General features: G+C 37.0%; 2 protein-coding genes and 1 long non-coding RNA gene across 3 annotated transcripts; 2 read left to right on the top strand and 1 right to left on the bottom strand.

Moving 5' to 3' along the window:
• Nucleotides 1-54421: 54421 nt before the first annotated feature.
• Nucleotides 54422-80866, bottom strand: LOC146424660 (uncharacterized). The gene is made up of 3 exons (XR_014846907.1): nt 80500-80866; nt 74273-74387; nt 54422-54885 (listed from the first exon to the last, which is right to left on the bottom strand). It is a non-coding gene; the product is annotated as an uncharacterized LOC146424660 (long non-coding RNA).
• A 153-nt stretch (nt 80867-81019) lies between these two features.
• Nucleotides 81020-206863, top strand: ADAMTS19 (ADAM metallopeptidase with thrombospondin type 1 motif 19). Its single transcript, XM_085042307.1, has 23 exons — nt 81020-81479; nt 82460-83070; nt 107015-107180; nt 113846-114018; nt 114976-115059; nt 115873-116030; nt 126238-126281; nt 148052-148157; nt 156383-156523; nt 156944-157094; nt 164231-164332; nt 167057-167187; nt 168717-168886; nt 171875-172002; nt 172782-172902; nt 174893-174973; nt 181068-181225; nt 181943-182096; nt 184852-184987; nt 186894-187098; nt 189018-189170; nt 203483-203660; nt 205623-206863. Exons 1-23 carry the CDS (start codon nt 81395-81397, stop codon nt 205772-205774), a joined length of 3588 nt encoding a protein of 1195 aa, XP_084898433.1. The 5' UTR covers nt 81020-81394; the 3' UTR covers nt 205775-206863.
• A 5988-nt stretch (nt 206864-212851) lies between these two features.
• On the top strand, nt 212852-221139 carry MINAR2 (membrane integral NOTCH2 associated receptor 2). The gene is made up of 3 exons (XM_085042308.1): nt 212852-213016; nt 219907-220152; nt 220960-221139. The coding sequence occupies exons 1-3, from the start codon at nt 212852-212854 to the stop codon at nt 221137-221139; spliced, it is 591 nt and encodes a 196-aa protein (XP_084898434.1).
• Nucleotides 221140-229696: the final 8557 nt, after the last annotated feature.

A 229696-nucleotide genomic window follows, 5' to 3' on the forward strand; every position in this document is an offset into this window, starting at 1 on the left:
AAGCAGAGCATGATTTAGGATTCTGTCATCTGTGCCTGAATGTCTAGACCAGGTATCCTGTTCAGTTCAGCAGCAGGCCAGCTATTACAGTGTACCAAGTACTGTATAACCACTTGGAGCTTGGATAGATTTCAAAAATGTTAACGGTATTTGCTTTTCTAGTCTGGAAAGCAACCCATTAGCTCTTCACCCACCATATGTAGACAACAAACAAGACCATTTCAGGTATAAACTTTAAATCCTTTAGTTACTTCTGTAAGTTGATTTATTTCAGCATAAAAGTATAACTGTAGGAGTTGCTATAAATAGTAATGGCTTTTTGTTTCTATTTTGCCTTGGTAGAGTATATGATTAACAATCGGGATTGTTAATATTTATCCCTGGTTCTTTGAATTATTTGTTGTATTATCCCAGGTAAATAATTTTCTCATCTTTCAAAATACATTCCACAACTTTTAACTACTTTTCAGAATATAAGACTGATATCTGTAAAAGTATTTGATACCATTGAATAAGCAGTATTAAAAGTAACACAACTGCTTTCTAAATATCAGAATGTTCAGATGCAAATCCGAACATAACTGTATTGAAAACACCTCTCCTTTATCAATAATATTGTATATTTACAATTTCTTAAATCTGGGAAAATAATAAAAGAAGTAATTAATTACTTCACTTGGAGCAGATAGCCTTGGTGACTTCTTCCCTTTGTCTTCCACTCAGAATTTTATTTTTGTCAGTGGAAATTCCACATGTCATTCCAAGATTCAGGAGTAAAACTTGCCTATTAAAAAATATTACCTGGAAAATGTTCATATTATTTAGAGTATTGGGTAGCCCTCCCTGCTTTTTCACTAGCTCTGGACTTGTTGATATTTGTCTTTTATTGAATTTATAAGAGTTCAATATCATGCCAGTTGCAAAAATTAGGAAACTGAGCATTGTTTATATATCAGTTCTGTCAGGAAGTGTCAGGTGAATGTCACTCCTCTAATTAAATGATTTGAAATAAAGAAATACAGCATAGTATCTTGTTTTTCTATCATATTAGCTCTTACATATATAGTGATGCAGACAGACACATTCTCTTAAGCCTGCATTAAAGAAAATGTACATAAATATTAAGAAAAATACATAATAAATAAAATGGAAATAGTATCACTAAGTAACTTCATAGTGTAAAAGACAGACATAATGTCAATGCCCAATTTTTAAAATTTATAGATAAATATAGTCAAATATTATTAAACTCTGAGAATAGTTGGCCCAATAAAGTTCCTTTCTTTCTTGCAGAGCTAAGGTTTTCCAGAGGTAATAAGATTACCAGCCCTTGTCTTTGAATTTCTTAAAAGGGAATTCAGTGGTATCACCCTTAAAAGTGCTAAGATAAAAACATTTCATTTCCAATGCAGCCCTGGAGGCCACACACTGCCTTGAAGTCTGAAGAGTTCATTTTACTGAAATATAACAGCTTAAATGAGGGAAAAACGATTGCAACATGATCTTTCAGCCCCATAAGAGTGACCACTGTGTTGAAGTAAAAGGCCCATTTGATTACAAGTGTTGCAAAGCTGAAGGCTTAAACATACAGTCTTTTGAGATATGAGCCTGGGCCAACATTTCTGATTAAAATAACGCAAAATGTACAAGGAGTAATTTGGTTTGTTCTGACCTGACCCAGAACAGAAATGGGATCTTTGCATCAATACAGTGGTGATGTGCTTTCGATCTTAAACTTGCTGTAGAGTCCCAGCGCCTGTCAGTCTTTTTCTTGTCAGATGAGATCAACACATCAGAAGTTCCTGTGGCTCTGTGTCTTCCCATCAGAGGTGTGCTGAAAGCACAGGTGGTCAAATTTGACATGTTGACAAAAACCAGAAACTAACATTCAGAGTTATTTTAATTTTTTTCTATAATTATAAATTTTGCTTTTAGCTACGAAGAACGTCTGGCAGAAATGGAGAAAAAAGTAGATAATTAATCCGAGTGGTCCCACCAGGAAATTTTGGCAAAACACAATTAGGTTACAAGGAATGATCAACTTCTTATATGATTAATTTTAAAACTGCAACATTGGCCTAAGCAGGAGATGTTATCAAAATTTTGGATGTGGTAAGATATGAAGTTTTTTATGCAGGGAAAGTGGACTAAATGTTAAGAAAACTGCAAGAAATGACCCAAAGAAATAATTTCTGATATTTTCTTTACAGGAGAGAGTAAGGATAACACTAGAGCTGTCATAAGGATTTCTATGAAAAAAAAAAGTGTTAAGCAAAAGATTTATCCTCCAATCTGTATGGCATGGCTCTTTTTCTGCCTTACATGTAAATTTCAGCAGAGATTTAAAAGATTCAGCTTTCAGTAACAAAATCATTACCATATAATTAGCTTACAGAATTGCAGAACAAATTAATTTGCTTTACAATAAGGGATTAGGTGTATTTGAGAGGTGAAAATATTGTAATGTCAGTTTTTTTATTAAACAATTATTTGTTAATTAAGATGCCATAAATGCTTAATTTTTATTGCACTAACCTATTACTTCCATGTGACAGCTAAAGATACTTCAATTATAAATACAACACAATATTAATTTGCTAATTAACCATAAATCAGTTATTTAATCTGTTTTGCTGCAACTAAATATCGATATGTAAGAGCTATTCTGTTCTAATAATGGTATCCCATACCAAAGCAAAAATCATTTAAGCTATTATGTAATTTCAGAGTGACCATACTAATGTTCTACTTGTCATAGTGTCAAAGCAGCTATGAATTCAGGATTAAATTAAATCTCAGTGCGAAAGGGACGAACTTCAATGATTTCAAATGAATTATTCCTGTATCTTTTTGGCCAGCTTCTAGTACCCTTTGCTCATTGTGAAATATCTGTTAAATCCTTGTAACACCTTTGTTGCTTCTTTCCTTTTTTTTGCTGAAAGCACTTTGGCCTGGTACATTGAATTACAACATAAAAGTATTTAGGTATTTATAAAGCATTATAGAATTGCTTTGACAGGTTTGAAAGCTCATGTCACCAATCCATTGGATATACATGGAAAATATTATAGCCTTGTATTCCTCATCAGTATATAGTGTCTTTGGTGTTCCTACATCCCATCAGAATGTCTGAATTTGAATCCTGAAAATAAGTCCTGCAATGCCTTTAAAATAGATACACAATAAGTATAAAATATTTATTTATTTTAAATATTAAATATAGGAGAATTTAGATAAATGGATAGTGATATATCTGAAACTGTAGTCTCTGTCACTGTGTGTTATTTCCATTTTACTCTGTGCATTTGATCCTTTATTCTTTATATGTAGGTATTTTAGAACACTTAGGACACTAGGTAGTATTCTAGGCTAGAAGAATTCTAGGGTTAGATTAGTTCTAGGGTCTCTAGCTTCTAAAGTTCCCTGAAAGTAAAAATATATAGGAACGACCTTCATTGATTGCTTTGTGCCATAAAAATGTTGAAGCTAACTAAAATGCTACCTAAAAGCCCATGCTTTGGAAGATTATCAAAGAAGTCTTTTGCAATATTTGTTTCAGCCTAAGGAACATAGGTATTAATTTTAAAAAAGTCTTTGGCCCAAGACTTAAAGTTGCAAGACAGCTTTCTGAGCATGTGGACTGCTCCTGGTATCACAGAGACACTTATATTAGAGAGAGGCTGCATCAGGCTCAGCCCTGTTCATGAACTTGCTCTGTTGGACCCATGCAGAATCCCACAGATATCATCAGAGCTCAGGGAGGCATAAAACCAACTAGCTCAGCAAAGATTTATTTGCAAGGGTCAGAGTCTTAGAGGGAGAACGTGCGAATTCTGCTGAATGGTTCATTAATTTTTCACAGCTTTGGGGGAGACACAAAGAATAACAAAACCATTAGTTTCACAGCTCGTAGATCACAACCCCCAGAAAAGGAGAGAGTCAGTGGGCTGGGGTACTGTAATAACCCACCAAGGGCTCCCATCATCAGGAGCACAAACTTCCTGTTACATGGTGGGGAGGCATCCGGCTGCACTTGGTAGCAGACATCAATTATTTCAGAAGTTTATTTTGCTACAGTACAAGGGTGTAGGATTTTACAGAATAATTCATAGGAATGTTAATGGTTGAATTTGCCAGTATTTATCAATGCCGGGATGTACCTTTAGACTGCTGAAAATATACCCACAGATTTCAGTGGATTTGAGACTTTAACAACATATGACCTTGAGAACAGATGATCTTTTCCTCTTTTCAATTTTTGAATTGGCAAGTGCGGCAGTGATCCCCATAATTTTCAATTATTGGACTAATTTAAAATGCTTCATGGTTCACTTTTGTCTCATGATAGTGTCAAAATAAGGGCAAAGGTAACCAAGACTATGAAAATAAAGTACTCTTTTCTTCTAGGCCCAGGAAAATTATTATTTCCTACTGATAGCCTCCCTCAGGAAAGAACAGAGGAAAAGAGGAAACGGCTAATCCCATTTTTCCTAGCAGTAGCACACCTAGAAAGCTCTGACCTACACGGCAACCCCTGCTGGGCATGGCAAGACTTCCAGGACCATGGCAGAGAGAGCCATGGATAAAATAGATATTCAGAAAGGAGATTAAATAAATGGGATTATCTTTAATATGATCACTCAGTAGGGCAGAAAACTGTGAATGAATACTCCTATGAAAAGCAAACAAACTGCAAATTAACAATAGGTTGATGTGACAGGGCTAAGGGGAGTGGAATAAGTTCATAATTGGACTATTTGCCTTGCTGGAGCTTAGTTGAATGGAGGGAATTTAATAAATTTTGTCTTTGCCTCTTTAAATATTAGACATAATATGAAGAAGTGGATTTGTTTAAGCGTAGAGAATATTTGCTAAATATGCTTACTATGCAAGACTTATTAAAATGTGCATTCTTACTGACTTGCCCAAATGTAGGACTGGTATAGAACATGATTTTTTTTTCATAGGATCACAGTTTTGTTCTTATGGTAAGCAAAGTTGAAAAATTGCACTTTCAGAATGCTAATCCTAGAAATAGTGTCAGGAGCTTCCAGTTCATTAAAGGACCATACATTTCCTAAACAACTTCCTCTTTAAATAGAAGAGTGTAATATCTCCCTATGTTTTTGTTTGGCTTGTTGAACTGCCTTTCTTTCTTTATAGAGATTTAATGGAGTACTATTTCTCAATTCTGCAGGTACCTGGCAGATGATGCCTCCCAGATATAGCCCATGATAAGGCTTCATAGAAAAGAAGGGGGCAAGGAAGGACAGAAGGGAAGAGGAAATCTTCAATGGATCTAAGGCTCAGAAATAAGTATGGTACCTTGTATTACTTTTAGGGCAAGGTGTTGCAAGAAAATGTTGAACTGATTAGTTACACAAACAAAAAAATCCTGATGGACAACATATTTTATATCCGTTTCATTGATAAAAAAGAATTTTAAGCCTAAACTATATTCTAATTTTAAGCCTAAACTTGTCAAAAATTACTAAGTAGGTGTAAAATGTTGACCAACTACATATTGAATTATCTCTTGCTGGATAGTAATTTTAATTTTGATGTCATTACATTTGGCAAGCAGTAGAAACTCTTGAGTGTGAATTAGGTTCATTGACAGAATGAGTTCAGAAACTGCTGTCCCTAAACCAGTAATTTTAACACATCCAACATCTGTATTACATTAGATTTAATTCATACAGAATAATTCCAGTCATTTACAGTAAGTATTGAAAGCAATTTAAAACATATGTTTCATAAGTTGTCTGCCATAATCTATGTAGGTTCTTTGCTACAGTACAGATGGTGGTGTTCAGGATGCTAAAGAAAGGGTTTAAGCATGTTTTTGCATTTAATGAAACTCTTAGAAAGTTTCTGTCAGTTCTTGACTTCTATGCATCACATAGAACCAACTTGTCATGGGATAAGCTATCACAATGACATATAACTAGTTGAGCTGGACAAATAAACTCAGCCCACCCTATGAGAACTGGAAAAAACTCAGTTTTTTGGTGAATACATCCTTTCGTGACTGTGTCATGCATTCCAATAGCCATAAAAAATTATCTGTAATTCTGTGTATATACCTGTGTATTCCTATGACACCTGTCCATGGTAATTCTATAGAATGTGTTATAATGAATTTCTCTGATTGCATCTTTGAATATTCACCTTGTGTCCGTGCTAGTATATACGACAGGCTATTTGTCTTTATCCCTTTTAATTTTTAATCTAAAAAGTTCATTAAAAATTCTGATTTAATTGTGAGAAGCAGGACTTTCCCATGTTTGTAGTAAAAGCTACTATCACAAAATATTCACTTGACTGGGATTCTTTCTTTATCTAGGAAACAGAAATGTGAGGAATGACATTGGATACAAACTAGTTGAAAAAGTAGAAGGAAGAGACATGAAGCATGATATTTATACACCTTCTGGATACTAAGTAAGTTGTTTTAATTGTCTTCTTAAGTGGGTAATGGAAAGCCTGGTCTCAGTACTCCAGTCTCTAGGAGAAAATGACACAATTGTGTTCTTTGTCCTGGAACTGTGGGACAAAAAGCTAAATTATTAAAAAGAGTAATTAGGTGTGGCTAGCACAGGTCTTTCCCATGAGAATTTTTCTCCTGTGTTTTATAAACAAAGACAAAGTTTGGATGTTGTTAGAAGAGTGTCTCGAGATTTGGGCAGTTCAGGCCTGGCCAATCAGGCCCAGGGGGAGGTTTCTGACTGACCAATCTGGGTGACCTCTGAAAAGTCTATATAAGTTGGAATCAAAACAATAAAGCTCTCTTTTTTTCTTGCCACGCTGAGAATCCGGGTCTTTTTCTCTGCTAGCGGCTCAACAGCAACAATTAGGTTCTGAGGACTTTAGGGAGAATGTGTGTGTGCATATATGTACATATATACAGACACATGTGTGTATATTATTGCTAAACTCACTGTTAGAAAAGACAGATTTTTTCCTGTCACTTATAGTAGCAGATAAGATACTTAGGTGCTACTAACAATTAATAAGTTAATTGGTAACTAAATTGCTAATTAGTCATGTTCCTGACAAAAACACAAAACCTTTCATCACAGTAGAAAGAGGACAGGGGTCACAGACATTTCATATGAAAAATTCACATACAAATCAATGATCATCCTCCTGACCTTCCAGAAACATCTTCCCAAAATCTATGAGAAACTTACCAAGAAACAGGAATCTAAATCAGTAGTCCCCAAGGTAGTTAAGCATTGGTTGCTAAAGTAAAGAACTCTTTGTTGCCTGAACATTTCCTTTAACTTGGAAAGGTTGCTGGAAAATTGTTTGAGTTGCCCTTTTCCTGTCCAATGGTTTCTGTGTAGTCCACATCTAAGTAAATACGTAATCACAACAGCATAGAATTATATTAAAATCTGACTCTAGGATGGGAAAGTATTTGGAGACTTTGATAGCCTTGCTTTTTTAGAGTTGAGAGATGTTTGAGGGGGCAAGGAAGAGAAGACAAGCCATTCTGGTTCATTCTGGTTCTCAGAAATCCTACAAAATATTGTCTAGCTGAAATCTGACTCTCATAAAACAAGTACAAATCAAAGAATACTCCATTGATTATATATCTGTACCAGTGAATACAGAAAATTTGATTCTAGATGAAATTCTGACATTTCACACTTATTTTGCCAAGAATAAAATCAGCATATTATGATTTTGTGTGTGAACCTACACAATCATGTTCCATTAAGTCAAAATGAATTTCAGCCTTGGTGATAATTCATGACCTTCCACATAGACTAAAACTTTGCATCAGCCTCAATGGTTTTCTTTCACTGCTAGTGAAATAATATATAAAGTTCTATAGAAATATTTCTTATAAGCTCGCTTTTGGCCACATTTACAGAGCGAGTGATATGCAGTATGAGACCAGATTGAATTCCTGTTACACATTATAAAAGACACCTAGAAGGCAGTTCCTGTCCTGTCCTGTCCTGTCCTGTCCTGTCCTGTCCTGTCCTGTCCTGTCCTCTCCTCTCCTCTCCTCTCCTCTCCTCTCCTCTCCTCTCCTCTCCTCTCCTCTCCTCTCCTCTCCTCTCCTCTCCTCTCCTCTCCTCTCCTCTCCTCTCCTCTCCTCTCCTCTCCTCTCCTCTCCTCTCCTCTCCTCTCCTCTCCTCTCCTTTTATTTTTCTGCCTCTTTCTTTTCTGTCTCTTGCTTTATATCAAATCTTGCAATGAATTTCTGAGGTACTAGAAAGCTGATAATGAATGTACAGGGATTTGAATGATCAGCCAGTTCCAAGAAAAATATTGGAACAAGTAACCATTGTCCTGCACTGTTATCTGAATTCTCCTTTCCAATTTCTGAGAACAGATTTTACTCTAATGGACTATGGAGACTATGTAAGTCCATATAAATTTGTCCTTTAACATATATTTTCACAAATATACAGTGTTATATCACAGATACATATGCACAGTTATTGAGCAGATCAGGGAGTACAAAAATGTCAGGCAATTTCTTATTTCTGTTCAATATTTTTTTTACTGAAAATGACTTTTTTAACTGAAAAAAGACTTTTAGTCTTCAGTTTGCATCTGTATTTTCCAGTGACGAAGTTGATATATCTTGAATATACCATCTACATGACCAATTTATGAAAGAATAATACACAAGCATAAACAGTCAGAATAATGGGGAATGTGAGCAGAATTGGATACAGAATGTTTGAATTCTGAGACTTCAAATAACAATATTTCTATCTTTACTTGGGAATACTAATGAAATTTCTTATCTATATATTTTACTTCACAAAGGTAAAAGTATTTCTGAATCTACTCCATTTACTGCTATTAGAGGTTTCTTTTGCAATTGGTTCCCATGAGTTTGAGTTGAGATCAAGATGAATAGTACTTTGAAGCATTTGTTGATTGAAAAAAAGGTGTCTGATTATTGCTTGTTTACTCATCTCCTTAAAAGGCTAATAGGGGCCTTTCTCTAGACAATATATAGAAGAGGTTCAAGTGTCTCTGATTTTTGCAATCTTCATCCTGCAATATTTAGATAAGGTTTTCTGCACTCTTTTTGTCAAGAAATGTGTGACTGACACTGATACAGCAGCCCACACATATCTGTAGCTAACTGAGAAGGTGGCAGCCTGTTGAGACAGAAGATTTCTTATATAGAAACTATGTAAAAGTCTTAATCCTTCTTCCTGTAGAGGTCGGTTGGAGTTTTGCATTTGATTTTGTGGAAACCAAATTGGTCCCCAGTTGAACAGAAAACAATCACTCACTGTATAGTGAGAATTTATATCCTGCAAAAAAGTATACATTATTAAAAGGGACTGACATAGGGGTCGCTGAGCAATTTTAGTAGCCTACAGATCATTACATTTATTACTCAATTTTTTTTCCTTTTATGCAAGAAAAACTCACAGTGACTTCAGTAAGAGTTTTTCTTACTTAAGGAGTACAGAACTGAGTACTTAGTTGAGAACGAAAGCAACATTAATGACTTCCATATGTTATTGCATAAACCTCATTCATATGTTTTTGATTTAAAAGATTATAAAACAGAAAACAAAAATATTCTGTGTAACTTTTTGTGAGAAGCAGAAATGCTCTGAAGATCACGGATGAGAACAATTGGATTTTAGTTATATATGCAGTAATTGTTTGTACCCTGGAAATAATTTCTACAAAATAGTCTCTTGTTCTTTTTGTTCAGTCTATCTGTCTTACATACTGTTTCCATTCTCTTGTCTTCGCCTTTATTATTTCCAAAAACCCTGTGGGGATTTTATGTCAGCACTTCTTGACCTCATGTGGTGAAGTTGTCAATGTTGAATTAAGCATTTTTTTAATGTAACCATACCAATCCCCTGCACAGATCTTCCCTGAAATATCCTTGATCATGTAGTGAGGTGAAAATACATAGGGAAATGCTGTAACTGAACTACAGTGAGAATGTAGGAGCTTACAAACAAATTTAACCTTGCTAAATAAATTTTAACTGAATGTATGAATACTGTTCAGCTCCTATTTTTATGCAGAAATCCTTAAGCAGAGACAAAATTCTCTGTCCAAAGATGAGGAATTGCAAACACAACAAGATTACTATTCAAAATAGAAATAAAATCTTTTACCATTGAATCCGTAAATAATATCAGCAGCATCCTTGGGTACTGAAAATAGTAATGGTAGACTTTTTTTTCTATTTTTTAAAATAAAATCCCCAGCAGAATAAAACATAACCAGCTCCTGTAAGGACAGTTGTCTGAAGTGGACTTCTACTTTGCTCTTGCTATATGGAATTTGAAATTATTTGTACCCTCTAGCTCAAGATTCTCTCCTTGGCCATTATTTGGGTTCCTCTGCCAGATAGCTGTAGCCAGACAGTATGGAAACAGCTGCAATTTTTGCATTAAATATATTCAAAATTTAGCTTGAAATTTACCTGGATGTGAACCATGTAAAATTTTGCAAGCCTTAGATCATAATACAAGCAGTTCATCTTTCTCTTCATATTTATTTAATGAACTGTGCTGTGTTATTCTGTTACTGATGAAGTGAGGGAGAAAACATGAATATGGTAGTCTTCTAATGAGCTGTGTTCATACCAGACTAGCAGTTTTCAAGCAAACATGCTGTGGCTGGAGATTTAGGTCAGTAGGTCAAGAATTACTCTTTTAGAGAAAAAAAAAGCTGACACTGACTGACAAGGCTGCAAAATTTAGTGGCATGTGTTGAGGCAGACATGTATAAAACCTGTGAATAATGTGAGCTGAAATGAAATAAAAGGATCATGGAACTGGAAACATCTCTTGTCCTCTTCCATTGTATTGCTACATTTTTAAGAGCATCGAGCAAGAAAAGTCAGTAGGATGAGAGGAATAAGCAATCATCATTTCACAATTGTATATATATTAGAGATAAATATAAAACATATAAATATATAGAATAGAATAGAATAGAATAGAACAGAATATATAAATAAATATATGATTGGAAATAGAAAAAAACTTCAGAAGATGTAAATAAGTAAGAAGAATCTCTCATTGAAATGTTATTGTCCTAATGTTGACAGTAAGTGAGCACGGCATTAAAAATTAGAGGTGGGGGTACATCTTGAACATCTCTTTTGATTGTCCTGCACCCTTGGTTCATCTAAAGCTCTCAGAAACACAGACTAGTAGCATCTGCCCCATCCAGAAACAAGAGGTGCTTATAGTCTCTAGGGATACAATCTACTTGCTGACTTTCTACAAGTTTTTTTTTCTAGGTGGGCACCCAAATTCAATGTAAACCTCTGAGTCTTTTTACACCACCTAAAAGTAATAGTAGTTGATCACTATATAAATTGTTGAAAAAATGTGTATGCTCATCCTTGTCCTGCCTACAATGATGTAATTAGTAAATTAAAGGGAAACATTGTGTACAATGTATTTCCAGGGGTACACTGCAGGGCTGTTTTGAACACGTAGTGTGTTGTTGTACTACTAGTGCAAATTACTCTGAGGTATTTCTAGCACGTAGATAAAATGACAACAAAGACCAACTAAAAAGTAGATAACTTGGATCATTATTTAAAAATAAAATTATTCTCCAACCACTATCCCCCAAGCCCTGAGCATTTGTTTTTCTTTTGGTGGCAGAACATTGATCACATCATGTCAAAGACTAAAGAAATACCACTTTGACAAGAAGGATTTAGTTAAAGAGTGCATGTTGTTAACAGAGGTGGTAGTAATAATGTACAGAGTGTAATATATACACTTGGTCTGGCTTCCAGCTGTTTGGCTTCACAGTTATTATGTGCACTGTGACATAAATAAATCTTTCAATAACACAGCAAAACATTTTGGTGTCCCTCAGTTACTCTTTTTGAAGATGAAAGGAAAGTTTCCTATCACTATTGATTTTGAGGTACTACATAACCTCTATTGGGGAAATCCTAAAAAATTAGAATAACCAGTGAATTTTGAGGGTGATCTTAGTAGTTCAAGAAAATCCACTATTTTCCCCTAGATACAAACATACTCACTGTTTAAAAATTCTTAGCTTTCTAAAATTAAATACAATTTCAAGTCAGTAGTACAATTAATACTATCTGAGAGTCCTCTATTCTGATACTGATTTAAATCTAGGCAAGTATAAGAGAAAATACTGGAAATTCAGCTTTTGGGAAAATTGCCTCAGATCTCATCAGAAAGATGTCTGCATTTTTCCAACTTTTGTCCTGATTTGTTTCCCTTTTTTTTTTTTTTTTTTTAAATTAATGTCAGATGTTCTCCAAAATGCATTTGAAGGAAGTTCTTAAAGGTGGATTTGTGGATTTATAATTTTTGCAATACTTTTGAGGAGTCATATATTTAATAGGAAAGTATGTCTACTTCTTGAGCTGTTTCTTGTACATGTGTATAAAGACTTTACAATCTAACCGAAATCCATGTTTTCATCTACGAAGGACTGCACAGGTCCAGAAAAAGAACAAGAAACTGACGATGGAGGTAAATGCAACGTAACATTTGATTTCTAATATTTTAATGGAAGAAAACCCTGTTCTGGCATTATCAAATCCCACTGGCTACAATACTCTTGTTACTAAGACTTTGGATAGTCAAATACTAAATCAAGTATAAGGACATTCTGAACTTGGTAATTCCTGTAAGACACAGCATTTAATGAACAACACTGACTGAGATTTGAATGTGAAATGGACAAATCAGGCAATGTGTTGAAAGAGCTTGGAATTGACTGTACAAGACCTGATATGCTTAGGCAGATGAGAATCCTGTTTGTGAACATGCATTTAAAGGCTGCTGTTTTCATCATAAACACAAGTACAATACATGAACAAGAACTTATCTTGCTAACATCCCGATAATTTTGCCAAGAAATTTAAGAATTATAAGATAACAGAAAATAAGAGACATTATTTAAGGGTCTAACTATCTCTTCAGTCTGATCTATTCTTCTGTGGGCTTCAGCTTGAGATATGAATGCAGAATAATATAACAAAAGTTAAGCAATGAAAATAATTACAGCCTTTCCCATGTGCTTCATTTCAGCAAATGGCCTGTATGTTGGAACAAGATATAAACACAGTAATTACGCCTGGATAAAATGCAGGGCTCTGTGTGTGTGTGTGTGTGTGTGTGTGTGTATGCCCTTTCATCCAGTAAGGCGAATTTCTTGTTAAGTCATTTCTTTTTCCATCTTTCCATCCAGATTTCACTTCGACGAAAGTAATTTCAGAAGAAGTTCTTTTTGGGGGGAATAGCCACTAGAGAGTTTGGGTTTAACCAGTCAACCAGAGCACAGACAATAACTGTCTGGGTTTCTCTGTGATATTCTATCCAATTCACTGTTATTTCTGCATTCATCTGTCAGCACTACACTTGACTTCATCCTCCTATCTGAGGTGAAGTTGTTCGCCACTAATGTCTTCTTTTCATCCCTAACAATTATTGTTTGTTTGTTCTGTGTTGCTGTTTATAGTTTTCTTGGTGGGTCTTCTGCAATAGTCTTGTTACACTACCAAAAGTTATTTTCTCAGTTAATGTAATTTAGTCCATGTCTTAGCTGTTTAGTCACATTGTACTGTAAGAAAAAAAGGGTATATGGATGGTCCTGATTTTCAGTCTGGAAAAGCATAAAGGGAGTCCCAAGGTTGTAGGTAGCTACTTTGAAGACAAATAACAAAATAAGAAGACAATAGAACTCTATAAAAGCTCAGAGTTTTGTTCAAGTGGGTCTAATTATGGGATTGAGGTCCAAAAATTATGTGGCTTTTGTCTTTACCGATGGTCTGAAAAACAGCTTCTCTTGGTCCAGGTACACCTCTTATATTTTGGTTACTTGTGTAAGTCACATCACTATCACAATGCGTGTGAGAGCTCCAAGGGCTAAATTATATTTCACAAGTGGACTCACTATATAAAGTGCTAAAATGACTTGCCAAAGACCACAGAGGAAGTGTGGGGCAGAAAAAGAGCAGAATGTGCATTTCCTACAACCTTGCCCAGTCCTTGAGCCACCAGCTCAGCCTTCTGTTTCACAGTTACTGTCATCACCATGACTCACAAGTCTTCCAATCTGCAGTCAAGCTTAAATGTTTTAGTAATTAAAGCTTGACTGCTGCCTAATTTGTAGAAGAAAATCTTGAAGTACTGAAATAAACTTGCAAAAAAGGGGCTTTGGTCAATGCCAAACACCACTTGTATTCACTAATTATTGCTAATTATGCAACAGAACCTCCTTAAAAGGACTTTTCTGACAAAGAAAGCCAAGTGGTAGATATTTGTAATATTTAACTTTTCTATAACATTCTACATACTGCAGTATGCGCTCTGCTATAGAAAACTGGGCTCAGAAAAAAAGAAAAATTTCCCCATCCAAGACAAAACATAAAGAAAAAAAAATTCTGATATTGGGGAAGGGCGCCTTCTCACTTTAAAATTTTTAACACTGAGTGGATAATTTCACCCATTTTTCATGGGTAAAAACTGATAAAATCTTTAGATATTAAGAAATATATTAAAAAAATTCCAGTCTTCTGTGAGGAATTCTGGGAAAAAACCAAAATGACAATGTTTAATACATAATTACATAAGTCCAATTTGCACCTCTCAAGGATTTAACTTCTTTCTTGTCTTCTAGCTAAATCAAAACAAATTAAACCAATAAATTCAGTTTATGCTGAAGAAATCTCGTCTAACAGTTATGAGTTAGGAGCTTCTGTTTTGAACAGAAGCATTTTTGTCACACATTTTAAATATATAACATTGTTTTCTTAAAAGAATAATACTTTAAAATAATATTTTTATGTATCTTAGAATTGCTGTATTTTAAGGGCTTTTTTGCTTATCACTGAGGCTTACCTCACTTGTTGGAACTTTTCTTCCCACTGGAAAACTTTGACACACATATTTATTGCAGTTCACAGTTTTTTATGTTTCATCTGTCACTATGATCTCCTTACACAAGTGCAGAAGTATGCAACAATGAAAAATAATGGCAAGAAAACATTTAGACAAACATTTCTAACACTGCAAGAGAGTTTGATCTGGCATGAGTGATCTGGCATGAAGGTTCAAGTCATGGGGTTAAAATGGGTTCCTTATTTTTTTTCTAAGCTCTTTTCCCTTTTTCTCAGTGATATGAAACAAAATCTACTAGCAACATAAAATTTATGCCACTGTGTCAGTGAATTTATGTATACCTGTATTCCAGGAACTGCTGCAACTGAGGAAGAAGATGCTCTTACTTTGTGAGACCAAACTTCATCAATATTTTAAAGAATGATGCAACAAAGGTAACTAGTTATAAAAATAATTTTGCATTTTTCAGTTTACTAAAATGCATCTTGGACTTCTGGCCAAGACAGATCTGTTAGATTTTGCTTTTGAAGTGTCTACAATTTACAGTAAGTTTTCACTGAAAACTCAGGTCTATGGGTCTACTGAATGGGAAGACAGATAAGGCTGCCTTTGCAGTTTCTCTCTAGTGGAAAAGTCGAGGTCACACACTTTAATCAGCTGTGACAAGTAGAGTTTGAGCATGGATCTTAGCTGCACATTGCCTGCTTGCAGCTAGGGCAGAGGTCGCTTGGCACCAAGTGAAATGACTTTCTATCTGCTCTTATCTCCTCTTCCACTTCTTTCTAGTACAAATCCAAAGTATCTTAAAAGTGCCTAATTTCATCTGCCTGACTAGAAAAAACAGAAGTATTAGAAGTTAGAAAGATTTGAAAAAATGGATTGGGAGCAACCATCCTATGCTTTTCATTTACTGTCCTTTATTTCAGCCAAGACACTTTTGTGAATGGGCTTAGGTAGATGTCAGCAAGTCAGAATAGCTTGAACAGGAAATTTATGAACAGATATGAACTGAAAATTTACAGGCATACCTCTGTTGTAATACTTCCTGGGAAAGAACTTCAGCAGTGCATGAATGTCCTTACCTCTGAGACACAGTTCTGCATAGGGCACTGCTGCTTTCCATGCTCCCCTCATTCACCATGAAGATCACAGTTATTGCCCTACATTCCTTCCTCTTCAAGAAGAAGAAAATTAACTTCCCCATGGTAAAATACACAAATGTGAAGGATCAGACATAATGGTAGATGGATGAGTGAAGAGCTGGAGAGCAAGATGAAACAGCCTTTTAATATTAAAAAACAAAACAAAACAAAACACATATATATATATATATATATATATATATATATATATATATATATATATTCATGTGGCATTAATTGAAAAGCAAACTATACTGATTTTTTTGTGATTTCTGCGCCGTTTCATACTCAACTTCTCTTTCATACAAAAGCCTATTTTAAAAAGAAATTCTTGCCCAGAAATTAACACAAGCATCTAGACAGCTAGACACTCAGAGATGTACAGTACTGACTCCAGCAGGACTTGTGTGCATAAACACTGCTGCAGAGCTGAGATGTAGTATTTAGCACTGGAATGGTTAAGGATAGACTAGGAATGTCTTGCTGTTGAAGCTGCCTAAATGTGTTTGAATTATTAGTGAGTTTGCACAGAAAGCAGGAGGGGTTACTGAAGCATTTCTTACCCTGTTTGAGTTGTTTATCAAGTTCAGCCAAAGTTAAATGTTATGCTCAATGCACTTCAAGTTTTATAGGTGGTATGGGGATAGATACATGTAGAGCTCTGCTACTTTCTGCTTGTATTCAGCAGTTGCTAACCTTCTTTTGCTCATTATCTAAAGCTGGTCTCCATGGGTCTCAACTATTTGGGACACATACATTTAGCAACACCCCTATGTTAATATGGTTCCCCTGAGATCACAGCTGGGACACAGCGTTTCTGTAGCTGCTTATGATTAGATTAAGACTGTTCTCTTTCCAACCTTTACTTCTTATGTCACTGTAGAATCATGAAGCCTGCTTTTGCAACTTGTGCCCACTTAAACGCTGGAAACATCTCAGGGAGATGATGGTTTCTTGAGGTTTTCTTTTTTTTGTGTGTGTATGTTGTTTTAATTTGGGTTTTTAATATTTCTTTTTGATTACTCCTGCTGTCATTTAACAAAAAAATTACTATAAAGATTTTTTTTAAATCACTCTTATTCCTGAAGGAATTACAAAACAGTATGTTCACATGTCCTTTCTCTTGTTCTCACTGTGAAACAGGAAAGTATGTTTATCACTGCATCCATACTAGAGGGTACCATTTGCTTAAAGCTGCCATCCAAGTTCCTTGCACAACAGCTATTTAACCCACTTCAGATGAAATCTGCTCTGCTGCTGTAAACTTACTAAGTACTGCATTGCCCTGAATCCACTTATTTTAACTGATAAAAAGAACAAGGTATACCAGATGAACATCTTTATCACTGGATACAAAACGGTGTGCTGACTAAGGAGTCTGCAGTGAAAGACTCTAATTTCCTGTACTGACATTGCTAGATTTCAAAAAGGATGTCCAGTGCCTGAAAGTGAGGTTTCAAGCCAGTACATATACAGCCTGAGAGTGCAGAAAACCTCAGATTCCTTTCACAGGAGAGAGTCTCCTATGAGTTTTGGTTCTTGAGTTGCTGTGTCTAGATTTGACCCTCCTGTCCAACGTGCACAGTTGTACATGTATGCACAGTCTTTCAAACTGATCATATTCCTCTGCTCCTGCAAGTGGTACATTACTTCCTCTCTGTTAAACCTTTCCTGGTTTCTTTTTGCAGTATTCCTCATGGTTGCCTCCAAAATGAAAAACTCTTGCCTAGTGGTTGGCGTAGTGCAACCAGTTTTCTGTCTCCTGGTTAGACAGGGTACACCTGAACATCTGCAAAGGTGTACACATGTTGTGTACCGAGTGATAAAATATACTGAGTGCTTTCCTGTGGGGGTCATCTGTACATCCTGGTAGAGGACAAATCAGGTGTAAGGGTATCAGAAAGTTTTCTGGTACTAAGTGAATTGATGATATTTCCTGCTCAGTAAAGAAAAAAATCTTGAATTAATATTGCTTAAATGCATTTAGTGCATGAGAGGATTTTTCTTAGGTGAAGCTCTTAGGTTCATTCTACTTAGTGCTGACCTTGCTAAAATTCTTCAAAAATTAGTTGATTAGTTGTTTTAGTTTTCTGGAATAATCTGGAGAAAGACAGTGAAGTTTTGAGGCCTGTCCTATTGTGAAAGACTATCAGAATATCACACGTGAAAATACATCCTTGGTTTAACAAACACACATCCATTTATTAAGTACCTCGTACAAGTGTTGTGATCATATCTTCTGTCCCTGAGATTCAGCTCAGTGGGAGGGAGACCCTGAAACAGTCAATAAAGCACATGAGTGAGATAGCAAAGTCAGCTGTTGGGAATGCAGCACTCCTCACACGGAGAGCAGCCTGACATCCTGCACCCATACGGGACATACCAGATCAACAGCTGCTGCATTAGATCCATAAACAACTGAAGAAAGGCTGAGCTGCTTTCCAGCTCTCCTCGTCTTCCCTTTTTATCACCCAGCTGTGAGTTTTCATGCAGACAGTTTTATTGATGTAGAGTTTGTACTGTTTTTGCAGGACAAAGATCTTAGCATGTCACAGCCTCCTAATGGGTGATACTCTGCATTTAGGGATTTTGGTCAAATTCCTTTCTGTGTTCCTCCCTTCTTTCCTTCCCCTTTGTCCATCTTTATGTTTATAACATCCACATTTGAAGAAAAAATAAGTTATGACATAGTTGCTGAAAACTTGCTTACTCTTAAGGTTTGGTACAGTCATTGCAAGAAAGTGCATGTAATCTATATAAGGATTTAATATTTAATAGCATGTGTTTATTTTATAACTTTTGCATGATTTTGGTATTTCCTGAGTAATGGATGGACACATATGGTGCATATACAGCATACAGCACTATGTTGAGGGCTTTTTGACACACTAGGTGGCAGCTGATTATTTAAGTAATAAAAAAAAGATGCTCTTCATCCTATTAATTCTTCTGGGATTCACTGGCACTACAATGTGCAAATAGTCATAAGTATTAAATCACTGAAATAGAGCAGTATGTATTTCTGTGAAGAAGAAATTCACTCCAAAAATTATTAAAAGTAATTAAAATTTAATCCAATATAAGACAGGGCTAGTCTCACAAAGGAGTTTTGTAGGTGTTGAATTTGTTAATGATTTTTATTGGTTTGCTGCTGCTCTTCTTTTTTTGATATATTTTTTACTTTTATTTCATTCTTCAGTACTGCTGAGCACTTTCTCACCTGGCTTATTTCTGGGTAGGGCTCTAAGGGGGGAGCTTGACACAGCAGAAAGAGCTCATAGCTGCTCTTGATACTTCTCATAGTGGCCACAGACATCAGGTAGGACTCTGAATCTGTAACAGATTAAAAAAACAATCTTGACCACCTGACAGAGCTACCAATTCACATGATCTTCATGTTGCATCACTTCTTTGTTTGTTTCCTAAAACCCTAACTACTGACTATCTGTGATAGAATGAAAAATTTTAACTCAGAATATAAATTTCTGTCCTCTTTTTTACCACTAACCATCTATATCTTCTCCCCCACCTCATAAAATTCACTCCAAGATTTGAAACTCTATAGGGTGTAAAAAGAAAACAATAATTTAAGAACTATTTTTCAAACCCCTGCACTAGCTTATAGCAAGATATTAACTTTATATCACTTATATTTTTAGACCCTTCTCATGAATGTTTTTATAATCTTAGATTTTAAATTTATTATAGCACGGAAAAAACATGGTCACATTGCCCATGTGTGTTTAATCTAGTTGATGGTTAGCCCATGAAAGAATGAAGGACTCAGAGAAGAGTGTAAATGTTTGTGTCAGTACTATCAGTTTAGCATTTTAAAACTGGTAGAAGATTAGGTGAAAATCAAGTCATCATAATGACACTTTATATCATTAACTGAGTAAGGTGATAATTTTAACAAGTGGAAGTTTATTTCACTTAAAATTTTTAATAAATGTTTTAATATTGTCATAAGTGTTGATTTGCTATAGACTGGGAAAACAATTGGAGTTCCTTCAGATTCAGTTTGCATAATAGCTGTACTCCATACAGTGCTTCACTCCATAACTACTTTCACTAAAATCACAGGCTTTAGAGGAAGTTTTTCCTATCATTCTCCTAATTTCTTCACTATTGCAGCTGCAGGTGCAGAACTCCTTATAGAGTGACAGTAAATCTGCACAAAAATGTAGAGGCTTCAGTACAATCTAGAACATCAAGGCCATCTTTGACTATTTAGAAATGCCTTGGTATGAGTCTGGTCTTAGACTTCAAATTTCAAAGGAATTATTTCTGTGATACACAGTCTCTTTTTTTTTCTTTCTACTTATTCTCTCTTTTAATTTTTACACAGTTTTTTTTATGATTCCCTATCAGATTAGAGGAGCTCTTTGATCTCTAGGATTTACGGACTGTGCATCTGGTGTTTGCTGAGCAAATTTTGGAAGTAGTAATAAACTGGAAAATGTAAAGTTTAATGTCTTTTCTCTATCCTTTCTTTGAGGAGAGGGGAGGAAGGGATGAAGGTGTTTTGCCAAATTTAAAGCAATTGGTTGAATTTTTGATTGTTGCATGCTAAATTACTGCTCGACTTGTCTTACTTGCCACATCCTGGAATGATTCTTGAATGTTCAGCAGAACAAAACTTTCAGTCTTATGGGTTGTTAGTTGAAAATTTTTTGGGTTTGTTGGCTCTTTTCCTTTTTTTTCTTTCCAGCAGAATTCATCTTGATAAATTTTTTTCCCTCCTTATATCTAATAGAAAAAATATTTTGGAAGAGAACTCATCCACCTATCCAAAGTCTTGTAACGTTGCTAACAAGTTTGCTATTTCCTTACAGCTCTTATCTGACTGTAATTTAGTAATAACCTGAAAATCACTGTGAAGTCAGTGGTCAAAGAAAAGGATGGAAATCAGCTACCACTTCTTACAGGACCCTGTAGGCTTCAGAAGAGGGCTCTGCTATTCCCCAAAACACCTAAACTGTGAGGTCAGCTGTGAGGCTAGGGAAGATTAAAACAGTAAAAAGCTGTGAGAGAGAAAGAAAGCACCTAATTCCTATTATTTTATTATTTTTTTTTTCTTTGCATGTCATCCTTTCCCTCTCTCTGTTCCTTTTTCAAATGTGAGAAATGTAGTACTGTGATCAGAAAACTTAGGTAAATACTACTTCAAAAATGTTTCATTTCTAAGGCTGAGTAAAGTTTTAGTAAAGAGGCTATGATACTTGGTGTTATGAATTCCCCTCATTAGTATCATGGAAAGCTGTGGAATCTGCTAGAAACCAGCATTCTAATCCATAAAATAAATATTTTTGAGTTCTGTAAGCAATATTGTGAATGAGAACATATGCCTCAAACAAATGGCAATAATACTCGTTTTTTCACCAGGTCGTATCAGCATGAAATACATGTTCTGTCATTTGTAACAATAAAGGGATTTGTTTTATTAAAGAGTTGTTTATTCATACACGCTATGCAGCTGCTAATGTCAGTTTATCATTGTGATCTTGTTTTGTTCATTATGTGGCAGCTGGAGGTTTGCTCTCCATGAGCGTTGCAGAGGTCAAAAGAAGTCTTTCTTGTAACTTGAAAGACTCTATTCCTTAAGAAGAGCTTGACATTTTTCAGGACATAGTCTGCTTTGCTAATACCAGACTATTCTATACAGATGTACATTTCAGATACGTTTTCTGATGAGGTATTATTTATATATATATATATATGTATGAATCTCTATACATACTGCTAAATATGGAGATTCTTACTCATTTTGTGTTCTGATTTTCTTGTGGACTCTTAAAAATCTGTCTCATTATCAAACAAAATTTTAGCGTTTGAGTTTTATTTTAATGCTTTATTAGAATGGTAAAGTGAAGCAGTAGGATCCATTAAATACATGACTAAGCAACTCCATTTGTAGTTTTTATACTAGTTTTTTCCTTATAGATTTGAACTGTAACTGACTGAAACTCACAAACAATTAAAATGTTTCTAATTTCTTTCAGAAAATATCTACTCTGGAGCAATGACTATGTGTATCAGTTCCTTTCAAAGCTGGAGACGTAATAAAGTGGTGAAGGATTTACCTAGCCAAATAGGGAAGTGAAAATGAATCAATGTTATTATCCAAATTTCGTTGATAAGAGTCTGTGAATGCTTGTGCATATATACAAAGTAAGCACTATTATTTTTAGAGGTTATGTGCAAATGAGAGAGACTTTGGGGTTTTGTTTAGGAAGCAGATAGAACTCCTACAATTTTTTTTCACTCCTCACATTTAGGAAGATCAGGGTTTGACATTTTTCCTTTTTATTTTGCCTCAAGGGCAGGAAGAAATGGAGTGAGACATGTCACAGTTTTGTTTTGTCAAGACAGAAGAAAGCATGTAGTCTGAAGATGCTCATTTGAATACAACCTATAATTTCAGTGGAGAAAACGGTGAATTTTCCTTCAGTTATTAAGTAAGGGTTGTTTTACTCCAGAGGGATTCAGAAGCTGACAGGATCAGTTGTTTGAAAGTAAAATTTACACTTCTTTGAAAATCTCACACTAAGTGAGTTTAAGTCAGTATGAACTGTTTTGAGATTAATTTTGGTATAGACTTGTTAGAATTTCAACAGAATTAAAGCAACACAGGGGAAAGAAGAGGATTTTCTCCTATGTAAACCTCAATCATCTTCTCTGTCTTCTTGAACTTTGTTCATTCAGCCCATTGGGACCAAACTCTTACATACTATAACAATTTCCAGCATTTTCCATCTCTTCTGTTCTGGGTTGTTTGATTCTGTTGAGTTCAGTTGTAAGTCCTGGCAAGAGTTTTAAAGATGACCTTTATATTTAAACTGTTATGAGGAATACGTCCTCATGGAATTAAGCACATACATTTCAGTGTAACAGTGTTGACTGAGACACTCCTCATCATTTCCTAAAATCTCTGTCTTTGCCCCCAATTTAACTTCTAGAGAGTGAATTAACTTGGTGACCTAATGACTTAGTTTTTTAATAAACATTTGGATACAATGACATAAACCAGCAAGACAGGCTTATAGCCAATAAAATGGTTTCTTGAGATAAAGTTTATATATCAAAAGCAGCTGGTTTTCCAAGACAAGCTTCTTTCTCATTATCCCTGTTACTGGAAATCTAGACAATAAAACAATACGATATTTTATACAGTAGAATGAAAAGAGACCTAAAATATTAATGTCCTTTATGTTCCAGGACTAGAAAGTAAAAAATTGGTTTCTTAAACTTAATTCATATTTTAAAAACATCATTAAACAATTCAAGTTAATGGTCTTCCAGCTTTAACAGTGTGAGCAAATGATCCTACATTTTCCTGATTGTTATTCTTACTTTTAAAAAAATAATCTATTTTTCTACTTGAGACACAAAGTTTGCATGAGGACAAGCATAATTTTTGTTCCAGGTTGACATTTATCCCAAGTATGTGACTATAATGATGTAAAACACATAGCAATACATAACTTGGATTAACATTTACAGATCCTTTTTAACAATAAACATATCTTATATTTCCATTATCCCCATTTTTTTATTTTTATATGCATCATTCATTATTCCTTCAATAAGGAAATGGAGGGAACAAACAGTTTCTTTGCTGAACAACATTTCATCTGGAATTCTGAGCATACTTTTTTTTTTTAACATTGTGTTAAGTTGTTTTGTAACAGATGGCTCTAAAATCAGTTGAAGAACATGTATTTCGAGTAAAACTGTTCTTCAAAGAATACAGAAATGTTATATTTTTTTGACAAATTAACTTACTGTTTTAAAAATATGTACATACTAACATTCATGACAATGATTAATCAAGTTTACATAAGAGTTTTAATGTAACTGTAGAAGATCAGTCATGTTTATCAATCTTGTGCTAATAGCATTCCTTTGTATTCCAGCTCTTTTATGTCCCTGTCTTATGTCTTTATTCTTGTAAACTTCTCACTCATATGGTTTTTTACTCATGAGTGAAAGATTAGCAACAAACCAGACTAAAATACACTCAAATTCTGTTCCCCTTTTTCTGATTTTTTTTTTTCTTAGCAGCTATTCAGTTTTAGTTCTTCTTGAGACTGACAAACTGCAAAAGTCCTGAGATTACTTTTCTGGTTTCTTTACAAAGGAGAAGGGACATAGCAACTTATCCTTCTGTTTATGCAACACTATTTTGAAATGAGGTATCTCACACTGTGTATGTGTTTCTATATTATATTTTGGCTTTACAGTCAAGAAGTCCACCATTACATTGTCAGATGTCTATGTGCTCTTGAAAGTCTAAGTTCTGTACATTCTTGACTCTGTGTCCATAATGATGTTCTTAGTGACATAATAGTGTATGTGCATGTTTTAAAATTTTGTGATACTGAAATGTAATGCTGAAAAAAACTGATTTTTTCAGTTTTATTATTCTATTTGCTTGTTGATAGTCTCACATTAACTGGCAAAAAAGCCAATAAGCTATTTTTACTGTTTATTTCATGAGGCATCTCAAAATATTTATCCATGTAAACTGCTAGTTTTAAATCAGTCTTTTACCAGGTCTGAAATAACTTCATCTGTTGTATACTGCCCTCATTGAATTAGGTTGATGAAAAAAAAGACGTCACTATCAAAGACACTGTACCCATAACAGCATGAGACTTCAAAGGAAATCTGTGTCTTCCATCTCTGACTCAGTGAAGTACTTTATATAGTACTGCAGATTTATAACAGTTCTTAGATCTTTTAACTAGATTCATTTTGACTTGGATAATTTCCATTATCATTGAAATACAGCAAAGGGTAGTCAGTAAGTACTTAGCACTGCTCTTAGAAAATGGCCTCAGAAAATTACTATTAATAATATTTTTATACTACCAGTCTGAACTATTAGCATGTGTTATCAAATAATTTTTATTAATTAAAAATCTTAAATGTAAATGCAGCTGCTTGTCACCTGGCTCCTACTGCTGGTATCTCACACTTGAGAAAAATTCCCCTTTTGTTGTGAAAGGAAGTGTAAATTGTAGTATCATTAATACATATAAAAATTATGTGAAATTTGCTGTCTTCAGAAATAGTTTTTTTCAAGGAAAAATGATTTTGTAAATAACTAGGTAAACCCTAAACTGGTAGTCATAACAAACAAATGGAAATAAGAATATGTTTCTAATAGCCATGTCTTCTCAGCACAATTAAAGTAAGAGAAAAAACATTGTAAACAATGTTTGTATCTGCCAAAACATGAGTTTAGAGCAATTATCTTCTTTTATTACAGATGACACCATAAACAACCAAAGCAGTAATATAACTTTGCTCTTCATATTTGCTTTGTATGTTAGAAAAGCCATCAACTACAACGGGGGAAAAAAACTCCACCAAACCACAAAAAAACCCAAGCAATAACCAACAGAATAGAATACAGCAAACACCCTTCATTAAATGAAGAAGGAAATAATTTTAAACAGCTTGGCTTAAAAATGTATTTTTAAAACATTCATTACTGATTCTATATTTCACTAAAACTTGAAGATCTTTTACATTTTAGAACAAAAATACTTAATTGGCTTTGGAATTATATTTAATGGAAGATTTAATGCCTGAAGATAAAAATGGAAAAAGTACTTTAAAAACATAGAAATAGAAAGCTTTATGCACCTTTCCAGATAGGTAAGGCAGCAGCTCACTCTGGCAATACTGAGGCAGGGTGGGGAGCTCAAGCAAGTATGACATGCCTTCAACTAACTTCAGTGTCCCTGTTGTGCATTCCTTACAGCAGCAGCTCAGTATGGAAATAACCCCAGACACTTGGGCCAGAGGCACATGGGCCCAGTTCAATTTATTAATGCACTCTCTGCTGCAGCTGTGCTGCATCACTGAGTTAACAGATGAGGATGAGAAAGAGATGCTGGCCACAGCAAGAAGAAAACAAACAAGAAGTGGCAGATGCCCATGAGCAGCTATAAAACACTGCTTATTTTCTCAAGTTATGAAACCATTGGAAAACAGTGCTACAGGGCTGCTTGTACTTATCCTTGTTTTATATATAAGAGAAGTCTGAATGGGAAGTACCTGGGAAGTACTCAGTGTGGTAATTATTTTATTCAATAAATAGGCAGAGTGCTATTTCAGAAGACCGGTTGTTACAAGCATGTTCTCTGAAGATGGAATTACTGAGTATCTAAGAAATTTACGTATTTCTTTTTAGTTTAACTGATTCAAAGTGTAATAACAAATAAACAGGGTGTAAGGACGTTGGGCATTAGTGGCTGGACAGTGGCCAGTCTGAAAGGTATCTGGGGGTACTGACTGACAGCAGCTGAACATGAGCCAGGAATGTGCCCAGGTGGCCAAAAAGGCCAATGGCATCCTGGCCTATATCAGCAATGGTGTGGCCAGCAGGACCAGGGCAGGGATTTTCCCCCTGTACTCAGTACTGTTAAGGTTGCACCTTGAGTCCTGTGTCCAGTTCTGGGTCCCTCAATTCAGGAAAGATGTTGAGATGCTCCAGACGTTGAGTGTCCAGAGAAGGGCAACGGAGCTGGTGAAGGGTCTGGAGCACAAGTCCTGAGACAAGTGGCTGAGGGAGCCTGGAGAAAAGAAGGGCTAAAGGGAGACCTTACCACTCCCTACAACTCCCTGAAAGGAGGGTGCAGCCAGGTGGGTGTTGGTCTCTTCTCCCAAATTACCAGTAACAGGACAAGAGGACACAGTCTTAAGCTCTGCAAGGGAGGTTTAGGCTGGACACCAGGAAGAAGTTCTTCACAGAAAGAGTGATTAGACATTGGAATGGGCTGCCCAGGGAGGTGGTGGAGTCACCGTCCCTCAAGGTGTTTAACAGAAGACTGGATGTGGCACTTGTTGCCACACTCTGGTTGACAGGGTGGCTTCAGGTCACAGGTTTGACTTGATGATTCCAAAGGTCTTTTTCAACCCAGTTGATTCAGTGGATATCATCATATAGTTCAAACATGTTTAAACTTATGAATTTACACACTAATCACGGTCTGTTTATGCTGCCAAATGCAAACAAAAACTCTCAGCAGTGCTTTATACAAGACAAAAATCACAGTAAAAAATTTATAGGTAACTTCTCTCTTAAAATTAGTTATTACTTTTTATTCTTTGCTTTTACTCCCAGTTTCCAAAACCCACATTTACAAATGGAGATTAGTTGGTTACAGCAGGGAAGTGTGGCTTGCCAGTGTTTTCCAAATTCCTTTGAATAGCATATGTGTGCACCTGTGTATTTTCAAATAATTGGGATTTCAGCTGTATGAAAATAGGCACACTTTATTTTCTGGTTGAAAAAAAAAGAAAAAAACACCAAACCTGTTTTATTTTGGTGTACAGAATCAATGTAAAAGGACTGTTGAAATGGTGCATTATGTATCTAGTGTCCTAGTAATCTAGAGGTAATGTGCATGCTAAAATCACATGGGACTTGGACTACGGATATCTAATATAAAGCAACAGATAAAACATACACAGGAGAGAGCTTGAATACACCTCAGGTGTACCCAAAATGGCACAGTGCTGCCTCAGAGAAATCTGTGATTCTATATCCTAACAGACCAGCAAACTAATTTAAGATATTTTGACCCCTTTACCTATACATTCTCATGAATGTGCATGAGAAATCATATTAAAGAATGTATATCAAAGTAAATGCATTTTGAAGTAAAAGGAAATGATTCATAAAAGTGAATCTGCAAAGTGAATCTGACGAATAACATTTCATCAAATGTGAACACTATAACATATTAAAGGAAAGAAAAATTTCCATGAATTTCCTTACAGGCATCATGGAACAGGACAAAATTTTCAGAGTTCTACCATCTCTCCTTGTCAGAAAAGGTAATACAGTTTTCCCTGTAAATTTGAGTGAACACCTGTCTCTTTTGCCCAAACAGAGCTGTGAAACTGCCAAAGGCACAGCTACAAGCTCCAAAATAAGGTGTCCAGATTTTACCCTGTATGGTGCATTTATGGTTCAGTGCCTGCAGCACACTGTTGTGATCTGTCCATGAGGTCTGTGGACAAGGGTGGAACACTTATGGGGCCCAGGGGAATTACTGGAAATTACTGCAAGCTCTTATCTACTCCTGCAAATCCTGCAATAGTTGAAATTGTCTCTCTCTGAAGAAATACTGCTTTTTGCTAGCCCAGCTTGTCCACAGCAGGCTTCAGCACTATCATGCACTATTAAGAGCCCAAGTATAGACACTGAGGCTCAGTCTGGATTGCTAAATAAGACAGAGCAGGGCCCACATTCTGGTTCCAAAGCCAAGTAGCAAAGCCTGGGCTGAGTACACACATCTAAACTCTTCCTGTCTGCAGCTAGATCCCCTAAAACAGGACAGTCACTCTGGACTCTTCCCAATTGGAGTAGTTTCTGGAGTTTGCTAGCCCTCAAATTATGTTTGAGAAAGCACAAGTTGGTCTCATACAAGACAGTGGCAGGGAGCATCCTAATTACAAAGCAGTGCAGGCAGGCAATAGAGAGAATTCACACTATCTCTGTAATAACACACATACCTTCTTGCCTTTGGGATCCCTGAAGTCTTGTGAGGTCCTGGTACATGACTCACTCAAGGCTGGCCCCTACTGAAATCAAGACCCTGTGGAAAGGGCAGGATCTGTTAATTTACCCCTCTGTTTGTTTGTTTAGATCCATTTGGACCTTAATCTGAACGATTATCTTGTTAGAAAGAAATTTGTGCCTACTGAAATGCAGATATATAATGAAAGAGAATATATTATTTTCCAGTGGTAAAGCAGATTTGAATACATTTCTAAACCTTTTATGTCAGTTCTAGGAGTGATCTAGTCACCAGCTTATGTTAGGAATATTTTCCCATGTAAGCATGATAAAGTAGGCCTCAATTCTATTTCTTTAGTAGGTTTGTAACTTCAAATGTCTATAAAATTTCATTGATATTAATGGAACCACTCACATTTTCAAATACTAGATACTAGTCAGTATCTTCAGTATATGCCTCTCTCTACTCTCTCACCATCTTTTGGCAGTTTTTAGTCATACTCCAGTAACCAGGCGCTGTGCTATTTAAAATACAACTGGAAAATTAAACTCACTCAGGCTTCTCCCTTTTTCCGCCACCCCTTCTGATAATAGAGGAACACTAGGAGAGATTATAACTTGGAATCACAATTTACTGAAAATCACAATAATCACATCAATAACAAAGAGTGTACAAAAGAGATATAAAAGAGAGGAGGTGTTTTACCCACAAAAGGGTATTCACCACTGAACAAATGAGAGTTTTCATGGCTTAATGCCTCCATCCCCCTCTACACCCCTTCAGTACAAGAGAACAATCAGGAGCTGCATCAAACTACCCTCCCACGGAAGCTAGATTATCCCTGTTGTGGCACAGCATCTCCTCGAAGGGCTCACTTCTTTGGTTTGACTGTGCAGCTGCCTCCAGCACCAGCACCGCTCCACTTGGCTCTGCTGGGGCTTGGGCTCCACACGGCTTGGCCCTGTGACACCACCGCTCTGTCCCGCTTCTTCTTCTCAGAGTGGCATCTCGGGCTCACCGTTGCTATCTTTCAGCACTGAACCACAAAAGTTGTGGTTCAGAGGAACAGGAAAAGGAACTGCCAGTGACAGAGAGGGGCTAGGTCTGCTGTGGTGACCCAATGCCTTCTTCCTGCAGAGAACCAGGCAAAAATGGCCAACATTCCATTTTCAGGTCCACTTTTTTTCCCCATGGAAAACTTGTTCCCCCAGCAGTGACCTGTGTGGTATTGAATAGACAGTGCTAAAAGCTCCACTCCCTTGTCTCTGTACCCAGGACAGGTCCATATTTGCATTACAGGTTCTTCACAATTTATGTCTAGATAGTCAGTCTCATTCTAAGAAAAAAAATATTCTTTTATCCAGGTGTGTCAATTTGTATTCCATGTTCAAGATACACGAGACTTCTCTTCAATGAGGAACACAGGATGTGATCTGAAAGTTATGAGCAAAACTCACAAAATATCAGATCAGATAAACAGTGAATTCTGTACAGACATTTTTGCAAAAATTTGAGACATCCATAAATATTTCTGTTAGAGAACAAAACCACAACATGCAACAGAGAATTTATATGGGACAACATTCTGAGCAGGTCTAATAAAATTAACCTTGCTTCAACAAGAGACATGCTATTGCCATGAACTGGTTTGTAAGCATTTATAAATAACAGCCACTTTCAATTGTTGTAGTTATTGGTGCTGATTTCATATAAGTGTGCATTGTGCAAAGCAAAGGCACTCCCTTTCAGCCCAAAATCATTGGTTTATACAGCACTGATGGATTTTTACTCTTCTCATTTTGCTTATTGAAATCTTCCTCCAAATAATATATAGTGTAGGTATTTCTTTTCCTCATCTTGAGGACTGCTTAACATTTTGCGACATTAAAAATATCTCTAGGCACATTTTTAGCCTGGTTTCCTGAGGAAACAAGGCTTAGGCAGTCATGCTGTCTGTGTGTCTGTGTTTCTCTCACTTGTACCCTGGAGTGCCTTGGACAGTTTCAACAAAATTTGACAGACATCGAGTTTTCAGAGATATTAAGCTCTTTCAACCAGCCTGCACAAAATTTTGCCCTGGGGCCTCATTCAGGCTCCAGAGCTGTTTGTTTGATCCGCCAGAGTTGAGTTGTTCTGTTTAGGCTCACCCAGCAGCCAAGAAATAGCAACTAGCCAGGATGTAAGCTCACAGAGAGCTGCTGGACAGTTGGCACAGCTGCATTTTCACAAAGCCACAGTGCGTGATACTTCTTGCTGAGCTGTCAGGACAAGAAAAAATTGATAGGGACCTGACAGGTTGTGGGCAGATTCATGCAGGAGTATGGACATGGCTGCGTAGAACCGCAACACACTGGGATTCAAGCATTCCATAAAATAAATACTCAGAAAGAACCCCAAAACTAAACCAACCCATAAAAGAAACCTCTATAATTTTATTTGTCACGGAACTACTTAAATGATAAAATAAAACACAGGGTTCAACACTCACCACCATCCAAATGTGTGCATAACACATTGTTAGGAAGCACCTAGTATCTGAAAGCTGCAGAAACAGATATGCACATGCAGAACACATGTGAGCATGTGTGTGCACGTAGATATATATGCATACTTGTATGTGAAAGCACTCATCCTTGCATCTTCATCAGCTGATGGACATAGTCCACATAAAAAACCCTCAGATTCTGTGGCCTTGGTATTTCCAGCACATTTTGGTATCAGGAGACCTAGTTGCTACTCTACTAGATGGTGGAGTACAGCTTTTGGCCAGTAAGATTAAGGTCAGCTCTACCACTTTGAATCAAACTTACTGATTTGGCTTTCATAAATAAAATTTCTGGATAAATTATGTTGTTTGTCACTAGCAAGGCTCATATTACATAATTAAACTGTGAGCGGCAAATAAGCTTCACAAGGGCAGTGGTATAACAGAAACTTTCTAGTAGTTCTAGAAAGCAGCTTTGTGTCAGAAAAGAAAAAAGTCAGAAACTATTTCACAAATTTCTTTTATTGCCAAAAATCTATTTCAAAATGTGCTAACCATTTGCCTTTGCTCTTTACCATGAACTGCTATCTGTCTTCGGTTAAGAACAAAGTGATTGGAGCCAAATTATTAAGGCAGCAATTCAATATTTTTGTATCATTTAATGAAAAATGTGTATTAAAAATTAACAACAAAATTGAAGCAAAAACCTCAGCATTTGAAGGGCATAACAGAGTGGACAGCAAATGTCCTGTAAGTAACGCCAGCAGGCAGGAAATAACACAGATTAAATTCAAAGCAGCCATTCGTGTCTTTAGTCTCTCCAAGAATGCTAGTATAAATCCAGCTGGCACCTCAGGTAGCTTCTCCAGCCACATCTGCCTGACGCATTTGGCTGTGTCTGATACTTCTTTTCTTTTCTTTCTTCTCTTTTTTTAAAATATATTTTCTTAAGGAAAGGTCTAACTGCTAGGAAAAGTATAATTCATTTATTTCAGAATATCATGGAACAGATAATTCACCACGTGGCAACTTCTCATCACGTTTTTCCTACTGTTGCATTGCTGAGCAGGAACAACTGAACAGCTATGGCTGCCATACTTCTTATTTAGAGAGGCATGGATATATTTCCATCACATGCTTGTGGTTTTCCTTTTGCTGCACAATGCCCAGTCATGAGCTTGAAGAAATACTAAATTCTTGCTGTTGCACCTAGAAAGCCCTGAAGCAAAGACAGAAGTATTTCAGCAAGAAAATAGGTGTTCAGTCTGATTACCCAAAGCACTAGTTGGTTATCATCATGTTAGTCCAAAATGTTTTTACAATATTCTGGAAATCATTTTACACCAAAAATTATTTGGCCAGATCTCACCTTCATTTAATTCTGTTGAATTCTGGCTTAAAATCAGGAAGGATTTGGATAACTGGCTAGGAAAGGATCATAGTCTCAAAATGTGAATCAAAACTTTCAAAAGCCTTTAAATTGGAAGCTGAGTCTTGTTACAAGATGTCTTTCTTTGTAACAATGGGACAACATGGTATTATGGAATGTAAATCCTTGGTATTTCAGTTACATGTTTTTTAGCTCATGAAAGTACAAAATATTTCTTACTTGAAACAAATGTCTTTTGTATATCTCCATGTAAATGATGCAGTCATCCTGGAAAATTGTATATAAATTCACAGTTCAGATTTGCATTAGAAGTGTTATGTGAAACCTCAAAATGACAATAATCTGTTGCACAAAAAAAAGAAAGAAAAAAAGTAAAAAGTGCATTGTTCAATCTCTTTCTTTATGCCTGCACAGCATCAAGCAACCCACTAGCTCTCAATAAACTGTAAGAAATAACAAATAAGCACAAGACAGTACATCTGAAATAATCCCAAAGAATTAAGGCCAAGTAATTACAGCTACTTAGATATGTTGACTATAAAGAAGTGTTTTTCTTGAGGGAGCTTGAGGTTAACCATATGGCATACTGACCTAATCTTCAAAGGTACAAGAATGGGAGGCTTTAGATGAAGCATGGCATTGCTATCTAATTCTGTGACACAGAAGAACTATTTATGTTGCTCTGTAGATAATTTGGTGGCCTTTATTAATAAAGTAGTTGTGTAAATTAATATTATGGCCAACAGTCAAGCATAATGTTTCAGGATACAAAGTGAAGAGTGATAGAGCCAGCAAATCAAGTTGCCGGTGTGAAACACTGATTCACTGCAGTATGAATCATCTGTGTCTAAAGGCAGAAATTGTTTTCTTTGTGTTTTGCATTGTGTCAATATTTCCATGGCAAATCATTGTTTTCAGGGCTTCTATCCATGGAAAATAGATTTTTAATTAAAACTGGTACACAAAATACCAGGCCAACAGTACCAACGTTAATTACTGGAAGTTGTAAGTGCTTTCCCATGAAAAAGACATTTGGGTAATTTGTTTATATTTTTCAAGACAAAATTGATTTTGAAATGAATATTTGAACCATATTTATATTTTGTGAGCTTCAGAGGAAAAACTGTGAATTTTACTGTCTCTCATTTTTCAAAATTTTACATTATTGTTCATTTTTTCCACTACCTATTCTTCAAATCCTTACCAATTTGTACCACAGGCATTTTTTTTTCCAGGATTTGTTTAGTCACAGGTGTAAACCCAGTTGACCTCTGAGGGTCTGATTCTCTAGTAAATCAAGAGCAGAATTTTAACTCCCAGTGTGTTCCCTCTAGTGGGACTTACATTTATGGTTTATTTCGTAAATATTTCGTAACAGGTAAGATGAAAATTTGGGCTATAAGTATAAATGTTTTTAGTTCACAGGTTTTAATATAAACATCATGATCAGAGCAAACTATTTCCAAGTAATGACAGTACATGAATAACTAGATTTCCCAAACAGGCAGTATGAACCCAAGTGTCATTGATTGTTGGCTGGCATTTGACAGGGATACTTAAAACTTCAAGTGTGACAAACTCTGACCTCATCAGCAAAGTTATAGAAATGGAAGTGGAGGAGATTTTTTTCTATCCAGTTTGAGAGATGGATAAATTGGACACTTGTATGTAAGCTATGTATTAAACGTCAGTAAGATATCTGCATAATTTGGAAATTTCCCACCATGAAAATTATTCTTATTAACTCCTTTTCTCCACATTTCAGTGCTTTGGGCCTTGTATGCATGTATTTCACTACCAGACACCTACCTTGAAATAAGTAAGGCTGTCTGACAGAGTTTGGTGAAGGGGGAGTAATATAATATGTGGCCACAAAGATTAATAATAGTAGGGCATTATTATGCATTCTGTGAAGCTTATTTATCCTAGAATAGTCTATCTTGGGAACCACTGAAATGTTTCTCTCTAATTAAATGTGGGGTTGTTTTCTGGGTTGTTTTTGGCACAATGCAAAACAGCTAGGTCAAGTTATAAAAATTTTGCTAAGGAGAACTTTTACCTCTGAAGATGTTATGGAGAATAGACACTTCTTGCTTTCTCAGATTTAAGAAATTACCTTTTCATTCACAATTATATCTACTGTTAAGGTAAATAAAATTACCGCCTCATGATTATCACAATGTCCAATGAAATTAATAACACAAGTTACCATTAAAGTGTGTTTAGGACAGCAAATGTAAACTCTAATAAGTATTCAATAAAACAACAAAGCAGAAACATAATGCTGTTTAATAAGTACTACGGACAGAAGATGATGATGATGATTATGACAATGACAGCAATGATTATTAATTATTATTATTATCTAAAACCTTCTTAGAAAATTCTTCCACTGAGGTCAATACTACAACACTCACTGTCTTAATATTAAGAGCCTTAACCCCCCACCTCCATGCCCCTCCATTTTTAGGTTTTGTTAAAGGACAACTCAGAATGACTACTTAACTGTGATGACTTGCCTTTGACACCACATGTTACTCATGTAGTAATATTCCGTAACTTGTCTCATGACAGTTTGAATAATTGGTTTTTATGTCAAGAAAAAAAATTATTTACTACTACCACAATGTATTCAGGTCTCAAATTTACAAAGAAGATAAAGAGTTTCTTCTAAAAAGCCATTTTCTGCATAAAGTAAATGTGGAAATTTTGTGGAAGAAATCTTGTCTTCCTGACTTTTTATTTTTCTTTTCTCTATTCTGGCCTAAATTTAATAGTATGAGTTTAGTTTTTAACTTGAAAGTCCTCAGGGGAGAAGATGGAAGAAATCATCACCTTTCCACATCTTGGAGTGGAAGGTTGCTGACAACAGTGCACCAGCCTACACAAAATAGGAGTGAGAAACAGATGGGAATAAAGATCACAATCTTGTTTTCTTCTCCACATGACTCAGAAGAGCAATTCCTTGTGTGGGTAATATGTACTTCATATGAATGGATGTGACATTTCCATTTTGCCCTTGTAGCTCAGCAGTCAAGAGCTAGGCATATGTCACAATTCTTCTGACTCCAAGCAAGAAAGAGGTGGTTGGGATAAAGGCGAACAGTTAAAAGTCTTGGGTTTCCTGTGGTATACCCACATCCCCAGTGTGGATACTATAAGAAAATATTTCACACCTGCTGTTGTCTTTGCTTTTTCAAAAGGGTAAAATTTTCTCTGAAGTGTCTGTGGATTCATTATCTCTGGCAAAGATTATTGGAGTGCATCTGCAGGGGGGGGTGGTTTCTGTAAGACTTTAGCAAAAGTCTTGCAAGAGGACACTCACTCTCAGTGGGAGCTCCCTCCAACGCTTTATCGTCTCATTAGATTATTTCACTCTTGAAGATTCCAAGTAGAACTTTAGCTAATGCCTACAGAGAGTTTAGCTATAATATTTTACCCACTGCACTCTGTGGCAAGGCAGGACTGCATGAGCTCTCAGTGTGCTGCAATGTAGTAGGATTTTTTTGGAGTAACTGCTTAGTTTAGAAGCTTACCACCAATAAAAAACACCCTCAAAGGTATGCATATTTCCTGTCATCCACAGATGTTGCATTCAGAAATTTGTCTATAGCTTGCATGTGGCTCTTTGGTCAAAATTAAAAGAGTTTTATACTATATTCATAAAAACCTAACTTTTATTAATATTACAAAGCTATTACAGATGTCAAGGAGCCGAAGGTGTCTGCTCAGCTGGAAGCCAGGTATTCAATAACATCACACTCTGTGATGTGGCTTACAGTGTATGAAAGGATATATGTGGAAGATGATTCATAATGTCAGCCTGACAAGGCTCTTGAATCAGCTGAGATACATGAATGACTAAATACCTCCTGCCTGTATTTTGCAAGGAGAGGTCTGTTACATAAACGTGTACCTATCAAAGCATTTAGTAACATCTCTAACCTTAGAGATAGCCAAAGCCTGTCTGGGCACAGCCTTGAACAACCTGTTCCAGCTCCCAGTTTTGAGCAGGGCTGTTGGACTAGCTGATCTCCACAGTCCAGTCCTTTCCAGTCTCAACCACTCTGTGATCCTCAATAATAACATCTATATGATAATGTGCAAAGTCCAGTTAAGTTGGATGCCTTTCCTTCCTCAGCCATATTCCAATGGCTGATTAATCTCATTTAGGATCCTTACAAGAGTAAAAAAATAAAAAATAATTCCACTCCCGCTTTTTTCCCCTTTTTATAGTTCTGACTCCAGAAGAAAACAAACTAGAAATTTCTTTTCTCCCAAAGAAGTTAAAATGCTTTTCTTTTTCTTTTTACCATTTAATGTAATTTATTTCATGTCAGTAGACTGATAATTTTATTAGTCATAATTCAAATAACTTCTCTGTATTGCCATGCTTCTACAGAGTTCAGTAGCAGAATTAGCTGATTTGTGTTTCATAGTAAGCAATACTTTCCCTTGAGCCACTGGGAGTTGTATTTAGATCCTTGTCAATCTTGAAATAGGAGACAAAAAATTATAACTCTTTTTCATCCTTGAAGTGTCAGTACTAAAATCTCAACACAAAAAGCTCCTGAGACATGAAATTTCATAGTTGTGTTTTTTCTGGGTGAAAAACATAGTGGAGGTCATTCTGGCTTTCTAATAATTATCTCATTTTGAGCTCAGTGCAGCCGGTTTCATAGTAATTAAAGTACTGGGGGCTACAAATTCAATACAGAGATAATAGAATAAATAAAATTGAACACTCAATTGCATGAGGTAGTTTGTGTATTGTTGTTCCTAACATTTGGTTTTTTCTTGGTTTTTCTGATCCAAATGGCATGTAGGTTTGTCTTCTAAAGATTATTTTTTCAAGCTGTGAGTTTGGAGGTTTGCATGTTTGTATTTTACTTATGAAGAGCACTACATTGTGGAAAGATACTGCTATAAATATTGTAGGCAATCAAGTTGGATAAACTATCATAAAAAAGAATCCAAATGGCCAGTTTCATATGTGTACCTGTTTTCGTTCTTTGATTTTTGGGATTTTTTAAAAAAACTTTAGTTATTGGTCTTTTAGGTTTTTAAACCGACTTCATTTTATTTATGCAGATTTTTTTTTTTCCATTCAAGGGTTAAATCAGAAACCACACAGACATTGACTATGGAGTCTCCCCCACCCTGCATCCATTAGAAGACTTTGAACTCAATTCATGTCTGCAATCCTCCTTCCATTACAAAGTCATGTCAAAATCTCTGCAAAGACTGTGCCCTGTTTAATGTCTTATTTGTCATCTAGTTAAATCCTACTGTTTGACATTTAGAATTATCTCTAATAGCTTTGCCACTTTCCTATGATCTTCGTCCCCATTCGGCATAGCTGTTGTATAATCTTAACTAAAATAGTATGCCTAAAAACAAATAACATATATGTTACATAGATTTTGAAATTGTAAAAGGCTATATAAACATCAAGTCCATGGAGATCCAGTCATGTTATTTCAAGTGTAAAGAAAAGAAAACAGATGTCATACACAAAACTTAAACTACCTTAATCAAAACCAGAAAAGATTAAAAGAAGAGAGAAACTAGTGCTGTTACTCTTATTACAATCAGCTTCAAGATTACTTCTCACAGCTCTTCTCTTTTCAAAATGGAATTTCAAAACCTGAAGTCTTTCCTTTTCCAGACTGAACAAACCAGTTCTCTTAGCCTTTCCTCATAGGAGAGGTTCTCCAACGCTCTGCCCATCTCTGTGTCCCTCCTCTGGACTCACTCCACCAGTCCATGTCCTTCCTGTGCTGAGGACCCCAGAGCTGGATGCAGCACTCCAGGTGAAGTCTCATCAGAGCAGAGTAGAGGAACAGAATCTGTAGCCTTTCCTTTGTCCACTGATGGAGACACTCCATCATAGAAGGCCACTGGGTTGGTCAGGCAGGACTTGTCCTTGGTGAAGCCATGCTGACTGTCTTGAATCACCTCTCAGTCCTTCATATGCCTTAGGACGGCTTCTACATCTTGTAAGTAGAAATAATTTTCACTAATATTTATTAATATGAATAAAGGGAATAATTCCCACTACACTTCAGGCTTGACTGTACAGTAGTAACATTAATCTGATATTCAGACTAAACTTCCAGCTTTGAGATCAGTCATTTAAATTATATGCTGCTTTACTCTGCAAATCAGATTATTACATTTCTTAGGCTCAAACTTCACTATTTAAATGGACAGTTAACTTTTTTTTGGTCAGAATTTGTTTTGTTTGCAATTTTCCAGAAGCAATTGGCACACAAATCCATTGCTAATTTCTTCAGGGAGCAAAGTTGAAAGAGGTGTACCCTTCTGCGTCCCTAGCCTCGAAATGGTGCTTCTGATTCTCTGCCCCAGTATACCAAGTCCTTCTTTGCACCTCTGCAATTCTCTGTGGGATAGCATTGCAAATAAAGACAATGAAACTATCTCTGTTTGAAGTGCAGCAGGTAAAACTTGAAAGACTCATCAATTAGCAAGCTTCACTACAATGGTGGTGAGGGATTCAGCATCAGGGGCATTCTGGCTTCTTGCTGTTGTTTACACCAGGAAAAGCTCTCTACATTGGATGTTGTAACTACTGACATTGCCATATACAGACATGGGGGTAAAGCATTCACTGCAGCCCAATTACTCAGTCAAAACAGTGGAGAAGTACATTTTCCTATTTTTAGACAGGAAAGAGGAAACAGGAGAGGCCAGAAATGTGGACATAAATATACATCATAATACCTCAAACTGGTTATTCTGACATAGATAATGAAAGTCATGTCCATAAAACCTGTTGCACCCTTCCATGGGTGCAACCATCTACAGCTAGCAGGATGACGAGGCCTTCCGAATGGCAGATATTGCCCCCTGAATCACAGTGAGATGCTTACACCAAAATGGCACAACACATCTGTGACTGCATTCTTTCAAATAATCCTTGCATTTCTTTTCCCAGCTGAAATCTCCTGTTGACTAGCTTATCAACGAAGGTAGAACATAAACACTGATGTCAGTGGAAACAAGTTTCCTTGATTTGACATTTTCCTCAGGTCCTGGTGACTTGAGCAGTGTAGAAGTCTGTGCATGACTGCAAGCACTCTGAAGAATCTATTTTTAGTGGTACTGTGTTATGGAAGGTAGACAGGTTTCTTTGTTTTGAATCAAATACTGTATATGGAGATAAAGAACAGTAAAAGAATAGCTGTAAATAGATGTAAATAGATGTAAATCTTCAAGCTGCCTGAGAACTGATAAAAAACCTAAAGGACAAAAGAGAATTATAAACTGAGAAAGAAAATATGAATGAACACATTCTCTCCATTAGAGCTAAGAATGCTGCAATTACGTTGGGGTTCAGTCCAGGACACGCGATGTTAGTTAGAGAAATGTCTGTATGTAAGAGAGGAGCAAATGTAGCTGCTGCTCACCATTTCTCAAAATTTGTTTTGTATCCCTGGTCACTGATATTTGTATTCCTGGACCAATACAGTAGGAAAAGTACCATGAAATATTTAGAGACGTTTTTCCTATGGAAATACCTTTGGGCAAGGCGGCACAAGGTAGCACAAGTTTACTATAAAATTATTGAAAGAGTATATTTACTACTCAGAACATCATCTTGACTCTGAAAAACACCGAGTGCAAACAAATCACCATTATATTCTGTACAGACTACCAGAAACTGTATGGAAATGCATTGTTTCTTATAGAGACAGTTTGTAAAATAACAAACCTGTGTGGCACAATTTACCAAATGCCTTCCCTTTCTGTGCCTTAAATATGAGTTTGAGATACTTAAAGTCTTTGTTGCATTGTGTTTGGCTCAGGATTGGAAAATGCATTGTACAGTTGAGATTTGGGTTTCTTTCCCTTTTTTTTTAAAAAAAAAAAAAAAAGCTAAACTCCCTCCTCAAGTTCCCTTCTGAAACAGAAGAAATTCCAACCTGAGATCCCTAGATGATTGCAGTTGGCTGGCAAGGCAGCCTGAGGTAGACTTGGTCTCTGTGTGCCCCATAGCTTCAGCTCCATTCAAATGCACAGCAAAGCCAGGGAAAGTTCCAGAAATTACAGTGCCTAAAGTATCCAATGGGAAATGCAATCTACCACCAAGACCTGAAAGCCTTCGCATTAATTTCTGTGTTGGAGAAAAAAACCATTAATCTCCTAGTGACTCATATATGACTGACTGTCACAGAGCTAGAAATCTACCTAAAATTTACCAGCACTGGGAACTTTTGACAAATCATTCACCCGCCCTCTGACAAAACCAGAGTAATCAAACCAAGGTATGCTTTATGTAGCCCTTTTCTTAACTGATGGAAAATTGCCATCTCTGAAGGGATGCTGATGGCTTCAGGCTAGCAGGACACCAGTTTGCCATTACAGTTAGCATGAGGGAAAAGCAGAACAGAATAAAAAAGGTCTGGCAGCAGCTCTAAATCTGGCCGGGACATGTAATTTCTTCAGATTCCCTCACTCTAGTGTTAATCCAAGAATTGCTCTAATATCACAGGTGTTCAGCCATCCCCTGCATCTCTGGTTGCCTTATTCCCATTAGCTCAGTTGACAGAGTAATGAAATACCTTTGGTTTAGAGTGTAAGTGTAGGCATTAGGACTCCACTCGTGTCCTTTCCTTCAATATCTTTGTTTTGCTGGAAGTAATTCTGTTCACCACAGTCTGCTGTGATCTGGCCTCCCAGGAGACAGCAGCAGACTTAGGCTCCTAGTTACCCTTCCAGCCTCCAGGAGAGCTGGAATTTGGGTTGTAAGAGGGATCTTTTGAGGTGCAAAAGATCTCCACCCCCTGTAATACTAGTTAAGCACAACATTGCAAGCCTTCTGCTTTGTTGAGTAGTGGGAATGTGTGGTGAGCACAGACCTATCCTGTGAGAAATCTTTCTCTCTTCTTCCTGTGTTTTATAAACAAAGATAAAGTTTGGATGTTGTTGGAAGAGTGTCTTAAGATATGGTTGATTCAAGCCAGCCAATCAGCCTGGGGGGAGGTTTTGAATTGGCCCAATCCGAGTGATCTTTGAAAGTCTATATAAGTTGGAATAAACTAATAAATTTAGTACATTTTACCACACATTTGAGCCTCAGTTTCTCTCTCTCTGCTAGTGGTTCAACAGTGACAGGAATGTGAGGTATAAAGTGACAGCAAAGATTTATGCTAGCTACAAATGGAGACCTTATAGCAGAGCCCTGTCCCTGCATGTCAGATTTGCTCATTTAGAAGGGCATGCCAAATCATCACAAATATTTTCCTTTCTCTTCTCAGACCATCTGCATATAATGTATGTACATAGCACGTTGCTTTTATGAAAAATTATGGATAAATTATACGTATAAAATGCCCATAAAATGATGATAGTTTGAAAAAAAAAAAAAAAGAACATGCATTTGCCCATTTCTGGCATATATTTTACCTATCTCTAACTTTTAATCTCTTCAGTATCCCAGTTTTTTCTAGTAAAAATGCCCTAGAAGACTCACACAATTCAGTTTAGCCACTTTTAAGTCCTTCTACTTTTCTCGTTTCTACACCGCCCTCTTTTAATGGGACATTATTTCTAAATAGTAAATCCCACCCTGCTTTCAAAATCCATTTCTTGCTTTCTTGTTAAAGACAGTTTTGCCGACTGTAGAGACAAGACAGGACATTAACAAGCTCCCAGTGAAACACTGTACTTATATCTAATACTTTTAATGGCTATTACTCATGTCCAACACAAGGCCAGCCTGCTATCTATGACTTTAGAACAAGAGTGACTCAGAGCGTAGGTCCCGGGTTTACTTCTGCTTGAAAAGAAGCTCTAAAACATTTGTGTGTTTTCAAACTCATAAACTGCTCAGCAGAATGATTTGCAAAACCGCCGATTGTGGCACTGCAGAGCAAAAGCACGAGAGCAACTCGCGACGATAAAACAAACCCACGGATCGGCTTTATCCGTGAGGGAGCAAGTCTTTTATAACTTCCGTTTCGCGGGCTAGCCGCGGATTGGCTGTAGGGCTGTCAATCAGGCGCCTCCATCCAATCACCATGCAGTGTCCGCTCACTCACTGGCCAATCTCAGCCTCTGGCAGGCGGCATTTAGGCGGGCATAGCAGCCCTCTCCCACAGCCGGTATGAAGGCGGCGCAGCTCTCTGGCTTTATCTACCCTTAGTGTGATCAACCGGTTTCTGTGGAAAACCCAGCCGGGATGTCAACGCGGCACAGTTTTCTGCCCCACCAGTTTTATATATCTTTAGTCTGATTAACTGGTTTCTGTTGAAAACCCGCTTTTCTTCAGCTGTCCCTGGGAAGTGCCTAGAAACAATTTCAGTGTGGCTTGTCTGGTGTTCCACGTGTCTCTTGCTCTCTTCGTACAAAGTATTTCAGTCAAACAAATATTAAACAAAATTATAACAACTGCAAAGTTTTGCAGATGGAGAAGGGGATGGTTGGTTGTTTTTCTTTCCTTTTAAAGGGTGCTGATTAATTTCCAGGGAAGCATAAAAAGTCATGTTTTCATTCATGATCTTAATAAGCAGTACTTCTGTAACACTTTTTTTTTTTAACATCTACTGTCTGGAAATATTAATGATAATTGATGAAATCATTAAATTATAGGACTTCTTTTTACAAACAGATTTTAAAAGCTCTGTCATGAATTTGCTCTGAACAGGTCGGTCTGTTTCTTTTTCCCCAGTCTGTGTGAGACTGTGAGATGCACAGGTCATTGTGATGAATCTTGAAGCACTTCCCATTCAAATAGAGAGGATTTTTGAACTGATATGGCATGGCCATAACCTATATTACTGACAGAATGGATGAGTTCATTTTTTTTGGAGAGAGAAAAAAAAAGGCTTTCATATGAAAAGAAAAAAAAAATTCTCTACCTGTGAGTTCGCAACATTTACAAAATAGGAAGGAAAATCCATTCTGAGATGTTATGTAGAATTGAGATTTTTCCTGTGAGGCTTGTTGGAAGGCATTTCTTTCGGCAATCACTGAGTGAAACAAAAACAATTAATATTTTTAAGATGATATAGGATAAAACTCCCATTTTGCAAAATGAGAAAAGTACAATTTTAATGTATTCACAATCTCAGAGTAAAAGTTCTTGATGATATAAAAACAATGAAAGAGTTGTGTGAGAAATTCTGGCTGTGTGTACAGAAAACAGCAGAATCCAGAACAGACACATTTGTAGGCAACATGTTAAAGAAGTAACTCACTTGAAGACAAACTTGCTCCAAATCACAAAGTCAACCAATAACTGTTAAAATAATCAGAAGACTACTCATTGAAAATCGCTGGAAAAACCTGCCCTTTTGAATTTATTTGATTAAAGGGATTAGTGAAAGATCTACTCAATGATTGAGCAAAGTCTCACCTTTTTTTGCCTGCACTTGCACACTAATGTTGATTCTAATTAGGTAAGGTTCATACAGCTGAAACGAAACTAGTTTTCAGAGCTTCAGTACCTGCAATAGACGATGTTTAAAAATCTTGCTGAAGGTTGACATAATTCTGAAGGTGTTTCTAAAATGTTTTCCACACATCTAATATGACTTTAAAAATCCCAGCTTTTGACGTCTGTGAATATATCAGGAAGACTGATGAGGACAAATTATAAAGGCAGGAAAAACAAATGAGTGCAAACTTGTTACAAGTAAACACAGACTGGAAATTATACTTAGAATTCAAAGAATAGGATTTTGGAGGGATTTTCCTACAGTGATAAAATGGAACAAGATATTTTTAAGTGTAAGTTTACGCACTTATGGAGGATTGGACAGGAGAAGAGTATTTGCAGTAAAAAGGGTCTAGACTTAATATTCTGAGAGGGTCTTTCCAGTTTTATGTTCTTACACCACTTTAGAGAAAATTGCAAGCTAATGGAGTGCATGATTTTTACTAGGAGGTTGCTGAAGCTGCACACATGAGTAAATGTTAAGTCTTTAACCCAAGGGAGTCTGAGTTTGGTTTTGAAAGGAATAGGACTCAGCACATTACGTAGGGTCTAAAATACACAAAAGTATCAAAGGTAAATGCCCATTTTCAAGAAATTGCTACTTAGTATCTTACATCCCACTCTCTTAGATAAGTAAAATGCTTCTAGAAATAGAACTTATTTCCTTAAATCATCTGGCTGCTTTAGAAATCTGCACTCAGTAGCTTCTCTAAGGTCATGATCAGAGAAACATTAATTAAAAAAAAAAAATTAAAGGCCAGCAGGAAATGATGGAGACATTCTGGAGTTTATGATTCAGCATATGACTTGATACCATATTTCAGCTTATTTTAATAGTTCTAATTAAATTGGATAATTCTGAAATCTCAGTTATCCATTTTCCCACAGTATAAAATTGCTGCATTTGAATAAGCACAACAAACCTGTAAAATACAGGGCAATTTTGCTATTTCTGAAATTTTCAATTAATCATAGCAATGTATCACAATTTCTTACTGTTTTAGCATTGCTGGTTACTATCTGTTATTTTTTAGGCTAGTTTTGAAGCAAAATTTTAAGCTTTTTTTTTTAACAATATTCCAGAAGTTGCAGTTCGGCAGATATTTGCCACATTTATATGTTTCAATAGCACAGCTTATGATTTTTAATCAAATGTATGACTAGGCAAGGCATGCTTTCCACAAAAAAACTGTGGGTAAACACAGGTGATTAAGCCAGGTTGCAACCTTGCATAAACTCCTAATTGGGAATAGTCTTGACAAGGCAGCAAATAAATAGTGTGTCAATAGTGGGCTCTTTTTTCCTCTGAAAAAATCTATCTCTTCTTGTGAGTTTCACTATGCTCCTTCCCACCCCATATATCTGAAGGAAAGCAGTAGAAGCCCCAAGGAACACTTTCTCTTGGTTTCACAGCATAGTTCTATCTTCTGTCTGTGGACAACAGCTGGCAATTAATCACAAAAACCCTGGTCCTATCCAGACACATTTATATTCCAGGTGTCCTTCTGCAAATTTAGGCTGTGAATGAGATTATGTCTGCCTTTTTATGTTGCTTGCTCTCTTGACTTTACAGCACAGTACCCCCAAGTGGCCTATTTAAGTCAGAATTCAAACATAATAGTTCACTGATGGGTTTTTAATGAACAAAGCTGAAACTAGACTAAGATTAAAAAAATAAAGAGGATACCAGGGAGCATTTCAAAGAATCCTACGTAAACAAAACACAGCTCAGTGACCATGTTAGAGGAAATGGGTGTTTTACTTAAAATCACTCAGAAGACAATCTTTCAAATATTCAGTTCACAATGCCTTTCAGTGGCCTGTTCGTTCTGGCTCATGGTTTTGCTCAGTGTCTGTAAAAAGGTAACACTAACCTTTGGAAGTAATTTTCCCCGCTTCATGGAGGTTTTGTGTGATCATGAGCCAAGAAGGACTGGGTAGAGCTCAAGCTTGTTATCATGTTTATCACATGGCATTAAAAACAGCTGGGATAATGGTAGACAGATGATAGTGATAGTGACACTGAAAGGATGGCAGAAAGGAGAGGAAATGCTAGAGGGAGCATCACCCATAGTTTTTATTTAATTGGCAGTTCCTCTGGTTTTATTCATGAATGTACGTAAATGTAGTACATTTTGTACTGGAAACTTCTGCTTCAAGTAGCCAGTCAGCCTGTTGAAGTAAAAACTCCCTGGACAGTTGTCATCAAGTGTTTTGATTGAAACCGTGTTCCTTTGTACAGATGTGGAGTCATATTCTGCAAGGACCCAAGTGCTGAACAGCCTCACTGAATTCACTCGCAGGTGAAATCGCACTGGTTGGTATCAGTCACGGAGTGTGCAGTACTTTCTTCAACATGCAGCCAGTGTCAGAGAAACTGGCTCCATAAATGGCTTAGAACTGCTGGGGATGCTTAAAACACTTCTGTCTGTAGTTTTTGCTCACAGCCCAGTGAGAGTTATTCTGGAGCTCAATGCTGAACCAGATGATGAATGAACATTTGTTTTAAGGTTTGACTGGTTTATATACAATGATAAGGATGCTTCCATATGATTTGTTTCTACTGTTGACATAATCCTAACATAAAGGCTACTAAATACTGCAGTCATTCTATCTTTCACTGCAGGATGGTAGGATCGTATGCCTTGACACTGAAGAAGGGTTTTGGGATATATTTTTCCCCGAACAGTGTCAGTTAATTCATCTGAGTGAAGGACAATAATGTGAGAGCAAACACAGGGTTTCATGTAATATGATAACTTTAGTATTTTTTGTCTTGTTTTCAAATATGAAATATATAGTACTGCATGTGTTTAGGATTTAGAGTCAAAGACAAATTTTGCCTTATTGAACATGATAGCTGAAATGATACTACCAATTGAAATACTAAGTTAAGATAAACCACATATTGTCAGAGTCCATATGGTGGTTTATACAAGAACAGATATGTGGGGTTAATATTGCTGTTTCAAAAGCCAAGCCAAAAATGGCTGGATGGCATCACAGCAGCAGTAGTCACAAGTTACCACCAACTAACACTTTGGATTTTGTTTCCTTTTCACCACGTAATTATTTCATTGAATAAAAAGAAGAGAGAAATTTAAAAAGTTGATTAGTTAGGATTTGAAACATTACTATACAACTCTGAGTGCTCAAGGGTCTTCTGTTAAGGGCCACACTCAAAAAACTCCTTCCAGCTTCCCCACAGTGGCAGCTCACCCAAAGCCAACACAGTATGGCTTGCATGGGGTCCCACCAGCAGAACTTGCGAACCTGCATCTTAATTTTTAGAAAGATGCACCAGTCCAGAAATCTTATAACTCTCTCACAATGATCCTGATAATTGTAATGAAATGCCTTATGGTAGGTTAAAAGCAAAATAATGGAACTACATGGGGAAGCTACAATGTACCCTATCCATTTATTTTATTGTTAATGGTGTTATTGGTTATATGCTGCCAACATGTATGGGAAAAGAAGTTATATGCCCAAAAGGACTTACAGCCCAAGGACCTATTCTTGCTTACTGCTGTATAGGACTGTGCACACGTATATATGTGCTACCATTGACCATATCTTCTGTTTGCCCATTGACTAATGTGCCGAAAATTGCAGTTTATTCAAGAAAAACTCCCACTCACATCAAATGCAATTTTGACAGAATAATTAAGGTATGCTCTCTTTGAGAACTAACTAGTACTAATATCTGTCTAAAAATCTGTACAGACTGGCAAGAATATTGACTTACATTAAACTGTAGGTTTATTCATCTGTCTAATAAAATAAATATTTTGAAGTAGTTACATTTTTCAACTATTCAGAAAATGATTTTTTTTTCTTTTCTAAACCACTTGGTTCTCCTGATTTGTTTACTTCCTGAATTTAGATTTTATTACATGTTTTCTACCTTTTTCTAATGTTACCTCCCTGCCACTGGATAATTTTCCCTCTTGAGTCCTATTAAAACAAAGGATCAATTCTATAGCTTAGTCAGCTGTTACCTATTCAATTTTACCTTATTATTCAAAACTGTAAAGATTACACAGTTTTGATTGTTATTTATTTCGGGGTAGTTATTTGGATTGTTATTTATTTGGGTTTTTTTGTTTTGTTTTGTTATTGCTCTGCGGGCTAAATAGGCCTGCATAAAATACATTTATTCATCAGAAAATCTATAGCCTTTCAGCATTTTTATATCCCTCCTCTCATTTTTGTACAATTTCAAAGTCTAGGTAATTCTGTAAATGGACTAACACTAACTAATGCTATTTGTTCTTTAGTGCTCTGTTACACAGGTATGTATAACAGAATAGAACAGAACAGAGGCTGACAGAATATTTGCTTGCATTTTGTAAAGAAAAATCTAAAAGTGATAGCGCAGCCAAACCCTAAATTTCTGAATATTGATTTTCAAGTTGAAGGTTAGGGTTTTTGCAAATCATATAATCTTGTCTATCACAATTTGAGAGAGAATGCTGCATATTATGTCCTTTAAATATAAACTCTTGAAGAACATAGTAGTGTAGAAGCAACCATTTTCTGGTGTTGTGGCTTTTATGCATGAACAATCTGACATGGTGCTGTTCATCAAGGAAAACTTAATAAGCATTTGCTTATTATTATGAGGTATGAATGTAAAAGCAGAGAAAAGTTGCACTGTCACAGAAAAAACTTGAGTATTCCATAAAGACCTTATTTTAAGCTGTTCTGCTTAAACAACATAGTCCAAAGACATGTGTTTTCATTTTTCTTAGTTTTTCTTAATTTTCTTAGAAAGCCCTGTGAATAATTTCGGTCTATCAAGAATTTTTTTTCCTTTTTATTTAATCCTATTTTTTATCTCTAAGTTTTTCTCCTCTGAAACATTGACTGCACTGTCTTATGACAGCCTTTCTTTTGCTGAAATCCTCAATCAGTCATTAATCGCTTCTTATCTGAACTATTGCAATTCCCTCTTCATAGTTCTTATAAATCCTTATTATCTCAATTTCAGGAAGACTTAAGTATCATAGCCAGAGAGCTCTGTCTATCCTGTAAATATCACTACATCAGGTTTATCTTCCAGAACATTCTACTTAAGCTTTCTACTTAAATTGACATTCTAAACAACTGTTAAACAGTGTTTTCAAAATGTTGATGAATTATTCTACTTCTCTACATCAACTTGTTGTCCAACTACACCTAACATTACTCTTCCCTCTTGATATTTTCTCTGTCTCTGCTCCATCATGTGAGCAGATTAATAATACCTCATTTGAGCCAAACAAAATTCCCTATCTTTGAGGTACCTCTGTGATCAGGTAAATTTAAATCTCACATTACTCTTTAAGTTGCTTGATTTTGTATAAATCCATGTATGATATTGCTTTATACAGAACTGTATTTCAAAATTTGCCAATACAGGACTGCAGAATAAAACCAGAAGATAATACCATGCAATTCAACAGTTTTTTCATTTTATGCTGGATGACTTAAGCTGAGGTATGATTTCAGTGCAGCTTTTGTTTACATGAGTCACTCCAAAACAGTCCACAATATTTGTTCTTTTTAATCCTCTAAATTAAAAAGGGAGTATACCATAACTACCCATATGTAAGAAGATAAAATCTATAGCTACATGATGAATTTGAAGGTTTTTAGTTTTATAAACCAATGCATTTAACCAAAGATTTAAGCAAACAATAATATTTGATTTTTTAATGATTTTTAAAAATCTTTAAATCAAGATAAAAAACAAAGTTGATGAAAATGCTCTGGCATGAAGCATTGTAGAAGTTGTGAGAAATGCTTTATAGAAGGCAAAAAAAAAATCAAATAAAGAAATCAAATAAAATCCACGTTAGCTTTGTCTAGTAGAGAGGAATTTGTGACTAAGTCCCTTCCAGGCTGAGCATCAACCCTTTCCCTGTTGTTAAAAGCATCCAGCCTTTGTAAGACTATGGGGATGTTGCATTTTCTGTCTGAAAAAACAGACAGATGACAGTCAAAACCACGTCATACTGCTCCTCAAAAGAGAAGCCTTAAATTTATTCCAGCACTTAAGTAAACATATACTGGGAAGTTTCCTTTGATACTATACAAAAAAATACAAGAATTCAAGCACAGCTTTTCTTTTTGACAAATTCTCATCCCTGTCACAATGAGGCTAATCTATAGCATGCAAGCTCTGTTTTCTTTTATCTTTTAAAATGTTGACTTGCAAACTGAAGTAGGGAGTAATTACACTAGAGGAGAACCCTTCCTCCTACCTGGCTAATTGAAAGAATTATTTTTTTGTTTAAACTTGAAGAACAGACTTGTAAGATCTAATTTAAAATAGTAAGGATGCTACAGTCCAGAAAGCTGTACTTATGAAACACCCTCACTTTTCAATGAGGTACAAAACATCATGTGGTATATGAAAGCTGCCAGTAGACAAGCAGTAGAGAGAAACAGAAACAGAAAACAGGGACAAAGTCAAGTCTGGAATATTTCAGAGACTGAACAAATGACAGATGAGTGCGATAGAGGCATGAAGGAAAAGATTCCTGGAAACTTACTTTATAATTACAATATGAGTCCTGAGTGTCTATCTGGAGGACAATCTTCTAGTTAGGTTGGCAGATTAAATAACTGTGTTTTCTTTCAATATAATGGCTAGGTCACCGCAACTTCTTATATTCAAATAACTATTAGGCATATTGTCTTTAGTTGGCTATTCACCATTTTTATTCTTATTCCAATTAGAAGTCATAAAAATGGGTGCAATATATCTCAACAAAAGAATAAAAAAAGATATTAGGTATTTACCATTTCTCTGGAGGTTGCTATATATGTTGTATATATTTCAATCAAATGCCGGTGCAGAGACTTGGGTGACCATGCTTTATATCATTTAGGCTCCTCTGTTAGTGTTAAAAAGGATTTAAATAAGATACTTTGGATGCAGGTAAATTTAATCTCTAATTACCACTTCATAATTCTAGAATTGCTAATGTGGAAACAGGCCAGTCTTTTTCCATATAAAAACCTGATACAGAAAATTGCTCTTTTCCCCCCTCTTTTTTGGTATAGACTATCAAAATGTCTAGATAAATTGTGTGATGTGAAAAGGCAAAGCCAGACATACCAAAATATTCATTTTTTACAACACTGAACGCAGAAAAAAGAGATAAAATTGAAAATTGATGAACAGAAAGTATAAGATTTTCTTATATACCTAAAAAACAGCTTGAAAGAGACTTATGAATGTGATGACAGTACAACTCAGAGGAAGGCTTAAAAACCACTAGCTTAATGAAGATGTATTGATTACTGCTTAAGCAGTTGCTGAGCTTTGTCTGTAAGCTTTCCACCTACCATAACATAATCAATGTTATATGCACTCCTTCAGAGCAGAATTAAACAGATTGGATAATTTCAGTTTGGATCCGCAGGGAAGACAATCTCTGAGGCAGTAACAGTTAGGATCTCCAGGGACAACGATTGCAATTACAAAGATGCACAGAGTAGTTATAGTGAGGATCATTAATTAAGATGTTTACTTCATGAGGTATTACTAAATAGTATGCTACAACAGGCATGAACATGCTCTTCTGAGAGCCTAAGCCAACAAGAGCCATTTAACTGCATGCAGAATATTATGGAGCCAAAGCCAATTATCCTTGGTCTGAAGCATGGTATATTACTTTAGGAATGACGCCATGCTAATGTGGCATGGATTGTATTGAAAGTGGTTGTATTGGTTGAAAGTGCAAAAGAACAAGGTTATTTGCTAGCTAAAACACATCTAGACACTGTCATAATTTCAGCATAGAATTTAGATTGCTCAGGCAGTTTAGCTGTGTATTTCTAAACTGAATATTTTCTATGAGAAAAGTCAGAGCCTCAGCCAAGAACAAGATGAGTTACTGTCTGTTTCCATACAGAAGTTATGATATCTGCTATGTAATAATTTATAATGAATCTAATGAAATCCCAATTTCATTGCTTTTTAACTATCATTAAACATCATGTTGCAAACTGAGATTGAAAAAAGGTTTAACTGCTCTTTCTCTCTCTTTGGAAACAATTGAGAGCCCCCAAAAATACAAAACAAAGCTACTTTGCTGGAATTATATGTTTTAAATTAAGATTGACTTTAATGAATATTACAGAATCACAGAATCACAGAACAGATCAGGTTTGAAGGGACCACAGTGGGTCACCTTGTCCAACCTCCCTGCTCAAGCAGGATCATCCTAGAGCACATGGCACAGGATTGTATTCAGATAGTTCTTGAATATCTCCAGCGAGGGAGACTCCACAACCTCTCTGGACAACCTGTTCCAGTGCTTGGTCACACACAGTAAAGAATTTCTTCCTCAAGTTCAGGTGAAACTTCCTGTGCGTCTGTTTCTGCCCATTGCCCCTTGTCCCATTGCTGGGCACCACTGAGAAGAGCCTGGCTCCATCCTCTCATAGCCTCCGTTCAGGTGCTGATAGACATTTATGAGGTCTCCTCTCAGGCATCTCTTCTCAAGACTGGAAAGGCTCAGCTCCCTCAGCCTTTCTTCATAAAAGAGATGCTCCAGTCCAGTCCTTTACTCATCTATATTATCCTCTGCTGGGCCTGCTTCTGGGGCTCAATGTGTCTCTTGTACTGAGGAGCCCAGAACTGGACACAACACTCTATATATTCTTACAAAATACTGTCTATTCTCAGAGACATTATTACGACTGTTAAAAGACTTCTTATTCAAAGGATGATATCACTTGCTGTGGAGCCATTTCATATGCAGGTACAAGGTGACTGGAACTGAGATGCTGGAGGATGCAGAACTGCAAAATCAGGTTCCTGAGGAGTCCCTTATTCTGTACTTAACAAATAAATGGGTGCTGGTACAAACAAGATTTTCAGACAGTGGCTTTAATTTGAAAAATGTTGTGGACTAAAACTTACTGTGTTTAGTAAGTTCAACAGAAAGTAATTTGTTGGTATTCACATTATGAGCTAAGACTGCCTTCTATAGGAAAGGAAGAAGATATGTTCAAAAATACAAGGCAAGTAAAATTTTGGAAGAATCTGATGCTTCACCTGCAATTCAGTTATAGACTGTAATTTTGGACTATCCTGGACCTTTGTAAGGCCATTGAAAAGAGGACCAGAGAGAGGGTAATAATAAATACCTAATAAATAAATAAATAAGAAATATATTCGGCAAAATATTTAGAAGGCCCTTCATATTTTCCTGCATATGCCATAAATGACAGGGAAAAAAACCCCTCAAAATAATAATGTTTTGCAGTCTGAACAAAAGTTTTCAATCCCCAAAACTAAGCATGCAAAAACTGCTACATTTACTGAGGATAAGCGCGACCATAGCCAAAGCAATTTGTCAGTCAACACCCACAATACAGCTACAGACCTCAGAACTTCCCCAAAAGCCCATAAACTTGATTTTCCAAATTTAAGTTTGCTAGAAAACAGATGATTTGGAACTCTATTTATCAAGACTTTGTGTATCTGACATAGCACCAACGTATAATGCATGGACCGATGACAGTGACTTCAGGTACTGAAATCTGGGGTGAGATATAAAATCACTCATCCCAGTCCAAAATGAAAACTACCTCAGTAGCAAAGCATCATTAGAGGAATCATGTGGTGTCATTCATAGTTTGCTCAATCAAATTATATTTTGGCATCAGCCAAGTACAGCTGTCATATATAATAGAAACCTGGATGCAGTGAGCCTGTAATATTTTGAACTGATGTCTGAGGAAAAAAGAAATTGCAGGACAAAAAAGGCAAAAAATGACAAAGAGAATAATCAATATGGTACAGTGTCTGAAGTATTTTCCCATTCATACAAAATGTATTATATATCTAGCAGGAGAAAATAACAGTAAAAGCTTGTAATACAGTCCTGAAATATTGGTGGGCACAAACAGAGACAATTTTCATCCTAGCATCCTACAAAAATGAAGAGATGGGATGAGATGAACCTGACAATTTGTGTAAGAACACTTTAAGTGATAACACTAGAACTAGCACCCCTACTAAGCAAAAACATCCCTTAAGCATCTTTTGGAAAAGTAATGTCTGTGCCTAAAGGGGAATCCACAGATCTAAGTCACTGAGACACATCACATACACATCAAAAGTATCTGATACACCTTATGGAGTAATCTGCTTTCAACTTGCCTTAACTACATATAACATGCCATGTTAGTTGTGCCTAGCAGAGCATGAATCTCTACTAAATTACCACAGCATCACAAACAGAGCTATGTCCATTATAATCCCCATAAATCACTGGTACATGTGGTTTCTCACCTAGTAGCTTTCCTGCAAGTAACAGCAGGGTTGTGCCTCATAAAAATCTGACTTTGAAAATCCCACTGTGCTACTACAGGGGTTTGATATGCTCTTTCTTGTGCTATCTAGACTAAAATGGCTTGTGTTCTGGTTCTGTGTTCATCTTCCCTGACAGTTGGGGAAATGTTCCCATGTCTTTTCCTCTTGAGACATGGCTATTCCCACGACATAACTTCTTTATGAAGAAATCTTGTTTTACTTCCCTCTTAACTGTTGTCTTCTCATTTTTTCCCCTCTGTGGGGCACTTTTATGAGATGCAACCAACTTATAAATACTGCAGTATTAATGTTTGGCTTGTTGCATACATGATAAACATCTATGCTACATGTTCCCCTTGATTAAAAGCTTTTCCTAAAAAGCCACCCAAAATCTCCACAAAATCCTTAGGGGACAAATATATCACTCTGACACACAGAGTAGGCCGAACATAGCAAATGAGTGTATTTTTACATGAAGTGTTTATTTTATGTAGAAACACAAATATTTTTGGAATATACAGACCACACTGTCACTATTTCAGATTATGTTTAAGTTTGTGAGGCAGGTTTACTTCATTTCCACAGGAGCAACTGAATAGTTGAGAACATGAGCTTTAACCTTTGAGTGTTGTTGCTTATCATATGTTACTTGACCTTGTTGCTGCTTTGCCACTGGATAAACATAAATCCTGAAATTTTGGAGAAACAAAAATTAAGATCTGTCAAGGGGGTTGAATGACTCTCAAAAAAAAAAAAAAATTGGGAATTTTAACAAGAGGGAACAGGTAATCATTATTACATTATCTTTTTTGGTTCAGGATTGTGCAGGCTTTACCTAAAGCATCATATCTAAAACACAGCTACAGTCACATTCAATTCGAAGGTAATTTCGCTATCCAGACTTGCAAAAAGGGAAACATATGTACATATCGTCAAGCTTAAAAACAAAATGGCCACTTGGTTTATTTAATTGCTTTCCTGCCAGGAATTGTGGGAAGCCTCTCTCTTTCATGACTACTCGAGTGTCCTATACCATTAAAAAACCCATCAAATATTTTGAATTTACTGATCTGTAAGCATCTGTCCGTTCCACAACTATTGACACCAAAGAGTTACATGTGTTGTCTCCTTCGTAGCAGGCACATGCTGCAGTCTGCTTCAACTTTGTTCCAGGAGTGTCCACTGAGAGCTCCTTGTCTCCTGACACAAGTTCATCTGGTAGACACCAGGCCATTCCTCACATCAAGTAAAAAGCCATAAGCACAGCTAGCGCTGATTTGTTTTTAAATATTCATCTCACACAGTCCTAGATCTGGTCTTCCACCTAAAGCATGAGGAGGTTAAGGGTTTCTCTTAATAGTGGAGATGGGGTAATAATACATGTAAGAATTTTCAGATGTCTCTGAAAAGCTAACAAGGAGAAGATAATTGGAGCATGATACAGTATTAGAAGGCAGACTGATGTCCAGAAAGACAACAAGTGGAAAATTTGATGATGCCACATCCTTGGAAGTCTTCAAGGCCAGGATGGGTGGGGCTTTGAGCAATCTGGTCTAGTGGAAGGTGTCCAGGCCAGTGATAGGGGAGTTGAACAAGATGATCTTTCAGATCCCTTCCAAGGCAGCCATACTATGATTCTGTGATGAGAGGCGCACAAATATGGAGGAGGGCACAGGGATGCAGCACATTGATGGAGCTAAGTATCCTCCATTTCCATGCCATAGCTGGCATGTGAGTAAGGCTTGCTGTTTTTTCCTGAGAAAGTCCCTCAAGTCACCTTTTGCAAGGATTTTTAGTGTCTTGAACTTGGCTTGGTTTTATTCTGCTTGCAAGGGACACAGGACTGCAAGGTTGATGGGCTGGGAACTTTGGGTTCTCCAGGGGCACTCTGGGACCTGAAGGTGCAAATGCAATTTAAATATAAACATGTTAAATCTGATGCTTCTGGAAGAGACTTGTCCATGGCAGAATGCACCTCCCACAGATAAGGTGAAGCTCAATCAGCCAATATTTGTACAACTGAAAATGTACAGAGGAATGAAATTATTATAAAGACAGAGCACAAATAAACTAAAATATTCCTTATCCTTTGCATTTTCTAACAGAAGCATATGCAAAAAGTGAAGATTTATTAAGAAGGGAAATTGCTTGTGACTTAGTATGGCATCTAGCATTTTAAGTGACAATTCTATTTTGAGAAAAGCAGAAATAAAACATTTAACATATAGTAAATGCTCAAATGGACACATTAAGCTATGCTGGTGTTTATTTTGCTCATGTCAGAAAAATTAGATTAGCTGGTCTGTTGAATCTGGTTTCTACTTCTTGTAAAAAGTTTATATATGTTTGAAATAAACCTTGCATATATTGTTTTGGTTTTATTGCAGCATGTCTTACATGTTTTTCTGATTTCCAAATAGGCTGCATTATTTATTTATTTATTTATTTAACAGTCTTTTCCTACTTTTATTGTCTGCCTGCCTGCTAAGAATGAAAAAACCCTAGTTTTTGGCAGGTGTGAAGGAGTGCACAACTGTGTTGAAGAACTTAATACAAATCTCTATATATAGGGATCTTTCTAATATACATATAGAGAGGTTTTACTGTTCATGCTATCCACCTCAGCCTCACTTTGTCAGAGTCACACATACAAGAGTTTTCTTTCCGATTCAACTCCTCCCGACAGCCAGGCACGAATAATAAGAACATGGGAGTTGAGGAAGACACAGGGGTGAACAGGACAGAACCGGGGACAGGAACTGAGCTGGGTGAGGAAGATTTAATGGTCAAAATAAGATGTGAAGTTTAAATCACTTCTGCAGACAATGACGTGATGAATGGCAAGGGTTGCTGTGATGACAGTAGTCAGAGGTAAGTTGGAAGATCTCAGGAAATGGAAAGAGACAACTGACATCTGTTTAGGCAGTGCTTAAAAGGTTAAAATTCCATAGCTGGCTGAATCTTAACCATTCTGGGACACTCTTGCACATGGCTGAGACTGGGTTCAGAGCTATCCAAGGATGACTAAAAAAAGATTAAGAGGTTGCAACAGGGACAGTGCTTGTAACAACACCTTCAAAGTTGAGTAAATATTTCTCTGAGTAATTATGCAACAGAGGATCCCACTTAAAAAGAGTGACTTTGCCAGGAGAATGAACTCAGGAGGCGAAGTCTGCAACAGGGAGGTGATCTTACTTTTGTCAGTGCAGTCTGAAAGGCAGACTCTCTTAGTTTTAAGACAGAAAAATGCATTTTTGTCTGTATCTTGGTACAACAAAAACGGAAAGCAAGTCAGTGAAAGAACCATAACCAAATGCTACTACCAGAGCTGAAGGATTTGAACTAATAAGATCATTTAGATTTGACAGACTTAACTGTCCCCAGCATGCTTCTGTGTCAGTAGGAAACAGTATATTACCCACTGTGCCAAAATGTATTTGAGAGGACAATAGTGCACTGGATGAAGCAGGGCTCATGAGGGTGAGTTCTGCAGCACACAGGTACTGAGCCCAGCTTAGCAAAGGTGGAAAGTAAAGGCTGTCCTGCACAGCCATGCTTGACATCTATTCAGCCTTCTTGGCAGCATGCTCCCTGGGGTGACAACTGTGAGAAAAGGGGTGCCATCAGCATAGTTCTGGCTAGTGAGAAGGAAGCAGATGTTGGGCTGTTCATTCTTGTAGAGAGCAGCTGTGTTTTGGGTTATAACTCCTTGCTGAGCAGAGCAGAGAGAGGTTGCAGCCTTGCAATGTGTGAAGGAACAGTTTGTCTAACATAGCTTTTTTTTCATGGATGTGATGTATTGGAAGCATTTTCCTTATTCCCTAGGGAAATGGTGCACTACCAGCTGCAGAGCATAATTAATATTAGATTCAATCTCAAATGAGATCATAATAATATCATAAACATCTTAAAGTGCATTTGATGGTCTCCTTCAACATCTGTAGTTTCCTCAGTATTTGTGGCAGACATCACTTTACGGAACAGGAAAAGATTAATACTCTTTCTAATTAAAAAAAAAATCCAGACTTTTTTCTATCTTCTGTCTATGCCTACCTTAATTCTCCTAGTCTTTTTGAAATAATCGGCCCAGTTTCCTCCTAAGAAAATCTTATAGAGGGAGAGGGGGTAAAAGACCATGATACAAGGCAGACACTGTTTTGCAGTAGGATTTCTTAGATTTTTGGCATTAAAATTTCTCTGCAGTAAATGTATGTTTTTCATCAGACTTTGCTCTACCATGTGGCCTAATCTTCTTGATATTTTGCCCAACATATTATGAGCTCAAACTACTATTTCTTTCCTTTGTACAAGCCAGTAATATAAATGCTAGAGCAAATTGTATAAATCCCAATGGAACATGCATATCTATTTCATTTGGGTTATTGGTTGCCAATGGGAATAAACAGATTTCTGTCTTTGAAGAGTTCATTAGCTTCTAAGGAAAAAAACAAATGGCATTACAAAACTCCCTTTCTAACTTTGCAAATCTATTGGGAACCAAACTCAAAACTTCATTTAGCATTTTTGGGAGCGTCTGCTGACCTTGGCTTTGAGAAACCTTGTAAGCTGTACTTTAGCCCACACAGCTTTAGATGCTCACAGTTAACTCAGAAGATATCCATTCCTACTTGTGTCCAAGCTGAAAAAGGGTGTTGGTTTAGAAAACAACTGCCTGAGCTACCATGATGAACTCTTTTATTAGATCATCCATATCGCCAGCTTTCCCCTTTTTTGAATACTTACCTTTTCCTCAAGATTGGCCAACAGAGTATTATCTTTCCCAGACAGTGTAAAGAACAGTGCAGAGAAGTGTAAATATTCCCTGAAAATCCTATACCAGTACAGAAGTGCAGAGTATGAAGGAGCTGCAAATCCCCAAGTACTATGATTCTTACTTGATTTAGATTGCTATCAACACTGAAAGGATGACTGTTCAGGAAAACACCAATATGTACACTGGTTTTGTTTTTCCAGAAGGCATTGTCATCCTGCTGGTGGTCCGATCTCCAGACTGAATCTTAAATTTTATTTAAGGGAATTTTAATTAAATTTAATTAAGGGAATTTTAAAGAACCACTTTTAATCATAGGTACTTCTCAAAATTTATTTTATAAAGTGGAAAAAGAGTCTGTAAACAGTAAATAGAAAAAGTAGATAGAAAACAGTAGATAGAAAAAGGTGTTAGAATTTTTTATTTGGGATCAATTTTATTGGTTCCATACCAACTTAAAGTAACTGTTTTATGATGAAGAATACCATGTAGAAAGAACCAAGTAGTTAAACTTAAGTGGAATGACTTTCACACAAAATGTATGCATGAGAGCTTGGAAATGTTGGCATATTAATTACAGTTTTCAGACCTGTAAATACAAATTCCTGAATAAACTCGGAAAGTTGAATAAATAAAAGGTTTTAGTCTCCCTAATCCATATATATTTTCAAATGGATTCTAAAATTTATCAGAAGTGATTGACAATATATTTTAATGTAATTTCAACTGTTAAAATGTAGGCTAAACAGTAATTACAATACCCTAGCTGTTCTCAGTTCACAGAAATTATTTATTTGATCTAAGCGAATAGCACCAAGATATTAATAACAAATTGTGTAAGCTCTTAATTTTTTTTTGTATGTTGTAAGTACTGATCAGTGAATATAATTTAAGGTTTTCTTGAGATACGAAATGTCCATATGTAGCATGACTATTACTGCTCCGAGAACAAACCCACAGAAAACTCAACATTCAGATTTCTATCACTATCATCTCTGTGTCATTTGTCTTCTGGCTGTCTTACACTCCCCCACAATTCAGACTCCCTGCTTCAAAATAACTGCTATTAAAATTTAAATACTGAAGAGAACAGGTTTTTTCTTTCACTTCAACTACTATTCATGAGTTTGATTTTCATGTCCAGCCATTCTCCTAGTACAAGCATTGGATATTTCTTATAGTCTCAGCCTCACCGTGAAAATGACCTGTAACTGGCAGTACCAGCTGGTTTGGTTGTTTTTAATGTAATGCCATTTACTGTTAAAGGGATATGAGTAGGGGACACAAAAGGAACAAGATCACTTTCATGAACTTTAGAGAAAAAACAAGAAGGAGAAATTACCCACGATATTTGAACTACATTTTTTTCTAGTGCTAATATTTTCTCCTGTCTCTTTCAGGATAGAGACAGGACGGTATTCAAATTAAGTCAGTCAGTTCACTGTCAGCTCTGGGCCACCACAACGCAGAACTCATGACCTTTTACGCATTTGCACAATGAAAAATTATAATCAAGGGCACTGTATGTAGATCAAGCAACCAAAGTGTTTAATCTCCAGAAAACATCTTCAGCATTTTGCAGCATGCCTCTCTATGTAAACAAAGTAACTCTGCAGGATTCTAAATAATTTTATAAAATATAATAAATATAACCATAAATGAGTATTCACATGCAACACCTTATCAAGGATATTTTCTTCTGAACAAAACAGTGGTTTTACATGTACCACAGTCTCAGAATTTACAAAAACAGAACCAGACGACCTTGCCCAAAAATTTTAATCCAGCTATGAAGTTTCTTTACTTATGCAAACAGAAGGAACATAAATGTGGTGGCAGTATGGAGCAAAGACAGAATTGAAAGGGAGAACAGCAGAGGAATGAACCAGATTTAAACTGGTACTTTATCTTTCCAGAACAATGCTAAAGTTGAATTCAAGTGCCAAGGCTGAATGGCTAGATGGCTGAGAGCATGGAACTAGAAATTATTATATTACAAAAGAAAACAGAATTTCACTAATTTACTGTTCCAGGTCAGGAGAACTTCATAATCTTTCCTGTAGAGTCCTACAAAATCCTCCCTTGCGGGACAGTTGGGCTCACTCCTCCAACAGCTGGATTAGGGAGAGAATTGGAAGGGTAAAAGGTATAAAGCTTACCTCCATGCATGGCATCTACCATGGGTGAAATCCCAGTGAATTTAAATAACAGATGAACTTCCTTCATTCCAGTAGGTTACTGGACATATTTACTTTAGAGCTTTTCCATTTCTTACTTAAGTAAATAGCAACAATTTATTTTAAATTTAATACCTAAATAATTTCATTTAGTTGAGTATAGTACTTCTACTTGAACAGATCAAATGTGAATAAACTTATTGCCTTGGTAAATTGTGGTACCTGTATGAACACCAAATCCTCTGAACAGCTTCAAAAATCCATACTTTCTGTAAGTAGCAATGAAAGGAATAATTACGGTTGTTATGGACCCTGCTCTTCATCATGCCTTTCTCTGGATCTTGCATTTCATACAGGACTAGAGATAACAACAGTGCAATATACAGAATCCATATTATATATAAATTCCAATTAGAAATCACCAAAATACATAATGATTAAGGATTTCCTTGTTATTGTCTGGACCACTTGCTCATCCAGACTGATTATAAATAGCTCAAGAAAAAATTGTCTGCTGCACATTAAGACACTAGTAAACCACTAGTAAAGCACTGTTCTCACAGTTGTAGGTGCAATACTACCTAATAATCCTTTTCAAGGCTTAGCATAGCAATGTCCTGAAGCATCACAGGAGATAACTAGAGTGTCAGTGACAAAGATGCTGGTAAAGACTATCTAATGCCATGACAGCTCAAGAAAAATTATATTAGTTTTCTTTTCCATGACATCTATAACATCTGAGTCAGTGACTAGTTCCAATAATTGTCTGCTCCTGGGGTTGGTTGAGTGTTTCATGATGAGGGGTTTTTGTTATACTTGGATAAACACACTAAAACTCAGAACTGAGTCTTGGCTTGCAAACCAAAAGCTAGATTCAGAAAGAACTAATGTTTTTTTGGCTTGAGTTTTGGTCAACAGTATCTCTTGGTGAGACTCTAGAAACTCTAGGGGAGTTTCAAACCGATAAATAAGCCAAACACATAAGTTGCTTTTGATCGATGAGATTACTGGGAGAAAGCAAGATACCACTTCATTTGTTCTCAATTCTTTCTGCACTGACAAATTTTTTGTTTACCAACTTGCTATCAAACATTCCTCCTATGACAACACATATTCAGAACAAAAAAATACAGAACTTTTTTTCTCATGTTCTATATTTTGTGGCAAAATACTCTGCCTATGCCAATGCTTGCTTGCTAGCTCCCAATAAATGGGAATAGAATGGAAACTCTAGCCACTGATGCTAATTGAACAAAAGGGATTATAACCATAGTCTAACATGCAAAGACAAATCTAACTTGGATTAATTTATTTACATTATTTATGGACTAAGAAAAATCTCCTGGGTTTTCAAGACAATTTGTGATGGCAATAAAATATTATTGTCTGTATCTATTACTCAGCTTTGTATCAAAATTTGCTGGGTACAACAGTAGTCATCTTGTCTCTTTTGTTCAGGGCATGTCTGCAAACAAGTTCATTGGGAACGAAAATAAGTGGAATCAGCCTTGCAAAAACTCATCAGAAGAGCTAATGGCATTGTCCCACCTTCTATTAAAGTGTTGTAACTGGGGACTCTGACCCAGAGCTTCCAACTGAGAAGATTACATGGAATTTCAGGAAAAGTTTCTCAGAAAGGAATGTCTGCAATGTTCAACTTTTATTTAACTTCCACATTTAATATAAAGGTTGTATTTCTATTTTGATTTTGTTATTTTGGTTTTGAACTTTTATCTCCTTAATTTCATTGGTTCCCACATGATTCAAAGACAGCTACTCGCAGAATAAGGCTACCATGGTAGGTGGGAACATCTTCAGCATTCCAGTTAGAACATGAGAAAGAGAAGTCCTTTTTAATGAAAGGTTCCCCACATCTAAAGATCCCAGGTGGAACTATTGAGGTCTTTTGTGAAAATGCTTATCAGTATATGTGAAATCCTTAAGAAATTTATCTTTTTCACAAAAGCAACTCCAATACGATTGTGTTAAATTGTAATCATTATTAGGATAATCCTGGCAGAACTGATGAAGACAACTGATATATTTCCTGCCCTCTGATCCCTGACATGCCTTGTGTTTGGGTTACAAATTATCAGTATCCTGGTTTTGTTGTGCTATAGTGAAACCAAAGGGCCTCATCCTTTTGATAAAATTTTCAAGTACAATACTCAAGGACTTTCCAGTCCTTTCCCTAGGGGATATACAGGACTACCTGCATGCAATCCTACTGCTGCATGAGCAAGTTTGTCACTAAGCATACTTCCCAGTTGTACATACCTGGTTTTAAAGCAAATTCTGTAATTCCAGTGTGTTTTACTCAACTCATTTATTTGATACTTGTTGTATTAAGTCTGCTTGCCTCAGTCATTACCACAATTTCTCTCTTTTTTTACTTTAATGACTGTTTCTTTGTTTTTCTTCCTGTTCCCATATTCACTCCTCATAATGTCCAGGTAGAAAAATTTCCCTACACACTCAAAGGTAAAGAGCCTATTTATTCCTCTGGAGTGAACAGTTAGATCCTGTTTTCCTTTGTGTGTCTGTATGCTCCAGATGCCTTTCACAATCACTTACTGAAACCTACTGGAAGTATTATATTTGGGGGCGTGCCCAGGGGAAAATATTCATGCTCTCACTGGATTTTAAATTGTTCCTGGTATCCTTGTTTTTGTTGAACATGATCTAACACAAGCTTCAAATGTATGTCCAGAACAAAACTGGACATTGAGTTCACTCTAACTTTTATGGCATAAATTCAAAAAGTTGTTATGATTGAGGGGAAAAAATGGCAATTCAGGCAAATATCTTTCTTTGCAATTAAACTATACCCCTCGATTGTTCCTGGCACCTAAGAGATGGAAACTTCAGTTTGTACGGAGAAAAATACCAATTTCTTGGTATGCCTTCTCTCAGACTATGAACTCACTGTGCTCACTATGGATTCTGTAGGATTGATTAAATGAAAACTGAATCTTTCTAAACACACCTGCACATCATCTGAAGTTGAAAAACATGAGCATTTTTTGCCACCAAAATGAAAGCAAAACCACTGCATGAAGAAAAACAAATTTGGTATGGAAAATCAAGATAATACATCTCCAAGATAAAATAAATTCAATCCCAAATTTCTCCTACATTAATCAGTTTTGAAAAGATACCAGCAAGTGCCAGAAGTCAGGTATACATTGATATATGAAAATGGCTGATCTAGGTGCATATTACAACCCGTTCTACTCACTTCTTTTAAAATCAAGAATTTAATCTCAGACAACTATGGAAAAATATGTTGCAATATTAACACTCAGGTGATAGCAGTGAATGAAAAAAATGATACCTGCATGTGAAGGGATACAGAAGGTCTTACTGGACAGAAATGCAATTAATTGGTCACTGAGATAACACATACAGTCTGTTTCATAGAATCAGAGTCTCACAGAATCCCAGACATAACCCAGACAGAACCACAGAATGTTTTGGGTTGGAAGGGAATTAATAATCATCCATTTTCAACCTCCTGCCAAGAAAACAGACTAGACCAGGTCTGACTGCAGTTGACCCACTATATAAAAAAGTAAATGAATAAATAAATAGCTCAGAAGACATTTGTAGTCTTACTAGATGTTCAAGTACATAAAAGTTTGAAACTGCAATGAGAGCACAAAACCAAACTTGTTCAGAGTCTCAGCCTTAGACTTTTTGTTTGTTTGTTTGTTTGTTTGTTTGTTTAATCAAACATTTTTTTCCCCCTCTTTCCTTCAGTCCCACTTTCCTAATTTTTGTCCCATATGTTGCCTGGGCTTTTGGATAGTGAAAATCACTGTTTGATCCCACAGCTATTGAAGCTAATGAAAAAGTCTACCATCTGCATGGCTAAATAGAGTAAATCTTTACTGCTAGAGGGCTAGCAATAGTTTCCACTCTACCTTCTATTTTATTTCCAGCTATTGCTAAGAAACTAATTTTATATTTTAGTTCTATGGCTTCCAGACTCTTATATTAGTTTTGATTTTTGCTGTGGTTTTATTTTGGTCAAATTTTCTTTAAAAAATCTTTAAAAATTCCACTAGGCTTGACAGCTTCTGTATGTTCAGTCTTGTGTTGTCCTGACAGAACAAATATGCTATTGTTTTTTCTGATGGAATTGATTTTCAATAGTTTTTTAGGACACCCTTTGGCTATTTTGTTTTTATGCTTAATATTATGCATTCTCTCCCCAGTGTTTTTAAGAAACTCCCATGTGGAGCTGAGTGACTCTAGTTGGCAGTTTTGATGTCATATTGTGGGGCTTTTAGCTCTCTCTTGTAAGTACCATATCCACAGCAAAAATATTTTTGTTTTGTGTTTTTTCTTTCCTCCAGATTGTTGCAATCATCCATATTTTGTAGAGTAAGAGAGAGTTACTGTCATCTTACTTTGTTGTCATTGGAGAGTAAGAGAGATTTACTGTGATCTTACTGTTATTCAATGCCATGTTCCTATTCAATAAATTCAGACATATATCTACCATAAAAAGTGAATTGTTTCTGACTGTCATGTGCTCCAGCACTTTAGTTTCACATACAGTTGTAAGTTTGTATCTGTTCCTAGATTTCCACACTGAAAATACACAATTTATTTTTGGTATTGAACACATATCCACCATGTATCCATGTGTTTTGGAGGCTGTAGATCTACCCATGACCCAAAGAGATTAAAGGACAGAAACATCAAATTCTGTCTTAAATGCCTGCTTAATCAGTTTGGTGATGGATGCTGCAAGGGAGAGCAGGAAGTTTGGTCTTTGTAGTTTCTAGGGAGAAGTGCAAAGGAGAAATGATGAAACTGCTTAGTAGCCTAAACAGACCATGGCTGAGACCAGTCCCACTTCCTTTAGCATGAGTGGAACAGAGATATAAAGTTGGAAGGACACAGAGGAAAATGTAAATGCATAAGTAAACAAAAGGATGATGATGATGATGATGATGATAACTTTTACAACTATCCCCTACTGAACGTGAGAATCTGACCCCTCCAGCAAACATTTCACTTCTCTCCAAACTGTGGATCATGAAAATATGCCTGCACTGTGTTGGCACATTTATTTTCTGTTCTTGATTGCATACACCTGAGGTTGGGAAAACCAGAGTAATAGATGACAATGAAATACAGTTTGACTTCCTTTCAGATGAGTGTCATGAACTATTCCTAAAAAAGGTAGTGCTAGTAGTAATCATGGTATTTTTGCAGGCAGAAATTTGATGAAATCATTATACTTGCTTACAGTTAGACTAGATAAGGTGAGAACATTAGAGAAACAGGTGAGTATTTTTTTTTTTACTAAATTTTGTGCTCCCTGTGGAGCTACTATACTAAGTTTATTTAAAAATTTTAGTCTACAGTCTCATCATTTTAGAAGCTCATTCTGTTTATTTGTTGGCTACTAAACTGAGAGAGAGATTTACTAAAAAGATAGTACCTACTATTTCTATGAGCAATTGAAATTGAAGGCCATTTGGAAGAATCAGGGTTTAAAGCTGTCACAGGTTAATAAAAGGCCCATGTGGGTAGCCATCACGCTGGAGTATGACTACAGAATCTCTTGAGGAGAATCTCCCTAAGGTTTCCTTGTGCTGAATCTGAAAACTATGGGAAATCATGCAGAGACAGAAAACATCCTTAAATACAAATTATGGAAGTTTAAATATAGTTAATTCCAACTAATACCTAGAATCAATCCAAGATAATAGGAAGCCCCAGTTCTGGTTCTTAATTTGACTGTAGCAGCAAAATAGGGGAAATCAGAGAGTTCTCTGTGTGCTACCTTTCTTCTCCTCACTGCCTTGTTTCCACTGGTCTTTTGAGTATATTAAAATCGGCCATATTTCTATGTATCTCTGCTTTTGTATAGCATGTATCCTAGAAGAAGAAATGGTATATTGTCCTGGAATACGATGTACCAATACTGACTTACATCACTTAGTCATTTTGGAACATATTTCCTATGAAATAATACAAGATAAGTACATTACATAGTTATTTCTTATGCTTACAAAGGATTTAAAGTCATGAGAGTTTTCTTGTCTGGGATCAGGACCAAACTCTACATCAACAAGTTTCCATAAGAATTGCTGGATGACTTCTTGTACATCCTAAATACTTGTGCTTTTTAAAATCCAAGGAAACAAAATACTTTAAAGCACTTTTGCTTCAAATGTGCTGTTGAAGAAAAGCATGAGGAAACAATGAAAAGAAACTGAACTGTGTTGAAAGAGCCTCCTGTTGAACAGAATCGTTCATCAAGGCCAACAGTAGTAGAAAGTAAATGAAAACGTGACCTAAATCAGCAGCACAAAAAAACAGTAGACGTTTAGGCTGTAAGAAATGCTTCTGTCAGATTTTTGGCATAGTTTTGCCCTTATATTATATGTCTAAAATACTGTAGGTATGTTCTCAAAATAATAATAATAATAAAACTGTAGTAGACATTAAAGCAGTTCTTCTTGAAGAAGCAATAGAAATTTAATAGAAACCATCTGTTAAGATGCTTAGACTCAAGAGGCCATTGTTTCAGCTGGTTATTTTGATCTTTCTCTCTGATATTTTTAACAACAAATTCTTTGCTAAAATACTCTAAATAATTTCTAAATAAGAATGGCTGTATTTTCCCGTTTTTAAGGAGGGAAAAATTTGATCATGCTGTCCTTTTTTTTTGCCTTGTAACTGCTTATATGCTCTCTTATCCATGGGAATAAGCTCCTCTTGGAACCATTTGATATGTTGTGTTCAATGAAGTTTTTCAGTAAAGTTTACTTGTAAGTGCAGCATAGGAAGCTAAAGCCTGTCACTAATATATTGTAACAGTCAGGCGTTTTCCCCTGATTTTTAACACTTAGCTCTAACTTCTGCTCAGTAATATGTATATGGGAGGGAGATTCAGACAGCAGTCAGTAATGAGATAAAGTAAAAGCAGGAGCATTAATAAGGAAACTTCTTCTTCCCCTCTGTTTGTGAGAAAAAAGATGCCTTATGACACGTTTTCAGTTTGTATGTTCTTTCATTTAGAGCTACCTCTGTGCATAGCACTGCAGTGTAGCCCACAGTCCTCTAAAATAAGCCTTAACTAGTTCTGCTCCCAACAGTTTAGTGGCTAGAACATTTAGCATGGTAAAATGTCAGAGTATTTTCTTGCCTCACACAGGTTTTGCAGGAAGGCTGCTTCACACAAGAGAATTTTGTGCTGCCTTGACTGCTAGCAAAGCCAGGGTCTGCTAATGCAAAGCAGACGCTGAGAGGCTGTGGCTGTACAGCTGTGTGCAGGCAGCAAAATGAACAGTGGATACGAAGCACACTTTCCAAGGAATGAGCAGAAGAAGTGCACCAAGACAATTTGACTCTAATTTATGGGCCTAAAGGAGAAAATGAGTTGAATTCTCGACCAGTGTAAAGCACATAAGTAAAAATTGCAACTTTATCAGAGCTCATATGCTTTGTCTGGTTCTATCATGAAAGCAATGGATGTTTTGCCTGACCCAATATCAGGCTTTACACTGCATTTCTTGTACAAAAGCATGTTCTCTTTACATTCAGGATTGAAAATAAAAAAGAAAGTTTGTATCTTTTTATATAATATTTTCTGCGTTATTGCATCAGTAACAGAACTACCACTTTAACATACAATGTTAAGAGCAGACTCTAATCTGATATAAAAAATAATGCTGAAAGCAAAAACTAATGTTTTACAGATCATTAGTGACCTAGATGTTGTGCTCAGGACAATACGCAACATATGATGGTATTTCAAGTTCAAGTTACCTTGTCATAATTCTGTGTAGTGTTATGGAAATTACATGTGCCAGCCACCATAAAAAGGTTCAACACCAGGTTTCCACTGAATCAACAAACTGAAAGTTGTTTTTATCAATAGTGCTAAAGCTCAAGCTGGGTGCTTCTGATGAGGGACTTCAAACTAAGAAAGTGCTGGGCAATTATGTTCTTAGCATCTAAGCTCCTCACCCCTCAAGGGATAGGTTGGACCCATTGTAATACCAGGATCCAGGCTCTTCTTAGTTTTCTACTGGTTTGGTTTTGTTTTTTGTTTTTTTTTCACTAAGAGGTTGCTAAGTGATCCTTTTCCTATACATTATCACATCCTCTTAAGTCGGCTTGGGCTGATCCTGTGGTTACCTATTTGGCATGTTGAAATCTGGTTGCTGCAGATCATATGCCACCATTTATAGGCTCTAGAGATCAGATCTCTGTCTTCCCTAGCTATTACTGCTGTTTAGGCTGCTAGCTCCAAGTTTTGAATAACTTTGCCTACAACAGTAGGTAGACTGCAAATTCTTTTAAATTTCACTTGAATAAATATATAGCTGCAGAGCTCCCTCTAGCAGAGCTCTGTTATTCTCAGTCATTTCATCCAGCTTGTCCTCTGAAAGGGTCCTATGACTGCTTTTCTCCCTGTTTTCTTAAAAGACATTGCTTCATATAGATGCTTTTTCAGAATTTAAGGGTACATATCTGGAGATCAAACATCTTTTGAATGAGATTTACACAATGCAGGAACATTATTTTCATCCCAGATGTAAGAGCTGAGAAAAAACACTCTTATTTTGAAAAGACACTCGAAAAGGCCTTTGAAATATGTAGTCACATGTACCCTCCTTTGAACACATCAGGTGTGCTTAAAAGAGATGATGACAACTATGTTACCACCAAAAGAGACAGATCACTCTTTTTCACAGTATATAAAATTGGAAATACTTCTAAAGAATTTTGTAATTGGTAAATTGGGAAAGTATCTCAACTAAAGATAAGTGAGTTAGGTATTTCTATGAAAGTTGATTTTATACAAAATCAATTTAATTGAACTTTCACTTTTTACCAAATTGAAAATGCATTTATTTCAGCAGGAAACTTGACTGCAATACTCTTTAACTGATGGCATTTGCTTTCTTAAGGTATTTTACTTCTCTTCATATAAATATGCACTTCATGATTTATATTAATTGAAATATATTTTATATGATGCACTATATTTTCCTACCATCACCATTTGCTTGCTGATTTACTCATTTTTCTAAATAAAATAAAATAAAAACATTTCTAACAAAATCTTTTCTTGAAGACATAGGAAGAAATCAAGCAAAAATTAACAAGGTAATAAAAGTTACCAAGATTACTTTCAACCAATGTCACCCTGAAGCTGTGAGGAACAGAAACTGAGAAATCTCTTCAATATATGACTGTCTCCGATGAACTATTAAAACACACAATTTATTTCTGAATACTTAGTAAAATGAAAGGAGGTAATTTTTTTCAAGACCAAGCCCCAAGACACCTAGAACATTATTATCTACTGCTGATCTTCTATGATGGTCGTATCTATTTGTCTAGAAACACTGACAGCAATTATTATTCTTAAATTAGACAAACTGCTGATGGATATTTGAAATACAAACAATGCAACCTACTGATTGATGTTAGGAATTTTAAATTAACCATTTGAAAGTTGGAAGTGAGATTAATTTCTTTAAAGGGAAACCTTTCTTTAGAAGAGAACATGCAGAAGTTTGACATAATGCCCTAAATGCCTTAAAATCATATGCTTCTTGCAAAGTTCTGTAGGTTACTAAAGCAGGAAAAAAACTTCAGCAGCCCTCAAGCTGAAAGCTGGTATGCTAGAGAATCACCACAGAAACCTTGCAGCATTCATAGCCATTAAAGGGAAAACGATGTTGTCTCACTTTTTCCTTTTTTTCCTCTTTTTTTTCTTCCCTTCCCCCCTCTCCTCTTTCTTTTTATTTTTAGTTTTGATTTTGTATACTGGAAAGTCTTTCAAAAATGAAGAATAAGTTGGGAAAAATTATGATGTGTTAAGATGGGCAAGATGACACTCCACTGCCAACTACATCAGAACTGCACATTTGTGCTTGTTCAACAAATGCAGCTGACTCCCTGTGTACTAAGGACTGAACAGCTTAGTGCAATGTGTTTTGCAGTCAGTATCTAAACTTGGAGGAAGGTTTTGCTCTCTAAGTACTTCCTTTTTTTGAGTAAAGCAGCAGTTATTATCATTGGCCTTTTCATTGGCCAAAATGGAGGAGGAACAACTTGCTCATATGGGGCATTTCTACTACTATGGGGCATTTCATAGGCCAGGAGGGACAATTAGAGGCAGAGCTTGTTATTTGGCCAATTTCCACATAATTTCTTCCAATCAAACTATATCCTTGTTTGCTTTTGCTGTGCCTTCATATCTTTTTCTCTAGAAGTCATACTAAAAGAGACTATAAACTATATGGTTTTCCTAGCTTGTGAAACTATGTATGTTTCTTAAAGGCACTCTAACCTCTGTGACCTCAAGTCAAGAAGGAACCAAAACTGATCTACCCTTCTATAAATATCAAGTAGAAAACAGACAATAACAATTACACTTTTATATAGATTGAGATATATAAGAAATAACATGGGGTATATGCAGTATAAACAACTATATTTATCCTCCTTGTCAGAACTCAGCTAAATCTGAATGGTCAGCTCTCCTCTGAGCAACCAATGGCTTAAAGCTGACTTTAGGATTTTGATTAAATGGGAAGAGTCCTATCTGTGTAAGTTTTTGCCTTCACAGCCCCCAGCCTCAATTAGTGAGAGGCTTTTTGTGCTAGAACACCTGGTTACAAAGAAGGAAGCTGTTTAACCAGGCAAGGGACCTCCCTCTTTGTATTTGGCACCATACAGACAGTATTTTAAAACCTCCATCTCTTCACCCACATCCAGGTTTCTTCATTGCTTTGCAAAAATTATTTCTTTGGCTCCTTTTTGCATTTGAAATACTTTTCCAGAAGAGATGTCTTTATTTCCAAAGATCAAAGGAAGACTTTCTTCTAATATGTGCAGACTGATGAATGAGGGGATAAGTAAAGTACAAAGAAATCCTGCTACATTTAGAATGAAACTGGAGGTGCTGCTTTGGCACCAATGTGCAAATACCAAACACAGGTTTCCTGAAGCAAAAAACAACCCACCAACATTCTCTGATCTGTACTATGCATGTGTTTACCTTTTCTGGGTAACTGCTATGTGTTAAAGTAGTTTCTTTTTCTTCTTTTAAGCAGCACAGGCCAGATCGGCTTTGTTTAAAACACACCATTTTCCCTTTAAACCCATCCTCCGCATATATTTACAAAAAATTTGTACAAAAGATTTGTGCAAAATGTTAAGCCAGTTTCGTTATCTCTGAAAAACTGTCACACTGATCTTGTTAAATCAGCCATCCCTAATAATATGCTTCTAGAGTCTGCTCCTCTCCTTTCCTTCACGTGACAATTAAGGTAAGCCATGGGATCGGACAAGTACAGATTATCTTACTTGTTTATGAAATGACTGAATTTGTAACATCTTGGGTTGATATTATTTTACCTAGCATAAATATTAAAATAATTGGGTCTGCTAGGACACCAGCTTAGAGGTGAGAGATCATAGAATCACCGATGTAACTTTAAACCCAACTTGCGTAGCTTTCAACAGATCACTCGTTTGCATCTATGTACTTTTTTCACCAAAAATGAAGATGAAAATATGCTTTTGTATCTTTCTGTCATATGAGTAAATTAAAACTGTAAAAAATCTATGACAGTAGGACCTTTAAAATAGGGTTAGGTACCACATAAGTGGATTAGTTATTACTATTACTTTGATGTTCTCTCAGAAATATTTCTACTCATAGGAAAATTATCATTATCAGAATTATATCTGATATCTCATTATCAGAACAACTGCTGGTCTTGTTTTGGCAGGATAACCATTCCTCCTGTTTTTTTTAATGATGTACTAATAATCTCAGGTGTCATACAGTAGTATTTACTTTGAATGCAGGGAAACCTGTTTCCTTCATATTGGACATGAGTCAGGCTTACAGAGATATCTAGCTATGCAGGTAGAGTCCTCGGTCTACAAGCTTTTACACTGGCAGAAAATGCAGGAGCAACCCCAGACACCAGATTTGCATCAGCTGGTTAAGAAAAAGTATTTGTAAGTAATTCTAAAGTTTTCTGACAATATATAGCATTTTACTCGATAACTGTGCTTTTTACATAGTAATGATATACAGTACATTTAATCTTCAGGGAGCTCTGCAAATAGAAACTAATGTCTCCTCCACAATGGAGATCTTTGAGTTCTCTGTTGCCTGACACTTCCTGGTTTTGGCCAGGAACATGATCACAATTGTGTGGCTTGTCGATTTGTTTATTGCTACTGCCTGACCTTGCTTAAATACACCAACTTTTGCACCTTTATTCTTATCTGTCTCAGAATAATGGGAGGGAGTGAAGCAGAGATTAGGAATTATGAAGCAAAACTCAGAACATCTCATATGATGCCAGTATTTTTTTTCCACCTCAGGTCAAGCAAAAGACTTCTAGAGAGTAGCTTGGAAACCCTTTAGCCATGTGTTCTTGGCTTTTTGCCTGTTTAACAGAGGTCTTGCACAACTTGTGTTTTATGTGCTGTCACCTTGATTTCTCTATATTTTAGCTGGTCTCCTGGTGCCACTGTTTGCCATTGGCCTGCCTTCAAAGCGAGTGCCTGTGGACAGTACTCATATGGTATGTAACATACCGTATGCTTTGACAACTCATGTGGTCTTAATGGGTTTCCCAGTTACAGAGGCTAAAAGAGCAAGGCAGCCTGTTCTGCAGGCTACCACACAGCAGTTCCTATGAATAAATCCTTTAGATAGGAGAAAATAAATCATTTCTACAATGTTTGCTTTCTATCTGGTACCTATAATGAAGTCTTTCTCTCCTGTGGCAAGGGAAAGTGCAAATAGGATATTCACACTGTCATCTAAATGAATAATGACTGAGAGACTAGTTAATTTCTAAGGTTTCATGATATCTTCAGCGCATGGAGATAGGTAAGAAGCTGAAGGACAATGTCTAAAAAAAACAGTGATTATCTTTGTTTAGCTCTGTTATAGAATGCTTTCTTTAAATATACACAGCAAGAAAGATGTGTTTCAGAACGCAAGGTTATTTGTATGCCTCTCCTTACAAACAGCAAGGAAATCACCTTGTTGCACTGCATGAACTGTTTCCTTTGATTTACTTACAGCTTTTGAAGTTGAATCTCATTATCTTCTCTTACCTCTCTTGTTTTACTTGACTTCGTTTCCTTGATCAGTTTTCAGTCACCTCTACACTGGCTTCTCCTGATCCTGGATCCATCCTCCTCCCTGTTGTATTCTTTTTCTCAGTGTGAGCTAATAGTATAATAGAGATACTGTTACATAATAAAAATCATAATGCAGCTATACTGATAAACTGAAGAATATACTGCAGTTTAATACACTCAGTTTTTAAACATCTCTTGGAGTCATATTTCATGTCATACTGTATTGTCCTGCATTGCCTTCCATATTATCATTCCCAGTTCTATATTCTCCTCTTTAGGTTTTTTTTTTGTTTGTTTGTTTATAGGTTATGAGTTATACTGATTCCTTTACTGAAGAATAGGGGGGTTGATTTTTTTTTTCAGAAGAGAAAATGCTGTAAATAGATTATGATGGTAATACCACTAAGCATCTAAAATACATATTGTGTATGTAAGCAGTGGAAAGAATTTTTAAGTCACTGTATAATTCCTGACATGATTGGTCCATTTTTCTGCATTAAATCAGAAAAAATTCTGAAGCAGACTGGATGACTAATAGGGCTGGGATAGGTGGCTTATAGAATATTTTAAACTTACTAATTTAAAAATAGAAGACATCTTTCTAACATTTACTAATAAACAAATGTAGTTGCCTATAATTCTAGTTTTATCATAAATGCTCAGTTTTGTACTCAGTCCGAGTTGGCAATTTCTACCAAAAATTTTCTTTTTGTATAAGGTTTCTATTCCTGTCTGCTGTTCCCACCTACTTTAAATGTGGGGATGTGTGGGTAGAGACAGCATGAAGCCACCACATCAAATTCCCTGATTTTGTTTCTGATATAAATGAGGTCTTATGGCTTGTTTTTTGTTTTGTTTTTGTTTTTTTTTTTTTTAATACAAATGTTACAAATGAGATAATTTTACTACAAGGAAGCATTGCCACCATTTTTGGGGATACAAAATTTCTTTGCTCTTCTAACCTGCTGTTACAGTTTGGCAGAGGAGTTAAGTTTCATTATCTTTATTCTGGAGAAAGACAACCCTCTACTCTGAGAATTCACGTCCTTTAAGCCCATTTTAAGGGTATCTTCCATTATTACTTTTTTCAGTGTTAATATTTCCATGTGCTCACATATATTTATAAATTATACTACAGTTCTGAACTATTTTTATTTTGAAGATGCAACGGTTCTAAAAGAGGATTATTGTATTATTTTACAATGTAACTGTCAAGAAGAACCATGCAATGTTAACCAATAATGTGAATTCTCCATAAGTAGCCTCTGCTATACCATCTTTTCTACATTCTCCAAAGGCAATAGTGATCGAAAATTGTGTATGCTGTTCAGCAAAGGCAGAGTTTTTATAAAGATTGGAACAAGATTTCTATAGCACCTGTAAATCAACAACTTTAGGCTTATACACATCTACCTCAAAATGTTTAATCTTTTAAAGCCAGGCATTTATGTAAACCATGAAATTAAGGTTGAACACTTAAATCTCACTGAAAGTCTGAATCAAAAGGAAATCTCACAAGTTCTTAAAAAATAGTGTCTGTATCTGCTTTAACCTTTTGAATAACAAAGTTTGAAATTGCAAGGAGCAAAAGCCTGAAGGATAGGCTAATCACTGTTTCCAAATTTTTTTTCATATGCCATTTTTCTATCATTCTTCTATCTAATCCTTCAAAGCAAGTAATTTCTTTCGGAAACAAAACAAATCCATTTTGCTGACAATGGAAATAATTGTTATCAGAGATTCACAAACCCAAGGTCCTGAATTGTTATGTTTGCCTTTTCTTTGCTTAGAGCTAGAAGCTTTTAGATAGAACTCTGCAAGTTTATTAACATTTATGTGTTCACAGTTCTCAACTAACTCCTGAAATGCAAAGAACTGCAGGAGGATGCTTTTCTCATGCTCTTGAAAGATCAGCAGATGTGCTCTCTTCTCCAGTTGTTTGAATTTGATGAAAAGGTTAGAATTTTGATGGATTGGCCTTTGTATTGGCAGAAATCAAACAGAACTTTGAAATCTTTAATGTACAAAAGAAATCTTACTGACTGCGTTGCTCATCATGGACAAAGATTTAAAAGTAGGGTAGGATTTAAGACCTATTATGTTTCTTCTTGTGTTGGTTTAACTCTCTTTTTATGTTCAAAACTTAGAGATCCAATTTCTTCCTCAGAGCAGCTTTTCTTTTATTTTTAGCGTTCAAGAAACAATGTACGCAGCACTTAGTGCCATGGTCTACTTGAGAAGGTGATGCTCAATCAAAGGATGGACTTGATGATCTCAGAGGTCTTCTTCAACCTAAATGATTCTGTGGTTCTTGGAAATTGGCAATTTTATTTTCTCCAACAGATGACTTGCAGGTTTCAAATTTGAAGCCTTGCTCTTCTGAGGTGTTCCAAAAATGGGAACTATTTGTTGATCATTCTGGAGTAGCCTGATACTCCATAGTTGATCAGGTGATACATTTGCTTGTTCAATGATTCTGTTTAGAAATATGAAGAAGCTCCAATGTGAAGGAAAACTTTAGCTTGGGAAATGGTGAGGAACTCAGGTTCACACAGAGTGCCTTTCTGTCTTTTAAGTGCTTTCAGCTTGAGCAGAGTACTTTACTACATTCCATTGTATAGGCTGAGCTTTCTGTCAAAACGTAAACAATTGTCAAGCATAATTTTTTTTCTGAAAAAGGAATCACTAAATGAAAAGGATATAATAAAACAGTTGTGAAAGCCTATTCTATATAAGCAGTGTCTTGGCCAAGCATTCTAAATAAATGTGTAAATAGTGTGTTGAAAGTATATTTTCAGCTGTCTAATACTATCCACAAAGACCTTGATGAATATCACAATACGACTTTGAGAAGTAACTCACAAGGCAACAACTTTGACTTGGGAGTAAATTTCACTGAATTACTAAACTCAATATAATCATAAGGAGTAATGGTGTGGCATAACAACATTGAGCTGCTATGGGCTTAACTTTGCACCTTTAGAGCTGATGCACTTTAAACCAGTAGGGGTATTAAGCTCACAACAGTTTGACACATATCTTACTCAGCAGGTCATCTGATTGTACTACTGAGTTCAGATGTAACTGTAAGATTTGCTCTGAAGTAAGATCTGCTAAAGACAAGTTGTTTGAGGTAGTCTTAAATACATACCTTTTAAATAAACCCCTCATTTTGAGCATGTAAATAACAGTATAGAATTACAGACCAAGTGTTCAGAGTTAGTGAGCTAACTGACAGTGGAAACTCACCGTTCAGTTGAAGAGATATCAAATACAATACTTTCTAAAAGGGAAAAAACTTCCTTTCATTCATAAAAAAAAAAATTGCAGCACTGGTTAACATGCATATCGTGCATCTGAAGATATTTAGTTAAACTTTCTTGATTATAAATAAACAAGTTTATTTATACTGAGATAACACTGACAAAGCACCCTAGAAACACACAGATGTGAGCTTCTGTTTCTAATCTCAACAGACATATGATATGTAGCAAGCACCATTCAAAACAGAATAGATTTTTTCCATTTATCTAGATTATTTTGTTAAGTTGTAAAAATCTGAAACAAATATACTTATAGATTTTTTAAAATCAATGATATCATTAACAGTGATATACAAAGCTAATGCAAAAAATAATAACTATATCCTTGTGAAGAGGATTAAAGGTTTGCCGTTTTTTGGTAACAATTACTGGAGCTAATATTGTATATAATGTAAAACTGAGGTACTCTTAAAACACTTTTGTATGTATAAACTTGTATAAGCTTTTAGAGTTAAATGATTAAGTAAAGAGAAAAAACCAACTAAGGAAAGTCTCTGACTGATAGTGGTTTTTGCATTGCTAGAAGCGGGTATTTTAAATTTAACAGAATGACCTGTTCATACTTACCTTAATCCCCAGAAATAAATCACTCCTAACAGATAGTGAATGAATTGAGGGTCTGGGGGAAGCAGGGATTCTGCCCTTGCTTATGTAAGGTAAGAGAGCAACAGCAGCACAGATTTAAATAAAACCATGGGTGAGGGGTGTGGAAGTTGAAGAATCATACTGATGTCTTCAAAAGATGGCTTGAGATATCTATGGTTTGTTATCAGTGATGATGAATGATCTTGGCATATGGAGGATACAAAAAGTCAGCCTGTGGTGGGGCCTGAGAGAACCCTTGCCTGCCAGTCCTTAAGAACCTGATGGCACAGGTTCTTCTTCACAGTTCTAGAATTTTAAAATCAGGGAGGACTAAACAAAAGGAAATTCCCTAACCTCTATTGATTTCAACAAAATTAGGCTGATTTACCTCAGTCAGGTAGGACTGATGAGGACATTTTCTTTACCTCATTTTCTGTAATTTTTTTTCTCATGTCAGTGAGATCATCTGAATCATTGTTATATTTTACAAATTAACACATACTTTACATTTCTGGTTCTGCACAAGTCCCTTGAAATGCCAAAAGACTTCGACCTTTCAGATGGGTAGTGCAGTTTTAAGAATCTACTGGAGCAAACTTAATATTTCTTTTCGTTTTACTTTTTATCAAGTTTGAAGATACTATTTCTTCCAATTTTACAAATGCATAGTTACTAACACCTCCTGCACCACATGTTCTGTAAAATAAAAACTATTTTTCAGAGTTTTGATGGCTTTGTGATCACGAAAATAGTCTTTTGTACAGTACATGTGGATACAATATTATTCTCTCTGCAAACTAACTGCAGTATGAAAGCATTGTTTTGTTCCTTTAATTCTTATTCTCTTAGACACAGGCTTCCCTGCACTAGTTTCACAGTGACGACAGTTAGCATGTGGTGAGCTACAATATCATCTACCAGCATTAACCTATGACCAGACTCTTTGTTAAAACTAATGAACACCAGTAGGGGCTCTATTTTATAGTGCACTTTCCCCAAACTTAAACATAGAGAATTTCCCCCTATATTTTTACTTTAACTATTGAAACGATAAAAACAAAACATAAAATGAACTAAAGAAATCTGTTGGAGCTCTGTGCTGACTTTAGCTTGCCTCGTATTCATATGTGGAGAATTATTAGAATGCTCTTTTTTCTCTGGCTGGTGACAAAGTCAAACATATTAAAGTCTTTCTCAATTGGCATTTCTAAAAATGTCTTTATCCTTTGCAGTATGTGCTGAAAAGGCCAAATTCTCCTTACCTTACTGTCAAAACCAGTCTTGGTTTTGTCTTTTCAGTAAGATTATACATGAGAACAAGAAAAGTAGAATTTTGTCCAAAGGGACTAACAACCACAGCAGATTGAAAACAGTTACAGCAATTCACAGTTTTAAAGCAAGCACATTCACATGTCCTGTTTTTCCTTTTTTCCACTTGTCCATTTATGTATTTTGTGATGTAACTGTATGCACAGCAAAGATCCTCTCTGTGTATTTTTGCATCTTGCTTGTACATTCTGATTTGCAATAACAAAAATACAATCAGAATTTGTATCTAGCATTTACACAGGACCTTACAAACCACAATTTGCAGCACTTCCTGATCAGTTGTAAGGAGAGTTTTGGCTGTGAAAAGGTTGCAGGATTTGGCCTATTAACTAGCTCCACTATAAATTAGTACATATGTTGTTATTTATTTGGAAAACAAAGCTTCCCTTGAAATGCATTTTAAGGTCACCTAATTATCAGGCAAATACCATTTTGCAGCCCCTGAAAAACTCCCCTCTTCTTAATCAATTCATCTTGTTTTCATTGAGTCCCTCTGATTCTGCTTAGTGTTAGTTGGCTCAGATGCCAAGAAAAAAAACAAAAAAAGACCAGTGTATGATAAATTTTCCCCCTATAAAATGAAACATCTAATGAAAAGTACTGTTTGGAGGCAGCTGAGAATACCTACCCATGCAGCATACGTTTCAAGCAGCTATTGAGCACAGCAAAGACCAAAAGCCAGCTGCATTTGCCTTCTGCGGAGTCCAAACGTGTTTTTTATTTGGAACTGTAACACGTGATTTTTGTTTGTTTGTATGTTTTGCTTTTCATTTTACACAACTAACTTCTAGAAAGGATTCTTGCAACTTCTTAACTTCCTCTTAATGGCACAGATGGCTTTCCTCAACCCCCCTGGATTGCTCTGCTTTCCCTTAAGGCACAGCAGTCACCTTTGACACCACCAACAGTAGGTAAAGCAGAAGAAGCTATGACAAAATCCGACTTTTAGAGGGAGGTGTTTACCTGTTGCTTCTGCAGTTCATACTGACGCTAGATGTGCAGCTAAAGCTTTTTGCTCGACTCCTCATTTACTCATTCCTCTGCTGACAACGGCCGGGGTGGAAAGTGATGGGTTTCCATGGAGAGCTGCGTGGTGGGGGCAAAACGAGTTTAGAATCAAATTACACAAAACTAGGCAAAAGTGGTCAACGTCTGCTGCTCCCTGAATTTAGGCAAAGGCTCAGCGGAGCGCCTGGCTGGCGGCGGGGAAGAGGGGAGCGCTTCCTGCCGCGGGGCGCACGCGGTGCGCGCCCCTCACGGACGGCAGGGCGGGCGGGGTGCGAAGCGCCGTCTCCCGGGACCGGGGCCGGGCTCGGCCGCTCGCAGAGCCGCCCGGGCGCCTGCCCGCGGCCCAGCGGCGGGGTTGTGGCGGGGCGAACGAAGGGGGGCCGCGGCGGGTGCCCGCCCGGGCGGGGCGGGGCGGGGCCGGACGGGACGGGGCCCGGCGCGTCCCGCCCCGTGGGGGCGAGCGGCGGGCGGGGGCAGCGCGGTCCCTGCCGCCGGGGCGCAGCTGCCCGCCCGCCGCCGGGCGCTGTGTGCGCGCACGGGCCGCGCTCCTGCCTGCCTGCGCCCACACACACACGCAGACGCGCACACGGAGACACGCACACGGACACGCAGACACACGGACACGCAGACACACGGACACGCACACAGACACGCCCGCCCGCCGTGCGCTGCGCATCCCGCGCCGCCCGTGCTGCCCGCCCGCCCCGCCGGGACGCGCCAGTCGCGCTCTCCCGCAGCTTCTCCGCGGGCGCCCAGGTGGCTGTGCCCCGCGGCGCTCCCCGCCCGGCCCGGCACGACTCGGCACGGCCCTGCGTGTCTTGCCAGCCGGCGTCCCGCGGGCGCGGAGCCCATGGCGCTGGGCGGGAGGATGCGCCTGAGCCGCGTCTGCTGCGTGTTGTACCAGCTGTGCGTGCTGTCAAGCGGGCTCGGCGCAGGTAAGTGCGCGCCTTTCGCGGGACGGGCCGAGCCCGGGCGGCCTCCGCGCCCCGCCGGCTGCCGGTGGCGGTACCTGGCCATTGTTAACCGCGCCCGCCCCCCGTAGCCGATGGTGATCAGATAATGCGCGCCTCGGCTATGAGGGTGCACTGCGCAGCGCTCGTCTGTGCGAGACCTGATTTCCGCAGGCAGCCCTGTCATCTCTCCTGGCTGTGCTGTTCCTAGAGTGCGAGATGAATGTGTAAATAAAACTGTTTCCTGTCTCAGGCTAGTAGAGGTTGTGTGTAGTCCGATGTTTATAAACATAATGCTGGGATGCTGGAATTCTGGTTATATTGTGATGTAGTGTGTCTGTGTGTGTGTGATATACAGGCATCACTAATTAGTAGTTCTAACTCAGTTTCATTGTAAGAATGATCATGGTACAGCATGTGCATGCAATTGCCACTTCTATGTGCAGCTGTGGTGTGTGTGTGTATATTTGGCCAAACTTTGGAAGTTATAATGGGTCTTGCAAAACATGCTGAGAAGAAGATTGAAATTTTCAGATTCTCTCAGGTTTAACCCAGCGATATTTTTTTTGGCTGTGTGAAAAAGTTGTTACTTTGCTTACGTGATGAAAGGTTTATGCAAGTTTCCTTGCCTAGAGGTGGTGATCAAAAGGAAGAACATCCCCAGCTGCTGGTGCAAACGCAGCTTCTGCCCAGCTTGGGTTTCAGCTTTCTCTCAGTGTTCACCAGGACCCTGGTGTGTTCCAGACACATCAACGGGCACAGACCCATCTAGCAGCTGGCCCCCCTGCTGTGCTTAAGGACAAGATGAAAGGGACAGATGAAGCCCACTCCATTTTTTGTGGAGTGCTTCTAGGTCTAGGAGTCAGAATGACCATCTTCTGGGGGGCATAGGCATAGGTTTTAGGCAGGCAGCGGATGCTGATCGGTGCTCCACTCATTTAAAGCATCTGCTGGCTTTCCCGCAGGTCTTCATGCTTCGGAAGAGACTGAGGAGTGGGAGATTGTCTTCCCTGCACTGTGGAGCCCGGGCCAGCAGGAGCCGGCGGGTGGCAGTGGTGGTGGTGGGGGCTGTAACGCTGACCCCAGCGGTGGGAACCGAAGCAGCACTTTAAGTGCCCCAGTCACGCCTAGCCCGGTGGCTGGCAGTTCCCGAGAGGTGCGTTCAGTCTCCTCTTCGGTGGATGCACAGGTGCAGGCAGTAGAGGAAGCAGCAGAGGAAGAGGACACTGAGGATGAGTATGAGTCTCAGGAGTTTTATCCCTGGTCCCCCCTGCCCCAGGGGTCTGGTGCTGCCTCTCAGTTGCCACCACCACCATCTCCCCCACCACCACCTCCAGCAGAGGATGGAGATGAAGTGCTGCTGAGGATCCCAGCTTTTGCTCGGGAACTCTACCTGCTGCTCAAGAGGGACAGCCGCTTCCTGGCTCCTGGCTTTGCCGTGGAGGAGAGGCTCGGGGGTGAGGGCAAAAATCCACCCAGTGCCGCGCAGTCGCAACCTGAGAGAGCTTGTTACTACAGTGGTGCTGTCCTCCGCTACCCAGGCTCCTTCGCCTCCTTCAGTACCTGTGGTGGATTGGTAAGATGACCTTGTATGCAGGGGTAGCACCCAGGTCTCCATCCAAGTCTCTGCTTCATCTGTTGCTTTTTACTCCCATTCCTTTCTTAAGGTCTTACTTCTTTCAATCATCTTGGGTCCCACCTCTGTGCCTATCCTTGTTTTAACAATTTTCCTATTTGTACTCTTCTCATAACATTTCTCAAATACTAATTCTGTCTTTAGCCTGTGCAATTTTGGTATTATTTATCCCATTTCCAGATACACAGTTTTCTGGTTTTGAATTTGCATCCTCTTATATCATCCTTTCTTAAACTTTTCTCATCTCCATCTCTAATTCTATCTTGCCTTCAATGGATGTCTGTAATTAGTTACCTCCATGCTCCCTCTCCTTTCTTTTCCCTGTCTCATCATCTTTCCTCTTGTCCATTTGTTCTTTATTCTCATCCTGTCTTCTAAAGTTATCTTTCTTATTTTTATTATCTTCCTTATCTTCTGCATCTCAGTTTTCAGACTGTTCTGTCTTTCCTGTTTCTACCAGTATTTTGCCAGTGTCTCCTTTCTCATTTTCATTACTTCATTCCTTTCATCTCTTTGGCCTTTTTTCTCTACCTCATCGCTTCCCAAATGTGGTACCTGTAGCTACTTGAATTTGGGACTTCTTTCGTTTTAGCTCCTCCAAGGAGTATGTTTTCAGCAGAAATGTTAATACAGTCAGACCTTTTCAATGGTTATTACTTCTGTGGAATACCTCTCTTACATAAAAGAAGCTTCGCCTGCTATTATTTCTGTTGCATCAGTCATGATTTTTGCATAACTTAAATTCATTCTCAGATGAAGAGCAGAATTGGGTACACTGACAGCAGCACTGATGATCCAAAAAGCTGCAATCCTAAGATACTTGCGGGTGGATGGAAAATGCAGAAAGAAATTTTCACTGTGATGGTATGAAACACTCGCAGGATTTAAAACAAAATCAATTATTGCTACTATTATTCTCATTTGGGGCCTTTATATAGCATCACAAATGCACATGCCTGCATCACTTTACAGAATTTAGAATACAAAAAGTAATGGTGCTAGGGAGGGTGAACATCCTCCATGATGCTGGGGTTTGGGTGTAAATCACCTTAACCACATGATAGATATTTTGTTGTATTTCTTTTGAGCTTGGACATCTAACTTGTTCTATTGTTGATTCATGAAGATATGCCTTTTCGTTTGTATGGCCATGAAGTGAAACCAGGTAAAACGTGGAAATTTTGACTGCTTATTCATTTGCCTGTTTGAACTTAGTCAAAAATCAACACAAACTGAAAATCGTGGATTGACACCAAATAAAATATTTGCCTACACTCCTGCAAAGTGAAACCGCCAAGTTTCACACAACTCTAAGTGGCTGGCATCTAATTATTGACATTTTTGTCAGATTTTCCGAAGCATGGTAGTAGAATTAATTGTGGAGAAAAATATTGAGAGTCAACGGATGATGGTTTGAAAGCAATCAGGTAGAAGATTTTTGTGTTCTGGAACAGCATTTGGCTTCTGTGCTCCTTCTTAGTTCTAGAGTTTTACTTCCTTTTACGTTGTGTTTGGGTAAAATTAGGTTAGAGAAAATCTTTGTAAAGAAATAGGTGGAGATAATTATCTTTTTATTATGTCTGCTCAAAAGCAATGTGCAACATTGCATATCTGTAACACCTCTGATTTGTTATATAAATTGAAATTCACTTTTTAGATAGATCCCAGTTTCTTAAGAGCCCCATTAAAAAGCTTACTCCAAATCCTTTGGCCATCTAAGCATGCATGTGCCCAGATTGTGTTCCCAATCCAGAAAACTGCAGCTGAAACATGAAGCATTCTGTGTATCTCAGATAAAATTGGAAACTATTGTTGATGTTGACTGGTGTTGTCATGATCCTCAACTGCATAGTCTTGTTTGTGGTGAAATATTGAAGCACCTGTTCTGAGAGTGTTGCTGCGTCAGGCATAGTTAAAAAAAAATTGCACAGTGCTATTATGTCAAAGATGTCATAACAAATCCTATGCTATTTGTCATTCTTTATTCAGTCATTGCTTGGGCTCTATTACATATGTAAGTTGCTGATTTTCCAAGAGCATTGAAAAAGCATCCCAACATACGTTGCATATTCCACTTTGTTTCATCTAGGCCTGGCCCTGCAAATAGAGCCAAGCAGTATTTCAAACTACATTTTTTTTAAGATGTAAAATAGCATTGAGACGTGAATCTACAAATATTTTTTTAGTTACCATGAATCAGAATTTATTTTTTCATTTTAAATATAAAGGTGTTTCAGAGAAAATAGGAATGTCTTACATCTACTCTCATTTCAGGGCCTTGCAGACTTTGGGTTAGGTTTACTAAGCTGCATACACTTTGGAAAGCCAAACACGTGGGCTGATATGCAGCTTAGATTCCACCATTCTGCTCTTCAGAAATAGTCTTTTAGTGAATCATTTTACTCACCAAGGAAATTAAGTGTAATTAACTAAGGCAACAGTGTATTTTGCCATGCAGGAGGAAGGGTGAAGGAGGGTTTGGCCATCGTGTGCATGGAAAGGCCATACCTGGCAGTACAGATGTATGGCTGTTGCTGTAAGACTAGTTTTGTGAAAAGGTACTGCATTTTCAGTAAATGAAAGAGGCCTTCGGTGAAATTGTCATCCCATCCACACAGGATGCTGGTGTGAGTTCCAGCTTCTCAAGACACAGAGACCTGACATGCCAGTAAATCAAGAAATTGAAAAAAAGTCAGTGTAGAAATCAGCTTCAGTACACAGAAAGACAGGAGAATATTGCTGCAGATGTTAGGCACCTTATCCCTTTGATGTTAAAATGTAGATGCTTTTTGAATATTTCACTGATTGTATTTGGGTAAAGAATCTAACATACAGCACAACATCAAAGTTTCCCCATATTATTTCACAGTTCTCGGGAGCTTCAGTAGTGTATTTTTTCTTAAAGTGCTCATCAGAACCAGTATGGAGGGGTGAAATAATGGGGTTCATGACATACCATGAAAATAATGTGAAAATGCAAGTGGGAAATGAGACCTGTACTACTGGATAATTACTAACCAAATTCTGACTACAAGCTTTGTCTTCAGTCAGCCACTTGTCAAACAAAAGAAAGATAACTCAGTGGTTATTTTCTAATGAATATAAAGACTGGAAATAAGCATGGACTGTCTAGAAACTTCATCGTGGTGACCTTGGTGCAATCTCAGAGCTCACATGATCAATGGTGACAGTCCTCTCCAACTCCTTGGTAGAACACTTGTGGATGCTTACCTCTCTTTGAAGCTCAGTGGGATTTGCTCTGAGTACATTTTGGGATTCTGCCCTGGTGGTCTGGGAAGATGAATAAGGAGAGGTTTCCAAGGATTCTCCCATCTGTATGCTGACTTCCTAGTTCTTGTTCATGGTTAGCCAAATGACAGGATGGAAACAGTCCTGCTGATGCCAGTGAGACTGTTCCTTTGAAAGTGATTAATTGCAGTGCTGGACCATTAATTATTTAAATGGTTGTTTCTTCTGTTTGCTTGTGTTCTGCCATAATATTTTAAATGAGAAAAAAATAATGTCAGAGGTTATTGAACAGTTTTGTTTGTGGCTGGTAAAATATACATATAACTGGGAATTTTTGTTATAGCATGCTGTAGGAGAAATTTACTATGGACTGAGAATTAAGAACTCAGACTACTGGCTCTTTATCTACTGCTAGAATGAAAGTTTAAGTAGTCTCACTACTTTTCCCATGGAGTGCTGTAAACATGGCAAATGTGTGCTTTATCCCCTACTCAATTTCGAAAAGAGAGGTATTAATACAATTTTTTCTCAGTAATGAATTCCTTAGGTAGTACGCTATGGCTGTGTACTGACAGGCATGGATTTAATTCCCCAGTGTTTCTTTTTCTTTTAACTGAAGCAGTCAGCAATAAATAGAGAACAGGTAGAGAAAGGATTTGAATGGGTTTTTGTTTCTAAAACAATGTGATATATTTAGGCTTTCAGGACGTGCAAACAGGAGCAAATGTAGACAGGGAGGATGGACAGCATAATGCAGCTTCCTACTGCTCTGCTGCTCATATCAACTTCATAGCAGGTTGTCTAACAGAACATCTCTGGAGCTCTACCTGAGAAAACAACATTGACATTTGAGTTAATTTACTGGAGAGAAGTTTTGAAATTCATCTGATTTTAATTGGATCCTGAGAAAGTGAGTCAGGCGTATTCATAGTTCTGAAAAATCGGTGTCAAATACTATTTGCAATTAAAAGTAATATGCATTTTCACAGTGACTTGAGTTGGAACAAGCCTTAGCATATCTCCAATCAGGGAAGAGCTCTCTCTACAGAAGTGTATGGTGCTTTTATTAGGCCTCATTGCCAGTAACAAGCAGGTATTTAGAAATCTGATCAATAGTTTATAGACAAGTACTTCACCTAAATAGCACTATCTAAACCAATGCTGCCAGCTTGAGCAAAACAATAGATGGCAGTTGTTTTGTGCTATGGCCATGCAGAAATGTGCCGAGTATCATTGGACAGCAGCATTTCAACAAATATTTCTGATAGTAATGTCCTACTTTTACAATAAAACAGAAGTAAATAGGGAAGTCAAAAACCTGTGTGCTTTCTTTGGCTAATGGAATGGTTGTATAGCACTTCAGTAAGGTTTGAAAAAATACTGAAGCAGCTCTAGAGGAAATGGCATGATTTTTTCTACTTCTGACACAAACGATGTTTTGAAGATTAGCGTTTTTAACTAATAGTAATGGAGTGACACATGATGGATTAAAAATATTTTAGATTTCTTAGGATGTTCTAATTTCACATGACCCTTATATTGAGGACATTAGAGCTTCTAGAAAACTGGAATTTTATTTTTTACCTCTCCATCAAGGACAGTCTTATATCTTGTAGGACAGTCTCTGTAGCTTGTATCAGAACAAGCAGGATGGAATTGGAATGATCAGTAGTAAGAAAATCAATTAAGAAATTTATGTTTTCCTAAAATTCTGCTCAAAATCACTTTTGAGGAAAGGATTCAGCCTTAGAAAAGGCTGAGTCAATGTTTTGACATCTTTCTTCTTAGGGAGTGATTTAAACCACAGTGTTTCAACATCTTTATATGGGAAAAAGCCCAGCGAATATAGTTTAGTTACACTTCCTTGTGATTCCTGCAATGAGAGTGGTGCCTGATATGGCAAGTATACTTGAATTTTTGGACAGCTCAAACAGTTTCGGAGAGCTGTACTGAACTTCTACCTTTTGGTTTCGTGGCTTTCAGTGCCAGTGCAATACTTAACCTGCTGCAGCTCCTTTACTGGCATAGGACCTAATGGATTGAGGATGAATAGGCTGTTTGCATGTGGTGTAAGTAATGAATCTATTTTTTTTGCACTGGACATGAAAGCTAAAGTCTTGCTTTTGTGAGTATCCCTGCTTTTGTGGGGCTCTGGGAACAGGTGGTCAGAACAGCTCGTGGGCTTTATATACTGCCCTGGGAAGCTGTGCCTTTACAGGGTGTGAGCTCCTGCTGTAAGGCTTTGAGACTTAAATAGACTTCTTGCTTCCATCAGGCTGGAGAGCAGCTACCCCATTACACATCCTGAATCGTACAGCACCAACATGCAAGCTGAAATGCGTTAAATACCCCGCCTTTTGTCAAGCAAATGTTGGTCCTCCCCACCTCAGTGACCCTTGCAGTTACACATCCGTATTGAGTAACTTCCACACCAGATGCTTTTCCAAAAGAAATTTGAGACAATTACAGCTTCTTTTATGCTGGTGGTAAGCATTAGAAAACAGAGATCACCAACAATTTTTCATAAAAGGGTAAAGAAAAGACACTGTTAGCAGTCTTTATGGCTCATTTGATACGTACAAGCTGAAGTTTGACATTGCAGAAGGAGGATTATAAAATAGGATTATCCTTACAGGCTGCCAGGATAAAATTAAGTACACACTCTCTCCTTCTATTCACCCAGCTTCCTGGGATCCTTAAATGAAGGGGAGAACAAATAGAAGCAGTCTGCTTACTGTTGCAGTATGAGTTTGTTAGAGAAATGAAACTTTGCTGAGAGGGACAGAAATAAGTGTGTGAATAAGAGTACCCTATGAGTATCCCATATTGAGAATTCACAGGTTCAACAACATTTGCTTTGTTGACTTTAAACTGCGCCTTATTTGTGTTTTAAACACCTTTAAATAGGCAATAGAAAATTTGTGATCAGTGTAAACAGGTGAGCTAATTAGGGCGTGAGTTCTAGGAAATGTCAGAACAGAAAGCAGCTTTGCTCTATTAAGAAAGTTTTGAGTCTTTTTTCCCCAGAAAAAAACCCAAGCATCCCTGGGAAAACAAAGCAAAAATTCCAAAATTTATGCTTTCTGCCTCTGCATAAGATAGAAGAACCAGTGAAATGTGGTAGTGCTTCTAGAAGAGTGCATTCCTTCAGTGTCTGTTTTGAAACTCCTCTGGGTTGTTCCTCCTTGATTTACATGACAGTGGAAGGTGGGAAAGAGGAGGGCAGCCAGACCTGTAGGAAGTCTGGTTTCCAACAGGACAAAACAAGTTGTTTACATGAGGTTACTTCGGTGTGCTTAGGCAGAGGCACACATGCCACATTTTTGCCTCCAGCTAAAGCTTTGCTGCTGTGTTTGTGATCTCTGTTATATTAAAATATCTTTATTAAAATATCACCTTGAAAACTGAATGAAGCAGAACTCAACACACGGTAGAGAAGCCTAAGAAAATTAAAATGGAGAAAGTGGCTGTAGCCAGCTGAAATACCTAGCATATATATGCAAGCAAAATACTATTAACACTATTAACAAACTTTCTGAACAGCGAGTTAATTACAAACAGAACTCTTAAATCTAGGTTGGGGGGTGGCATGGGGTTTGTTTTGTTTTGTTTTCTTCCTTTTTTCTTTTCAATAAAGGAAAGGAATACTGGAGATGGCATCCCTTTAAAAGTTTGATTGCTGTCATTAAGTGCCATAAACCAGCAAAGATCTGTTTAAAGATAAAGAAATAAACCCTCTTTGTTTCTATTTTCCTTCCTGGGTTCTGATGCTGCAGTCTGTTCCTACTCTTCTTTGTCTTTCTGGATGAAACATCTTTTGGTTAGATTTTTATTTTGTGTATCTGAGAACTCGTCCTAATTCGTAAGAGGGATAAGTCTTTTAAACATAGGAGCAGTAATGTTAATGTAAAGCTAAAAGATTTAGAAAATCAGTTTTGACTTAGGCTAAGACTAGCTTTGAACTGTAATGATCTCTGTTTCCTTTAATTATAAACACTGTGGCATGGTTTGCGAGATTTTGGGCCATGATGCCTCAGACCATGTGGTAATGATTCCTTTCTTCTTCTAAGAGCTATCCTACAATCATGCAGTCACTCCATCCTGAGTCTGGTTTGATCTGTGATTCCAATCTTGCTTCTAATAGCCTGTTTTTTTCCTAAAGTGCTTAGTTTCAGTGCAAATACTTCCTTTGCAATATATTTCCAAATGATAATTAGAAATGAGAAGTACACTATCTCTAGAGAGCGACTTTATTTAGAGTGGCTTTATTTAAAAAAAAAAAATTGAGGTTGCTCAATTGAGTGCATCACCTGAGATCTCTACCCATTGTAATTAACATACAAAATTACCAAGGTTATTTTTCAAGACAGAGAAGTGAGATGGTAAATCCAAAAAACTGGGTAATTCCATTAATTAAATTAGTAAATTAGTCAACTTTTGGCCTCCAAACTTGAAGCTAACTGCTTTAAAAAGAAAAGGCAGAGCTCTGAGTGTCTCCCAGCTACAAGTGCTATCGTTAGTGAAATCAGTATTTTCTTCAGAACGTGATCCCGGGCCTGTATATCTCAGGTTATGTGCTAATTGTTTCTTCTCTAGAAAATGAACCAGGATTTTTAAAAGATACAAATGTTTTCCATGTTGCAACCCTTGTAATACTATGTTAAAAGGACTGTTCTTTGTCTTTCTTTTTAAAATGTTTTCTTGGTTTTCTTGGTTGTTAATGATGGATTGTGACAGGGTGAAAAAGAGTAGCATCCATGATCTACATGACAAATAACATAAAAATAGGGGGAACTGGGAAATGGGGAAAAAACAGTAGAAAGCATTAGGTATGAGAGCTGTGGGATTGATGGTAGGTGAGAATATTCAAGGAGGAGTCTGTGAAAACTAATGGTAGTGTAGAAGTAGTGTTCAAATGGTGAGCATATGTCTTTGCTATGTGATGAAGAGAACTTCCTCAATAGAAAGGGGTGAGACCAAACCATTTGGATTTGGGGCAGAATGAGCTGTTCGCAGAAGTTTTTCTGTAGAGTGTTGTGTCTTTGCTTGGTTTTCTCGGATCCCTCAGGTGACTTCAGGGATATAGCATGAGGGTTGGTTGCTTTCTCCTTGTAGGATCAACAGTGTAGTGGAAATAGTATGAAATATGGTGAGCATGTGCATGAGCATGTGTGTTATATTGCATATCCAGACAGTAGTTGGTCAAATTTTTATAAACCAATAGCCCAAAACATCTATATTAGTTTTAAGATCAGATGTACATCTGCAGTGCATTAAGAGTTCAGTAAACCTTTTGCTGTTAACATGTCATTGCCTGGACAATCTGGTCTTCTTGTTTATTTTTATTGCTTTTCATAATGGCATAAATAAGCTAAAAGTATTATTTGGAAGCAAAAGAATGAAGAATATTTCCAGTGTTAATTTTAGAACAGTTGATTTAGAATGAGAAGTCAATCTCCTAACATTAGCTGCTAATAATACATACATCTGCACATAAGTGAATAGAAGTGAAATTTTTTTGGAAGCCTGTGCTGTTGAATGTTTTTCTTGGGTCTGCCAGTACTTCAGTCAGAATTATTTTCTGAATGAGTTTTGCATCCAAAAATGTAGAAATGTGCCCAAAACTGACTTGTGAAGTGATTTAGTTTCTGTGTGATTATCTTCCAACAATTGCATATGCTTGTTTTATGATCTCAGCTGTGCTACCTTAAGTTCTCATTAGATGTCAGAAGTTTAACTGGGTCAAGTCAGGTCAAGCTTATTTAGATAGCAGTAAGTTAAGGAAAATACAGATATTTCTACACATGATGTTAATTCAGTTGGGGACAACTTCTTATGCTTCAGTACAAAGTAAATGTCCTGTTATGTCCCTCAGGGCTTCAGGGGATGCTGGATGAGAGAAGTGCCCAAGTGATGGCTACAGCCATTATAATAATGCCCTCTTTTATATAAAATGTTAAACTGTGCTTCAGATGTACTTAAACTTTGAAGTGCTCTTTTTTTCTTTTTTCTGGTTTTTTTTATTTTCTTTGCTTGTTTGTTTTGTTTTCTTCTGAAACTGGGAGACAGGAAATAAAAGGAACATCATAAGGGACACATATTCTCTTAATATTTCATTGTGGTCTTACTTAATGTTCTTTTGAAAAATATTCTTAAGCATGAAGCCATCTGTATCTATTCCTGTTGTAAGCTGTGCATGAAACTCTTGTAAAATTTGCATAATTTTTGAAACCTTCTGAGAATTCACAAGCTTGTTGTAAGTTAGGAAGTTGCTTAGGTGCTTTTGTGCCTAAATAAGATCTTGCCAATCTCTTTTGTCTCTTTGTGACATCAATGCACCTCACCTCAAATATTTATTTAGAATTTACTTTAAATTCCTCACTACCTGAGGGTAGTGAGAAGTTTAAAGTAGAAAAGGGTTTATAGACTAAAATGGGTGCAATTAGGCATATAAAAACCTTAGTTTTCCAGTTTCTGGCTAATAGTCCTAGCATGTTTCCCTCTTTCCATCTGCTCACCTGTTTCTTCTATTGTAGCCTATGAAAGGAAGCATAATAATAATAACACTTTTCTTGGATGTCTCTTCAGGTTGTTTTACTTTTTGCTTACAACACTCTATTGTTTGCATTAGAAATAATGGAAGGAAATAATTCCTTTCCTTTGTATTTCATGTTGAGTAATAAGTCCTTTGCTTATTTCATAATGCCAAATTTGCTTAAAAGTGACCAGTCAGGCTGATGGTATGTGGTTCAAGATGCTAATATCAAAACTCCCTTCTGATCAGCATTTGTGCTCTTATGCACATAAAATCAAGCTAACTTAAAAGGAAAACAAAACTTCAGCCAAATTAATTTTTCTTCTTTTAGTTTAAATAGTAGCTCTTCAAAAATAATTAGATACTGTACCTTCTTTCATAAGGGTAGCAGAGCTTTAGTTCCTTGTGCAAGAAAAGGTAAATTAATATTTTTTTTCCCTCAAAAAGGGAAAGGAGGATCTAAGTTTAGAAGTTAAAAGCAAAAAACTATGCCTAGTTTGGAAAAAAAAAATTAGTTAGGAGTTGTAGAAGAATATCACTTCCATATATTTTTAAATTTTTTAAACAATGTAAATCTGAAGTTATAACAAATTGGAAGAGTCCTGTTTATTTCTCTTAAAGCTGTCTGTTTTGGGTTCATGTAATTGTAGACAGAGATATAAAAAGCCTAAGCATAACTTTATTTTATAGAAGGACTATATTTGTCCATACTATTCAACTTTATTTGTTGAATTGTAGTTCTATATCTATAAATGTATTATATTTTCCTTTTTTGAACTACTGTTTTCTGCAGTTAGTAGTTCTGGCAAGTTGCACATTTGAATGAAACTGAGTTTCATGGAGTGTTGCCTTGAATTAAATAATGTTTAATAATAGGAATAATAGGAATAATAGGAGCAGTTCAGCCTCTCTCTCAGAAAAAAAAACAAAAGAATGGAGTCATGGATAGATATTTCAGTAAGGATTAGTAGAGATTAAATTTCTCTATGGACAGTCATGGGTGGGTTTTGGAACTGCGCCACATCCTTCTGTGGCTGCAATGAAAGCATATGGGTTTGAACAGTGGTAACTCATTGGTATGCACTATTTAGGTGTTTTACATGGATGAATCAATTTAAACTTGAATCCTTTGTGTTTGTCTTCTTGGTACTAGTCTAGGTGCTTTATCTAATGCAGATCACATACACAGTTGGTGATATTTTCTTTTCAACCTCCTGCATGGGACTACATGTAGAATACATAGTGCTCATAGTGTACTATTACAGTGTAGAATAGAATGTAGAATACATGGTGTATTATTATATTTTTTCCTCCATAAAATACCATTTCAGATTCCGATGGGATAAAATCCAGGCTTGCACTAAAGAAATGGATTTAATGCTGTTTCATTAGCTAAGGGTACAGCACTTTGATTCATACTCCAAAAGAGTGGTTTTTAGCCTTACCACAAGAATTGCTGAAGTTACTCATATTACACCAAAATGTTCTAAAGAAACATCCATATGAGCACTGAGTCTTTAATTGCAAGGATTTTTTCCTTAGGTGATAGGTTTCTGTAGGTGTTGCTTTTCCTATAACTAGTCATGTTTAGCTGTGCAAGGAGACTTTCTTAGACAGTATTAATAACTACTGAAATGTTGTTGTCAAATAAGTGATCTGAAATATCACTAAACCAGTTAATTGAAAGAATTTTTAACTTAAGTTTTATGGAATAAAGTTTTTTAAATCCTGGCTTACTTTATAGAAGCTCTTGTATTTATTCTGGAAAGGAGTTATGGCTGGGTATATGAATTTTATTTTTTTTAACTGAAAGTCAGTGGTTATGTTCCATTTTACACAGCGTGTACTTGATGAACAAAACCAAATGATTGTTAACATCATGCCTTGCTTAGGACAACACGATAGACACAATTTAAAGGTTAGGCGGCTGTTCTAAAAATCGATTTTTATGTCAGTTCTGCTTTGAATTCTGCAAATAAAGGGCTATGTCAGGCTTGTTCAAATATAATTGTATTTTGTTTTTCATTTTGATGGTAGTTTATTTTATTGGCCTGTATTAGTCATCTGTGGTTTTTTGAAAGTATGCTCCAGCATACTTTTTGAGGCAAAATAAAGTAAGGCTTTCCAGAACATTTCAGGCAACAGAGAGGAAATATTTTTATTCATTCATCAGTTGGTGCATGCACCAACAATGGAAGTCATGCAACTACATAAAATATATATTTAATACAGGATTGTACAGGGGGAAAAAATTAAGATCTTTGCCCATAGTATGCAAGCATTTGATATTTTTGATTTTTTCTCTTAGGTTTAGCAGCCTTGATAGTTGGTTAATGCATCCTTTTGTAATGGTGGTTAGTGTCTTTCATTCATGTGGAAACTGTGCTTGAATCACAGTCAGCTCTGATCATTGTGTTTTTAATGAACCAAACTGAAGACATGGCCCTTTTATTAATTCCAGCTTCTTGGAACATATGCTTCATGAAAATGCTCATGAAAATGAGAACTGAGAAAAATGAAAAACTAATTCCATAGCCCTCATAAGGACAGATCAAGATACAAAACCTGAAAACCAAAATGCTGGGAGAACACTGAAAGTATTTTCTTCTTTAAAAAAATAGATTTCTGTCTGTAGATGATCATTTAGAGCTATGAGTATAGAATTTTTCTATGTTCTTTTAATAGAATTTCAGTTATTTCCAAGAAAGCAATAGTAATTTTTCAATGCTAGTGAAGAGGAATAAATTACGTGGCCAATTTTTTATTTTTGGACAGTTATTGTCTTCTACTTGTCTTCTTTTTAGTAGTTCTAGCTCAATTCATTGCTTATTATTTTTAAATAGATTACTTTTGTAACATAAAGGTATAGGCAATGGATTTGGCTATGTAGCATAAATTCAATTAAGAATCTTAATTATGTAAAATAACTTTATATTTACTATCAAAGCACTAACATTTATCTAAATCAATATGAAATCAGATCTGAATCTTAGGGTTTAGGCAGCTAGGAGGGATATTGTATCTTGCTTTTATTAAGCATATGTTGGCCAGAGCTGATTGAGAGTCATCATTGTGACCATAACAACAATCTTATTTGTCTTCTCTTTTAACATTCTATAATTGAGAAAGTCTCATCTGATCTGATTGTAGGACTGCAAAAGAGCTGGAGAGGGACTTTTTGCAAGGTCTTGGAGTGATAGGTTAAAGGCAATGCCTTTTGACTGAAAAAAGGTAGACTTAAATTAGAAATGAAGAAGAAATTCTTTACTCAGAAGGTGGTGAGGTGCTGGAACATGTTGCGGAGTGAAGCTGTGGCTGCCCCATCCCTAGCAGTGTTCAAGGCCAGGTTGGATGAGGCTCTGAGCAACCTGGTCTAATGGAAGGTGTCCCTTCCCACAGTCGGGGAGCTGGAACGAGATGATCTGTAAGGTCTTCCAACCCCTAATCATTCTGTGATTTTAGTAATTCAGCTATGTAATTGAACTAAATAGCCAGCCTTTAATGGTGCCTAGCCCTTCCTTGGAGCTTCTGTTTCTTCTGAAATGAAAGCCAGTGTATGTGAGAGATAGGGTTAATTCCACGATGTAATCAGTTTTATTGATCAGTTCAGCCTTCTAAGATAAAGGGTAGGAGCTACTGAGTGGAGGGAGAAATTATGAGAAAGAGATTATTAATTTATTACATGGTGGATTGGCACATTACATGTTGTCTTTTGTCACATAGTCATGGTTACCATACAATCTGTATTGTTTTAGGCATCTAAGGATGGAAGTATTGTATATGTTTTCTTAAGGCTTACAGAGGGTGCCTTGTGTGCAGTTGTGGATATTCTGAACATTTAATAGCTGCACCACTGATGAAGTCTGACTTCCCAATAGCTCTTTTCTTGATAATATTAGTCAATCCTTTCATAGTTACCTGTAGCAAATGAATAAAACAGTTTTTTAATTGAAGTTAGTTTAGAAAGCAAGGGTATTTTCAGTGTGTCCATAACCCTATGTGTCTGGAAAACCAAAGTTGACTGTCACATACACTGAGTTTCATTTCAACAATATCTTGTTACACTTCAATCAGAAATGCTAATTTGGTTTTAAAATTTTGTAAATTAAGTCGCCTGTACTGGGAGTAAGAGGCTTTCTGTACCTCACAAACTTCCAGAATGCTGCATAAAGGAAAGAAATAACAGCATGCCTGTGTTAAGTCTGCATTTTTTAGTTTGTAGTTTCTAAGTATAAATTTTTAGGTATTCATAATTTTTAATGTATGATTTTAAAGATATAATTGTGGAATAATTTTCTTGAGTGAACATGAAACTGTATATGTGACGGAAAATGGAAGTTCAGGTACTGCAAACTCAAAATTCCAGACCATCTCTATATTCTGTAGTCTCGCTCTACTTTCCTTTTCCTCCTCTTTGTACAGCCTAAGCACTTGATAGATTAATAGATGTAAAGCTATTCTATAGCTGTATATCTAGAATCTTGATATCTGCAACTTAGTAAAAAAATACATTTTTTTATACAGTGATTTTAGCTATGCAACATAGTAACAGGGAAAAAAGCATGAGTATGCGTCTGTCAAATATTTTTCAAGTATTTTTACATGTTTCCATTCAACTGCAGTTCTTTGTTCTTTGTTGCAATTAAAAAGTAGGGTTTAAATTGTGATTTATGTCAAATTTTTAAAGTGTAGCCACTAGTTTGAATGTCTCAGATTTTTAGTATTCAGTATATGCATATACAATCCCCTAAATGAAAGCTTGTTAGGAATACTTAAGTATCTTGGCAAAATGTAGGTTGCAAGTCAATGACAGAACAAGATGAGAATTCAAAACTTGAAGCAAAGACAGAATAAATAATAGAATTGGACTAGAATTTAGAGATCAGGACAATGGATTAACAACTTAGTAAACCATCACAGACAAATATGATTCTATGTCTACCCTCTTGGGGAGGTGTCGATTTTGATGCAGGCAGTGGCGTAGGTCAGCTGTTATTAGTGGAAAAAAACAAATTCCAGCAGAACAGAATTCGAGGGATTATTTGGCCTAAACTGTGGACTGAATGAGCTATTGCATCTTTTAGAAATCATATATACAACAATGTTCTAGAAGCATAAATTAATTCAGAAATGCATTGCTGTGGATGTGTTTTTAAACTTTGTATAAAGATGATTGTATTAGTTTTCTTTTTTACTGATTGTGTGTTACACTACAGAGGGTTATGTAAATTTTTAATTAGGCTTTTTATCTTTATTTGCATATGACCCTTTGTTGTATACCTACCACCCTCAAGGATCTCAGGACCATTTTAGCAGATCTGCTTGCCATCCATCCATCCATCCATCCATCCATCCATCCATCCATATAATGTGAAGTCCATACTCATGTCAGAGGTGAATCTGTCTCAGGGGCTGGAGCTAGGCTTGGCACTCGTCCTAGATGAATTTCATGAAGTTCCTGCTGATATACATATATTTTATATATTTTTTTGTATGGCACTAAAATGAGGTCACATGAGTTATTGGTATCCCCATGAAACTCACATTTCCGTCTTTCTGTGGCTTTATTAAAGATACTGGGGGCCATTGTTGGCTATTGCTTTCTTTATGCTTTTATCTGGCTCGTAGATTACATTCTTTGTCTGGTCATACCTGTTCAAGCCCCAAAATTTTAAATTCTCAGCAGGTTCCTATTATCTGTAGTGCTTATAATGCATAACAGTATTATCTTCATGTACACCTTGTGAATAAGTTGTCTGCAGTTAGACACAGTTGGTTTGGTTGCCATCCATTTTTTAGAAAAATAGGCTACATAACAAGAATGGTACCTTTAGCTTTAGAGTTTGAGTTTCATATTTGTTACTTTTCTGTTTCAAGCATTTGAAAATAGCACTAAGAATTGCCTTGTGGAAGTAGTTTTCAATGAATTATTATTAAAGATACTTCAGTTACCTCAAACTTGAAAAGATTAGTCTTGTATCTACAGAGAGAAAGAACAGCAGATGCAAATATAGCTCATGGGACTGTCCATGTAGGGTGGTAATTGTTTATAAGGTTTCTGTAGTTATCCCAGAATGAGTCTTCAAAAGAACTCTAGGGTTTAAGTCAATATCAGTGTCCATTTACCTTTTAAGATTTAGTTTTATGAAATTTGAGTTATGGGGCACTAGTGATTTTGAAAATTTTTATGTAAGCTTAAACTATTCTGTGCCTCTTTAATTCAAGATTCTAAAGAATTTGAGATTAATTCTGTGTTTTAAAACATTGAGGCTCTTCCAGTGTTTTTACCCAACTAATTTGACTGTAACAAACTACAGCTAAACTGTACTTCAGGATAACTGTTGCCAAAATAAGAATGTACAGTGGAGTCAATTTACAATGTGCTATTGAAGCTATAAATCTGTGAAAACAGCAACATATGTTTAATTTCAGTAAACTTCTTAAAATTTTCTGGTTTTTTTTTAAGCAAAATCTGAGAAAGCATATATGATGCTGTAATGAACTTGTGGGCACATTACTTAGGTGAAACAGTTTTCACCACTTGATCATGTTACTTGCCTTATACCGTAGGAAAATTAAGTAGAACCAAAGACTAACATATAAAATTAGTTATATCTAGGAAACTGAGATGGAAAAAGGTACTTTTATAAAAATTGAATGTCATATGTAACCATGGCTATAAATAATAAATTGGAAATAGCGGGGAGTAGGAATTGTGTTACATGTAGTCATCCTATTATGTTTTTGTTTGTTGTTCTGTGCTTTCTCACTTCTTAAAGACTTCATTCTCCATGTGAAGCTGTCTGGCTCTTGGTGGAAGATGTACCTTAGCTGTAACTTCCCATGATTGCTCTGAAGTCCAACTCTCACAAACTTAACTGACAGAAGTGAGAGAAAGAGTTCCAGTAAATTTTGCTTGGTTTTCAGTGTGGCTATTGTTCATATTAATGTGGAGAGAAGGTACTGTTTTAGATGATAAAATGTTTTCAGAAGAAGAAAACTCCTCTATTGCTGGAAGGGTCCCTGTGAGTTGTAGTAATGAAAAACCTAGTTTAGATGCTTTATATGAGCCAGAGGAAACAATACTTGGGGACTTGACCCTCCTTTAGCGGTAAATTCAGAACTGGAATACATGGAAAAATTAAACAAACCAAAGGCTGTGGCCAGGCCAAACATAAGTTAATTCCGTTTGTGACTCACTACTTTTATACATTTATAGATTTTCTTTGCAGACTAATGAACTAGTGACAGTGACAGGAGGAAAAATGATTGTGTGTTTGCGGATCACAGGATCATTATGAGTCATCAAGTGCATGTAACTGGTGGAGGACATTAAGTGAAGATACAGAAACTTTACTCTCATTTCAAAAGTTAGCAGTGAAATGATAGCTGAAATGGGGCTTGCCGTTCTGTTTGCTGATGTTCAGAGAGAGGAATTCATTTGTGGTTACAAGGATAATTACAGAATCAGAATATTCCAAGTTGAAAGGTACCCACAAGTACCTTTCAAGTCCAGATCAAGTCCAACTCTTAAATAAGGAGTCCATATAGGATTGAACCCATGACCTTGATGTTATTAACACCTGGCTCTAACCAGCTGAGCTAATCTCAGAGTTATAGTAAAGCCTTTTTCATGAAGCAACAATCAAAGGCCAGTGTATTTGTCATCACACTGTAGAAACTGCGATACAGTATGATTACCTTTTATAAAAACTTTGGAGTGAGTATCAAGGGACCTGGAGAGCTGGCCTGGAAAGCTGGCCCAGAAGGAAAGCAGTGTAGACCCTGGATCAGATGGATCTAAAGTAATGGCCATGGATCAATAAAGTTTAAGACTGGAAAGATTTCTGACTAGTAGAAGGTAAAAATATGAAGCATTTCAAATAAGAATAGTAAAATAATAGAGCAGCAGTTCTATTGAAACTATTTTATTTAACAGTAGCAGCATGTAAGAATGTAAAAAAAAAGTGTAGTCTGACAGAAGATTTGTGTTAAAAGAGTAAGTGTAGGAAAGCCTCTATTTTACAAAATCTCAAATGCATAGGGACTTGATGTGTGGATCTAAGACATCTAAAATACAGTGGCAATTTGCATTGTACATTCTACATTGTGTCTTATTCTTCATTATTTTTTCAATACTACAGGACATAAGCAGTGACATTAAAGGTAGTATAATGAAAATAATGAAATAATGAATGCTGCATATGATAAAGGGAAAATTTGATTTGACTTTGCATGTTGAGTTTAGCTGAGTTTGTTTCAACAGTCAAGTGAAATTTATAAGCAAACCTACAATTCATGAGTGATGTATAAATATATTTTAATATATTTGATTTCCTGGCTAGAATGAGAAGATTAAATGGTTTTTTATGACTTTGAGACAAAGCTGAAATTCCCTTGTGCTAGGTAAGCTGGTAGAGGAATCAGCCAATTGTTTTCTCAGCTGGTGCTTCTCTCAAGACAGTGTCCTTTATTCTGAATAATATGCGTGAACTGTGTCAATACTAGGTGCTACAATCACTATTGGAGAACTCCAGATGATTGGTAGCAAGTCGTCTTTTCTGCTGGGTTTTTATTTATTTCAGAGAATACACAGTTTTTCAGTATTTTTATGTGTTGGGGTGTGTTTTCCTTTGTCACAGGTGTTTCTTAAATTCAGGTATTTTTGGTCTTTTAAGCCACCAATTAGTCAACCAGAAACTGGGCAGGAGCTTCTTGGGCAAGGGAAGGGAGCGGGGGATAATTTCAGCATTTTACAATCAGTTTGTCATTTCTACTAAATTCTTCTGATGGTCAAAGGTCAAAGTATGCAGGAGTTGAAACTGCACTGACATTTCTGAAAGCAGTGGCAGAGGGTGAACCGCAGAACTTTGTGACAGTGTAAGTCTCAAGAGTCTACAGCAGGCTGGATATTTGTAATGAGAAGAACAGAGAGTAGCTGGCATGTAGAAGAGGTGGTCACTTGAACCTGATGACCAGCCTGTTACATTGCACAGAAAGCTGTGGCAGTTGGAGGGAATTCTGTGTAGGTTATGAGTTTCAATGTTGAGAGCAGTGACCAAGTATCTGACTTTAAAGCACCATGATGAAAAAGCACTTTGTGCTTTTACTAAAAAAGACACTTAAAAAATAGAATTTTATAAATTTTATAAATCTTACGTGTTTTGTTTGCAATTACATTTTGTGTGTTTCACAGAATCAACTAGGTTTGAACAGGCTTTTAAGAACATCAAGTCCTAGTCTTATGGCCTAGTGTTGTGAATACTTCATTTAATTGTGAATAGCATAGTGAGTGCTGCTGAGTTACAACATAAATATTTTCCTGCATCTTTGTGCAACATTATGTTGTCTTGAAAAAAGTAGTCATCGTCTTAAACATGAGAGCAGCATCCTATAGAGAATGATTTTCCTAGGAATTCAGGGTAGTCTGTATCTTAAACCAGACTGGAAGTAGAGGAGTTTGGAAGGTTTGAAAAGCCATGGAAAAATTGTTTCCATAGACCTCCAATTTGGGGGTATCTGAATGCATGCTTTAATTCAGTGGTCTCTTTATAACACTCTAAATGTTTTTCCTCTATCAGGGCTATAAGGTATAGCATTGTGTATATATGTGTATTTCTGTGACGCACAGCCCTATGATTAAGAAAGATGCCAGAAAGGATTGGATTGAGCGCTATGACAGCAGCTGAAATCCAGTCAACAGTGATGATATTGACTTTCTCCCCTCCATGATGTCTCCTAACTCCATGCAGCACAGCGGAGTGAGCAGACAGGTAGAGAAAATTGCCAGGAGTAGCCCAGTGTGTATCATGTGCACAGCTATAAAACGCAGTTAATTGAAGACGGAAGTTTCTGGCACTTATGTTTCTTCTGCCCTCAGCAATGGAGGTTCTTATAGATGGAAAGTGGTAGTGTGTTTGAATAACAAGAGCTTATGAAGTTCTCAGACTGTTATTTACACAGTTTGAAAAGTTATTTGCGCTTGCTTTATTATTTGCATTAGTAAGAGCTGTAAACTTTTTTTTTGGTTGTGTTTCACCTGAAGTCAGGTTCTGATAGAATTGTTAGAATCATGATACTAAATTAAATCTGGGTTCTTAAAATCATGGAGGAAAGCCTTCAGAAGGGGATACTGATATGCAAGTTAAAGATTTTGACTGTTTAGTCAGGAATAAATCCTCATTTTTGGGATATTTGACAAATAGTACAAAGCCTATTACCAGATTATGTTTCAAAACAAGTAAATCTTGAGCTTGTAAAGGAGATTTGTTTTTTGGCATGGCACAGTGAAAAGAACCTTTCATTTTTATACTGCAGATGTGACATTAATGTTTTGGTGCTGATGGATGTAATATGTGTACTAAGTAACATGTATGTTTTCTGCATCTGATAGGAATGTGTTTTTCCCATTGATACTTACCTTGGGCTGTATGGTGGGAGCACAAAGTACAGTCTTGTCCTTGCTCACTGTGTACATTTGCTTCACAACACATTGGAGAGTTCACTGCAGCAAATCCTTTTATTTGCCTCTTGTCATGGCAACTCTATATCCATTTCTGACTGAAATCTAGTTGAAGAGGCCTGTTGAAGAGATGAAGCGCCAGAAGAGCAGGAAAGGTGTAACACGGTGAGAGTTTACTTCAGATGAGAATTAGGAAGTTTTGAATTTACTGCTCACTTAGGGAATACGTCAGTACTAGTCATGCCAGCATCCACATGAACATGCAGCTGCTAGTCATAATCTGCAAGATGGGAAAAGGTGTGTGTGTGTAGGTGGCCTTGGTGTGACACCAGGGACTGCCCTGTGCCAGCCACAGCCAGCAGAAACAGGCCCCACTGGACCCACCAGAAGGCACAGCTGAGTCCTGCAGCCAAGACAGCAATGCCATTGAGGAAAGGAAAGCATAAAATGTTGTCTGGCACTGTGAGGAATGAGAAGAAAACATGAGAGAAACACCCCTGCAGACGCAAAGGTAGAGGACGAGGAGGAGGAAGAGGTGGTGCTCCAGGTGCTAGAGCAGATACCCTCACAGCATGTCCTCCAGGGCGTTCTCCTCACGGAAGACCCCAGGTGAGAGCAGGTGGGGATGGCCCAAAGGACACTGCAGGCCAGGGAGAATCTACCATAGCACATTTATCCTGAATGTCAACAGCCTGTGGAGAGGAAGGAAGGGTAAAATGGGAGGATGAGGGAGCAGCGGGGATAAGCTATAACATGCTGACCATGCCCACTGTTCTTCACCTGCTCTGTGCCACTTTGGGTGCTGGGCAAAGGTGGTGTTTTCATTTGTCTTGGTTTCTCACAATCCAAATTTGGCAGCAAATTAATTTTCTGCAAGTCAAGGTTTATTTGCCCATCAGCTGAAGTTTGCCCTGTACTTAAGGTCTGTACTTTACAGAAGTAAAGTAAATAAAATGCAGAGCAAATACTGAGTTCATCAATACTTAAAAAATTTGAGGGTGTTTTTGCCAAATGAGATTGGGCTGAGCTTGAAATCTACTCAGATGTGTGTGCTACATTTAAGTTTGTTTTTTTTTCAGGTAAGAACCTTGGCAAAGCAGGGGAAAAAATGGTGTGTTATGTTATCTTTACATGAGATAAGTCCAGCATCCTGGTAGGCTTTTCAATTGCAGCTGTGAGCAGTGGTAATTTTCAGATGAAACTGCTGGAAGATGAGTCAGTCAGTCAGAACTCACAATTGTATCCCAGATTGTTAATATGGTTTTCCTTTTCCATCTTTTTAATCTTTGTTTTGTTGTGCATCTTCATGACATGGAAGTTTAGCCATTTGAACTGCCAAAAGCCCCTAATTGCCCCTGGCATTCAATATCTGAAAATGTGTTGGAACTTCAGTGCTTCAATGCATGGCTTTGATTTCTCTGCTTTCTGTGTTTACTTTGTTAAAAGATCTTCTTAACTCCATTTGTAATGATTATGAAAAATGAGGGGGTGGTTGACAAGGCTACCGTGTCACCTACTGTTTTCTGCCTGTGAAATTATCCTAAAGCTGGAGAAATAGTGTCCTTTTTTTCATTTTTCAAAAGCAGTCAAAATGGCATCAGAGATTATTTGGTTATCCAGATTTGTCTGAGAATTAACCATTTGCATATATACAACTTTATATTACTGTTCAGTCCTTTCACTTCTGACTTGGGAAACGGGCAGTATTTTTTTGATTTGTCTGCCAATGAATTAAACATCAGTTTATGCAAGGAGCTGAAAGAAAACATTAAGTGAAGCTGGTCCTAGCACAACTTTTTGGTATGTCTAGGTGGCAGTCTGAAGAACTTTGTCTTAAAGCCCTGGTTTCATTTTTCAACAAACATAATGAGGATGAAAGAAATGTGACAAGTGTTCTATGATTGAGTTTTCGTTCAGGAGGGACTAAGGCCTTGTTTTTTTTTGGTGGTGGACAGGGGAAACTTGCAGCACCACCTAATGGGCTGCTATTCTTGTTCTTTATTCAGAGTTTATCAGCATCTTTTGTATGCTAAATAGTTCTTAAAAAAGTAAAATAATCTATGCCTGAGTGAAATTCAGCATTAGACATAAAAAACAATTGAGAAGTAATTTATGCGTTTTACAAGTATTTGAGAACTATGCTTTTAAATAAAAATTTGTTTCACATAATTTTTAGTTTATTTAAGACAAGTTAATTTTTATGTAAAAGTATAATTTTTCAAGTGTTATCTTGTAGGTGTACAGAAAGTACCTAGCAATACATAACTAGCTAGTCTTTTAATGTATGACATTTAAAGCTCCTGGTGAAGTGAACTTAAAAAGCAAGTGCAGAAAGGAAAAGGAACAGCCAAAACCCCAGATACTTCTGTGTTTGTGTGCAATGTTAATGATGACCTTTCAACATCTGTTCAGCATTCTGTAGCTAGTGTAGCTGATTGAAAAATTAAATGCATATATTCACATTTATTTCATGTGATTGTACAGAAAGGGTGCTGGATTTTTTCTTATTAAAGTAATGCCCACCGGTGTTTGAATGAAATTGTGTTTTGTACCACATAAAAAATTTGATTTTGTTTTCCTACTTGGGTCAGAATATTTTTGGATGATTTATTCATGTCAGGGAGGATATCCAATGTGGTAATGGCACCTGCATAACTCCAGAAGAAATAAAATTATTTTCTATTTCTCTTCATTGATGCCACATAGAAACATACAGAAGAGCTCTTTGCTTATCTTGGCCAAATATATCACATTGTTTTGTTTCTGTAGCAAAACAGTTTAATAGGTTTTTTTAAGTGTAGAGAATGAGGAAATTAACTGTCAGTCTTGCTGATGTGAGGAAAAAACCCCACAAAACCTTGCTGTCTCCAGCTTTACTCTTGATAGGAACTTGTGTGTATTGGCAGCTTAACAGTTTGAGCTGAACTTTATTTGTGTGGTATTTATATAAGTATGTTTTATAGTATTTTTTTTAAACTTTGGCTACACTCTTGTAATATTAGATGTGCATCTGGTGTGTTAACTTTTCATGTATGTTTGTGTGTATAAATATGTTGGGACAGGGGAAGAGTTAACCAACTAAATGGCTGTATTCAAATATTTTTCTGGTGTAACTTCTGGCAGCCAAAGAAGGATTTCTGCCTTTTTTAAAGAGTGTTGAGTTTAATTTGAAAAAGAGTAAAAGGAGTGCCACAAGATTTGTTTTCCATTCTCACATTTGTTCAGGATGTATTCATATGCCTTACATTGTTCCTGTTATTTCATTAAATAAAGTTATCTAAAAATGTGACAATAATAAATAATAAAAGCAGTGTATAGACTTTTCTGTACATGCAGTACATATTTAAATGACCCCCTGGGTCTCCCAAAGTAAACTTTTAACATTCCATATCTTTTACTGTGCATATGCTACTGGCATGTAGCCACCCACCCACCCCGATTTAGCTGAAATAAATGAAATTTATTCTAGTTCATTTGAGTAGAAAACTTGTAAAATACAAAAGTAGTCACTTTGCTCATAAGGTTACTAAAACAAAGTGTTTTCTTAAGTGGAGTTTTGTGGGGTTTTTTCCTCCTGCAGGACTGTGCACAACTTAATAAATTCTTACCTTATATGTTCCTTTTGTTTTCCTTTGCAGATGGGGTTTATACAGATTAATGAGGACTTCATATTTATTGAGCCACTCAACCGCACTTTGGCAGTGACAGGACATGCACACAGGGTGTACAGACGGAAAAGGTCCATAGAGGAGAAAATCTCTGAAAAGCCACCTTCTCAGAATCACTACTGTGGTGTTGTTACAGGTAACATACAAATCGTACTGGAAAGTTCTAATGTAGCAAATACATTTTTAAGGGAAGTAGTTAAAAAAGAATCTTGGCAAAAGCATATCTGATTATTCTTGTAGAAGAGCCCTACGGTGAACTCTTAGGTGGCATACTAAGGCTGCAATTTCCCTTGTTGGTAGAGGGAATTGTCTGTTGAGGAATATTTGCTGCTTCTTAATAACCATTTTTATTTGAAGGTAGAAATGTTTACGTCATTTTTTTCTTCAAATTAATAATTACTGTCTATGTCTTGTCCCTCTCCTTCTTCAGGGCTGCTTAGTTACTCACTACATGCAATGCTTATACTTAATTTTCTGTTTTAAAACACAGAAGTGTTTTAAAGAGTCCTTTCTGGTTTTGTTCAGTAATAAGACTTGACCTTCCAAATGTGTCTGAATTGAAATTATTTTTATAAGTGTTCTTATTCTATGACTGACATTTAGAAGATGTGTGTGAAACAGTCCTAATGCATCTTTCTCAATGACAGGTAAAACAAGTTGAACGGTTTCAACAAAAGCTTGGCACATAGGGAGGACTTCATAGTTTTCAATGGAGAAGGGAAAAACAGCTTTTGTGAAAGATGATATTTTGTTTTTTCTGCTTCATCATCAGCTCTCCTTCTTCAAAGAACAGAGGACATCTCAGTCCTTTGACCTTAGCATGAGCGGAGGGTGTTTCTAATGTTCTTGTGAGAAATTATTTTTCTCCTAGGAAATAAACCAGAATGAGTGCACATTTGTAGGCATGTTTTTCATGTATAAGTGAGATACTGGCAAAATGGAAAGAAATGGCAGATGTGTGCTGGCATGGCTAGGGAGCTGGATTATATGACATGTGGGACGAGGCAGAAGGAACTGACTTATTTCGAGTAGGTAAGGAAAGATAAAAGAAGGATGCAGCTGCAGTTTTCTGGTGCCTAAGGCTCTGCAGAGAGAAGATGAAGCCAGACATTCCTCAGAGGTGTGCTGTGACAGACAACAGTTGTAACTTGTGTTCTAGGAAATTTCAATTTCCATAAGAAAAGAAAAAATCTCAGCAAGAATGCTTATCACTGGAAGAGGTTGCCTAGAGAGGCTGTCAAGTCCACATCCTTAGGTATTTATAAAGCATGGCTAGAAATGGCTGTAAGAGAGCTCATCTTTGACACTCTCACTAACTTGAGCAGGAGGTTCGACTAGCTGTCCTGTGGAGATCATTTTTAGCTTAAACTTCTCCATGGCTGTCTGATCCTTCCTGAACATTTTTACTGCTCTGTCCATTTTATATAGTTACAGAATAAATGTGACAGGTTTTGTGGTGGTCTTTTTTTGCATTTTGGAAGTATTGTTTTTATAGTTAGGCATCCATCCAGAGTTTGAAATCAAAGCAAGGCTCTTCTTGCAGAGGGATGAAATAAGTGACACGTAAGTTCCTCCAGTAGGCTCTATATTACTCTTCTAGGCATTGTATTTTGTTGACTGCTTATCTGAAAGTGAAATTTTCTGTATTAGGAAAAGTTGTTCACATTGAGTAAAGCTGTTTATTTCTCCATGTTAGTGAAAAATGAGATAGCGTATGCATGCCGGCAGCTGTATGGGAATGAGAAAATGAAAAATATGTGTGGTATAAGCCCTGCAAAAAGGGGAGACGAGTGTCTGACAGGTAGCAAACCGTGATGGGTATGACAATGAGTAAAGATACAAACTTGTCTGTAAGGACATTATTTTTCTGTGATGTTCATTATGGAATACCCTTTCGCTTTCCCTTATACTCTAAAATGCAAAAGTCAGCTTATTCTCTTGTAATAAACTTACAGTCAAAGTTCTGATTTGTTGTAAATAATTGGTCAGCGGAGAATCAAATATTTGCTTGAAGGAAGTTCATTGTATCTACTACCAGCATTGAAATTTGAAAATAGTTCAAGCTGCTGAACTTGAGTAGCAACTTCTGACACAACGTTATTGCCGGCGGATATAAATATGTATCTAGCAAGTTGGTCTAGCAGGACCAGTCCCTCACTCCACTGGTACTGGTGATTTTACTAAGAGGGACTAAAAGCTCTGTCTATGCTGGGAGCAATTTGTTGGTGTGACATGAAGTTAGTTAATATCACCAAGGTATTTATGCTACAGACACAGCCTTATAAAGGTGAATTGAAGCATCAAAAATAAGCCTTTACATAAATATTTGAGAAATCTAAGTCAAATAATAAACAAAGTAGATAAATTAAACAAAAATAAAACAGATGAGTATGTGGGGCTCTGAGATCGTCTCAGCTGCCTTTGGTAGAGGTGTAGCTGTGTGATGCAGAGCAACCACAGCCCTGGTAATACAGCAATTTCTCAGCAATATGGTCCTATCTTACAACCATATCTCTTTCTTCTACAGTACTTGTGTGTCAGAGTTGGGACAGGTATTTCTGTTGCTGGTTGTGATCCAAATTGATCTCAAAGGCTGGCTGCCTATCAAGCAAATGTGTATTGCCAGTGATGAATTGTAATTATCAGAAGGAATGAATGTCTGTGCTGGAGGTGTTGAGGGATCACTATTGGGAATAATAGCTTTTCATGGAGAGCTAGCAGAGGCAATCAAAGAAGGTATTGTTTGTTGTTCGTTGCCGTTGAGGGCTGGATCGAAAGTTGCTACATGGCCAGACTTGTTTGGGGAGAACAAAGAGCTTGTTTTTGTGAATGGAGTGGTTTTCTTATTAATTAGGCGAGGGAGAGAAACATACTAACAGAAGCAGATGCTTTCTTGATTGATACAGTGTGCATGTATATCCTTTTGTTGGAAGTGTGTATGATTTGTTTACATACGTGAGCCAGTTGCACATGCACAAACCTTACACTACACACCTGTCTTTATCACATGGCCCATGAAACCTTTAAAATAAATCATTTCAGAAGTGTGTCACTGAAAAAATGTGAGAGAAGCAGTTGTCATTAAAGCAAAGGGCCATGTTGGGAAACTAAGATATTTTTTTTCTGCCTAATCTGAAGCAGTTTTTCCAGGCTGAAGTTGTTTGTGCAGTGAACTGAACTCATGGTCAAGGCATGGGGCACATTGGGAAAAAAGAATTCTCTTACTCAGGATATGGTAAATGTCTTGAATTTTGAATCCCCTCTGAATTTGTGAGATTGGAAGACTTCTCTTCTACTTCTTAGTTCTGGCAATGACCAATATACTATCTGGAGCGACAAGTGTGCTTTTCCTCTTAGAATGATGTAATTTTGCAGGAAAAAGCCTGCTAAGTTTCACTGAATCAAATGCGGAAGTTTTACTTTATGGGACGTAGACTAGTCAGTCAGCTGGGAGAGCTGTGTTGATTCTTGCTCTTCAGCCTGTTTCTGTGTGATAGTCATGCAATAAAATGTGTAAACAATCTTGGTCATGGATCTTTGAGATTGCACCAGATGGAGACTGGGGCATATTACTGGAGATACTATTTGTTTCTACTCCTTGGGTCAGAAGAAAGTTGTCACACTGTAGGAAAGTATTTAAATCCTTATTCAAATTATAGTGGAGGTATAGCTCATGGCTTCTTAAGCTCCTGGATATTCCCTGCGTAGGCAGAATACTGCAATTTCCGTATGCCTAGGTTACCCCCTGGGGAGTGATAGTGATTCCTCTGTAGTCTGGGCCTCGTGAATGTACTCAGGAAATATTTTTGTGCCTGAGGACTTGAAGGTGTTCCAGAGTCCTGTTGTCACAGCCTCTTCTTAATGTTGGTTCATACTTTAAGTAACTTGTGATTGTAGTAGCTGGATTTTCATCTGTCTAAGTTTTTTTTAGGGTGGGGTTATTTTTTTGTTAACATTTCTTGTTGTTTTCTCTTAATTGCCTATTTAATGTCAATACTTCCTGCAGTATTTTCAGCCTTCTTGCTGGAGTACTGCAGTATTCCTGGCTCTCCTTTCAGTCAACTGAGTTTAAGTAATAAATGGATATGGAATCTTCTTATTTTCCATAGTTGCACAAAACATAAGTCTTACTGCCCTCCTGTAGAATTTATTTTTTATTTTGGAAATGTAATTAAATGTTTAAGATGAATTTATATGTATTTGATTTGATTTTTATCTTGTTAACACACGCAGTATTAATGTAGCTGGGTTTTTAGTAGCAGTTATATACTTAGTCTTCAATAATGATCAGTTCTTTGGAATTTTTACTTATTTGTGAGTATGTAAGGAAACAAGTGTTTTTGCCTAAAGCCTGTTTTGCTTGTTAACCATTAGCAATTGTGGCAGCTTTTTGAATACCAGTAGTACCAAAATTACAAATTCCATTTATTTATAGTTCTTAGGGAAGAGCTGCAATTTTCAGATAAATGAGATCTCGTGATGGGGATTTCTGCCAGCAATTTGGAAAAGGTTGGCTGGCCAAGAACAGATTGTCCATTGGTTTGTTAATGGGAGAGATATCTAAGGCAAATGATGGGCAGACAGCTTGTCTACAGAGCTGTGTAGTCTTCTCATCCCCTACAATCCCAAAAGACAGAAGTTTCAACAGTTTATGGGACCACAGTGTTCTTAGTGTTTAGCACAATGCTGTATTTTATTGTGGACTGTCAGCTCTGAATAGAAATGCACTGCTAGCTGTAACTTTTAGAGAGATGTGTTAAGGGACTTCTGTGTACATGCTAAGATTAAATTTAAAGTTTTCAATCACTAGTTGCTGTTTTTTTTAAAGAAATGAACAGTGAATAAACTGTTTTTTGAAACTGCTCTATTTAGAAGGAAAGCAGATTGACCAGGTGGCTCGCATGAGATCTTTTTTAACCCAAATGAGTTTACTTTTTAAACTATAGCTTACCCTTGCAGCATTAGATGTTTGTATGGTAAGCCATAGTTGTGTAGCTTATAGGGTGTGGGGTTTTTGGCACAAATACTAACACTGAGGTTTTCTTAGAAATTATCCTCAAAAGAGTGATGAAAACACACATAATGTTTTATAAACTAGGCTGTAGTTCCACAGTTAGCAAACATGAGTAAGGCGAGAGTCTAGCAGAAGTTACAAGGCTAAGCAAGTGTCTGAAGCATCAAAATAAGATACTTTAATTTTAAATAGCCTGAATTTATAAGCTGTTTCAACTTCTAGGTAATTAAAAACCAAAAATTTATTTCTGGAGAAGACAGACTTTTTCCCTTTAGTAAATGTCTTAGTAAGTCTTATATTGTCACCAGTTGCATAGTGATCAGTCAGACCTTCTCAGATGTAGTGGAGTGGACTAACCCATGCACTTATGTAATCTTTTATAAATGATACAGAGAAAGATAGACAGCACTTTTTAAACGTGCATAATTTATACATGTTACATTGAAAAATGTGTCTATATTTTATTTACATAAAATCTATATTACACATATATTTAAATCACAGACCTCTCTTCCACTGGTATTTTATATTTTAAATTTTATTTGTGAGTTAATTGACTTTTTGAGTTCATTTTCAGCACTTTTCTGAAGAGTGACTTATTTTTTGGAGGGTAGTCATGTATTATAAAATACACTACAGGAAATTCTCTATTGAAGATGAGATTGATTAATTGCAAAACATGTCTGCAAAATTTCTGAATATTTGATTGTTTCCAGAACATAATTGTCATCTGAAACATCACTTTTTTTTTCTTTTTTTTCTTTTTTTTTTTTGTAAAGAGTGCCTGATATTCCATTGTGGATGCTGGAGAAAACTTCAGTTGGTTTCAATGAGATCAGTCACAGAAGTTTCACATCCTCACAAGAGGATCTAACAAAATTTTGCTATTACAACAAGGAGTTTAATTTTGTGTTTTGTTTTAAATTAGATAATTTAAAATGTCATTGCTAACTGCTGTATGCTAGTTAATCTGCCCACCTTCTTGATTTGTGTAATTGGGTGGGGGGGGTGTTTCACATGTATCATAGCAGTAACAGGGATTTTGCTGCGTTTTTCCAAGGGAAACTTAAAAATTAACACCATCAGTAACATCAACCTTACCATAAACGTAACATGTTTTCAATTTGTAGGTTTGGAGGCCTGTTTCCAGGGTTTGGTTTTGTGACTTTGCTTCAGCTGCTTATAATGACAGCAGCACTGAAGTTGAGTCAGTAAGAATTCACTTTTTGGTCTCTAACAAACCTGTATCATTCTCTGTCATTCATCTGAAATATTTTTTAATCTTTGCAAATCAATGAATTGTTCCATGTATTTACCTAATACTGATTTTGTGGAAAATGTATCTTTGTTGTCTTGTATGCTGAGATACAATTACATCAAGATATTTTCTCTGTGATTTATGAAGATGGACAGACAATAGTTCTGCAATGTCCGTGGGACTATTTTTCTTTCAGACCCAACATCAGTTAAGTTTTCTCCCACAAACCAAAGTAAGAGACACATATTCTTTTTATAAATATGTTAGGGGAGAGGATGCAAATAATCTTTCTGACTTTATTTGAACAGATGGATATAACTTATTTTTTCTTGCTAATATTTATACATAGTATAGACAGACCTTCTGTATGAGCCTTAGCATTGGCAGTGGCAAAGCTAACCATATATATTAAAGTTCATAACTACTACTTTCCTCATAATGAGAGTTATAACCAAGAGTAACAAATCCTAAAAAGTACTGCAGGGGTAGTTTGCTGGAGGAGTTTCTCAAGCACTGTTTTGGTTTACAGATAAAAGAAAATCCAAGAATCAAAAAATGTCAGAAAGTGGAAGAGGAAAACGATACTCTTACAAGTTACCTCAGGAGTACAACATAGAAACTGTTGTGGTGGCAGACCCAGCTATGGTTTTATATCATGGAACAGATGCTGCCAGAAGATTTATTCTAACCATCTTAAACATGGTAGGAAATTTAAAACTAATTTTGATGTTTTGTCAACAATGTGTGCACTGCAGGCTGATTTCATTGTTCCTTCTAATGATTCTGACTGAACACCTGTAAGGCACAGTCAGTACATGACCATCAGCAGACTGTCAAGACTTAGTCCATAAGTTTGCAGCAGAAAATCATGGTGCTGCAGACTTGCCTGTACTGTGTGGTCATATATCTCAGGGAAGCCTGGAAGTGAGAGAACAAGATGACTTCTTGGTTAGAAGCCCACGGTGTTGTTGGAAAGGCTGGGATATTGGGTAGTTTCTGGTGATCTGTGCTTGTTATGAAAACAGGATGTTGTTATGGAAAACGATTGTGTGATCAGTGGTGCTGGAAAAAAAAAAAAAGAGTAATTATCTTGGACAATTACGTTCCCTCCCAGCTCTATCTGGAGCCGTAATGAACTCATTTTGTGCATAAAGCAGTGAAAAATAGCATCTGTAATATGCAGGAGGAAAGATTGTTCTAAAGAAGGAGCATAAGCTGAACAATTAATATAGGCTTTAACTAGGAAGATAGGAATGTTAGGAAGAATAATAGGAAGAGTTAGAGTTAGAAGTTGGCTCAGACCACTTGGTCCAAAATCATGCATTTAACTGAATAGAAATTTTCATGTGAACAGTATTAAATGTGTGTGTAAATATTTGGAGAAGTAGACCACACTTTATAAAGTAGCCATGGCCATTGAGAGGAATAGGTGCTTTTTTTATGTTTCCAGAATGAATATTGCATAAGCTCCGTTTTCCCTTCAGAAGACCAACACCATACATTAACTTAATGTTCCGTTCAAATTATGGAAAATTAAAATAGTCACAGTAGAATGTAAGAGTTTTTAGAAGTTCTTTGTGGTTCTTTTATTTTTAGTGTACAGTGTGTTGTGTGCAATACATGTTCATATTTTTATTTTTTGGTTTCTTTGTGTATTAGGTTTTTAATCTTTTCCAACACAAGAGTCTTGGACTACAAGTAAATCTTCGGGTAACCAAGCTTGTCCTCCTTCATGAGACTCCAGTAAGTATTTATGATGTTTGTCTTACCCTGTAGAGGGTAATGCTGCTTAATAGCTTGTTGCTGCACAAAAGCTTGTAATATTCATGAACTTTATTAGCTGAAAAAATTTCTCAATTACGTTTTGTATATTATTTAATGATTTGCACTGATGAGCAGCCCTATAAAGATTAAACTTCTCGTAATTTATGTGCTGCATGCATTGAGACTTTTCTGTGCTTGCCAGAAGTCAATCAGAGTATCCTTGTGGAAATCAGGTAGATCTTAACAAAATCTGCTTCTGCTCTGCATTTTGTGCATTCACATATCTCAGTACAAAACGAGTCTTCTTTAAGCCCAATGGACAGTAGAAAGAGGACTGATGTTCTTTGTTGGCTAATCCCTAGACAAACAAAAGCTGATATAGCACTTCATAAGGAAATGGGATTCTCTTATCAATAGTTCCAATTTTAAAATTAAAATTTTCCAGTGAGTAAGTAAGTATTTCTTTCTCCAATTAATCTCAGCAGTTGGAGTAATCTCATTTCATGTTCAAATTCTGAACCTTAACATCATTATACTTTTGATCAGTATAGGCAATGAAAAATCAGCAAATAAATAAAACAAGAGTTTGGGTGAACAGATGCATGCAAACTCTCAATTCACTGTATTCATTTGTGTCTTTAACATGAGAAAGAGGTGGTCTCTGCTTCTGAAGTTTGAGTTATTTTATTATGTCATAAAAAGCAGAATGTTTTTGATAACTCAGTAAAAACGGTTCCAAATTTTATTTACAGAATCCTAATTTTAATAACATGAATTGTTTTTTATCTCCAGGCTGATATGTATATTGGACATCATGGGGAAAAAATGCTGGAAAGCTTTTGTAAATGGCAACATGAAGAATTTGGCAAGAAGAATGATATACACTTAGAAATGTCAACAAGCTGGGGAGAAGACATGTCTTCAGTTGATGCAGCCATACTGATCACAAGGTAAAGTAGTGAAAGATGAGCATTCAAAAATAGGCAGAAGCCCCATGTGATCATAGGTCAAAGGACTTAGTAGATGGCCAGTAAGAACTTAGTATGCAATGCGGAAGGGCGTATTTTGAGGCATCTTGAGCTCAAAGGTGGTGGTAAAGTATTGGTAAAGGTGGTGCAGAAAGCAGAATTTCCCAGATGGTAAATATTTGAAGTGATCAACAGGTTACTCTCTTGTTTATTCTTTGGCTATGTAGCTAAGGCCTTATCTATGTAGCAAAGGTTGGAATCCTTCATCCATGTGCCTTCATTTAAAAGAGGCAGCACACACAGACCTGTAGTTTCATTCAAGACACAAAAATGTATTTAAACCATTCAGAGCTGGATCAGCATTAGGCACGTTCCTGAGTTATGCTTCCCTTTTACTGACCCAGAGCTAGTATGTTTCATTGTGTATTAAAGGTATATCATGTACATCTTCAGTACCTGCTCTGCAGCCACAAGGGTATGATTCTAGATCTGCAGGTTCTTGTAACTCTGAAGTGTCAGGCAATTCACACATTGAGAAGGAAATAGGCCTCCAATTTGCCTCTTTCCTTCCAAGCAGGTACTGTCATTTGTGGCTAGCACAGGTTTTTCTCACGAGAATTCTTCTTGGGTTTTATAAATAAAGATAAAGTTTGGATGTTATTGGAACAGTGTCCCAGAACTTGGACAGTGCAGGCCTGGCCAATCAGGCCTGGGGGAAGGTTTCTGACTGACCAATCTGGGTGACTTTTGAGAACTCTATATATGTGATGAAATCAAAACAATAAAGGTCATTCCTTCTTGCCTCTGAGAACTGGTGTTTTCATTACTCTGCTAGCTGCTCAACAGCGACAGTCATTGTTTTGGCTGTGAGTGGTACACGGGGGCATGCATGTTAGTGTTCAGCCAGTATACAGACATCATCCAGAGGAAAGGACAGAATGATGATTCAGCCAGCCTAAGGTTGGACATAGTGCCATTTTTGAGGTGGATCTTGGGCTGGATAGCCTTCAGTGTTCCTTTCCAAAGAAAATTCGTGTGACTGGCTGTAGTGCAATCCCATGCTGGTCAGTGACATGGTATCCAAAAACCACATGTAATCTTTACACTTACATGTAGTCTTTTGCCATTTATTCAGAGCACTCTCATTAGGAACTTAATGCATTTTTCTTTAAATTAGTTGCATTTTGATTGCTCCAATATCTATAGTGTATTCCAAATTTCTAGAGCAGGAAAAAAAGCTTCACTGAATTTTCCTGTTTTGGAGAGCCAGTGACTTTAAGGGAAGCAGGAAATTTAGAAGGCCAGACTGTCTGTGGTGACAGCTTTGTTGCTGCTTTTGCTGTTCAATCCCTTACATTTTCTTAGGAAAACACACTCTTTTCACTTTGTGCCAGCTTCCTCTACTTGATGTGTGTGTCTGTTTTATGGGTTGTTCAGCCTTTGAAGGGCGGATTAGTTTTTGTTACACTTAAGCATTAGCTAAGTAGCAGTCCTTCTTACAGGCTCCTTTTAACTCTGGTGGAAGACATGAGAAATAACGCTCTCTGCAGCAAATTTTCATTAGTTCACCAGAAAACATACTTTTTTGGTGGAGTGGTAGCCTGGAAATAAATTTTGCAGATTAAGACGGCAGTGCTATGAAATAAGCTATGTGATACCTTTCTCCTCCCATTTCTTCATCTTCAGCTTAATGAGCCTTTATGGGGAGAGGCAGAGCCATTCTGAACTGATGCAAGTGAGATGTTCGTTAGGTTGACAAGAGTCAGTGGTCTGGAAATGTCTTCAACAGTCAGTGCTTTTGTCCACACAGTTCCTTGAACTTAAAGCAGCACTTATGGGAGTCTTGGTGGATGGCAACCTGATCATAAGCTGGCTGCCCTTGTGGCCAGGAGGACCAATGGGGTCCTGGAGTGCACTGGGAAGAATGTGGCTAGCATGTTGAGGAAGGTGATCCTGCTCCTCTGTTTGCCCACATCTCTGGGGTATTGTGTTTCATTCTGGGCTCCTCAGTACAAGAAAGACAAGGAGCTACTGCAGAGGGTCCAGTGGAGTCAACACAGACAATTTGTGATCTGGACTACCTCTTTTATAAAAAAGACTGCAGGAGCTGGGCTTGTTTAGTCCAGAGAAGACTGAGAGGAGATCTCATCAACACATATAATTATCTCCAAAGCGAGTGTCCAGAGGATGGTGCCAGGTTCTTCTCAGTGGTGCCAAATGACAGAATGAGGAGCAATGGCTATAAACCTAAACACAAGAAATTCCACCTCAACATGGGGAATAACTGCTTTACACTGAGGGTGGCAGGGCACTGGAACATGCTGCCCACGGAGGTCTTGGGGTCTCCCTCTCTGGAGACATTTACACCCCACCTGGACATATTCCTGTGTAACCAGCTCCAGGTGACCCTGCCTTGACAGGGGCATTGGACTGGGTGATCTCCAGAGATCCCTTCCAACCCTAAAAATCGTGGGATTCTGTAATTCTAAATGACAAAAAAAGCTTTGTGAAAGTCTAATTGTTTGTTCAAATGCTTTTCTGCTTTGTAATAATGATACTCTGATTTCACAGAATCATAGAATTATTTGGGTTGGAATGGACCTTAAAATCATCTAGTTCCAACCTCCCACGACAGAGGCAGGTACACTTTGTACTAGAGAAGATTGGTCAAAGCCCTATCCAACCTGGCCTTTAAAAATTCCAGGAATGGGGCATTCACAGCTTCTCTGGGCAACCTGTTCTGGTGTCTCTGTCTAGATATCTTCCCTATATCTAATATAAACCTAGCCTCTTTGAGTTTAAAGCCATTTCCCCTTGTCCTGTCACTACATGCCCCTGTAAAAAGTTCCTCTCCAGCCTTCTTGTAGGCCCTCTTTACATACTGAAAAGCTGTAATAAGAGCTCCCCCCCTCCCCAGGCTGAACAAACCCAACTGTCTCAGCCTCTCTTCATAGGAGAGGTGCTCCAGCCCTCAGATCACTTTTGTGGCCCTCCTTTGGACTTGCTCCAGGGTTGTCTACAATTTGTTTCCTGTCAGTTTAGCTATAATTTTTGGATTAAATATCTGGTCAGTTTTTAGCAAACTGAAGTAGAGAGAAGGAAAGTGATAGGTTAAAGTTAAAGATCTGTTCTTTTGGCATTTTTATTTTTCAGTGGTATTATTCTCTAGACTATACTGCCTCCCACCTGAGAGCTGCTTTAGCTCCTAATAAATCATACCAGAGCAATTTGCTGACTGTGAGAATGTTTTGTGAATCCAGACTCCCTCTACATATCATCAGGTTTATGGTATTGCTAACACCACGTGTGGCTCTACATGTGTGTTTTGTTAATTCAGAGTCTCATTCTGTTCTGCAAGCACGGAACAAACTCTTTTGCCACAACTTCCAAAGAGCTTTGGACAGCAGGTCTGCTTTATTGAGAGAAATAACTTTGTTTATATAGATGAACACCAACTGTTTGGTGCTTTCCGAGTAAATACGTAAAGTTTTGGGTATCTGACACATTCTGTGGGAGTCCTCCTGAAACGTGCTACATCTCCTCTTTTGTCTAGGAGTAGTGATAGTAGAAGAGCAAGCGTGCTTTGTAAAAGCATTCCTGTGCTTTCACATGCCAGTTTTATGTAGTAACCAAAAGAGTTAGAAATTAAGTATTAAGTGTTCCGCAGAGCTAGTTTTTAATGCCTGACTACAAACAGCATAATGTGGATGTTATAGAGAAGGTTGTTCAACAGCCAAAGGGCCATCTTAGCCTTTTCAGGGAAAAGGTACTTCTCAAAACTAATTTTTACATTTGTTCTGTAAAGAAGAAAGCAAAACCAACTACTCCCCACAGCTTTCTCTGCTGCCCGTATAGGCTGTAATGATCCATATGAATCTGCTGCCAATTAATTTCAATTTACTTTGGTCCTATTTAATGAAATCGGGTTTTGTTTAGTTTCCCTTTAAATTGGCTTATTTTGATGAAATAATGTCTTGTTTAAAATATGGTGCTATAAAGTAGAAGAAAGCCAGAAAGGGTTTGTAATACATTTAGGAGATATTACTAGGGAGGACAGATGTACAGACAATGTGATAATTAAGATAAAAATTGTTTTGAGGACCATCTTGATAAAATGACCTGTTTTATCAGGTGATTTTTACTGTATTCATGGTTACTTTAGAGATAGACATTATCAGGAATTACTTTCCTCTGAGGAGAAAATGCAGCACGTCGCATCAACGTCCTCCATGCCTTTGAAGTTAGAGTGAGTGTACAGAGACAAGCCCTGACTTTGGTGGCCCCTGAGATGACATTAGTAGTTGCTATCTGCCTAGGTTGCTTGACCCGAATGAGGTATCTGAAAATAAGGCAGGAAAAGGCCCATGGCATTCTCAGTTCTGTGATGGTACTTAAGTTCTTGTATAGCTTCTATTGTAAATTCAGTGATGAAAGCTTTGAACTGTATAAAAGTGTGGATACAAGAATGAGGCAGAATCTATCTTCACTTACAAAGTTATGCGTCTTCCTGCTTTTCCAGTGCATTGGTCGGTCTGTTGTGTCACAGTGGTTTTTAGAAGAACAAGTAAGTATGAAAAGAATAATACAGAAAAATACCAAGTTCTTTAATCTCCTTCTCAGAATTGGTATTTTCACATGCTCTTGCAACAGAAAGTAGATCTCTGATTCTCCTGATATTCATCAGGTAGGGATATTCCACGTTCACAGTGTGCATAAGCTGTTTATTCATATGGATTCAGATGTTCAGTATCTGAGATATTGCCAGATTATGTGTCTGGGTGACACAAAATTGAAACAATGCTGTTAGGCATTTTCACTGTAAGAAAGTGCCTTGTTCTGTAAGAGTAGACAATGGCATAAACAGCACTTAGATTTCGTAAATATTGTTTCCGTTCCAATAGTTCCATCCTTCCAGAACTCTCCCCAAAGCTAGGACAAGATGTTTTTGTGTTGCTATTACCTTCTCATGCACACGAGAAGTACAGTTATTTTTCTGACTTTGCTTTTAATTAGCTTTCTGAACCAAAAATAAATCCTCAAGAAAGTCAGAGGAAGAAGACTGAAAGATCCCTGCATGAATGAAACTGGTATTACAGGGTCACCCCAAAAGCCTGGAGTGTTTGGCAGTCCCACATTGCTGAAATGTATTGGGATAGAGATTGGATTTTTAAGCTGCTGCTGCTGTCCTTAAGCTCCTAGTGAATTTCAGCTTTGAAAAATTGAGTTCTTGCAAATGCATGGTGAGAGATGGGATTATTCTTAGTTTTGTCTTCATTACTGTAATTGCAATACTGATAATTTTGTACTTAATTTATCAACTGTCTTGATAATTTGATTTATTTGAAACTAGCAGCAGACATCAAGGATGTTCATAAGAATCTTGCATGGCCTTACTGTTAATTATTTAATTATACAATTGTAGATGCAGAAGGAAGCAGAGAATCATGAGAACAGCATATTTAAATAAAAAGTTTTAGGTCCTTTTTTTTTTCTTTAAGCCAGATTCTCCTGTGAAATTGAAAAGCTGTATTTTCAGCTTGTGTATTTTTAAAAGTCACACTGAATTTAAGTCATCACCTGAAGTTTTGGTTTTCCCTTTATTAAGTTTAACATATTCAAGTCTGTGAAGTGGTAAAGCTTGTAATAATAGATGTGGAAAAAAAAATTGCATGAATTTACCTGTTGCTCTCAGCTTATTCTTTCAATCTCTAATAATTAGGCTACATATGTTCCATTCACTGGTATAGATGTGTTCCACAGGAATACATGGATTTAAACTGAATTTAAAACCTCTGATTAGCTAGTGCAAGCCCCAGACATAAAATTTAGACAGTAATTTTTACATCTTAGTTTTCCTGGTGAGTAAGAGAAGGTAGACAAGTCTTGAGGCAAAAACTTAAAAGTAAGATTACATGTGTTCTGCAGGAGATTATAGGCGCAGTTATTTGCTTGCTGAATGGACAGTTTGTCTTATTTCTAAGTTTTGTTACTTCAGCTTTCAGCCATGGATCTCTTTGTACCCTTTGCTGCTGAAATCTGTTAGAAAGCTCCTCCCTATGAAAATACTTGTAGGCTGTGCTCAGGTCACAACTCTTCTTTGTCTCAGAGTAATTTACAGAGGTTGCTCTATGTAATTATTCTCTCAGCTCTTTCCAAAACTTCTGTGCTTTACAAAATTACTTCTTTCAAGCATAAGCACCTAAACTGGACATAATATTGTGTGAACAGAGGTAGTGGAGTCATTCTGATATTTTCCTCCATCTTTATCCAGGGATGCTGTTCCCTGCTACTGCCTGTTTTCAAAGGCTCATTTCTTGTTGTTTTGTCTAATCAAGTTGGGGGCACCAGTGTTGGCTGCATTAGAAGAAAATTTGCTCAGATGAGTCATGTTTAAAATTTGATTTGTCTTGATTGCTATGTGTGTCTATCAAAACTAGTTTAATTTTTAATTAAACTAGTTACCAGGAATGCTCTCCTATTTTCTTCTGCATCACTGTTTAATGTTAATGCTGAGTCTAGATTCTGTTTGGCTCCACTCAAAAGCACCTTCCTTGGCTTCGTAACTACTCTATATCTGTTTTGATATGTTAACTATACGTTCAATTAAGCTATTAATTATAGCTAATAACAATTACAATTAATTATAGCTATAATTAAGGTATTAATTTTAAGTTAACTTACCACACTTCCAAACTGTTGTTTTTTAGTTTGACTGAAATGAGCTTTATAAGGACTATTTGTATCCTCCTATTTAATCTCAGTTCAATTTAAAAGTGCCTAAGTGATCTCTTAACTGTTTTAAATATTTAAATATAGTATTTCCTGTTTTCCCTAAAATAGACTGACCAGTGCATATTGGTGCCTTTGAGATTTACCCTCAAAATAATAAACAGTTCCTGAAATACCATTTACTCTAGTAGCATTGTCCATTTATTTAAATTCCTAACTAAATTGTAAATATGTCACTCTTCTTCTGGTTCATTAACATCAAATTTGTTTTAAATTTAATTATTGTGATTAAAAGTGCATTTATTAATTTGTACATATGTGCTTAGTTTATATATGAGAATAATTTCAGAATATTCTATTATGTGAACAGACAAGATCATCTTTAGTGCTGTATTTATTCACTTTGCACAATGCAAATGTAGGCATTGCAATTTGATGATAATGTCACTTGCCACAACTGCCATTAATTGCAACTCTGCCTTCTGAAAATCTTAGGATTTGATAAAACTTACGACTTGAGCAATAAGCCTCAAAAATGTTGTAAGCTCTGGAATCAATTACAGCAGAAGTTAGACTGCAGTTTCAAGCCCATGCTACATGTTTCAAAATAACAAACATTAGAGAAATTATTAAATTAAGAGTAGAGAGAAGCCAAAATGACGATCTGCTAGACTGGTAAAATCTGTCACCTGTCCTTTTCTTCTTTTCTCCAATCTAGCATAAGGAAGGAGATTATATACTAGCTGAACAAAAAGTAGATCTTTTGACTATTTTGACTTGCCAAAAACAAGTATTAAATTTATCTAAAAGGACAAATTGCTGAAAATTATTCACAAAAACTGGATTTTTCTTTAGTCTTCCTTTGCTGTTCTTGGTATCTTCTGTTGTACATCCCATCTACATTAGGATTCATCTTAACTAATACAATGTACTGAGATACTTTGTATTTAGAAATTAGATAGCCTTTTTTGCTGTGAAGGTCTCTCATAATGCGATACGTAATCAATTAAAATCTGCTAACTAAATATAATTTTCTGAAATGATGCATTAGTGGTTACCTATCCTTGCCTAAAATCCGTTTTTGGGGTCAGTCAACTCATTCAAGTGCAAAATTCAGGCATAAATAGCATCAAAGATCCTCTTTTTCTTCACTTGCATAAGGAGCTGTTTTCCCTTCCATGTGTATGTGAAGTAAACATTTAGAGTAATGGACATTATGTGCTGGCCAATGCTTAGACTGGGTGGGCTTTAACCAGTTTCTTGCTTTTGTTGACAGACTCAGTCACTAACATGTTCCACAAAAGCTTCCATGTCCTCTAATGGTAATTTTAATATCTTTGCCTTGTCTTGCTAAGAGAAAGGATGAAAAGGACAATGGCAAATAATCTGTCTGAGGACTTTGTAGTGTGCTTTGTTTTTGTGAGAGTCACTGGGAGGTTTAGCTAGAACTGTAAATCTTTACTGAGGAGCCTAGTCTCAACTGTATGTAATGCATTCATATTCCTGGAAATTAAAGGAGGTATTGCATTCTTTCAATGTAAGTTGGGAACTAAGAATGTTTTACTGTATTTCCCTCTTGCCAAATCATAGCAGTACCATTTCCCCCAAGTCCCGTAACAAAACCCTGAATGCACAACATAATCATAGTCAGATTCAGCCAAGAAGTGAAAACAAAACAAAAACAGCTCAGTAAGTATATGAGAACAAAGCTATTACATGAGCAGAGACCTCTTGGATATTGGCAGTTTTAAAATGTAACATGGTATTCTTTTTCATTTGAAGGTGTGCTCTATTTATTTTTTTTTAATCATTATTACATCAGTTAATATTTATGGTGGTTGGGTGGGTGTGCATGGAAGGCAATCAATGTCCTTAGATTGTCCTTACACATGTTCTCTTGCTTCACCACAAGTCCCATATTTCTAATCGTTCTGTCATGTTGCTTAACAAGACAATAAGTCCCTTGTGTCACATAACGCAAAAGAAAGAATTGTGTTACAACCCAGTGCATTAATACAATTTCTTGCAGGTTTGGAAAAATAAAATAACTTCTGTATCTGATTATAGCTTCTTGTTCACCACCTTTTGCTGAATTTCCAGGGCCCTTTTGAGTGCATTCCCAGAGTTTCTTTATCAGTTTACTCGCAACTTTATCAATTTGTAGCACTGCTGTTTTTCTTCTCTGCTCTGCAATTATCTGGCATGGGTGACTGGTTAATTAAAAGCTATATAACCCAATGTATCTATCTGTGTGGCCCTTAACAAGTGTCAGAAATTTGCCAACCTCTTGAAATTGCTTTTGGGTCTAAATCCCTATGTAGAAATAGTCTGTGGGAAACAAACAGCTCTTGGAGCAGTTACATCTGTAAAAAAGATAAGTGTCATTGTCTTTCATTTCAAGCACTAAACAATTCCTGCATTTTGTTCCTGGAAAATGGGTGTTTCTCTGTGTGTATATCTTTATCATTATCAATCTATGTGTATATCTGTATACTTCCATAGACAGAATATAAAAACTGTATTCTCTGATTCATATGGTCCCTCTGTAAAAACAGAGACCCTTACTCTGTGGCAGAGCAGAGAAGTAGAACTTCTTTATTTGTGGGGTTGTTTTGTTGTTTTTTTCCCCATTGGTTCTCTCCCTATATCCCCAGTTCATGCATACCTCAGCAGCTCTTTTTTAACTTAAAATAACAAATTAACGTTACTTACAAACACTTTAGTAAAAAGCAGTTTTCCATTTGCTCTTTTAGTAACTTGTTGTGTGTCTCTGAGAAGAAGTAAAATACTACTTGTGAAATCAAAATGAATCCCAAGCAGATGCTTAACACACAGTTGAAATATTTATTCTCCTTTTTGTAATAAAACAGTGTTATTTATAGACCCATGACTAGACTAAAATATGTCTTGGAGATAGGATAGTCTTCTCTCATGAGTTAATTTTTATAAGTGTTCCACTACTATAATGGGATGCCCTAGCAGATATGCTTCTTGTAATATTCCCATTAGTGAATTTAACTGTTGACTTGCTAGCATAAAAACTTTCTGACTCTATTACTGATCTAGACTCTGCATTTGAATCTCATGTTGAGCAGTGAAAATATTTTCATTCCATATTACAGAAAGACTAGCTTTAGACTTGTTACTTTCCAAGGTACTTACAGAAATAGGAAAAAACCCTACAACAAATCCCAAAATAACATAGAAATTAGATGCAATGCAATTGGAATATATAGTGCATGTTTTGTCACCTGACTACTCTTAAAACTGTTCTGAGAATAAGCTGCAGTTTAAGTGCTCTGTGTAATCCTGGCCTTTGCTTCCCCTTGTTCTTTGTTGAGATAATGGTGTTCTGTATTTATTCATTGAGCCGTAAAAAATGTTTCCAAATAGGTTACACAGTTGTTAACGTCTAACAGCTTGACTTGCTTAACATTTTTCCTTTCCCCCCCAATTCTAGGAAGGATTTCTGTGTACATAAGGATGAACCATGTGATACTGTTGGTAAGTAAATAAACATAAGAGACTGTGTATAAACTACTTAATAATATAAGTGTTAAGTAAATAGAAATGCGAAGCTAAATGATGGCAGCAAAATCGGTGATGGAAAGCAGTAACTAGCTAAAATGCAAAATACTTCTTAAATGCTAATAATGCTGTTAGATTGGTGTATGCATCTGGCAAAATACTGTGTTTAAGAACAGTGTTTCCATCTTGTTCATTGAGCACACTTTGAAACTTGTTTCCTTTTATTCTCACTGACGAATAGAAAATTGTTTTACTATTTTTAATTATGAATATGAAGCTAAGAAAATGTATTTATGATTTTTTATGCAATAGATTTATCTTTGATGTGATTGTGTTTATGATATTTAAAAGAAGTTTCAGTAAGAATCTAATTTATGATACACTGTTTATGAATTAAGTATTTATGAACCTCTTCAAAAGAATACAGGATATGAGCTATTGTGAAAGGCATCTTCTGACATCTTCAGTTAAAGTGAGTGCTGGCTGCATTGAGTTTTCCTATAAACATTTATTTAGTTCACACAATTTTTGGAAGACAGTTTTTCAGTGTAAGGCTCTGGTGGAAAAGGTAGCAAAAAAGTAGCAGCTGTTCTGTTCAGTGGTAATTCTGGGTGAAAACATGCCATGACCTTAATTGAAGGATGTCATGGCATGTTCTTAACCTAGAATTTCAATTTGCTAATAAAAGTCTTTTACAGTTCTGTATGTGAATAAAAGTATTCAGAAACTATTTTTTTCAGATTAGGATGATAGGAATGGACGATTGTCATACTTGTGCTTCCTCTTAGGTTTTTTCCTGTTTCATTTCAGTTGCAAAAGTTTGGTGAGAATTCTTATGTAACCTGTGTCATCTCACTACTTGCTAGTTTTTTTTCTTTTACGCTCTATTAAATGTATGTGACTGTGTCTGTGGGATGGATATCAATAAAAAAGCCCTCTAAATAAGAATGAGATGTGTTTCACAGCAGTAAATTGTTAAGAATTCATAGTGTTTTTTCACTAATTGGTATAATGGTCTTAGGTGAATTTTGTATGAGTGTTTTGTGTTCCAAGGCATTAATTTTTTACTTATTAGTGCAAAACTATTTACTTCCAGCTGAACGAGGAAGAAATGTGACAAGAAGTCTACAACATTTTATGTTGTTCTAAACTGAAATTTAAATCTGGAGTACTTCCAGTATATCTAAATCAGGATAGGCTGCTGACTGGATTTCAGAATTGAAGTTAATGTTTTCAAGGATTTTCCTTGAACAGTGTTTTTTCTTCGGCTGAACCTTGGAGTTAATAGGACTATTTATCTCTGAATTTATCCATAGAATTTTAAATGGAATAAGATTAAACTGACTCCAGTATCAGTCATTAACATTTCTGTGGTGAAGAAGTGGGGATGAAACTTGAAAATGTGGCAGTCTATTAATTCTTAAGTGTATGCTTAAGTAACATATTTAAGTATGTAATGAATTTGCAGTCTTAATTATGATGAGCAAAATGAAGTAGAGACCTTGATTGAATGACCTGCCATTTTTTGGAATGGCTGCTATGGACTTTCCCATTTTCTGTATTATTGTTTGGTGGTTTCTTCAGGAATTGAAACATAGTTTGTATGTATAGTTCTTTCCATGTAGGTACAATTGTGCAGAAAAAGCAAAGTCGGTTTTTTTCCCCGATGTTTCATCATTTATTTTATGAATTTCAGTCATGACTTTCCAAGATGAATTAATTGTCTTTCCATAAATTTAGTGTATCATTTCTTCTATTAATATTTAGAGTACTGTGGGTCCATGCTCACTGTTTTCAAGATAATTTTCAAAAGCTCTTGTCCACCATCATTCTGGAGCTCATCCAAGGAATAGTGTTGCAAAACTTCGTGCATTTCTCTTGAGGATTTTAAAGTTATGTTACTGTCATGGATATGTTATGTCAATTATTTTTAGGATAACAGGTCTATAATGCCAAATTGTTGAAAGTACATGTAGAAGGTGGTTCCATTTTGGTATCTTTATTTTTACTTTTTTTTTTTTCTCTAGGAAAACAAAAAGGATAATTTTAGATTAGATCATGAGTAAAAGGTTGTTGAAAGGAAATGAAGGGCAGTTCAGTCTTCCTATATTCATGCAATAAGTTTATAGGCAAAAAGAGGCAGTACATTCCAGGGATGTATCACATTCTGTAAACTACAGAATTTGCGAAGACAGTAAATGAGAAATGCTAATATGCTATATGATTCCCTGATACGCAGACCTTGCCTCACCTACACCCCCTCCTCAAAAAATCCAGAAGAATTCACAATACAGACTTTTCTCTACCGTAAAGAGAGGAATAAGGCAATTCTCTCTGAAATAATTATAACTCTAGAGGTATGTGAGGCAGTCAAGGTGATCTTTGTAGCACTTTACACAATCCAGAAATGCAAGGCATGAGAAGGGAGCATGTAGAGGACAGATCTCATTATTGGAAAGAGTTGTCATGTTGGATAATAGTTCTTTCCAGGGATGGATACTGAGCAGCCAAATATTGGATTTATTTTTTTAGTCATTACATGCCAAGACTCACAGTTTTCAGACTGGACATGAGTATTTGCTTAAGCCAGAGAGAGTAAGTGCCAGTATTCTCTTATATAGACAAAGTTTTCATAAATTTAGGTGGCAAATAACACATTCTTCTGTACTTCCAGTCTTGTTCTACACAAAGTACAGAACTTAAGCGGTCTTCAATTATTACTTTTTCACTGTCTCTTAAAATAATAGTGATTTATATGAATATTTAATGGTTTAAAGGTATGATTAAATGAGAACTCTGTTAACCAGAAGAAAATGTTTATCCAAATCAAAACCATATGTCAAACTTCCCTACAAATATACTGAAGTATATTTCATAAATGATTTTGAACAAAATATGTGATGATAATCTTCTAAATATTCCTTCAGAGAAGCATTTAAGGTGGACAAATACAAGATTATATTTTTTATATAATGATAGAAAATATGATTTGGATTGATTGTCAAAATGTTGCATTCTTACTCAGGGAAAAAAAATCTGTTTATCTTGGTGACCAAACATCATGGAGAAGAGATGGGCTGGGAAGACGTCATTGTGGTCTTCCAGTGCCTGAAGGGAGCTTATAAAGAGAAGGAAGGAGGACTTTTTCTGTCAGGACAAGGGGATTTGGTTTTAAATTGAAAGACAGCAGGTTTAGATTAGATGTAGGTAAGAAATCCTTTACTCAGAGGGTGGTGAAGCACTGGAACAGGTTGCCCAGAGAAGTTGTGGATGTTCAAAGCAAGGTTGGATTGGCACCTGAGCAATGTGATCTGGTGAATGGTGTCCCTGCTCATGGCAGCAGGGTTGGGACCAGATAATCTTTAAGGTCCTGTCCAACCATTCTGTGATTCCAAATCTAAATAATACTTCATATTTTATAGATTTACAAAGTAAACAGGAAGAGAAGAATTATTTCAGGAATTTTATTTGATTCCCCAAAGTGTGTTGAAGTTTAGGAAGTAGAATGTATTTCTTTTATGCCTTTCAATATTGCGTATTTTCACTATTGCTAGAAATGTTTGGAAATCTCTGCTATAGCCAGGAAGTTGAGGGGCTACTTTCTTACTTCATAATGTAAATCCAGAGTAACTCAAATTAATGCCTTCCTTGTTTAATCCCATGTTTCTCTAAAACATTAAGCTGGACTCCCATGTGGTGTCAGGCCAGGTCAATTGATTTCAGCATTGTCAATTGTTGCAGCCACTGTCAATTTGTTTCTTGGGGGAGAACCACAAAGCAATTGTTTTAGGCTGAAAATTTACCAGATCTAAGTGTTCTTGAGCTTCCTGTGGTTGATTGGTTGGCTGCAGCATATTCTTTATTCTTTTTGCCCCTCCTGTTCTACTCACGTGTATGCTTTCTGTTCCTTATTCCTGCACAGAAGTGACATGCTGCTCCCTTGTGATTCTCACAGTTCCTCTATATTCTACTGAGAGGTTTCAGACCTTGCTTCTCAGTATGATCATTAGGGATATACTACAATTGCAACAGAGGATTTTTCAGAGGGAAGAAAAGATACGGAGATGTTTCTATACAGATTAAATGTAATTAAGCTAATGAAAAAATTGTTTTAGATATGTAATTGTCCAAGATTTTTTCCCCCAGAAGACAACTGTGTTTTGAGGTCACAGCATATTTCTCCTTCAAACAAGCTTTGTTAGCTTAGTCTGAGGGAACTACCTTTTGAATTTGTGGTGATTTGTAATGTTGTTCTTTTTCTTGTGATGATGATGGGTAAGATTGTGAGTTTAGACATCCCAATGAATTTCTAAAATATTTAAGAAGTAATTCAATTGTCAATTTTCAGAAAATTAAGTCCATAGCAATAGAATCAGCACAAAGTGTAAACTGGGTATTTCACATCGTTCTTGTGTGTGACTCTTCTGGTATTATCATATTTAAGTAACTGAGATGAGCAATGATTTATAGGGCAACTTGCCAATGGGATATTGCACAAACGGTTAAGAGTTGGAATAAACATGTATTTTCTCACTGAAATCAACAGATATTTTCTCAACAAGTAGGCTAGCAAGTAAACACAGAAGGAATATTTCTTGAAGCAAGTGTATGCACATGTGACTTTCCCTTCCTCTTGTCTACATTTTCACTTAAGCAGTCAAGATTTTGACTGTCTGAGATGAACTTCTTTTGGATGAGATTAGTTGTCTGCTGCTAGCTAATGTCTTCTGTGGAAACATTATAACAGAGTGTTCTTAGAATGCAGTGTTAGAGGCATGGAAGATTGTAAAATTATGCTTGTCTTGTGTTGGCATCAGTTTGGAGTCCTGTTATTCTGCAGAAACTCAGGTAGTGACTGTTTCTGGTTTTCGTCTTGTATTTTTAGATAACATTTTCAGTTTAAACAACAGCTATAAGAATAGATGCTTCCATCTAAACTGTTTGCTAAAAAGCATTTTCCAATAAAATACTGACATTGCAATCTCTAAACAGAATTCCTCTAAAAACTTGTCAGATTGTTTATGGGCATAAATACAGTATATTAAAAATTTCTAAATTTAGTAACAGCTGTTGTTACAGATACCAAAAAAAAAAAATAAAAGTGGAAAAAAAGCCCCATCAGGTCTTTGTACTGTTGCAAAGGAACTCAATAGCATGGATACAAATGATGACTAGTAAAGAATCAGACAAACATCTACACAGTAAAAACCACAAACCAAAATGGAGTGAAAGAACATATTTTCCATCCAACTTAGAGAAATACCAAAGATAGATTTATTTACTTTTCTTTCCTAATATGAAAGCTATCGATCTTTAATACAAAGCACTTGGAGTTTTCCTCCAAACTTTGCCCCTAGGGACAAAGATTTAGACCAGCCCTATGCATTGAGAGATATGATAGAAATAGGGAATTGGGCAGATTGTCCATGTCCAGTGAGGGTTAATGCCGCAAATACTGAAGCTGAATGTTTAGAGCCAGTTACCAAGGAACAAGCAGCCAAAGAAGTTGCACAGAACACAGGCAGCAGCACAGCAGAAGTAAACTGAAGAAGTCTATTTCCCTGTGCTTCCTCATCTGAATCCCTCTGGCATCCCTCCTCTTAGCCAGACTATCACTGTGTTGTAGTCTTACACAGCTGCCCTCAGCCTAACTAGCTGGTAACAGTTTGCTGAGAATCACAGGAACCTCCTCATGCTGAACTGTGTGCTGTTGTGTCTGGAGTCCCACGGGCACTTGATGCTGCGAATTCAAACCTAGTTCAGGAGCCTGTGGGCTGCAGGACAGGAGCCATTGTAACATGAGACATGCTGGCAGGGTTGCTCTTTGTCAGTCTTTATCTTCTTGCTTGTTTCTTCTCTTTTGTTGAGTCACAGTTATTGAAGAAATGCACTTACAGCAGTTCCAAATCAACATTGTAGATTGTTCAAGTGTTGTCACTTGTGGGGGAAAGGAAGGTATCTGATCTGTCAAGGCAAACAGGAATCCAAAAATCCCAGAGCCTGGCATTTATGGTATGTCCTAAAGTTGACTTGCATTTTTGGAAACAGATGTCTTCTCAAGATGGGTAAAGGTGAAACTAGGGATGTGCCAGGACTACTTCCACATAGGATGGAATGTAGATTGTATGCATAGGTACTGCTCTGTACATAGAGTACACTCAGTCTTGCAGATGGAAGTGCAGGAAGTATGCTTAGAGGGTGAAAGCAGTTAAGGTTAGAATGATGTATTTTGTAAATTATTTGCATATATCTAGGTTTTTTAACATTTCGGCATTGCACACAGTCTAGTTGGATGTTGGTGAGAAGTGTTATGTTTTAAGAAACTGAATACTATTTGAGTATATACCTTTTTAAAACTCCGTTGAGTGAGGTTACCCATACATGGAGATGTACACCAGCATTTTTTTCAGATGTTCATCACTAGTGATGAACAAAAACCAATTAATCTGCCTGGTTTTGTTGTGAATGTTACTGGTCTTGGTGCCATGGGGGATTCAGAGTGGGAGTTGGGCAGTTGAATGATAGATTGGATGATGAGAAACAATTTCAGCAAGTTTCTCCCAGTGAAAGCATAACTACAGTCTGTTAAATTTCCTAGGTCTTAAAAGTTCTCTGACATATCTCCAAGCTTGATGCTAGACAAAATTTGCAAAAACAGCAAAAGCATTGTAAGCTTTGAATTTTGCTCTATGAATTGATTTGCCCCACTGAACAAAAGACACTCTAAACATATCCTATGTAAAGGAAAGATAATTTTTTTTCAGTAAGATGGCTGACATTCAGAGAACTGAGATCACTTTTTAGTCTGCAGAAGATTTCCAGTGGAGAGTTCCAATGTCTAACCTAATCCAAGTAATTTAATAACCTTTACAATGCATATAATCTTGCATTCATGCAACATCCTCTCTTACGGCAAGATCATGATAATAATAGCTCACTGACTCGCATAGAGAGGAACACCTCAAACAGTAAGAACAGGACCATCTTTTAATTGCTTTTGTGGAAATGTTTCTCAGTTTCTCAGGAAAGCAGAATGTGGGACTACAATACAAGTGCTCAGTCATCAAATCCACACGTTGCTATTACAACCCCCAACTTTATTTTTCCTATATTAAATTCAGTTCTAAAAACTATTAAGCTTCATGTTTCCAGCAAAAATCTTAAGATGCAGTCTTGTCTTACCTTGCCTCTTGTTTTATTGAGTTGGAATAAATGGCAAGGCTCTAGTGAGACTAGAGAGATAAGTTTTCGCATCAAGACATGCAAACCTTTGTTTTCAAGCGATGTTGTAACTCAGACAAAAAATAAAGAGTTACAACACATCAGATTGTTTTATTTTCCAGTGTTTTATTTAAAGTGTTTAAAGCTTCATTAATCTTAACAGTAGTAGGGTAACAGAGAATAAATCTCTCTGAATGGACTCTTGATGGCAATTTCATAATCACTGAGCTTTTAATTACTAACATTTACCATACTTAAAAAACAAGTCTTTTCTTCATGAAACAATTGATCAAGGACTTGACACAGGCAACTCCTTTATCTCCTTTATTTTATGGTATTTTACTTTGAAGGAGTTAGCCAATGCATTTAGAGAGCTTAAAGTAATGGAAAAAAAGATACTTTCTGTTTCGTTTTTCTAATTATACTACAGAGGTCACTTACTAAGTACTTTCTTACTAAGTACATGTTAACAGTCTCTCTTAGGAGGCAGTAGGGCCTTTGAATGTGTTTAGAAAGATGGGAAGATTGATTTTCATGTCTATATACAGTTTCAGAAGTTTACAATGAAATCTGTATGTAAATGTTAGAGATGAAAACATTTATGACATTCTGTACTGAATTTCCATTAGCCTCTGGATGTTCTAGTTCAAGGAATTTTCAAGGCTGAAATTCATTGCTCATTTGATGTGCAGGATAATTGTGTGTATTTGTTGATAGTGTTGGTGTTTATGGTTGTCTTTGATATTATTTATTTGTATAATAGTTGTTTATTTTTGTACTAGTTCTAAATAAAAAATAAACTCAGCATAGTTAAAATAGTATTTAAGGTGCAATGATTCCCCAGTTACAACAGAATTCAACTCTTTCACATAGTGTCTGTCTTGAAATACCCCTGCAGTTAGACACTGGTTTTTTTTATATTGTAATAATAATGATTAGGTTAAACCCATATCTAATTCCTGTTGCACATTCCAGTTCACATTTAGTTGTGCTCTTTCTCATTTAGTTGACATTGTTCTTAATCTGTGTTTAAATCCCAGTGGATTCAGCTACAAGCTCAATCTCTGAATATGGTTCTTGTCTCGAGTAAGTGGTTATGTAATATGCTGCAGTACCATCCACAGAACCTCAAAATTTCATATCCCTTCTGCGAAAATGCAATGAAACTTTGTAATTTTCTACAGATTGTAATGTTTCCTTTTTAGGTGTATCTTAAATATTTTGTTTTCTGTGTTTAGTTTCAACTTACCTGAGGCATTTAAAATACTCTTTTAAAGGAATTTAAAATATACAGAGACTTTCTATATATAAGAATTTTAACATTACGCTGAATACCATTTAGAATACTTATGTTTTGACCTGGAATTTCAGTTTCTCTCATAGACAAAATTCCTGTGTCCATCAGAAAAAAGCATTCCGAGGTAAGGACAAATGAATCTCTAATATTATATGGTGCATATTGACTATATATTAATGAAAACAGAATGAAATTGCAAGTTAATTATGACAGTAATTTGTGTTTGTCTTGTGATTAGTGTGTACTTTCTAACTTCACATGTGGATCTTTCACTTGAGCATGCTGGATTCAGAAGTGAAAAATCAGTAAAGCCTTAGAGCAGTATTGTCATGATACACAAGAGAGGCTCATGCCAAGGACAGGGCAAGGCAGTGAGACACAAAGCACAGGACAGAAGTGGGCATGGCTTACTTAAGCCTAGGCAAATATTCTTTCACCAGGAGAAAATTTACTATTTTTGCTAATCAGATTGCAAGAGATAAAATCATGAGTGATTTAGTGACCCTTGCAGTGCATTAAACAGTGAATTATGTTTTCTGTCACTTTATTCATTGAAATTGTTGAAAAACTGAATCAGATCCAAGCAGCTGGGAGCACTTAAAAATATCTTTCATTGTCTCCTGGATTTTACAACTTCACTACTCATCTTTTATAGGGTTTTTTTAATGAAAAACATAAAATCATGTGGATTGGAGCTGTAAATAATCATACATCAATAATAAGTCGCTCTATGGGCTATAATATCAGTATATACTCTGGATTAGTTTGTATAAAGAATTGTTCTTTGCTTAATGTACCATGCATACAATTAAGTTTCTAAAAGGAAAAATAAAATGTTGTCACACATTGCAGATGAAAGGCATTCAAAATATATGGCTATAAAATACCTATTTTTTAGCTAGCCATCCATTTTGCTCGCATTAGACTTATGTTTAGCTCTTGGTAGATATGTTTGAGTACAGTATTTTTATCCTTTCAGAAGAAACATATGCAAAGTTATGCATGAATAGTCAACTTTGTATAGTGTTGTGCACTAGAATATCCCAGTGTTTTTTAGTGGAAATGTTTTCAGAGCAAGAGAGACTGGTAGCACCTTGTGACTAATGCATCAGATTCTGTGTCCTGTAACTATATAATGGAGGGGGGAAAAAGCAGTGTAATAGAATGAGGTTCTAAAAACACATTTATTTTTGAAAAATAGGATTGGTAGTCAGTGATACAGGAGTCTTTTAACTGAGGAGGAAACAAAAAGAGCTCTATATTTCAACTGAAGATGATCTATTCAACTGCATCTAACTTGTCAAAATACAAGGAAAAGTGCTCCACAAATGTCAGCAGAAAGTAATACAGGTATAGGTCCAAGTCTCACTCTTCATTTAAATGCCTTTGGGAAGATTTTCAGTTTGAATCCATTTCATAGCTCCCTTTTGTGACGTTTAAGTGGCAACAATTTTTTTTGGTAGTTTTGTTATGAGTCTATAGTGAAGCTCTTATGTTCTCAGGATGATAGTACCCTACCCTGAAGAAAACGTCAAGTAATTCTTCCTTTACTCAGCTTGCTCAAGCAGGGGCTAATGCTGTGCTCCAGCTCTCCATTAGCTTGCATCTTGCGGACTTTCCAGAGTTTATTTTGGATAGTGGGTGCCCCAGAAGAAGACAGACCTGATGGTTTGTCTACTCAGCTTCCTGTCATTGAATTCAAGCTTCCTGAGAATCATCCCAACAAACTCAAGGAATTCATGAACTGAAAACAGTTTGCAAGAACCTTGAGACATGGACTTACAGAAACACATCAGGTTGTGCCACTGATCAGTTAACACTGATCAGTGTTAACACTGACTCTTACTGGGGCAGCATAAACACTTTCATCACATGTGACATTAGAGCATGAAACAACATATTCTTAGTTATACCAATGTAGATGAAATATGGGATGAATTTCTGCAGATAACAATAGTGATTTTAAATCAAATTATTTTCGCTGAAAAGAGATAAGATGGAAGACCATTCTCAAGATACCTTTTCCTTTGTTCTCTCAATTTATCAGAAGATACTAGCTAAGCTTTGCATCCATATCTTGTCAGTCTTTTCTGTATAAAGAAACAATTGACTATTCAATTCGCATTTCCTAGAAGATGTGCTAGTAGTGTCTGGCTGTAAGCAGCCCCAAGATCAGTCATTTTCTTAAAGTGCATCTTCCTCGTAGTGAAACAAAGTATAATTTCACACAAAAACCTTAAATGGCACAATCTGCAAAAATTCTGGCCATAGAGAAATACATTATGCTAAAAACATAGAAAAAATAGACTACTATCTCTTTAAATCATACTAGCTGCCCCTTGTCTCACATAGAAGAGAGAGCAGATTACCCCCTTAAATATGGAAAAAAACCTGAGTATTTTCTTCAATTGGGAACTCGGCAACAATAAAGTAGTCTCTTGCATATCAATTTTAAATTGATTGTGTCATAAAAATATGAGAAACATTTTACAGGAGTCACTCAGGTTTCAAAAGATGAGGAAATATTTTATTGTGCTGAAGCCCTGTGTGTCAAGGAGCAGTTTTATGTTTCTATAACACAATGTCATTTCCATATCATTGGTGTAATAAAATAAATTGCAAAAGAAAGCAGGACAGTCTTGTTTTCCTTTTAGTTGTTGTAGGAATAAAAAGAGGTCTAAATAATGTGTTATAGACTGAATATGATGTGAGCGATTTCACACTGGTTTGTTGCATAGGGATGGTACCAACCATCTTCCAGAAGAAGGTACCAGAAACTAAATTACAGGGGAATCAGCTTAATAGGGTATCAAGGCTGGAATTTTTGTAAGACCAGGAAAAGCACTGGTTTTGATATGTTACAAGTAGATCAAACTGGTAAGGGAAATTGGTGTCACACAAGCCTTGGAAATATATTCAGGAAAAAAATGATTTGATGGAATGAGACAGGAGGTGAATTCAAAGGCATTGCAATGTGTGTAGATGTACAGGACATGGCAGCAGCTTTAGCAGCTGCACATTTCATGAGTGTGAGAACTGAAACCCAGATGCCAGGAAGGCAAGAAGAGAGATAAGCACCTGGGTGAATATTTTCACTAGTTGCATGGAGTGACATAATTCTTAATTACCTCTAGTATATATTTTACTCTGTGATGCTAATATATTTTGATCCAAGTGTGTAGATTTGTAGGCTCATAGTATTTTAAAATATCTTAAAGTGAACTCATACTGCATAGCAGTGGAAGCAGTTCAGAGAGCTCATTGTACCATCTTGTGTTCCAGAAATACATTTAGTCATCGTATTTTTTATGGGGACAGTCAAATTTTTCAGAGGCAGAATCAGAGACAAGAGAGAGTTGTAAACATACAGCATTTGCATTAAAATAGGAGTCCAATAAGTATTTTCTGATTTTTTTGTTTTTTCTATTTACAAGTAACAGAGGACATTAAGTCCTGAAATGACATATGCACTCAAGTTTTAAGGCCAGCACAATTTATTTTAAGATTACAGAAGTGGTGTCAAATTTCTGTTTAGAAAATAAGACTACCTCAGAACCAATCTTGAAAACTAGGGTAACTCTTAAAGCCCCTGCACAGTTCCCCTGGAAGTCTAAAACCTACACTTATGTCAGCATTTTCATAAATGAGCTGTTTCTGTGCACGTTGCTTCCTATCTCTTTAAGCCAGGGCCCATGACGTCAAATGATAAGGCTTTTTACAAAAATACTTTAAAAGAAAAAATTGGGGTGTTTTAATGTCTTCCAGACATTTAATATATTTTTAATTGATGAAGCCTTTCCATATGTTATTTTTATAAAAGTATGTTTGAAATAGTGATTACACTAAAAAAAAAGGTAATTGAAACAACTGGCAGCAGTAAGAAGATATCTGAGAGCAAAGCTGTAACAAATTATTACAGTTGTCTTCATCAAATGAGGTCAGTTTGTGTTTCTTAATGGTAGCAGGTATTCATATTGTGATTTCGTATACTATGGTACTCTTGGCAAACTAAAGTTTCACTTGACTTCTTGGCAAAGGTATCTCCATCTGAATTCAGACTAGAAGCTGTTGTTCCTGTTTTCCCTTTTAAAGGCATACTCTAGCAGAAGCTTCAGTCTGCAAGCCTCCAGACCATTTTGCACAATTATACTGGGCTAGAAAATGAACTTGTGCTCTCTTTTTGTTAATGTTAATTTTTTAAAATACTTGTCCTAGTAAATCTATGCTATCTGTTTCTTACAGATTTTTAAATGGACAAATACCAGTTACACGTCATCCAACACTAATCAGCCTGTTAACCATGAAAGGCTTGTTCCCATGTATCAGGTGTTCTATTTCTAAAGAATGTTCTAGAAGGAAAGATGCAAGCCTCATAATACTTTTTTCCTGTTATCTGTTTTTACAATGGGACATTTATTTTTAAATGATCTGAAGATTAATTTGTCTCTTTAAAGAACGTCACAGAGAATTTTCACTTTCAAGAACTCCTCTATCCTCACTCTTTTGTGTGGTACTATTAAACACAAATAGCCACTTACACATTCCAGATGTTCATAGGGGTCCCACTTGCTTCCTGACAGTTTCAACAATTACAATATGCTCTGACCTGAGATTAGTTTCCAGCAACTGGACAGAACTTGACTGAAACTGAAAACAATAAGGCAGAGAAGGTGTTTTAGAAAAGGCTAGTTCTGTATGGATGCTCTATAGAGCACTGTTACCTTTTCTTCTATCCTTTGAAAGAATATCCTGTGTGGGGAGCAATGAAATGTATGAGGGTCAGAATTCTCTGACCAGGTTCTATTAGGTGTTCCATATACAGGAGGGCTTAATGTTTAAAACAAAATATTCTTACCTGAAGACATTTGATGTTACGTGGGATTCTGACTTAGCAGAATGATAAGGCAATATACTGAATCAGTGCAAGCACAGTGTAGCTATTGCAATATACAGTGGGATCACAGTACAAATCTCGTTCTCACTATTGGCCCTAATATGCTCACTGTCATGATGCTGAGCATCCCCTGGTGCTGGGAAGGGGTATGTGAGTTAAGGTCATCTCAAGCCCACTGCGTTCTTCAGAGTTTATTTTGTCAGTTGTTTGGTTTTTACACTCTCTGTTGGGCTGAGCTACATATGCATTTACCCCTTGCTGGGCTGGCTAACTCAAGAAGCCATTCACACTCTTTTGATTAACTCAGGGATAAACATTTACACAAGCAGTTAATCCACTGAACTGATACAGGCATTTATCTAAAACTAACTCCAGTCCCTCTTGAGTTCAGTTTTCTTTGCAGCAGCTGTGGTCAGTCACTCCCTACATTCTTCGCTCAGCTTCATGGGCATATCACCCTTGCCCACCTCATCTCTTTTACAGATTTACTGACCAGAAATCAAAAGGTACTTTTTTTAAATAAAGAGGTTTATTTAAGAAAAGCAAGTGTAGAAAAGAAAAATGAAAGGTGGACTAAATAGGGATCAAAAGAGCAGAAAAAGAAAAGTGTATATAACTATGTATGCAGGAATGGAGAGATAGTCAAATTAATGAGATACAGCTTTCATACCACATGCACCTTGTGGGGCTATACAAGTGTGGGTGTCAGTCTGGAGTAGTGGTGTATGTGGTTGTAAAGGTAAAGTAAAAGGGAAGCGTATGCTTTGATCTGTGTATTTCCAAGTCTTTGTGGTGATCTGTTCATAGCCATCTTTCATTAGCTTCTGTGTTGGAAAGCCTGACAGACTGCAAAGCAACATTGTCACGTTGCCCATCTTTAAAGAAAATGTAATGTAAACCAAGTTGGAAAACAGAAAGCAAGTTTGAATTGTTAAAATTACTTGTGGTGGTGTACTGCAGTGTTCACTGTCATCGTCTCACTATCTTGCAGAGTAACAAGGGGTTTGTTAGTGTACGTGAACAGTTTTATGGTAGGAAGCAGGCCCAGACTCATGGTCTGAGGCATGTGATACTCAAACTGAGCTGCATGTCCATTATGTCTGTCCAATGCATCAGTGAAAAGCTGATGCATGGATTTGGTAAGAGCTGTTCTCATGAACAGCTTGAAACCTCTTTCTGGCTTTTTAAGTAAGTAACTTTCCCTTTGCTAGGAGAGCCTCATTCAGTTTTGTTGCCAAGTAAGTGAGGTATTTTCTTTTCTTGTTTGATTGTATACAGCAGTTCCATGAAGATTTTATAACGCACTCTTATAATTTATCCAGGTAATTTAAGGACTGAAAGTCTTAATTGTATAAGTCCTAAAAATATACTTTTCTACTTCTGTCCAAAAGTTGAATTTATAAATGTAGATCAAGATTCTTATTAATGTTCTATGCCATGTTGAACAAACATGTAGAAAAATTGTTCATGAAAATTGTGCCATGAGGAAGTTAAAGTAATGGATCAAACTATTTCAGTTTCTTGGAAGACTGAGTTACTTCTTAGAAAGTTTACATTTAGTTTTTCTTTAATATTAGTAGTAGGATAAAATATGAAGCAAAATTTTTTTTGCATATAACTTCATATGGGATTTTTCATATTTTATCCTGAGTAGAATGACTTAGGACCTCTTCAAAACTAATTATATACAAGCTATTCAAGTTGGGTTTTTTCCTCTTTCTAGATTACAGGTGCAAAACAAAGTTAAATGAGGAGAATAAGAAGCTGTGACTTTCTCACATTTATGACTTTCTTATTTTCATTTAACACTATTCAGTTTTCTTTTCCATCTGAGTCTTTTCCTGTTCATGCATATTTTTATGCATAAGTTTTCCACTTGGTGATGTTGCCTTTAAAAAATAAAAGGGCAATTAAAAGATTTAAAAGTATACTGACTGTACTCAGTGACCATATTACAGTGTATTATTATTTTAAATATTTTTCTTTAAATTTTTAACAATTTTCATATGTGAATTATAAGGTAAAAAAGAAGACATGAGAATTATTTGTCAGTTTTTACACTAGAAGAAAGTATTCTTGAGTTCAGAGCTGCCTCACTTCATAAATTATTTGTAATAGTGGTGGCTTGCATGTGCTTTTGTATGGTTTGAAGCATTCTGGATAGTACAGTATAAAACTGACAAGAAGAATTATTCACAGATATCAAGACACTAAAAAGGAAGTGAAGATGGAAGTACTGACAAATACAAAGTAATGCATATTGAGAAAAAAAATTAGTCTTTAGCCTATATGTGTGAAATCATGGGCTTTGCTGCCAGTTGGGAAAGAGATCAGAGAATGCTAATGGGCAGTTCTCTGAAAATCCCATAATTGTTAGGGTTGGAAGAGATCTCTGGAGGTCATCCAATCCAATCACCCTGCAAAAGCAGGTTTGCCTGGAGCAGATGACACAGGAACATTGCAGCTGAGGTTGGAATGTCTCCAGAGATGGAGACTCCACAACCTCTCTGGACAGCTGTTCCAGTGCTCTGCCACCCTCAATGAAAAGAAGTTCTTCCTCATGTTGTGGAATTTCTTGTGTTTTGGTTTATGGCCATTGCTCCTTTCTCTGTCACTGGGCACCACTGATAAGAGTCCTCTGGACATTTGCCTTGGAGATATTTATATTCACTAATGAGATCCCCTCTTAGTCATCTCTTCTCTGGACTAAACAGGCCCAGATCCTGAAGTCTCTCCTTGTAATAGAGATGCTCCAGATCCCAAATCACCTCAGTGGCCACCACTGGAGGGCTATGAGATGTCAAATAGATGTGAATGGCTTCTACCTAAGGAGTTGCCAAATTTGCTAGATCTTCTCAGTTGGTCATTGTGATTGCTGACAGAGGTCTGGGAAGGCTTAAATAACTTTGAATAGAGGAATAGAGCTTTGTATTGGAGTTAGCATACTCCTCTGCAATCTTTGTAAAAAGAGAAATATGTACTCTTGTAGGCAACTACACTCTGAAATATTTGCATCGTATGTTATGGATCCAAAGAGATGCAGGTTGAGAGGGAATACCCAAATTCAGAGGATAAGTACTTTGCTGACTATTAAAGATGACAGTACTGAAGCAGCCAGGCTTTAGCTCAGGGCATGCCTATGTCCCTTGTCAGCAAAGGCCAGGAATGTGGGGAAAATTTGCTTGTTGTCTCCTCTGTGTATTCATCTTGGAAGAAACTCTTTCCATGAGGGCTGCATTTTAGAAGAAAATCAGTATCTTCCAGCATATCTGCTAACCCGTCCCTGTAATAGCTTCTTAGATGCCTGTGGATTCTTCGGAAGGTGCAAGAACTAAGAACCTAAAACTATGTAGACACACGTTCAAAATCTATTTTTGCATCTGTGGCATACATATGCCCTTTGCATTTTCAGAGTTTTTCCCTGCTCTAAGGATTAAAGTGCAGCAGTTTGTTCCAAGGTGTAAAAGTAAGCTTAATAGTCTAATCTGAAACATTAAATCACATACTTATTAGTATTTATCAATTAGTATACTTATGGATGTTCGCCTGAAAGCATAAATTTTCTAAGATGCACATAAATCCTAAAATAACAAAAGATGTGAATAAAATTTAAGGATTTCAGAAAAATACAACAGAAGCTGATTTGATTTTATGCCATTATTTTTTCTGATGTCTAGCATTGATGTGTATTTGTACAACACGCACGTATATAGGCAAATTTGTCCTCACTGTTATATCTCTCACTTTAAAAGAGAAAAATAAATACCCCTGGGCTTTGCTTTTGGCATTTGAGATTTCTGGTTCTTAACTGTCTTGTTTTGATTACTGCCATGTTTAAGAGCTGCCGATTCTTAGACTACTGACAAGACTTGCTTTTCCTGGAAGTCATCTGTGACTCTCTTCAGAACAGCTTGTGCTAATTAGACTTTGAAGTGTCGGCTGGGTGGAAAACATTTTTCTCCTGTTTCCTAAGAAAAGCATCTGGTCTGCTCAAATAAATCATTTGTTAGATTAATAATCAAGTGCAGTTAAGTACTGGGTTTTTTTGCTGACAGGCCCATTGATTTGCCAGTTCATTTTTAATAATTTTTTTAAGGACTTTTTAGTCTAAAATATTTATGTGTGAATCAAAGTCCAGATGTACTCGGGCTTTAAATTATGTTTCTGTAATAGTGGCTTGTGAGTTTTGTGCATCACTGATATTTCAAATGAGGATCATGCTGTTGGAAGTTCTGAATAACCACATAGGTAATAGCATGACAAAGAAACTTCAATGTGTTGTGAAACCACGGAAGTTCAGAAGAAAAGAAGTTTAACTGGGATAAGTAAGCAATTTGGGTGATGAGACTTTTAAGTATTAGATTTGAATATTAACTTTATTTTTACATTGGCTCACTGTAAAAGGAAAAATAATAACCATTTTCTAGTATGCAGTGTTACAAATGCAGATGTATTCAAGTCATACCTACATGTTTTATGGTCACTACAAGGAAGACCAGTGTTTGTAAATTTTACTGCATACCTCTTAATGTGATTCTGTTTGGGGTTTTTTACAGTTGAGTTTTTATTCCTGAAGGCAATGCTGACAGTAGCCTTTTGAATATAGGTAGAGGATTTATGTTACAGGCAGCTGGCCATGAATGAGTAGGTAAAGCTGACAGACTTGTTGAGATACTTTAGCTGGTTAGGTGTTAAGTGCAACATCCCTGTCAGCTGAACTAGCACTTTTCAACAGAAAGGGTGTAGATGTGTGCCTACTTTGAAAGGCTAAGTAGGTTGGTGATTTGATGAGGATGTTCATTAATAAACAAGAAAATTTATCATACTTTGTAGAGTGAAATGCCCATGTCTATGGGTAGCACCAAGAGCAGGAGTAATAAACTACTGCTATGACTGTGGGAAAAGTTCTGCTTTTCTGAGTCTGAGGCAGCATGTATTTCATTTGAATATTTACATGTTTGATAAGAAAATGTCGTCCTTCATGTGGTTCTGTAAGGCACAAAGCTAAAGCTTTACTCCTTTAATTGATGTAACATGTATTTTCTTCTGAATTAACTTGAGAAAAAGTTTTCCACAGAGGGAAGTAATTTGAATATTTTACATTTGACGTATATTCAATCAAGCTTTTTTTTTGTTTTAAAACTTACGTTTTTTATAGATAAATAATTGGATCCTTCCTTATATTGTCAGTCAGATGAAGTTACTGCTTTCTAGCCAACACTTTTCAGATACTAAGGGTTTTAATTTGAAACAGTGTGTTGAGGCTGTGGGGTTCACTAGGAATATCTTAATCATAACAAGGGAGCAATTGTTCGTTGATTTTTTTGTTTTGGGCTTGTTTTTTTTCTTTTTTTTTATGTGGATTTAACCTTGGAGCAGTTCCAGCTGTGTTAATAAACCACAGGAAACTGCAGTGAACATAAATGTATTTAAAGAAGAAATTCTGTCTCTTACCTAATGTGCAGACAACTAAGCAAGAGCAGCTGCTTACTGAAGTCAGTTTCTTTTTCACTGCATGTGAAATTCATAATCAAAGACAAGACATGAAACTAGTTCACAGCTAGTAGCTGGCTGTTTTATACCCAGTAGCTGCTGTTGAATGTGGCTTGCACATATGAAGTTGACTTTGTTTAATAGGGGAGAAGTCATAAAACATTAATTGCTTTTGATGCTTTCGGACATTTCTAGAATCAGTAATCTAACTTAATCTCAATGAAATTTAAGTCTTATGTTTTATCTGCCAAACTTAAACTGCTCAAACATAATCAATTTCCTTCAAGGAATTCCAAGTATGAAAACATTATGGTGATATGTATTTATATGAGTATTACATGAGTATTATATGAGTATTATGCAGTCAATATATGAGTATTATTGAAAATTCCTAATACTGCTGACTGCCTCTTTTGCAGAATAAGTATGGAACCTGGATGTTCATAGTTCTTTGGGAGTAAACTGGTGGGCAGTCAGAATAGAAGACAGCAACTGGTAGTACATTGTTGTATGGACAACCTGCCATTTTAGAGGTCAGAAGATGGTTAGGGGACTACTTTTCCCTTCAGAAATCTAGAGAATATCATAGAGTTTTCTGTTAGTACTGGGCATCATCAGGAAGAGGGAGGTTTGGGAATTCGCTTTCTGCAGATCCTAGCAAGTAAGTTTTATCCAACTGAGAGGCTTGCTCTCTCACCACACAGTGAAATGGGAGGAGACAATTGCAAGGACAAGAGTGAGAAAAGCAGTGGGTTCAGATAAAAATAGTTTCCTAATTGAAATATTCTAAGAATAACAGTAATGAAGATATTAATAATAATAATGAAAAGGAAAATTACAGAGATAAATAAAATCTAAAAAAAGACAAGTGATGCTGCTAAAAACAATTGCTCACCACCAACCAAACAAATCTGGCCAGCCCCTGAGCATCAGCTCCCTGGCAACCTCCTCCCTAGTCTGTTTGTCAAGCATTACATGGTGTGGGATATCCTGCTCAGCTGGGGTTCTCTGTGCTGGCTGTGCCCTCTCCCAGTGTCTTGGTGGTGGTGTGGTGTGAGGAGCTGGAAAGGTGGTGGTGGTGTGAGGAGCTTGAATCTGTGCAAACACTGCTCAGCAGCAATAAGCCCCTCCCTGTGTTGTCCACACTGCTTTCACACCAACCCAATACAGAGCTCCTTACCAGCTACTGTGAAGGCAATTAACTCTACCCCAGCCAAAATCAGCACAGCAAGAAAGGTATTTCTGGGTGTTTTGCATTATCGTAAGGGCTTGCTCACAGCGCTTCAAAACGTAGTACTTGGTTTTGTCTATGGCAAGAGTGATTTTTCTGTTTTGTTGGAGCACTTCTTAAGTTCACCGGTGATGGCTCAAGTGAGGACCCTGATTTCACTTCTTCTGGTACTCTTACCAGCTATTCTACTTCAAGCCCCAACATTAAAAGTCTTTCTATCTTTTTCAGTTTGGTCATCAACTCTTAAAAGAAGCTAATTGTATATAGTTGTGGAACTACAAGGCACGAAATTTTAGAAATATTCTTGTTTTTATTTCAGCTATTGAAGCGTAACAATTTTGAAATGAAATACTACATTTCAAAACATTTCTTCTCTTATTTTTATTCAAGTTAATATTTAGCATGAGGTGTCATTCCAAGGACTAAATTTTTTTTCCTTGACGAGGTTTTTTTGGGGGTTTTTTTGTAGCCCAGATGGCTATTCCCCCCTTTGGAAACAAATAGTAAAAAGAGGAAATATTCTGCCTTATTCAAATTTAATTTGTCATTGGTTTGTTCAGTCCTGGACAAAATTTTTTGTCAAAAGTTCTGTGTCCAAAAGCTTTCAGACAGGTCTTTTGAGGGCAACACTGCCAGAATTATGATGGGGTTACTACTTGAATTTCATGTTGTAGATGAGACATTATGCTCACAGACTGACAAAAACTTGGTCTGGAAGAAGAATGACTTATCTTATTAACTTGGAATGATAATTATGTCTAAATTTCAAATACTGTCAAACATTTCAAACTTGACCTTTACATGCAAACATCCAGCAAACGTGCTGCAGTGGAGGGCACCATTCTGTTGAAATGAAGTTCCTGGGAAAAAGGCCAAACACTTGAAACAGTGTTTTGATTGCTTACTCCAGATTTTCAAACAACGAGTGATGACATTTGTCCTTGCTAAATGTAGTCGTGGCCTGAAAAATTTACCATTACCCAAACTGAGCTGCACGTTCCTCAGACTTTTACAGATACAGACACTCCTCTTTTGAGAAGCTGAACTTGAACTCTTTTGAGCCCCAGTGAGCCTCCTGGAGGCTTCATTTGGTTTTTTTTAAATGAAGGTATTATGCAGTAGAGGCATTACAAGCTGCAGTGTGCTATAAACACTTCTGGGACATCTGACTCTTCTAAATATTTTTAAAACTGCTAACATGCTGAACACTTTATCGGTACTTAGCAGTGATAAATTTAGGGGCGCAGCTCTGTTCTTCTAAGTCTGTCAGAGGAAATACCTGTTCAAACTCGTGCCCTATTGTGATAGGCATCTATTGTTTAGATCAGTACTGACATTCAAACATGTGTTCTATCACATCTCATTAAGGTACTGAGCCATGCTTTTAAAGAATGCTTTTCCTGTACATTGCAGTCCATGTAATCATTACTGTGGAGTAATATTACCACTGGTTGCAAAATGAGTAAGTAAACCTTTGTTAGGTATCTATTTATATACTTGGATGGCTCTGGCTGCAACAAGGTTGTGATCTTGTTTGGGTCTAATTATGAAATTATATATGAAGTGAGTAATAACAAAAAATAATAGAATGTGATGGTTGTGTTTTCTAGGCATAGCATACCTGAGTGGAATGTGCAGTGAAAAACGAAAATGTATCATTGCAGAGGACAATGGTCTGAATCTTGCTTTTACAATTGCCCATGAAATGGGTCACAAGTAAGTATGTGCATATTAAAGCCTAGTATTCATTTGCATAGTAGTAGTACCACTACAATTTGACTAATTTGATTGTGTGCTTCATTTTTTCTTTTTTTTCTATAAGGAGAGGATTTATATTAAATGGAAAATTTGGAAAATAATGTTTGTGATAGTAATAATAATAGTAGTAGTAAAACATGTATCGATGCATAGTATGTAGCATAAGAAAATGTTTACAGCTTGAAGTAATACAAAAATCTTTGTAGCTAAAAAATAAATAGATTAACTGGAAAGACTGCCATTGTCTAGAGGAAAAACAGGTGCCCCAAGATGTTTTTTCTTTTCTGACTATGATATTGTGTAGCAGATCCAACTCTAACAGTTGTTGCCAACAAACATTTTAATGAGATCATAAGTTGGAAGAGCCCTTATTTAATTTGGCTTTCTCAGGATAGAACCCATTAAAGTGTAGAGTAGTCATTGGTCATTGCAACATTAATATTGTTTTTCTTCTTAGAAGAAGAAAAGGATAGCAAAATGAAGGTGAAGGTAACTGTCCTTCACAATTGAAATGCATGTTACTCATTCAGGGTCAAATAATTTAACCCAAAAATTCTTCAAAATTCTTACTTTGTAATAATAAAATCTCTTAGTAAAAGTTGAATTGCACTCTTGGCTTCACTACTTGTAAAGAAGAAGAGATAGAAAAGGTCTTGCTTTCAACTGAAATGAAAGGGATGTATGTATTAATCTGTCATTGTTATCTGCAGTGTGTGCCAGATATCTGTATTTGTATTAGAATGGCAGTTTCAGAGTGACAACAGAGAGGGATGTTTTGCTACATCCTTTGAACCTCTGAATGTGTGGTTTGGGATCTTAGGACGAACACTTTGAACTGGAAGGGACTTGGTTTAAATTGGGTCAAAGCTTTCTGAGAATGGAGAGCCTAGCATCTAATGTTGAAACATGAAGTTGATTGCAAGAGAAATTGAATTTAAAATATTTCTATTGATTCTTTTTCTGGATGCAAAAGAAGCAAATACAGAGCAATTAATTTAAAGACTGACACAAGTATAAGTTACTGCATGAAATTGATGTTTTCTGTTTTTTCCTTTTTGTTTAAATTTTCGTAACTGCAGAAAGCAACTTCTGGTTAATATAAGCAAGCCTGCTTGTGTGACAGTTGTGATAAAGGAAAGACTTCAAAAGGAATACTTATTTGTGTTGTATAGATACATACCAGTCTGTTTCTATTTTTCACTGTAGTGTTTGCTGGTGTTGGAAGAGGGAATGGGTAGAGGAAGCCTTGCTTCCTGTGGGATGATCATACAAAGTCTTTTCCCTTTCACAGTCTGATAGCAGTGCAAAGCTGTGAAGATACTTCAAATTCACAAACAAATGCAACACAGAATAAATCAGAAAGCAAAAAAAAAGACACATATTAAGATGACATGTTAGGACAGTTATTCCATTGATAATTAAGCTTTATTCAGTAGTGGCCATAATATCACTCTAGAGTCTCTTTCTCTCAGGGCTTTTGCTTCCCAGCATCCTCATTCAGGTTACTGGGGGTTCCACAATGCATTCCCATGACACTGACTGCTGAGAAAGAAAGAAGATGCTGCAGAGCTCTTGTGCCACTGGAGGCTGGGCTGGTAACCTGTCCCCAAAGTATCTTGCTTCCTTCTCTCTCCCATGGAGCCCCATGGCTACTAGGTTATTGGGTAGAAGGTGCAGCAGAAATGCTTATCATTGTGGCCTCATTCCAGCTGCACTCATTTCCCCCCCATTGCTTCTTTCCTAAATGTTTCTGTCTCTTTTGGCTAATGGTCTAAAGCCGGGTTTCTCAGTACAAGTTAGATATATACATATGGATATTAATCTGTCTGTAGGCGCTGAAATACCCCTAGATCCAGGTAGTTGGGTACAGAAGCAGCCTGACTATCAGAGATACTGAGCTTTTTGGGTACAGAAGCAGCCTGACTACCAGAGATACTGAGTTTTGACTAGTTTGGCTTTTTTTTGTGATCCCTGAGGTTTTTTTGTTCAAATTTAAGTCAACTGAAATGTAGAGATGGGAGCCCAAGTTTGAGTAAAACAGTTTGAAAAGTACAGCTACTGTTTGAAAAATTGAGCTTTGTAATGATTTTGAAAACACATGCACAACAAATATGGGCAATCATCTTTCCCATGCACATATTTGTGTCGTTACAGATTTACACAGAAATGGCTATAATTTTCTGGTTTTTTTGCATAGCTGCCTAAAACATGAATGTGCCTGGAGAAGAGAAGACTCTGGAGGGACCCTGTAGCACCTTTCAGTACCTAAAGAGGACCTACAATAGAGCTGGAGGGGAACTTTTTACAAGGGCACATAGCGATAAGACAAAGGGAAATAATGTTAAATTGAAAGGGAGTAGTTTTAGAATAGATATTAGGAATAAATTTGTTACTGTGAGGGCAGTGAGGCACTGAGCAGGTTGTCCAGAGAGGTTGTTGACTCCCCATCTCAAGTTGTTCAAAGCCTGGCTGGATGGGATTCTGAGCAACCTGGGCTAGTGGGAGGTTACCTACCCATGACAGCAGATTTGGAACTAGATCATCTTTAATGTCCCTTCCAACCCAAACCGTTCTATGAATCTATGGTTCTATTATTTTTGTATTTTTTTAATATCTGTAACATCTTCTATCCTCTTTGTTAAAAAAATTGGTTCTTTACAGGGACTTCTTGTTTAACAAGAAAATGCTTTTCTTAAATTACTCTGAAGAAGGGAGGTACTGTGCATTCCTTTTTCCTTGGTACTTACTGATCTCAGAAGAATTAATAGAAGGTTTTAGCTTCATATGACATTTCAGCATTACATATTCTCTATTTCAAACATGATTTATACAACAGTGTCTCGAGCAGTTTCATCACTGCCTTCTTCTTTCTCCTGATAGGTCAGGAAAAGTATCCATAAGGTAACTGTTCTAAACTATTCTAAACGGTTCTAAACTGTGAGTTTCTGCATTTAAGAAACTCACAGTGCACTGAGTGGTCTTGAAATAATTTTCCTTTTTAAATTTTTTTTTAATTGATGTCTTTTTCCTTTGTTTTTAAACTACTTTATTGAAGTTCAAAGTATATTAGGTGCTCAACCATGCAAGTAGGGTAGATAATACCCCTCCAGTGATAGTAAATAGAAAGTCACGGGAAAGCAGTTCTAAAGTCCCTGACATTACCTTACATTAATTTTTCATGGTTTAGTGGGTAACTTCTTTAAAAATTGATAGTCTCTTGTTCTCCTGTATCCATATCAAAGTAAGCATCTGTGTTCCGCAGTCATACTTATGCTGACTTAAGTCAGCTTAGGATCTTACTGGGCACGTGGGTGTATCATTCCAAACTTCAGCGGCCTGAAAGTTGTACAACAAAATACACTTAAGATTACAGATGACAGAAAAGAATGAAGTCTGTTACATACTTTGCATTTCTGTTTACTCTTACTCAAAATTTATCTGGTATTAAAAGCCATGAAAAAGAAATTCGTTTTGTTAGTACAGTTCTAATGATGGAACAATCTGTGCATGACAACACATCACTACAATGCCAGGCAGAAATGCAAGTATCACTCCCCTTTTGCTGCTAGCAAGACAGCTGAAGGAAGAAACAGCTCAGGAAGGAATGAAGCACTGAGACAGGGAAGTAGCACTGCATCAGCATTTTAGTAGTTTAAAAAGATATGGTGATTTTTTTACCTGAATATTAGATTAATCAACTCTTTCTCTGGCAAGGTATTAAGGCTCCCATTTCTGCCAGGCTATACTGTTCCAGGATGGATTTATGTTTGATTTTTCTTAGGATAATATTTGTAACCAACACAGTTAGTAACTGAACAACATCCTTCAGGATGCAAAGGCTTAACTGGTAGTCTGAAGCACTTGAAATAGCTGTGAAAAGTTGGCAGAAGATCATAACAGTGTAAACAGTTTTTCTTAATAATAAAACTATTTTTCTGTAGCTCTTCACTGAGTATGTGATAGCTCAAGGATGTGGCATGGGTGTCATATTTGCCAGAAGTGAATACTTTTCCTATATTATATAATCCCTGTAAAAAACCTTCAGCAATAGGCAATATATATTTTCATATTAGGATGCTAAATACATCTGTCACAGCGAAGTTTTAATTATTTAGATACATCAGTCCAAGGACCATGGAATAGTGCTTTGTCTAGATCCAGCATCATGAAGCACAGTGGTAGAAGTATTGGAGTTACAGAAAAGAAAGCAGCTGTTCAGCAAAAGTTGCAAAGTCAGCTGGACAGTAGCATCCAGTGTATGTTAGTGTCCCCATCCTAATGTGCATGTTGTACTTTTATGCAGTCGTTTTAGGGCTGAAAATGTAATCTGAGTTGGAGATGTGGATTGTGGAGAATGAGTAATGATTCACAAAAGAGAAATAATAATTGTATAAACTTATTTATTTTTACTTTTTCTAATAATCTAATTATTAACAAGATGATTGAGATTTCTTGTTCAGTAGATTTTCCTTTGAAGATAAATTTTTCTGAAAGAAATCGCATTTTACCTTTTACCATCATAGTTTTTCTGTAGCTGGGTCAATTGCCTTTAAATTCACTTTTGGCTAAATAATTGATTTGTAAGTTGAAATGTGTCTTATCACATTTATTCAATGATCTGTGAAGCCCTCATATGTTTTAAAAGGACATATAAAAAAATCATACAACACCTAATATTTCACTAACTGGGATTTAAAAAAACTAACAAACCAATGTATAATAGCTTGTAAAAGCGTACTACTAATTTGGTCTTTTAATATATTTTTCTCTTCAAAGATAGCAGAGTGATAGAACATTTCATTGAAAAATGCAATAAAAGTACTAAGAAAGTAGTGTAGCTTCTGTTCCCTGTCTGTGATAGTCACGTAAGTGGTGTTAATTTCACTTACCAAATAGATCCTCATGATGCTGTGATATGAAAAATTTCAGGTTAGAAAATGGGTGTGAAAATCATTGTACTGTTAAATTGCCATATAAGTTGTTAAAACTTGTAATTTCTGGGTCCATAGTTTAAAAGTTTTGATCATTCTGTTGCACAAAATGATGGCAAAATAAAAGCAGTGAAAATAATAAGGAAGATAACACTTTGTTATTAATAGTATTTTTAAATAATTTTTCTTTTTAAGGTAATAGAATTTTTTATGTTAGTGATTTATTTCGCAAAATGGAAAAATATGTAGGATAATAATTGCATTGAATTTACAAATACTGTATATTAATCACTTATACTAATAAAAATTTTTAAACAAATCAAATGGCACCATGATCCCATCCCACAGTTATCACAGATATAAACTGGCAGCTGCATTCAGAGGTTCCATTTCTCCTTCACAAAGAGAAAGTTTTCTGGTAATTTTCAGTCTGTCCTGAGCTTACACTGGTAGTATTATATTTGATCTGCAGTTTACGCTCGTCATTCTTCTGTTCTATATATGACCTGGAATAAACAGATCTTTTAGTATTTGAGAGTCTGTTTATTATACTGAATATTCTAGTGCTGGTTAGCCGACTACTTGCTCTTGCACTTTTCTTAATCCATCTCTTACTTCCTAATCTGTCTCACTGTTAGTGACTATAAAACTCTCAACAGTAGTAGTTCAATAATTTTTTTAGTTGTCTAATTTTTTATTTACAGATAAGCCTAAAGTAATTCTCCCCATCTATCTGAACTAACCTGATTAATTGCTCCTATATGAATTTTTTTATACTATTTAATCTTTGTCCCTTCTTTGCCTGTTTCTTGTTCAGCTCTACTACTTGCATTTTAAGTATAATAGTATGGTGAAAACCATCATCTACCATTTGCAAAGCACAAATAAAATAATGAATAAATAATAAAAAGCTTTTACCTGGAAGCATGTGGGGTCACTGAGCAAATTCATGTTGTGATGAAAGTTGCATATGTCAAAGACTTTTGATGTCCTACAGTGAGAAGAAATATAAAATAGCAGATATAATTCTTTCAAGAAGGTGTGTGCATAACCTTATTTGGCGTATTTAAGTATAGAATAATGACTGAGGATCCTCTGTTGAGGTTTAAAACAGCTTTGATTTTGTAATACTCCGCTATAATAGCGTCAAGTTAAATTGTAGCACTTGGTGCTTCTGCAGTAGTTGACATTGCAATGAATTTTGAATGCAAGAATATTTTCAAAAATGACAGGAGAGATGCTATCGTCTGTCTTGAATCCAGCTGTACAGTAGTTAATTGCAAAAGAATTTCTTTCTAACTGAAAGATTGAACTAGTATTTTTCTTTTGCTTTCAGTGACCCGAGTTGTTAATTCTGATTTCCAAATACAGAGAATTTAATGATGTTTCATTATACTATTTCTAGTTGCATATTAAAGAACTAGCAGAGATTATTCCAACTTCCTACGTGTTATCACTAAAACCATAAAAAGTCTTTCAGGCAAGTTTTAGAGGGTTTGTTAGATAAAAATATTTTTTCAGTGGACTTGGCTTATACTGTTAGTGGAGTTTATTGCACCAAGGCTCTTTGTCAAAATACTTTCAAACTGAGATTATTAAAATATAGTTTAATTGCAATATTTTTGTTAGGGAAGGCATTCTATAGAATGCTTCCTACTTGCATATTTTATCTGCTACATTTAGGCTTTAACTGGAATGGATAGAGCATTTTTATATAGCACTGAATAAGTAACACTTCTTAAAAATATGATTTATTTCTATATATAGATGTGATGTACTACTTGCTTAAGTACAGCACTGTCTTCTTTGTTAATTGTGTTTTTTGAGGCTGTTACAAAGTTATCCTATAATCCCAAACTCCTCTGTCTTCCTCCTACATGCATGTGGTGTTGCTTTAGCCTTGTATGAGGTTGAGTGATTGCAGCTGTGGGAGAGAGGAGAGGGGGCAATGTGCTGAGTGCTGCCATAATGCATTCTGTAGGAAGAGACAGAGCAGCACCTCACACAGACACAGTTTCTGTGGTACCTTTGTGTTAGTGAAAGGATGTAGTTATTACATCTTTCATGTGCAGCAAGGGAGGCTAGAGAACACTGTGACCACCACTGCAAGCATTGAATATTTTTATATCCCTGATGGTTAATGGAGGAGTAGGTATAGATGCTTAGGTTACTTATCTCTTGTTGAGTAAGAAGGTAGCAATGACTGTTCAGCTTCTTTCTTTCACCACATACATAATGTGATGTGATGAATGAAATCAGAAGTCAGCTCTGCTGCACAATTACTTTTATGTGGTCTTGTAATTGATACTAGGTCAGATAAAAATACGCAGTCATTACAATGCTACAGAAGAGATCGAAAGTACTTATTGAAGAAGACATTTCTGAGAACATTCAAGAGCAGGTTCTGTTGCTTCTTTAGTTTACTTCTCAGATATTATCTTGCTATTTATTTAATTGATGTTAAAATATGATCTGTACTTGCCTGTTGAAGTAGCTATTTATTCACATAGGCAAAAACTTTAACACCTGTCTTTACTATTTTCTGCATTTTTTTACATGCGCTTAATTTGGAAGTAGAAGAGAATAGAAGAATTAATTTAATTACATTAGTACAAATACTTTGAACTACATTTGAATGGCAAAGCAGAATAGGAGAAGTGTTACAAAAGTGTGGGCGGCTAAAGTATTGAAAGATCCTTAGAATTAGATTTTTTATTACTGCTTGATGTAGCTGATATATACAGCTATTACAACAGTTCTTATCCCTTTGTACTTTAAAATATAAAGTTTTCCTCAGAATTCTTGTGCTAATTGACTATACAAAATGCTTCTATGGTAGTAGATTGGAAAGTTTTGCTTTTCTTCAGGACAGACTGTAGCAAAACTCCAGCACTACTTTAAATCCAGTGCCCTGGAGAGTAGTCTCATACTCATTTGAAAATCTTCAAAAACAGCTGAGTGTATTTATTTCTTGTAATATCAGTCATGCATGATACACTTGTTATTATGTAATATTTGTCATCAAATAGATGCAGCTTCACTTTCATCTTTAATTATAGAATTGTACTCTACGCATATTTCCATGCACTTCTGTGAAAGATACCGTGGAAAAAATATTCAGAAGAGATTTCTTACATGTAAAATATATGAGCTTTTTGCAGCCTTTTGCAAGAGTATTAATTTACAAATATTCTGCAAATAACCTCTTATTTTGTTGTGCTTTGTTTAATTTTTAATAACTTCAAAATTCAGCATGGGGATAAACCACGACAATGACCACCCGTCCTGTGCTGATGGTGTCCATATCATGTCTGGGGAGTGGATTAAAGGACAGAATCTTGGGGATGTTTCATGGTCTCAGTGCAGCAGGGAAGATCTGGAAAGATTTCTCAGGTATGTAATTTAAAAGAACTCTTAGAGTATGTAATTTAAAAATAGTTGCAATTAATATACTGAAATAATAAGTTTTCAATATTTTTTACTTCTGTGGGAAATTTGTGTTTGCAAAATTCATCATAATATTTAAAATCATCACAAATCCATTCAGTAATTATTATGCTAAAATGTAATCCAGCATTTTTCTAAAATGCCTATTTTAGCTGGTAAATTAGATCATCTTTCTGCAAATGTGCAATAACAGAACACATTAACTTATAACAATTAGGCCACATCATTTTAAACATGAGCAGTGGCCCAGGGTTGTTGAGCAAAAAATTGTAATTTTCCATGCATTTCAAATGTTGTATGCAAGTTTAAGTCAGCATGGCAAACAGACTCAGTTTGTTCAGCTTATGAATCTCTGCATATTACCAGGTCAAAGGCCAGTAATTGTCTGGTACAGACGAATCCTCAGAGCCTCAATTCTGTGATTATTCCCTCTAAGCTCCCGGGAATGACATACACTGCAGATGAGCAGTGTCAGATTCTTTTTGGGCCAACTGCTTCCTTTTGCCAAGAAATGCAGGTAAGGCACTTCTGTAGAAGTAGATGATACTTCTACCATCCAATTTTTGTCTGAGTAGCTTTTGTACATGTGTTAGATAGAGCATAGCACCTTTGAAGTAAGGAGTTTACACTCACTTGCCAAAAATTGATATGCACATTTTCATTGGTTTATCCTGTAAGTCTTGCTTTGGGTCTCTGAATGTCCTAGAACACGTTTTATTGATACTTTTCCTTATATCCATCTTCAGAAGCAGAAGATGTCATAGTGTTAAGACACCTTGTTGCAGCAAATGGAATATTTGCAATTTGTTCCACTGGGACAAGATTTCATGTGTAGGTTCCACTTTATTATGGTTTGGGAACTGAATGTCCATTTCCTTACCTAATCAGAAGATTATGCTGTGCCTGTGCACACTGTGAGGAGTGATAGTGGTGTTAGCTGGGCTCTGCACCTCCCAGGAAGCACCTGTGAGCCCAGGCAGAGCCGTGCAGTGCCATGACAAGAGGAGTTCCAGAACTTCAGTGAGAGCTTGCTGACATTGCTTCGTGCCAGTGTGAAGCAGTGTCACTGTATATTAACTTGAGAAAGACAGGTTAGCAAAACTGAACATGTCTTCATAATTTTATGAACCAATACTGTTAGACATCTGATTGAAGAAGCAGTTTAAGAATGCTTTTTACAGAGAAAAGTCAACCTTTTTTGACATTACCAGAAGCCATAAACATGTTGGATCCCTTTAAGACACTAACCAAGACAAGATGGGAAGACGATGTAAAAATATACAAAGAGCATGGAGTATGGATTGATAGAGCAGGAACTAGAGGAACTGTGAAATAAAATTTCATCAGAACCAGTGGGCAGATAGCCTGGAAAGGTTAGGCATATTAAACAGGAAAACAGAATTACTTTCTTCTTTAGTTCTTCAATTCTCTTCATGTTTTCCATTTGGACATAGTATATTTCTTCAGAGACTTTCACTGAGACTGTCTAAAAGATTCTGAAAGAAAACATTGCAATGCATGTTACAACTAAGGCATGCTGAGAGTGGCATAGTTGAAGAGAAAAAAAAAGCTGTAGGCTACTGGTTTTTATTTTGGCTGTCTTATCGAAAACATTTTCATTCTGGACATGAGCAGTAAAACTCAATGTCAAAATTGTACAAATGTTCTTCATTACTTCTGAGTGCTTTTTTCATGAATTTCGACCTGTTTCTTACTTTTCAGTACATTGTTTTCAGCCAAACAATGTAATTTCTGTTTTTCATTCTCTAGAAGTCTATTATTTTGAACAAGAAAATGGTAGAGTGTTTAATATTTCTTATAGATCTTCTTTAATGATTAAAGATTGTTAAAAGAAATCGATGAAAGAGAGAAACATCAAGACTTGCTGTTGCATAATACCTTTACATGCTTTTAATTTCTGTGGAAATCCCCTTCTTACTGCCTTTGTGTTTTGTTCTAATTCAGATACTTAAATTCAGATAGTCAAGTGGCCCTGTGCCTGTTGTATTTTGTTCATAGATGCAGTGAATATTCTTCTTTCAACATCCTGACTCTGAGGTTTCTATGGTTTACATTATTATATTAGAAATATTAGGATATTAAATTCGGTGCATATTACCCAAGTAGTGTTCAACTGCTTGCACAGAGATTACTTAGGCTGTAGGTGCTCATAGCCAATTGTCCATTTCTAGTCCTCTTCAATCATGTTTCCCTCTTCTGGCATTCTGTAGGTAAGAGTAACGCTTTCAGCTGGATCACTTATTTTCAGCTAAATAAGTCCTTCTGCTCTTTCCTATATACTGGCTCACTGTTTTATATTTATAATAAATATTTATATTTATGGTAAAATTTTCAGAAATTTCCTATTAAATATTAGTATTAATAAACCATTGCAATTTAAATCCAAGTATAATGAGGGTTTGCTGTGAAGAAAGAATATAGTAATGATGCAAGACAGTACAAAAGGCCTGTGTTCTTTTCAACTATTATTTTTTCCTGATAAACTGCAATTTAATTTTAGTTCTCATCATAAAACCAAATGTGTTACTTGATAACCTTATGGTCTTAACAGTTACAATGAGAGCCCAATAACAGTTTCTGAGAAGAGAGCAGGGGCAAGAACCTTCTGCAGTTTTTCCAAAATCCTCTGCAAAACTGGCAACCCTGAACTGGAAATTGTATAATGAAATGTTGAACCAAGAAATTTTTGTAATGAATTTTTAAGAACCTTGGATCTATTAGAAATTACATATAAATGAATAAACAACACAAAAGACAAAATTGAGAAAACACAGTTAGAGTAGTGAGGTAGAAGAGAATTCCAAAGCTTCCTTGCCAATGTCTGTGAAGTCACCTTGTTGGTTTTCTTCTGTGTTCTTTTGTCTGTAAGCAAAATTTACACTTGTACCTTCCTCCCAACAAAAAAATCCAAGAAACTTGACCCTGCCCTGAAGAGGCAGTTATAGTGAGCTTAGGCACTATATTCAGATCGCCTACTTTTGTTCCCTGCTGTGGGTCTTAAATTTATGCTTTCCTTTGGGGAAGTCTACTGCTAGTCCAGTTAGCTATAGAATTTCTAAATAATAGAAATAATGTTTCTATGGTGAAGAGTAAACACATAGCAATGGATAGAGCACAGCCCAGAGGATAAGAAAGTCATCCTTCTCTTATATGTTTCTTTTCTATGTTGACAGGAAAGGAAAAAAGTTACCATCTGAATTAGGCTAGAACCAAACCATTTAAACTTTCCAGAAATTCTTCATGAGTTTTAGCACATGGACTGTGCAACACCAACATCATCTAACTGTGAAGCACTGTTAGTAGATAATTTTATCATCTTCTTCTAAAATAAAAATATGTGAGATACATATAGCAAATATGTTGGATCTGACCTTGCAAATAATTGCATTATACTTAATTGGAAGGTGACTAAAATTTCCGTGTTGATTATGCAAATTATTGTAGCTGTCACTGAAGAAGTCAACATTTAGAAGACCTTTTTAAACTGAATATAGTAATTCATTAGTTGCTGTATTGATTTGCTACAGTAATTATTTAGTTATGCATAGGTGACCACTGAATATTCCACGATATCCAAATTACTTCCTTTAATCTCTGTGTCGTCTCTCCAACTCTGCCAGTAACTGGCAGTTTGTTATGGTTGTAGTTGTTGTCCACAAGCCAGGAAATGAGAGAAACACACTCCTTGAAGGTTCATTTAAATGTGAGTAAATCCAACAATTTATAACCCAGGATTTCTTGGACATGTTCTGCTTTCTGAAGAGTTCATGCACTTCAGTATAAATTTGTAAAAGATAAATTATGAACTATGTCACAATCATACATTTTTTGAGACTGGAAGATTATTTGATAAGCAGGTTCCATATAGTCTTCTACATTAAGCAACTATGTTTCATATATAACAGCTATTCAACTAAGAAAACAATTGAATAATGATTAAAAATAATCTTAGTTTTACATTTATCAGTGGTACAATCAATAGTGCATTTCCAATGAGATGTAATTTTCTTCAGTTGTTACTCCCGAGGAGCACTTTAGGACTTTACAGTCTTTACAGTCACATTACATAGTAACCTCTGAGAAATACAGCAGATGCCAATGATTTTCCCATGCTATCAAGAATTCCTCTTTATAATTTAGTTTAATGAATGAAACAAAGAACTGAAAGCACCACTGAGGTCCTACTCCTGTATTTCACTGAGGCCTTCCCACTCCCCTTTCATAAATGGTGTCCAGACTTTATTTTTTTTCCTTTTAATCTTTATTTCAAAGACTTCTTTTTCATATCCTAAGCAAAAATTTTAAACCCTAGAAAAGTGGGAGTGTATCTCCATGTTCAAGATTTATACAATGTCTTCATGCTTACCTTGTAAGGGAGCCAAGTTTGCTTTTATGCCCATGATGTCTCATGCAAGAATCAAATGGATCCTAACATTGTTTTGTATAACAGATAGTGAGATCATGGCCCAGAAGTAGTTCTTGATGATTAAATGGGATTGTAAAACTTGACAATTTAATACAATTGTTGAACTGTTACATATTGCCTTTTAAGATTAAAGTCCAGGATGTGAATGCTATCTGGTCAGTTCCACTAAAACAATTCTTGTCATAACACAGCTGTGATCTTTGCAAAGAAGTAGGAGACTGGTTATATTTCGTGGTGATTTTTAAGACATTTCAGGGAAAGATCACAATGAAAAGAGCAAAAATAATGGAAATATTACAGTCTTGGTGAAATATCTGTCCTCATCTCAGCCATCACATTTTAAACGATCTTGACACACAATCTTGCACAAATACTGTTCTAAAATTCCCTTTTTGTCTCTGGTCATTCCTCTCAACTGAATTTTCTTTCCATATGCTTATATGATGGGAAATGCATCCTTCTGATTCACATAGACCTGCCTCACTGTTTTAATTAAAAAACCCCAAACAGACACAAAACCCCCACAGAGCTCCAAAGCTGGAGTGACCTCTGCCATTTCTGTAGTACATCGTGACATCGTGTAAATAAAAAGCTTTATTTACAATCTTTTGCTGTTAAAAACTCACAATTAACACATTCTTTCAAAAAGAAGTCGTTTATGTGTGCTTGACAATATTTTGTTTTTCAGTGTACATGCAAAGAAATATTTTACAGATTATGAGTAGTCAAATAACACAATCACAAGTTTTTAATCTCCAACAGCTACTCCTTCCCTTGGCTAATCTAGAAGTTGTAATGCCTGTTGAACTGTACTTACCACAGATAACAAGTAAGCCTTTGTGAATGTTATCTTAGCTATCCTGACTTTGACTGAAGAAACTTTCTTCCCAGAGGAGTAAAATCCTTGTGTAGAAGTGTGTGCCCTGATTTTGGAGTGACTGTAATGTTGACACTGGCCTCCAGATTTCTGTTTCTTTTCAAATCAGTCCTGATCTGCTTCATTGCACATTGCTAATGAAAAACCCACATCATGCATCATGGTCTTTCCCTGGCCTCATACAGAAATCCTTAAATGTCAAAAGTTAAACGCCGACAGTAATCCCTATATCTCATACCTCAACAGAAGTACAGTCTGAACAGTAGCTAAAGACTCTATTTGAGATTTGACTGAAGTGAAAAACCCAGAAAAGAAACTTACAAGTAATCCACCAATTTTAGTAATTCTGTACTTCCTCTTTCTTGGGTTTGGGTAATATTAAAGTCTACAATGAAAAGTTACACTAATATTGAATGCTTATTTTAACATTTGGTGAAATGAGTGCACTTAAAGCTCAAAGTAGTTTCCAACTGAGGAAGTTAGACTTGTGGTTCATAGGGAGGTGGTATAGAAGTGTTTGTAGAAACACACAGATGTATACAGTGCATGCTGGCAGGCAAATCAAGTCTTGATTTGCTTTACTTGCTTTAGTTTACACGGTTCAAGTAGGTCTCTGTGTTTAGGTACCCAGATACCCCAGACCCTGTAAATATGACTTAATGCCTCTCTATATCTAGGAGAATTGTTTCTACATTTGTAAAGAACTGTTGTAAGCCATTCTGCAATCATATGCAAGGCAAATTAAGCATAAGATTGAAGTGTTTAGGGGAAAAAAAAGGATAGTATACTTAAAAATGTGATGACACAAGAGAACATTTGATTCTGTTTTTTGAAAACTTGGAGAAATCTGGGTGGTTTTTCCACCACTGTAGTCACTCATAAATGAAGATTTAAAGATATGTAAAGAAATATTAATTAGGAAAATTAACATCTTTTTGTGGAGTACCGAGAGTATGTCTCTCATGTCTTACTTGGTATGTAAGCCCTTTGTCATGAACATCTGATATTCTATCTCGTCTACTATTGTCATCATCTACATTGTTTAAAAAACAATGAACAAGAACAGAAATTACAGCTTTTTACTTGAAAAATGCTTGCTGAAATGACCCACTAATAGATAGGACTTCTGTAGCTGTTTTTTGAGACATGCATAGGCTGGTTGTCTTGTTAGCTCATCTTCAGAAAAAAAACTGTTACGGGATTGATCAGGAGTGAGTCTGACTGCTGCTATCCTGTCTCTTGTTTCTGTGCAGTCCTTCAGACCTCTACAATCTTTGACTTTTTTGATAACTGATGTTGCAGACATCTTTACAAGACTTCCACTGGAACTTCCCCGTTCCTTGGTTCAGACACAATCTTTGTTGAATTATGTGTCATCTGCTTTTAGTCTTTTCTCAAGGTATCATAAGATTTATCACATGTTTTCCATGCATAGTGTAAAAGGCACAGAGACACTTACTCAGTGTACCAATATAACAAATCATTTCACTCAGAAAAAGCAGGTCTTTCACAATGCTAGTTTAAAAAAATCCAGCTGTTCATTATCTTTCATTCTCCTTGCAACCCATCCCCCCTCCTGATCCTTCTTGCCCCTCTTTGGGCAATATACATATTGTGGAGAATCACTGTCCATATGTAATAATATTCAGGCCCCAGTTCAGCCCCACATGACCTCTCTTCACTTCCACATGGTTTATTGTTAAGGGGGGAACAGACAGCAAGGAGAATGAAGTCATGACTGAAAACCATGGGAGAAGGAGGACTTTTTAGAGAAAAATAGGGAAAGCTGCCAAGGAAATCTGGGGAAATGTGAGCCAGCATCCTGCAAGCCTGTACTTTCTTTTGAATAAAGTAAAAACTGTTTTGTTCTGATACTTCAGGGGGACAAAATGAGCAGCTTTTCCTTCCACCTCTAAAATATACTACTGACTTGCAACCCTGTCATCTCCTTCCTCCTCTTTCCAGCAAAAATATTTCATTTGTCAGATTACTTTGCATCATCTTTTTGGAGACCAGGTTCGGTGGCTTTTGAGTTTTTTTTCTTTTCTAGAGTAATAAATGAATTCTAGAGAAAATATGAATCACTGGAAGAGCATGATAGGAGCAGTCATTGGGATAGCACAAACAAGAGGGATCTGGAAGTCCTAGTAAGAATTAGTAAAAGTCAAAGCAGACTTTGCCCATTTGGAGGTTTTTGCATGTTTAATGTGTCTTTAAACATGGTTCAGTACGATCAAACTGGTAACTCTATGACAACATTAGTGGACAGCCTGCAGAAAGTAACTTTGCATAAGACAGATTTTGTGCTTACTCTTTGTTTGGTTTTCAGCATGTCATTTGCACTGGGTTATGGTGTAAGGTGGAAAGTGAGAAGGAATGCAAAACTAAACTGGATCCACCAATGGATGGAACAGACTGTGACACTGGAAAGGTATGCCTCTTGTGGAAAAGCAATAGCAATTACACTGAACATCTAACAGTCAAGGAAACAAACTGTATAGGTCTTTGCACTTCCTTAAAGTTTCTACATGCCTCAGTTATCATAAAAATAAACTGTGAATGTATAATATGTGATATATTTTATCATCTAGATACGGAAAAAGAACATTTCCCTAAAACTGGTGAATTTAAAAAAAGGTTAGCCAAAAAGATAATGTTTTAATATTTATGCTATTTTATTTCAAATTCTTTCTCATTTTGTATCGTATTTATGAATAGAATGCAATTGTTGCTCTTCTAACTCTAAATAGAAACTTAAGCTTTCCAAGATACAGAGTTCTGAGCTGCCATTTAAGATTTAGAGATAGTCTGTTTGAAGGAATTGATACAGAGTTGTGTTAAAACCTTTCAGTATAAGTTTGGTCAAGAAATATTTATAGTGTCAGGGCATGTAGGAGAGTGACAAATACCATAAAAAGCATGACATCAGACTAATTAAATGGTCACCCAAGTCAGACGTACATTAAATGTCCTTCAAGAGCTTTCTGTTCAAATAATCTGTAATCCTTTTATGTGTCTATAAATTAATATAAATAACCTCAGATAACAGAGAAAGAGCATGCATATGTCTTGGGATTTTCATCATATTGTGCTGACAGCAGTTTCCCACAGGAGTGATTTGCTCTTTGAGTCATATTACATTCACCAGGACTCTCATCATTCTCCTAAAATCAAATCAACTAAGATAAAATGTTCAAATAATGTAATCTTACATGCTAAAGGAAAACCATATTGTATTTCTGTTCATATCTCTAAATGAATGGCAATAGCTTCAATATTTTAATTTTGATAGCGTATCGTTGATACTGTCTGAAGTTAATATCTGGAAAGTAAGGGATGCCTTTTGTTCAATACCACATTTTTTGCATTCAGACTGGCCTGCCCGTGCTATAGAATTAGAAAGCAGAACCTCTTACGAAGATTACCCAGAATTACTGATTGTAATTATAACAGCTCATTTAGTCAGGCTACAGAGATACCTTATTTATATATAGCAGACAGCACCAAAAAAGACTAAGCAGACATCACCGAAACATCCCAGGGGATAAGACTTATTCTTCTTGTTTACTTTATTATCTGTCCAAGATGAGCTTCAAGTTACATAAACCACTGGCTTTGGGTTTTTTAGTGGTGTTGTGGAGATGAAGTATTGTTTCTCTTGTGCTCCTCTTAGGATCTTAGAAAGTGATGGAAATGTCATTGACATAGCCTGCTCAACTTGGTTGGGGTTTAAGTCAGGGATTTATAAGCATCCTTCAGACTCCATATAGGGCAGATGCTATCTTTATAGAAAAATCTATATTTTATCTGAAGCAATATCTTTAAATAAATATGAGCATTTTTGGTTTGAAACATCCAAGATCATTACAAAATTTATAGTTTCTGGTAGTAAATCTAATAAAAAGATGAAGCCATCCAACATGAAGACTTTTCAAAAGTGATATATTTATGCCATCACTGTAATGTGATGGTTTAAGAGAAAATTAGATCAATTGATCAGTGAAGACCAGTTTGAAACTTTGTAGGTAAAGAGGTTACCAGATAAGAATTTTGCACAGAGACTAAAAGTTACAGAAGTGTGTTCTGGAAGAAACAAAAGCCTTTATTGACTGCATTAGTGACACATTTTGTTTTACTATAAATACACGACTTCTTTGTGAACTATATCCATTGATAACAGTAATTTATCAACAGTTCAGAATGCAAAAAGAAATTAATTAAATTACTGATGTTAATGACATTATTTATTGTCTGCTTGTAGCATCGTTGCTTTGTAATTGCTTAATCACAGAATCATGAAATCATTAAGATTTGAAAACACCTGTACTTCATAATACATGGGACAGATATTAAGGTGGTATAATTTCATAAAGCACTAATTTCTGCAGAGTTTATGATGATTTATACGATATATGGACATAGGTTACAGAGCATAAAAATAGTGATTGGATAGTTTTGAGTGAGAAATTGCAGTTGTCCTGGGAAATTATATATGCATGCAAGATCATTGAGTTTATTATTACCATTTAAATAAATGCCAGAAATTCTCTTTACTTTCTGAACACCAGGTTTTTGAAGCTCCCATTTAATCTTTGAATACAAGTTGTGAATAAAATCTCTATTTTCTCTATTGTTTGTAGTATATCTTTCTATTGGAATTGTCACTGGATGATCAGGCACAATGCAGTTCCTGCTGGTGGGAACTGTCATGCTGAAAGCAGGAAGTCCTGAGAACAGACCTGGACACTGTGCAGTGATCATCTGTACAGTTCAGCTGGATAATGATTCTTGCAATTGGTTTGGGCTGGACCCCAAAATGCTTTCATAGGCAGTGCCCAGTCTCAGATGAAGGGAGACAGCATGGTCTGGATACCATTTCTAGGAGGCATCCTTTACTGGAAATGAACCTTTTGAGATTGTGGACAAGAACTGAACCTGCTCCTTGGCCACTGAACCAGAGAAAGGTCCTTGGCTGTTGCATTTACTAGGACAGATAAAAAAGCTTTGGAGAACACTAGGCAAAAATACATCTGACTGATAGGAAAACTATGTATTGTACCAGATGTTTATGTTGTGCCTCCTGTGTGCTTGTGGAGAAGTGAATTGTCTTGCATATGCCTTGATTTATTTACCTAAGAGCTGAATTTTCCCCTAGTGGTGTAAGGCTGGAGATTGTATCAATCGCACGTCTTTTGCGGAGCACACGGAGGGGGAGTGGAGCGCGTGGAGCACTTGTAGCCGTACTTGCAACACTGGAATCAGCAGTCGACAGCGCAAATGCCCTGGGTAAAAATACCTTCAGGTTTACATTGCTGTTCATCAGAATTTCTGAACGAAATTTACATGAGATCAGAAATCTGTGAAGATACAGTTGGCCTTTACCTAAGCAATGAATTCTTTAAGAATACTGAAAAATATGTAGAATAATAGGTATTTTGGGTTTTTGTTGCATGGAAACCCTATTTTTCATCTTCTCTGCTTCTGCCAAGAGCCTAGATAATATTAAAAGGAGAATAAAACTTCCTTTTTAGTCTTCACCTGAAGAAGCAAGAGAAACACAAACTCATCATTTCTGACTTGCAGATAGTCAGTGTGTAATTCTACTCTTTAAATTTTTTAACTAGAGAAGACTTCTGTGTCTCATCTGGAGAGCCAAGGAATTGAAACTTTTATGACGAGGTCTTTCTACCAGTTTCACAGACATTTAGACAGACTCCCTGGAAACAGAATTTAGATTCCCTGTCTTGTGAAAATGAAAGCCTTCTGCCATTGGGGATAAAGAGATTTTTACCTTTGACTTGAATGAAATTTGTTTCACTATGTCTCAGTGACCATCTAAAAGGTGTTTTCCTTTTAATTACTCAGTACCAAGTTGCTTTTTGTGGGTCATTTATACACCAAGTGAAAAAGAAAAAACAGGCATAGGAATGGGAACAGAGCAGAGTGATGAAAACAAGCATAGGGAAGACTAAAGCCAGAGTGGAATAGAGTTGATGGTTTTTAAAAAATAGTACAACAAAAGGGGGAAACTAAGAATTATCAAAAACAAAATATCAGATTTGGGGGGCAAAATAGACAGAAGGATTAAAAAAGATAAATTTGCGTAAAGAATTTTGAGGAAAAGTTGGATATGGCTATACAAAAGCATGCGAGTTTAACACATTTAGATATGCAGAATGCTTTTATAGCTCACACCGTCTATGCACTACTTTCAGCTGTATACCTTAAACCTGTTTCTAGAATTTTTGGATGTCTTAATTTTATTCTCATTAATTCATTTTTCCAGGCAAGGTTCCAAATAATTAGCTCCAGTATCTGCAGTTCACTCCTCTTTTGCATTTATTCATTGGTACCTGCAAGCACAACTGGAGTGATCAAAAAGAAACAAAAACCATTTGTCTGAACCCTGTAACACCACACTTGTAGAAGATGATGAGGTAGAAAATCTGCAGGTGTTGCTTCCTTTTAGTAGCCCGTTTGGCTCAGCCCAGGTAGAAAAAAAAATCATCTCAACTGCAAAACTGCAGCTGAGGTTCTCCTTACTGAAAGCTTCTACTAGTCCTAGTGCTTCCTTGGGGATAAATGTAAATTATGGCTCAGTACCCATCACTCTTTATATGTAATATAACCAGTACAAAGAGAAGGCAAAAATGTTTTTTTCTGTGACTTCTATATTTTATGGGTGATCTCTTGATGCTAAGTGTCAGCAAAAAAATCTGTTATTTTGAATTTGTGCCTAGCATAGATACACTATACTGTAAGTTTGAAAAATTTTTGCCAACAGTAAAGGGTTGTATTTACGCCATCTTTTCTAGTTCAGGCCTTGAAGGAGAGTGTCATGGGCCCACAATGCAGTATAGGGTGTGTGAAAATCCTTCTTGTCCTGTTGGTGCGCCTGCCTTTAGGGACTGGCAGTGCCAGGCTTTCAGTGTCAGATCTTCCTATCAGAAGCATGTGCAGCAGTGGCAAGCTGTCATTGATGATGGTAAGTATGAACCATCTCCCTTGTTCTTATCATCTGCTTGTATGGTTTATAGCTTGTTGATATTGTTGTTGATTAAGAAAGGTATGGTTAAAACTCAAACAAAATGACAAACCTCAAGCCAATATTTTTGGTAAGTTATTTTAATTTCATAGATAAGATCTAGTGGTACTTTCATATGCTTTAGAGTCTTTTGTCTTTTATACCTTTTGAATTTGTCTTTCTTGATGTGTAATAACCACATTTAAATGAAAATCCACTGTCGGCTTTCCCCGGTTTTATCAGAATTGTAGTATAAAGTGACTCAGAAATACAGAGAAATGCTCCATAATTAAATATGCATTTATCAGTTATATTTTTTACCTACAAAGACAAAAAGACAATGCAGATATTGTGAGCTTCTGTTTTTGAGGAAGGAGAGAACTTCTATCTTAACATTGTGCGTATTTCACATACCAGTGTTTGATTTTGGCAGCAATCTGCGTGTAATATATGCTGTAAATTTAGGTATGATTTCTATAAGTGCCAACAGCTACTGCATACAAATTCCTGGCATATTGTATGCATGCTTCCATGCAACAAACTTGCTTACATACCATGTCATTAGGAAAACACTCAAGTGGGAGTAGAGTAAAATTAAATTTACATTATCTGCAACGATAATGGTGGTGCGAAACTTCAGTGACTGGAAAACATATTCCTTCTTGCTGGAAATGTGAACAATAGTTTCCACCACACTGAATTTTCTGTAAATTTTTGTGGTTTCATTTATTTAAATTTAAAACAAACAAAGAAAAATCACAACAAAAATGCATCAGTTATGAAAACAGTTGAGTAATTAACAAAATCATAGCAATCTGTAATAAAACTCTAGAATGACACAGGAGTACTGTGTGTATTACCAAATTTTAAGTTGTTCATTACTGTAACTTGTTTTAACTCTCGAAACAATTTCTCAGAAACCGTTAGCATAGAAAACAATTTTGCTATCACCTTATTATAATATATGCCTAACTAAAGAAGGTGGTTTTATATTCTTCTAAGCCTTTTCTCAAAGTACCAAAGTGAAAACCTGTGATGCTATTTTCCTTAGGCTTGTATGTTAGCTCATTTCACTCTTAAGTAGAACTTTGTCCGGCTAGTGCATTGGTGCTTATCGAGTCAGTTAGTTTTGGTTTGTTTGACTAAATTTCATTTTAGCACAGGAACACATGATTTGTATTCTAAAGGATATAAAGGTTTTAGTCTGACTTTGAATAATTTATTTCATTCAGATGAAAAAATCTTGACACTCTTCTCCTGTCCTGTGTTAATGAGTGCGGATGGTTGCTTTCATCAAACTTTGTTCTGAGTGATCCTAGTATCTTGAGGTGTCCCTCAGGAGAAGCACAAGTGGATGCCAGCAAAGATTTCCAGCATCCCAGTATATGTTTTTCCCAAATCCTTAATTGTTTGCTGTCTTAGTGGACACTAACTATGAACCATGTCCAAAACAGTTGCTATATTTGAATGAGATCTCCTATACTCTGTTGTCTGGTATTGTTTAGTTGCTGCCTCTTTGAGTTTAGTGTCTTTAATGTTTAGGTCATCAATTGCATATTCCTTTAAAAAATGCTGATACATGCTTAAAGCCCCTAGGGAACTTTGAGGTTGCTATTTAAGGAGTATAGCAGGAATGCAAAGGGCACAAACTCAGGCAGCTTCTTAGCTGGAGATGGCTTGTGTCTGACTAGCTTCACATGTTGGCAGAAGAGATCACATCTGTTTGTACCAGTCCTCTAGTGGAGCCCTGAGGCTCTGTCAATTTTAGTAATTTAAATGTGCCCAGACCACTCTCTGTTGTGTAAGTCAGCTGGCACGAAAGTCCACTGTCTGTACTTTTCTACTCTTCTGTATGCTAAGACTACTTTTTTTGAAAACAGTCCTTTGCAGATGGCAATTTCCAGTCTAGACTGAGTTAGTGCTAGTTAGCACATGCAAAAAAATGTGGCATAGACTGTTTTACAGTTCAGCTGTATAGACAGTAGAATTCCAGTGCCCCTGAATGTTTCCTGGAACTGTTTAATTTACTAATAAAAATGCACTCCAGGAATCTAGAAGTCAGTATGAAGTCAGAGTGGCATAGTTTGTGTCCAAGTGAAATCAGTTTCAGGTTCAGGATTGTTTTTATCCTTTCAAAAATCTGCAACAGATTTAGGAAGAAGTTCTGAGTCAGTACATTTGTGAACAAAGATATGAAGAAATCCTGTCATTTTGTACAGTGTTGACCACTGAGAAGAGATTTAGTTTCTGTTATTCACTATTACTTTCACAGGAGTGAAACAAACTTCATTGTTTATAAATGAGGCCATTAGCAATACATGGATACATAGAATATTGCTACATTTTTATGCTCTTTCACAATTTGAAATGATTTGCAGAAATTTTTAGAAATGTAGTAGAAAATTGCTTGAACTTCATAAAAATGTTAGAAAGAGTGTTTCCAGCGGTTTTGTGTTTCTTTGTCTTTTTAATGTCAGCTTTGTAAATTCATATATTTTTCTTCCCGGGGTGTGTCAGTTACTTCATTTTTTTTCTCCTTGACTTGCATAGTTACAAAGTCTGGAAAGTGTTAAGTTTCTTTTTTACCAATATTTATGATCTGCCAAAAATATAGGAGAATGAAAGTATAGATTACAACCAAAATATTCCAACAGCTGTAATGTGTATATTCTTAATTGCAACAATGAGCATGACATGAGTATTATGTAGGCCAAGTTTATAGCAGCAGTGTGCTGAAGGAAGAAAAAAACTCAAGTTTTTCAAACAGCTAGGAAATAGATCAAAGTTGTTTTTGTTTTCCCTGTAGCTAAGATAACTTCTTACGCTAATGCAGATGCATGCCACACAGATAAACAAGTATCAATTTTAACAATAGTGTTGATGATAATTCTGTATTTCTGAAATTCCCTTTATCCAATATTGTGTGTTTTTCTATCCATGCTGCTACAGAAAAGCCATGTGCCTTATTCTGTTCACCGGCTGGAAAGGATCAACCTGTTCTTCTAACAGAAAAGGTGATGGATGGGACTTCCTGTGGCCAGCATGGGCTAGATGTCTGTGCAGATGGTAGATGCCAGGTATGAATTACTTCTTTTGAAACTGAAAATACAAGCACACACCAAGAACACATATATGTTAGACTTAAAAAGCCTTTTATTTCGTACTAGGCCAGCATATATTAACTTTATTTCTGTTGTCAAGTGTCACGAATGAGTGTGTTTGTCACAAATGAGATCCTCCAAAAGCTCAGCTCACACTGTAGCCTGGAAAGTAGGGCAGGGGGATGCACCACCACATCAAGCTACCCCTGATATTAATTCATAGAAGTGTGTCTAACACAGTAATGTGGAGATCCTTGTGTAAACTTAACTTGTTTTAAACTGCATCCTTTTTAACAAAACACTGATACAATTTATATTTATATATTCTAGGCCTGTTTGTGCCCTATTCAGAATAAAGGCCTGAGGCTGACATTAACAGCACTTTACGACTGTGGGCACAGCAAAGAGCCACCCGTATTTTAAGTAGGCAGCAGAAGAGACACGTTGCACATTGGTTCTGATGGTGGATTCCCATTCACCAGGGGATGGGAATGCAGTTGTGTTTCTCTTGGAGAGCAGCTGGTAGAGTTAGACAGCCATATAGGAAGCGGAAATGCAGCAATCTACGTGAAATCACAGGGGAGTTTTCTGCAGGACAGATCTGTGCTGATAGGAGCTAGTACAACCCTCCTTCTAAACAGGGCTGGGCCATGTTGACTTTGCATCATGCAGAAGGGTGAGGCGCCTGATGCTAAAGGCAGCTGTATGAAAAACGTGTCCTGTATCTCAATACCTTTTGTTTTCTTCTCCCACAGAAATTTGGCTGTGATGGTATATTAGGATCTCTGGCTCGTGAAGATCATTGTGGTATATGCAATGGTAATGGAAAGTCATGCAAAGTTATTAAAGGTGATTTTAACCATACCAGAGGAGCAGGTAATGTCTGTTTACTTCAGATACTAAGGAAACCAGTGACTTGTGGTTTACTTTGAGCATTGGGAAATTAAAAGAGCTGTATTTCTTAAAATTAGGCAGATCCTCAAAAGAACTTTAGATCTAGCTTTTTTAAGATGATAAGATATTGAAGATAAGTATGCATGAGCATTTTAAAATTTGTTGCAAAATTAGTGCACATTATTTCAATTGCAAAATGGAGTAAACATCTTCCATTAAGATGCATTCTATTTCATAGAAGAGCCCGATTTTTAAGGAATATGAGAAATTTTATTTATATTTTTAGGAAATAGAGGAACTGTAAATTCTTTTAGTATTTAGATTATTTTAGTATTCTTCAAAATAAATATCCAAGTTATGATCTGTTACCTAGAGTAATGTTATTAAATTAAGCCAGGTTGTGACAGATCATAAAGCCGAATGCATGAAGTCTAATACCTCTTCATTACTCACTGTTTTATACTAATAATAACATAACATAAGAGCCAATAGATTTTCTGATGCAGAATAAACAAGAGATTTCCAAATTGTGCTGTGATCTGTCATATGAATGGGAATAACTGAGTGGCTCCAGCACAGTAATATTGACATAGTAGAGAATTGAAATCCTAATTATGTGCACCATGCACCATGTATACAAGTCTTTTCTTGGAAATGGCATTTGACCAACTACTTTCAGCATTTTTTTGCCATTACACTTTCAGTATCTTGAGTAGAAAATGTGCAGAATTTAAAGGTAGTAAGTAAATCACATCAGAAAATACTGTAATTAGAAGCAGACAGCATGTCTTTGAAAAATAAAGGACTTCAGTTCATTTTAGACTGAAGTATGTGCTTTAGGTGAGAGGGAAAGTGCTTTAGGTGAGAGGGGAAAATTAGTCTTCATAGTCTTCATGTGTTTATGTCTGGCCCTCTCAAGTTCAATGTAAGGCAAAGCAAGGATCCCAAACCCCAGATGACTCTAGAGGACTACAAGATATAAAAAAACAACAAAGAAGGTTCCTGCTAATAAAATCACATTATCTCAGCTCTCTTCTATTGATAGTTGTTTCAGGGTGCTGTGTCAATTCTCAGTATTGTGGTATTGCCATATAAACACCTACGTAAGTTACTTTACTTCTCAAGAAGCAGTAAGCAATACTTAGAAAGTGTTATTAGCTCTTACAGAAATGAAAGATGCTGCTTTAATATTCACATTTCAGGATTATTGAGTAAGTGTTGTGAATGCTAAGTATTTTGTTGTAGAGTATCACATAGCTACACATAATAAAGATTGGTATATTTTTCCCCCTGTGAAGTTCAGTTGGATAATCTAAAATATGGGTTTGTTTATTTATTTATAATATTCCTGCCTGCACAGTGTTTTCCACCTGTATTGCCTTTTCACTGCTTTTTACTTAAAGCAAATTGTTCAATGTCCTCTCTTAGTCCCACACTATCAAGAAGCAATCTCAATTTGAAGCAAATAATTAATAAGTAGATCTCAAAACCAGAGCCTATCATAACACGGTTTGAATATGTTAAATCAAGAAGAAAGAGATGGAGCAAAAATATATCAAAGAAATAAAAAACCAAGTAGTAGGAGGAAGCTTAGATTTTAGAGCCATACCATTCATTTGTCTTTACATGCTGAGTGAAGTTGGAATTCTTTTATGGTCATCTGGTGGTCATGATGACTCTGAACTACTTAGCCAGAGATAACTTCATCTGCTCCAGCCTCACTAGTTCTTGTTATGTTTAACTGTGCCATACTCTTTTAACTGTGTAGCATTGTATATATATTACACATAATGTACAGTTTCATAACTTGTTTTTAAATTTTGCAAGAATCCTCAAAATATTGCTATATAAATTACAACTTTTTACATTTAAAAAGAAAAACAGGGGAAAAGAAATGAGAAAACACACAAGATGAATTTTTCTATGCTTTTTTATTTTTCTATTTAATTTGAGACATCTGGTCTCATTTTAGGTTATGTGGAAGCTTTGGTGATACCTGCAGGAGCAAGGAGAATCAAAGTTGTGGAAGAAAAACCAGCTCACAGTTATTTAGGTAAACATTATATATGTTTTAGTGATCATGTCCTTTTTTGCTCAACACTGAAAAGTGCTAGTTGAACATGCTTTTGTGATTGAACAAAACTCTGAGTAGAAAAATGGATCTGTGAAAAGCTTGTCTAAAGAAACAAAACAATTATTAGAGAAACATTTTTATATAGGTCTTCTTTTGAACTTTTATCTCATTTAGAGAGTATTTCAATGACTGCATTTAGATAATTTTTAAAAATTTGTGTGTATACTTGCATATTTTCAATTTTTCATATGGAAAGCACATTAAAATTACTGAAAAGAATTTTAAGCTCAAATGTGAAACAATTTGTGCTCAGACAACAACAAAACACACATTGGGCAATAGCGCAGTTCACTAACAAAGTCAAACAGAAGGTTAAAATTAGTCTGCAGAAGCAGAAAAGTATTTTTTTACACTATTTTGATTCTTTCTTTTTGATTCTTTGTGTAAATCTTCTAATAGACAAACTTGATCACAATGATTTTTTTCTTTTAGTTTGTCCATTTAAGTGAAATTGTCTTTTACTGAAACAACAAAGTGTTTCTCTTTTAATGAGGTCTAAAAAAGTTGTCTAGGAGAGTGCAATTTGTTATCATAATTGTTACAGGGTTTAAGCAAATGTATGAAGTACCATAATTGGTGTTGTTTTGTGCAGTGCTTAAATTTAAATTGAGAAATACTATGAGAAATAGGACAATTATATGAAAAATTCCCTGGTTTGGTCACTATTCTTTGTTATCTTCATCAGTAATATCTACATTTTAAGAAGTGTTTGATCAGTGTTCTCAATACTTCAATGAGAGAATGTTGAAGATGGTTAATCTTAATTGTGAGTGTTTGGATTATCAGTGGGTGATTGCTGGTTTGTCTTGAGGCCTGCAGTTTCCCAGGAGGTTTAGAGATCTGCAATATTTAACTGTTCCACAGTGAACTACAGACGTGGATATGTAAGAGTGTTGAAACAACAACTGAAGTTTGTCTTTCTATTAAGACATGAGACACTTGCATAACAGCATGACAGGTCCAGGCTTTATAATGACTTAATGGGATTGGTTAGTGGAATATGTCTATAGAAATTACTTACAGCCTGCAATTTTTTGTGCTAATCAGAAATCAGAGAAACTGTTCATTTTCAGCTGAACTAAAGAAGTGGATTAGCTGTGTCATTGTTCTCAAATATATGATCAGGCTACCTCAGGGATGCGGACCCTCCAGATCTGCAGTGTAACATTGTAATTGCCAGTGCTCTTGTAGGCATCCAGCCTATAGGTGTGTTGTGTATCATGTGATTTCTTTTATTAAATGCTTCCTAGTTAAAAAAAAAAAAAAAAGCATGTTGGGCTACATTTTGAGACAGAAGGGTGTGGGAAAGGTAGTGGCATCTTAAAAATTTTGAACCCCTTATTTCTGACAGTGTTAATAGTTTAAAACTACCTGGAACCAAATCGGTGTAATCTTTGCAGGCAGTGTAATTTCAGATTTCAAGGGAAGGCAGTTGAGGACCTGATCCCATCTACTCCCATTCAAAGCAAAGCAGAGACCAGAGTCCACTGAGACTAAACATATTTTCCTTTCATATATAGAGGACCATAGAAAATGGTTGAGAGCCTATGGGTAAAAATTACAGGCCAGGCTGACAAAGGAAACATCATGGCTGGGGATTACAAAAGGCTGCCTAATCAAGCGGAGTCTGTTGATGAAGTGCTCTTACTTCAGCTACAGGAATCATGTTTGCAGTCTCTGATTTGGCTTGGGGATTTCAGTAACCTGATATCTGCTGGAAAAACAGCACACCAAGCTGTAAACAGTCCAGGAGACTCTTGGAATGTATTAAAGGATAATTTCTTAATACAAGAGATGGACCAGAGTAATAGTGTTCCTGGACCTTTTTGGTTGCTTACCAATACAGATGGAACTATTTAGAGAGGACAATTTTGGTGGCAGCCCACAATACAATGATCATGCCCATCTGGAGCTCATGATTTTGGGGGGTATGGGCCAGGTGAAGACTAAAGCCAGGACTCTGAATTTTATGAAAGCAAACTTTCAGTTGTCTAAAGAATTGATGGATGGTACCCCCTGGGAAGACTGCCCTTGTGTATACAGGAGCAAAACAGAGCTGGCAGAACTAAAAAAATTTAGGATAATAAGTTTTTAATAACTGTTAAGGATAATAATTTTTTCTAGGCTGGAAAGGCTCTTGATTCCAATGTGTAAGAAATCAGGCAAGGAAGTAGGAGACTAGCATGGGTCAGTAAGGACCTCCTGGTCAAACTAAAGTGTAAGAAGGGAATGCATAAGCAGTGGAACCACAGACACATATCCTGGGAAGTATATAGGGATGCTGCTCATATATATGGGGCTGTTGTCAGGAAAACTAGGGCACAGGTAGAGCTGAATTTGGCAAGGAATGGGAAGATTAATAAGGGTTTCTACAGGTTTTTAGTTAGAATGGGAATAGTAAGGTAAATATATACACACACAACACACACTGAAAAGACAGGAAGAGCTAATGATAATGGTCATGGAGAAGGCTGCAGTGCTTAGGAGTTTTTTGCCTCAGCTTCAATGGGAAACACTTTTCCCACATCTTCCAAGTCCCTCAGCATCAGGGCAGGGAATCATGGAATGAAGTTCCTCCCATCATAGATCATGTTGGAGACCAGCCAAGGAACCTGAACATACACAAGTATATGGGACCTAATGAGATGCATCCCATGGTCCTGTGAGAACTTGCTAATGTAGTTATCAAGCCACTCTCAAGAATATATGAAAATTCATGGCAGCCTGGTGAAGTACCCAGTGACTGGAGAAGAGGGACTCTTGCACCATTTTTGAAGAGGATAATGAAGAGGACGCTGGATACTACAAATCAGACAGTCTTAGCCCAGCTGTAGTTTTTAAAAAGTTACTCAAATCTTAAGTCTTAATGTTCTTAAGATGGGTTGGAAGGACACCTGATAACCTGAATGAAAGTGAAACAATTACTTCCTTGACAAAAAATATCAGTAAATGTACTTTCATTTAGAATTGAATTCCAGATATCTTTCACATTTTCTAGAAAAATAGGGGCCAGTCAGAATGGCATTACTTTGATACTTTTCTGGAAAGTAGGACTATATATTTTGGACAAAGCAAAACACAAAATTCACAAAGTTAATATGGTAGAGTGATTTGTCAGTAAGAAAAATAAAAGGGTTAGTTGGTACTGATTTACCAAATGGAGGACCAGAACCAGGGCACTCTTGCTCCCCATTGACAACTGGGAGATGCAACAGCTGAATTGTGGTTTGTTGTATGATTATGGCTGTGTAGCCTCTTGCACCTCATTAAAATTGGAAGAGTGTATAGCCCTGGTACAGTAATTAAAAAAAAAATTGCACTCATTACCATCACTTAAATGCCATTGTAATGACGGCTGTTTTATGCTCTACAGAGATAGAGTTGTAATTAGTCCCCTTGGCTTAGCACTGAAATTGTGGTTGTGGTTACAGTTGCAGTAGGCTTTCCCCATCCCAGTTTTCTTTGGTTGTCTTTTCAGTTGCAGGTGTATTGCTTGAATTATCTAAAAGAGAGGTGTTATGATCTAATTATTAAGGTTCTTTAGAAATACCTCTGCCGGAATTAAGGTACAAACGAGACCATGTGCCAGTCAATAGTATGGGTTTTATTTAACAGAAATTATGAGAGAGAGAGGGAAGAAAAGAGAGAAAAAGAGAAGTAGGAAAAGAGGTGGGGGGGGACAGAAAGAGGGAAAGAGAAAATATCACCATCCATGGATCCCAATGATGTTGCGTTGATCCTCTCCAGCCGGTCTTCTCGGTGGTGGTGGTCCCCCCAAAAGCACAGGATGCTATGGGTTAATATACACTCAGACCAGGGGCAATGTCCAGGCATGTCCCCCCGGGGGAGGGGGCAGTCTCTAGCAGCAGACTCTGCTTGCATCACCTGCACTCCTGTGGTACCAGGCCTAGCACTCTGGGGGGTCTGTGATGGATTGTGACTCCCCTCAGCTGCCTCTCATGTGAAAGCCTCGTGGATGTGGCCTGTGGGGTTGGGGGTTCCACAGCTGGGCCAGTCTGTGTAAACCTGGCTTCTGTGAGCTGTGCTCTGCCCCCACCCCAAACTCAGCCAGGGATGATTCTCAGCACAGCTGGTGGCTTTGGCCTTTGTGTATGCATACCTTTCCCTCAGCCTGAGATGATTGAACAATAGGCTTTCCCTTTATCTAATCTCAGCAGTTTGACTCAGCCTAAAGTCCCAGTCAGGTTTCTTCAGGGAGGTTTCTTTGATTGTAGCTTCTTTATACACTTTTGTTATAATGAGCAAAACTTTATATCAATGTTTGAGGCATGAACTATTTCAGTCTCTGACAAGAGGATACACTTGTGTGCCGACTGTTCTTCTTATACTGGGTTACTTTGTACAGGGCAACCTCCTCTGTCAAAAGTTAAGAAGAATAGGAATATGTGTGCGGTATGGAATAAAACTCAGGGAACTTGCTTACAGTATGGGGTGTGACAGAGTCAAGAACAGAAGCTGCTCTGCCTGAATCCAAGTCCAAATTTAAGGCTTGAAGGACACGCTTTCTGACTTTGTCTAAGACCAGTGACTCATATGAGGAATCCAAAAGCAGAAAATGCAAGATCTGGCATATTTGTGTATTCTGGAGTTGGGATTCCAGTTTCCTGCACACGTCTGCATGCTGTGGCACACACGTTCATTTTCAAGACCAGACAGAATGATTTCTGCTGGTCTCTGGGGAGAGGATTCTGCTCCATCTGAGCAGCATGACCCGGCTGGACCTTGGCATGTTCAAGTACATTTTTTTGATTTCTCCACTGAAAAGAGGATTAGCCCCTACAGTTTGAACACTAAATAGAACTTAATTACCATTAATAATAGAATGTTTAAACCTAAAATGCCAGTTTTTAAATCTTGTAGAATCACTGGTTCTTTTTATTATAAGACTGTTATGCAGTGTTAATGGATTTTATAGTCTTAACATTTATTACACAGTGCTGCAGTGGTATACATCAGTGGTGTCTTGTTCAATTGGATTCCTTCCAGTCCATAGGCCAGTTGCCATTGTTTCCCATAGAAACAAAACATAACAGTATAAATATGAATAGGAGAGGACATGATTACAGGAGTGACTCACATTAAGTTACAACTTTAAAAAGGGAAATTTTGGAACATGTGGAGGTTCTCTTACAACAATCTGGTGCCAAACATGCAATTTCAGTGAAGACAAACGTGTAAAACTTCTTGTCCAGAAGGTGACTTCAAGTATATTCTGCTTCACATGATTATTCAGAACTGATTGGAACAAAATCAAATAAAATGAAGTAAAACAAAATAAAATTACAAATCATTCACAGAAGAATCTATTCCATTTACTATAGAAAACTAATGTAAAGTCCTGTGTTCTCACTCTATGAAATATATCTTACCTGGCTTGAACATGTTTTTAAATATAAATTAGGTCAACATGAGAAATGACTTAGCCAAAAAGAACAAGCTTTTCCTATTTGTTAGAAGCACCTAATTATGTGGTGAAAGTGTATAAAGTCTTATCGCATTCTAAAGTGCAGAAAAGGCAAGTGCAGTTGTTAGAGAGGAAAGAATTCTGAACTAGAATTTTTTTTTTTTTTAAGTTTTAGCCTAGTCCCACAAATCTTGCAGAGTCTCTTGTGAAAATTGTGTTTCCCATGCTTTTATGGATTATAGAAATGATCACTGTGGGAACAGAGAATAGTTGCCTTTGCCTTAAATTAATTCAGTGCTCAAATTATGAATTATGCTGGAGCCTGTCAGTCTTTTCAGGTATTAAAGCACTAATATTAGCTTCAGGTACTGTTCAATATGCTTTTGCCAGGCATTCCCTCCAGTTGGTGTTTCTGAAGCACATCCCAGTTGAAGTTCATGTACAGTAGGATCCATAAATATCTTTGCAATCAGAGTTAGGTGAATTTCACCTACTTGTTAAATTATCCAAACAGGCAGTGAAAGGAGAAGAAAATCACTACTGGGCAGGGATCTTTTATATTGGGCTTTTTTTTTATATACTTTGCAGCTCTTCGGGATGCAGGAAAACAGTCAATCAACAGTGACTGGAAGATAGAGCACTCTGGTACATTCAATATTGCTGGGACCACTGTGCATTATGTTCGGAGAGGTCTCTGGGAGAAAATATCAGCCAAAGGTCCCACAACATCACCTTTACATTTACTGGTATGACAATTTAGTTTTTTAACTTGATTCCTATGATATAACATAGATCTCATTATCTTGAGGAGTATGGAAAAAATATTAGTTACTATGTAAGATATACCTGCTTTTGTGTTTACATACATATCTACAAAACTGGGAAGGGGATGGTGGCGTTGGAGGGGAGGGGGAGAGATAGGTCTGTCAGCCTGCTTGTAAAAAAATGCATTTAAATCCATGAATGATCTTTACATGGTTGAGGCAGGACTGAAGTCTCAGCATTCCCACAAATGTCATAAAAAGCTGACGTGCCAACTAAGGAGAGAGATTCAAATTAATTTCAGATGGTTTTAGTCCTGGCTGACTATAGCACAGCATCACAGAATTGCAGAATTGCAATCACCAACTTCTCCGTGAAAAAGTTGAGTTTTGATGCATTTCAGTGTAGGAGAGGGAAAGTTAATAGCCACCAGAAAGAAAGAGAGAGATAATGAGGGAGTATTTCACAATTCAAATCCTTTAAATTAAATGAGTTTTCTTAATAATGCAAAATATTTTTCCCATTTGCTTAATTTGGACAATCTAATTAATTTCTTCTAACAAATCAATTAGGAGGGCTGAAAGGCAATAGACCATCAAGGCATTCTCTTGTGCTTTTCAATTTTATCTCCTTGAAGTTTGGAGTTCGTCTTCCATAGTGTCTGTGCATGTAGGAAGGTTTTGCTTCTTTGTATCTTGCAGGTGCTACTCTTCCATGACCAGAGCTATGGTTTGCACTATGAGTACACAATCCCACTGGATCCTCTCCCTGAAAATCAGAGCTCTAAAGTACCGGAGCCCCTTTTTATGTGGACACATTCTACCTGGGAGGACTGTGATGCTGTATGTGGAGGAGGTAAAATAAAAGAAAAATGTACAAACACACGTATAAAAAATGAATATGCATATACAATATGCATGTATATACACAGTGCAAATGTGTATATGCAATATGCATTTATATGTATAAACACTGTGTGTTTATATATATTTAAGATTCTTATGGTCAGTGTTACAGATTTAATACTAATATCCTCATTGTGGCTTGTATGATTCCATACAATGTGGCCATACTTCAGTTTTATGCTTTCTAATTGCATTAAAAAAATGTGATAACTCTAGGAAGATTCAAACTAAATAAAAAAGTAGCAAAAGATGGTAATGAAGAAAAAATCGAGACTAACAAGCAAATTCAGGACACAGTTTCCAAGAAGAAATACAAGTGCAAGAGCTAGAACAAGAATAGAAAGTGCATTCCACTCTGTATTTGGAACTATTGAAAATAAATGATCTGTAAGAGACATTTCAAACCACAGAAAAGCTGAATCCCAGTCTCAGATCAAATAAGTACAATTAGTAACATGAGTTGAGGATGATCCAGAAACATATGGAACAAATATTACAACAGCAGATATTAGTGTGCTGATGTGATATTTTTCCTATGTTTATTAACCATAAAAAATGTGATTTTGGAAGCACAAAATATGATTTTGAAAACAAATATTGGACTATGAACAGTATTGATGTAAAAAAAAGTCTTAAAAACTGTTTTCTAGAAGATATTATTAAAAATAATTACACTGAAAAAACCACTTCAGAGGGGTTTTCTAATGAATGCAGTACACACTGATCTTTTCATACCTTGTCTAGTTAGTCAGACTGTGAACACTGTATTGGTTTTTGATACCTGTTGTTCGTGCTTACAACCTTGACAGTCATGGTTTGTGTGATCAACAGTGCTGAAAACTGCTGTGCCTCTTCTGATTGAATAGGAAAGCCTGGAAATGCTTTTCTTTCTCATAACAGCAGCATAAGGAACACAGTGTTCTAGCTCCTTTGACTCCGTGAACAATCCTGGTGTCATGAAAGATTGCTGTAGTTTCCATAAACATGCTTTTTGTAGTTTGGTAAGAAAGCTTCTTCCCTAGAAGGTGTTTTGTACATGGTGCTAGTAACATCCTCTGATTCTTAATAGTGCCTTCCTGTAGTTGAGGAGTCACACTTTTTACAGTTTCCTGATTATTTTAGAATAATTTTAATGCTACCACAATCTGTCATTATTGCCCAAATATTTCTAAAGTTACCTATCATCTGTGGAAATCTTAAAATGCAGTATGCCAGTAATTTTTTCTACATTAATGCTTAAATAAATATTTAAATGTTTTACTGTAATGTTTATCTTTTTTTTTCTCTTGCAACTGGCCTTCATTTTATGTTATCATCTAAAATAGCTGAGTTATTACAAAGTTCCATAAAAGGTATTTTTACTGCAAATATTCTGAAATACTAAAGAAATATTTTTCTTACTTTAGACAAAACTATTTTAACTTTTCTTTTAGTTTCTGGCTTAAATATCAAGCAATAATGAAATTAAAATGCTGCAGCTTTTACCCGAACTATTTGTGATTAAAATTTAACGTCACTATTTTGATTAATCCACCTAACTCATATAACAGTTATCAACAGATTTGCTTAAATGCTCAAGTGTGTATCAGGATGAAACTATTGATGAAGCCATGTGGTTTTGTGTATGTTTGTGTATGTAACTGGTCTGCGACCTCCTGTGTTGCAGAAAAGCTTTCTTTGCGTGGGCGAGAATATGAATACACAGATGTATATATAAGTGCAGAAAGAATTGTCAAACATTTCAAACACTGTGATATGATAGATTAGTTGCATGTGTTCTCATGTACACAAGCCCTGTGCAAAATGTCAGCTGTGGTCACGCACCTAATGTGCATTTATAACTTAACTGCTCCATCCACAGGCTCATTTTTGACCTTTGGTGGATGTTCCTGCTTCAGCCTGCCCTGCTCATGCATGCAGCCCCTTTGCCAGTAAACTACTAAACAGTGTTAAAAAGTAGCTATAAGAACAAATGGTTATGAGCCTATTTTCTACTAACTGAAATCCTGAATTCAAGGGTTGCTAGTTTTCTAAAACTTAGGCTCCAGTCTAATTAGAAGTTACTGCTTGTGGTTGGTATTACATTAAGTTCTAATTTCTAATCCTTCATGTTCAAGACACACCAGGCTCCAGGACACTCATCAGGACAAGGATTCTGTACAGAGCATGCACTGGATCTCTGCAGTAGTACCCAGCTTCCTAAATGGTTACCCTGCACATGAGGTCATCTGGCCTCTTTAGTTCATTGGAAACAGAGCAGGCTCTCTACTGAAGGGTGCCTGTACTGATGCCCTTTATCTGAGTGCCAGCCGCAACTTGTCATTGCTTTCCTCATTTTATGTAGTATTTAACAACCATACTTTTCTTTGTCATTTTCTGCAGGCTTTGCTCAGTGCTGGGGTTTCAGTAGTTTAGAAAGCCAGTTATTTCAGTAAGAGTAAGGGTTTGGCCTGTAACTAGTTGCAGGAGTAAAGCAGAAAAGCTCTGTTGACCGTCGTGGGCAAATTCTAGGTCAGAAACTCACAATGTTCCCTACAAACTGTAGGATTACTTTCAGGCTCCGTGGCAGTTTTGAATTTCTTGTACTGGTTTTGCAGTTCTTTTAGCCAAACTGTGTATGAAATAGCTGTGTCTGTGTCCTTCCTTTAACAAAGTTGTGTCTTCCTGGTTTCCTTACATACCTGATTTTTTTTTTTTTTTACTAGGTGAAAGAAAGACAACAGTCTCTTGCACAAAGATTATGAACAAGAATATCAGTCTTGTGGACAACAAGAAGTGCAAATATTTAACAAAACCTGAACCACAGATCCGCAAGTGCAACGAACAGCCCTGCCAGACCCGGTAATAGTGATTTGATTAAATTAAACTATAAAATCTAGATGTAAAAATCTTACAGTGGACTCCTTCTGACAATGAATGTGCAATAAATACATTCATCCAAATTGTTACAATGTAGAGAAATGTTACAATGTAGAGAAAGTGTTACAATGTAGAGAAAACAGAGAGTTCGTCAGCACCATGCCTAAATCAGTTCTTATTGAAGCGGTTCATTACTTTCCTCAGAAAGTGTTCTCACAGACTGATCCGTGCTTCAAAACTGAAATTTAAGTGCTGTTTATCTAAAGATATATATGGAATTTAATCCCATGCTCTTAATTAATGATATATTTTAGGTTTTTTTTTTTTTTCCTTCAGTCAAGGCTTCGCTTCTTTAAATCTCTTGAAAAACTCTGGGTACACTAGAGTTTGCTAGCACTTGCTAGCTAGCAGCTAGCAAGAGCTGGCTAGCATCCCCACGAGTAAGCACTGGGATCAGTCTCCTGCTGTCATTGGAGGACAGGTAGATGGCATTTTTAAACAAAACAATGCAAAACAAATTAAATGCAAATACTGTTGAGGGAAGTGTGTAAAGTGAACTAGAAGACATAGCTTTCTTGGAAAGGATGAAGTACTGAAATTGATAAAATGCAAAGTATGATACATTTTAAGTAAGACAAAACTGCTGACATTTGGACTTTCCCAAACTAGGGCATTAGCCTTTGGCGGGATTATTTATATTTCATTGTACGCATTTTTGAGGAGACCGTTGTTTTATTTTATTAACGTCACTTAATGGATAGAAATGGAAAAATCTGATGTTTTTCTCAGGCATTGTCTACCATAAATTTTCAACATTCTGCATTTTTTCGAGCTTATTAGGTGAAAATTTTAAGATGTTGCTAATTGATACTCAGAGATGCTGTGCTCAGAAATGTAGAAAGATTTAATGATCCTTAATGATCCAGTTTTTAATACACTGTAAGTGATCATTACAAAATCTTATTAGCTTTCAACAGAAGTGTTACTAAAGCATACACTTGCGTAACTACTTCTTTGCTATTGGCATTTGAAGAAATACCTTAAAGTCTGTTTAATTATCTTTACAGGCTATGATTTGTAAATTATATATTTGGACAGATAACAAAACACCCCTTAGTTAAATGTTTTATTTTATTGCTGCAAATGCATGACAGAAGGTTAAAACAAATTTATTAAGTCTCAGTTTCCTAAAAGATCTCCTTGCAAACTAAGTCTCCACTTGTGTACTGCATCAGGGGCAGAACTGTTTGATTTTTAAGGGCACGTGACCATAGTCTGGATCTACAGAACATCTGGGGAAAATTATGTTCTAGAGTGATTGCTCTCCAGGTATATGGACTCTGCCAAACTGCATCAGCCTTCCTTGCTGCTGTGATTTAAACCATGCACCCTGAGTTAGGCCTGACCTGAAGACCATGAAGAATTGTGAGCTTTTATGCTTTCTCCAGAGCAAGGAGTCTTTCATACTTGAGTGATTCTTTCTTGCAACAGAGTATTTTCAAGGAATGCTGAACTTTACATGCATGGCATACACTTGACAAAGATAAACATACAGAGAACAACAGGTGGGCTGGTCAGGGATCTGTCATCTTTAAAATGTACATATATTTTGTAAATTTCCTAATTGGAATTATAATTAGAGGAAAGTTCTTTGAAAACATAGGAATAATGTACTGGGGAAGGAAGCTATATGTACAATAATAAGGTATTAAATGTAATATATGTTAGATTAATTAATACTCTATTAGCAAAATGACAGTAAAAGGAGGCTGCAAATATGCAAGTGTGTCTTGGGTGTATACACTGATGAGAAAAAGATTAAGATAATGTGATGATATTTTTTCCCTTCTTGATGTCTTATTACTACATTGCCTGTGTTTCTTTGCAGATGGATGATGACAGAATGGACACCATGTTCAAGGACATGTGGAAAAGGAACCCAGAACAGACAAGTAGCCTGCACACAGCAGCTCAGAAATGGGACCCTGATCAGAGCTAGGGAGAGGGATTGTCTGGGGCCAAAGCCAGCTTCTGCACAGCGCTGTGAAGGCCAGGACTGCATGACTGTGTGGGAAGCAGGAGTTTGGTCAGAGGTGCGCCATTTATTTATACAAATACTCCATAGTCGTAATTTGGGCCTTTGTATTTTCTGGAAATAAGGCCCAAATAATGCTTTTTTCAGTATCAAGTGGCACAGCTCAGCCTAATGATTTTCACAGTCCTCATGCAATGATTTAGGAAAGGGTTCAGGAACTAGGAGAACCAGCTGTGTAGAACTACTACATTTTACCCAATTAAAGTAGTGGAACAGTTTCTTCTGGCTGGTTCTCAAGCACGTGTAATCAAGTATATCCTGACTGTAGTAGTGGGTAACTAGGGGCAAACAAAATTAAGGCATCACTTATTAGCTACAAGACCTTGAGTTCAGAGTGGGGACATGTGGAACGTACTTTTGTACCAAGGGACATTGATCAGTAGATAGTTGGTGCCACCCTGCTTCAGAGAGGCTTTGAGGGGAGCTTCTGGTAAAGACAGACCTTTTCTTCCCTTCCTCTTTCTTCTCCACTCTTTTTCCAAAGCAAAAGCAATAGTTAAACAGGTTTGTAAATAACACAATTTCACATATGTTGCATCTGGAAGGATTGCTGTAGAATGTAATTATTATTCAAAAAGCTTTATTAATTTAAGATCTTTAAAGGTGCTCGTCCATTTGGCTTTCTTCATCTTTGATTTCTTCTAAAATTAACTGTCCATGGAGGAAGAAGAGTGTTGTTCTCACTGCCATCTGGACAAGATGAAGGGGTTATTTGGAGCTTCTCCCTTTAGTGGAAGAGTAAAGGCAATTTGATTGCCTCCCATACTAGAAGCTGTGCTATGAATCCCTCTGTGATCAAAATACAAACAGCAGCTTCTGAATGTGGGTGCAATCCCTTCTTTGGACTGCTCTACTCAGCAGAACCACTTGATGCCCAAGCAAGAAAGAGCTAACAAATAGGGAATGTGTTCAAAGATGAAAAGCAGATGCTGAGGCAGAGATAGGAGACATAAATAGCAGTTTCTGGCGTGGTACACAGTTTTATAATGCAAGGGCTGGTTGTGAGAAGAATGGCATCCATTTACAGAGGTGTGAAAAAGAAATACACTGATTGTTTGGTCAGTTTGTTTTACTTCAGAGATGAGAAATGAGCGAGTATGTGTTTTTTGGAAGCAATAAATACTTTCTGAAGAGTGAGGTATTTCCCATTGCCATTCCTACTATCCCCATTATGTAGGAAGCTAGCCATTACTGCTTCCTGCAGTTACAATCAGCTTGGCAAAGGAGAGTTTTGAACTGCAAGCAGTGGGATGATCAAAAGCAGTGATAATGTTTTGAGAAGGAAATGGCATCATTTTTGGCAGTGTAAGTGGGAATGGTGGAAAAAAACCATAGATTAGGACCTTCTGAGCAACTTGAGGAGAGTTTTCACATGCTGTCTACATAGTGACTTTGAATTTTCAAGTTCAGTCTGGATTCTTGCATAGATTTAGAATATTTACTTTTCCTTTCTACATTTTCCCCCCTCCCAAGAAAAGCCTGTTAGACACTAAAAGATGCTAAAAGGACTTTTCTGAATTAGCTTCATATTTTATTCCTATGAATATTATTTTGATTTTCTTACACTGTATTTCCTTTCATTCGAAGAAGAAAGATTTCCTAATATTTTTACTATACCTTGCTTTCATTTAACTTTTCAGATATTTCCTTATTCAAAAGTCTGTTTTTCCTTAAGCAAATAAGTTTTGATCTAATTTTAGCTAAAATGAATCCATTATCATTCTGTCCCATAAGGAATTTTTGTTCAAGTTTTTTTTTTTTTTTAATAAATCTAATATTGATGCAATTGAAGGTTGGATGTCTGGAGATCACTGAAGCTGTGAAATATTTATGCTGGCCTGTCAGGAGTCATTAGGAGGGGATGAAATGGAGAAACTGAATTTTGTAGAAATCTGAAAAACATTTCTTTTCCAACAGTGCTCTGCAAAGTGTGGTAAGGGAGTACGGCATCGGACTGTGAGGTGCACCAATCCACGCAAAAAATGTGTTCTGTCCACAAGACCTAAAGAAGCAGAGGACTGTGAGGACTATTCCAAATGCTATGTCTGGAGAATGGGAGACTGGTCTAAGGTGAGTAATCCTTAATACTAGTGCCCTCCAGCGTAATACATTTTGCAAGTTGATTTCTTAATAAGAATTACTCTTACCAAAAGTGTACAAGTGTCCCAGCTGAGGGAACCATAAGGGTGTAAACTAAAAAAACCCCAACCCTAACCTGGTAGTCACAGTGAGACTGCAGTATAAATAAAAATCAGAAATATGAAGTAAGTGTGAGATAAATTTTCAATATAGTGCAAATCTGTATAAACTTATTGTTGTCAGTAGGCAGGCAAGCAACTTCAGAAACTGCAGCTAACTCCAACCTCACAGTCTACATATTTCATTAATTTGTGTTTGCACATTTTATTTGTGTACCATCCTGCTTCAGAGGATGTACTAAAGTACACCGTCCAGCCTTATACAGAAGCACCATTAACCTATTAAATTCCCACATAAACTGCTTAGCATCTAGTAAGCACGCATTACTGTTATTCTGTTATTATTCCTTTATTATTACACTCAACATAACTGACATTACATTATTTTATTGGCATATTGGTTTTGGTTTTAGTGAGGTGGATAAGCATAGACCAAACTGTAACAAATTATATCCATTAGATCTGTGATTGACCTAGAATATCTGATATAGTTTTGGAATATGCAAAACATGATGAAATTCTACAACTGAACCTTGTCAAAGTTTTCTCTTGCTGTATCACAGACCACACTTTAGCAGAAAGATTGTAATCTCTTTTTATTTCCTTTGCTTCTCTTCATAACTTTGCACATAACACTTTTACTTTCAGCACCTAATATTATTGCAGCATTTTTTTAACTTACTTGTATGGAGAAGTATTTAATGTATTTTTAGTTGTCTTTCATGTGATGTAGGAGCTGGAAACAAGGACTAAAGCCAGCAGTGTATGACTAGCCAGCCTTCCAAGAATTAGCTGCAAGTGCTCTGTGAGTAACTAGCGACTTCAAAAGCACATAGTATAACCATTAATTTTTTAGACAACAGAAGCAACTAACTTTCAGTAGCAGTATTACTTTTACAAGAAGATATGTTTGGCAATAAAGTTTGGTATTTCCATTTTTTTACCACATAACTACAGTTAAAACTTGCATCATTTAGCACTAGCACCAGTAGGAAGTAAACTGTGGAGAAATGACCATCTGCTTTCTTAATTGAAGCAGTCATTCAAATTGGGGTTGCTGAGGCTATGTGGGGATGCTCAGACAGTTGCACTGTGTTCCCAGTGCCCTCTGGAGAGAAGAACTTTATTCTCTAATTCAGTACTTTTCACAATCATCCATGTCATAGATGAGTGTACAAAAACTTATACGTTCTCCTGTTTAAAATTTACTGACAATCTTGTATTTTCTGTTCTCCTCCTATAGCCAAAGCTGTAAGGCTCTCACCTAAATTGTACTTTGAACTTCAAAATTAGGGCATGAGGAATTATGGAATTGCCAAAATCCTTTGAACAGTTAACATACAGTCTGACTATGACTTGTGCAGCGGAGATTTTCCAAGATTTATACTAAAAAATAGATACTTTAATTTCTTTATGGAGACTCAAGCTCAATTTAAAATACACTTGGATTTCCATTTCTTTTTTCTGTCACTCTTCTGTTCCATTGAAGGAGTACGTAGCAACATGGAGTCATGGCATACATGTTAATATGTCTGCAATGATGGAAACAAATGGAAAGCTCAGATAAATGTTAATCTTTGTTCACTGTTTGTTTCTAACTCAGAGGTTCAGTGCAGCCTTCTGTGTTCCCTGTTTTTACTCTTTAGGATTGTTCTTGACATTGACAGAAGTCTGTTCCTTTGAGCAGAGCCAAGTTCTCCCTAGCTAATGCCAAGACTTGACTTGAAAAATTTAAATGACGCTTCTCACACATTGAAACAAGAGGCTTAATGCGATCTTTACCCGCTTTGCTGTTTCCCTTGAACTCCTAAGACATAATTTTAAATGAAGCTTAAATTGCATTATTACTGAAAAGATAACACAATTAATAGTTTTTGAGTGCTGTAATTGAGTTAATTTGTTTTATTGGTATAGTAACATAGAGATCAAATACTTTTTGAGCTCTATGTTTTAACAATACCAATGCAAAGAAAATTTGACCAAAATTCCAAGCTTCAATAGATCAATAAACACAGTAATACTTCTAAAAACTCAGTGTAAAAGAAGTCTGTACAACCTGGCCTGTGTGCAGCATTTAACTCTGTAATGGCATTTAAGTCAGCACAGTGGGTCTATACGCTATAAACATCGCTGTTCTTAACATCACTTGGGCTTTGTGCCCGCCTTTGTGAGGAATATGAGTATGATGAGAAAGGAAAGAGTAAAAGCTCAAACTGAGCTTCTTGAGCTAGGACCTAGCAATATTACCAATGACATTGTATTTTCCCAGCGAATGCCATCCATGAAATATCCTACCTAACAATGTGAGAATTACCTTCAGATGAGGAATTCCCACAGATCATAGCTATTCTAGCACCAGCTAGGGCAAGATGTTGTTAGCACCACTGTCCCTTGCTAAGCTGCCCACTGGCTACTCATTTCAAAGCCATACAAGGACAAGATCATGCTCAGAGGCATTCATCAGCTAAGTATAAACAAGTAGGCTGAGGAGAGGTGAAACGAAATGCATGATAACCGCGTGTTTACACATCTGCACAGCTTACTAAGGAACACATCATTGTAGAAGTCATTCTCCAAAAAACACTTGCATTTCAGCAGCACTGGGTACTCAAAGGGTGTGTCTAGGGCACTTTATGTAGGAAACTGTGTATATTTTTTTCTGCTGCTATCTAGACTCTTTGGAACACTATCAGAATAAAGGAAGCATGAGAAGCAGGATGAATTTTGGGACAGAGAATACTTTTGAAAGTGGGTATTGAAAATGGTAGTTGAAAACCTAAGTTTGATATGGTATTATATCAGAAACTTTTGGTGATATTCAGCAAGGGTCAAATAGGGTCAAAAGAAAACAAATTAGAATTTAGGAGCAGCCATTTGTGAGATGAAGAGAGATACATACAGTATGTGTGCATAGGAAACCAGAGAAGATAATGTGGCATAACTTGTGAGAAAACTGGAAGAAGTATGCATTCTGTGGAAACTAAAGATGGAACAGCAGCAGAATTTCTAAATGGTATCAGTGTGTTAGACCAGACGTGCTGAGAAGCCAAATACAACATCTAGGATAGTGGTCCCAATGGCTGGGATGAAATTCCCTTCATCTATAGCCTGAAGAAGCAAAAACATGAAGCAAATTAATCTTATACTTTTTTTTCCACTGAGTCTGAAAGGGCATCTGAAGCAACTGCTTTGTTTTCACACCAGTGAATCCCAGAATTCATGGCCTGTTCCAAATTATTTGTTTCAGACAGTACAGGGAGTGCTCCCTAGAAAGTGTGTGTGCATAGAGGGAGGAAGTCAAGTCTTCATCTGCTGGGGGGAGACAGAATCACAGAGAGATGTACTAAATGAGTGTTACAGAAAGCAGAGATATCAGTGATAAGGATGGTTTCTCTTCTGCCCTAGTCAAAGAACATGTGAAAGTGGAGAGAAGGAAAAAACCCACAATTTTTTGCCAACTATTCCAGAGCATGGGACATTCAGCCTTTAAATGGTGTGCATAAATATTTCAGCAGCCTCTAAATTTCCACAGCAAACAAACTCAACTTATTTAATCTCTTTCAATTAAAAAAGAAAAAAAGGATAATATTAATGTTATGATTTTGCTGACAAGGGACTTAGCCTTGGTTTTATTCCTTGAATCCCATCCAAAATTGTTAAGCTCTTCTAAATTCTTGTAATGGAATACCGCTGGCCATGAGTCAAAATATAACACTATCAGTTGATTTATGGACAAAGAAATGACGTGACATTAAATAATAGAAGTTTAAATAGTACTGTAATCAGGTCAATTACTTTCATGTTGACCTAAATATAGTTAATTTGCAGCAAATGAAGTATGTCTTTGTTTCATTAATTAGGCATGGATAAATAATATGGAAGATGTCAATATAATGAAATGAGACTGGGAGGTTTTTTGTACATTTCTAACCAGTCTGGTAATATTAACAATATTAACATCTTTTGTTTCAGATAAAGGGGTTTTTTTCTATCAGTATACTACGGTATTTTGGCTGGAATAAATGTGCCATGTTAGTTTCTAGAAAAACAGAACAAGACCACCCATAATAATAGAAGAAACCACCAATAAGACTGGAAAGGATTTGAAAAGTAGATATCAACCATTTTGCACACACAGAAAAACACATGAGTGGGAAATTCTAGTCTTTGTATCACACTTAGGTCTACTAAGATACTTTTGTTGGTTTTCTGCTACAAGCATCTTTAGGGTAACAAGGTTTAGGGGAATACCAAGTTGGAATCAAAAGGTAATTATGAGTGTTGTGTTGTCTCTCAAGTTGCATTATCTGCAAGTGAGCTTATATTAGAAAATAATTTAGTTTTGTTACATCTTAATAGTTCCCATGAGAATTGAACCTAGGCCCCATAGGAAAATGAAGCACAAGCAAACACCAACAAAAGAATTTAACAGTTCTTGCTGAAAGATGCTTGCAGTCTTACCTGACAAGTGACATGGTCATGAAAGAACTATGTAAATAAACAGATAAATAATGAAAAGAAAGGAAAAAAATTAAATCCACCTGATAATATGTACTCTGTTTTTCGCTATGAGAAAGTCTTAAACAGAAGTTACCACCTTTATACACTGACACTGCTTGACAGAGGAAGAAATGCTTTGATGCATTCAGCAATTATACAAAATTGTTTTGGACTCTGATGATTTTAAAAAGTGGTTTCTAGGGAAGCAGGTTGAGATGTCTTCTAGAGAAACAAATCAGTAGTGAAAAGATTGACTTCTAAGTCACCTTCATAAACCTGAAAAATTAGAGGGGGGCTAGGAAATTTGAAAAGAAAAGGAGATCTGAAATATACTTGAACAAGCTAGGGTTTTCTTATTCCCAAATAATAGAAATAAAATCATAAAATGCTGCTAAAATAGATAATTGATAACATTATAAATAAATTTTGTTTTCTTCTACTTATGCCCAGCAATATTTCAGTACTAAATATTGTTAATTTTAGCATGCAGTCATTGACTTTGAACCTTTAGGCAGCTCTACAAATTTTCTGCATGCCCCTTCCCACCAAATTTTCTGTGGTTCTACCTACAACCTGAAACGGTTGCTACATGCAAAGCAGTGGGGCTGCTATTTCCTGTACCTGCTTTAGTCACTCTTTGAAATTGACAAGTATGACTGACTGGGTGTAGTGATCCCTTGGAAGGCCAGGCAAAGGGGACAAGTTCACACCTAGCAGTGCCATGCATGTGTCATGCAGCTACAAATACAGAAGTTACAGGTAGCAGCATTGGCAGCTTCCCATCACCTCCTTTGCCACTGCTAGTGTCTTCCAAGCCGTTCTAGTGCAATCTATACACAAGCAGATACAAATTTCCAGCTTTTCTCCTTGTGAGCGTTACGGTGCTAGGCCATGCATTACTACTGCAAGGGATTTACATATGCACATGTGTGCATATAAACATAGATATAAGTAAAGAACTTCATTCTTGGGAATAGCTTAAGAGAAGCAATGTCCTATATCTGCTGTGTGCTTTCCCATAAATTTCTACTGATTTTTGTTGGGAGTTCTGGGATCTTTGAATAGTGGGTGTTCTGGAAGGCTCATGCATAATTCAGCAGGTAGAGAAATAGCCTGGTGCTGAGACTGAGTGCATTATGCATTCTTTTGCCTGGTGTATTTCCATCTCAGGATCTTAGGATCATTTATCTCTTTCCAAACATAATGGTTCACTTGAGATCTGTTAAAATTTAAATAATCCATCTGCTCTTGTGGGACCTAGCTGATTTTTGTTTGTTGGAAACTTTCTTCTTTCATGTTTCTATTATCCTGTATTTCATGCAGTTAAAGAAAATACTGCCGCAGGTGTTCATTCTTGTGATACAGCTGATCTTGTATGAAATTCTTATTTTGTCTCAAAAGTATTTACTGGTTGGTTTCCATTATTTTGTTTTAATCTGTGTGATTGTCACTTTTTTTGCTGTTTTCTGATAGCTTATGACTAGTGACAAGATGAAAATACTTAAAAAATATAAGAAATAACTGAATCTTGAAAATTTCTTTTGAAATACTTGTTTCAGAGGCTGCCTTGAGCACCATGAAACAATAGTTTTCAGTTTTCAAAGCAGTTAAGAGAGGGGACAACAGAACTGCTACTTTGGACTTTCAGAGGGCAGACTTTGGACTGTTCAGAAGACTGATTGACTGAGTAAGGCCCTCGGGAGGCAATCCTAAATGGCAAAGGAGGCAAAGGAAGGTTGGACATTCTTCAAGAAAGAAATCCTAAAGGTGCAAGAGTTGCCTGTCCCCACATGCTGAAAGATGAGCTGACTGTCTTGTTTGAACAGAGAGCTTTGGCAATAGCTTTGGTGTGGGGGGGAGCCAAGGCCCAGCTAGAATTTAATCTGCCTATTGCCTGCCATAAAAGACAACAAAAAATGCTTCTATAAATACATTACCAACAAAAAAAGTCTGAGGAGAATCTCCATCCTTTATTGTATGCAGTGGGAAGTATAGTGACAAATGATGAAGAAAAGGCTGAGTGCTTAATGCCTTCTTTGCCTCAGTCTTTAATACTTAGAGCAGTTGTTCTGCAGGTACCCAGCCCCCTGAGCTGAAAGACAGGGATGGGAAATAGAACCAAAACCTCACAATGGAAAGGAAAAATGGTCAGTGGCCTAATCCATCACTTAGAAACAGACAAGTCTGTGAGGGTGGATGGGATCCACACAAGGCACTGAGGAAGATGGAAGGAGGATCTGGGAAACTACAGGCCTGTCAGCTTTACCTCAGTGCTGGGGAAAGTCAGGAGCAGGTCATCCTGAGTGACATGACATGGCACATACAGAACCTGCATGATCAGGCCCAGTCAGTATATGGGTTAATTAAAGGCAGTTCTTGACTAACCTGATCTCTAAGACAGAATTATCCACCCAGCGGATGAGGGAAAGGCTGTGGGTGTTGTTTACCTGTAAAGCCTTTGACACTGTCTCCCACAGCATTCTCCTGGAGAAGCTGGCAGCCCATGGCTTGGACAGGTGCTCTCTTTGCTGGGTTAAGAGCTGTCTGGATGGCTGATCCCTGAGAGGAGTGGTGAATGAAGTTACATCCACTTGGCAATTGGTCACTAAAGGTGCTCCCTAGGGCTTAGTACAGGGCCAGTCCTGTTTAACATCTTCATTGATGATCTGGACAGGGAGATCAAGTGTACCCTCAGTAAGTTCACAGACAACTAAAGTTGCATGGGAATGTTGACTTGCTGAAGCTTGGAAAACTGTGCAGAGGGATCAGGACAGACTGGATTGATGGGCTGAGCGCAGTGGTAAGAGGTTCTACAAGGCCAAGTGGTGGATCCTGTACTTGGATCACAACCCCAGGCAGCACTACAGGCTGGGGGCAGAGTGGCTGGAAAGCTGCATGGCAGAAAGGGACTGGGAGGTGCTGGTCAGCAGCAACTGAACATGAGACAGCTGTGCCCAGGTGCCCAAGAAGGCCAATGGCATCCTGGCCTGTATCAGCAGTAATGTGGCTGGGAGGACCAGGGCTGTGATCCCCCCCCTGTACTCAGCACTGGTGAGGCTGTTCAGTTTTGGGCCCCTCACTGCAATGAAGGTATTGAAGTGCTGGAGCCCAGAGAAGGGCAATGGAGCTGGTGAAGGGTCTGGAGCAGAAGTCCTGTGTGGGGTGGCTGAGGGAGCTGGGGGTGTTTAGCCAGGAGAGAAGGAGGCTCAGGGTAGACCTTCTCTCTTTCTACAACTCCCTGAAAGGAGGTTGTGTGGGGTGGGATTCAGTCTCCTCTCCCAGGTAACTAGTGAGAGAATGAGAGGAAATGGCCTCAAGTTGAGCCAGCAAAGGCTTAGGTTGGATATTAGGAAAAAGTTCCTCAGCAAAAGGGTTATCAAGTATTAGAACAGACTGCCTAGGGAAGTAGTGGAGTTACCATCCCTAGAGGTATTTAAAGACCTGTAGTTGTGTTACTTAGGGGCATGGTTTAGTGATGGAATTGGCAGTGCTTAGTTAATGGTTTGACTCAATGATCTTAGAAGTCTTTTCCAACTTAACTGATTTGATGATTTCATTCTTGTATTTCAGCTAAGTAAAAGTCCTAAGCATTCAGTTTCCTTGTAAACTCATAGTTTCTTATGTTTTTGGTTTTTATATATCTTTCATAGCCATTTAGGTGAGTCACGTGCTATCACTTCAGATCTTCATTATTTAAAATCTGGTAGATACAGTGACTGGAAGTAAAGTAATTGTCAGAAATGACACAGCTAAAATTTGTAAAATCTGCCAGTGTTACAATGTCAAATACTATTTAGCAGTGTGTCTAAAGTTCTAAATAAGAATAAGTAACTATTTCAGGTGGAGGTATACTTAAATTGTCTTAAAACTTGAATGTGTTTTTGTATTAAAAATAGATCTATAGAAAGTATAAACTGAAAATTTTAAATGGTGTGTAAGTACATCTGGAGCATATAGAGAAACTTGGCTTTCTGGATCTGTTATGGTATTACAGGATTTCTCCATGCTTTGATATAGGTCTTTAATGATGAGAGAAAAATGCTGGTACCTTCCACGATATCAGCGGGAAATGAAAGGCTGTAATAGAGTCTCAGGTTTTTTGTGGATTTGGACTCCAGCTTGTTTTACCTCTAACAAAACAGAGTAGTGTCATTGGGATAATCCAGGTTTTTCAACCGTGAAGTGGATGATTGTCTTTCATTAATTCATCCAAGAAAGAAATTGGGCAATGAAACCTGGGTTTCACATGGAGACAGAGAATTTTCTTTTTCCAAGCTGAGTCCAGAGAGCCTGTTCAGATTCAAGCCTATCGAACCACACTATTGATTCAGAGTAGAGAGGTGAGGATATTCTAAAGAATAGACATATATACTGACCTAGAAAAAAAAAAAATTCTTTTTATTCAACTTACAAACTTTCAGTTGCTTCTTGTCTTGATACAAAAGGCAGTTTTGTCTCCTCTGCCAAACAACCATGTTCTGCATGGGACCTGAAAAATGATTAAGAAAAATAAAGAAAGAGAAAAGAAAGGTCCAGATTCTTGAGATGAGGTGATGGGGGTTTCCTCCATTGGAATCCTGTATTCAGTTTATCAAGGGAACTGGGGCTCTGTCTGTCTTTATTTGAATTCTTATCTCTTTTGAACAGTTATACAGTACAAATTCTTACCCTAGAAAGAAGAGCTAAAAAGAAAAAATTGAGAGAGAGGGGGGACAGAAGAAGGAAAAAAAATAATATAAAAATAAAATAAATAGGGACAACTAAAACTTGCTAAACTTAGAAGAGATCAACAGCAGACTTTTTTTCAGCTAAACTTAGCACAAGTTCTGAATTTTAAATTTGGCATACTGAGGTGTTGGGTGTGTCAGAAATGAGAGAGGCAGAAAGACCTTCCTGGAAATGATGCATGTGAGAACTCAGACTCCATCTTATGCTTGTATCCATCAGTCACTCTTTTTGTTACACTACTCACAATGCCTTTACTGGAAAAAAAAATAAAGAGCTTAAATAACCTGAAGATTCTTTGCTTGATGTAGGTAATCTTTAAGAATATTGCCAAACTCAATAAAAAGCCTTTGCTGAAAAAAAAAAATGCACCACTTTATCTCTACCTGCCTTTGAAAGCAAACTTCATAAAAAGACAAAATAGAAAAAGATTTTGCAAGCATGTCAGCAAATATGATTCCTGCTGCTAAAGTCTGATTGCTTGCTATTCTTGTTTCACACTCACTTCATGAAAAGGTTGAAACCGCTTGAAAGCTGGAACTGATGAACCTATACATAAATGATTAGGAATGCTCTGCTAATAATTTCCAGTAAAACTCATCACTGAGTTTCCTTATGAGCACGTCAGCCTCTGCGTTGAATGCTACTTAGACTTGTAAAAACCTTTTATTGAACAGTCCACTTAGTCTCAAAAATAAATTGTCCAAATCAGTTCTGTTAATACTGTCACAGATTGGCTTTTTCATTGTGGATTGTATCAGCCTCTTCAGTGATTGCCTGTTGGCTTGGCACAAAGATGCATTTTGACCGTTACTGTCTGCCAGTGACAATTTTTCCCTTAATTTAGGAATTCCTACTTCTCATGAAGGCCAGCTGGAAGCAGCTAACACATTACAGCAACTTCCTCAGCTGTTGGCCTTGGGAATATGTATTCTCTCCAGAATATATATCTTTGGCAGGGAACAGGAAAAAGGAATCTTGGGTAGCGGGTGTGCATGCCAAGTGTAAGGATTGTTATATTTAACGCCTAGGTTTCTGTCCTTGAAATTATGTCTAAAAGAAGTTCAAAAGTAGGACAAAATTCAAACAGGGTGGTTAGATTTTTTTTTGAAAGAAGGAAAGATTTTTTAAAAAGTAGCTGTTAATTATCTTTACACAGGAATTTTTTGTAATATTTAACAGGAATGTTTTACATGTCTTGCTGCTTGAATGGTTTTACAGTACCTTTAGGACTGTGTCCAAAATGCACAGATTAACAGCCACATAAAAAACCCCCTCTGGCTGTGTATTAGAACATTTAGTCTAAACCTACAAATACAGTTTTCCTACAGGAATTTTTGCTAATCAGCTACATGGCCTTAAAGTGTAGGTCATCTGAACAGTGAGAAGTAAAATGCAATTGACCCCCACAAAAATAAACTATTGCATGTGCCAGACTGACATTTGGAAGACAGAGAGGGTGGGAAGAAGAACTACAGAAATCTGTTCTTCAAAGATGTGCGTTGAAATTAACTTGCAACCTGCTAAAATAATGAAAATGCTACATATTGGTTTGGAGTGGGCATTTTCTGTAAATCTTATATATGTAAGCTTTACATTTATATATACATATAAAGGCACATAAAATTGCAAGCAGTTTTGACAGATAAATTTATTTCTGATTTAAGTCACTGCTTAATATATGTAAGTGAAAATATTTCTTATTTCTTTGAAATTGAAAGCTTTATTAGCATTTTAAACATGGAAATTCCAGAAATATGCAGAAACTATACAGCTTCAACTACATATCCCAAACACTACCTAAAATGGAACAGCTGTACATCCAGTGAAAGGTATTTACCTCAGATTGAATATTTGCTGTGAGAGAAATCCAAAGGTGAGGCAAGCCTGGCAGGCAGTTTTGGAAGAGTCTGCTTCAGCTAGAATGTCCAGTAAAATTAGTATTGAAATGAGGGTCAGAGCTCTTGCTCTGAAGGTACTTCTAGCTGATTTGCAGAAGCTGAGGTGTCTCCTAGTGAAGTCAGACCAAGTCCATATCTTTTCAGGGTAAAGAAGAAAAATATTACAAATTAGGTTTTCCTCCAATATTCAGTGTCTACTCTCAGTTATAACAGCAGTTGGCTGATGTGTTTGCAGGACAAACTCATGTTTAAGACCACTTCATGGAGACAGAAATCTCACTGTTTTTCTGTGTAGCTAGCAAGTGCACTACTAAATGCCTGATGCTTTCCCTATTTCATACTATTTCATATTACTTTGAATATGAGATAATATAGATATGGTAAAAAGATATATTTTTTCTGGCTTCCAGTCAGTAGAATTCTTAATTTTGAAGTTAGACACCACTGCTGCTGCTGATGCGGATGATGATGTGTGAACATGGAAGAGCACAGTATGCCTATCAGATCTCTCATTGATTTAAAAACCCTAGCCATTTGGAAAAATCTTGCTTTACTTGTATACTGACTAGCCTGGGCTTAAAAGTTTTGGATTGGAAGTCACTGTGGTAGCCCTGCCTCTTCTCAGTGTTCCCCAAACATCTTACAAGACTTAAGAAGTCTCCAGTTTTCTAAATTAAGAATAAATGCACTCTTAAAAATTAGTACATTTCTGCAAGATTAAGATCTATGTTTCGTCTGCTATTGGGGAAAAAATTTGTGTAGGCATATGTGTGATTTTACATGTTGACCATGTGCATAATGTTGGCTGTTACAGGAACTTAAATTATTTTTAGCTGCACAGAGAAAAGGCAGAGAATTCAAGAAGCTGAGTTCTGTTGAGATGCTTTTCTCATGCAATTTTACAGCAATATACTGAATTTAAAATTGATGGCATACTTTGAAAATACTTAAGTACTAAATTATTTCCTTGCTGTAAACCATGTATTTGTTCATGTGTTAAACTGTGGTTGATACTGAATAGAGAACTATGTATTCGTAATTTAATATCTTTAGTTGCCTTGGCTCATGGACGCTTGTATTGGTTTGAAAACAAACCAGTGGGAGATCACAAGTCAAGATTAAAATTAATAGGAAAAATTAAAAATAAGTGAAATAATAGAAGGAAAAAGTCAGATACAAGCTGACACCCCGTTAGGGTGGTGGTAGCAGTCCAAGTGAAGTAGTTCAGTTCGAGCGGTGATCCTGTGAAGGTCTGGTCTCCTCCTGAAGGTCCAATGATAGCTCTTGTCCTCTGGGAACCCAGCAGACAGGGCTAACTAGGCAGTTCCAAAGCCAAGTTATATCCAGGTGGGAATGCTTGGCTCCTCCCTCCTGGGTGGAGCATCTCACAATAGGATGAGATAAGTCCATAGTCATGTGGTGGGTCCTTGATGGCCCATTGACTGTTATCAGGGGTAAGTCATAGCAGGTGATAACAGCTAACAAGCCTACAGCTGGTGGTAATAGAATACTTAAATACATCTATATTGTAACCTAAGACAAGGCTGTATCTGATTAACTCAGCAAGATACAGTCCCGTACTGACTCACTGAGAACAGAAGCAAAATCAAGTGTGTTTCCTGCCTTTATAAAATACTGGTGTTCGATTTCATGTGGTTACAAGATCAGTCCCCTGTGAAAACATACAAATATCTTCTAGTCTCTTATACCTCTCTTGGAGTCTTATGAGTCCAAAAGATAGGAGTCTCACTTCTCTTGATGTACATATTGGGGTGCAAGCCCTCTATTGCCCCTTTAGCACATGTAAATCTTCCAAGTAACAGTGTTTAAAATGTCACTCAACGTAGATAACAAAACTAAAGGATAAAAACTTGTTTAATGTTTCCTATAGTCAAAGTTTATTCATTCTTTGCAGAAAACTATACTTCTTAATCTCCATCTTGAGACAGGATGGGTGGCAAACATTTTTTGTTACAGCACTCCTCCTTGTCTTTCTCATTTCAGTTTTTTTTAGCTGCTTCTTGAAGCCTTCCAAGGAAATACACTCCGAACATGTATGTAATTGAAATTATTTAGAAAAACATTTTCAGGATTATATGGCAAAATTTTCAGCCTGAGCTCATATTCTTCATTAGAAGAAATTGATGAGTATTTGAAGATGTTTTCACATTTCTCTAAAACTTGGTGAAATTTGTGTGTACTTGAGATAAATCATTAGTAGGAGAAAAGTCCAATAGGTAATTTTTAATAGATTTGTAGTTAAAGCAATAGCATGTGTGTCAATGGACACAAAAGTAATTCATGTCCTATGAAATTTTGTTCACAAAAACTCAGAGAAGGACAAGGCATGTTTTGTTTCATTTTGTTGTTTTAGGTTATTTTGTTTGGAATAGGTTTTGTAAGCATCTATCAGCATTGTCCAAGTTTTCATTCTAATATATTATGTTACTGTGATAGAAGTGGAATGTTACTATTGTTAGGGTGCTCAGCTGTTTTATTTTCTTACCTCATTATCTGTGGCAACAAGATGGCAAGATTGATGAAAGGCCAGGCATCATGTCTCACATTGTGTGTTTTATTTGTGAGACGTGAAAACATGAAGATGTGATGCAAAGACAGGAAGTGCACACTCTGCTCAGCAAGAAAGAGCACTTTTGATGTGGTTAATTAATGGCTTTATTAAAAATTCTTCTCTCTGTTAGTATCTGTGAATGGTTTTTTTCCATCACTGTAACCTCTAATAAGAGTAAATAGTAAACAGCTACAAGAGAGTAGCCTTTGCTTCCCTCAGGGACATTGCTGTATTTGAGTTTCATCACAGGCTCTACAAAATGGACTTCGACAGCAATAGGATGCTGGAATTAATCCTTCAATTAATACTGCTAATTTATTTGTGGTTTTTAAATTGATTTTCATTTAGCTAACTGAATAGAATTCAGAAATCCTGGAATGCTAGCATCTGAAGAAGCAGCCGCTGACTTCACCTTGACTGGCATATCACCTTCATGATTACAGGCAAGAATACCTTTCCAATGAATGTGTCTTCTGTGTGTTCCAGTGCTCTGTCACCTGTGGCAAAGGGATGCAGTCTCGAGTCATCCAGTGTATGCACAAGATCACGGGAAGGCACGGCAATGAATGCTTTTCTTCAGAAAAGCCTGCAGCCTACAGACCCTGTCATCTCCATCCCTGCAATGAGAAAATTAATGTTAACACAATAACATCACCCAGGTTAGGTAAGCAGTCAAAAATGATAAATCTCTTCAATTCTTTCTCTCCATACAGTAATAATGACCCCAGTTGAAAAACAGAAGGCTAGGACTCAGGAGATACTCAGGAGATTTAAATTCTATGCAGAGAATCTATCTTCTTGCCTCAGTTTTTGAGTATGTACATCTGAAACTGTAACTAAGAATGGTGAAGAGTTTTGTTATCCAAGGAAGGACCTTATTATGGGACTGTATGGTGTTATGGGAACAAATATGAAACAATATGAAAGTATATTTCTATTAGAGACGCTATAAACATATATATTTTTTAATATATATTCGCCCATTCAATTTTATCAAACCTTTCTAAAGTAAGAAAATACTTTATTTTCTGTTTAAAAGTTCTGCAAACTGTGTTCTCTTGATATTTGTGAAATCAAGAGGCCCTTATTTGTTCCCCAAATACAACAACTCTTTTCACTTTTCTTTAGTTCAATGTCTACATCTATAACTGACATATTAGGATCTGTGAAGGAAAATTACTTTGAATGAAGAGATCTTCTGTTCGTGGCACAACTCAGGTCTCTGTTGTTCTGAAAGAAATTGTTACTGCATAACTACAGAACTGTTAGTTCTGGTAGTTTTTATTTCCTAGTGCATTGTTGATGATGATTATCATTAGTTCCCCTAATTTTTCATCTGAATCTTGAGCATGATGGGAATATTCAAAGGCTTGCTGTAAGACAGCACATCCTTTCCCACTGATTTTCCAGAGCCCTTGTTAAGATAAACCTCCCTGTCCAATAGATTACTCCCTCATAGAACACAAGTCCAGCATTTCAAATTGTATGCAATTCTTCCTTTAAGATGTGAAGGGTGTTTCTCTTTGAAGTTTATAACCTTTAAACATTTCTGTGAAGTAGTCATTGTTTCAGTTTGCTGTTGCTTATGACCCTATCCTTCTATTTCACTGTGTTGAGGTTCTTCCAGTTTGTACTTTATCTTTCTTTGTTTAGCTGGTCTCTAAGAAGCAAGAGGCTATCGACGCATCATTGATGCTTTTCCTCTGGTGAGGTATAAGCAGATTTATGTCACAGAGTAAAGTGAATCAGAATGATTCACAGAAAAAACTGTGTTTGATTCATTAAAATTTGACTTAATTGAAGTGCACAAAAAAAAAGGTTGGGCCATTTTGTCCTCATGGAACAGATGATGTAGCACTAATTTTAGTAATCTACAGGTCAGTGTCATCCAGCATGGAGTCAGAATCCAATCTAGTGGAAACCTTAACATCTCCAAAAATACATAATGCAATGTTTTTCTTCAATATATTTATAATTTTGGCCTCTACTTCCATTTATACTATGCATTAGAGATTTTTTTATTTGGGGGTAGGGCTAGTAAAATCTGATGGGCATTGTGGCACCAGCTCTTGTACAAGTTTCTGTTCTATTAAAATAGAAGATTATCTCAAATCTGAGATGGATTTCTTTTTCAGTTCAGTTTGTGATGAGGTTTGGACAATATCTTGTTCTTGTTCCCTACTTTTCACTGGTTTCTGATTTTAATTCCATGTGTTCACTACAGCTTGTATGTGTTCACTACAGCTTGTATAACTAAATGTGCAAAGTTCCAACTTTGGTACCACAGTCTTTCTGTGATACACTGTGTAAGAGGCTTTCATAGGTGAAATAAGGCAGAAAGATGAGCTCCACTCATTCATGAGGAGACACCTGCATGACCTTAAACTAATTAAGTTCAATGCAACTTAATCCAATTTGTAAACAAAGACAATTATTTATTTAGAAAATTTTGATGTTGAATGTATTGACCACAGAAGGGAGAGGGGGATCCTTTCTTTTGTTAAATATCTGCATCTATTACCCTTTCTCTTCCCCGGATACACTTTCGGTGTCCTTGTCTCTTTTGCTACCTGATTCTTCACTAGTAAAGGCAACAGTAATGTATATTTGATTTTAATGTTCACAGCTGCTTTAACATTCAAGTGCCTGGGAGACCAGTGGCCTGTGTACTGCAGAGTGATAAGAGAGAAGAACCTCTGTCAAGACATGAGGTGGTATCAGCGATGCTGTGAAACGTGCAGGGACTTTTATGCGCAAAAAATGCAACAAAAGAGTTGACCTCTGTCAGGCTGGCTGGCTCTCAGCTCTTTGCAATCTTATTATTTATAAACACATACACACCCACACATGCTTTTTCAGACCAAATATTATCAGATGACATATAATTTAATCAAATTAATTTATTTTTGCCTGCCAGACATCCTTAATGGTTTTGGTTAGACAGCCAACATGTTTTATCTTCTGACATTTTCATAATTAATTTTTATATGAACACTTTTGGATACATTTATCAGAATTTTTAAAAATAGTAACTAGTATTTTAAATGTTTATTTTCAGTAAGGTCATCTGTTGCAAAAAAGAAAGAAAAGTCATATTATCTTGAATTTATTTTAATTTAGTCGAATAGTTTTGTTGTATATGGAAATAAAGCCCTTTTTAATTTTATTATATTTTGGCATTTGAGGTCAGAATGATCATGTGTTTTTTGCAACAGATGTCGAAGTGAACAAGCTAACATTATTAAGCAGGTTATTACAGAATGTATTGTGAAATTAGTTCATTTGATTTAGAAACATACTGAAGGGGATATTCTACTGTAACTTATAACATATATTATAAACAAGAAAATTAAAATAGCTAAGTAGAGATTTTGATCATTCTCATGGACACATACTTGAACACAAGTATTAAATCAATGAAACACTGTAGAGATTTACACTGAATCACTGTTGCACTGTTTGAGGTAGTGTAGAGAAATGCAGTCCTAGAACTTGTACCATCCTATGAATCCACGTCTGTAGTGTTTTAACGTCACTTGATTTTAAACGTTTTGAAACAAAAAACCCATGCCCCTCTATACCTTTGTGTGTCCTTTTGCAGATTTACAAATGGAAGAGTCTTTTCTCCTGCCACTTGTATGAATTAATCTGTTAAACAGTCTCAGTTCTCTGTTGATGATTTAGAAAATAGCTTTGCAATACTACTTTAGTTTTATCTTTGTCTAATGAAAAAGTCTTTATAAAATTTAAATGTTTTACAGTTTTGTAAAACATTATAAAACAGCTAAGATTTTCCTTATGAGAAAATATTGTACATGATTCACATGATTTTTACATTTTCAATAAAAAGTAAATCTCCTTTTGTTATTTGAATTTTTCCTTTCTGGGTATTCATGTCTGGTAGATTAATCCATCAAGCCCTGCATCGCCACAGTTACAGCTACAGTACGAGTGTCTTCTGCCTCTTGACTTAGGCACCACTCTGCAGCTGCAGACAGATATGTCACTCTGTGAGCCTTGATCTATATGGAAAGTTGATGATAACAGAGTAACATTCTGTGGAGAGGCAGTTATTTATCTCAGGTGAGTTCTACAACCACTGAACTTGGCAAGAGGACAGTGGTCTTCTGCCTACATCTTTTGATGCAAGCCCTTAGGTATGCTCCGAAAATACATAGGAGAGCAAAACCTGAAGGCAAGACAGCTGGAGAAATAAGCCAGAAGGGCATTATACTTTCTACTCAAAGCAAAAAGGGAATGCATCTTAATTTGACTGATTGTTCCTTTTCAATCTCTGCAAAGAGTCTACTGTATAGATGTGATGTAGATATCCACACAGTGTAATTAACTGAGGTCCCCAGTGAGGACTGTGATTCTGTCCAGGAAGAATACTTAGATGTAGTCTTAACTCCCGTTGAAATCAACATCTGTGTTTCAAATAGCTGTACTATCAAAATCTTTGGTTTGGCATCCCACTGCTGTGCATTCGAAAACTGCAAATTTAATGAGGTGCTAGTGTATGATTTTAAATAAAATACCTTCTGTTTTCAAAAAGTAAAAAAGGAAGGAAAAATAACATTGACATAATGGAATGTTATATTTTATATAATTAAAAAGTTTCAATGCACAGAAAATTCAGTTGCTCAGGGGCATAACTCCTGAATGTCACAGACACATATTTGAAAGTCTAATAGAATAATTGTAGTTGGCAGGCAAAAGAAACAATTATTATTTTGAATTTTCTTCATACTTAGCACCAGATCTTGGTAATACTCCTGCACTCACTTGAATCATGACTGAATATCAAGTGGAGGAAAAGATGCCTTCAGATTAGAGGCCAAAGGAAAACTTTTTATCAGCCAGTGGTATCATCCTCTGAGTTCTAGATGTTTATGCTCTGCTGATTTGGAATATTTCACTAACACGAATGTCATCTTAATCACAAAAATTAAAAAGTGCATTTTAACTCTGCCTGTATTTATCAAAAACAGATGAGTGACCTCTGCTGAAATCATCCTTCCATCAGTTCTATAAGAACATCATAAAAAGAAAGTACTTTTGGTTGGGAGTTAAGGATGGAAAGTTGTGGTCTAAAATGACTTCTTTAAATGTAATGAGTGAAATAAGGATGTTATCGTGCTGGTAGCTCTGGTTCTGATTCCTTTATCATCTGCAGTACAAAACAATTAGTTAAATGTGTGTGAATCATTTTGAAGCAATTTCGTGTCTAAATAGTAAATACACCTCTTCCTTCTCTGCATGAATTTGAAAGCAAGATCATTTTACTGTTTCAATATATTCTGTCATCATTCAGAGGAGCAGTACAGACCAAAATAGCCTTTTTGTCAGAAAGCTATAAGAACATTCTGAAAATGTGCCCAGACTGCTGCTTGAGCCACAGCATGCTGTGGGAAGGGCAGGCATATGCCAGCACTGCAGAGCTTTTTCACAGACCTGGGTGGCAGCAGGCAGCCCCTTCCAGCTGTGTCCAGGCAAGCCATATCCTTATGCAGGCACAGACAGTCCCGAGTTTATTCATTTTTATTGGATTTGTTCTTTCTTCTTCAGAAACAATCCCTCTGCATTAATATGTTTTCCTTCCACCCTGTTGAATAAGTAACATTTCAACACATCAGTCAGGTTCAGCTGGCATGTAAAGGTGAAATTCACTCTTAGCTCCTAAGGGTTAGAGTAGGCCTCTCTGCTAATTAAATACCACTTAGACCCTATTTTGTTGGATTAACTGGGATTTAAGTGGTATACAGGGTTTGTGCTAGGCTGGTGCACAGCAGGTTTACTTCCTCTTCCCACATATATGCTGGCCAGCTACAGTAGTGACCAAAAGTTACAACAGTTACCACTTCTCATAACTTTCTTAAAGAAATACCTGAATTTTAATTGCATTGTCATTTATTATGAAGGGAAATTGCTGCTTTGTTCTGGAGGAAGTGTGTTATGTTCTAGGTTTGGGTTTTTTTCCATTCAGTTTTCATTATCTCTTTCATGACAGAAAAGGAGCCATTTGCCTATTCTAAAAATATACTAAAAATAGAAAGCTTGCCTGCATCATGAGACCAATGGAGACCCTAAAACCTAACAGATCAGTTGTAAAAAGCAAATTAGAAGCACTCAGAATTTAAAGAGCTCTATATAAAAGATGCACAAACTAATAGAAAAGGAACTTGAAATACATCAAAACCAGGAAGCCAGGTGGGGAGACAATGGGACCATCTAATCACACATCTAAGCGTGAAAGGGGCACTCAGGAATGACAGAGCTATGAGAGGGAAGTTCAGTGAATTACTTGTGTTGGCCTTTCCTGATGAAATGTTGCAGGGCTTCTCATACCTTGTGTGTTCCTTATAGCAGAGATGTCATAGAAGTTGGATCAAGGTGAAGGAAATACACAGGAAAGTGAGACCAAATACATATGTTCGATGCTACCAACATCTCAGATGCCAGTCTCCTGAGCACATTGGAAGAATCCAGCTGGGAGATTAGTATCAGAGCCACTTGCTATGTGCCTAAACTGTCATTGCAAACAATTACTCTGCCACAGGACTGGCAGACTGCAATGTAATTCCTGCCTGTGGAAAAGCAGATCTCATGGCAATCCTTTGACCTACAGATTAGGGAGTCTTGACTTACTTTTGTGGTGCCATAATAGGCAGTGAAAAGAAAGTAAGATCCCCAAGCACCTGGATGTTTGGGTGAGAGTCAGCATGGCTTCAGTTGTGAACTGAGCAAAGAAGATCTGCTGGACACAGAAGTCTCCAACAAAGTTCAGTGTTACAGGCTATTCAAGAAACTGCATTCACGCAAGACTACAGGAGCAATCTTTGTGGCTTGAAAGATGATTAAAGGATTGGAAGCAAAATAGTCATCTTTCAGGATGGAGAGAAGTCAGCATCATAGTTCCCCAGTGAATGATGCAGGTGTTAGGGTTTTTTGGTATTCTCATCCATGGCATGAGGAAGAGTAAAAACTCTGTGCTTCATTCTCTACATGTGACATTAAGCTCTCCCACTTAACTCCTACCTCAATAGGCAAGAAACACAAAACTGAGTGATTAGACAAGACATTAACTGAAAAACTTTGATATAGGGAAATGTCAAGTATTATTGCTATGAAAAATAGCCTGAACCCTTCCTATGAGATACTGAACTTGCAACTGGCAGTCATAGAAGTGAAGAAAAATCATAGTATCATTTGTTACTGTGGTCTGAAGTTACTAGTTCTATGAGAAAACAGGGGAGAAAAGCACCGAAAATGGATGCATGTTGTCAGGAGAGAAGACATATTTTTTCCCATTTTTGGAACTGCTGTAACCACATGAGCACTGCATTCATTTATGGTTGCTGTATTCTTATGAACAATGTAGTGGAATTACAGTGTAATACACTGAAAATGGAAAATAAATGAGCAAGGAGATAGACTAGATGGCTTATGAGATGAGGTTTAAAAAGTTGATAATTCAGACTGAAAAGAAAGAGACTGAGATAATCACAGTTTAAAAAATGCTGAAGGTGATGGATATGCTGCATGGGGAGCCCTTCTTAAAACCCTGAAATACTGCAAAGGGCATTTTTGATATGGCTAGTATGGAAATTAATTTAAAAGACGTAAAAGTAAGCAATTTAGGCAGATGGTCATGAGGTTTTGATGCTTACTTCCGGAGGAGGTACTGTAAGAAGAATTACAACAGCAGTTAGAACACTTTATGGACAGCAAGTTTATAAATAAATAAATAATAGAAGGCCTGGGAAAGAGACACTTCAGCACATAAAAAAATGTGTGGCTTCTGAGCGAGCAAAAGAATGAGCTGCAGAAAGTAGCCAGGTGTACACTGTCTCCCTAAACAGCATCTGTTCTTGCCCTTTTCAAACAGTGATAGATCCTGGGACTGGGAGAGGTCTGACCTAGTGAGATGTCTTTTACATTCTTATATCATCTCTAATGAATAGTGCTGGTATGTGAATTCACACAGGCACACACCACATTGTATGCCGCAGTAGCACAGAAAAGCCCCGTGTTTCAAGAGGTGCCAGAAAGTCTATCTATGTTTAAGAAGTCATGGTTGTATATAACCACCTAGTTTAGATTACTACCATCTTAGTTCTACAAAGGGAAAAGGTGTGAACTACTGTCGCTGTTGAGCCGCTAGCAGAGAAGGAAAACCCAGATTCTCAGCGTAGCATAGAAAAAAGCGCTTTATCATTTGAATCCAACATATATATAGACTTTTCAGAGGTCACCCAGATTGGTCAGCCAGAAACCTCCCCCTAGGCCTGATTGGCCAGGCCTGAACTGTCCAAATCTCGAGATACTGTAACAACAACATCCAAACTTTATCTTTGTTTATAAAACACAGCGGAATGTTCTCACGAGAAAGACCTGTGCTAGCCACAAACTACATGTCATGGTAAGTCTAAAAGAGCAGCTTCATGGTATTGCCGTAGGGTACACTGGAAAGGTGTATTAGTGTTTCAGGGCTTAATTAGACTAGGGAGACATAGTTGTAAATGTAGCAGCAAGTTCTCCAAAAGCATGCTCATCCACTCAGAAATACAGTCAGTACTGTCTCTTTTGTGGCTGCTCACAAATACTTGTTTGAGCATCTACTGGAAAGGTGACAGGTTAATAATTTTAAACAGATACGCAGTAAAATAATCTCCAATAAATACATGCAAGGAAAAATCCTGTGCTCTCCAAGTAATTAAAGGGTTTAACTTACATATATATCCAAGTATTCATTTATTTAAATCATTTAGGATTTAAAGAATGTTATCCTATTTTTATTTTGGTTTTATATTTCAGCTATCTTCCGTATGATAAATAGATTGGTGTAATTCTGTGCTCTAAGTACTGGGCTAAAATTTTTGTGATACCCTAATTCTCAGCACAATTTTAATTTAAAATAGATTTTCCTGGATTTCAAGCAATGAGCTTCCAAAAGCTTATCCTCTGTGGCAGCATCTGCAAAATGAAACACATCCTAGAAAAACATAAATATTTTAAGAAAAGGTTAAAATAAAAATGAAAATGAGGAGGCTACTTTTGCTAGTTGTATGTAGAGGCCCATATTGAGAAGGGGAATTTCATTAGCCTAAAGGCAAAACTACTTAAGACTCATAAAATGATGATGAAAGTATCAAATCTCAAAATAAAATAATAAAAGTGATGGGACTGAGACTACACCATTCAAGTCACTAACAGTGAGTTTTTCCACTCACTTGAATGGGAGCAGAATCAATTCCCTGAAAACTTCTGTTATCAATTACTTGAAACAATTTAATATTTCCCAGGGTCAAGAAGAATTTACTGTGAAAGAAATCCCTGACCCTAAAAAAGTGCATGTCATAGCTGTCATGGTAAATGGTACCAACCCACATTGCACAATGGAGCCTCTTGGTACTGCTGCCGAAAAGGAGGACTTGCTTTGGACTGGAAGCTGCTTCTAATTTTCAGGGGGAAAAAAAAATCTTACTTTGAAGTATTGTAGGCTTGACATTTTTGGCAGATAACTTGAGGAAGTGCTGGTATGCATTTAAGTGTCTTATGCATCTACTCACTGGTACTCAGTTTTAATGAGCACATATGTATCTATCAATATAGACCTTGAACCTGAAAACTTAAGCTAAGCACTTACAGAAACTTGTCCTGTCTGCTTTGCCACTTCTAAACAATCTTTTATCATTGGTAGATGATATAAGTGAGCCTGATACCAAACAGGGGTCAGATACAGTTTCAGGAAACTGTCGTATCCCTCTTCACGTCATTAATAATAGAAAGAGCATGCACAGCCAGGAAGCAGAAGCTGGGGCTGTTTTCATTATTACTCTACAGCACAGGACCATGGACCTCTCTGTTTTGCCAAACAATAACCATCCCGATAAATTCCTGCAACTGGAGGTAAAAACTTTAGTGAAAAACCCTGCCTTTCTACCAGCCAGCTGGGCAAAATTCCCAGAAGCAGCTTTACCTGGAGTGCAGCGGTGGCACAACAGGATCTATTTACAGGTAAGGTCTAAAAGAGGCTGACATTTTCCTGATTTTTCTATCTTGTTTTAAGGATCAGGAGACAAATTATGTGGTGGTGAGACATCAGCTGTAATTTCATCTTCCTGCATCTCTTAATCTGCATCATTAATATTCCTGTACATTTTCTCATTAACATCAGTGAGGATCGGGCTCAGTGAGAAGAGTTACTCTCTTAGGGGAGTACACTGGCTTTATTTCAGTGTATTAAGCTTTCTACTCCTCCTTATAACGTTTTCATAGCATTTTCCAGAAAGTCTACTGAAGTCAAATACCAATTAATTGTACTAAAGGGGTGCATGGAATGTTTTCTCCAAAGAAGTAAGAAAAACCCCAGATTTAAAACGGAAAGGAAAGTCATATCCCTTAAACTTGATGAAAAGGCACTTAAGATGGACATTAGACATTCTTGCTACAAACATATATATCTACATAGCTCACCATAACTTCCTTTTTATTTTCCCTTTTTTTCCTCATTCATCTTTGGCTTTCTCGTTATACTGAAAGACAACTATTGAAAGTGTGAAACACACTGACTTGCATTAGTCCAGGTTATTATACAGAGGTAGCAGCAGTTTCTTGGTAAAATGTAAATGTGCACTGCCTAGCTGAGGCCCTGGAGCTGGCAGAGGAGAAGTTCGTGTCTGGATCAGCAGCAGTACAGCTGCATCAGCTCACACCCCTCTGGGCCCCACTTGCTGCTCCACAGTGCTCTTTCCCTGCTGCCAGGGGAGCCCCTCGCCTTTCCCCACCCCTAGCATGAGCAAAAGCTCCAGGGTCTGGTTCTTGTCAAGGGACGGAGACATACATAAGTGGTTGGGGGTGAGGGGGTGATGGAGAAGGGTCTACATTCTCAGGATCCATAGGGTGGGGGTCCAATTCCCCAGGGGAAATAGGGGTAGGAGCCAAGAAGGCTTGAACCTGGGGGAAGGGAAGAGAATGATGCTGAAAGTCTCCCACAGCTACTTCCTGTTGCACTTCTGCCCTTTCAGACATTTACCCCCATCAGCTCTCTAAACCCCTCTGCTCCCTCCCAGAGTCCATCCCAGTCCCCCTCCAACAGCAAATGTCCTCCCCCCGCCGACACCCGTTTCCATGCCCCCCCTTACTTTCCCTAGCCTCTTCCCTACCCCAGACACCCTTCCGTCTGCCTACTCCACTGCCTCCAGCCTCTCTATTCGTGTTGTATAATCTTCGCTGGCAGCTCCCCAAGGAGAGCTGGGGCGGGGAACACACGGTCGCCCTGTAGTCTCCCATGCAAACAGCCCTAACCAAGGGACGGAGCCTGAAGGATCCCAAACAATAGGGTATGGTGTAATGCTGGCCTCGCTCCCCCTCCCCCAGCTCAGCCCCTCTTTTGTGCAGGAGGGAGGCAGCCACACACAGAGCCTCCTCCGCAGCAGGGATCCTCATCCCCATTGTTGTCAATCAGGACGCACTGTCACCGAGCCAGGGCTGCAGAGCTGCGGGAGGATTAAAAATGTGTGGGGAGCTTTTTGACTTGTGCTCTGCTCTTCGCCACCAGCGAGAAGGCTTTCCTGGAACTCTGTGTCCCAGCCCCGGGATGGCTGTTTCAAAGGAAATGTCTGTGCTCACCATGTCTCCAAAAATGGAGTTTGCAATGCGGTACATTTTATAAGTGTTAAACCTAGGACACAGTCTATACCTTTAAGTGTAGTCATTAGTGATTTCAAAATGTCCAGGTAAAATCTATTTTGCCATTCTCTCTCCCTTAAAAGCTTGCCTTCCTTATCCCCTTTTGCTGACAATCAAATACAAGGGAAAGTACTGATGAATTCCAGACATTAGAAGAAACACGATGGCACAGTGGAGAACTAATGGTGCAGGAATAACATATTTCACTTTAAGATGAGAGAGATAATGGGGTTAAGGGTTAGTTAATTCAGAAACGGAAAAAGGGGGTGGGGTGGGGAGAGTTAATTTCAGTAGATATGTGCATGATCTAAAGATTCCTAAAGTCATTAAACCTTGAGAGTAGCCTAAATTCCCTCTTTAGAAGTTAATATTCTTTCAAGAAACTAATGCTGCTCCGGTCGCCCTCCCTATGCAAAGCTAGGCTCAGTGGTGTGTTTGTGGTCTTTTCTAGACCTTTATTATTAAATCACTTAGATTCAAATTCACTTAAGTGCTTATGTGTTTTCTCCACCTATAAGTTTTAAAATTTGTTTCCATTATAAAAACCAGCTTCATGTAATGACAAAAAGCTGCTGCTCTTTCTCCTCACCTTCCTCTTTGATATCAGGCAAACTAAACATCTCCCCATTTAGCATGTACTTTCATCATCTACTTTGACTAAAACAAACCACAAAGCAATCCAGGGCCCTTCCTTGTGAAAAGCAGCATGAAAAGCACACACTCTCCTGCAAATGGATCGTTGCTCACTGCATTCTGCTCACCCCGAAAATTTCCAGTCCTGCTGGACTCTTTGCCTTACAATATGTTTAAATGCCCAGCACACACCAGATAATCAATCCTTTATATCTCATTCTCATACAAGTCTCCCCTGTAGTCAACCTGGTAATTTTCTGCAATTCTCAGCCTCCTATTTCTTGTTTGCATTTCACTTTTTCCCTATTTTTGGAAGACAGAAGAGAGAACTTAGTCTTAGCAGCATGCTACTTCTTGGCATAGTGTGTTTTTGGACTTACATGTGAGTTAACACCTGTGTCCTGTCTTTGCTTGTTTCAGTGTACCAGGACAAGAGTTTTTTAAAATCTGTAGGTTAGGTGCCAGGTTAGAGTCACTTCTTTGTCCCCTGGCTCATACGTACATTATGTATTTCCACTCTCTCCCTTATTCTTCCCTAGACATCTGCAACTGGCCACAATAAGAGCCAGCTGCAAGGTTGGCAGGAGCTTTGGTCTGAGACTGTACAAATTTTTTTATATAATGCACTCACAGCCCTGCAGAACTCCATTACCAATGACAGATAAAACACGTTTTTTAACTAAACAGTTCACTACAAGAAATAGTCTCAGTGATGCATAATTAAAATAGCCCACATGAATTTTTACTTTTGTCTAAATATCCCTGTCACTTTGGCTGAAGTGTTTATAACCATCTACTGATCTCTTTTCTATATATGTCAGGTGGCTTTTCAGTTTTGCAGCACCTGAGACTGCCTTAATGTCTCTGACAAACAATCCAGATCCCCTTCATTTCCTTCCTTAAGAAAATTTTCATTTCTAGAATTATACAATCATAGAAAGGTTTGAATTGGAAGGTACCTTAAGGGTCATCTGGTTCCAACTTCCCTGGTATGGGCAGAGATATCCTCCACTAGAGCAGGTGTCTTCAAAGGCCCAGTCAGCCTGGCTTTGAACACTGCCAGGGATGGGGCATCTACAGCTTCCCTGAGCAACCTGTTCTAGTGTCTCATCATCCTCACAGGAAATAATTTCTGTCTAATAGCTAATCTAAACCTGCCCTCATTTACTTTAAAGACATTTCCTTTGTCCTTTTGCTGTAAAAATTCTCTCTTCAGCTTTCTTGTCACACGCCTGTATGTACCAGAAGGCTGCTATATGGTCTCCCTGTAGCCTTCTCCATGCTGGAAATGCCCAGCTCACTCAACCTGTGTTCATAAGAGATGTGCTTCAACCCTCTGATCATTTTCTTCATCTTTCCTTCTCTGGACCTGCTCAGGCTTCTCAGGTATCCTTGATGTGAGCTGCCTGCCCTACTGTCTTTCATATCTCCTTATGTACCTTTGTTTAATCCTTGCCTTCCCAATTGCTTTTCCATAGCATCTCCCAAGAGATGTGATTTGTTGAAGAAACTATCGAGTGCTAATATCATAAAAAATGAGCTTTTTTATTTTCCAAGTGTCTAGCAGTACCTTTACAGTTGATAAAACTATCACAAGGACTCTTGGCTACACCCAGCAGTTTTTTGTCTGTCAGACCTTTTGTCTGCCTTCAAAATAGTTCTTTACATCAGAAATATGCCCTTCTGAGTGCAGGGAGGGCCCTCCACAATGCATTGCAAGGCTTTTGTACAAGAGAGGGTTATAGTATTGAACAAATTACTATCAAAAGTAATGACCACCCTGCTAATCAATTTCATTAAGATTGAGGAGGCTGTTGCCAAACAAATCCTGTAGTATCTAGTGGCTGTAAGTTTCTCAAAGACTGCCTTGGTTAAAACTGCTAGGTGCAGCTGCCCATCAATAGCATTTCTTACTTTCACTGAGCATTTTTCCCAGTACCAGCTGGAGGCTGGGGCTGGCCATGGGAAAAGAGGAGCTGATTCTCTTCTAGAAATGCATATGTTTAATGCAGTCTTCTTCATATTTCTCTGTATGATTTCTTAGACCCAAAACGTTTGGTATTTGCTTTTGGTGATTCTGGCTGCTGTCCTTTCTTTCCCTTAACTGGTCTGTAAGACGTATCTATTGCAGAAATTTTACAATCAAGCATCTGCTGTACTCAAATGCATTCTCCCAAGCAGTTTGTCACTTCAATGTCTGTTCTCTAAAATTTCTGCAAACTATATCCTACCCTAAATTCTAGTCCAGTTCTCATGATAAAACCCAGTTGCCCTTCCCAATCTATTCCTTCTCTACAACTGCTCCAAGCTACCACATTCTCCTCATGCCCATGAAAAGAAAGGTACTTCAGACAGAAGGGGAAAAAAGTTTTGTCACAAAGCACTCTTTTTACGAAAAAATATTTTCATCATGCCATCTATTGCAAGTTTTGGAGAATTTTATTTAAAACAGCTTTAGAAATTACTGTCAAGTCACATTCTTTTCACAACATTTTAGCCTAGGGAGAACAATCATCCCCTGGTGAGACAGTTCGCGTTCTTCAACAAAATGTTCTCCAAGTTCAACTATCTAGCAAGCCTGAGGGAAGAATCATTAAGGTCAATGACAAATCTTAAATGAGAAATAAAGTAAATAAAATAAAATGCAGTCAGAAAGAAAAGGCAGTTAAAAACACCAGCTCAGCTGAAATCTGGCCAGTACAGCCCAGAGGGCTTCAGTGCCAGCTGTAACTGCAATGTGAAGAGTAATATTGTCAGGGGATATGTCAAGGCTAAGGAACATGTGGAAATTATGAACTAACAGAAGGATGGGAGGTCACTGAGGATCCACCCGCCTACTAATGGTAATTATTGATGGGAAACATGCTTAGTCACTTCTGCAGGATTTAGTGATAGGAACGCCAGCATGATGCTTCCTCCTAGAGTTTCTTAGACAAAGTCTCTTGTTTTCTCTTCTCCAACTTCACCCTCTGAGGGAAATCAGTCCTCATGCGTCCTTCTACACCTGCCTGGTCCAGACCAATGTACATATGTCTGTCCATGTGCACAGACACTGCAGGCATGAAGTAGGTGATGACACACAGCAGCTGGCTCCCACTGGAAGTGGATTCACCAGCCCACAAAGTGGGTAGAAAATTACTCAAGCAGAAAAATCCAACAGTTTTCTATCACCTTAGGAACCTTCATTGACTTGACGAGGTTTTCAAGCAGATCTCAAAGCCAGTGTGCAGGAGGTCAGATTCTCTGAGCTCCCACCAGAAAGGTGGAAGGAGAAGCAGGACAAGCCCCTAGCCCTTTTGCAGTGGAAGTCCATCCAGCCTGCGGTAACTTAACAGCTGGAAACCTCAGTAAAAGTGAAAATTTCAGGGAAAGTCATCCTTCAATGGAATTAAGTTCCTCAGGACGCAGCTCCTTCATTGGTTTATTATGTGCACTTAATCTTATGTGTGTCTTGCAACAGGGCTGCCCACACCTTATGATTTCTGACAGTGGGAGAGGTGTGGGGATTGCCTCGTCGCAGCATACCTGCCCTAGGACCACTGGGTCAGCCCAAGGCTCCCCTCGACTCAACATAAAGCTCCTAAGAATAAAAGTAGTAATGGGGAAGCAGTGTTTGCTAATGAGGAAGGATGAACACAATTTGCTCTGTGCTGGTTCTAAGAGTTCTGAGAGATGGGAGAGGTGTTAAAGACAAGGGCTCTGCAAATAGCAGGTTTCTCAGGCAGCTGACACACCATGGAACCACAGATCAGTGACAGGTTAATTTAAAGTCATGAGGACGGGAGATGAAACAAAATACTGAACAGCTTGAATTAGAGAATCTGATTCCATTTTTCCATGCAATTTCAGATTGAAAAATATGGTAACTACTATTTTACAGACCCCTGAATGAACCTCTAGTGCTGTTTTAAGAGGCAGCTTGCAATTTCTCAAAAAATGTGATCCCACCAAAGTTGGTCCTCATCTTCCTCCCTTGACACCCCCATGTTCTGAAATGTCTTATTTACCAGCTTTTGTTATTGGGAGACTGCTCAGGTATTTCATTACCTGTAAGTTCTGACAGTGCCCTCAGTTGAATGAAGAGCCTCTTCAACATCCTGACATGGGTGTAGCATTCAACAGTGCGAACAGAACTGTGAGTCACATCCCTGCTATCAGAGATGCATTTACAGTTGAGGTTGTAATTTACACACCATTGCCCCTGGGATCATTCTGCTTAGTTCTTACATCTTTGCTTCTGCATCCTACATCCATGGCTTTCTATAATGTTCTACTGCAGTTCTCCATAGCACTCTTTTGCTAAAGCAGAGGCTTTCTTCCTGCAGGCATTACAATGTCAATTCACATTTGCAAAAGAACTTAATGTTCGGATTGTACCCACCTGCTTTCCCCAGAAGGAAGAAATCTGTCTAGAGTGAGCAGTCAGCCTCCCTTACTGTAGAAATTTGCCAGAAGGAGAAAAATGGTTGCGTGTGTAGTTTTAAAATGGTTGTGTTGCATTACAAGTGATAATTCTGGAAGAAGGCCTGTGTCATAGGTAATGCAAATGAAAGCCAGGTTCTGATCTAACTTGTGTCTTACAGAGAGAAAAGAGAACTCTCACTGAGCTGCCAGGCTTAGACTTGAAGGAGGTCAGTCAAGAAATAATAGACAAATCCCTGGGGAAACACATTACACCCATCACCCTGAAATCCACAATCAAGAGCAACCCATTGTATAGTGATATCCATGTGGATGATGACTGGGAGGAGAAGAAAAAGACCCCTTCCTGGACTGTGCAAGACTATGACAGACAGTCCCTGCACTCTAACTTGGCCAGCCACATAAAGGTAATTCCCTGTTGTGCTGAGTTTGAGCAAATGAATTGTTGTGAGCTGTGTGGGGCTTGCACAAACCACTGTGCAGCCCACTCATACCTTTAGGTGGGGTCACAGAGATAAATATGGACATATTTTCTGGTACAGATATGACACTAACATGACTCTGATCAGGAAAGGAAGTCTACCTATCTGGTGAGACTCCAGGAATTTAAATTTTACAGTACATAACATCTGACTAGAGAAAGTCTTAAACCACAGCACGGTACAGCTCAGCTTCCCTGTTTACATAGGGAAGAGCTATAAATGTGGAACTTAAATACTGTATAGCCACTTTAATAACTGTTCATGGCAAAATTCTGTTATCAAATTATGTCCTTTTTTCTCAGCCTCATCCCCACTATACAGGATCCTGCCTCCCTGTGGGTTGGCACAAATCACTTTTAGGATTATTTTTGCAAGCTTTTTTTTCTGCTGTTCCTTTTTTTGAAAAGAGAGTCAGAGCTGTATTTATAAAATGACATCTCTTCTTGAGAAGACAACATGGTTTGTTCTAGGTTTTTAAACACATTTCAATGTCTGGTGTCCTACTTTTGGTTCCTGGATGAAAAGTGTGGTTTTAATTTTCCCCAGTGGAACATTTGCAGCATCTGGAAAGTAGCACAACCTACATTCAAGTGAAAGTGTCTTGCATATGTGTTGTGATCTCTTAAATTCATTAATCAGTACTTGATGATAGGCAAAATACTTCTGGGTATGTTCTAATGACTTTGTGTGTAAAAGAAAGAAACTGATTTAATTTTCTGATTTTTCTTCTAGGAAAATCCAAATGATCTACGGTTCTGGATGGGGGATATTTATACTCCTGGGTATGATACCTTGTTAAAAAAGAAGGAGAGAGAAAAAAAACATTCTAAATATTGCCGAATCATCTTGCTCATAGTATTAACTGTTTGCATCCTAATTACTGTAATCACACTCAGTGTTTTACTTACTTAGTATAGCCAAATACTGATACAAGTTTTTTCAATAAATATTTTTATTAAATATTACCTTCTCTGGTTTTATTTGAATTAATTTCTTTTTTGGTTATCAAAAACAATTTGTTTGACATCCCTACTGTAAAACATTTCTATATAGCATAAGGAATTGATCCTGAAAAGAGCCAAATACCCTGAGCATGGCTGAATGTCTTCTTACAGGTATAATTTAAAAAGAAAACTATACTCTACTTTGTTTTAGTGCCTTATTTGGGCTAGTGATTTAAGTCAGTATGTGTGGTATGTTACATATAGTGTGTAGAGACAATCACCTGACTATTCATTCTAATAAAACACCTACCATCCTCTTTGTCCTTTTTATGATAGCTATTTTTAGAATATAGAAAAGCATTCCAAAGCATCATTCAATATATCACAAGGAATTATAAAAGAAAAATGAACACATTACTTAGTGACTCAATGCATTGCTGCCATGATGCACAACTTAGTAAAAAGCCAGCCTAAATGCATAAATATTTTCTTACAGTATTTCAGAGAAAAAAACCCAGAAAATAGATCACCGAGTTTCTATTAAAAAAAGTTCCCTGAGACGTGTGACAGAGTTCCTCCATCACTATGTCACCTTCTTTTAACATGTAATATTTCTGTCGCCCTGAAAGATGGAGTGACAATATTTTTTTTTTTAACAAAATACATGGAGTACTAGAGTATAAACTGGAATTAATACACCTTAAAAGTATTAAAGTTACATAACCAGGCTATGAAAAAGGATCTTTGTAAAGTAAAGGAACAAAATGAAATGTTAAGAGCACACAGCCAATTAAGTTAATATACCTCAGAATAATTCAGGAAAGTGAAAACAAGATAAAATGACCAAACAAAAAGTCAGTGAACAGGGAGAGAAGAATTTAAAATAATTTTTTCCTTTCTGAAAATATCCTCTGGGTTCTGCAAACCCTTTATAGCTCTGTATTAGGTATATAAGGAGTTATGAATACTACTGAGATAGGGATTTCCCTTACACAGGAGACTCTCACAGGTGCACAGATGCTGGAAAGTTGAGGTTATACCAGGTATACTTGTCCCACCAAAAATGCTTTGGATTAGTCAGGAATAGAACTAAGGTAGAAGGTTTGTACTGTTCCCTCTGAATTCTAGAATGTGCCCTACTTACAGCAGGTTTACGGTACTTTAACTCGTTTCAAGATAAATTTGTATTCAGACAAGTGTATTTCATTGCTTCCTTCTTGTCTGGTCCATGATTGATTCTTGAGTGTTCTGTAACTACTTGGACCCTAGTCTAGCTTGTACCATAACTGGATTGAAGATTCAAGCTAAAAATCCTGCTGCTTTAATCTGGTGTGCAGACAACAGCAAAAGAATAGCAGCATTCAAACGCACATGCATAAAACTAGTATCCCTGTTACAAAATTGGACATTGCAGTAAATATGCAAATTAAAGGGAACTCTGTCTCCTTCCTAGCTGAAGTTTCAGGGTAGGTGGGTGTTCTTGTCTGAAAGATCAGGCCCATTCAGCATATGAAAGTAAGAACTTTGGAGTATTTTACCAGACTAATAGCTGACATTGTGAAGTAACTACTCGCATTAAACCAACAATACTTGACTTTTTTTCAGCCCAAGTACATTTGCTTTAAGTGCATTGCATACAATGCAGAGACGTACTTTTGTAAATTATTGAGGCCTGCAGGCGGGAAGCCTAAAAGCAAAGGGCTCTGTAATTTCCAGGAAAACAGCCAATAATGCGAGTTTCTCAACTGCATTACTCTGTGAGGGCTTAGCTGAAAGGGCAAAGCCGTTTTCTCCTCAAGTCCACTGCGGGCTGTTTCAGTCCGATTTCACTGCTGTCATCTAGCGGAGACTCAGAAAAGAGGAAAAACGTGTCAGGCGCGAAGACGCCGGGTCGGACTGGTTTTTTTGGAATTTTTTTTAATGCTGTTATGTTTCTCTGGGGGATGGGGGAAGGGATGTGTGATTTTTTTCTTAGCTCTTCTGGCGCCGTAGCGATGCGGGCTCCTTTGGTGACCCCTCGCGGCGGAAGGGAAGGGAAGGGAAGGGAAGGGAAGGGAAGGGAAGGGAAGGGAAGGGAAGGGAAGGAAGGAAGGGAAGGGAAGGGAAGGGAAGGGAAGGAAGGGGAAGGAAAGGAAAGGAAAGGAAAGGAAAGGGAAGGGAAGGGAAGGGAAGGGAAGGGAAGGGAAGGGAAGGGAAGGGAAGGGAAGGGAAGGGAAGGGAAGGGAAGGGAAGGGAAGGGAAGGACATCCCTCCTTTAACCATTTGATGCAGTATTACTGCAGTATTACTTTACATGTCTGGCAGAAAAGCAATTTAAATTTTTGGTTGAAAGAGAGGGCTTTCTTTTTTTGTATGAGGTTTTTGCTTTTGTTGGCTTGGGTAGTTTGGAGTTCTTTTATTCACTAGTGACAGAGTGAAGTTTAATTCATTAGTGACAGTAAAGAAGACAAATCTTCACATAACATTCATAATAAACTAGGATCAGTATTGCTGGTTGGAGAACAGAATGTGTAATGTATTTCAAAAGTGCTTCAAAAAGTATAAGAAAAGGAGGCTCTGGGGGACATTATCGCTGTCTACAACTACTTAAAGAGAGGTTGTAGACAGGTGGGTGTCAGCCTCTTCTCCCAGATAACAAGTGACAGGAAAAGAGCAAATGGCCTCAAGTTGTGCCAGAGGAGGTTTGGATTGGGTCTTATAAAAAAAGTTCTTCACTGAAAAGGTTGTCATACACTGGAACAGGTTGCCCAGGGAGTTGCCACCTATGGTAATGTTCAAGGAACATGGACACATGATGTGGTTTAGTGGCAATTGCAGAGCTGCTGGATTAAGAGTTGGCATTGATTATCTTAGAGGTCTTTTCTTTCCAACCTTAATCATTATATCATTCCATGAATAAAACAACTCTACTAGGTAAGTTTCCAGTAAGTAATCTCTGTAATCTACATTCATTGGTCTCTCCCTACCCTCACAACATGCTTACACATATAATTTCATACATTCACAGTATCATAGAATATGCTGAATTGGAAGGGGCCCATCAGGATCATCAAGTTCCACTAGTGGCCCTGCACAGGACACCCCAAGAATCACACCCTGTGCCTGAGAGCATCCAAATGATTTGTGAACTCTGTCAGGCTTGGTGCTGTGCCCACTTTCCTGGGGAGCCTGCTCCAGTGCCCAACCACCCTCTGGGTGAGAAACCTTTTCCTGGCATCCAACCTGAACCTCCCCTCACTCGCCTTCATGCTGTTTCTTTGAGTCCTGTCACTGGTCATGAGAGTGAAGAGCTCAGTGCCTGGTCATCTGTTTCCCCTCATGAGGACATTGAAGACTTCAGTAAGGTTTCGCCTCCGTGTCCTCCACGCTGAACAAACCAAGTGACCACAGTCACTCCTAATTCAACTTCTCCTCGAGTCCCTTTGCCATCCTTGTGGCCCTCCTTTGGACACTCTCTAATAGCTTAATGTCTTTTTTATACTGTGGCACCCAAAACTGCCCTCGAGGTGAGGCCACCCCAGTGCAGAGCAGAGCAGAGCAGGACAATCCCCTCCCTTGCCCAGCTGCCATGCTGTGCCTGATGCACCCCAGGACACACTTGGCCCTCCTGGCTGCCAGGGCACTGCTGGCTCATGTTCAGTTTGCCCTCAACAAGGACCCCCAGGATCCTTTCCTGCAGCCCTGTGGAAAACTTAACTTCAATAAGATTTAAACAGGTGCTTAAAGATATGAAAGAAGTCAAGTTTGCATCAGAACAGAAACAAATCTTGGTATGATTTAAAAATTTTTATTCTAATGGTAATCAGCCCAAACAGCAGCAAAAATGCCTATGTAGTCAATGAAACGTCTTAACACAGCACACCAAGCTGATACATCGATATCTTAGCAGCACCTCTAAAAAGATGTAGGACAATGGTATAACTGTGGTAGAAAAAATGCTGGACACTCTCTCCTCTGATATATTATGTTCTATTAAGGCAACCCAGCAACAAAAATCCTGTACACAGTTATATTTTCAATGCATTATTGTAACCAGTTGACAGGCAGTTTTTAGGCTGAGAGAGGAGAATAGTTAATTGACAGCAGGGTGACATGCTATGTCATTTTCACAGGAACACACAGATCCTGAGTTGGTGTGCATTATTTTTTCCATCCATGTATTTAGCTTCACAGACAACCCAGTACATGAACCAGCCTTCCTGAAGGAGGGCTTGTTTCTCTCTGGGGTTTCCTCTGTGCTGATTGTGCTCTTTTTGGAAATTCTCCAATAGGCCACTCACAGCTCAGAAATCAATTTGCTGCAGCTGCTCTAGTAAATTGAAACTCTTGTAGCTGTAAGTGGGTTCATCTGTGGGAATTCTTGTTGCCTGTGGTAAGGTTAGTCTTGTTGGAGGAAACATTGCAGAGTTAAGGTGGAAGGCAGAAAGTTTTATGGCAGCACAGTTATTGTTCAACACACAGCACAAATCTACTGAGTATTGGGCTTATTTGCTTCAAATTTGGCAGACTGCTGTTTTTAATACCTGTGTGTGTGTGCCTGTTCAGCCTTTGAAGCTTCTTTTCTCTAGGCACAACTGAATATTGAAAATACATATATAAGCATGCATGATGAAGCAGTGTTTTTTGCTCAGCTGTTTGTGTGTCTCTTTCTAAATAACTTGGTACTTCCTCAGAAAGGAAAGTGATAAAGATAGTGGAAATAACGGGATGGCTTTGTTGTGGGAGATGCTTTCTTTTGTTTGAAGTCTGATTTCTCTTTTCTACACCCACATATGCTTTTTTTGTTCTCTGAACTGTAAGAATGATAACGTTTTGAGACTGCTTGGAATATAAAATAATCTGGATACAGAAGCTGTAAGTGGATAATGTTCTGTGTGTGACTAGCCCTGGTGGTGAATTGCTAAGGAAAAGACTGTTTGACTTATAAAAGTAGTTCTTAGGCTAAAATGAGCACAGGGACTTCAATCTTTAAATTTGCATTAGTTCTCTTGCTTTTTAATGAGCAATGCCATAAATATTGTCTCAGCTCATTGAGATGTGAGCTGAACCAAGTATTAGCAAACTGGCATGTGGGTAATTTGCATAGCTGGAGGCCAAAAGTGATTCTTTTTTTTTCCCCCTTTTTTTTTTAATGTCTGTTTCTTAAGATTAACTGCCTTGAGTTTCAGAATTATTTGTGGGAGAAAAAATTCAAGTAAGGGCTCTGGAAGCTCTATTTGGTTTGAAATTGTCTGTATTGCTCTAAAGGTCTGACAAGATATTGCACCCCATAAACACTTCTGAAATGCCTGCAATATTAAGTTACCATAGAGCACAGTTTATAGATACTGTTTAAAAACAAAATAATGAGACATGGAATGGAAAACTTCCTAATTTGTTAAGATTAAGCTGAGGATAAAGAGACAGATTTTATGACACTAAATCAGGCTTTGTCCCTGATTGAAATGTGACACAGAAAGTATACTTAGGACAAGAATAAATCCTGGGCAAGGAATTTAGAGTTGAATTAGCTGATTCAACAGTATCTCTGGCTTTGTACATATAGGTTAAAATACTAAATATCAGAAGTAATTAAATTGGCAGTTTTAGTTTATGCAAAACTCAAAGCTAGAGAAAAATGGGTTCTCCAGGCAAATGGAGTAGAGATATTGTTTGCAGCCTGGAACGCAGTGTGTTAAATTGGCAAAATGTCAAATCCCGAGGCAGTAGAAAACAAGGGAATAAAAGAGTTTATAGCAGTAATGTTGTGTGGAAATGAATGTTGCAATGCATTGCAAACTGCCTAGAGAGAGAAGAATTCACTGAAGACCCAAATGCATGTCTGACCTTGAACTGAGAAATCAGCATCTTTAGGTATTTTTTGACAGAAATAAAGGCATTTGGTGGTAGGATCTATATAGTGAAATCCATTGAATTTTACCTTACTGACTACATTTAACAGTGTGTGCCTTGGTCAGATACTTTCCCCAGTGCTGTGTCCATACCCCTATGGCAAGCAAGGAGTCACTAACCTTGTTTTCAGAAGGCAATTCTACCATCAGAAAATCTGCTTCAATTCTGAGTGAGATCTCCTTCCATTACGGTAGATTATTCCCTTCACCCCTGAATTTGGACACAGTAATTGTGATGGTGGCTCAGTCAGATGCTGACAAAGTGCCTGGCCTTCCTTTCCCTGCATCCTGGCAGCAGGAAGCTATCATCAATCTTTCCACTTGTTTGACACCTGTAACATTTCTTGGATACTCAGCCGTACACCTCTAGCTCAAGGCATGCTGTTCAGTGGATTTTCAATCCTGAATTATGCAGAGGTCTGTAAAGCTGAATTTCTCATGCAGCTGTGAGCTGGGAATGCCGAGGGCATGCAGGGGTGTGGGCACCCTGCCGGTCAGACAGGCAGCTCAGACAAGGTGCTGGATGCTGCAGCAACTCAGCAGGCTGTACTGGCTGCCTGGGGAGTCGGGCAGCCAGGCAACTGGGGAAAACCAGGCAGGCAGCATTGGTCATCTCTGCTGGCTCCTACTGAAACTTCTTGTGGGATCAGTTCACTCCAGGGAGATGACCCTGTCTCTTAATGAAAAAGACCCTCCCCACTTTCTCCCCTGCAAATATTTAACATGTTATGACTGGAGACTGAATGCTTGCTGAAAACAAAACTTCTTTTTGCTGTTATTTTCTCTAATTCATTTTGACTTCATTTTTCAGCACAGTGATGTGGGCCATAAATGTGAGATACAGTGTCAACTCACCAAAACCAAAATTATATGTATTTCTGTAAATTACCAGGAGTTGCTTAGTGTTACAAATCAGTTTAAAATTTAGTAATTAAATAAACTACTGCTTCATGCTGATGAAGTGTTAAAGAATAAACTTTTACTGATGATTTCAGGAGAATCAGTTGGAGGAAGCTGATCAATGAGATGATGAGGAAGACATCCATTATAAAGTTCTGTAAACTAAAAAGAACTGAATTCTGTCACTAAAAGCACAGTGGTATGCTAACTTGATTGATAAGTACTAAAGTCCAGGAGGCTTTCCTTGCCCACTCTCTATTACACCTGCTTCCAGCTACACTTTTAAAACTTTATAACAATGCAGGGCAGGTCTTGAGGATTCATTCTAATGAATCAGAATAATATCCTCCCCAAGAAAATGTTGAGTGATTTAGGATTTTGTAATTTTTTCCTTTCATACATGTAATTCAGAGAGGATGTCAGAATGCCTTGGAAATTGTTCTTTGTAAAATCAGCAGTTAGACAAATTTTGTTAGACAAATTTTCCTTTTACAGTACAGTTATGAGATTCTTCTCAAGATTCTTTTCTGACACAAAATTAGACCCTGCTGATCCATCCTGGTTATATCTGTGTATGCCAACAGCATATTTGGTTATCTGCCACAGTTCAAGTTTATGGAGCCAGCTACATGCACAGCTTGCTTCTAGCGGGTTTCCATTCATACTGCACATTGACAGTATGCAGGTTTGGCAAACACATTTAAGCTTCAAAATAATTGTCTGGTTTTGCAGCTCCCTCTGATATATTTTAAGCGCATCATATTTACACCGCAGACAATGCAATGTTCTCTGGAGCTTGGCTTGCCACACTGAGCTACCTCAGCCAGTGTCACACCAGCTGCAGGAAAGCTGCACCAGCAGCTGCATCAGTCATGATTTGCATTAGGGCCAGAGACCTCAAAAAGTGGCCACTATGGCTTTAAATAAACAGACTTCAAAATTAATTAATAAAGACTGATGAAAACAGGTAGACTCTGAAACAGAGGAAGAATGCAGGTGACCAGGTGCTGTTAAGCAACATTCCTGAGCTGCCTTGAGAAGTGGGAAGCTGGGCAATCCTGGGATCTGGTGGCTGTCACTAAACCATCACCCAGTTCCAGGTCAGCAGATCCTACTCCTGAGGAACACGGCAGGAACGGAGAGCTGCCTGGCTCAGAGACACTGCCTAAATTATCACCATGCTGCTTCTGAAAAAAAGCAGTGGCTGGTTTATTAAAAAAAAAACAACCCATTATCAGGTATTTTCGTACTCTCTGTAAAGAGGTGAATAATTTTGACACATCTTGCACATGTCATTTCTTGCATGTGGTAATGTTAAGATACAAAATGGCTTGCTATCTGCTCCAGAAAAAGAAAGTGAAGAAAGTTCTCAGTAAATCAACATGATGCTCATAAACAAGGATTTTGTTCTATTTTAATTATTCTGGCAGAATATGCCTGTCTCGGTTTGAAAGACAGGTGTCTGCGAAGAGAGGTGGAACCCTCCCTTAGAATAGAGAATGTGACCCCCCTTCCCTCTGAATTATTTTAACTTTGGAATCAGGGGTTTTCAGGCAAAGATATGGGGAAAGGAATAACAGTTCTTTACTAGTATCTATAGCAGCGTAAACAAGCAATGACAGGAATAACAACAACAAACAAAACCAGAAAACCAGTAGCAGATGTCTTTTTGAGCTGCCGAGCACTTTCCCGTGTGGTGTAATCACACTCACATCCAGCGGGGGCGCTGTTGAG

This window comes from Lichenostomus cassidix, chromosome Z (assembly GCF_008360975.1).
Source record: "Lichenostomus cassidix isolate B80296 chromosome Z, HeHo_3.0, whole genome shotgun sequence".
Lineage (NCBI taxonomy): Eukaryota > Metazoa > Chordata > Aves > Passeriformes > Meliphagidae > Lichenostomus > Lichenostomus cassidix.

Bases quoted from the DNA above. Each gene is read 5' to 3' on its own strand.
- ADAMTS19 (XM_085042307.1), top strand. From the start codon at position 81,395: ATGGCGCTGGGCGGGAGGATGCGCCTGAGCCGCGTCTGCTGCGTGTTG. The intron at 114,019-114,975 runs GTAGGAAATTTA...TTTGTGTATTAG, and splicing joins TTCTAACCATCTTAAACATG to GTTTTTAATCTTTTCCAACA. The intron at 181,226-181,942 runs GTATGACAATTT...TGTATCTTGCAG, and splicing joins CATCACCTTTACATTTACTG to GTGCTACTCTTCCATGACCA.
- MINAR2 (XM_085042308.1), top strand. From the start codon at position 212,852: ATGGACCTCTCTGTTTTGCCAAACAATAACCATCCCGATAAATTCCTG. The intron at 213,017-219,906 runs GTAAGGTCTAAA...TGTGTCTTACAG, and splicing joins ACAACAGGATCTATTTACAG to AGAGAAAAGAGAACTCTCAC. The intron at 220,153-220,959 runs GTAATTCCCTGT...TTTTTCTTCTAG, and splicing joins ACTTGGCCAGCCACATAAAG to GAAAATCCAAATGATCTACG.